The following is a 268,804-nucleotide window of genomic DNA, read 5'->3' as shown; positions in this document are numbered from 1 at the left end:
AGCGACTACAGGAGCCCCGCCAGCTCGTGAACAAAAGTCACAGCCCACCCAGCCAAGGCCACTTCTTCCCAGAAGTATCCTGCCGTCTCAGGAGCGCAACTTTCTCGTTCACGGAGAGCGGCTTCCAGTCAGACACCGGACCAGCTCGCACGGCCCCTTCTTTACCTGTAACTGCATATTCCCGACTGTAAGAAAGCGCAGAGGCCTGGGCAGCGTCTGGAAGACCCCAGGGCAGGTGACAGGTCAGCTCTGAAGGTGAGCCGTGACCCATGCAGCCAAGAGGAGAGCAAAGGCGCACTGCCCCCGAGTCTGGTGGCACGGACAGTCCGCGCAGCCATTCTTCCCCGTTCTCACTGCGCTGAGTCTCTCCGGGAGCGTGCGGGAACTCCAGCCAGGCGCTGGGAATGCGGGCTCAGCCCCGCTGACAAGAGCCTGGGAGCCAACTCGAGCTTCAGAAGCATCAGACCAGAAGAAAAAGGGAAAACCCTGTAAACTCACAATGTCACAGGATTACAGGGCGTTACCAGCACGGTGCCAAGGAGGAGGAAGGCACATCGGGGTCACGAATGAGGGGCCGGGAAGACCGGCTCCCTAAGGTCAGCCAGGCGGGACCGGCAGGGTCCAGGGCAGGAGGCCCTTTACGGTGGAGGAGAACGGGGGCGTGGGGTGGGCCGTCATCGTCCCTGCGGAGGGGAAGCCCTGGGGGCGGGGCGGGACTCCCCCCACCTGGGCAGGTGCAGGGGCAGGGCTCGGGGGCGGTACCCGAGCACCCCCACCCGCCGCAGCAGGAGCGGCAGGGCGCGGGGTGCCAGGGCGCGGGGCGGTCTCGCGGAGGAGAGGGTAAGGGCGCACGAGCAGGAGGCACCCTGAGCCGCGGCACAGCCGGGGGCACCGAGGCAAGGCCGGGTCAGCGGCGGGAATAAGTCACCCAAGGCTCGGCCTCCTCTGGGCCCCGCATTGGCCCCTGCACACTCAGACCGGGTCCCATCCCCCCTGCGGCTCTGCCAGGCTCCCCGGAGCCCCCACACCCACAGCACCTACACCCTGGGCCAGGCCGCGTCCTCGCGGTCGGTCCTACGCCTGCGCCGTCGCCGCCGGCACGCGCAGGCCGCTGCCGCGGGGGCCTCTGGGAAGGCCGGTGGGCGCATGCGCAGCTGGCGGAGGCAGGAGCCTGCGCGGTGCCCCGCCCCCCACGACCCCCGCGCCGTGCGGGCACCCGGGCGGCGGAGCGGCGCGGACACCACGCTGCCTTCTGGAAGCCCAGCGGGCGATGCTGGAGAGAAGCTCCCGGAGCCGCTGTCGGTGGCCGGGGCGCGCCGCGGGCCGGCCTGCGGGGCCTGGGCTGGGTGTGAGGCTGCGCGGCAGAGGAGCGTGTCCTTCCGTCGCCCCCAGAGCGCGGCGGCGTGGGCCGGGCCCGCGGAGACGATCGGGAGCGGCGTCCCCTGCGCGGAGTCGGGAAGGCGGAGACGGACTCCGGGCGCATGCGCTGTGAGCACGAGGCCGCCGCCAGGGCTGCGCAGGGTGGACAGCGGGGGGTCCGCGCGCGCCGTGGGGGGTCCGCGCGCGCCGTGGGGGGTCCGCGCGCGCCGTGGGGGGTCCGCGCGCGCCGTGGGGGGCTTCCGCGCGCCGTGGGGGGCTTCCGCGCGCGCCGTGGGGGCGCGTGTCCGACGCTGGCTTCGCCTCGCGGCGCGCCGTGCAGGTGCTGTGTCGGGAGGTGGGCCCAGGAGGCAGGGCTGAGCGAGCAGGACCCCCGCAGGACCGGGAGAGGCCAGGCGCTCGGGTGTCCCAGCGCCAAGCTGGTGCGGCGGCTGCTCCGCCGAGCGGACCCGAGCACTGACTCACTGGCTGCCGGAGCCCCGCCGCAGGTCCCAGGTGCCCGCAGGAGGAATCGGGGCGCGTGGGAACAGCCAGTGCGGAGGGCGCCTGGCCAGACTGGGTCGGGGCGACTGTGGGAGTGTGTGTGCCCGTGGGGGACAGGGGTCGGGTGGGGGGAGGTGGCTGCTCCGGTAGCAGGGGCACCGCCATGTCTGGTAACAGAACCACTTTCTTCCTCTTTTTCTTTTTCTTTCTTTCTTTCTTTCTTTCTTTCTTTCTTTCTTTCTTTCTTTCTTTTTTTTTTTAAAGATTTTGTGTATTTACTTGACAGAAACAGAGAGAGGGAGCACAAGCAGAGGAAGAGGGAGAAGCAGGCTTCCTGCTGAGCAGGGAGCCGGATGCGGGCTGGATGCTGGGCTCCTTCCCGGGCCCGCATCCCGACCTGAGCCCAAAGCAGATGCTTAAGGACTGAGCCACCCACGCACCCCCCACTGGCATTTTGGAGATGACTGGGTTCGGCGGGCAGACAGCTCCGGGCAGGGAGGCCTGCAGGCAGCAGAACACCGCCCTGCGCCCTGCGGGAGACAGAAGTGAGGGTGCGGGGAGGTGGAAACTAGGAGCCTGCAGGGTTCTAGTCCATGGGGCTGGCTGGGCCGGTGGCCTGTCTCCTGACCCTCCTGGCCGGTCACAGGAGAACCACCTGGAAACCATACAGAGGAGGCCAGGACGGGCTTCTCTCGTTACACTTGGATCATTTTATAGGTCCGGTACGTCTGTGTGAGATGATTCAAGATGCCGTTTTCCCGCCTTCTGAACAAATGGACATTAAGTAAATAGCTGTCCTCCTGCTTTGGTGAGTAACGGCCTGACGGCAGCCTCCGTGGGGCGGCGGGCCTCACTCCGCCAGCAGCGCGAGCCGCCCGAGCTTTGCACAAAGGTGACATGTCATCTACAACTGTGCCTGGATTTGCGCCAGGCCCGCAGAGCCTGAGCTCATTCGATTCCGAACGCCACGGGAACAATAACCAAAAAAGGGTACTGTGAAGGCAACATCTATCATACGCCTCTTAAAAAACCTCCTTGTCAGCATCAGTGACAATGGCATCACCACTCAGTCACTAAGATTAAAAATTAGTCATACGTGGAAAATAGAAACAGGTTTTCAGGGAGAAGGAAGCTTTGGTTCCACTGAATAATGCCCCCTTTTTTGCTTGGTGGAGGAATGATGCATATTTTCTGATGATACATTTTTGCGGGTAGCTGTGTGTAGGTGGTCCCAGATTTGGGATAAAAGGCTTGTTCTCAAGTGACTGGCCAGACGAATGTCAAGGGCACTTCATAAATTATTTCCCAAACTGTCTGCCCATGGGGTGTCCTGTGGTCACGTCAGAATTCCCTCCATCTAGAATCTGAATCTGTCTGGCTCATGTCACAAATGAATTACAGTTTTGGGGAATTAAAGGTTTTTCTTTGCCGCCACATATCCCGAGTGATCGGTATGGCACAATCGTTATCCAAGGCCTCATTTCGCTGTCCCGTGCCCTCTCACCCCTGCAACCCCCCCCCCCAGAGCCCCACCCTCCTGCCACCACCTCTGTCCCTCCAAAGCCCACAGTCAGTGGGGGACCTTGCTTCCTTGGTCATCAACACACAGAAACAGTCCACAGGGAGCCACAGCACCCTCCCAACCCCACAGGAGCCATGCCCGCGTCCCCCTTTCTCTGCCTTCTGTTCTGTGGTTGGACTGTTAGTACTTTTGCCAAAGGCCTGCCGGCTCTGTGGGCACTGCGCCCCCCTCCCGGCCCCACGGCCAGGGGTCACACCAGTCCTGTGCTCCCGCCAGTGCAGAACGCCCCAGACGTGTTCTCCTCCTGCGTCCACCTCTTCTCCAGCTCGCTTTTGATTCCAGTCAGAGCAGCCTTTTGTCCACGCCCCCCGAGGAGTCTCCCGGAAGGGTCTGCGGCACATCCGTGCCCCGTCCCTCCAGCCGTTGGCCGCATGACTCGAGGCTTCAGCCACCAGCAGTCCTTGGACCTCGGCCCTCCCCAGGTCTCTGGGTGCCGTCGGGCTCAGTCCCTGCTGCTCTGGGCTGCCCTGCTCTTCGGGACCGCTGTGGTGCCCCAGCAGAGCTGCTTCCCGCCTGTCCGCTGCCCTCCAGAGCGCCCTTCCGCGTCCAGCCGCAGGCGCTTCTTCAGCAGCAGGAGGCATGGCAGAGGGTCCCGGGGAGGTCTCCGTGGTGGAGGACATGCAGATGTTCCCTGCGATCAGGCCAGTGTGTGCCTGAGTTAACGCTCAGGGACAGCCCTGGGGCCCTGGCCTGAGCCCTGCTAGGGATGGAGCCACTCCCCACGGTGGCCAGAAACAAAGTCCGCGGGGCCATACCGTTCTGCAGATTTGCAAGGGCAGTGATTTGTGGCCTCTCCCTGTCTCCTTGGACCGCATTCCCGAAAAGTGCCATTTCCACAGAGGCCCACAGGCAGGACTCCTCCCTCCCTCCCCATGTGCACACCCGACCCCTTTACACCCAGGACAGAAAGAGCAAAAAGGTGGCCTGGGAAGTCTAGAGAGCGGTGGGCCTGCAGAGCCCCTCCCCCGGGCCCGTGGGCAAGGCCCCCTCTTGAAGACGGGAGCTTGAGGTTCTCACGAGTCCCCAGTGGCATTTCATATTGTGCCCTGCAAGCCGCCCTCCCAGTGGCAGTTCCCACTCTCGTCCAAATGACTCTCACCTTGTCTTCAAATAAGAATAAATACGTGTGTCTGTCCTCTGGGGCCTCTGACAGCGCCGAGCTGGCCCCTGACTTGGGCGGGATTGATGGCGCCGTCTCGCTGGGAAGCCGGGTCGCGGGTGATGCATCGTGTCTCACAGACACAGAATTGGGGATAGTATTTACAAACAATTCATTCTTCATGTTCTGCTGATTCTCCTCCCTCGTCCCTTGGCGTCCCCCCCCCCCCCCGCTGATGGTCGGGGGTGATCACTGCCATTGATTGAGGCTTCCTGTGTTCCCGCAGAGCCGTGTCTCCGTTTGTCACAGACAAGGGACTTGCACGCAGCAGTACATCACACTCTCTCGGTGCCTCACTGTTACTTGCTTTTCAGTTTATGTCGTTGAGCACGGGTGTGTGCGGGAACAGCAGACTCGCATCGGGCCGCGGTGCGGACAGGTAGACGCGTGGTCACATGGTCCGGCTTCTCCCTGATCCCTGGGCCTCCCGGCCTCGCAGCAGGGAAACACCAATGTAGATAAACAGGGTCAGCACGGTCACCTAATTGAGACCTGGGACGGGAGAGAAAGTCACAGAAGTGCCCCTACTTGCTTGACATTCAGGACTGAACCAAAAAACCCAAACCCGGAATTTTCAGCACTTCTGGGGACAGTCCTGGAAGTGGCCCAGTCCCAGCGTGGGGAGGATTTTCTAGAATTGGCCGCTTTCACCCTACTTCTCTACCTATACCGGTAGCTTGTGACCTCCAACGGCGTCTCGCACGGCCAGGAGACGGGCTGCTCTGGGCAGACGGTGCTGGACGGTGCGGGGCCCCGGGCTGCGGGCAGGGCTCGTTGGGCCCGCCCAGTCCTCCTGGGGGCCGCACAGAGGCTCAGGAAGGAGAGCACGTTTCCTGCAGGCTCGACGGCCCACGTGCTCATGTTCACGTCGAGAGCCTGTTGGGCTTGGGTTTGCACATATGATCTGTGCGCCCGTGCGAGGCCGACTCACCAGCCCGTGGTGTCCCTGTCCTGGAAATCCCCGTGGAGGCCTTCGTCCCCCTGCAGCCACCGACCGGCCGTCTGTCTGCCTTTTCTAACCCAAGTTCTCCACTTTCTCATTTCCCCTTCTCTCGTCCCCCGCCTTTGTTTAACCTCAGAAGCACGGAGCGCATTCTTGCTGCGACAAGTGTGATGACGGAAGCGCAGGGGCGACCTCAGCGGGCGCGGCGGCCCGTTCTGCCGACAAAGACGTGCGTCTGAGCCTCCTTCCTCGTCTTTTTTTTTAAAAATACTGATGCGGGGTTCCTGCCCCGCACCGATGTCCTCTGAAGTTTGCGCTCTTTGCTTAACGATATGATGCAGTCTGCCTCTGAGGTCATTACATACAGCTTTCATTTTATTTTATTGTTTTCAAATATTTTATGTATTTGTGACAGAGAGAACCTGAGGGGCGGACACAGCCTCCTGCGGGGGCAGCTCGCTGGCACCGGCCGGCCGTGGGGTCCTGGACTTTGCGGCCTGGCCTGGGCCCCGGGGCCCACACCTGCTGCCCTCGCTCCTCCACAGGGTCCCACCTGTGGGTTCCGCCTCCTCCGTGCGCAGCCTGGCGTGGGCTCGCTGTCCCGGCCGGGCACGGACAGAGCCCTAACCTTTCCTCGCTTCGTCCGCGGTCACCTTCGACGGCTCTGGAGTTAGTTTGGGGGCTCCGTGACTTGGGGCTCTCCTTTGTCCTTTACTGCACGTGTTGCAGTTTCTTCTCTCTCTCCTTTGTCTTTCGACCTCTTTGTGTTTTGTTAGAAATATTAAATCTCCGGTGCCCCGGGGGGCTCAGTCAGTGAAGTGTCTGCTTTCGTCCCAGGTCATGGTCCCAGAGTCCCACGATCGAGTCCCACATCGGACTCCCTGCTCAAGCCGGGAGGCTGCTTCTCCCTCTGCCTCTCTTTCTCTGTCTCTCATGAATAAATGAGTAAAATCTTTTTAAAGAACAGAAATATTAAATCTTGATATTATACAATCTTTTCCTCTACGGTGTCTGGATTTTCTGCTTCAGGGTCAAGCGTTCCTCCAGCCTGAGGTCATCCAGATTAGCCCCTTTTTCTTCTCACGTCGTTGGCAGTTTGCTTGTTTACGTGGAAACCTTTAAGCCCCATCTAGGGAGAGTGGACACTTTTGTAGTAAGTAGGTATTTCCTCAAGGTGCGTGGTACAACCAGGGTCAAGTGTGGTTTTAAGTTGCTGAGTAAAACTGTACGTCGTGCAGATCATGTCATTGCTTCTGAAGCTCCCTGCTAGCCGTCAGACGGTCTTGCCGCGCTTGTGACTGGAAATGTTCCCAATTCCTATCTTTCAATCCCCAGCCGCGTGTGCATGTTTTAAGCAGTCAGTCTTTATACGGTGTCTTAATCTGCTCTGCCCCATAACACAATACCGCAGGCTGGGCAGCCTACAGCAACCGGAATTGATTTGCTCACAGTTCTGGAGGCTAAGTCCAAGGTCAAGGTGCCCCTGCTTCAGTTTCCGGGGAGGGCCCTCTCCCTGGTTTGCAGAAGGCTGCCTCCTCCACGTGGGCCTGCCTGCTGGGGGCTGTAGGCTCTGCTCTCCCTTCTTAACAATCCTGCCATGGGGCCCAACCCCCCACTGCCTCCTCTAAGCCTAACCACCCCCCACCCTCCCAAACACTGTCACTTTGGGACAGGCCTCAACATATGAGGAGGGTGCACAGTTCCATCCCTAACATAATTAACTTGAAATGAGCTACCTTACCAAGTTCTGTAATTAGTTCTGATCGTTCTTTTGGCTGATATTCCTGGGATTTCAAATCACACAATCATGTCACCTCAATATAAAGATAATTTTGTCTCCTTTCCCTAAGATTTAGTTTTCCTGCATCATTATTATTACTATTATTACCATTATTATTTTTTTAATTTTTTTAAGATTTTATTTATTTGACAGAGATCACAACTAGGCAGAGAGGCAGGCAGAGAGGAGGAAGCAGGCTCCCTGCCGAGCAGAGAGCCCGATGCGGGGCTCGATCCCAGGACCCTGAAATCATGACCTGAGCTGAAGGCAGGGGCTTAACCTGAGCCACCCAGGCGCCCCTATTATTATTATTACATTATTTCCTTAACGAGAACTACAAAGCCACACGGAAGAACAGTGGCATCCAGACCTTGTTCCTGATTTGAATGTGGATGGTTTAAAGATTTCCGTGTGTAATACACTCACTGTCTGTGTTTGATACAGTCTCTATGAAGGTGGGCTAGCCCCTTCCATTTCCGTTGTACCTAGAATTTGTCATAGAATAGCGGCTGAATTGTCCCGACATGCTGGGGCCCGTGGGGATGCCCACGCGGCTTCCCCTCTGTGAGTCTGAGTTCCCCTTGGCTGGCGGGTTCCTGACGCGGGGCCTGCTCGGTCAGGCCGGTCATGCATTCGCGCTGTGGGACCTGATTTGCTGTTACTTATGTTCCTGCTGTGTCGTGTTGGGACACTTTCGGCCGCCAGCATCCGAAGCCCGACGTTGGAGGAGTGACTGGGATGGAGAGGAGCCAGAAACCAGAGGAGGTGCCGGGCCCGGGGCCTCTGCCACGCTCAGCATGTCCATGCTTTCCCCCGAGTCCCAAGGTGACCACACCATTCTCGGCACTGCGCCTGTAGCGACAGTGTCTGGAGGCAGGGAGACATGGTCTCCTCCCACGGGGCTCTCCCACGTGTCCTCGGAAGACTACCCTCTTGACCAGCTGAGTCCTCAGCCTCTAGGTGCAGATCAGTGACTGGCAGAAGGCCTGTGGGGACCTCTGTGGCTCACTGTGTCCTCCTGGAGTCTGGGCAGTGAGTCTGAGTGCTGTCCCCGGCCTCTGCCAGCAGCCCCTCCCTGTGGTGCCCGCTCCATTCCGTTACACCCCAGTGGTCTACACCTTCTGGGGCTGAGCCTGGCCATCCTTCCCTGGACAGGACAAGAGCCTGGGAACGGGTACCCTGCTCCCTGCTCCCCAGGTGGTCTGGGGACAAATAATAAACATGTCACTCCCTGTGGCTGAACTGCTGTGTCCGGATCCCACGCAGTCAGAGGCCGGTCCTTGCTGACGCGACCTCTGTTCGCACTGCTGGGCCCTCTCGAGGACTTGTCAGCGTTGTTTTCCCGAACACTCAGTATTTTTGCTACATGACTGAAGCCAAGTTTTAATCTTTATTCGTTTCCTCTTTGTACTTTGTGAATCGCTGTCATATACGCCCACACGTAGGCACAGGCAGTAAACCCACCTAAGTTTACAGAATTGCCTTGGGTTTATTCCATTTCTTTTATTTAATGTAATTTACTTTCCAGTTACATTATAGGTAATGTGCAGTTTGTGTTCTAACTTTCTTTCCATTCAAACCTTGTTTTAGAATGATATCCTCACTTCCAAATGTTTATGTTTTCCTTTGAATGTTTTTTGTTGCCAGTTTCTAAACATTCGCTGTCTAAAACACAGGCTCTGGGATGACTTCATTACTGAAGGTACCCGCGGTCACCATGCACAGCCTTCTGCTGGAACTGCTTAGCGAAGAAGCAGCCACCCTCCCTCCACCAGGGGCAACCCCTGTGACGCTGGGGCTGGTGAATCCCACGGTTCTGAACGACGGGCTTCTGCTTCCGGAGGTCTGTTTCCTAATTTCAGCGTTACTGGTTGCCTTAGCCTCAGGAGGACGGAGTGTAAGCAGGTCTCCCCTGCACTTGGCCTGTCCCTCCACCTTCACCTCTCCCCTCCTCCTAACAGAATCCCGGGATAACTGCCCCAGGTCAGGATGCCAGGAGGACGTCGGATTACACTATTAGGACTGCAAAAGGAATGCACAGCCAAGTCAGCTGAGTCTGTGATTACTTTTTATTTTCCCTGGAGTTACCGGCTGTCTTGTTTCGCTGCTCTCCTGTGTCAGATGGCCGGGGCCGGCCAAGCGGCTTAGCGTACAGGTTTAGCTCCGCCACTGCAGGCCTCGGTTTGCGTGGGGGTGTTGGGGGAGCGAGCCCGCGGGTCAGCGCCGGGATGCGCGTGGGGGGACAGCGAGCCCGCGGGTCAGCGCCGCAAGGACCCCGGCGGGCGGGGAGGACGGAGACCGGGTCTTCAGCGAACCCGAGCAGCACCGGCCCGCCTGCTTCTTGTGCGTGTCTCTGCCCCCACGAGAGGTGTGCGTGGAGGGAGGCGAGCCCCGCAGGAAACCCGCGCGTGTTCCGGAGCCCGCGGACCCGGGGAGGCTCTGGCGGGACGCGCGTGGGGGTCCGCCGCCGGCACAGCCCCGCAGGGAGCGCGGGTTCTGGACGGTCTGACTCCGGAAGCCGGGTCTGCGGGCCAGGCTGGTCCTGGAGGCCGAGTCGGTTCTGGACGTCGGTTGTGCAGGCCGGTGCCGCGAGGGAGGCCGGGGTCGGGCTCCGGGACGAGCGCGCGGGCGGGGCCGCGAGCAGACGGACGGCGCGGGGGCAGCGGCCACATCCCTCCGACGCGCTCCTCGGGGGCCCGTCGCTGGGGGCGGCACCCAGCCGCGCGGCGCACGTCCGTGGGGTCGGCCTCAGGGAGCCCAACACGCAGGCGCGTGGAAGGTCAGGCGGGCGCAGTTTGGAAGTTGCTTTTCTCTTTTTTCTCTAACTTTCCCGCACGCTGAGCGGCGCCGAGGCGCATGCGCAGTCTGAGCCCCTTCCGGCCGCGCGGCGTCGGACCGGGCGGTTGCCAGGGGCAACCGCATTCCCCGGGGACTCCATGGCCGCGTGGGCGGGGTCTGGCCGACCCGAGCCCGCCTCCCTCGCGCTCTGGTTGGCTGCGGCTGCTGTTCGTTGGAGCCGTCGCGGCCGCCGGTTGGGCAAAGACGAGTTTCGCACGCTCGGCTCGGCGCCACGCCCCCTCAGCCGGCCCGCGCCCGCCGCCCGGGAGGAGGGAACGGCGGGGGACCCGGCTTCCAGGCGGGCACGGCCCGAGCGGCGGGCGGCGATGATCCCTGAGGAGAGGCCGGACGGCCCGGGCGCCGGCCAGGAGAGCGCGAGGCTGCAGGAGGCCGGCGGCGTTCGCAAGGTGGGTGCGTCCGCGGGGCGGGGGTCTCCCGGAGGCGGGGTCCGGGACCCCCAGCGTCGGCTTGCGGGGTCGGCGGCGGCTCCTGGGGTCTGAGCGCGCGGCGGGAGTTGCGGCAGCCGCGCTCCTCCGCTCTCCCCCGGAGGCAAGCCGGCCTCCCTCTGGGGAAACTGAGGCGCGCTGAGCGCTCGCTCCGCGGTGCGCGCCTGTGCTGGCCTCCTCTTGCGGGTGCGGGGCTCGTCCTGTGCCGCCCAGGAGCGGGTGGGAGCGCAGGTGCAGCTCGGTCTCCGCCGCCGCTCCGCGGGGCTGGGGGGCGCTCCGGGCCCCGTTCTGGGGCAGGTGCTGGGCTCTGGTGTGTGACGGACCGTGGCCTCCGTGCTAGGTCAGAACCCCCATTTCTCCTTTCCTAGCTTTTCCCTCCGCGGGGCGGCTCCCCTTTACCCTGGGCACCTGGCTCTGTGTTTGATGAAACTTTCCATGGCGGCAGGCAGGCAGCCCGAGCCTCCCCGGGGGCAGGAAATGGCCGCAGGACTTCACAGCTGGACAGTTCGTCCTTTTCTCACTCCCCACGCGCTCCTCCCCCTCCGCGGTCCCTAACCCTGGGGCCCCGACTGGGGCCTTTCCAGGAGTACTGGGGAAGCTCTGCAAGGTGGGTGGGAGGTGGAGACCGGGGGAGCCTGTGCTGGGAAGGAGGGCGCCGCCCCTCTCTGCAGCCTGGAGCTTAGGCATTCCCTGGGGGGGGGGGGTGTCACCAAGAGGCGGTCACCATGTTCATACCAGGCGCGTGAGGAGTGATACAGGGCTCAGAGTAGCTTCTGGCTCGGAGGCTGCAGGCCTCCCCACTTCCAGCACGTCTCTCCGGGAGCACTGGACATCAGAGACCAGACAGTGGGGATGATGACAACCCTCCTGAGCTGATGGGCTCTGCCGGGCACATGGACCAGCCCCTATCCGGGCAGGCAGTCATGGCTGCTGGCCCAGAGCCTGCTGGAGCTTTGTAGTCGGACTTCCTGGAGGGGATGCTGCCCGGGGAGGTCTTCCTTGATTGATCATTCTTGAGAACGCTGGAGCCTGGGGGAGATGTTGAGTCATGGTCCAAGTTGGCCGTCCGCCGGGAGCCTTCAAGGTGGGAGGGTGGGAGGCCTTCTTTAGGGGGACCCCTCCTTGAGGGCACACCCCAAAGGGTGTGAAATTGCCCTGTGCTTAACAGTGGGGGGCACACCGAGGGGGGACGCGTTTCCTCCAACATGTGGCAGACGGCGGACGCTGCAGGAGGCTGGTCTCTGCTTGGAGACACCTCCCTGTCCCTGTGTCAGGATGGGGTCCTGGGAGCCACTGGCCTCACGCCCACTGGGCTCAGGGGCCGTGTGACCATCTTTGGGGACGTTGCCCAGAGAAGGTGCATTCTGAGAAGTTCTTCCTGGCTCCAGGGCTGGCAACTGTCCCATACAGTAGATCCCTAAATGGCCAGGAGGCATGGTTCACGTAGGGTCCCGAGAGCTGCTCCAGCTCCCCATCCTGGCTCCTGCGGGGACCCTCACCTTCCCTGGCTGGATCCTCCAGGCACCCGTCTGCAGCATCTCTGTGCCCAGGGACCCTACATCTCTGCTTGCAGCTGCTGCATGGCTTTCCTGCCCCGGGGCCCCGAGACACCAGCAGCTGTCAAGATTGCCCCATAAAATGAGGAATCATGGCCGAGGTGGGCAGTGGGCAGTCAGGAGGCCTGACCAGCTGCCTGGGAGCTGAGCGGCCCTGGGCCTGTGCTTTGAGCATTTGCCCAAAGGGATCCCACCCTCTGGGATGGAGCCCATCCCAGGCTCAAGGTGCACCAAGCACCCCAGAGAACAACTGGGCTGGAAAGCTTCCAGCGTCCTGTAGGCAGCCTCCTTGCCCTTAGCACCTTGGCAAGATCTAGGCTAGGTCGTCCCCGCATGGCCACGCCTGAGCTTATGCCAGAGTTGTGCGAGAAGAATGAATCATGGCGGTTATGGAATGAAATTCAGAAGTGCAGGAGGACTCCGGGGGACTCAGTTAGCTAAGCGTCTGACTCTACATTTCAGCTCAGGTCATGATCTCAGGGTTGTGAGATCGAGCCCCGGTCACGCTCCACACTCAGCAGGGCGTCTGCTCAAGATTTTTCTCTCCCGGGGTGCCTGGGTGGCTCAGTGGGTTAAAGCCTCTGCCTTCGGCTCCGGTCATGATCTCAGGGTCCTGGGATCGAGCCCCACATCGGGTTCTCTGCTCAGCGGGGAGCCTGCTTCCTCCTCTCTCTCTGCCTGCCTCTCTGCCTACTTGGGATCTGTCTGTCGAATAAATAAAATCTTTAGAAAAAAAATATTTTTCTCTTCCTCTGCCCCTTCCCCTCTCTGTGCCTGCCTGCAGGGACTCTCTCTCTCTCTCTCTCTCCCGCTCTCTCAAGTTAATACACATATTTTAAAAGATTTTTAAAATCACGTGCACAATCCAGGGAGCTGCAGAGGGAGGGGGAGAAGCAGGTTCTCCGCGGAGCCCAAAGCCGTTTGAGCCCAGACCCCCGGGATCACGACCCGAGCCGAAGGCAGATGCTTCCCCGACTGAGCCACCCAGGTGTCCCTAAGTCTTTTGTAAAAGTACAGAAGGCTGTGTGGTGAGCAGATGGCCCCCTCCTGCCAGCGGCTTCCAGAGTCCCGTGGCACCGGTGCTGGCCCCACAGAGTAGGGCCACAGCCCCAGCCACGGCCCCCACCTGCTATGTTCTTCCCGGCCCTACTGCCCTCCTCGCGTCCTCCTGCCTCCGCCAGGCCTGAGTTGGCCGCTGCCATCAGTGGGGGCTGCGCCTCCCCCACCTGCCAGAGTCTTCTGGCACGTGGGAGCTGTTGGCAGACCCCGGCCCGGCGCCTGTCACCCTCAGCCTCTCCACAGGGCTCCGACCCGCTGGCCCAGAGCCCACATGGGCGCCCACAGAGCCGCAGGGCCCGGGTCCGCCAGCAGATCACCAAGGAGCTGCGGATGCGGACAGGCGCCGAGAACCTGTACAGGTGCGTGCCGGCGGCCACCCCTGTCGCTCAGGAGGGGGTGCCGCCCCCGGGCCGTCAGCCGGCCGGGCCTGTGCTGGGTGATGAGTGCAAGGCAGTGACCCAGGCACGTGCCCACCCTTGTGGTCTGGCTTGGGAGAGGGACACGGGAGCGGATGATGATGGCCGTGGCGGGCTCCCAGGAGGAGGGGCTGGGCCTCCCACCGGGCTCTGGGGCGGCGATCAGCAGAAAGCCTCACAGGCCACCTGGGCTCCTGCCTTGCTGGCCCTCCCTGGCAGGGCTCCGCTCAGGGGCTGGCGGGGGCGGGTGTGTGGTGTGGGCGCCTCTGATTTGTATGTGGTGGCCCACAGGCACCGTTCAGGCTGAGATATGACAGGTGTCCCAAGGTTGGGGAGCCAGGAAAGTGTCCTGTGGGCTGAAGGGGCTCATATCCATGAGAACGGCGGCTGCACATCTGCTCAGACCTTCACCCATGTCTCCCTCAGCCCACTTGGTGGCTGAGGGCCCGGGAAGGTGGTCTGACCTGTCAGACACAGTGCCAGCCACTGTGTGCAGAGCCAGCCGACAGGTTCTGGGACGGGGTTGCTGGGCCCCAAGGGCTCCTCCGTTTCCTTAGCAGCCCTGTGTCCCTGTCCAGGCCAACCCTGCTCTCAGCCGGGCCTTCCTGGGGACCCATCGGCCCTTCTGTCAGGTGCCCAGATATAGGCACAGAGAGGACCTGACCCCCACCTTTCCAGGAAAGCCAATTTTGTGTTGCTGTCGAGGGCGAGCCAGAGCCTGCGTCCAGGGAGAGCGGTGGGGGGAGGCCAGAGCCTGTGGCCTGGAAGGTCTGGGTCTGAGGGCTGTGCCCTGGGCCGGAGGCGTTGTCTGTATGCGTGGACAGAAATCAACAGCCGCTGTCGGGGCACTCAGAAGAGAAGAGAGAGGTCATCTGGCAGGCCCTGGGCCCAGTGCTGCCCCCAACAGGGCTGGGCCCGCAAGCACAGCACGCTGGGGGGTTCTGGAGTCCAGGGCCAGGGCCGCATGCCGTCCACCTGCAGAGCTGCGGCTCAACTCACCTTGGCCTCCCCAGAGCCACCAGCAACGCCTGGGTCAGGGAGACGGTGGCCCTGGAGCTGAGCTACGTCAACTCCAGTCTGCAGCTGCTCAAGGAGGAGCTACATGAGCTCAGCGGCGGCCGTGCAGAGGCTGACCGGCCCGAGGGGTGCGTGTGCGGGACACGGCTGGCCCCGGGGGTGTGCGTGTGCGTGTGCACGTGTGAGGACCTGGTCGGGGCCGGGGTTGTGTGTGTGTGCGCATGTGTGTGAGGACACAGCCGGCCCTGGCGGGGGTGTGTGTGCGTGTGCATCCGGAAGCACGGGATCCAGGTCAGAGGCTGAGTGGGAGCAGGTGTGAGGGCACCGGAACAGCGTCCGTGCTATAGGGTGTGTGTCGGATGGGAGTCAGAGTCGGAGGGGAGGGGTTCCGTGCAGCTGGGGACGGAGGGAGTAGCCACTGGGGACAGCAGGGGACAGCCTCAGAGACTGGGTTCCATGGCTCTGGTTCCAGCGAAGGCATCACTGTCCCTATGATCCCCCTGGGGCTGAAGGAGACCAAGGAGCTGGACTGGTCCACACCCCTGAAGGTGAGCGCTGACCTATGACCTGGGGCTTGCACCTGCCCTGGGGTGTGCAGGGATCACGGAGGCTTCCCGGTCCAGCGTGTCCATGGACAGATGGGGAAAGAGGCGTGGAGGGAGGCTGAGCCTGCCTGGGCTGGGCTTGCGGTGGGGGGGGGGGGGCTGGCTTTGGAGAAGAGCCCCTACAGGGTTGGGGGGTTAGGCATGGCAGAGCCGGTCATCCTGCTGGAAGGCCAAGATGGCAACAGGGTTCCCCTACCCGCACTCTGAGCACCCCACTGGCCGGGGGCCCTCCAGTCAGAGCCAGAGACTCTGCTGCACAAAGGTCGTCGGGTTCGTGAGCCAGGCCCCCTGGGGCTGTGCCCAGCGGGCCTCTCACCTGTCTGGTGGTCGAGAGCCCTTGCTGTACAGGGCCTGGCGAGGGACTCTGCGTCCCCAAACCCCGTGTCTGTCCCCAGCCCTTCTCCAGGGGCCCAGGGCTTCCCTTCCACTCCCCGTCTTTGCCTGCGTGGGGCGGGGGGACCAGAGAAGCCTGGCACCTGCCCCTCCCCTACCAGGAGCTGATCTCTGGGCACTTTGGAGAGGACAGCGCCTCCTACGAGGCCGAAATCAGGGAGCTGGAGGACCTGCGGCAGGTGGGTGGGCTCTGCCACCCCCCGCTCCCCCTTCCCCGCCCCATCCCACCGCCAGTGGCTAGTCTCCCAGGTCATGTTGAGGGAAGGGGGGTTCCGTCAGGAACAGAGAAGAGGAGCATAGGCATCCTGCGGGCCGGAGTCCCCGCCTGGGGCTGCTCTGGGGACAGTAGAAGGCTCGCAGGCGGCTGGTGCATGCGGAGCATGGTCTGTCCTCACCACCTTCTGCTGGGCCTTTGGGAACCGCTGCTCTGTGGTCCCTCCCAGGGACCCTGCCGGGGCCTCTCCTGGGCTTTTCACAGTCTCCCGCCCAGAACGGGACCCACACCAGCCCCAGAGAGGGCCTATCCCCCCATCCCCCCAAGAGCCTGGAGCGCTCCTGTGGGGCGGGGACGTCCGAGGGGGCTCCCGGGGCGGGGAGTCCTAGCTGTGGCCTGGCCTGGGTGCCGGGGCCCAGCTGGCACCTACCTGCAGGCCGCCCGGACCCCCAGCCAGAGCGAGGCGGGCCTGGGGCCACTCATGGCCTACTACAACCAGCTCTGCTTCCTGGACGCACGCTTCGTCGCCCCTCCCGGGAATCTCGGGCTGCACTTCCACTGGTAGGGCCGGGCTGGGCGGGTGTCCGTGGTCCCCACCGACAGATCCCCCGAGCCCTGGCCGCAACTCCCGACCACTTTCTGTGGGAACACCACCCGGCCTCACCCCTCCACAGGTATGACTCGCTGACGGGGGTCCCAGCCCAGCAGCGGGCCCTGGCCTTCGAGAAGGCCAGTGTGCTTTTCAACATCGGGGCCCTGCACACCCAGATTGGGGCTCGCCAGGACCGCTCGTGCCTCGAGGGCACCCATCATGCCATCGAGGCCTTTCAGAGGGCTGCGGGTGAGGGCGGGGTCAGGCTGCCGGTGAGGGCGGGCCGTCAGGGTGCCGCTGGGGCATGTGGGGGCGGGGCCCGTGGGATGGCCCCTGCTGCGCCCCGGATCCCCCCTTCCTGGGGGTGTGGCCGGGCTGTCCTGCCCGCCTGCTGTGAGCGCCCCTCCGCAGGGGCCTTCAGTCTCCTGAGGGAGAACTTCTCCCGAGCGCCCAGCCCTGACATGAGCCCAGCCTCGCTGTCCATGCTGGAGCGACTGATGACAGCCCAGGCCCAAGAGTGCGTCTTTGAGGGTCTCCTGCTCTCATCCCCTGGAGGCCCCCAGGATTGCTTGGCTCAGCTACGCCTGGCTCAGGAGGCTGCGCAGGTGAGGACAGCGAGCCCTTGTCCCGCAGGAGGCCTGGCCAAGCCATGGGGGCTGGATGAGCAGGAGGGCCTGGACCGGGGGTGTGTGCAGGGAAGGGTGAGGTGCCACGCTGTGTCTCCGGCTGGTTCCCAAAGCCGGCTGTTGTCAGGACCCGAGGGTCCTGAGTCCCTGTCCGTGGGGCAGCACCCGTCAGAGCAGCAGCTGGGGCCCAGACTCCTGAGCTGGGCCCGATTGGGGCATGGGGCGGGGCCTGGGGTTGGGGCAGGTGGAGGCCTGGCCCCAGGGTGGGGAGGGGCGGGGCGGAGGCTGCTGGGTGACCCCAGTCTCCCACTACGTGCGACCCAGGTGGCGGCCGAGTACAGGCAGGTGCACCAGACCATGGCCCAGCCACCTGTGCGAGACTACGTGCCCTTCCCCTGGACCACCCTGGCACACGTCAAGGAGGAGTACTTCCGCGCCCTGGCCCATTACCACGCGGCCGTGGCGCTCTGCGACAGTCCCCGTGAGTGCCCCGCCCGCCCGTCTTTGCCCCTTCAAGGCCCCAGCTGGAGGGGCTCACGGCCCGCTCTTGCCCCAGCAGCGGCCGAGGTGGACTTCCCCATGCGGCAGCAGGCCTTACGTGGGCACCCGGCCGCATCGGAGCCAGAGCCGTGGGGCACTGGGCTGCCCCAGAAGCCGGAGGAGCGCAGGAAGCTGGGTGAGGCGGCCTTGGGGGGGGGTGCCCGCCGAGGGGCCCGAGTGCCCCATCCTTCCTGAGTCACCTCGCCCAGGCATGCCTGGTGTCCCGGCCTGTCCCCTGCAGGCTCCCTGCTCCTCTCTTGCCTGTCCGCTGCTCGGGGCCGGCTCCCAGAGCAGGCCGGAGCGAGGCAGGGGGCCTGGGCATGTGCCGGCGCTTGCAGGAGGCCGCTCCTCCGTGGCCCAGCCTCCCACAAGGGGCAGTGCACCCCCCAGGATGGACCCAGAAGCCCTCGCCTGTCCCCGGCTTGCTGCGTCCAGGGGCGGGGGGGCGCGGGGGTCTGGTCCCTGGGGCCAGGTGGGGACCCGAGATGCGAGGTCTGCCCTGTCCCGCACAGGCAAGGCCCACCTGAAGCGCAGCATCCTGGGCCAGGAGGAGGCCCTGCGGCTGCACGCGGTGGGCCGCGCCCTGCGCACGGTCGACCTGCTGCAGGCCGTGCTGACGCAGGCGCTGAGGCGCTCCCTGGCCAAGTACTCGGAGCTCGACCTCGAGGACGACTTCCTGGAGACCACTGAGGCTCCCGACATCCAGCGTGAGCCACCCGGCCCCTCAGGACAGGGGTGTCCAGCGTGCGGGCGCCCGTGGGCTAAAGCCCGCAGAATGGCGTGGCCATTCCTTGGGAGGAGCCCGGGGGCTGTGCTCCCTTGCTCTCGGGTCTCCCCATCCCCAGGGTGGGAATCAGCTGTGGCCCGAAGGCAGGTGTCCACAGGCCTGCCGCCCAGCATCTCGCGCTTTGCAGGAGCAGGCAGGCGTGGCTGGGGCATGGGGACCCCCAGGAGCCCCCGGGGTGGGGGAGGGGGGAGCAGCCAGGCCCAGAGGGTGGCGGTATGCATGGAGCCGGCTGCTCCTCGGGCCGTGCGCTCTGCTGCGGCTGACCCAGGTCGCGGTGCACCCGGGGCTGAGCGTCCGCGAGCCTTGGGCTTCGTCCTGTTCTTTGTTCTTTCAGCTAAAACACAGCAGAAGCCGGAGATCAGGGCGCCCAGCTTCTCCAGGGTGAAGGTGACCGATATCTTTCAGCGGCTGGTGAGCACCCTGTGCCCGGGTCACCGCCGCCCCCGCACCCCGGCACGGTGGGCCGAGGACCCTGCACAGGCAGCGATGACGCCCGGTCCTGCCCAGTCCCTTAGCCGCACCTGCTCTCTGACCCAAGACGCAGAGGTCGGGTGGGAGGTGCTGGGGTGGCCCAGCCAGGCCAGTGACACCCCCTCGCCCCACTCCCAGGGGCCCCTGTCCGTGTTTTCAGCCAGGAACTGCTGGCGGCTGGTGGGGCCAGTCCACGTGACCCGCGGGGAGGCGGGCTTTGGCCTCACGCTGCGCGGGGACGCGCCTGTCCTCATCGCGGCCGTCATCCCCGGGGGCCCGGCGGCGGTAAGGCCCCTGTTCCACCCCCGGGACCAAGGTCCTGGGCTGAGCACAGGCTGCTGGCGTGTAGGGGGCAGACGGGACCGTGGGCAGAGGTGCTGGGTGCCCACAGGGGACTCCCGGACCGCTCCCGTCTCCCCGCAGGCAGCTGGCCTGCATGAGGGCGACTACATCGTGTCCCTGAACGGGCAGCCGTGCAAGTGGTGGCGGCACGCCGACGTGGTGGCGCAGCTGAGGGGCGTGGGTGACGAGGGTGTGAGTCTGCAGGTGGTCACGCTGCTGCCCAGGGCGGAGCCCCCCGGCACGGTGAGCCCCAGCGGCCCCAGAACCCCAAAGGGCATGGGGAAGAGCAGGGCGCGTGCGGGCGACTCCCGCCCCGGGGCGGGGCTTCTGGGCAGCAGCCGCCCGCCCTCCGCGGGCCTCGTGCCCACACTTGAGGACGCCAGGGGCTGAGGAGCTACAAGCGCTGTCCCGTGGCCTTCACCCAGCCCTGTGTGGTGCCCGGTCCTCCCGGGCTCACCCCTGAAGGCCCAGCCACCCCCTCCCCGGTCACTCCCTGGCTGGCCACAGGCAGGATGGGCCAGAGGTGCTGACTGGGATTCATTTCTGTCCCGGCAGCAGGGGCACCATCGGCCGGCCCTGGGGGCGCTTCTGAGGAGCCAGAAGGAGTGTGACTGGGGGGCGCCCACTCCCGCACGGGCCGGCCCCAGGCCCTTCCTTGGCTGGAGCCGCAACGCCAGGAGGAGCCAGGCCAGAGGAAGGCTGTCCCCGCAGCCCTGCGCGGTGGGCCACGCTCCCCCTCCGAGCGCCCGCCCCACACCCCCGTGTGCCTCCCTCCAGCCTGAGGGAACTTCAGGCCAGTTTGCTGCGCTCCCCACCCCCAGTGCTGCCATTAAAGACCATGTCACATGAGGCTTGTGTGAACCCGGTGCTGCAGGCCTGATGCTGTACCTGCACGGGACGTGTCGCAGCTGCTCTGGGCAGGGGTTGCCGATGCCAGGACGCTGCCTTGGGGCTACCTGGTCCTCAGTGGGCCCCAAGTGCCCACTGGGGAAGGGCAGCCCTCCACCCAAAGGGACAGGGGTGACTAATAGGGACAGTGGGCTCCTGCAGCACAGATCCTGGCTCCCCGACCCCACACTGTCCCATCCTGTCCCCGTGGCCACATACCCACAGGGCTGGGTCGGCTGCTCACCACGCTGGGCCTGTGACCCCCTCCACGTGCCCTTCCGCTGGCTCAGCCCACCCGGCACCCCTAACCCTGACCCTACCGCCCCACCTGCGCTCTGGGCCCTCATCCTGCCCGACTCCCAGCCCCACGGCGGCTGTCCAGGCCTCCGAGCTCTCCGCCCGGCCTGCTCACCCCGCACCACCCCCAGCCCGCCCAGCTCAATCCACCCCGGCGGAGCCCTGGGGTCTGCAGAGGCCTGGGGCACGGGCGTGGGCAGGGGAGAAGCCCCAGGGTGAGGTGGGCCCGCCTGGGTATCAGGCAGGGCGCCGGCCTGGCCGGAAGTCTGCATGGCCACCAGGGGGCGGCCGTTGGCCGCGCGAGCAGCCGCTGGAGGCAGCGTTTGGGGAGCGAAGTCTGGCCTTGGGGGAGCGCGGGGAAGCTCCCCTACGGGCGGGGACCCCGTCTCTTGCACACTCGTCCCAGTCCCCTCTGGGAGCAGCACCGTCCTGGTCCCCGCCGCCTTCCCCTCGGTCCCGCCGTGGTGGTAGGCGCCGCGGGGGCGCTCGGGGGTGGGGGGCGGCCTTCGGGAAGAGGCCAGGGCTTCCCGCCCGCTGCAGCCTGGGCTGAGCACGGCCAGGTGCGTCCTGTCCCATCGACCACCGGCTCCTCCCGAGAGAACGCCCCTCTCGGCAGAACCGGCCAAGGTCACCTCGGCACTTAGTAATTCAATTAATGAAACTGTGCGTCAAGGAGGCCATTACCCGCTAATCAGGGATGACGGGGCTGGCAGGTCTCGTCCAGGAGGGTCCTGTGGCTCCCCTCCCTCCGGCGGCCAGTCCGGACCCAAGAGGGGCACGCGGGCTGGGGGAGCGGCTGGTGGGGAGGGGGCCGTCGGCAGGGAGGGGCCACAGCCCGCCCGCCCACGGTGCGGCCTTCTGGCCTTCAGCCCTGTGCCTGGGGCTCGTCCCAGCCAGAGCCGCTGGGGCTGGGACTAGGCTCTCTCTCGGTAGAAGGGTCAGGAGCTTTCCGAAGCGCTGTCCGAGGTCCCGCTGCCCAGGCGCTGTCCCCCAGACCGGGTGCTCCTAGGGTCCAGTTCACAGCTGCGGAGGCAGTGCTGGGCCCACCTTCATCCCAATCCCAGGCCAGGCGGGAACGGACATCAAGGGGGGAGTCTCCTCTCTGCTGGCTGCCACAAACCCCTTTCCTGGGAGGGAAGCACGCGGTGAGCGAGGTGTGCAGGGCCACTGAGAGCCCAGCCCCCACCTTCTGGCAGGAGCTAACTCCCGCCCCGCGCGCCTCTGCCCAGGCCGCTGAGCGGGGAGCAAGCGGAACCCCAGGCCGGCCCTTGGGAATGGGTCGAGGACTGAGCAGAACCCACAGCTTTGCCCTGGTGGTCTGTCGTGACCTGCCCCCACCCCGAGTGGCCTTGGCACAGACACAGAGGCCGAGCCTCCAGAGGCCTGCCTGGGCACGAGGCCGCTCTGCAGTTCACGCAGGAGGCCTCGGGGCTGTCCGGTGCGCGCCAGAGGGAGTCCCGTGCAAGAGAGCCCAGATTGGCCAAGGCCTTTCTCAGCTGGAGCGGCCGCCCACGCACCCACAGGTGTGCCCCCCCCCGCCCACACCGGCGCTCGCACCCACACCCTCCGCCTGTGCTGTCCGCCTTCTCCGTCCCGCCGGAGCCCTCTCCGCTGTCCTCAGATCGGGCCACACCTCATGGTGCGGGCTCCAGCCCCACTTTCCGGTTCAAGCATGTCCCCTATGTCTGTGTCACAGACAAGCCACGCGCAGGGACCCCGCCGTCTCTTCCACACGTGCCGTGAATGTCTGGGAGGGCTCAGGGACCTGGTAGGACTGTCACACGTGTGCGGCTGGGGAGGGAGGGTCGGCACCCGAGAGTGGCTCTGGGAGCGGCGGCACCCCGCCTCCCTCCCTGGCACCCCGAATGGCCCCGTGGGACAGCTCATTTCCCAGAGTGGTCCCCCCTGGGCAGGGAGGCCGGGGGTGAGTGCGCACGGCCATCCTTTTTGCTTTGCCAACAGAAAACTGCCGAGAGAGGAAAAAGCAAACTCTGTTTCCGCTTGGGTCAGCAGGGAGCCTCGGAGATTAATGTGCGCAGAGGCGCGGCAGAAGGAGCCCTGGCGGCGTGGGAGGCGCAGGCTGGGATGAACGCGGAGTGGGGGCAGGGTCCGCCGTCCACACCAGAGAGTTGGGGGCCTGGGGGCGCCGCAGGGTGGGGGTCCCTGGCCTACGCTCCCTTGTCCCCTCTCCACTCACCCCCCCTCCAGGTCCCAGCTCACGCCACCCCCACTGGCTCAGTGTGGGCACCTCCTAGGCAGCCTCCGTGGGCCCCCCCCCATCCCCTAAGGGGCAGAGTCAGTCCCGGAGCCTCCAAAGCTGGGCCGTACTGCAGCCAGGAGGAGCCCCGACAGGAGGGCAGCCTTCCCACTCTCGCCCCTTTAGACCCTGACCCCCAGAGTTAAGGCCACGGGAGGCGGCCCTCAGGGAGCCCAGCGTGGGTTTGTAAGGTGGTAAGATGCCCTGAACGCGCCCAGCTATCTGGGGCCAGCCAAGGTGGTCCCCAGGGCCCTGCGGTTCCAGAAGCGGGGTGTGTGGGAGGTGGTGAGTGCAAGAAGCAGCAGGAGAGCTCGGTTCACAGGCCCGGAGGTGGTGCAGGGGGTTGGTGGGGCTCCAGAGTCAGGGTCCGGAGAGCCCGTGACCGCGGTGCTGCCCCTCCCAGGACCGTTGCTGGAGAAGCTGCCATCAGCCAAACTTGCTCCCTGACTGCGGCGGGCTCAAGAGAGATGTGTCCCCCCAGAACCCGTGTACCTGTTTGGACAGTCTTTGTGGGTGTCACTGAGGAAAGGCTCTCTGTCTGAGGTCCTCCTGGTGACCCAAGCAGGCCTAAGCCCCGTGACATGGTCCCTGTAGGAGACAGAAGAGGGAACCGTTGTGGAGTGCGGCTGCTGCAGGTGTGCAGCTACCAGAAGCCGGGGGGCAGGACTGCGGGGCCCTGAAGACACTGACTTCAGACTTTAGGCCCCAGAACGGGAGAGAACACGTTCCCGTGGTGGTAAAGTCTCCAGGTTCATGGTCATTTATTAGAATGGCCCCAGGAAGCCAGGGCAGCAACCTCACACGTGCTCTCACACTTCTGGGCCTTGGTGTGCCCTTCTGAAGGCTGGGACATGCCCCGCGCTGAGTGGCGGGCTCAACCCAGGCTGCCCAGGAGAAACACAGCCCATGCCTGGAATGCCCCCCGACTCCGGGATCCTGAGGCACAGTGGCCTGAGCTCCTGCACGGTGGGGGGCTGCCTGGCTGGAAACTGACCAAGCCAAGGAGGCAGCCACAGACGCCCCCACACAGACACCTGCCTCACCGCCCCGCCGGCCTTGGCCTCAGAGCATGCGGTCACACAGCCTTTGATGACCGGCCACCAGGAGGCCATGGGGTTTCAGGCTGGGTCCAGGCCACCATGGTCTCTGCTGTGCTGTTCCGGTGGCCTCAGTGGGGCGAGGGTGGGGAGTGGTCACTGGTGATCGGGCCTCCTTCTGGCTGGGCCTATGGCATTGATCCAGGCCCTGCTGGAGGCTGCTGGGGCAAATCCTCCTCATAAGGGTGCGAGCCTGGCACAGAGGGGCCTGGGCTGGCAGCTGAGGGATACGGGGAGCAGGCACCAGGGGCAGGGCAAAGCACCGTCTTTAAAGCCGTGACCCCCATGGGTGCTGAGGCCTCGGCCCGAACTGTGCAGTCACTTGGGGCCTGAAGCCACAAGAGCTTCCAAACAACCTAGCCACACCCCAGCTGTGTTCGCTGGGGGGTGAGGCCTGGGGGCCACCCAGGTTCAGCTCAGCGCCCCCGCCACACGTGGAGCCCCGTGGCCAACCCTTCCCGCTTCACGCTCTTGCTCCGTGGCCAGGGGTCTGTGCCCTCACCTGGCATGCAAGCGAGTTGACCTCACCAAACTCCCACGTGGACAACAGAGCCATCTGGGACCATCTGAGGAAGGGCCGCGCGGGGGCGGACGGGCCACGTGGCCCGAGTCGAGGTCTGAGTGCTGCGCACGGCTCTCTGGGTCCTGGAGAAGCCGGGCTGGGGCCTGAAGGGGAAGCCGGCCACCGAGGGCAGGACTCGGCCCTAGACCCTGACTGGAAGGGACTCAGAGGGGTCCAGACCCTGAAGGGCAAGGTGGTGGCCAGTGTGGGCAGAAAAGAGTACCCTAGCCAAGGCTGCCCCAGCCGGGAATGGGGAAGTAGTGCAGGGAGAGAGGGTACCGGTGGCGGGGGAGGTGGTGCAGGGGAGGCCGTATGGGTGGGCGGAGGTGTTACAGGGGCTTCGGGGGCAGAGAGGAATTTTCGTAGGGCCATGTGGCCACCAGCTGAAGGATGGGGACTCCTCAGGAGGGGCCTGGGCCCCCCACGGAGGTGCGGGCTCAGGGCTGCTGTCCTAGCAGGGGCAGGGCGGGCCGGGCCAGGGAGCGTTGGGTTTTGCCGCTACTGTCCTTGGGCGCCTCCATTTCCCAGCCCGAGAAGGAGGCAGGGAGAAGCTCAGTCCAGGCTCCCTGAGTGGCCTCCCGCCCACGGCCGCCTCTCTGTGGCCGGCTGCCTCCTGGTGCGAGGGACAGGCAGTGGGGCTCCAGGACACTGCCCTCGGACTCACCATTTGGGCCATCGGGAAGCCATGGTCTCCAGGGGACAGCCCGGAAGCCCCCCAGCCCCACCCCTACTTGCATCTGCTGAACCACTTCTGCTGGGGTGGGGGCAGGGCAGACCCACCAGCCGTGGGGTGCCCAGAGTCCCCTGGGGGCCAAGGGTCCCTTGCGGGGAGCAGGACAGAGGGGATGGTGACTTGCCTGAGTTCTCAGTGACCCAAGGAGACCCAGTTGGGGATGATCTCTTGCCTCTGGGGCCGCTGCTACCTGCCCTCCAGGAGCACGTGCCTTCCAGGCAGGTGCCAGGGGCCGTCTGTGCTGGGCCTCGGACACTCTGACCCTAGTGCGGATGGGTTCCCGAGCCCCAGCCCCAGCCCTGCCCCCCACGAGGCTGTTCCCTCCCCCGCCCCAGCCCTCCCCCTTCTTGCCCTGCTCCTGCGCTGGGAACCCGCCTCCTCCCCCCCACCTCCTCCAGGGAGGCTGGACTCTCACTGGCTCCTGGGGTGGGGGGGCTCCCCCCGGGGAGCCTGAGACTGGGGGGGCAGGAGGCGTCTTCCTCACAGGCCCTGAGGGCAGCGGGCAGGGAGGGGTAGGGCAGAGCCGTCCAGCTGGAGCCCAGGGCAGAGGAAGCAGCTGGGAACTGTCGGGGCCTGTTTCCCTGCGTCAGCTCAGACGGACAAGAGGCTGTGGGGAGCCCTGCTGGAGGAGGACGGTGTCCCCTGGGAGTCCTGAATCCCTCGTGAGGGGTCACGCTCCTGGTGGGACTCCTCCCCACGTCTCAGGAGGTCAGCCCCCCCATCGCGGCCCCACAGATACCGTGTCGGGCTCGGGCCCCCGCACGTGTGTGCGCACAGGGAGGGAGGCGGGACCCTCCTGGCTCACCTCGTCCTCCCCCTGCAGAGCTGGCCATGAGGGGGGCAGCGGACTGCTTCCTTCAGAGGAACAGAGTGGGCCGGCCTCAGCCTCCCGCCCCCTGCCTCTCCCCTCCCCACCCCTCCCCTCCCACGCTTGGGCTGGGTGTGGTCAGACTGATTCCAGGAGGTCAGGCAGATCTGAGTTGGGGTCAGCTCAAGCCAGGACCCGCTAGCCCTGGACAGGGGCGGGGCCTGGGGCGGGAGGGTCACCATGGGAAGCAGAGGAGGGACAGTCAGGCTGGAGGGTCTGAGGGGTGCAGGGGGAGACGGTGGGGAGTGACCAGGGAAGCAGGATAGGAGCCCTGCTGAGGGCGAGCTGGGGCTGCTGGGCTTGTCTGGGGGTGGAGCGGCCCAGGCTAGGCCGGCAGGAGGAGGCTGGTCCGAAGTCCCGGGCAGGTCCCATACGTGGTCAGGCCCTCCGCGGACAGGGAGGCGGGACTCAGCAGGACACCCCTCTGGGAGCCGGTGTGCCCCCTCGTGCTCCTCCTGGGGTTGGGGGCGCACTGTCAGCAGCCCGCAGCGGCTCGGAGGCCCAGGCCCGCCCCGGGAGAGTGCCCTGCGGGGTGGCCGCGGCTCCGGGGGCCATACATAATGCAGGATTCACCTGGAGATGATTGGCAGCCCCCCAGCCTCCTCCGCTCCCCGCCTCCCCCCGCCGCTACCCTTCCCTGCCCGCCGACGAGCCAGACGTGCATTAAGGCAAGAGTGACTTATCGAGCTGTCAGGAGGAGCGTTTTAAGACAGAATTATAGGGGAGAGGAAAGAGATTTTTACCAAATTAATGAAAAATCAATCTGGCCTCAAAAATCCATTAGGCTTCATAATGTGCCGGTTACAGGCTGAGCCGCGCAGTCCGACGGCCTCCGTTAAATACCGCGGCGCCCCCTCCACCAGCCGTTCGCCACCGCGCGGTGCTTCCTTCTGACACGGACACCTGCCGCCCCCGTGCCCAGGCACCCAGGCTCGGCCGGTCCAGGGCTCCTGACCCCGGAGCCTCTCGGAGACCCCAGCCCTGGACCCCGTCTGGCAGAGTCGGGCGTGGGTTCCCCCAGTACACACCCCGGAGCCCCCAGAAACTGGGCAGGGAAGTTGGGTGGGCAGGATGGGGAATGCTGACTGCTGGGGGGGTGCAGGGGGTAACTGCCGCAGGGGCACGGGGGCTGGCTGGGTGACGGAGACGGGGGTCTGCGGCCCCGAGGGTCAGTGTCGCTGCTGACAGCACTGCCGGCCAGGGATGCGGGCTGCGGTCGTGGGCCCGGCAGCTGTGGTGGGCAGGTGTGTTCCTCCCACCACGCGGGTGGCAGCTGGGCTCGGACCTCCCACGCAGCCTCGTGGGGGACAGCCAGAGGCCCAGGTCTCCGTCACTCTGTGGAGGCCACAGGGCCCCGGGCTGGGACAGCAGGCAGGGTCTGGCTGACCCGGAACTCGAGCACTTGGAGCGGCCCCTTCCCCACTAAGAGGCAGGGGCCCGGCGCAGGAGCAGCTGCTGAGACCCTCCGTGGCGAGTGCGGGATCTGTGCTGGCCGGAGGCTGGATCGCTTCCCTGAGACATCGGCACCTCTCTCTTTCTCAGCCCTTAAAACCGCGCATCTGTCAGCCGACCTCCACCCCGAGTCCTCTCAGTGAGGCGCGGCCAGCTGCCCTCCTGTCCCCTATCACCCACCTCCCTCAGGCCGGGTCTCAGGCAGGCAGGACCCCCGGGAAAGCCCAGGGCCCAACTACCAACCTGGGTCTGGCTACGGAAGGCCACGGGAGGGGGTCCTCAGGGGTCTCCACTGTAAGCCTGACTTGCCCTGAGCCGTGAGCACACAGGACAAGGGCCGGCGTGGCTCCCCAGCCCTACAGGGCCTGGCCAGGGGGTGGTGCACTGCGGGGCTGGGGCACTGCTCCCGCTGCGCACCCACCACTCGCCCGGCCCCTGGAGCCAGACAGTCTGGTGGCCGCAGGCTGTGGTTTTGTGGACCAAACCCCAATTCATTAGTGGCATAGGTTGGGGCAAGAGGGTCGGTGTGGGCAGGGGCCGAGGCCCCATCTGCGGTTTTCCGGGTGGCCTGGCCGCCTGGCTCCGGAAGCCTCCAGACCCCACTGGGCGAACCTGCTCCCAGCAATCAATCTAGTGGACAAAGCGTGCCGGCCGTGAATCACCAGGAATCACTCGGGCTGGCGGAGGACCGGCCGGTCGGGGGGTGGGGCGCCGCACGGAGGCCGCCCAAGGTGACCAGAGCCCGGTCCCGCCTCCGAGGGGCACCCAGGAGCCGTGGGGCCAAGGTCACGGCCCCACCCTTTCCCTGTCTTGGCGTCTCTGCTGCTCCCCGCTCTGTTTCTGGGTCTCTCCGTGGCTTCTCCCTGCCTGGCCGGTAGACTTGTCTCGTCCTGGTGCACACGTCCCCTGCCTGCCACCCACCCCCAGCTGGGTCCCTTCCCTCGCAGCTTCCAAGGGGGACATCTGCACTTCCTCACACCTAAGAAGGTCTTGGGGGCCCCAGGCCATCCATGTAGGAGGGAGTCAGGCTTTTCAGGTAGGGGAGCCCCACAGAAGAGGCCAGCAGCACGCACGCCCGGGGCAGGGGCCATAGCCCCATTCCTTGCTGGGGTGAGGGTCCCCCTGCCCAGCAGAGACCATGCTCCGGGGACCACCTGGGGCACCCGCCAGGCCTGGGAGCTTGGCCGCTGCAGCCAGAGGAATAACGGCCTCCCAGGGCCAGGCAGGCCTCTGCTCTCCCCACAGTGACCCTGCCAGGGCAGCATCAGGGCCCCCCGACCCCTGGGGTGGGCCCAGCAGAACACAGTGGGGGCGGGGAGGGACGTTCATCTCTACATCTGTACACAACCCCAATAATGCTGCAAGGGCAGCCCCCAGCTCCCTCAGGCCGCCTCCCGGCCAGCGTCCGTCCAGCCGATCAATGGCCAGGCACGTCCTGAGCCCGGGGCGGATCTGCTGACCCAGGCGGCTGGCCTGCCCCATCCTGTCCGTGTCTCATCGATAGGGAATCATCCGACTGCTGTCCACAGCCCCCTAGGGAGCTGCGGCAGGACCACGGCCGGGGCCCCGCAGCCTCCAGGCGGGCGCAGCCCTAAGAGCAAAGCCGGGGTCAGCAGGAGAACCCCCAGCCTCCTCACCCCACCAGTCTCGCAGTTTCTCATGTGCTGGGGCCCATCCAGGCTCTGGGGGGGTGGGGGCACAGGGTCCGGATACCCCTCCCTCTGCCCAGGGGGCATCTCAGGTCTTCCCAGGATCCAGAGCAAGGCACCCCGCATGGCGAAGCCACTGCCAAGCCTGGAACAGAGCTGACCGTTCCCGTGCTCCCTGGGAACCGTGCTGCACCCCCCACCCCCTCTGCCAAAACGTGGCAGCGTGGGGACGAGGCGGGAGAGCAGCCCCCGCGTGCTCCCTTCCGGTTCGCGGCGTCTGGGCCTGCGTGCTCCTCGCGCACGCGAGTCAGTCCAACCACGTGCTCTGCACGAGCCGGCAACGCACCCCTCGGAGCGGCTCCCGCTGTGCTCTCAGCGAGCACCCGTGCGCGTGGCCCGGGCCAGACAGGGCCGGGGGCAGCGATGCGAGCAGCCTCTGGGGCAGTCACCCCGACGGGAGGCCCGCGCTGGCCAGGGAAGAGGCGCTACAAGACGTTCGCAGAATGAGTAGGTGTTCGTGTTCTCTCAGCGGCGCGCCTGGGTGGCTCCGTGGACTGAGTCTCGGTCTTGTCCTCAGCTCAGCTCTTGATTTCAGGGCCATGGGTTCAAGACCCGTGTCGGGCTCTGTGCTGGGCATGGAACCTAGTTGAAAAAAAAAAAAAAATTCTCCAGGCCGAGCAAAGAAGCTGGAATCCGCTTCTTTGGGGGGGCGGGTTAGGCAGCAGGCAGGAGGCAGAGCGGCAGAGCCGTGGGCTCGCGGGGCCGTGGAGGAGGGCCTGGCAAGGCCAGAGCTGCCGTCAGGTCGCTTGGCCACTGTGTGCCTTGCGGATCGAAGGGGCAGCCCGGAGGTGTCCTGGGGCCTTGACTTGGCCTCTCTGGTCTGTGGGGCTGGAATTAGGTTCCTGCTTGAGTGCCCAGGATGGTTCAGACACTTGTCCAGGGTCCCACAGCATCGGGGCGGGCTTGGCAGACTTAGACATGGCCCTCTGGGCCCATTGAGGGCAATTTGTTGCAGTTTGACAAGAAACCCCCCACCCCAGGGCGGGCCCAGCCCCTGCCTCCACTTCTCATGTGGCGGGGGCAGGGGTGAGCCCCACATGCGCAGGGGGCATTGGGGAGGGTGAGGTGGTGAACTGGCGTTTGGGAATATTCTAAAGAGGAAAATCAGTAAATCCCCCCAGAACGTGGCCACTGTTCTAACTGGGGGGACAGGACAAGCAGTTTCTGGCCCTGGAAGAGCTGCGGCCCCCGAGGCTGACGGCCCCCCTGCCTTGTCTGCGCCCAGCGGGTGCTGCGCCACCTCCTCAGCCCTCCGGACGGGGAGCTGGGACCCTCAGGGCAGCCAGCCCGGGACGGAATGTCCTCTTACGCTCAGTCTCGAGTCCCTGGCCAAGGTCCCCTCCCTGGGCCCAAAGACCTCCCCCCACCACGACCCTGCAGCCACATGTGGGCCCATGCGGGTCAGGAGACGAGCCCCGCCCGGAATCAGTCCTGGCCTGTGTTGGGGCCCAGCAGTGGCCGTGCTGGGGAGCCCTCCACCCCAAGGGGAGTGGGCAGCAAGGGAGAGCGTGGAGGGCAGAGCTGATGCTCCTATAACCAGCTAAGGTCACCGTAGCCCCTGCCCCCCACCCCGTTCCTGTTGGTCTCCAGGGCCCTGCACCGCTTCTCTGGGCTCCCACGCGGGTCCCCCAGCCTGGCGGGCCCCCGGACAGCCCCGAGCATACCCCCACCGAGCTCAGGCCCAGGAAGGCTGCCTTGGGAAGCCCCAGCCCCAGCCTGGCCTGGAGCGCGCCGCCCCCCAGGGCCCTCGGGCACCGCCCGCCCCCCCAGGAGAACCCTGGAAGGAGCCGCGGGCATGGGGTCTCCCGCTCAGTCCAGGCTCCACAGGGGACAGGTGGGCCTTGAGGCAGTGAAACCCAGGACAGCTCGACTTTCAACAACTGTTCTGCGTATGATAGATATGACAGAAGATCCTGTCGTACCCTTTCTTACGTGTGCCACCAGGGGCGCTAAGCCTGCTTTGTCCTGCGACCTTCATCCCCACCCAGCTCTAGAAGTTACCCCTTGTCCCAAACTGTTGAACAGCAACTTCCCGGCTCCCGTGGAGCCGCTGGCATCCCCCGCCCCCGTCTCCCGGCCAGGGGGGCCCCCAATAGCGTCCGTCCTGCAGCCAGCACCTTCCGCCCAGCAGCCTGCCCTCCACGAAGCTTTGAAAAGGGGCAGGTGTCCGGCCCAGGCCAGGTGGGGGGGACCCGGGAGCGGTGGGTTTGCCGGAGGAGGCACGGGGAGGGGCTGCAGCGCAGACGGCCGTGTTCCTAATGATCCCCAAAGCCCTTGGTCAGCCGGCGCTGAGCTCACCATCGCCCTGTGAGGCTGGGGTGGGGGCACCTCTGCCCTCTTCTCCCAGCCCCTGGCCTCCCCTCAGGGCCACTAGAACCCAGGGAGAGGAGTGCAGGGCCCTGTCCTGCGCTCCATCCCATGCGGACCCCATAACGACCCCTTTTTGCCAGGCCGGATCTGCCCTGCCCTGTGGGGCCCCGCTGGGGGCAGGGACGGACCGGAAGCTCCCTGAGCACCCCCATTCTGCTTGACAAGGGCCCGGTACGGGCTGCCAGCTGCTTCCTCATCTGCCCAGCTGAGGGCCGGCTGCGCACGCCCAGGTCTCCATCAATCGTGGACCCAGGGCGGGCAGGCTCCTCCACCTTGGTCTGGGCTGGGGGCTTCGGAGTGCAGTCCCCCCCACCCAGAGGCCCCCAAGAGGACTGTTTGTTTGCGGAGGACGTCATGTAGGACTCGGAACATGCCAGAGGGGCGGCAGCCAGGCCATCCCCCAGCAGCATGGCCCGGGCCTGGCGGGCGACCGAAGCAGGCACCGGGGCCGTGGGCGGTCAGGGTCAGGCTGCTTGGCAACGTCGGCCCTTGTGGCCCAGCTAGCCGAAGGGGCCTGAGGCTGACCCTGCTGGGGCTCTGGGCCCCAGTTTGCCCACTAGCTGGGCTAGAGACTGCATGGGAGGCGGCCAGACCCCAGGAGGACCGGAACGGGGTCTAGCCACTGGCCTCGCAGGGCTCGGCCCCTGCCGCCATGGGGTGCTGGCCTGGCCGGGGAAGAGCCTGGAAGCTCCCTCGCTCTTCCCGGAGACCGTGGCCGGCCGTGGGCACGGGAGATGGTCTGGCCAGGCTCAGCAGCAGCCCGGGTCAGGACTGCCTAGCACACTGTGGTTTATTCATACGACACCGTTGACTTATTTATGGGGCTCTTGCTGGTGGTGGCCAGACTCAGACTAGGAGCTCCAGGCCAGGGATGCAAGGGGGTGACCCCAAACCCCTGAGACCCTCAAGGCCCCGTGGCAGAGGGGCCCACTCACCTCAAAGGGACCAGTGACCAGCACAAGCCTGGGAAGCCATCCCCGCGTGTCACCTCCTCCGTCTGGGTGGGCAAGGAGGGGCCACAGGATGGCCGTGCAGGGGAGTCAGGTCGCAACAGTGCCGGACGGCACCGAGGCCGATGGCCCTCCAGGCCCGTGTTTCTGGGGAGCCCAAGCCCAGGGCGGGCCCCCAGTGCTCAGCAGACTGCCGGCCCCTGCTGCGGGAGGGCGGTGGGGATGACCAGGGCCGGGGGCCGGCTGGGGTGGCACGGACCCGGCAAGGCTCTGCAGTCGCTAGACCCCCTGCACGTCAGGGTCTGCAGCGAAACCCACGTCAGCCGGGGGCAGCGAGTGATGGCTGGTGTGTTCCCCACATGGCGCACAGGAAATAAAGATGTTTTGGTGTTGATCTGGAATAATGGGCCTCTGGGGTTTTTATCTGCGAACCCAGCCGTGCTGTGAGCAACGGGCCAGCACCTGCCTGCCGGGGAGCAGAGGAGGGGCAGCCCCAACTCTGGGGACACACCAGTCCTGGCCCGCTTCCTCCTGGGGTTTAAACCTCCCCCGTAGGCTCGGGGCCCCGCCGCTGCGGCCCAGACTAACTTGAGAAGGACAGTGTTCATTTATCGACGTCCGCTTGCTGCGTCAGTGGCCAAATGTATAGTCTCACAAGATGGGCCTTATTTTTTTTTATAAAGATTTTTATTTATTTATTTGACAGAGAGAAATCACAAGTAGACGGAGAGGCAGGCAGAGAGAGAGGGGGAAGCAGGCTCCCCGCTGAGCAGAGAGCCCGATGCGGGACTCGATCCCAGGACCCTGAGATCATGACCTGAGCCGAAGGCAGCGGCTTAACCCACTGAGCCACCCAGGCGTCCCCAAGATGGGCCTTATTGAGCCGAATCTGCTCCTCCTCCCGACAGACCAGCGCTGGGGCAGAGAGATGCTGTCGATACAGACACCCCTGACCTTGGGCCTGCCTGTCTGCTGGGGGCTGGGGTCCCCCAGGAGAGTCTGTGGGAACAGCAGGAGCGAGGGAGTAGCTGGGTTTGACCGCTGCTCCCCCCATCAGGGCGCGCCCCCCCCAGCAGCCGTGCCCTCGCTCCCCGCTGGGGGCCGGCATTGCCACGGGCCAAACTGCCCACCCCCGACACTGGGCGACGGGCACAGCTGGTGGAGAGGCCTGTGTCAGCCTGAGTGCGGAGGTGCGCCAAGGTCCTTTGGGGACAGACTAGGGACAGTGCGGGCCTCGGGGACCCCTGAGCCTCCAGGCCCACGCCCAGGCTTGCCCCAGCCCAGGGGGTCGGGGTGGTCTGGTGTCTTCCGTCCACGTGTGGAAATCCCTCTGGGGTTGCAGAGGGCAGGCCAGGCCCCCTCAGCCACGGTGTGAGCGGGTGTGTTCAGCGCCCTTCGTGGCGCTGGGGGGTGAACAGAGGCCCGGGAGCAGAGCCTGGGAGGAGGCCGTGCCCAGCCAGATGACGGGGGCTGCTCCTGCTGGAGGGGTCCCCCTGGGGTGTGCCCCCTCAAGCCCTTTCCAGGGGGTACCGGACGGCAGGCCAGGCCACGGACCGGGGTGGGGGGCGTCAGCCTCGATGGAGAATTGGAGAAGCGCCTGCACCCCAGTGGGTGCCTCCTGCAGCAGGAACGAAGGGGTGAGCAGTGGCCGTGCAGCTCAGGGAGGCCAGGTGGGGAGGGTCGGAGAGCGGGGGACCACGATGGGGAGCAGGAAGAAGGAGCAGCGTGGCCCGGCCGCCCCCTCAGCCCCACCTAGGACTCCCTCTGACTCGGGCTGGAGGTCCTGCTGGGTCTCTCTGGGGAAAGCAGATCCCACCCCTCAGAGACCCCTGCCGGGTCAGAGGGGGTGGCTCCGCCCCCACCTCCTAGAGAGAGAGAATTAGCGCGTTCAAGGGTTCAAGGTCCGTAATTAGGACGACTGAGTCCAGCGCCCAGTTTCCACACCCGCCCCCTTCCTGCACCTGGTTCGAGTGCCGCCTCTGTGACTGTGACAAGCGAGTGTGCGCGGGACGCGTCACCGTCACCGACGTCCACAGTGGACCTCCACGCTCACTCCAGTGAGGACCCTCCGTGGGGCTGGACAAACCGGTAAGGACGTGTGTCCAGCAGGACGGTGTCCCACAGGACAGTCTCCCTGCTCTACTGGCCCCTCTGACTGTCCCCCTCCCCCCACCCCCGGCAACCACTCTTGTCTCCACGCTTCTGCCTTTTCCAGAATGCTCCAGCCCTGGGACCCCAGGGATGGGCGTCGTCCCCTTGCTGACCTGCTAGGTCTGCCCCACGTCTCTCCCCTCACGAGGACTCATTTCCCTCGAGCGCTGTCCGGAGGGACCACAGTCTGTGTGTCTGTCCTCCCACCGAAGGACGTCTCGGTGGCGTCCAGGTCTGGGCGCTCGTGAACAGAGCAGCCGTGAACACTCGTGTGTAGGTTTCCGTGTGGGCACGATTTGGGTGAATGCCAAGGAGGGGGATTCCTGGGTCTTACGGACAGGAAGAGTGTGTTTAGTTTTGTGAGAAATTTGCCCAATGGTCCACCAAAATGGCTGGGCCGCCCTGCTCCCGCCAGCCACCGGGAGTGCCCTGCTCTCGGGCCCTCGCCAGCCCCGGCTGTGCATTTGCTCCGTATTTCTGAATAACCTGCGAATACGGCTCTTTCTTGGTTTCTGTGGTCATTCCCAGTGACCTTCCTCCCGCAGAATAGGGCTCTCAGCCCCTAACCCCCCATCTGTGGTCGGCACGTCTCCGGCTGGTCATCGCTGCGAGGTGACACCCTGTGGTCCTCGGGGCCCCCACTCCCCCCGGCCCCCTCCCCGCTCCCCGATGCTCACTTACTCTTCTCTGTCCTTGCTGGAAGTGGCTCGTCCCACACTTGGTGTCTGCAGCTCCCGTGGGCTTCCCCAGGCCTTACTATCTGCCATCTGTCCCCTGTCCTGGGATGACCCTGTCACTGTCCTACGGCTGCTTCCCCAGGCCTCCGTCCCGCACTGGACTGTCCCTTTTCCTGGAAGTCATGTCTTTCTCCTTCCGGTCACCTTTCCTATGCACCACTTCCTCAGAAAAGACGAGGCAGGCAGACAGTTGGGAACTTTGCATGCTTTCTGGTCGCAAACTGGCCATGAAGGGCCACTCTGCTGTCCTCTGGTGCCTCCCTTTCTCATTCCCTGCTTCGTATGTGGCCTGCCCCTACCCCAACCTTTTCGGACCTTCTCTTAGTCCTCAGTTGGAAAGTTTCCTGCTGATGTCCGGCCTCAGCAGAGCCGGGTGGGCCCAGCCCCTCCTACTTGTGGGGGGGGCAGCTACAGATGTGCTGGGGAAGCTTCCACCTCTTCCTGCAAAGCTGTCCTCCCTGTGCTCGCCCCACAGCCTCAGCTCCGGTGGTCCTGGCCCCATACAGCCTGGGGGGGCCCTGGCACACATGGGCAATTGGAGGGACCCCCAGGTAGGGCTGTGGCTGGGAACCCCAGTGTCTGGGGTCTCCCTAGTAGGGAGGCTAGGGCAGGAAGGAGGCTCTGGGGGTACCCCCCAGCCCTGGGCTGAGGTCACCTTCCAACATCAACCAGCTGCCTTACTCGTTCGTGGCCGGCAGAGTGGCCTGAAGCCCAACCCTGAGTCTCCAGTTCGCTCTGCAGGGAGGGAGGGTGAGGCAGGCAAAGACAGGGTCAGAAACCATGGGGGGGGGCGGGCGCTGCCCTGCGGTTACCCAGCCAGGACACTGCCTTCTCCCTCCGGGGGAGGCCTCTGGCCTCTGGCTGGGGGGTGCCTGTGAGGTCATTTCAGATCCCACTTGAGGAAGCCTGGCACAGGACCCACCAGCCGCCCTGTGGTTCCAGGGACCCTGTGGAATAAGACCACCCAGGGGGGCTAGAACCTCTAGCCGGAAGACCGGCTGCAGCCTTGGCCCCCTCCCTCCCTCCCACAGCCCCTCTCAGCTTTGGAGCACCCTTGCTTGTCCCCCCCACCAAAATGTGTTATCTGGGATGTCATCTGTGACAAACACATTCCACTGTGGGCAAATGGGTCTGATCGAGAGACCTGCTGAGCTGAACGACATTGCTTTAAGGAAATAGAGTAACGCAGGCTGGAATTAAATCCTACTTGTTTTTATAAAAACGTATTGGTGATAAGCACCTGGGTGGCTCAGGATTAAAGCCTCTGCCCTCGGCTCAGGTCATGATCCCAGGGTTCTGGGATCGAGCCCCACATCGGGCTCTCTGCTCAGCGGGGAGCCTGCTTCCTCCCCTCTCTCTGCCTGCCTCTCTGCCTACTTGGGATCTCTGTCAAATAAATAAATAAAATCTTTAAAATAAAGACAAAATGTATTGGTGAAAGTGGTTTTCTTTTCTTTTTTTTTTTAAGATTTTTTTTTTTTAAATTTGTCAGAGGGAGAGAGAGCGAGCGAGCACAGGCAGACAGAGAGGCAGCAGAGGCAGAGGGGGAAGCAGGCTCCCTGCCGAGCAAGGAGCCCGATGTGGGACTGGATCCCAGGACGCTGGGATCATGACCTGAGCCGAAGGCAGCCGCTTACCCGACTGAGCCACCCGGGCGTCCCAAAAGTGGTTTTCTTTCAAGAAGGCCTCACCCAGAGCCCTTCCCGGGTGTCCCCTCCTGCGGCTCCCAGACCCCACGCAGTTGTTTGCCCCCAGCTGTGTCTCCACGTGGTCCCGCGCCCCAGCACTCAGATCACGGGAAAAGCCTAGCTGGGCTCCCTTTCCAGGGGCCTTGTCCGAGATGTCCCCATCCTGCGAAGGGCCACAGGACACCCTGCTCGGGAGGAGACCCCAGATGAGGCCCCGAGGCCATGGGGCCCCTCTGCGGCCCAAGCCCGGCTGTCCAGAGGCCCCGCGAGCCTGCCCCCCTCAGGCCAGAACGCCCCTCCTGAAAGACATGGCCAACATCTCCCCCAGGGCGAGGGGTGGGGGTGGGTCTACTTCACCGGGGGACCCTGGAGGCTGGCCCCGCCTCCCCAACAAGTCTGGGCAGAAAGAGAGCTCTGCACCATCACCACCACGCCTGCCCGCCCGCAGCTCCTGTGACCTCTGATCCACCCACCAGCAGGGAGCAGAGGAGGTGGGAGATAAGGCCCAGGGAGACCGGCCCGAGCTCTGCCCTGCCCGGTGCCCACCTGGCCCCCACTGCCCATACTGGGGGCCTCAGCGCTGCTCACAGACAAGCACCTTGCCCAGAGTGCTGGCGGCTGCTGCCCTTGGGCCCCCAGAGTCACCACACAGGAGCAAAGCCACTGACCCGGATTCCCACCCTCGTCCCCCGGAGGTCCTCCTGCCGCTGCTTCCCGCATGGCCCTCAGACACCGGCCTCGCACCGGCCTGGGTGCAGCGGGCCTGGACTAAGCTGAGGGGGGCATGCGGAGCCCAACACCCACACCCTGAGAGATAGTGCCAACTCCCACCCCACTGAGGGGACTCTGGGTGCTGGACCCCTCACTGTAGAAGCGGCTTGCGTCCCAGGGCCACCTGGTTCAGGCGTGTGTCCCCATGGGCACCAGGCAGGCCTGTGCACCTCTCCTTCCTGCGGGGAGAATGGCCGTTGGGCAGCCCCCTCCCCCCCACTCCTCTCCTGGCAGCTTTCCCTGTGGGAACTTCCTGCTGAGTCAAGCTGGACCTTCCAGAAGCTTCCCTGGGACACTGGAGCCCACCCTGCCCACCCTGCCCACCCTAAGCACACTGCGATTCCCCGTGGGGTGTCTTTCCTGCACGGGCCTTGGCGTGGGAGCCTGGGTGGGAACAAGCCCCCGGGCACACAGGTGCGCTTTCCCCAGCGCCCTCGGGAACATGGGGCCTCCATCCCCTTTTGTGCCCGCACTTTCTGGGTTTTTTGTTTTGTTTTGTTTTTTTAAGAATTTATTTATTTATTTGACAGAGAGAGATCACAAGCAGGCAGAGAGAGAGAGAGAGAGAGAGAAGCAGGCTCCCCGCTGAGCAGAGAGGCTCGATCCCAGGACCCCAAGATCATGACCCGAGCCGAAGGCAGCGGCCTAACCCACTGAGCCACCCAGGCGCCCCCGCACTTTCTCTTTTTATCTCTGAGGCGCTCTGGGTTTCCTGCCCGCCAGGGTCCTCGCTGCGGGCCAGGCTGGGGAGCGGCCAGGCCCGTGGGGCGGCGCGCAGACCCTGCAGCGGGTGGGCCGGGGAGTGCGGGGACAGAAGACCGGCCGGGGAGCGGCGGGGGGCGCCGGGGGGGGGGGGCGGAGCGGCCGGCGGCCGAGGGTGCAGGAGCAGAGCGCCTCGCCCCCGCGACGCCGCCGCACGTCCTCGCCGCCCCGCTTCTCCGTACCCTCCCCGCCCCTCCCCGCCCCTCCCAGGGGCCCTCGCCGCACATGCGCATTGGCCTCCGGGCCGCCACCGCCACGCAGATGCGGGGAGACAGCTGCGCCCGCCCGCGCGGTTCCCACCTCGCCCCTCCCGCGCACGCGGGGACAGCCCCGGGCGCCGGCGGTGGCAGCTCGGCGTGTCACCTCCCGTGCCACCCGCGCGGCGCAGCGGGCACGCGGCCCCTCCAGATGCGCAGAGCCCAGGGCCCCCGCGCGCTTCCTCGGCGGCGGGCGGGGGTCCGCCCGGGGCGGCGCCATCTGACGCGCCCCCCCCACCTCCGCGACCCCACCCCGCCCGTGCCATCTGTCAGCTCCGGAGCCGCGCGGGGCTGGGGGCCAGGACCCGGGAGCGTCCCCAGCATGGCCGCCCCTGGGCAAGACCTCCAAGCCCCTCGTGGTGCGGGGTGACGCCCCCGGGCCAGGACCCGGGCTAGGCGAGAAGCCGGGGTGGGGGGCGCGCGCGGAGAGGGCAGGGTGCGGAGGGGGCGGTCCCCTGGCCTCCGCGTGGCCCCCAAGAAAGAAGAGCCGCCTGGTTCCTGCTTCCCCGAAGTGTCAGCTCTGGGACCTTCTGCCCCACGGTCAAACCCGGTCTGTCCCCACAGGGATACCCAGCCTTTGGGCTGGCCCCATCCCCCACCCTCCCCCGTGCTGCCAGGCTCCTCCGGTTGGTCCCTGAGGACCTTTCACCTCCATTTGGCAAGCCCCGGCCGCTGGGGAGCCCCGCCGCCCCTCCCCACGCCCACAGCCCACCTCAGGGAAAGCAGCTGAGGCCCTGAGGGCCTTGCCTTCCAGTGTCGGCTCTGGGAGAGCCCCGCTCGCCTGTCCCCATCCGCCTGCCCACCGGCCTTCTCATGACATCAGGCCTCCAGCAGATCCCTAAGGGGCCTGACCCCACGCCCCCTCCACTCACCCCCCCAACGCTTGTCACCACTGCCCACTGCCCAGATGAGACAGTGCTGTCCTAGTGGGGGGTTCCCCCTTCTCTCCTGACCAGCGGCTCCTTCAGGGAAAGGAAGAGTAGCAGGTCCTCCCACCTGGCTGGGATGGAGCGGGGGCTGTGAGCCGGACAAGGACGGCTGAGGTCTCTGTGACAGGCCCCAGCAACTCCCCACGTAGCCTCAGCCACCCCTTCCCCGCCTTCCTCATCAGCCTTCCTACCCCCTCCAGGGGCTCTGTTCACCGCGGGAGCCTGCAGGGAGATGCGCTCAGGTGGTGTGGGGACCTGACCACAGTCCCCTTCCTGTCAGGCCGCTGTGTCGGGGTCCCCGCTGGACAGCTCCACTACATGGAGGGGGGAGGGAGAGCCCGAGTCCCGAAGAGCCTGTGTGGTCACCGGCCAGGACCCTGGAGAGCGGTCAGAACCCCCTCCACCCCCACCCCAGGGGTGAGCTCTGGGCTCTTAAAGCGGAGGCTCTGGGACACCGTCTTCCCTGCCGAAGGCTGTGCGAGAAGTGGGCTACTGGACCAGCCTAAGTCACACCGCCTTTCGGGAGGGGAGCGGAGCCCGAGACAGAGCAGCCACAGGCCTGTCTGTCTGAAGTGGGCAGAGAGGGACAAGAGAGGCCATGGGCCCAGGGCCAGGGGGTGCAGGGAGCAGAGTCGTGAAGCCAGAGGGCAAGGGGCAGGGCGGGCTTGAGGGCGAGGGCCTCGAAGTGCGGGGCAGACTGGGGGACAGAAGGCCGGGGAGGTGACTGGGGAGGGAGCAGACGGAAGGATCGGAGAGCAGGAGAGAGCTGCGGGGGAAGGGGGAGCTGCGCTGGGGGCCTGGACACTGTCGGGGGAGGGGGAGGGACGCTCGCTGCCAAGGTTGCCCTTCACCCTCCTCCAGTCTCCATCAGGCTGCTAATTAGCATCCTGACCACTCAATTAATTAGACTGCATGTGCTTCATTATGACAGAGCGCATGGGTGGGGGTGGGGTAGTGCCACCAGCCCCCCCACCGGCCCCCCAAGGAGCTGAAGTTTATTGACCAGAAAAGGCACAGGACAAGACCCTGGCTGCTGGGGGTGGGGTGGGGTGGGGTGAGTACAGGGGTCAGGAGGCAGCAAGAGCCCCTCATCCCTGCGTGCTGGTGTGTGTGGGGGGGGGAGGTGCTCCTGCATTCTCAGCCCGGGGCCCCCAGGTCTCCCCACACCACCCTCCAGCCTTCCAGCTCCTGTCTGCCCCTGCCTCGCCTGCGGACGGACGGGGTTACCTGGAGTAACCTGTCCCGGGTAGGTCGGGCGCATGGCCTGGGTCCCCCCCAGAGCAGAGGCTGCACCTTTGCCCCTCTTCTCTTGGGTTCTGGAGCAGACGTGAGTCTGCCCCTCCCGGTAGCCTCTGCCCTGGGCCACCAGCTGAGCCTGCAGCGCTGTCCTCCTGCTGGCCCTCTGCGCCCGGCTGGTCGTGCTGGTCAGTTCCCTCTGCGCCCTTCCTGACCGGCAACCGTCGGGGCCAGGCCAAGGCCCTCCTGGGCGATGGCAGCCCACAGACACCCCCTGTTCACTGCGGTCTGGGCAAAAATAGTCACTTTGGTACTTAATTTTCCTCAGAAATTCAGGAGGTCATGTCTTATGTCCTAACTAGATGATCATAAATGTGACTGGACCCTGCGTCCATGGTGAGCTCTGATGAGCTACGGGGCAGCGGGCAGGGCGGCGGCAGAGGTGACAGTGGTGGTGACGATGGTGATGATGATGGTGGTGACGGTGACGGTGACAGTGATGATGGAGGTGGTGACAGTGGTTATGGTACTGGTGGTGGTGTAGATGGATGTGAGGGTGGTGGCGGTGACGGTGGTGGTGGCAGTGGCTGTGACGGTGCAGGTGGTGGTGATGGGGCGTGAGGGGCCCTGCCTGGGGACGCTCCTCACAGGCTTGAGTGGGATGTGTCCTGAACACAGCTCAGCAAGTCTGGGGAGGGCAGTGCAGGGTGTGGGCTCCTGTCCTGGGGAGGACACTTGGTGGGGACCGGGAAGTCCTCGCCAGAGACTCACTAAGGTTCTAGGGTTCGTGTATCTCCTGAGACCTGGGCCTGACCTCACCTTCTGCCTGGGGAAACAGAGCAGAGCTCTGTCTGACCTCTGACCTCTACCAGGGCTGGTACGTCCCAGACACACAGGAGGGGCCAGCTGCTGTGCGGGACCCCCACTGGGCCTGGGCCTGGGGGGCCGGCATGGGGAGAGGAAACAGAGAGCTCTATCCCGGGGACTGGCAGCGGGAAGGAGGAGGGAGCTCTGGTGGGGCCTCCGGGCGGGTCCCTCACACACCAAGCCGGGCAGCCCCCAGGTTCCTGCCCGGGACCACACCTGTGCCTGCGACCAGCTGCAGCCGGAGCAGGGCTGGGGGAGTCCTTGGACCAGAGAGACAAAGGCTCCCACCCGGCAACGGGCCCTTTGAGGAGTTCTGGAGGGCGGGAGGCTGAGAGGCTGGAGGGGCCTGCGTTGCCCGCACGGCAGAGGAGGACAGCTGAGCCGGAGGGTCGTGGGCTGCGGGCTGGTCACGAGCGGGGGCAGAGCTACCGGGCTGAGAGGGCCGAAGGCTGGGAACCACAACCCGTCCCCAGGGGTGGGCACAGGGAGTCAGATATAATTCCGCACTCAGTGTATCATAATTACCGCAAATAGCCCATTAAAGAGAAATTATCATCAATATGATATTAGCAGACGGCAGGGGGAATGAGGAAGGGAAAGTGCTTATTCTCCATTGTCCCCTTAATGGGGACAGGCGGTGGGGAGGCCGGGCCGCTCCTGCTCATTGGCCTCCCCCCTCCCCCCTGCTGCAGGCCCTGGGGTGGGCCATGGCAGGGCCAGTGACCCCGGCCTGGCCTGGGATTGGGATTGAGCCTCTCCCCGGCCCAGCCGGGGGGAGGCTCTGGGGGCTGTTCCCATCGCCAGCCCAAGCCCCTGGCTCCAGCCCACCCACCCTCGCCCCTCGCCCCCCCCCCCCCGGGGGTTGCCGTGGGGAAAGCGCTGGGCCGGGAGAGAGCCTGGGCAGGGCCTGCGCCGGCTCCTGGAGAGACACCCAAGCCCCTTTGGATCCCGGGAGGGCAGACTTCTGCTGGACACGCCGAGGGGGCACGGCCAGCGCTGCTGGCGTCTGCCAAACAGCCACCCACGTGACGGAGAAGGAACGGAGAGGCGCAGAGCGGGGGCAGACGGAGAGGGGAGAGGACACAGAGCTTAGGGCTGTCACCCCAGGAGCAGAGAGACCACGGTGGCCAATGTCCACAGGCGGTGCCTACTGGGTGGGGGGCCCCGGTGTGGGCCTGGAGGGGAGCGCGGCTCACCCCTCTCACCCCTTCGGCCGGTCCACCCCTGCAAGGCCAGGCCCAGGAAGGGTCACCTGCGGACATGGTCATCATGGGCAAGAGGCAGGTGGAGGCGTGGGCCTGGGGGGGGACAGTGGCTCAGGTGGCCTTCCGGGGTGGGGGGGGCGGCTGGGAGGGGGTTGGTATCAGGACCTCGAGAGTCCCCCAGGGGACCTGGAGGGAGCAGGGCCAGAGCCGGTGGCCGCTGGCCGGGAAAGAAGGGCCGGGCGGGGGCTGCCTGGCGCTGGACCACCTCGCAGCCCCTCCTCAGAGCTCCTTCCCGGCCACCAGGCTGCGCCAGGCACTGTGGCTGCAGGGCAGGCTCTAGGACGGGTGGTGGAGATGCACAGACCCTGACCTCCGGGGCTGGCATTCTGGGGTCCAGAGAGGGGTGACCGGAGAGAAGCAGGCAGGGGAGCGGAGGGGGAGCAGATCTGCTGACACAGATTTCGTAAAACTAGGGGTGCGGGACTTGAAGAGGGAGGCGGGGAGAGCGCAGGGAGTGAGGAGGGGGTGCCCACGCCGCCTGCGGGCCTGCCTCTCGGCTTCCTACAGCACCCAGGCGCCGTCCCCCCAGTCACCTCCCCTCGCCCGGCCAGCCTGTCTGTCCCGCCAGCTGGCTCATGTTCACCATCCTCTGCTCACCCCTGGGGGCCAGTCCAGCCCCTGGGTTCCAGCCGATGGCCTGACAGGGGTCTCAGCCGCAGTGGGGAGGCCCCAGGCGCGCCTGTGCCGGGACTAAAAGTTGCGCTTTCCCAGTTGTAACTTTGATATGGCTTAAGCGGCTTAAGCGCCCTGTGCGCCCCCAGGGGTCCTGAACTCAGCGGAATTCAGCTCCCTGGCTGTGGCTGGCGGGAAGTGTTGAGGGTGGAAGCAGACCTGTCCCCTGGGAGTGACCCCTGGTACACAGGTTGGTGCAGGGACAGTGTGCGGACAGATCCAGACTGGAAGCCCTGGAGGAGCAGAGGACTGGACAGCTGTCCCCTCTGTGCCTCCTCCCTCCCTGTCCCCTTCCGCTAGCACCAGGACCTCAAGGTTAAGCTCCTGTGAGGTGGTGGCCTCCCTCCCCACACTCTGCCCCAGGGCACCTGGAGAGCCACAGGCTGCTCCAAGTCCTCCCAGCCATACAGAGCCTCCTCCTCCAGGAAGTCTTCCCAGACTGACAAAGGACTTACTTGCCTTTTTTCACTTGCCCCCCAACAAGGACCCTGGATGGATGTGGGGGTGGGTGGGGGGCGAGTGGTCTTTTTCACAGGAGACCGACTCCGCAGGGAATGTTCTCCCCCACCCCCAGCTGGTGAGGGACGCAGTGGGAGTGGGCTCAGGCCTGACTCCAGCCATGTGATCTGCCGTGTCTGCCCATGGCCCTGGTGTTGGTGGGGTGGTGACCCAATGCAGGAGTGTGGGGGTCCCTCCAGCCTGACCCGGCCCCCAGGACCGGCCTCTGGCCACCCCACACTGCCGGGACCCAGCTCCCAGGCACAGGCGGCCCCCAGTGGGCTCCAGAGAAGGGACACTGAGTTCTTTCCTGGCCTACTGCCCTCCACACCAGTCCTGCGCTCTCTTGGGCATTAGCGGCCGGCGGGGGTGGCCTGAGGGGCCACCGGTGCTCTCTTCCAGCCTGGGAGGCCCCCGGGAGGGAGGGACTGGTGCTGGGGATCTAGGCAGGGCTGTGCAGGAAGGCTCTGGGGCCAACCTGAACCTCACCACACCCACAGCGACGCAAACAACACAGGTTTTTTTGTCACTCCTAGGTCACAAATGAGGAGGTGGCCAGAATGGGACAAACTTTGGCCCAGCTCTTACCCCAGGCGGCCCAGGCAGGGCACCTGGAGAACCCCGGGAGCATCTGCCCTCAGCTGGAACAGGAGGGGGAAGGGCCAGGCCCTTGGGCAGCAGGCAGCCCGCTGTGCGTCCCCCCCCACTCCCCCCACGTCCCCCCACCCCGCCTGCCACCATCCACTCTCCCTGAGCAGGCCCGGGAGCAGGCCCTGTGGCTCTCCCTCCGCAAGAGGGCTTGGCCTTGTCTCAGCCCCTGGGCAGGGGAGGGAGCCTCGCTGCTAGGCCGCCCCCCTCCCTGCATGGTGGCTGGTGGTCACCGGCTCTCGCCCCCACAAGCTACAGGAGTAGGGGTCCTTGTGCTGTTCCCGGCCCCAGGACCCTGTGGCCTCCCCAAGTCCTCTGCTCCCGCTCCTCCCCCCACGTCCCGCCAGCGTGCCTGCTCCCTCCTCCTTGCCCTGCCCCACTCTCTCCGGCGTGGGGACCCCTCGGATTCCCTCCATTTCCCTCTGGAAGGCCATGACCCGGCTCTGCCCCCAGAGGCGCTGCGCACCTGCATGCAGCCCCTGCGCGCCCCTGCGTGCCCCTGCGAGGTCCTCGCCCCCCCCCCCCAAGTCTCGCACACACGGAGACACACATCTGGAAGTGCCACCCCTTAACACCCTGTCACCGGCAGCCGCCATCATGTGCCCCCGCCAGGCCCTCACCTCCTCTGCTGCTAAGGGAGTTCAGGGTCGGATAGTCGGAGTCAGGAAGAAAGGAAGGACAAGGCTGGGACAGGGAGCAGAGGGTGCGAAGGTCACAGGGCAGGGTCCGGAGTCGCGGCTTGAGGGCACTCGGGAGCCACAGGGGCTTCTGTCCGGAGCTGAAAAGGAAGGACTCCAGGCGCCCGTCCGGAGTCACTGGGGAGGGAGTCTGGGCGGTGGTGGGGCCAGGGGCCTTGCTTTGAGGCTATCCACAACCCCCCCAGGCATTGGCTGCCCCCCCCAGGGCCTGGGGGGCGATCCTGGTCTCTGGAGTTCAACTGGGCCCCACGGAGTGACCTCAGGCAAATCCTGGGCTTCCCGGCGCCCCAGCCCCCATCTATAGGAGGGTCATCGCCTTCCCCGGCGCTGTGCCCGGGAAGCCACCAGGTCCCACAGACCTGACATCTGGCACTTCCAGGTCCTTCTCTGAGGACAGGGTGGGAGGGAGGGCAGGAGAGAAGGAAGGCTGGACCCGGGAGCTAGGGCCAGGCTGAAGTGACCCAAGGCGCGGTGAAGGGCCAGGGAGGTAGGGACCCCAGGGCAAGAGCTGGAGGAATCTGCCCCGGTGGGGACCGGAGGGAGCAGCCCTGCGGGACTGCGGCCTCCCAGGTAAGTCCCAGTGCCGCGGAGGGGTGTCTCGGAAGGCAGCACGGGAGGGGGGCAGTTGCCTTTGAGACTAGAATGGCTGACCCCAGCTGGCCTCAGGACACCTAACTCAGGGCACCAGAGTCAGGGAGGCCACTGTGGAGAAGGTGACAAGGCTCACGGAGCTCCAGGACGCCAAGGGACCGCAATGGCCTGCGGCTGCGGAAGGAGGTGTTGGGGGGGAATGCCCCGCCCCTCCCCGCCCCCCACCCCTGCGCCGCCACAGCCGGGAGCCCGGCTCCTCCCGCCTCCCGGGAATGGGGCGGGGAGCGGGGAGCGTCCAGCCGCTTGGCCAGCGGAGAGGCTGGGGCTGGGAGTGTGAAAGCCGACACCTCCCTCCCCCGCCGCCGAGAAACCTGCCTCCTCCCGGGATCCCATGCCCCCGAAAGCAAACTGTCGGCTGTGGCCCCTACCCCTGCCCGGTGGCTTGGATCGGAGCGCCCTAGGAATTCAGGTTCTCCGCCCACCCTGAGGCCCAGGGAATCTGCATTTTGGCAGGATTCGGAAGCAGCGCACACACTCTGAGAACATCCCTCCACCCCGAGCCAACTCGGGGGGTGGCGGTGCAGGGCCACTGAGCTGGGAGGCTTCCTGGAGGAAGGGGTGGAGAAGGGAGAGGAGGAGCGCGGAGAGGAGGCAAGGGGAGGGGCTTGGAGGGGGAGCGGCAGGCGGAGGATGGGGGGTGGAGAGTACAGGGAAGGGAGGAGGAGGTGGGAAGATGCGAGAGCGGGGGGGGGGGGTGGAGGGAGGGGCGGGAGGAGGAGCGGGAGGACGACCGCCGAGCAGCTCCCCTAGGGGAGCGGGCCCTGGCCGAGCTCCGGGGGCACCAGGCCGGCCGCGCCCGGGCCGACAGGTCGCCCCGCCCCGCCCGCGGGCCAGGCCCCGCCCCCAGCCCCGGGCCGCGCTCCACCGCTGCGGGCTAATGGGCTGTGACAGCTCAAGCCCGGTGCAGCTGAGCGGCGTCACTGTGCATTAGGCCGGCGCTGAGCCCGCCAACAACCGATTACTCGCCCCGGCTCCGCTGCTGCCGGGGCCCAGCGGGAACGTGCGTGTGCGCGCGGGCGGGGAGGGTGGGCGTCGGTGCACGACCCCTCCTGCCCTGTCTGTCCAGCACCGGGACTGGCCTCTCTCATCTCCCTGCAGACCGCTGCCTCCCCCACCGCCTGCCGCAGCTGGAGACACCCGACCTCCCGCCTCTGCCCGCCTGCTGCCAGCCCTCCCTGCCTGGTCCCCAGGAAGTGTCCTGTGGCTCCTGGGGGGCGCTCCAAGCGGCTTCTGGAGGTGGTGGGAGGGGCGCTGCCCTGCACCTGCACCTGATGGCTCCGAAGTGTGGGCCCGGCCAAGCCCACTCCCTGCAGCCCCACTGGCACCGGCCCCTTCCCTGCTCAGAGGCCCTCCCAGGGCCGCCCACTCCTCCCGGGCTCCCACCGCCCTCACCAGGCCCCTCCACCTGTCCTTCCCCTGTCTCACCTCCTCCAGGCACCAGGACTGGGACTCTGCCCACCCCCTGCCTCGCCCCACTCTGTAGGCCTCTGTCCCCCGCTGTGCTGGCTGCGGCCCACCAGGATGGCCCTAGCTTGTCCAGTTCCTGGTCTGTCCCCGCCTGCTGGAATAGGCACACAGTAGGTGCTTAATCAATACTTTGAAGTGAATGAAGGAGTCCCCTCCACTGTCATAGCCAATTGTCCTGGAGCCAGGGGCAGTGGGGCCGGGGGTCCCTGTGAGGGTCCATGGGGGCTGAGCTTGAATCTGGGGGGCCCCAGGCCTCCCTCCCTGCACCCCCGTGGGGCCTCCGGGTCCATGGCTAGACTTCAGGGCTCAGGGACTGCTGAATAAGCGGCAGGCCCAGAAGTGAGGGAGCTGGTCTTGCAGCCAGAGCAGCAGGGGTGGCTGTCCCTGTCCCCTCAAGTGCGAGGGACAGCCCAGCTGCTCACCTCTGAGGCTGGCTCAGAGCTCCCACCTGCTTGCTTCCCAGAACAGCTATCAGGGAGGCTTCCCAGGCTCAGCGGGGGCCTGGGGACAGGCTGGCTTCTTCCTGCGGCTCACGCTGCCCCAAGTCCCCAGACCCTGGCCAGGCAGTCCCAAGCGTGGCCACAGACGGTGGCCTGGGACCCTCCCTGGGACCCAGAAGGGGCCATGAGCCCCAGGCTAAGTTCCTGTCCGATTGAGAGGCGGGTTGCCCAGCCTGGGGCCCCTGTCTGGGGGCAGGTCGCTGAGCCCTTCCGGGCCCCACCCAGGCTGCTCCCAGGACCCACCTGGTGAAGCCACCCTGGGCACAGGGCCTCCAACCCAGCGCAGCTGGTAAAGGGCCCACCTGAGGCAGAGGCTGGGCTTCGCGAGGGGTGGCCGGCCTAGAGAAGGCCCCGCACGCAGCCGCGTGCTGAAGAGCAAGGCCTCTGGGCCTCATTGCTGGCACTGAGGGGCCGGGCTGGGGCAGACGTGGTCAGGAGTCCAGGGCAGGTGGTGGGGGCTGTGAGCTCCTGGGGTCACGCAGAAGCAAGCAGACAGGGGGTGACTGAGGGCGACATTGCCCCGGGGTGGCCGGCGTCAGAGGCCACACGGCCAGGATGGGGGGTGCAGGGACCGGGACAGACAAAACCCACGGGGTCCGTGTGGTGGGTCACAGGTGTGTGCACTGTCCCATGTGTGTGCATCTGTGTGCTCCCATGTGTGCGTACCCGTGTGTGTGCGCACCTGTGGAAGGGGTCGGGGGCTGTGGTTTGCACGTCTCAGCCTATGCGTGTGGCCTGTCTGGACGCACACGCCTGTCTGTTCCTGTTGCCCAGACCTGTGCCTGCGGTCCTGCGCGTGCCTCTCCTCGAGGGGGAAGAGGACACCTTGGCCTTGTGCTTGGCCACCCTAGGAGCTGGCTATAAATAGGGAACCGGGTGGGGGGGGCCCTTCGGATAGGCACGGAGACTGGGCCAAGAGTGGCCTGGAGAGCCTGCCTGGGCCGCAGAAAGAAGTGCGGTGTCCCTGCACGCAGCAGCCCTGCGGCCCATCTAGGGCCAGCAGCTGGGAGCTGGATTTCTGGAACCCCTAACCAGCTGGGGGCCGAGGGGCAGCTGGGCTGGGCGGGGTGTGCACCTGTCTGGGCTGGAGGGAGCCTGGCCGGCGAGGAGGACAAGGCTCGGCTGTGGGTTCTGTGTGGGGCTCGAGGGCCTGGAGGGACGTTGGCCCCAGAGGCTACAGGGCAGAGGGACAGCTGTGGTGGGATGGGGTACGGGGGTGCCCGGATGGACTCCCAGGCCTCCACTAGGAGCTGGGGTGGCTGCAGCCTAGCCTCTAGGAGATGCGGTGAGGACAGCTGTGGCGGGCACTGGTGTGGGACAGTGGCCTCTGGCCAGGGACAGCTGCTGTGCGGGGGTGGCCATGCAGGGCCTGAGTGTGGGGGGGCATGTTCAGTGCACACGGCTTCAGTGTGCACATTTGTGTTCGGGTTGGGGTGCACACATCAAGCACATGTGTCAGGCCCTGTCCCCCTACAGCACAGCCCCTTCACAGTCTCTGGTCTGTGGCCCCCCACAGGAGTCCTCCTGCCCTCCGCCCCCCACAGGTTGCCGGCCCCTGCAGCAGGCGAACCAAGACCCCTACCTCCTCCCCTGGCACTCAGCAGTCCAACCTGCCACCTTCCTCGGGGCTCTGGGCCAGGGCGCTCATCTTGGTCCCTGCTGGGGTCCCTGCCACCGGGCACAGAGAAGTGACCCAAGAATGAGTGAATGCCCGCCTGCGGGGTGAGGGGCGAGGAGCCAGGAGGGCGGGCTGGACACCCTCAGAAAGACGCCTCCTGGCGCCTCCGCTGGGAGGTCAGAGCCTGGGCCGTGGAAGCTGAGGGGCTGAGGTGGGGGTGCCCCACGGCCCCCCACACCGTCCCTGCGGGCCACTCTGCACTCAGACACACGAACACCCGGAGGACCCTCTCTCCTGGCGGCAGACAGGACCCCCTCCTTAGCCCGGTGGGCCCCTCCCCAGGGGGCCCGGCCCACTGGGGGCTGTGCGGGGCGAGCAGAGGCTCGGTGGCGGCGGGGGGGCGGCCAGGGGAGGCCCCGCAGAGCCCTAGGACAGTGAGTTGGACCGTGAGTCGGTGCGCGCAGGAGAGCTCGGAAGCCAGAGGTGTTTTCCTCAAAGGGCCTGTTTTCCAGGAAAGGTCTGTCTCTAAACACAAAAAGTCTCCACCCCCAACCCCCGCCCGCACTTCCCGGCCTCGGCCACCTTCTCTCCGGGGCAAGAGAAAGGCGGGGTTTGGGTGAGGACGGAAAGAGAGAGAGGGGAGGAAGCAGACGCTAGAACAGGACAGGGACACCAAGCCCCGCTGCGGAGAAGCCCACCGGGCCGCGGGCCAGGGGTGGCCATTGTGGGGACCCTCCCTCCGGGGCTCCAGAGCCCAACTCAGGCTCAGGCACGCGGGGCTCCGGGAGGCCTGGTGGGCCTGATCGCTGCTCCCTGCCTGCCACTGGCTCCTCACAGGGCCGGCCGTGGGGCCCAGCGACCCTGGCCAGCCTCGGTCCTCCATGCGCCTGGTGCCTGCGCTCTCGGCCAGGAGGAAGATTCCCAGGTGGGTCTTCTGGTGGCAGCAGTGAAAACTACCGGGTCCTTGTCCAATGCCGGCTCCAGACTCCGCCCGTGCCCGAAAGGACAAGGGCCTCCTCCGGGGATCCTGAGTCCTGGGGTCCCCTTCCTGAGGCTGGCTGGGACCTGCTGAGCTGGCTGCTCCCCATCAAGCTGCTGGACCCCCACCTGGTGCCTGAGCTCATCCCCGACTCCCCCCGCCACGTGCCCCCCAGATGTGTGGCCTCTCGCTCTCCCCGCCCCGGGGGCTCGAGATCTCAGCCCCGGGGGCCGGGAATTTTGCTGAAAGCCCCAGAGACCCCCACAGTCTTGATACCAGTTTTATTCTAAAGCCAAAGGGGAGGCGGCCGCTGTCACCTCTTCTCTGGGTCAGACGGGGACAGCAAGCCCAGCTCGGCCGGGCCGGCGCCCACAGAGATCGGCCGCAGTCCCAACCCTGAGCACGAGCCTTCACGGTCTCCAGACGGAAACGTGCCGGCGACCCGCGCAGCCCAGCTCAGTAAACGTGCCCACGGTGGACCTTCACCGTCCTCCCTCCGATGGTGAAGGGGTGACAAGTCCCCTAAGTCCTGCAACTGCCGCGGACCCTTTAGGGTGAGAGACTTCTAGAGGTGCTGCTCCTCGCCGGCTACCCACAGCCCGGCCTCCGCCCTTCAGAAGACAGAGGCCAGGCCACCCCTTGCGGGAGTGGGGGACTGTGGGCTCAGAAGGCATGGGGACAAGTACCGGCCGCGGCCCCTTAGAGGGAGCCTGGGGCCACCACCCTGAGGCCTTCCTCCCCAGCGGGCAGCCGGGGGAAGGTGCCTGCAGGTCCCACCAGCTGGCCGCAGCCTTGTTTACAACTCTGGTCGGAGTCTCTCTGGTGGCCCAGTCGGGTCACCCAGAGCTAAGGCACGGCCTGGTCACGGGCCTCCTTTCCTCTCTATCGAGGGGAGAAACGGCAAAATAAAAGCCACAGAAAGACCAACGAGGCTCCAGTGACTGTGGATCTGAACGGATTTATTTTGTGTGTGTGTGTTCCCCCCTTTCCTCGGCTTCATAGCAAACGAAAAAATTATCCAATAAAACGCAACAACACAAGAAAACTTTCAACGACTTAGTGTCTCCCACTCAGAACACTGGGCAGGAGCAGGCCTGGAAGGAGCACAGGAGCCACTGGAGGCCAGAGGCCTGGTGGACCTGCAGGGACCCGCCGGCCAGTGGCGGCTTCCTCCTCCCCACTGGCTAGTCCAAAGCGCCACTGGGCTTTTTTTTTTTTTTTTTTAAAGATTGCACAAACAAAACGAAACACAATTTAAATTAAAATAAAAACACTTTCTTCACTTGCCCCCATGCCAGGAGGTTCAGGCTGAAACCTCCTCTTTAAAAAAAATTTTTTTTTTTTTTTGCTAGAAATACTGTGCATTACTTTTTTTTTCTTCCATTTCTCTTGAAGGTTAAAATAAGATATATTTCCCCGGGACTCATAAATACGATCTGGTGCATAGAGAAATAGCAGCAGGGGAGTCCGGGCCAGCCCCCACCCTCAGAGCGCGGCGACCCCCCAGCCCCCCCACCCCCCTCCCCCCGTGAGTACAGCAGGGCAGCAGGACTGAACACGGCATAGATAATATCCCTCGGCTTCAATCTCTAGGGGACGCCGGCGGCAGGGCGGGGGGCAGGCGGGCAGGCGGGCAGGCAGGGACCGGACCCCTCCGAGCGAGCGAGCGACACATGCTGGGACACGCGGACGTCCGAGGGCGGACCCCGGCCGGGAACGAGGGAACTTCCTCCGGGGTTTTCTTAACTAATCACCGAGCAAAACAAACAGAAATGCTTCGAAAATAACGTCGCTTTAAAAAGGAGTCGTAGAAACGGGCGAGGAAGGGGAGGCCGCGAGAAGGCCGGCGCGCGGGGAGCGGCGGGCGGCGGCGTCGGGGCCGGGGAGCCGCGCGCCGCGGCCGGGCAGGCGGACGCCGGGGAGGAAGCCGGCTCCGGCCCCGCTGGGCCGGGAAGGCCCGCGCTCCGTGCGCGGAGGGGGCGCGGCCCCGTCCCGGACCGCGAGCCGGGAGGGCGCGGGGCGCCCGGCGGGCAGGGGCCTCCAGTCCGGCGCCGGCGGCCCGCGCCTCTGGCCGGTGGCGGCGGCGGCGCGCGCTCGGCCCGGGCGCTCACAGGAAGAAGTCGGGTGCGCCCTTGGCCCCGCCGGGCCCGGCCTGCGGCGGCGAGGACTCCCGCGGGAAGCCGGCCCCGCCCGCGCCCCCGGGGCCGCCCCGGCCCGCCAGCTTCTCGTATTTCTCCTTGTACAGGTCCCGCTCCTTGGCCAGGCGCCCCACCTCCAGCTTCAGCTGCTCCACCTGGCTCTGGAGCTGGCACTTCTCGCTCTCCAGAATGTGCCGCTGCTGCACGCGCTTGAAGCGGCACGACTGCGCGTAGCCGCGGTTTTTGAGCGTGCGCCGCTTCTGCTTCAGCCGGATGACCTCCTCCTTGCTGAAGCCGCGGAGCTGCCGGTTCAGCTCGCGCACCGACATGGACACCAGCTGGTCGTCGGAGAAGCGCTCCTCCAGGCGCACGTGGTGGCCCGCGCCGCCGCCGCCGCCGTGGTGGCCCGCGCCCGCGTGGTGGTGGTGGTGGTGGTGGTGGGCGGCGTGGTGGTGGTGGGCGGCGTGGTGCGCGCCGTGGTGGTGGCCGGTGCCCATGTCGTCCGCGCCGCCGCCGCCCCCGAAGCCCTGGCCCCGGAAAGCCTCGTAGGCCGCGGCGGCCGCCGGGTGGTGCGCGCCGTGGTGCCCGGCGTGGTGGCCGCTGCCGATGAGCGCCTCCACCGCGTCCTCGGGCGTCAGGTTGAGCGCCTCGGGGTTCAGGTGGTGCTGGTAGCCGCTCATCCAGTACAGATCCTCCAGCGCCGGCTTCCCCGAGGCGCCCCCGACGGCGCCCGGGCCCCCGCCCGTCGGCCCCGCGGTGGCCCCGGCCTGCGCCGCGCCGCTGCCGCCCCCCGCGCCGCCGCCGCCGCCGCCGGTGCCCGGGCTAGGCGCGCAGAAGCTGGGCGAGGAGGGCACGGAGGAGCAGGGCGTGCTGAGCGGCGTCGAGGACAGCGAGCCGGGCGGCAGGCGGTGGCAGAAGCGCTCGGCCTCGGGCGGCTCCTTCTTCACCTCGAACTTCATCAGGTCGAAGTCGTTGACGTACTCGATGGCCAGCGGGCTGCTGGGCAGTTCGGCGCCCATCGCCAGCTCCGCGGCCATCGCCCGGGGGGCCCCGGCCCCGCTGTCGCGCCCGGCTGCGCCTCGACGGGAGGCGGCGGCGGGGGGGAGAGGGAGCCGCGGGCCTCTCCCCCCCTTCACTCCCCACCGGCGGCGGGTCTCGGCGGGGGCGGCGCCCAGACGCGCGGGGAAAAGTTTCGCGCGGCCAACTTGGGGGCGGCCGCGGGGGACGCCGCCACTCGGGCTTCTCCGACGGCCCCGGCCGCACCCCGGGGGGCGCAGGCCGGCCCCGCTCCCTGTCCCCGCGTCGGCGGCGGGGCGGGTGGCCGGGCGGGTGGCAGGGAGGCCGCCGCCTCGGGCCGCTCGCGTTCCCCGCGCTCCGCCAGCGTCCGGCCGGCCCCGCCTCCACGCCCGAGCGCCGCGCCGCGCGCTCTTCTTTATAGAGCAGGGCGCTCGGGCCCGCCTTCCTGGGAGGGGCGCGAGCCCCCAGGCCAATCGGAGCCCCAGACCCGCCGCCCTCATTTGCCTATCCCCATGGCAACCCGGAGCCCAGCTGTCAATCTCCTGCGGGGAACAGCTGTGGGAAGGGGTGATGACCGGCAGCCCGCGAGAGGAGGGGGCAGGGCCCTCTGGTGGCCGCCGCGGGGGACTGCACGCGCAGAGGGCGCGGGGCCGAGGGGTGCGGAAAAGGCGCGGCGCGGGGGGCACGGAGCCCCGCCTGCGGCCCCCAGGTCTCCGCGTCCGCGACGGGGAGGCCGGGGAGTCTCGGGGAGCCGACGGGGCCCCTCGGTGCTTCGCTGTCCCCGCCACCCCGCTGCCGTGACCCCGCAGCCCCGCGAGCGTGACGGCGCCGGGACCTTCCGGCCTGCGGACACCGGGGCCACGGCGCGGCTCGGGCGGGCGCGGCTCGGGGAGTGCCGGTTATTTTTAGCCGCGCGGTCCGGGCGGGTTCAGGAATTTAGTCAACAAAGTTGCTGGCACCTCGGTCGGCGGCTGCACCGCGGGGCGCAGGTGGGGGGGGCCGGGGGCACGGGCGGGGGCGACGCCGGGCGCGCAGCGCTGTGCAGCGGGGCGCGCTCGCGGAGCAGGGGACGCGACCCGTCCCGGGTGGGCGGAGCCGGGAGGCGCCGCACCTCGCGACGTTGTCGCCGGAGTGCTTGGGGCCCCCCCGGATTTTCCATACTGCTGTTCTAGGACTTCTTGGGGTAACAAATTCAATCTTATATATAACCATCCGTGCATCGAAAGAAGATTCTGGAAGAACCTGGGCAGGAAATCACTAGGGCAGTTTGGTTTTGTTTTGTTCTGGGCATAAATGCCTTTATTATAACAAGAATTCATACAAGTGGGACCAAAACCTCACTTCCTAAGATGCCATGGGGTGGCCCAGCTGGCACTGTCACCTTCCTCCTCACCCCACAACCCTTCCGGTAGGGCTTGCTCTGCTGCGCAGGCAGGGTCAGGCCCACCTCCAGGACCCTCCTGCCCTTGCGGGGACAGCTCAGCCAGAGGCAGAAGCAAGGCCCCGGACACGCTTGGGCTTCAGGCTACGTGGGTTGCCAGTTGCCCTGCAGGGTTTGGGGTTCCCTTTAAAGCCCCCATGCCGCGTTCAGATGGAGGTCACACTCAGCTGCCACCAAGTCTAGCTAAAGTGGGGACAGGTTCCCCTACATCTGGCCCCCAGATGTGCCGGGTGGTGCCCTCCGCCGCTCGCTCACTGGGCACACAGCACTCTGTCCCGCATCCACGCCTTTCTTCACTGCTCCGGGAAGGGGCAGCCTGGGGAAAGCAGGGCACCTGTGTCCCTGACGGCTCAGACACTGGCCTTGGAGTCAGACTAGCCAGCAGGCTTGCCTCAGCTCTTGGCCACTCAGAGCCTCAGAAGCAGGAGTCCCCAGGGGAGGCCCCCAACCCCTCAGCTTCTTGCTGGGATTTGGGGGGGCAGCAGAGCAAGGGTTATCGAGTGAGAGCAAAACCAAGTTTACTGAGCCACAGTCCGCCGTTCCCAGAGAGGGCGGGAGCCTTCCCTGTCTGGTCCCCGTCGCCCCTGCGGCCTCCGCCAGCCCTCCGCCTGCCAGTCGTGGTCGGGCCACTGGGAAGGGCACCAGGGTCGCTGCCCGTGGGTTCTTGAGCCCAGGGAAGATGTTGGCCTTCCTGAGCTCCTTCCTGCTCAGCCAGGGCTGGGGAGCAGAGGCCGTGGGGCCCGGGGCTCACCCTCCTATTGGCCGCAGGAAAAGCAGACGGGCGTGCCGCGGGCCCTCACAGCCAGAGCAGCACTGTCCCCTCGGCCCCCGCGACAGCCCATCTGTGCCCAGAAGACGAGCACGCTGGTTCCGCGCTGCCCCGGGAAGGGCGTTCCCGCGCCACACGTGCCTGCCAGTCCTCGCCTGACCCAGCAGGAGTCCGCGGGGCCCACCCCCTGGCTCGCCATTACTCGCCCCACAAATCGTTGCTGCGTTCCCGCTGCATGGCCTCGGGGTCATCTCTGGGAAGGTGGCCCAGAGACGGACCTGTGCTGGGAAGCGAGCGGGCGGCAGAGGGCAGAGCGCGGCTTCTCATTCCGCGCCTGGGGTCCGTGTGGGGTGGGGCTGTCCCAGGCTGAGCCCCACGGCTGGCAGTTCCTGGAGACAGGGGCAGTGGGGCAGGGGGTGGCCGGAGCCACTGGCAGTGTCTTGGGGCCCCGAGTCCAGCGACTTAACCCACGCGTGCTCTGTCCCGGCGTCTGTGGCCTGCAGGCCTCGATGGCCGGCCCAGACCCCTGCTCAGGGCCTCGCAGGCAGTGAAGCAGCTCCCAGCTCCCCGGCTGCAGGCAGGGCCCTTTCCCAGAGTCGGAGGAACCCAGGCCCCGGCTGCCTGGTGGCTGGTGGTCCCCTGCTGACCCCGAAGCTGCCCCCCCTGGGCTGCAGGACAGCCTCTGGAGGCTTCCATCTGCGGGGGACAGTCGGCCAGGTTCTGGGCCTGGAAGGGGTCCCAGGTCGTGGCTATCTCAGTGGGAGCCCCAGGAGGTGAGAGGCCGGCAGGGGGTACTGGGAGGAGCTGGCTGCAGGGTGTGGGGGCACCCCCCGCAGGCGCACGGGGGAGCACGGGCAGGAAGCTGCCGGCGCCGCGCTTGTCCTAGGCCAAGGGCACTGCCCGGGTCTCGGGCCCCACAATGCTAACTACCGCTCTGGTAGGGAGTGTGGTGCTGCACTGGGTCTGGACGGGTCACTGTTGCCCAGTCCCCGCAGCTCAGGGGTCCCATCTCCCACCACACCCCCTTTCTGGGCTCGGTGACAACAGGGCCCAGTGCCTTCCCTGCTTAGAATGAGGCAGCCACTATGTGCCAGGCACACTCTGGGGGTGCCCACAACAGGGGGCAGGCACTTCCTTGGGGAACGGCCTCAGGCCGGGAAGACCATGCCACCAGGGACACTCCCCTGGTCCCGGGGGAGGCCAGGCCCACCCCGCCCCAGTCCACGCCTCCCCCTCGCTGCTCTCACGTCAGGTGCCTCCCTTCACCCGACTGAGGGCCCCCGGCTTACAGCTTAGACGGGGACCACGGCTCCAAGGTCTCCAACGCCCACTTGTCTGGGGCCCAGCCCCTCCCCTCCAGCTCAAAGGGTCAGCAGAGGGTCTCCCCCCTGCTGCGGGGTCTGAGCTGGGCCACCAGCCCTGCCGTTCTGCTGGCTGCCTGACCCCAGGCCTCAGCTGGACAGCCGTCCCTGGCCCGGCCACAGCAGGCAGCGGGCCAGCCCACGTGAGGGGCCCCGGCCCAGCTGCTGCCTCACATGGGGCGCCCCGCCCTCGTGTGGCCCATCTCTGAGAGTCTCCACAACCTGCCACACCAGGGCAGTCCATGGACGGGCACGGACCTGTGGCCAGAGACATAGGAGCCAGGAGAGGGGGCGGCCCCTCCCTGGTCTGGGGGACCCGTGCTGTGCCCTCCGTGAAGGCCACACGCTCTGCCTGGAGCCCAGTCAGCCTCAGCCGGCAGCTTGATCTGTCTGGGTCGGTGTGAGGTGACAGCACCTTCATCCCTGAGGGTCTCTGCTGGCCTGCGCCTGACACGGGAAGCCCGGAGTGACCAGTGGGCACTCTCTCCTCAGAGGAACTGCCCCCCTACCCCACCCTGGGCTGCCCAGGAGCTCGGACTCTGACCAGGCAGAACCCAGGCCGACAAGGTCCCCAGATGGGTCACAGGGAGTGTGGGGGAGCTGGGCCCCCGCCCAGAACTGGGCAGCCACTGGCCTGGCCTCTCCTGCTTCCCAGAGTACCAGCCCTTCCTGAGCCTTCCACGCTGGCCCACGGTGGTCAGACCTGCTGCTTCTGGGTGGTGGGCTTCGCGTGGGGCCTGTGCGTGCCGCCTGGCTTGGAGCAGTCAGGAGACTGGGCTGAGTGTGGAGCTGGGAGGGGCAGGCCCCCCAGTGGGTGTCCTGCACGCAGTGACCCAGCTGTCCAGCCGACCGTGGGGCGCCCACCCACCATGCACACAGCTGTCTACTCCACAGCCCGGGCTGCGTGTCCCCCTGTCCACTGTGAAGGGAAGAGCAGGGAGCCCGGGCGGAGGTAAGGGTCTGAAGGGGACGCAGCTGAGATCAGGCCGGACCAATAACCGCGTCCCCAGCCACCTGTCCGTCTGTCCAGGCGGAGGAGAGAGGACTGACCCCCCAGCCTTGTGGGGGGTCACGGTGGAAATGGCGAGGAAGCCCTGAGGGAGGAGGGGACAGGAGACGGGCCCGCGGCCTGGACTCCCCCCAGGGACAGCTGTGGGGCCCCCCACGGTCGATGACCCGCTCCCCCGAGGGCTCAGCCCACAGCGGGGACCCTGCGGCTTCCTGAGGGGGAGTCCCTTTCTTTCCGGCTGGGGCTGACTCCAGATCCACCACGCTGCCAAATCGGCGGCGGTGGCCGCGAGCACACGTCTCAGGCCTCTGGGGACGTCCGCCTGGGTTCCTGGGCAGGGGTGGGGGTGGGGGCAGCAGCGACGGTAAGGGACTGCGAGCTCCGGGTCCGCCTCACTGGCCGCCTGCTGCCACAGACGCTGGCCTGGCCCCTTGCCGTGAACCAGCCCCGTCCTCGTCACCTCTGGAGCTGGACAGGGATGGCCCCCATCAGTCAGGGAGCGGTAGGGCGCAGGAGCCCCTCCGCTCCCCATGACGGTCTCGGGGGTGCTGGAGTGTCTGCCCGTCCAATGTGGGCTGGGCCCAGGAGGGCTCTGCTCTGGCCAGTGGGCCCCTCAGGGGTGCGGTGTGGGCGGACGCCTGCACTCTCCCCACTGTGCTGGCCCCTGCAAGCCAGGGCTCCAAGGGACAGGCAGAGGAGGGCCGTCACGCAGCAGACCTGACCGCAGGCTGACGCGTGGAGCTGGCGGCCAGGCGAGGAGGAAGGCGTGGGGACACACTCAGGTGTGGAGTGGGCAGGGGGAGAGGAGAAATCCCCAGATTGTCCCTGTGCCCCTCCGATCCCTGGCCCTGGCCTCCCAGGGTCCCTGTCAGCCCAGACCCTGTCCTGGGCCCCTCAGTGGAGGCTGCAACCCCCTGCCAGGCCTCCCTGGGTCCCTCAGCGATGCAGACTCCGCCCGCTTCCCTCCCCTTCCCCGGCCCAGCCGCTCACCCGAGACCCTCGCCCGAGACACCCAGAGGAGGGGCTGGGACGGAACCTCAGCTTGGGGGCCCCGCTCCGCCCGTCGGGTCCAACGCGCTCCTTGGCACCCCCCACCCCAGGCCCCTCACCATAAGGCATGTGGGCTTGGCCACGGTGGGGAGGCTGTCCCCGACCCTCTGAGCCATTTCTGGGAGGCAGGGAGGCCGATGTTCCTTCCCAGAGACCCTGTAGCCGCCATGGATGTGTGGCCAGCCCTTCCTCTCCCGCGGGGCACCCCATTCTTCTCTTGGGGTCTGTGGGCAGCGTGTGCCCCCGAACTCCTGCGAGCTGGACAGCGGCGCAACGGCACTCAGAACAGCCAAGCACACACAGGGCAGAGCCTTTATTGCTGAACATAAAATACCCACCAGGGAGCCCGGCTGGAGTCCTGGGGGTAGTGGGGGGGAGGGGGAGTTGCATGGCACAGCTGCTCTCACACCCACAGTGGGCCCAGGCCTGGCGCGGAGCCCTGCCTGGCCCCCCTCCAGGCTGGAGTTTGGGGCGCATCCTGGGTGTTAGGCTGAGGGCGCAGGGTTGGGGTGGGAGGAAGGTGGGTGTGCAGAGGGGCTGGCTGGGCAGAGCCCGGCCCAAGGACGAGGCGAGGCCCTGGGCACACACGGTCACGGAAGGCTGAGAGCCAGGTGGGCAGGAGATCTCCGGGGGGGACTTGGTGGCAGGCGGCCCCTCCTCTGGGGCAGGGGCAGGCAGAACCTCCTTCCTCTCCAGGAACAAGGGGCTGAGGTAGGCACGGGCTGGCCCCCGGGGCCCTCACAGACGGGGTTTGATGTGTAGAGTTTTCCCTGTTCCGAGAAGGGCAAAGGTAAGGTGCCAGCCGCCTCCCCCGCCCCCTGCCAGGGAGGAGCACCTCTCCTGCCAAAGCTTCTGGGTCAGGATGCAGGAGACTCCATCCAGCACCCACCTGCCTGCCCTGGGGTCCGGGGAGCCCCAGGAAGCCGCCGGTGGGGTTATAAATGCCAGGTGCGAGCCGTCGGCATGCAGGCCCTGTGACGCGGCCACGCTCACACCTGCAGCGGGCCTGCCAGACGCACACGTGGCGGCTCTGGGCCGGTGAGCAGGGCAGGGGAGGGGCGGAGGGACCTGGGGCCCTGCGCAGAGGGACAGGGCCTGGGGGCAGGGAGGGCTTCCTGCAGAGGAGCAGGGGGCCTGAGGACAGAAAGCCACCTCCAAGGGGGGGCTCCTGCCCTGCACAGCCCATGCTCACTGGGACTCCACGCCTCTCCTCGGCTACGAATGCTCCAGGCCACCTCTCAGGCTGCCATCCCCATGGACCACAGACGCCTCTGCGTGGCTGTCCTGGGGCACGGCACCCTCTATGTCCCTGTGAGCCGGCCTTGCCTCCTGGGCCACCCATAGCGGGACCGAGGGCTCAAGTCACCTGTTTGGCCAAGCCAGAGCCCAGAGGCCAGCCGGCCAGGGCTCCAGGCCGGCACACTTCACCGGCCTCTGCCTGCTGGCCATGGCCCCTACTGGGGGGCTGCCTGGGGATGTGCAGCCCGGCCTGCTGCCCCAGAGCCCTCCCAGCCCCATCTCCTCCTGCACCTCTGGCTCCCAGCCCTGGCCAGGTCGGAGGCGGGCCGAGCAGGAGTCAAAGGCTGCCAAGGCCTCGGAGGCCGGTGGGGATCTCCACAGCCCGTCCTGGGCCTGGCCCACCCTGCCGGCCTCTGCGGACAGACGGATGCTGGGGTTGGCTGCCTCGGGGTGGGGGGGGTGGGAAGGAGGGGGCCACCTGCTGCCTCCCCACCGCAGGGGGGCCTGCCCGAGGGGAGGGGGCGGAAGTAGCTGGTGCCCTGGTCCCAGGCCAGCATGCAGAGGGCCCGGCCGCAGCTTCATGCCCTGAAAGGGGGGCCGCGCACAGGCGCCGGGTCCAGGCCCCTCGGAGGCAGGCGTTTGAGCGTGCTCAGCGGAGCCGTTCGAGAAGGCTGCGGCAAGCATCTTCCATTAACGTTACGACCGTGAAATATGACAATAAAATGATAGCCGTATGGTCGCAAATTTGCAGCCCGCCGAGCTGCGTGGGGTTTATCGTCACTCAAACGCGCGGAGAGCTGTAAAATGTTTACAGAAAGGGTCGTTTGCAGCCATAAAATCCTCTTTTCTCTCCTAAACAAGGCTGAGTGGAGCCATTTACCAAGCCCCGAATGTTCACTGGGGGAGAGGGAACATCTGTTCTCTCCAGGAGCGCGCGGTGATCTTCCAGAACAAATTAACAGAAATGGGTGCTTTCTAATTAAATCAGCCCTCGGCTGGGGTGGTCTGCGTGGCAGCCGCTGCTGTGCTCACACCTTGGCCGGCTCTGCCCCCGGGCGGGACGTGTGCACCTGCCGCCCGTGCCAGCGCTCCCAAACCATCCAGGCCCCACCTGGGATTCTGCCCTGGTGGGTCTGAGGTGGGCACTGGAAAAAGAGCCCCTGGCTGTGCCATCCTGGGCCCCGAGGGGCCAAGCTGCCTACCTGAGTCCTTGCTTGGGGGGCTCCTGGGGGTCCGGGCCCTGGGCAGGCCTCCTGGGCTCGGCGAGGACCGCAGGGAGATGAAGGCAGGCAGCTTGGAGAGGCCGCCGGGGCCCGGCGCCGCCAAGGCAGCCTCCTCCTGCAGAGACAGCGCCTCCTGGTCCAAGGACTGGGAGGGGGAGGAGGGGGAGGAGGGAGGGGGGGAGGAGGGGGAGGGCATGGGGGAGGAGGAGGTGAGGGGGGAGGGGGGAGAGGGAGAGGAGGGAAGCTTGGACAGGGGAGAGCCCGAGGCTGCAGCTAACACCCGTGGGGAGGAGGGAGGGGAGGCCGGGCCCGCAGCCACGGAGGTAGGGGAGCTGGGCGTCTGTCTGCCGGGGCGCTGGGCAGCCGAGGCCTTCCTGTGGGAAAGGAAGGGGAGCAGGAGCGTGAGGGTGGGCGGCGGCTCGGCAGGCTGGGGTCCAGAGGGCACCGGCCGACCAGCTGTGCGGCACCTGTCCCAGCAGCCCCGGGGCACCACCATCCGGGTCTGAGGCCAGCCCTTGGTCACTAAGGACAGGCTGGTGACGCCATGGGACCTCTGGCACGAGGCAGCTGGGGCGAGCCTGGCCGGTAAGCCCCGGCTCCACACGGACCCTGTCCTCTCGCGCCAGAGCGCCCGCTCCCGGGACGGGTGAGCACGATGTGGGGCCCCAGCCGTGACCATCACCCAGGACCCCCTTTCCTGGGGCACGGGAGTGGGGTAGCCAGAGACCCCACGTTCCTCCATGGGGCAGGGGCTGCGCAGTCCCACAAAGGCCGGTCTGGGCCAGGGATGTCCTCAGCTCTGTCCACCCTGGGGATGTGGGCTGGGGTGCCTCTGGAGGTGACATGATACTCAGCCTTGAACTGAGGTTTCTTTTTGGGTCTGAAACTGTAAGAGCCAGGAAACGACACAGGGGCTCCCCGCCGGGGTCCTGAGCATCTCCAAGAGCAGGAGGGACTGCTTCCGGCCCACCCCCGGGGCTTCCACATGCACCCCCCACTGTCCCTGTCACCTGGGTCCATGGCTGGAGGAGGCCTTGCTCCTGGGGGGCGCGCTGCCGGGCTCTGGGGTGGGAGTGGGCCGCCGGCCGAGGCGCTTCTGGCTGCGGTGCAGCAGCTGGCACTGGGCGCCCCGGGGACAGAGGCCCCTGCGTGAGAAGTCAGGGCACAGCAGCGTATGCTTCTTCTTGCACTGTGGAGGAGGGGGACAGGCTGCTGGGGGCGCCTGGCAAGACCCCTGTGCCGCATGGGCTGGCCCTGTCCGCTCTGCCCCCAAGGGGCCGCGGCCCCCAGCCCTGGGCAGCCTGCACTCCCTCCCATCCACGCCCCCTGAGCCATCAGAAGGGTGAGGGCCAGCACTGCCCAGCTGGGCCCTGGGTCTGGCTGGAAGGCAGGGACCACGGGTGGCCGGGGGGGTGCGTCTCCCAGCTGGGATGGGGATTCCTCAGACACGAATCCCTCCTCCGGGCTGCAGATGGGGTTTGGGGGGGCTCCACGCCCAGGGAACCTTACCGCATGGGGTTTAGGCTTCAAGCCCAGGGGTGCTCAGGTCGGCCGAGGCCAGCACACACCCGATCCACCACACCTGTTGTGGTGGCTAATTATACCCAGTTTGGGGTGCACCGTCCAGCAGGTGCTGGGGGCAACACGAGGCCTCAGCTCTGCCCAGGGCCCACAGGGAGCCACGAAGCTCTGCCCACCCGCTTCCGGGGGCGGGAGCCGTGGGCAGTGATGGGCCCAACTCTCCAGGCTGTTCCGCACCTATTTCCTGCCTGAGGCCCCTCCAGGAGACAGGTGCTCGGCTCCACCCACCCCTGCAGCTGGCTCAGTAGGCATGACCGGGAGCTGGACTGCAGCCACCGCCCCTGGTGCTGGCCAGGTGACGGGAGAGACACAGTCCTGGACAAGAAACCCTGCACGGTCCCTGCCAGTCCCACCCAGAGCAGAGCTGAGAACCAGCTTGGATGCCGGAGCAGCTCCAGCGCCCACCCCGGCACGGGGGCTGTGCGCCGGCTGAACCACGGGGAAACATGCCAACAACCCCGAAGCCACTTGCTGCCGGAAGCCAGTCCCCAGAGCCCCGGCCTCGGCCCTGCCCCCAGCACCCAGCACAAGAGCCTGGTGGAGGAGGACCCCTCAGAGCGTGTGCCCGTCCCCGGAGCGGAATCTGGGCACCGGCCCCATTCTTGGCCGCACACCTGCTCCCACCACCAACAGACCAGAAGCCCCTTGCACTGGGGCCGGGGGCTGGCGTGCACATGGGAGCCCGCCGGAACCGGCAGGGCCATCTGCACAGGCAGAAGGAGCCCTGAGTGCCCACGGCAACCCCCCGCCAGCCCGTCCGGGATGGGGGGCAGACCCACCCCTGCCCCGAGAAGGCTCATGCTTGTCGCTTGATCCTTCCCCGTGCCCTCCACTCTGCACTGAAGCCCCGTGAGGCCGCTCAAAGAGCAGCAGAGCCTGGGGGATAGGGCCTGCGGGGACGGAGGGCTGCCTGGTGGGGTGGAGGGACAAGAGAAGCCGGCCCCCCGGGTGCTGAGGGAACGCAGAGAGGGGGCTGATGGGGGCCAGGGCCTGTGCCGCCCCGGGCAGTAGCCACACGCCGTGGTGGCAGCACGTGTCCACCGCATCAGAGGAGGCCGGGCGCGGCAAGAAGGAAGAGGCAAGAAGGAAGAGTGTAGAAGACCACAGCCGTGTCTCCGCCCTGACTGCAGGCAGAAGCCCGGGGCAGGTTCGCTAAAATTCCTTTCACCTCTTCTTGCTTTGCTCTTGCAAGGTGGCCCCTGGGACACTCAGAATCTCACACGCGGCTCACATCTGGCAGACCTTCTGGGCTGTGCTCGTTGGGGCTATAAGCCTCCTGCCCAGAACAAGCACACAGTCGGGGTCGGACATAAGGAGCGTTCTCGAATCATCCAAGAGCTGCTGAGAGAGCCCGACGATGCTGGACGGCTACTCAGAAGCTTCCCAGACACAAACCGAGTCTCCCGTTCCAAGGGCCCCACATCTTCCGGCAGACCCGGCCCCGAGGAAAGAGCGAAGCCAGAGCACCAAACGGAAGCCCCAGAAAACCCCGAAATATCTGGAAATGAGCAAAGACACTGCTAACTAATTCCCAGGTCAAACAAGACACGTGGGGGGCAGTCCTCAGGCTCACAGCTCGGTCAGCAGAGCAGGCCTGGCTCAGCAGGTGGCGGGACAGCAGAGGACCCGGGCTCAGCCGCAAGCGAAGAGCAGAAACAAACGAGACGCAGGGGGCTCTGGGGGTGAAGCCTCTGCCTTCGGCTCAGGTCCTCAGGTCATGATCCCAGGGTCCCGGGATGGAGCCCCGCATCGGGCTCTCTGCTCGGCAGGGAGCCTGCGTCCCCCCTCCCCCGCCCCGCCTGCCTCTCTGCCTACTTGTGAGCTCTGTCAAATAAATAAATAAAATCTTAAAACAAACAAACAAATGAAATAACAAAAGAGCAACAACCAAGAGGGCACGGAGCTGGTTCTCTGAAGATGTTGGTAACTGAGTTGGCGAAGAGAAATCCGGAAAGAAAGAGGCGCCCGCCGGCATTAGCGAGGCCAACCGTGACGCCGTGACTGTCGGCACAAAGAGAAGCGGCCCGCAGGGCGACACGCCCGCAGCACTCAGCCAACCCGCGCCAAGACACAAACGAAACATCGCCAAGAAGGAAAACACAACCCGAGCGAGCGTTTCTCTGACCGGACGTGCACGTGCCTCACTGGCTGACACACAGCGCACCCCGTGTCCTGGGCTCCCGCCGAGCGGCCGGCCGTGACCAGCCTTGCAGGGCAAGGCCGGGGCCAGGGCAGAGAGGACGCTGCTCCACTCCGCCTGGGGCTGGGGCAACCCCGGGGGCACGAACGGTGAGAAGAACCGTGCAGAAGGACAAGGTGAACGAAGGTACTTTCTGACTAGGAATTACGGTGCAGCTCAAGGAACGTGGCGGGCACGGAACCAGCTCAAGGACACAGAGAGCGGAGCCGAGAGCTCCGAGACACAGCCACGTCCGCGAGCCCACGGGAAACGGGCTCCCGACCAAGGTGCTCAGGCAAGATGCAGCTGGACCCCGACCTCACACCGCACACTGGGAGCAACGGAGACAGACCCACGTGTGAAAGGCCCTCCAGACTTTCGGAAAGTGGCAGGAGTTTTCATACAAGACAGAGGGACAAGCTGTAAGGAAAGACTGATAAGATTATTTCCGTTAAAATCAAGAACTTCTGTTCTTCAAAGTAACACAAGGAAGAACAGAAAAAACAAAACACAAAGAAGGTATTTGCCGTTCACGTGACTGACAGAAGCCTAATGTCCAGAATACCTTACATTTCCGTATTTTTATGTTCATGTTTTATACTTTATAAATTCCCTGTGAATCAGCAAGAGAAAACCAACCCAGCGGAACTGTCCCCTCTCTCACCTACAGAAACCAACAAAATCCGAGGTATTTTTCAGAAGGAAAGGCCCAAAGGGTCGAAACACAGGGAGGGCATCTGGCCTCATTAAGTCCAATAGAGGGAAATTAAAAAAATACAGTCAAGTAACTTTTCGTCCTTCAATTGTTCAGAGAAGGTTGCCTGTCACCAAGTGCTGGCAAGAAAACAGGTGCACAAGTGTGAACAGACAAAAGCCACCGGGAAACCGGCCCCCACCTCTCTGACAGCAGACCGCCCCCCAAGACGGGTGGCCCACACCTTGCTACAGACGAGGGCCAGCACCCTGATCCCCACAGGCTGCTGGTGGAGCCCAAGACGCTGGCCTGCCCTCCAGGAAGCACCTTCCAGAGGAATAAGGCCCTGAGAGGCCAGGACCAACCCGCCGACCCATGCTCGCGCCCTCAGCCCCTGGGGCTCTAGGGTCCCCACTGGCTGCCTGCTGCAGGCCAGCCAGGCTGCCGGGCCGTCTGACTCCACACCACCGCCCTCTTCCCCGGCCAGGAGCCCAAGTGTCCCAGGTGGCTCACACACAGCAGCCCCCGACGTGGTGCCACGCAGGGGCCTTCGCAGTCCTTCCGGGTCTCGCCAGCTCACGTCCATCCTCAGACGGCCCGACAGCAGGCTCCATCGCCACCGGTCCCTCCTACGGGCCAGGGCCCACTCCTACTGCAAGGCCGGCGGGGTGGTTCAGCAGTGTCCCCTGTCCCCAGAGACCCACCCACTTCCTTCCCACTGCCCCACACCAAAGCTACCCCTTCCCCACCCTGGTGACAGTCCCATCCCCCCCATGCCTCCTCTGACTGCGCCCCACCACTGTCCCCCTGGGGGTCGGAACAGCCCCCAGAAATGTCCATCTTCGTCCACTCCTGCGGTCATCTGGGCCAAGGCCTCCTTCAGGCATTCACTCCAAAATGGCAGCCAAATCTAATGGGCCACCCGGAACGGAAGTGATTAGTGGCAAACCAGACGGGGTGCAGACAGAGCCTGGAGTCAGGCTGGCGGGAACACAGCCATGGCACTCTTCCGGCTTCGAGGCCTAGCTGGTGCTTAGCCAGCTGCTGGTGGGGGCCTTTCTCGCCGGGGGCTGCGGGAGGGGTGTGGGGGCTCTGCACTCGCTTTGCAACTTTTCAGTGAAGCCACAGTTGCTACAAACAGCAAGTTTGTTAAATGCCACAAGCCATGAGCACTGTCCGTGCTGGGCTCTGCGGAGTGAGCAGGCCCCCAGAGGAGGCCGTGAAGCAGGGGGCGCTGGGCCCCACACAGGGGACAACCACGAGAAGCACCCACCGGGGACCTCTGCGCCAGCGTGGCAGGGGGTCCCCGGGACTTCCTCCTGCTGAAGAAGCAACCTGAAGTGTCCACAGGTGCAGATAAGGGGCAGCCCAGCCAGACACACCGAAACACTGTGGCCCCACCCAGGCCAGCAAAGACTACGTGGGGAGACCTGGCCCCTGCTGCCCCTTCCTGACTTGCTGGGTTGGTGCTCCAGGAGGCCCTGAAGACACAGAAATGCGGGGCCCCTTCCTCTCCCAGTCAGGGGAGCCCCCAGTGGGAAGTGGCCTGGTGGGAAGTAAGTACGACCCAGCCAGGAGGAGTAGGAAAACCCGTCCTCAGGGGTCTGTGGAGGCCAGTGGGGACCTGGATCTCCACTTGGCAGCGGCAAGACCCCACCTTCACTCCCCCTACACCTGTGTGTCACACAGACACCAGCCAAAACAGAAGGTTTGAATAAGATGCAGACCCTCATAATAATATAGTCAAAATGTCCAGGTTTCAATAAAAAGTGACTCATCATACCAGGAAAAGGTACAGACCTCACACGGAATGCAATTCTGGACAAGCAACACCTGGAAGCCAGAGGCAGCAGAGGCGCGGGAGTTCTCGGACAAAGATTTTAAAGGAGCACCATAAATGTGTTTATTTTATTTATTTTTAGGTAATTTTATTTTTAAGTAATCTCTACCTCCACCATGGGGCTCCAACTCACAACCCCAGGATCTGGAGTTTCACGCTCTACCAACTAAACTCGCTGGGCGCCCCCATAAATGTGCTCCAACAAGCAACTAAAAACATGCCGGAACAATGAAAACATAGAAAGTCTCAACCAAGAAAAAGAAAATACAAGATAGGACCAAATGGAAATTTTAGAACTGCAAAGTTCTAAACAACTGAGCTGTACCCCGCTCAGGGGCCCGACAGCAGGAGGGAGGCCGCGAGGAAGGCCTCCGTGCACTGGCAGATGGAACAACAGACCTTAACCAATCTGACTGCTGGGAGAGAAAGCAGAGTCTCTGACACGGAGAGCCCTTCAAGGGCTGCAGACTGAGAGGAGAAAGAACACGAGACTCATGGCTGAAAATGTCCCCAACTTGCCAAAAAACACAAGCCTACAGATTCAAGAAGTTGAGGGAACCCAAACAGTAAAAAGCAGAGAAATCCACCAAAAACTGCACCACAGTCAATCTTGTAAAAGCTACAGCCAGCCAGAGAGGACACTTTCCCTGTGCTGGGAGAGTTCAGGTGCCAGTGGGTTTCTCCTTATGCACCAATGAGGCCAAAGGAGGGGGGACAGCGTGTGCGAGTGCTGAAAGGGAAGAACTATGAGCTCAGAAGCCCATGTTCAGCAAGAAAATATCCTCCAAGAATGTGGGGGAAATCCAGACATTCTCACAGGAAGGAAAACCACCAGAATTTGTCACCAGCAGACCTGCCCTAAAAAATGGCTCCAGTAAGTTCTCAAAATAGAAAGGAAACAATACGAGACAAAGCCTTGCAACAACAGAAAGGCAGACCGAGGTGACAAAACATGGGTAAACATACAGACTTTCCTTGAGTCTCCTCAATTATGTTTAATTATCGATGCAAAAAACTGTCAGTGTCTGTTGCGGTTTTAAATGTCTGTGGAAGACACACGTAAGGCAAGTACCGATGGAGAAGGGCATAGGGACACAAAGGAGGGGAAGGTTTCTACACTTCACCTAAACTGGGAAGTGAGAACACCAGTGACAAGTTATGGGTGTACAATACAATGCTTAGTACAACCACTAAAAAAGCTATAAAAAGATATACACACACTTGGGGCGCCTGGGTGGCTCAGCGGGTTAAGCCCCTGCCTTCGGCTCAGGTCATGATCTCAGGGTCCTGGAATCGAGCACCGTGTTGGGCTCTCTGCTCAGCGGGGAGCCTGCTTCCCCCTCTCTGCCTGCCTCTCTGTCTAATTGTGATCTCTCTCTGTCAAATGAATAAATAAAATCAGATACACACACTCAATAGCACAGATAAATCAAAAATCTAAAATTGTTCCAGTAATGCATAAAAAGACAGAAATGAAATACAGAAAGAACTAACAAAACAGGGGCGCCTGGGTGGCTCAGTGGGTTAAAGCCTCTGCCTTCAGCTCAGTTCATGATCCCAGGGTTCTGGGATCGAGCCCCACATTGGGCTCTCTGCTCAGCAGGGAGCCTGCTTCCTCCTCTCTCTCTGCCTGCCTCTCCACCTACTTGTGATCTCTCTCTGTCAAATAAATAAATAAAATCTAAAAAAAAAAAACTAATAAAACACAGACACTAACAGAAGTCAAATTACAAGCTTAAGCCTTAATACAGCAATAATTACATTAGGTGTAAATGGCCTAAATACATCAATTAAAAGACAAAGATTGACAAAGTAAATTTTAAAACATGACCCAACTATATACTGTCCACAAGAAAGGTATTTCAAATATAATACGATAGGTAAGCTAAGAGCAAAAAGGATGGAAGTTATGTCGCCAACACTCATGAAAAGCGAGCAGAGGGACACCTGGGTGGCTCAGTTGGTTAAGCAGCTGCCTTCAGCTCAGGTCATGATCCTGGCATCCTGGGATCGAGTCCCACATCGGGCTCCTTGCTCAGCAGGGAGCCTGCTTCTCCCTCTGCCTCTGCCTGCCACTCTGTCTGCCTGTGCTCGCTCTCTCTCTCTCTGACAAATAAATAAAATCTTAAAAAAAAAAAAAAGTGAGCAGAAGTGGGCACATTAATACCACACAAAGTGGACCTCAGAATAAATAAAATTACAGACAGAGAGGTACATTTTATAATGATGGAGGATCGATCCATCAAGAAGACCTAGCAATCCTAGGGCGCCTGGGTGGCTCAGTGGATTAAGCCACTGCCTTCGGCTCAGGTCATGATCTCAGGGTCCTGGGATCGAGTCCCACATCGGGCTCTCTGCTCAGCAGGGAGCTTGCTTCCCTCTCTCTCTCTCTCTGGCTGCCTCTCTGTCTACTTGTGATTTCTCTCTGTCAAATAAATAAATCTTTAAAAAAAAAAAAAAAGAAGACCTAGCAATCCTAAATTAACATGCACAAAATAAGAGATCTGTGAAATACATGAAGTAAAAACTGATTAATAGGAACGAAGGAAGAAAGGAAGAAACAAATCCGTAATTACAGGTTGTGACCAATGCCCCCTCACAACAACTGATCCAACAACTAAACAGAAAATTGGCAAGTAAGCAGAAGAACCAAGAAATATCTTTCACCAGCAAAACCTAATCAACATTTATAAAACACTCCACTTTACTCAATAATAGTGGAGGATATATTCTTTTCAAGTGCCCACACAGAACGTATACCAAGCATATCCTGGACCATAAAACAAAGACCAAGAAATTAAAAAAAAATTAAAATCATACAAAGTATATTCCTCACCATCACAGACTCCAACCAGAAATCAGTGACAGAAAGACAACAAGAAAGTCTCTGAAGACTTGGAAATCAAATAAAAGTCTGTGGGTCAAAGAGAAAATCTCAAGGGAGGGTGGTGGTGTCAACAAGCAAATAACCAGAACTAAATGAAAATATATCTCAAAATTTGTAGGACCCAGCTAACTAAATCCATACATAAGGGGAAATTTTTCATATCAATAGTCTAAACTCCCACCTCAAGACCCTACAGGGGGAAAAGAGTGAAATAAACCCAAAGCAACAAGAAGAAACAGAAATCAATAAAACCAAAAAGAAAAAAAACCAATAAGAGAAAAAAACCAATGAAACAAAGAGCTGCCCCTTTAAAAAGATCAATAATATGGACAAACCTCTAGCAAAACAAACAAAGAAAAAAGATAAAAGTCACAAAGTTTCCAATATCAGGAATGAAACAGAGGTCATGACAGAGCCTGCGGTCGCCGGGAGGATAATTCGGGCACACTTCAAACAACTCTACACGTATAATTTTGACAACTTAGACGAGATGGACCAATTCCTACCAAAACTGACTCAAGAAAAAACAGAAACTCTGGACTAGCACTCTGTATCGTAAGGGGACTGAATCAGTCATCAGACTGACCAATAAACAGAAGCCCAAGACCAGAGGGCTTCGCTAGTCAATTCTACTAAACAAATAGGGAAGAATGAATACCAATTCTCAAATTCTTCCCCAAAACTGCAGAGCAAGGAATCCTTCCTCGCTCCAATTGGCCGAACACCATGTGAGGCTAGCCTTACCCTGACACCAGAACTAGACAAAGATACTACAAGAAAAGACACCATAGATCAATATCCACCACAAATACAGATGCGAAAATCATCAACAAAATACAAGAAAACTGAATTCAGCAATGGCATTTATTCTTAGGATGCAAGGATATTCAACATCCAACTATCAACCAACATGACTGTGATTCAAGGTGGTCAGTAGGATGGGCTGGCCACCTTAACAGATAGAAGGGAGAAGAAAGTGACACGATTATCTCAACTGCTGCAAAAAAGATCGGACAAAATTCACTACCTTTTATAATAAAAACATCCAATAAACTAGGACTAGAAAGGGACATTCTCGGCAGGATAAACACCATGTGAGAAGCCCACAGCGAACATCACACCCAACAGTGACTGACTGAAAGCTTTTCCCACGACAAAGAACAAGACCAGGATGCCCCCTTCTGCCACTTTGATCCAACACAGGACTAGAAATTCTAGTCAGAGCAATTAGGCTAAATAATTATGTAAAAGATACATAAAACCTTAGTTTAAGGGGCGCCTGGGTGGCTCAGTCATTATTAAGCCTCTGCCTTCGGCTCAAGTCATGATCCCAAGGTCCTGGGATTGAGCCCCGCATTGGGCTCTCTGCTCAGCGGGCAGTCTGCTTCTCTCTCTCCCTCTGCAGCTCCCCCTGCTTGTGCTCCCTCTCTCGCTATGTCACTCTCTATCAAATAATAAATAAAATCTTAAAAAAAAAAAAGAAAAATAATAATTATTTAAATGATATATAAAATCCAAGTTTAAAAGGAATAAAATTATCTGTTAGTAGATGACATGATCTTATATATTAAAAAACCTTAAAGATCACACAAAAAGAATTGCTAGAGCTAATATATGCAGTCAGCAAAATTCCAGAATATAAAATCAACACACACACACACACACACAAAATCAACATATTATTACACACTTTGGAAGAACAACAAAAAAGATAATTAAAAAAATTCCATTCAGTAACATTAAAAAACTATAAGATACTCAGGAATAAATTTAGCCAAGAAGGCAAAAGACTTACAATCTAAAAACTACAAAATGCGGCTAAAGAAATTAATGCAGGTCTAAAGGAATGGAAAGGCATCCCATGTTCATGGACTGGAAGACTTCCTATTACCAAGACCACGATACCACCTGAATGACCTACAGATTCAGTGTGATCCCTACCAAGTTTTCCAAGGTCCCCCCAGCTTTTGTTAAGAAGAAAAGGCCCATCCTAAAATGCATATGGAATCTCCAATGACCTTCAACAGTCACAATAAGCGTTGAAAAGAAAAATAAAATTGAGGGATTTATAGTTCCTGATTTAAAAACTTATTCAAGAGCTATTGTAATCAAAATACCTAAGGACAGACGTAGAGACCAGTGGAACAGAACCCAGCACCCAGAAACGAACGCCCATCCAGGGTGTACGGACTTTCCACAAAGGGGCAATGGCCGTTCGGTGGGAGGAGGACGGCCTCCTTAGTGCGTGGTGCTGCGCGAACTGCCCACATGCAGGAGACTGGCGCTGGGCTCTCATCTTACGCCACATACAAAAACTGACTCGAAATGGACCAAAGATCTAAACTTAGGAACTGAAACTATTAAAGTCTTCTATAAGAAAACACAGGGAAAAGCTTTGCTAACATTGGGTCGGACAAGTATTTCTTGGATGTAACAGTCAAAGCACATGCAACAGAAAACAACAACAACAGAAAAATTGTACTTACTCCATGAGAAGCTCTCATGCATCAAAGTCCACTGTCGAGAGAGTGAAAAGACAGACTGGAAGGAAAGAGTCCTACATCCTCTTCCAACAAGGGTTTAATTTTTTTTTTTTTTTTTTATCAGAGAGAGAGAGGGGAGAGAGCGAGCACAGGCAGACAGAGTGGCAGGCAGAGGCAGAGGGAGAGAAGCAGGCTCCCCGCCGAGCAAGGAGCCCGATGTGGGACTTGATCCCAGGACGTGGGACTCGATCCCAGGACGCTGGGATCATGACCTGAGCCTAAGGCAGCAGCTCAACCCACTGAGCCACCCAGGCGCCCCTGTGTATCTGATTTTATTTATTTATTTGACAGAGAGATCACAATTAGACAGAGAGGCAGGCAGAGAGGGGGAAGCAGGCTCCCCGCTGAGCAGAGAGCCCAACACGGTGCTCGATTCCAGGACCCTGAGATCATGACCTGAGCCGAAGGCAGGGGCTTAACCCGCTGAGCCACCCAGGCGCCCCAAGTGTGTGTATATCTTTTTATAGCTTTTTTAGTGGTTGTACTAAGCATTGTATTGTACACCCATAACTTGTCACTGGTGTTCTCACTTCCCAGTTTAGGCGAAGTGTAGAAACCTTCCCCTCCTTTGTGTCCCTATGCCCTTCTCCATCGGTACTTGCCTTACGTGTGTCTTCCACAGACATTTAAAACCGCAACAGACACTGACAGTTTTTTGCATCGATAATTAAACATAATTGAGGAGACTCAAGGAAAGTCTGTGTGTTACAATGTGTGACCCTCAAAACCAGGCCAGAGGAGAGAAGGCGGGCAGCAGAGGCCATGCGTCGCGGGCCTTCCGTTGGAGATGTCCCGAAGAGACCCGTGTACGGGGACGGCACGTGAGCCGGCGCTGCTGGCGGGGTGGGCACAGGTGGGACTGGCCACAAAGGGACCGGAGGCGTGTCTGGGGTGACAGGCGTGTTCTAGAGCCAGATGCTGGGAATCGCTGCACAACGGCCCCCCGGGGCGATGAACCAGACGACACAGGAGCAGCGCCCCCATAAAGCCAGGCTCCCTAACACGGGCCCCCGAAGCAGAGAGGGAAGGCGCAGTCTCATGCGCAGCCCGGGGCCCGCTGCATGGAGGAAGCCCACGTGGGGTCCGACTTCACCCCACAGCCAGCTCAACAAGGGCTAACACCTGCCCCAGGCCTGCTGCAAAGGCGACAAAGGGCGCCTTCCTCACCACCATCCCCGCTGCGGCAGGGACTCCCATCGGCCTCATTTTACGGAACAAGAAGCAGAGGCCTGGAGAGGTCAGGTAGCGAGTATGGGCTGGGACAGGGTTGGGCTCAGGTGTGAGCCGCTGCCCCAGGCCGCCTTCTCGGGCCCACTGCACTGAGCAGGACCAGGCCGGTCCGGGAACAGGACCGCAGGGTGAACATGGACGGACTCTGCCCCCCAGACACAAAAAGGATTTCAGCCGAAGGAAAGACACCACTGGCAAGGCCAACAGGGGACGGAAACTTGGCCTATGACCTTGAAGCCAAAGGTCATGCCTGGAGGACATGAGACCTTGTGTGAAGCAGGACGAGGTGGGGACAGGAAGGGCCATGGAGCGGCGGACTGCCGGGAGCCTCACCAGCGCGCGGAGCAGGCAGCACAGGGCCTGAGCCGCCATGCGGGGGCCGGGGAGCAGGGAGGCAGCAGCGGCCACGCCGGGAGAGCGCTGGGCTGCAGCACTGGCGCCTGGCTTCGGTCCGGAGGCAGCTGTGGACCCTGCACGCACACAGGCATCTCCCAGCCCGCATGCCGGCAGCCGGCAGCGTCGGGTGAGGCTGGAGTGTGCCGAGTGCCCGCAGCCAACACGGAGGGCCACGGGGACGCACGGCAGGAGCCCGGGGCCACAGCCACGCACACGCCTCAACGGGGAGAAACGGGTGCCGTGAAAGAGAAGGGGACAGGCGAGAATCGTGGGGGGCTGTGAAAACTAGCATGGGGTGAGCATGGGAGCTTCCGGAGTCCCCCAGGGCCGCCCTCAAACACACACTAGCCCGAGAGGAGACAGCCAGAGCGCAGGCACCTCGGCGGACATCCCGTCGAGGGAGCACGGAGAGCACGGAGAGCACGGCCCTTGCCGGGACGGGGGTGTCTGAGCGTCAGCGCCCCGAGGTGGCGGACATCCCACGCAAGGACGGCCGTCCTTGCCCACGGGTCCTGAGCGGCTGAGGGCCGGAGCGGAGGCTCCTGAGGGACGGAGAGGAGACTGGCCGGGGGCGCGGGGGGCCGGAGCAGCAGGTCGCAGCAGTCACGTGGCCCCCACGGAGGGAGAGGAGCGGAGACTTCGCCCCGGCCTGAATCACGCACAGGAAAAGGGAGCGCGTCTCTTTAACAAGCCGTGGCTTTACGAAGCCAGGCTAACGATTTCACTTGATTCAGTGGAATATTATAAACTCTCTGGGGCCCGTTTGAGGACTTGTACATCAGGCACAAGGCGACGACTCAGCACTTTCTATATTATTTAGAGAATAAAATTAACCCTCACCGGCCCAGGCTGCTGCGTCCCCTCCTGCCGGATCCGGCCGGCTCAGCGCTTTCCCATATATAATTACACGCCGCCATCCATCATGCCGCGGCCACGCAGCGCCAACGCGCCGAAAGGGACGCAGTAAGCACTTCCACTAACAGAAGCAGAACTTAAATGCCACTTTGATATTTCCATTTCCATCGGGGTATCTTACAATGATCACAGCCTCCGTGGGGGGTCCCGCCGCCCCCAGCGCCACCCCGGCCAGGGCTCTGGGGATCCTTCAAGGTGAGCTGCTGGCTCCAGGTCGGGTCCCCAGGTCTGCAGAGCCTGGCCGGGCCCAGCCCCTGGCCTTGCGGCAGGAGGGAGAGAGTGTGGGGAAGGAAGGGGCACGGGCCCCACGGCGGGAAATGGAGGGCGGCTGTCCTGACAGCCCCCCCCCCGGGGGCCCCCAGGAAGCCCCAGCTCTGGTCTCCCCAGTCCAGACTGCAGGCCCAGCGCTGATGAGCAGGCTCCCGTCTAGGGGTTCCCAGCCCAGGGCCCTGCCACCCCCGCAAGCCCACGTGGGGACGAGGAGGGGCGGCAGAGTCCCCTCCGGAGAGCAGGACAGTAATTCAGAAGGGGAGGCGCCAGTGTGCCCGGCTGCCAGGAATTCCCCGGCACGGCAGCATTCCCGTGGACGGGCGAGGGCGGCAGGCGGCCATGACAAGCCCGCTCGCCGGGGCCCTCGCAACCCAGTTCCCTAGTTCCCTTTGCAGCAGCCCACTTCCACCCTCGTCACCCTGGGGTGCTGTGAGCTCCAAGGAAGGCGCCGAGGAGCACAGCTGGCCACCGTGGGGGCCGCCTGCCACCCACCAGCGCTTCTTACCTTCGCACCCAGCGGGCAGTAGCCTTTAAGAAAGTCCGTGCAGACCTCCGCCTTCCGGGACACGTAAACGTGGCTGTAGGGACAGTTGCTGTTGCTGCAAATCCCCTTCAGGAAGTAGGAGCACACGGGCATCTGTGGGGGTGAGGGGATGGTGCTGAGGGCCAGCAGGGCCCACGGCTCCCTGCGGCGCACGGGCCCCGCCTCCTCCAAACCTCCATCAGGAGCCTGCACCTCGCTTTACAAGTAGAACACCTGAACGGGAAGGACCTGCCTGGGGCTCCAAGGCCCGGTGTGAGCCACACAGAGACCCTTCCCCAAGGGAGAAACGGACACACAGTGCTGGCCAGCAAGGGGGGCCAACAGGAGCCAAGAGCACCTGGGGCCAAGCCAGGAGAGGGCTGCCCACCCCAAAGGCAGACCCCCAGCTTCCCCAGAAGGCAAAGCTGTACGGGCAGGGCACGCGTGCCCTCAAGCTGCCCAGCTGGACATCCCTGCAGGACAGCTAAGGTGCAGGTGCTCCATTTCCAGGTGGTGGGGCCGTGGTGGGACGGGCCAGGAGGGTAAGGGGGACAAGAGCATAGGCACTCTAGGCAGGGCAGCAGCCTACAGGGACTGAAATTCAGCCGATCTGCCAGCTGCCTGGACACCTGGCAGCGTCCATGGGCTAGTGACCTGATTCCACCCAGGGAAGCCTAAGGATGGGCTGGGGTTAGGCAGGAAGATGCCGTGGAGCAGCCTGGGGCTGCACGGACCGCAGGCTGGCACTGTGGAGGCGTGGCAGGGGGTTTGTCTCCAGCGCCCTGGCCACCAGCAGGTGGGCCCAGGGAAGACGGGGGGGGGGGGGGGGACGGACATGGAGCAGGCAGCCTGGGCAGGACTAGGCAGCATGGGAGTCCCCGGCCCTAGACCAGGAGAGAAAGCTGAGGCCTGAGGGCCAGCAAGGAGGGGTCTCTGATCTTGCCCACCCTGACCTCTGTGGTTGCCACTGTGCCAGGCAACTCCTCTCTGGGGCCCCTCCCTGACCATCGGTCAGTCCCCTGGGGGCCTCCCACCTTCCCCAGACCGGTTACCCCTGTAGGGGCCTCTCCTCCTCTGCCTCTCAGAACTGCCCTTCCTGTGCCCCACGGCAGGGGTCTCCGCCATCAGACCTGCCCGGAGCCCCGCCAGGGCAGAGGGGAGCCCAGGGCAGGAAGCAGGGAAAGCGAAGAAACAGGGCGAGGTAATGTGCACAAGTTCATTTCTAATTGTCTTTTAACTGCAGCGCACAGGGGAAGGGCCGGCCCGTCCGGGGCTGGCACTGTGAGCCTGCAGACAATTCCCTTAATGTGGCTTTTGATATAGAGCCCAAATTAGCTCTAATAAAAAGGGATAATAAAGCCAACTCTTACACCAAACGGAACTCCTCCTAGCTGTCAGCATGGCCGTTACCGAGAGGAAACTGCATTCTCATTTCAATTAACCTTGTTTGCACCCACCACGTCCACACAAATAACAATAACATTAATTCAGGGCGCGAGAGCGGCGCCCACATTAGACAGCTCAGAATGTGCACCGGCTTCGGAGCCGGAGCTAATGAACCCGAAACTCGACGTGAATTTCCAAATTGCTCACAACAGAGTTTCAAGGCTCTATTAGGGAGAAAAATGCTGATTCTTTTCAAGTTCCTCAAGGGGAAAAGCTGTTGTAGCAGCAGCCTCGGCCAATCCCGCGTCCCTTAACCTTGTGGCGGCCCCGGAGTGGCACCACCCAGGCTCTGCCCCCCGCGGTGGGTGCCATGTGCAGGGTCCCCCTTGCTCATGGTGGCTGAGGGGGGAGGCCCCCAGTCCCCCGCCGGGGAGAACGGGGGCGGGGCTGCGGGAGGCCGTCGGGGCGCTCACCTTCTCCTTGGACACGTGGTGGGAGAAGGGGCACGTGCCGTCCGTCTTCTTGCACGTGCCCCGGAGAAACCTGCGCGGACGGAAGAGGGTCAGTGGTGCTGCGGCAGGCGGCGTGAAGCGGCCCCCGCGGCCCCCCACTCCCTTCCCCCAGGCCCGGGGTGCGGGGGCGAAAGGCACCTGGTGCACACGGCCACCTTGTCGGGGTCGTGGATGTAGGGGCAGCGCTGGCCGTGGTGGCACCTGCCGAAGCGGTTGTAGTACATGCAGTACTCCGGCTGCTGCTTGCGCCGCCGCTGCCTCGCCTGTCGCACGATGGCCAGGCTGCGCTGCACCGCACGGCTGTGGACAGGGACAGGGCTTCGTCAGCCTCGGGGGACCCCCACCCCCACCCCACCAACCCGGGAGCCCCGGGCCCAACCCTGGGGGACGTACCTGGCCAGGGAGCGGCTGCAGCTGCCGGCAGGGTCCCCGCGGCCTGTGGGCGAAGGGGCCACATCACGCCTGGTTCTCCCGCTACCCCCTAGCCGCTCTGCACAGCCATCGGAGTGCCCACTCTCGGCACATGCACCACTGTCCCCCGAGGGAGACCGCGTGCCCTCCCTTAAGAGTGAAGTCGCCTACCCTGCCCAGACCCTGGCAGACCCAACCTGGTGCGGGCCACCCAGTCCAGGGACCAGATCTGGCAGCCGCTCAGGGGCCTCGCCTCAATGCAGGTGGTCCCAGGACCGGCAGGTGCGGGTGGTGGGGGGGCGCTCCCTGCCACCTCCCTCTGCCGGAGCAGGGCCCAGGAACTCCCCCTGGCTTCCTAGTGTTGGGGAAGGACTCTTGTGTATTGACAGGGTCATAGGACAGAAACAGCACAATAGGGACGCAGCTGTGGAGCCCAAGGTCCACGATCCCAGTCTCTCCAGGGAGCCCCGGGCCACCCTCAGCCTCCACAGGCCCCAGGTAAGCATGTCTGGCCCTGAGGCCCTCATTGGCCATGGCAGGGGCCCATTCCTCAAAACCCTAAGCACAAAGACCAACCAAGTCCTCTCTGAGGTCACCGACTGTGGCCCAAAGGGGAGCTGTTCAAGAAATGACCAGAGGTGACAAGAAGGAAGCAGGTGGGCTGGGCTGGGCTGGGCGGGGGGTGGCTAGGGCAGCAGGGGACAAGGAGCAGGTGGGCATCGCGTGTCCTGCCTGAGAAGCGGGAGGAGTCCAGACTAACATACACCCTCCTGCCTCCCTTTCAGGCTCAAGGTCACTGCCCTCCAGGGCCAAGGCAGGCAGGTCGGGGCCAGAGACTGCTCAGATGGCCACAGAGGCCGGAGGTTCGTCTCTCTCTCTCTCTCTCTCTCTCTCACACACACACACACACACGCGCGCGCGCACACATGCGCACGTTTTCAGACCAGATTCAGTTTCCCACAAGCAGCTGCTGAAATGGATCTGCTGGTAAGAGGCAGAAATGACATCACCCAGAAATCCTAGGGACCTGAGGCAATGACAAAGCATCCCAGGCTTAAAAAGGGATGTCCCCAAGCTGCCTGGCCCTGAGCTGCCCCATCCGAGTTGCAGGGGAGGCCCCGGCAGGTGGCCCTCCTGCCGCATGGAGGCCCCTCCCTCCACCTCCCCAGGACGACCTTTGCCAGGACCCAGGCAGCTCAGTGCCCTCTCCTGGGTTCCAGACTTGGGCACACAAGCATCCCAATGCTTTCTGAGGCCCATCCATGTCCAAGCTCCCCTATGCCCCCAGGTGGGACCTTCAGGCACTCCTCTCCGTATCTACTAGCCGTCAAGCCCTCTCCTGGCTGCCAGCGCTGGCCGGTGTCTGCCCCTCTGAGCCTCCATGTCCTCAAGCTGAGAGGGGGGGTCTCCAGGACTGAGCAGCGAGACCCCCAGTGGGAAGGAGGTGCTCTGGCCAGTGGCCCTGGCCCAGGCTCAGGCCAGGGGTTTTTTTGGTGCAGGGGGTAGGGGGTGGGCGGGGAAGGAGCTGGGCCGCCCCAGGCTGCAGTGACATCCTGGCTCCCAAGGGGGGGGATACTGATTGGGGGTTCACACCGGAGGCCGGCCCAGGGGGCACGTGGTGCCACACATCTGACAGCCCGGGGTTGACAGAGCGTCATCGGATGGTGGCAGAGAACACGGCTGCCCAGGCTGTCCTCCAGCCGCTGTGGCGCCGTCTGCTCCGGCCAGGGACCACTGTCAACACGTGTCTGCCTGTCAGACTTGGGCCCCCAGGCCTGGCCTCTGAGGGGGCGGGGCAGGGTGGGGCGGGTTTACTCCCCTAGACTCCACAGTTTGCTCTTAAAAAATGCTGGTGTAGGGCTCACAGTGGGAGGCAGCCATCCGCCTGCAGTGGCGCAGTGTTAAAAAATGCACATAAAGTAGCTGGCTGGGAAAGAGGCCTCGGGTTCTGAGGGGTGCTACAGGGCTCAGCTGAAAACCCTCGGCAGGCTGGAGAGCCTGCGCTTGCGCTGCCCCGGGATCTTCCCAAAATAGACACCGTGCGCTCTGCTGGCGGCCCCACCCCGCCCGTCCACACCAGGGAGCGCCTCACCCTTCCCAGGCTGGGGAGCCCCATGCAGGGGCTCTGGGGTCAGAGGGAGTGGCCAGGCAGGGCTCAGCCCTACACACCCCTGCGGGACTCACCCTTCCCAGAAATCATGGCCCTGGGCAGGGGGAGTCCCAGGAAGAGGCACTGGTAAGGGAGGGAGGCAGCAGGGTGGGGCCATGGCCGCCTGGCTGGGGGGGGGGGGGTCTCTCTTGAGCCCTCTCACGCCGGTACTGGGTGGCTTCTCAGCTCACAGGGCGGGGTCAGCAGGTCACACGGGAGGAGATGAGGCACAGGGTCCCGCCCCGTGACCTGCCCAAGGGAGTGTGGCAGCCAGTGAGAAGCAGGGACTACAGACCCGCCTCACTCCAGGACCGGGAGCCAACCAAGCAGCCTGGACCAGGGAGGGGCTCTGGCGATGGACGCGGGACCTCTGCTCTGCTGCAGGAACCCCAACAACACCCCACCAGGAGCGTGAGCCAAGCCCACACCTGGGCGCCCCTGGGGAGAGGTCACAGGGCCAGCAGACCCTTTGGCTGGGCAGACCCTGGACCCTGGGGAGGAGGGTGTGGACAAGGCTCTGCATCTCCCTCCCTGCCACCCCCCTCCCCATGGCCCGGGACCCCACACAAGGGCTGACACCACCCCACAGAAGCCCCGCAGCGGGAAGAAGCCTGGAGGAAAAGCCAGGAGGAGAGGGGGGCGGGCTGTACCCTCCTGCCAGAAGTCCAAGTTCTGCTGACACCAAAGGAGAAAATGTATTCCTTTAATTATCATTGGCCTAAGGAGGCTGCTGGTCAGTGGGCGCTCCTGCAGCTGGGAACACCCCACCTGCCTCACAGCAAGGAGGCAGCCCCCACACAGGGGTCCGGGCAGCTGGAGCCACAGGCGGCAGGTGGTCTCTTGGGCTCGGGCTCCGGCTCGGGCTCATACCTACCTACTTGCTCGCACCTGCCCCAGGTTGGCCCCCGCACTGTCTCCTAGCAGCCGATGAGGGGGGCCTCCTGGGAGCCCACCTGGCCCTGGAGGCCTCTGTCATCCCTGCACTGCTCCCTGCGGGGCCCCGAGGCCAGGAGGCTGGGGAAGGTGAGCCTGGAGGCCAGGCAAGGCCACACTTCACCGGAGGGGGCGGCGTGACCGCACGGAGGTCAGCCCGGCAGGGAGTGGGCTGGGCGAGGCGTCCTCCCTCCCTGGGGAGACACAGGACAGCTGCTGGCTCTGGTGCCGTGAGGCGAGTGCCGCAGAGGGAGGGAGCGGCCCACAGCCCTGACGTGGGCCCCTTTCACAGCCCCTCCACCGCCTCGCCTGTACCCTCCCCTGGAGCAGTGGCCAAGCGGTTCAAACCTGCCGCTTCCTGTCTCCGGGCACCTCTCCTCCCACTGTGGACCTCAGGCGCCAGCCCCAACCCCAAAGGCCCATTGGGGTCCATGTGGAGGGGCCCCCACGCAGCCCAGGGCACATGGGCAGCAGGGTGCCGGTGAGGGCCAGTGTAGCCCCAAGCCGTAACCCACTTCTGGGTCCCTGCACGTAAACGGTGTGGATGCCGGGACGGCCAATGACGTCTGGACAGGCCAGGGAGGAGCCCCTCAGACCTGATGTGAGTAAGCAGCACAGGGCATCACTGGGGCCGACCTGGAGGGCAGGGAGCTCAAAGGGGTGTGGCCCTGTGACGTGCTTGGCTCAGGCAATGGCAGGAGAATGCCTGCCCCCACCCCATAAGCTCCGTCCAGCTTCCAAAGGAGGACAGCAGGGAACAAAGTCTGAGTCCTGCCTGCTGGGTCGGCTGTGGGGTCAGGGGTGGCAGTCTGGGGCAGAAAGGATGATGGACGGGAAAGGCCGGCTGGGGCCCTTCACTAAGGAGGCCCGGGGGAGGCTGGGGCAGTGGGTGAGACCCACAGAGAAGGCTCCTGAGTCAGGCCGAGCAGAACGTCACTCCACAGATAGGCGGCCCAGAGCCCTCTCTGGCTCCGTCCAGACACCAGCCTGGCTAGGGACAGCTCTGCAAAGGACCAGCTGCTTTGTGTGCGGCCTCAAGGACCACGAACACTGATGCCGAGCCCTGCTGAGCCCCGGGGGTCGGAGGCTCAGAGTAACTCTCGAGCAGGCCCTGGGAGGAGGCCCAGCCGATGCTCTGGACCTGTTCCTCCACCAGGTGAGCCTCCGGAGGCCCTCAGACCACACAGTCCGGTCCCTCGAAAGGGACCAGGCAACAGTAGCACAGAGGAAGAGCAGTGTCATGGCCTTTGGGCCTTGGCCAGGGCGCTCCGTCTGGAAAAAGGCAGCCAGGCAACCCATGCCTCCCTCCCTGTAGTCCCACAGACAGAGGCCCTGGGGACACAGCTGGGCAAGGGCTTCCGGGAAGGGCCCCCGCGTCCTGCCGCTGGGCCTCTGCTGTCCCATACTGCCTGCCGCCTCACCCTTTTTTTCTTGGCAGAAAAGGATGGGGGTAAAATTGGACTGAAACCGAAGTATTATCTAGTTAATTTGTATAATAAGCAAATCCAAAGCATTTCCTTCTCCTTGGCCTGTTTCTCCAGGCTGCGGGCGCGGTGGCAGCGCGGCCTCCAGATATAGTTGGGGGCGTTGCCAATGAGATTAGGGGCGCCACGGCCCCAGGTGTTCAGCCGCGAGGGCCGCGCTCCCCGTGCCTGGCCCATCTCCTTTATCCGGGAGTGAAACATGGAGAGACGGGGCCTGCTCAGCCAAGCATGAGGCCGTGTGCTCGGGGGCTTCCCTGGGGACGTGGAAGCCGTGGACCCCCACCCCATGCGGGCCCCACTGCTCCGGCCGGCCGTCAGCTCCAGCAGGAACAGCCTCGGCGTCCCCGGAAGCACTGAACGGTACCACGAACGAACGCCTGGCCTGGGACAGGCCCATCTGGGAAGCAATCACTCGCCCAGGCCCGCCTGCCTCGGTGCCCCATAAGCCTAGGCCGCCATTCGTGAGCACACACGGGCGGGGAGCAAAGCCCCCCGCAGGAGCCTCACCTGTGCGCAGGATCGGCCTGTTCCCGCTGTCGCCGCCGGGCCGGCCGCAGGTCTTGGAGAGCTTATTGGCCGACACCTTGTACAGGACGCCTCCGATGCAGCGGAAGCCTCTGCTCCGCCACCGAGGGGAGCTGGTCTGGCCCTTCCCGCCCCCGGCAGCGGGGCGCAGGCGGTTCAGCACCAGAGACCTGTGGAGACAGGGAGACCCCGGTGTGTCCGGCCCCACGGCCCCACGGTCTGTTCCCTCCCCTCCTCCCCGCCCCACAGGTGAGCAGAAAGGGCACAAGCAGGGCACGAGCGTCCCCCCTTCCAGCACATACGCTGCTGGGCCGGGACTGTCCAGGCCCCTTGGGCAGGGCGTCACAGGCAAGTCCCCTGAGAATCCACACCGCAGCTGGTGGTCCACACCACCGCCCGGGAACATCTTCCCCCACCTGCTGCCCCAGTGCAGGCCACCCAGGCTGCTCGGGTCAGCAGGCTCTACTGCCTGTCCCTTCTGTCCACCGCGTGAGAGCCCAGCATGGAGAGAGGGAGGGCACAGCCTCACAGAGCCCCGTCCAGGCAAGCTCTTTGGGGGAAAGACTGGAGGCACCTTAAAGTCACTGGCTGAAGAGGTCTGGGACAGCCTTTGCGATGAGCTGAGTGGCTGACCCGGGCCAGGAGAGCAGACGTGTGCCTGGATGGCCCCAGTGGCCACCTGACCACTCCCTCCCTCCGCATTCTCCTCCAACCAGGTCCCAGGCCCTACCCCAGCCGGACCAGGAAGCCAAGGACAGAGTGGGTTGGGAGGACGCCCCAGATGTCCCCGCTTCGAGAGGCGCCCCCTGCAGACACCACGGCCGCCGCGGGCAGCGGCTGTGGGCCCCCAGGCTTGGGGTGCTAGGCCAGCACCCCAGGCCAGGGCTGACCTGCTCCCTCCCAGCTGTCACATGGGCAGGCGGCCACCGAAATGAGGGGACAAGGCCCTCCCCCCCAGGACTCATTTCAGCAGTGATTTGTTTATGCAAATTAACCTTAATTCCATAATAGCCCAGACTCTGTTCATAGTATCCTTACCACCGAGTGCACACACTGTGCCCACTGGCAGGTCTGGGCCTGTGGGCCCCAGAGCCCCTGGGCGGCAGGAGGGGCAGGGCGAGGGGGCAGTCCTCACAGCAGCACCTCCACCAGCGCGGGGACCTGGCTAAAGCAGGAAGGTGGTCCGGCCCGTGCGGGGCTCTCCCATGGTCCCGCAGCGCATGAATGGCCGTCCCCATGTGCAGCGGACACCAGTCTGGGCACCCGGGAACGGGGCAGGCCCTGAGGCATCCAGGCACACAGGCTGCGGGGGCTGCCCCAGCGCACCTGCTTGGAGCTAAGCAGCCCACTCTGGGGTGCATCTGCCCCACCCGCTTAGCCCCAGGGTCCCCCGGGCCTTGGTCTCTCTGCCATCTGTGGGTGACTCCTGCCAGCGCAAAGCCTCTGAGGGCACGTTAGAGAGGCCACCGTGCACAAGTGAGCCGGGCACTCAGGGGACTCAAAGCTGCGGCGTAAGACAAGGCCAGGCGGGGAGTGCCGAGGACGCCGCAGCCCAATGGTACTTAACCCAGTTTTCTTTAATTAAAATTCAAGTTGACAAACACCGATCTCGGGGAAAAAATCCTGCCAAGGGACCCCGGCCAGCCTGGCTCATGCTGTCCACGCCCTTACAGGCTCCAGGTGTCCCCACACAGGGTGCATCTTGGCAGGAAGAGGGTGGGTGGGCGGGGACCCTCCGGGGGAGGCAGACAGACGCCCAGGTTTGCCCCAGACCCAGGGACCCCAGCTCTGCTCAGCCTGGGCCCGGGGCATCTATGTGTCCTATATGCTTTGTCCTCTGGGTCACTCTGAGGCCAGGCCAAGGTGGAGCTGGGCAGGGCCATCTTCCGTGGGGCCCTGCCCCAGAACCCCGAGCCCTCTGCAGGAGCTGTGCTCACGTCCACAGCGCACAACTCGGCCGGCGTCCTAATCCCCGGAGCTGAGAGACGGACCTAAGGCTGGGGCCACCACGGCTCGCTGGGCCAGAGGGCAACGGGCCCCCTCCAGCCCCAGCCCCCAGCCGCGCGGTGTCCAGAGCCCTCCGCGGTCTCCCCACCGACAAGGCAGCTGCCCCTCTGTACACCCATCTGGGCCGGGGCCAGGCCTGGGCAGCCTCCATTCCTTCAGCCTGGAGGCTGCTTGACCGGCAGCAAGGCCGGCCCCTGCCCACCAGACACTCACCCCTCAGGGCCAGGCCCCAGACCTCCCAAAAGGCCCTGCCCCGAGGCTGTGCGACAGCAGCTCACAGGACTGAGGACGCCACTCTTAGCTGCCTCTTCCCTTGGGGCACGGACCCCCCCCCCACTCCTGGGCCACCACCCTCAGCCAGCCCCCATCTGCACCACCACCACCCAAGCCCTCCCGACGCTATAAACCATGAGGGACGGGTGGGCAACCAGACCTGCGCCGAGCATCTCAGGACCCCACATCCCCAGAAACCCAGCCCTTCGAAGGGTAAGGAAGCTCGCCTCGGGGTCCCTGGCTGAGGCCAGACAGGGTCAGACCATCACTCCCAGGGGCAGCCACACAGCGGAAGCTGCAGAAAGAGGCAGCCAGGCCCAGAGAGGGACCCACGAAGGCCGGCAGGATCTTGCTTCAGAAGCAGCTAAAAGCTTCAGGAGAGATTACGTTCTGGCCCCGAGGCGGCTCCCATCCAAGCCCATCCCACGGAGCCTCGGTCTGGGGTGGTTACCGGCTCACCCTGAAGAGTGAGCCCCAGGGATGCCCTCCTGGCTGCCAGGCTAGATGCCAGGGCCAGACACACCCAGTGCCCTCCTGCAGAGAAGCACCTTTCACGACGGACTTTCTGGCCGCATCTTCCGCCCTCCCCCCACCGCCCCGCGCGTTGTTGGGTCCTGCGGCAACTTCTGCGGACGCACAGCACTAATAGATCCCACACTTCTTCCACCAAAACCATACCCCTGGCTTCTAAGGCAATTACCAGGTGAGAGTCAGCCACCAGGGAGGCGACGGGGCAGCCGGGAGGCCTAGCGCCTCTTCCGTTCTCACGCCCCCCCCCCAGGGTTTGCGGCCTACGCACACGCACCCGGCCGAGGGACCCCCGCAGGCCGAGGGACCCTGCCTGCCCAAGGGTGTGGGGCTGCGGAAGGGCCCACCTGCCCAGGCAGAGCCAACCCAGCAGCCTGCGGCCGCACAGACCACCTCAGTCCTGCCCTCCCCCTGCCGGGCCCGCTCACTGACTCGGGACCTGTGGCCAGGCGGGCACTGGGCGGGCAAGGGGCTGCCTTGTAGCTTCTCATTGCCGTGGTGTCACAGCACTCCAGTAAATTGTTACCCTAATGGAGAGGACAGGCTTTGGAAACCAACTGCATTGAGAAGAGGGGATAAAATTAATGAGATAATAGCCGGGCCAAGGACCCGGAGAGCGCTCCTGCCCTCGCGGCGAGGGCCCTGTAATTCCTTTTCTACAACAGGAGCCTCAGATCTAAAGGCTTCTCCCATCCGTCCGGCAGGCCCACGCCGCCAGGAAATTTCATTAACGCTGGAAAATAGGAAAGGTATTAAGCGTGGATAATGAAGGCCAGGGAGGGAACCGTGCCTTAAGATAGTTCTCTTTCTCGCCTTTGTAATGGGAGGCATGAACTTTCCCTTCAAATCCATTTCTAATCCATTTGAAATACTACAGCAAATTATCTTTCCTTCAGCCCGAAAGCGGCCAGCCAATTTACTCCGAATAGAAGTGACAATGCCCCAGGATTTATCACCATAACCTTGACTACACCAGGGTGAGGGCTGGGCCCCCTCACCCCCCCGGGGGGCACGAGGAACGGGTGGGGGGAGATAACACTTTAAATGAATAGCAGTGGTAAGGGGGAGACAGACACACACACCACAAAAGTCGGTTTAAGAAGAAAAGCTGTCCACGTGCCTGGGGCCTGGGGCCTGGGCAGCAGCTGGCAAGTACGAGCCCGAGGACGCAGAGCCCGGCAAGGTGCTCTGCCGTGCCGGGTGTGGATGGTCCTCGGGCCAAGGTGCCCAAGAGGAGGGAGGTGAGGGTCTGGGCAAGGCCGAGGGAGGCCTGCGCCGAGAAGCCGGGCATGAGCGTGGTGTGTGCCCTGCTCGGCCTGCAGGGCAGTTCACCCCATCTGCCAGGGCGCCCCCGCCCTCCAAGGGCTTGGAGGGCCGACCCTGGACACGAACACTCCCCGCCCCTGCGAGCATCCCATAACCACCCCCCACGGCAGGTCCACAGGGCCCCCACCCCTGTCCGCGGGGCACCCCCGGCCACGGGTCTGGGGCTCAGGCTGCAGGGCGAGGCAGGCCCGTCCCAGGCATTGGTGGTGGCACCACCCGTGCGCAGGTGTGCACGAGGGGCCGGACGGGCACAGCAGCTCCCAAACACAGGTGCACACGCGAGCACTAGCACCCTGCCCTCCCCGGTCACGGGACTGGATAAAGAGCAGCCCCTCCCAGAGCCCTGCAGGGGTGCTGCGCTCTGCACCCCAGACCTGGGGGAGGGACGCACAGGCAGCCTGCCCAGGCCAGGTCAGGTGAAGGCCCGGGGAAGTCCCACATGGGGGACGGTGCCCAGATGCCCAGACCTCCTCGGCAGGTCCGACGGCACCTTAAACGGATCCCACCTCTGGCCAACCTGCACGGCCACAGTGGAGCTGGTCGGCCCCAGCACCCATTCGGACTCACTCAGGCCTTGGGTTTTCCTAAGGAAATAGCACAGAGCACAAGGGCCTGCGGCAGCCCTTCCCAGGCCACGTGGACCCAGAGAGGGTGGGACAGGCCCTCCTCCTGGGGACAGGGCCAGGCCAAGGAGCCACATGAAGGCTGGGCACAGATCTGCGTGCAGGACAGAGGTCCTGTGTCCAGACAGGAAATCACCGGAGGGCACCTGCCAGGCACACAGAGGTGTTTTTGCTGATGGATTCTTCCCAACCCCTTGGTGAGACTCCTGGACCCTGGACATGCCACTGTCTGTTCCCTACCTTCCACACGGACTCCTGCTCTTCGGACCCTTACCCAGCCAGTGACCACAGTCACCAAGGAGACCTACCTCACCGATGCTGGCCCACTCTCTCCCCAGACGCAGGCTGGGGGTCCCCACCCTGATTTACAGCTTCCTCGGGGCACCTGCACCCCCATCCCACCAAACCAGCTGGTTTGGAAACAGCCTGTGTGAGCAAGTTCGTCCCCATTCCACTGACACCGTGCAGCGGCCCCCATGCCCCTCCTGGGGAGGTCTGCCGGGAGACGCTGCTGTTGGGGCTGTCTGGTTCTCAGGGACCACTGTCCCCACATGCCCCCACCAGCCAGGACTCCAGCCACGCTGGGCAGTTCTGCTTCCTGGAAAGTGCTGCGGAGCATGAGTGTGGTATGTGTCCTGCCGGGCCTTGCCTGGACCTCTGTACACGCACACTGGATGGCTGCGGTCAGGGTCACCCCTGTGACCAAGCTCCGACGTTGGGTCCTCAGGAAGCCTTCCTCGACCCCCCGATGGCTCGCAGGGACCCCCCACCAAGAGCCACGTTGCTGTGGGCAGCAGGAGCTAGGGGCCGGGGTCCCATACCCTGCAGGCCCCTTGGAGTTCAGGCCAGGTGAGAGATGCAGAAAGGACACCTGTGCTGGGCAGAGAGACCGGGCCTGAATGCACAGCTGGCAATGCTGGAGGAAGCACCCAGGGGCCCGGACCCTTGGACGTGAGCAAGGTGGGTGGGTGGACTGGAGTCGGGAGGCTGTGGCCACTGCCCAGGGCTGGGCGGGCAGAGGAGGGAGCAGCAGAGGGCTGAGGCCGTGGGTTGCTAGCGGAGGGGCTGGACCTGGCTCTGGGACAGAGCTCGACCTCCCATCCTCGTGGGCTGGGGGCGGGGGTGACCATGCGTGGCCGAGGACCCAGCGGCCTCCAGGACAGGCCATGCCAGCCCGCACTGACCGTGCAGGAGGTGGCAGGCTGTCCGGGGAGAGAAAACAAGCAGGGAAGCATTTTTCAGGAAATGGAGCACGGTTGTGCGAAGCTTCGAGGAGAGCCGGGAGTGCGCCGTCAGCAGAAGCCAAGAGCCGGGGGAGGCGGCTCGGCACCGCGGATCCCAAGTAGGTCAGGCTCAGCCGACACCGTGACAGGCTGCAAAATGCTTAAGTGGGCTTTCCGCGGAAGCGCTGACGGGCGCCACCTCCACCCGGCACTCAGGGTGGGAGCGTGTCCCCGCGCTGGACCCCGCTTGGAGCGGCTGCGAGAGGCTGTGAGCAGAGCTCTGTGGGGGAGAGGCCTGTGCAGGACCGGCCGGGCAGGAAGGGAGAGGATGGCCAAGGTGCGGGCCTCCAGGAAGGGTCTCAGCGAAGCTCAGCGGCCAGGGACCTAGTGGATGGCACAGGCCTCGCGGCGGCTGGCTGCCTGCCCTCCGCAGACCCTCCTCCAATGGCACAACGGTTCCTCCCAAATGAGGCGCAGCTGCTCCAGGGACCCCCCAGCTCCCAGTGAATTGGGGCAGGGCTCCAAGCCCAGCGGGGGCTGCACACCCCACAGCTGGCTCGGGGTGCTGACCTGCCCATGCGTCCTCGGGCCACGCTGGTGCAGAGCCAGGCCGACGGCTTGGCCTTCCAGGACCCATCTCGCAGCAGCCAGGGGCGATGGGCCTGGGCAGGAGTGGAGGCCCAGGGGGACCGTGTGACCCGGGCCGGGCAGGAGGGGCAGAATGCGCCCGGAGGGGAGCTGGCCCACAGTGGAGGCCGAGCACCTGACCGCGGCCCTGGAGGGGTAGTGGGGGGGCCCGACTCCCACGGCTCCTGGGCTGACCTGGGGGTCACCTGAAGGCTTCAACGCTGAGGCTGCCCCTGTCCTGCAGCTCCCCAAGCGACGCAGGGCGCCCGGCTAGTGCGCAGCCGGCGGGCGACGCTCATCGCGCCAGCCCCGTGACACAGGCAGCCGCTGCGCCACAAGGGGCTGGGACTGCTTCATGTGCTCGCGGCTACTCAATCGGTATTTCGATCAATGGATGCATTACAAGCTTTCCCTTTAAGAGCCTAATAAACAACGAGATGGAAAGTAAAATTCTCCATAAACTGACACTCTGAAAATGCACTTCAGCTGCCGCTACTGGTGTCTGTGTGTCAGCAGCAGAAGCCACGCGTCACCGGGTCTCGGGGGCCCCCCGCGCTCCACCAAGCCCAGCTCGTGGGGGGCGGAGGGCAGGCGCTCAGGCTGAGCAGCCTGGGGCGGGGCCCTCCATCCCATGTCCCCGTGTCACCCTCTGGACTGGGTTGTCAGCCCAAGACCGCCTTGGCCCGTGGCGGCCTGTGAGGGCAGGGTGGGCCCTTCCTCCGGTCCTCGCCCATCTCCCCGTCTGTCTCCCACCGGCTTCTCGGTCTGTCCTCAGGGCCTCCCTCCCTTCCTCTCCCTGCCCCCTTCACCCCGGTCACTGCTCACGTGGAGGCCCGGCGGACCATCCCCCAAGCCCAGAAATGGTCCTCGCCCCCAGAACTCCACGCACAGGAGGAGCCAACACAGGGGCGGAACTCTGCACAAACCTCCAAACCGAGGGAACCCGGCAGCTGGCCCACGCAGCACGGAGGGCAGGACAGACGTGTGACCGGCCGGCAGCAGCGGGCAGGGCAGGGCAGGGGAGTAAGATTCAGTACAGCTGGTTCAGAGGCTGATCGCCCGGGAAAGGCCGAGAAACTGAGCCAGCGCTAACATTCATCTGGGAGAACAGTGCTCGGGAGAGATGAAGACAGGCAGCCGTAAGGACACAGCAGGGTCTCCAGTCCCTGGACACTGGCCAGACTGAGTGCCCACTTCACTGAACGTGTCCCCGGGCCGCCTGGGGGCTCAGGCGGCTGAGCGTTCGACCCTTGGTTTCTGCTCAGGTCATGATCCCCAGATCACGGGGCCAAGCCCCACATCAGCTGCGTGTTGGGCGTGGAGTCTGCGGGAGGCTCTCCCCACCCCGTCCCTCCCTGCCCTGGCTCCCATCTACAAACCAGGCTTGGGTGAGACGCCAGTGCACCCCTGCAGCCTGCAGCCACGGGGAAAACGGAGCCCCAGGTGCTGCCGAGGCCATGGGGGCTGGAGTGCTCTCCTCCTGCCGAGAGTGCGCAGACGAGGACATCCACCACAGCCCATCCCGACCTACCGCAGCGCGGCACACCAACCCCCCCTCCGCCCCCGGAGCAAGTCCACAGAAACCAGGGTTCTGGGTCAGTCGGTGACAGGCCCAACAAGACCAGGGTGCAGCAAAGACTAGAAATGTGACGTGAACATGTCATCGCACAGGTGACCAATCTGCGCTATGTCCACATACCTCGAGGGAAAAGAAGATGCTATCGCTACCCACAGTGTTGCACGCGGACCTGAGAACACGGTCTCAGCTGGCCTGGGTGGCAGACAGCGCCACAGACTGGGTGGCTCACACAGCAGGAACCCATTTTCTTCCAGTTCTGGGGGCCCCAAGTCTAGCCCCCTTGGTTGCAGGGAAGGCCCCACATGCTCCCTGTGTCGTCACACAGGCCTTCCTCCGCACGCCGGCAGCCAGCCAGCTCTGGGGTCTCTTCCTCTACCTGTAAGGACTCCAGTCCTATTACAGTAGGGCTCCCCCCACCCCCGTGACTTCATTTAACCTTGATTATTTCTCGAAAGGCCCCCAACACCACGTACAGCGACAAGGGGGTCAGGGACGCAGCTCATGAGTCTGTCGGGACAACTCCGTGTAACACACGGTGGTCGAAGGACGTCAGACAGCGAACAGTGCCTCCTGCATGATTCTGTTCCAGAAGCTCGAGAACCTTGAGGCAAAGCCTGCGGGGATGGAGAAAGGCCGGAGTGGTCATCTGTGGGGGTGAGATGGGGTGTGGGAGGGGCATGAGCAGGACCTGGAGGCAAGGCAGGAAGTGCACACCCCCTGTCTGACCTGGGGGGCTGTACGCAGGGTAAGAAGTCTACAGTTCTGACCACTGAAGATACAAACAAGAAGGCCTTAAAAAGGGAAGACCAAAGAGGAACATCTATGCAGAAAGCCAAGTTCAGGAACAAGCATTTGTACAAGATAAAAGGGACATTTTCAAACAATGGCAAAACCCTAGGCCATTCAGATAACTATTAAACAAGATGAGGGGCGCCTGGGGGGATTCCTGGGTCCTGGGGTCAAGTCCCCACCTGGGGCTCCCTGCTCCGTGGGGAGCCTGCTTCCCCTCTCCTCCCTGCTTGCATTCCCTCTCTCGCTCACTGTCAAATAAATAAAATCTTAAAAAAAAGAGAAACTAGGGGCGCCTGGGTGGCTCAGTGGGTTAAAGCCTCTGCCTTCAGTCCAGGTCACGATCTCAAGGTCCTGGGATTGAGCCCCGCATCAGGTCCTCTGCTCAGTAGGGAGCCTGCTTCCCCTCCCTCTCTGCCTGCCTCTCTGCCCAGTGCTTGGGATCTCTCTGTCAAAATATACTTTAAAAAAAAAAAAAATCTTATACCATATCTCTAAATAAATTCCAGGTAGATTAAAGTTTTTTTTTTAATTTTTTTAAGATTTTATTTATTTATTTGACAGAGATCACAAGCAGACAGAGAGGCAGGCAGAGAGAGAGAGGAGGAAGCAGGCTCCCTGCTGAGCGGAGAGCTCGATCCCAGGACCCTGAGATCATGACCCAAGCCAAAGGCAGTCGCTTAACCCACTCAGCCTCCCAGGAGCTCCTAGATGAAAATTTCAAACGTACAACTTGAAACCGCAGCACCAGAAGGAAATCTACCTGAACTCCTGTAACCTCGGGCTGGAGAAGGCTGTTCCAAGCACATCAACCAAGTCTTAGGAGACTGACAGATTTAAGTACTCAGAAAAGCAAGAAGATCTGCTAGAAACCCTCTTAACTTTAACGGGAAGGCGGGAAGGCCGATTCAAACTGAGCAAACTGAGGAACGAACAGTGGATCATCTTGGGAACACAAACGGTGACACCCTGAACACATGCGAGTCCTGCAAACTTGTAAGAAACAGGCTGGAGGCAAATGAACATAAACATAAAGAATGCTGAACTTGACCAATAACGGGAATGAAACTGAAATTAAAACTGGACAGCATCCTGGGGCGCCTGGGTGGTTCGGTCGTTAGGCAGCTGCCTTTGGCTCAGGTCATGATCCCGGCGTCCTGGGATCGAGCCCTGGCCCGGCTCCCTGCGCAGTGGGGAGCCTGCTTCCTCCTCTCTCTCTGCCTGCGGCTGGGCCTGCCTACACACGCGCTCTCTCTGACAGGTAAATGCATAAACAAATAAATGATCTTAGAAAAAAGCAAACTGGACAGCATCCTCCTCCACTCAAGTGTGGGACAGGCTGTGGCAGTGGGGCTGCCCCAGAAGGGTGGGGGCAGCGGAACTGGCGGAGACAAAACAGCAGGGGGATGAGCGCACCCTGAACTGCCCCCCCCCCCAGGGATACGAAACCCCCGGAGTTGTGCCTGCCTCCTCCAAGAAGCCTTCAAGTCGGCAGTCTGCAGCAGAGGGAGCTCCTCTACTGCTGTCCTTGACTCACGCTAGCACCCTTGCCAGCACCCTGGGGCACGGACTCAGGCAGAGCCAGGCCTGGGGTGGGGGCGGGGATGGGGAAGCGGGGTGGGGGTGTGTACGTGGGCCGGGCGCCCAATGCCTCAGACCCCCCCACCGGGCACTGTGGGGGCAGCTAGGCCTCCAGACAGAGCGGCCCCGCCCCACCCGGGAGCTGGGGGGCGGGGCCAGGGCCGGGGCGGGGCCGGGACTGGACCGCCTCCCCCCCGCCCCGCCCCCAAGCAGAGGCAAGCCTCGGGACAGCCTCGGGACAGAGCTGGGCCGTAATTTATGCCCCCCCGCCCATGCTTTATGGCTTTCTTAATTCGGCTCCTGCTACTATTAATGTAGTTAATGCTGAGATTATATCTATTTTCTGGCGTCAGGCGGTGATTTATTCAAGCCATTTTTCCGGTGGAGGCTCCCACGCTGTTAAATCAAGTGCCTTGCCAATTAAGTGCTGACTTGGGAAGTGGACGCAATCTTAACAGACATCTAACCGCAAATTAAACCGGGGCTCCTTACTCTGGGGAGTGGGCGGGGCACCGGGGAAACCTTGCTGACTTGGAGGAAAGTCACAGGAAAATCAAACCACTGTGCACCTGCCTGCTGGTGCTGGGGCAGTGGGGAGGAGTGTGGGCCTGGAAAAGCCAGGCTCAGCGGAAGCGGGGTAGGGGTGCCCCCCAGCTACAGTGGCTACCCAGCAGGCAGGGGTCACTGGGCCTGTCCCCAACACAAGGAGGTCTCTGCAACTGCAGCCCTCACCCCCCCTGAGACACAGCATTTGAAATGACCTGTCAGCCATCCCCACGATTCCTGAACACCCCGCCCCCTGCCGGTCTGCACACGAAGTGGCACAGGGGCCTGTGGGCAGCCCTGGACGGGTACAAGGCGTGAGATGGAGGAGGTGGATGGCCACAACGTGGGACAGGCTGCAGCCCGGCTCAGCAGCTCGGACCCATCAGAGCCCAGAAGGGCAAGGGAAGGCCCCAGGAAGGAGCAGTTCCCAGAGGGCCACACAGGGCGGGGCGGGGCGGGGCGGGTGAGTACAGTAGGAAGGTAGACAGGGGTGGGGGAGGGATGAGGCTCCCTGCCAGGACCACAGCAGGGCGAAGACACCTGTCCCTAGGCCCAGCATCTCTCTGGGCGCCCCTGTGGGGGACACAGGGCATGGTGGATGCTGGTGCGACAAAGTGAGGCCCAGGGACAAGGTGGCAGCTGGGGGCCAGAGTGAGCCCTCGCTTGCGGGGCTCTTTCTTTAGCCCTGGTCCCCAGCCGCTGCGGGGCTCCCCAGAACCTCACATCCCTCAGCGGCCTGCAGCGGCCCCAGCCCAGCTCCGAGAGGGGACCTGTGGTTTGGGGTCAGAGCAGGCTGAAGGGCTGACAGATGTAAGGAATTAAGTATGATATCGATCATCGGAGCAACGCTTTACTGCTGCCTCTAAAACCAGGACAAAAGTGGTATTTAAAGCGCCATTTCAGCATGTAACGTACCCAGGTACCGCTAGGCGACACAGACGTTTTATTTCCTCCTGTCAGAGGCAGTGTTTTCAGCTTCTCCTGCCCTCATCTCCAGGGACATCACGGATCACCAGTCCTGTCACAGGAGGGCCCTTGGTGCTGGCCACGTGTGGCCAGGGGGCTCAGGCACGGCCTGAGGGTGATCTTCCCGGGGTTCCACGGGGACAGACCTAAGAGGACCTTCTGAGGCTTCCTTCCCAAAGATCCTGCTATTTCCAGAATGAAACTTCCTCTAGCAAACCAACGGGACGCGCTGTCATTCTCTCCTGAGAACCAGCCCCAGCCGAGGGGTCTCCCACTCTGAGAGCCACTGTACTGTTACCACCGGCCCCCGGAGGCCACACCAGGCTTACGGTCTGTGCTGCGGCAGTGGCATCTCACAAGGTCCTGCCCCCCGGGGTCTGCACCCACAGGTGAGGCCTGGAAGAGGCGTCTGTCAGCCTGACCCCTTTCCCCTTGCTTCCCCCGTGCGCTGGTTTGAAAGCTGCTTCACGGGCGTCAGCCATTCGAGCCAACTCACAAAGGGCAAAGAAGCCATCCACATGTCACACGGATCAAGACTCAGGGCACTAGAGCAGGAGGGACAGGCTGGCCCAGGCAAGCGGCAGTGAGCTTGCCGGCACAGCCGTCCAGGGTCAGATGGCCCAGGCCCTCACAGGGTAGGGATGGGAGGGATGTGGCTGGGGAGAGGCAGGTCCATCAGGGCTGGCCAGGTGATGGGGAGGCAGGGAGGCTGCCAGAGGGGCTGGAACCTGGCTCGTGGCCACCGCGAGGCCACGTGCATGGAGGCTGGACAGCCCAGGGTACCCACCTGTCCTGGCTTCCCAACCAAGTAAGGAGCCCTGCTCCGAGAACCCACAGCGTGCCCACAGCACCAGGGTGCGGCACCCACACCAAGAAACAAAGCGCCAGGCGACGGGAACAGGACCGAGACACACACTCGTCCGTGGAGAAACAGGGACAAAGGCAGCAGCAATGGGAAGATGCGGACACGCGGAGCGGGGACAGGGGACGCGGGCACGCGGAGCGGGGACAGGGGACACGGGCACGTGGAGCGGTGACAAAGGAAGGCCACAGGCCGAAGACAGAGCAGTTGGAGGCGAGCGGGTCAGAGACACAGCCACAGACATGAGGCCAGTACGGGCCAGAGACCTTCCCAGAAGGGATTCACAGCGCAGCACATTGGCCTTCCCAGGCCTTCCCACTTGGGGCTCTAGCCCCAGCAGAGCCACCTACCTAGCAGGATGGCCTCTGGGACACAGATACCAGGGACCAGCTCCCCACGGGCCCAGAGAGGGAGGTGACCAGCCCGAGATCCCAGCAGATCCCAGCCCCAGACGAAGCAAAGAGGAGGGGTTCTGACGTCTGCCCCGCTCCCTTCCCACAAGGGCCTCCGCATCAGGCCTGTCCTGGAGCCCCTCCCTTCCCACAACATCCATAGACAGAGCCCAGGTACCGCGTCAGAAAACACGGTCTCACCCCAAATACTCTGGCCACGATGCCTGTCGGGCCAGATGCCAGCAGTCCCCATGGCCAGGGAGGAAATAGTGACAAACACCATATGGTCACAGGAGCCATGCGATCGCTCCGGAGGGCAGGCCAGAGGCTCAAACTGAGAGGGAGATGGCAGTTCAGTCCCATCCGGCACCCGCCATGCCAGCATCCTCCACTGAGGCCAATGCCCCCCCTCCCCGAGCCCCCGCCTGGGAAAGCCAAGGAGGAAGCAGTTGGGAGCGTGGCTGAGGTGCACCCCCTGCCTGAGCACAGGGCCACGCAGCACGGTGGGGGCCCAGCCTAGCGCGGCCTCCCCTGGGGGCTCTGCACTCTGGACCCTCTCACTGGCCTCCACCATTTCATGGGGCCGCCCTAGAGGTGTCCACACTGGGGGGGACAGGGACCACACGTGTGAAGAGACCCTGGACCCAGAGGGACCAGCTGGTCTGCTGCTGGGGTCCTGAGGCCAGACAGGGCTGCCCTGGGCCACCCCCATGGGGCAGACGGCAGGAAGGCCGTCCCAGCCTGTGTACCAGCCAGACCCCGGCACCCCGGGGCCTCTCCTCCCTTCTCGGGATCCTGCGTCCCAGGCCAGTGTGGCCAGCGAGGGGCCGACTACCAGCCCTGCCCAGAAAAGGTCCGCCTCTTTGGCATGAGGTCCCAGGGGGAGATGAGGCGTTTTGTTTTTGTTTTTGTTTTTTAAGATATTATTTATTTGACAAAGAGAGAGAGAAAGATCACAAGCAGGCAGAGAGGCAGGCAGAAAGAGAGAGGGAAGCAGGCTCCCCGACAAGCAAAGAACCCAATGCAGGGCTCGATCCCAGGACCCCAAGATCATGACCTGAGCCGAAGGCAGAGGCTTAACCCACTGAGCCCCCCAGGCGCCCCAAGGCGTCTTTGACAGTAAGCATCATGGTCGACGGGGCTGGGGGCAGGTTGGTCCCCCTCCCTTACCTTCCATCGAGGGGGCAAGGCCCTACATTCCCACCTGAGCCCCGGCCCCTCCCCACACTCTGCCAAGGAGCCCGGGCAGGTGTTCTGGCCTCAGGAGGACGGGCTCAGCCCCGCTGCCATGGGGCTGCTGACAGCTGAAAGGACCGCTTGCTTCAAACAGACACAGAAATAAAGAAATCAGGCAGGCGTGCTTTGAACCGACTTCCAAATGAAGAGTTGCATCCTTGCTGTCAGGGCCCCGCCAGCACACTCCGCAGCACCTCCCGAGCAGAAGCGCACCTCAGCCCATTTATTAGAGTGATGAAAGCAAAGGGACCTACAACCGCACTCCTTCCTTAATGAGCAGCCGAAGGGATCGGTAAGCATAATTTCAGAGGCCGGTAATATTTTATATAATCGCCGAGTGGTTTAAATTGAAAACCCCCAACTGAATCAATATTTACTGCGTTGAAACGAAATGAATAGTAATAAGTCACTAAGCTCCCTGTCCTGTTTCATAAAATAAAAAATTATAAAAATGAGCAGAGGCGCGGGGAGGCCATCACATTAACTTTTACGGCACTTGGGGAGCTGTAACCGCCTGTTCTCATAAAATAAAATTCTAAAAAACCTGCCGGAGGAGACCTGCTTCAGCAGTGCTCGGGGAAGCGGGCGGGGCCCGGGTCACCCCCCACAAGCTCTCCCCCAGAACCCTGCCTGGGGCCCCCCAGCACGGAGGCCTAGAGGAGACTCGGCTCCAAGTCGGCAACTGCCCTGTCACCCCCAGGCTCACCCCCTGCTCTCACTTCTTGACCTTACAATGGGACAGGACAGGCCACAGCTGAGAGGTGTCCCCGCGGGGGAGGGAAAGGCCAGGGCCCTGGGCCGGTAAGGGACGTATGTGAGTGGGGGTGGAAGAGGGGGTTCGGCAGATGCGTCCCATCAGAAAGCATCGAGCAGGAGCCTCCCCTGCCTGCACAGGACCGCAGACGCCTAGAAAGGCCAGGCTTTCCCCGGGGGAGCTCTGGGTCCCCCAGGGAAACCACAGCCAACAGGGGTCCTGGGAGCACTTCTGCGACAGGGGTGCTGCGGTGCTGACAGGGACCAGAGCCAAGAGAGAGTCCTCTGGGAAGGGGGACTGTCCTACTGAACTCGGCCTCTGAGCAAGGGGTGGAGACTGGCAGCGGGCAGCCACAGGGTCCAGCCCCCCAGAGACTCCTGGACGGGAAGCAAGACCACATCCAAGCAGGGCCACGCGAGTTCCCCGCGCTCCTGCAGCTTGAGAACGAAGCACAGACCAAATTAAAAACAGGCTAACGAGCCCATGTGGCCTTAAGTAAGTCTATGAATGAGTGCTCCCTGCGTGGCCCCTCAGGGAGACGCAGAGTGAACCACGGGAGGTGCCCACACACAGAAAATATGAAAATCAGAAAGACTGTAACACCAAGCACCATCATGGGGACAGAAACAGCACCTCCGCTCTGGGAAGAAGTGGGATGGCGCACTTTTCTGTGTCCCCGCGGGACCCTGCTGGGCGCGCACGGGATGAGGACACAGGTCTCCGTGGGGCCGGGCGGGAAGAGCCAACAGCCTTCGTCCCCCGTTCTCCACAGCAGGACTCCCCCCTCCCCGTGTCCAAAGACAGGAGAGCTACTAACCAAGGAAGATGATTGGTAGTCAAAAGTGAAGTCTGGGGGCGTCTGGGGGGTGGCTCAGCGGGTTAAGCCTCTGCCTTCTGTCCAGGTCATGATCTCAGGGTCCTGGGATGGAGCCCCGCATCAGGCTCTCTGCTCCGCGGGGAGACTGCTTCCCCCTACTGTCTCTCTGCCTGCCTCTTTGCCTGCTGTGATCTCTGTCAAATAAATAAATAAATTCTTTAAAAAAAAAAAAAAAAGTGAAGTCCTGGCACTCGTGGCGCGTGGGGGCCATGGGCCAGAACCGGGGCGGGGAGGGTGGCGGAGGGATGCAGGATCTCAGCTCCAGCCCAGCAGGTCGCGCGGGGCAGCGGGGCAGAACAGGCATCCTGGGATCCTGCATGTGGGTTGGCGACAGGGAGAGCACAAAGGCACTCAGGGTGGCAGGAGTCCCTGACCGGGGTCCGACCGACACAGGCGCGTCATTGGTCAAAAGTCTAAGCTCCGTACACTTGGATTCCTGCATCTCACTGGATGTAAATTTTAGCTAAAAAAAGACCTGTAAACAAACGGGGAGCTCTAGCGAGTGCACATCCTGAGAATAAGGGAGCAGGTGACGCCGGGAGCAGGTGACCCCATCGCCTAAGAGCCCCAAGCAGGCCGCCAGGGAAGCAGGAGGGAGCCCCGGCACTGGGCTGGACCGGCGGTGTGAGCACACGCGCCAGAGCCCGCCCAGAAGGCAGTGTGTGCAGACTCGGACTCAAGAGGGTCCTCCCGCCAAGACTCCCCTTCCACGCACCCCGGTGCCCCCAGAGCCACAACACCCTCGCAGTGGGGGGCCGTGAGCCACCGAGAGCCCCTGCGCTACCAGGAGCCGGGTTCTGCAGGCAGGTGGCCAGCCCCAGGCTGGGGGAGGGAGCGTTCCTGGTGAGCCTGGAAGCCACGGGGGGCCACATGGCAAGGACCCAGGCTCCTCAAAGGGGCTTCCACAGGCCACATGGGACAAACTGAGGGTCAAAGTGAATCGCTATGAGAAGCGATTACAGACTGTCGGGTCTCAGCATAGGAATCTGGAGTCCACACTGTTAGGAACAGATCCACGAGCAGGTGCGGGACTGGGAGAGAAGGGACAGGATTCCTGGCAGGACACCCTCCAGCAGGTACAAAAGGGGACAAGGGCAGAAATCACGAAGGGTCTGGAAGGTGCGGGCGAAGCAGGAGCGTGACGCTCTGCGCTGGGTCGACAGGCCTCTCTGCTGGCACCTCGAGTGGGCGTCCGGCCACCAGCAGGAGGCCAGGCCCAGAGCCACACGGAGGGCCGCCCAGCGCTGCGGCGACATTCCTGTTGCAGGCGCATCGGAGCCTCCTCGCGCTCATGGTGGCCTCCAAGCCCGGGACGCTGCAGGAAGCACCCGGCCCCCGCTCTCCGAACCATCAGGGTCAGGAAAGACGGAGCCAGGCGAGGACCAGACGCCAGGACTCTGACAAGACACGACGCCCAAATGCCGGGGGGGCCGCCCTGCCCCCAGGCGGCCCTCCCCAAGCTGGGGACGCACCTCCGTGGCCAGTCAAGGAGCACCGAGTCTCCAGCTCCTACACGGACGGCTGTCCACGAAGGGAGAGAATGACGGCAGATGCGGCAAAGCCTATGTCCTCCGGGAACTGTGGCGAGGACACACGTTCTGCGACTCTTCTCTACGTACAAAAATACAGCGAAATGAAGTTACTGAAAAAAACGAAATGCAAGAAAGTAACCTGGACGCCAGCCCCAGAGCACATCTGCCTCAGGCAGGCAGCAGCCAGGCCACAACTGCCCACCAGGCTGGCCGGAGACACGCGCCGGCAACACATGCCGCACCAGGGCCAGCAGTCCTGGGTGGCCAGACGCCCCAGGGCAGGAGCAGAGCCACGGTCACCCGCTGCCTGCCCAGCCCTGCCGAGTCGAGGCCGCCCAATGGGCTCCGGGATACGGTTAGGCCTACCGCCTGAGGCCCAGTCAAGTCGCTGCCCTTGAACCTGCCCGGCCTCCGGCTCAGGCTTCACGCGGGGGCGCCGTGTCCTCTGCCAGCGGAGAGCCCGCCACCTCTGGTTACCTGCGGCCAGGCCTGGGCGACACGCACACATCCCAGGTAGCCACATCCCAGGGACATTCTGCCACTGCCTGCTCAGGGTCTATCCCCCACCGGGCCACAGCTTCCGGACAGGTGGCAACCTGACCCGGGGCAGCCTCCACAGACCTCGGACTGGAGGCCGGCCTGGGCCCCCCGACCCCGTTCCGCCAGGAACCAGGGAGGGAGGCGACTCAAGTACGATCCAGTTAAGAGCCGGGACTCAAACCAGCCCCAAGTCTGGCCTGGGTCCAAGGCCATCTTCCCACCGCATTCGCGGCCTAGAAGCCCCTGTTGGTGTGGTCAGGCTCCCCTTTGCACCGAGTGCCCCTGGCCCAGACACTGACAAGCCACCTACATGGTCTACATCCAGTGGGTGGCCCTCCCCTCGCTCGCCCTGCTGCCCTCTGAGGGGACCGTGGACACGGAGACGAGTGGGGGTCCCCCCCCCACAGGCCTAGCCGTCCCGGTCAGGGAGCCCCAGACGGGACGGTGACGCCCCCACACTCTCCTCCCTGGGGGGAGAGGACCAGGCGCCCGAGGGCTCTTCAGGCACCGTCGAGCCGAAGAGTGGGCTGCAGTGCCTGCCCAGCGCCCAGGGAACAGGCCATTCCTGGGGGCCAGGCACACGCAGCCTAGGCAGGACAAGCAGGCACATACCCACACCTGAGTCCAGCAAGGAGAGCCCGTGCGGGGCAGCGAGCAGTCCCCGCGGCACACACTAGGGGCTCCTCCCGAGCTGCTCTTGCCCTCTGGAAAAACGCTGTCCCTCCCACAGGCATACCCAGCAGGGCAGGGCCAGGCCGGGCCTTCCCTGCATCTGACAGACAAGCAGGACTGCCCTGACGGCGCGTGGCACAGAGCAGGCCACGACTGGAATGGCGTCCCACACCCATACCCCAGCTGGCTCCTGTGGGAAAGCAGCCGGACAGCTCTCTTCCCTTGATGGGGACACTTCTACTTGTGACAGAACCAACTCCAAGTCCTGCTGCCTGGGCCACGGTCTCTCAGCACGTTCGCGGACAGTGGGAGCCGTGCCTGGCCTGGCACCCTTCTCAGGCTGCTGGGACAGAGGCTGCCCTCACGGGGCAGCTGGGGGAGCCGGGCATGGTGAAGGCTTCCCAGGCTGCACATCAGAGGGCAGGCAGGCAGGCACCCCCAGGAACACGCCGGCAAGGTCAAGACCAAGGTTGGCCACAGCACATGCCCTGGGCCTGAACACAGCAGTCGCAGCCTGGGAAAGGGGTTTGCCAGGCAGAAGGGCCGCAGCCCCCCAATGCACCCCACACCCCCACTGGCCCAGCAGCAGGGCTCAGGGCCCAATTTCAACACCACCCTTTGGGCGGCCTCTGCCCTCTGAGCAAAATGTTCTGGGCTCCCTCCCCAGGTCCCCGCGAAAGGCCCCCGCAGCTCGGCCCACACCGACCGCAGCCACCCCGCCGGGCGTCCTGTGGCCCTGTGCACCCTTCCCAGCCCTGACCGCCCCACGGAGGTGCCTGCCTCCAGCTGGAGGGGAGCACTGTGGGCCAAGTGGGCCCGGCACGGGATGGTGGCACCCCTCTGTCTGCGGGGGAGCCCCGCTGCCTTGTCCCAGGCTGTTAGCCCCATCACAGGTCCTGGCCTGGGCTGAGCGGGAGGGACCCATGGGCATACCACCAAGCAGGACCCTCGCCAGACAGAGCCAGGCCTGAGGTGTGGTCGGGACGTGGAGGGGGCGCCCCATCCTGGGGGGGACTCGCTAAGAGCTCCTCTCACTGCCACAGCCTTCAGGGCAGGTCGGGAGGCTGTGGGAGCCCCAGGTCCATGGGCCCGGTCAGGGTAGGTGCGGGGAGGGGCAGGCATTCCCCGAAAGAATTAAACCTCAAGCCCCACAGTGGGGTGGCGTCGGGACGCGCGCCTGTGGGAGGGGCTCAGGGCTCTGGCTGCGAGGACGGGGCCCTCGATGGGACGGCTGCCCACGACGGACTGCTTGGTGGCGCGCCGGCACAGGACCGGGGCCGACGCTCGCGCGCTGTCTCTGCCTCATGGGGTGGTGGGGAGAACGCAGATCTCTGCAGCTGGGCCGGGAGCCCGTGGCACCGCCACCCCGACCCCAGACGCCGGCCTCAGAGCTGTGCCCGACAGCCCGGTCCCGGGGCAGGCGGACGGCAGAGCGCGGCCACGGCTGGGCATGAGGGGAGCACCGGGGACCCCACAGCCGGCCCCCAGAGGACACAGCCCCTCCTCCGGCTCGACTCCTCTTTAATGAGACGTCACTTGGGAAAAGCATTCCAGAGCCTTCAAAATCGCAGCCCGAAGCTCGTCAAACCAGCCGGAGATTACTTAAGATTTACCGCACAGACACAAAAATAAAACAGCCCGGAGCGAGGCGGCCCGTGCGGCGCTGACAGCACCATTTGTAGCCGGGTCCACGCCGCCTCCAGCCTCGGCCGCGTGAGTGCAGCGGCTCCCGCCTGCTCCGTGCTGTCACGTCAAATGAATTTGGTCAGAGAAAAAAAGCGACAGGCACTTTAGGGATATAAGTCACATTTCAGCTTCAGTTCAGATTAATGACCTCGCCGGGAGCCGCCGCTGAGGGCGCAGGCAAATCCGCAAATCTGAGAACAAGAACATGAAACCCACGCTCGGCGTGAGCCTCAGCCCCCTGGGCGCTCCAGGACCCACTTCCACCCTCCAGGGCACCCCACCCCCTGGGGCTGGTTCTGGGCACCGGCAGTACAAGGTCTGAGGGGCCCAGCCCGGCCTCCTGCGGGTCCCGAACCGATGTGGCCCACAGCCTCCAGGGCCATCTGCCACTATCCCCGCGTCCCGGTGGCCGGAGGCCAGGAGCCTGCCAGCCCAGGGGGGAGGGGGACTGGCAGGCACCGCAGACACAGCGCCCCCGACGCAGCTAAGAGTCCTCGCCAGGAAGGGCTGCTCTTCCCCAACTCCACTGGCAGAGGGAGTCATGGATCCTGGACCCAGCCTCCAGGGACAAGCCTGGCACCGGCCCGTGGTCTCCACCGTCATGCTAACACCAGGCCCCCGGGGGCGCAGGACCGAGTGCCGTCACCCCCACCACAATGAGCGCTGTCATCCCTCAAAACAAGGAGGACAGGCACTGGCCATGGCCGCTGGCCAGTAGCTTCAGGGTGGTGCTCAGGATGCCTGGCTTCCCGGGGCCGACAGCCCTGCCCCCGGCCCTCCTGCCTGCCCCAGGTCACACAGCCTGTGCTACTCCCCGGCGCCCCGCAGGCTCCCCGGGGAGGCAGCGAGTGTCTGCAGGAGGGCGGGGTCAGAGGCCAGCGCTGGCCCTCCTGGCTCCTGGGTCACCAGCCTTATCTTCCACCTGTGTCGATCAGCCCCTACATGCCGACTGAAACTTCTAGGACTGCTGGGGCCTGTCTGCCGCAACCCCCAGGGGTGTTCTCCTCTGAGGTGGGTACAGAGCAGGAGGCCCCAAGAGGGCTCATGGCCCGTGGGCTCAGGTTGGCTACGTGCTTTCTCACCACCACAGCCCTGATCCCACACTGCCTGGGGCCCCACCACCAGCTCAACCCCTCCTTCTGCCCAGGGAAAAGGTCTGACCCAAGGCAGAGGTCAAGGCCATAGCCAAGGCCAGTTGGCCACACAAGGCCGTGGGGCCCGCTGACGGAGCTGAAAGCGGCAGGAAGGTGGGCCCCACACCGGCCGCCGGCCCTGAAGACAGGCCTTTTCTGCTGCCTCGACAGGCCAAGCCCAGGTGTGTGCAGCCAAGAGCACGACCAGGCAAGCAGCCGCTCTGCTGAGAACGCAGCCCCCCAGGGTCCGGGTGACCTTGGGCAAAGGAAGCCCAGTCCACCGGCAGACACATTTGGGACCCTGAGCCACTCAGCCCTCAGCAGCCACCCCCTCAGCCTGCAGGCCTGGCAAGCCCACCAAGCCCAGTGGCCTGGTGTCCCAGGAACCCAGGGCTCTGAGCTCAGGCCGTGTCCGAGACGCTGAGGCAACATGGTCAGGGCAGACAGAGACCCCAGTAAACGAAGCCTCCACACGCGGCCTGAGCTGACGTGCAGCCGTCCGGAGGGTGGGCTCAGCCACGCCTGCCGGCACAGGGCGGGTTCGAAGGCCTACAGCACCTGGGGACCTGGCCTGAGCCTGTTGCCGCCCAGCACAAGCCAGGGCTACGGCACCTGAGCCGTGTGGCCCCCAGCATGGCCTGGGGGAGGGCTGCACGGAGCCAGCCAGGATGGCGCCCTAACTGTTCCCACCCACCAGACCCCCAGGTGGGCCCCTGTGCCAGGGCACCCAGACAGCCACGGCCCTCCCTGCAAGGCAGCCGGCCCAGCGCCGTCTCCGCTAGGGTGAGAAGCTTACAGGGCACAGTGGCCGAGCAGGGCCGGCAGCTGGATCTGTGCCCATCCATTCGCAGCCTGGCCTGGGGCACACACAGTCCACCCCATCTACCTGACCCGAGGTCCAAGCTCACAGGCCTGCCCACACGGCTCTGCAGCTCCCACACTGGGGAGAAGGCCTACTCCCCGTCCTGCTGCTGACCGGGCTGTTCTCTACCTAATGGCTTGACACTCCGGCTGTGCGAGGTGGCTACTGCACAGCGGCGCACCCGGCCACCCCTCACTCACCCATCAGCCCTCGCCCCCCGGGGCCTGGCTCCTGTTTCTGCTCGGTGATCCCTGCAGGGCCCAGCCAGCTCAGCACTGGCCCAGCGGAGCCCAAAGCAGGGGCCTTGGTGGCACTCAGAGACAGAAGCTACCCTCAGCCCCCAGCCACACCCCCGGGGAGAGGCAGAGCCTCGCAGGGGCTCAATGTGGGGCCAGAATGCGGACTGCAGGAGGGGAGGCACGAGCAGGAATCAATAAATCTGAACCTCATTCACGATGATCTGGGGCTCTTATTAAGTAAATTAATTTAAGTTAATTTAGCTCGATCATGACTCCCGATCACAGTGATTTAGTGAGGGGGAAATTGCATTAGGAAAGGCCATGCTCACTAGATAGGAGAACGGAAGAAAATTAGACCCACTTAGCACTGTGAATTAATATGGAAATAGCAGGTGTAAATTTAACCTTATCGAGAGAGTGAAAATTATCTTCATAAATTTGTAGAAATAGCCCCCAAGATACTTATAAATCTATTTAAAACAAAAATATTACAAAAAGTGCAGTAAAATTAATTTAAAATATACTTGCAGATCTTGCCTCCAGAAAAACTGGCAGCAGGGCCAAGTTCAGTGCAGCCTCAAGGGAAGGGAGGAGGTGGTGGGCGCTGCTGCCTGCCTGGGTGGGTTGGTCGCCCAGGACGCGAGCCGTGGGCCGGCTTCACAGCCGCAGAGCCCGGCGGCAGCCACTGGTAGGGGGAAGCTCAGAGTAGTGTAGCGGGACGGCCCCTGCCCAGGACTGGAGGTGGTCCAGCCCCTCGGAGCACAACGATCCCCTGCCCCACAGCCTCTAGCCAGAAGTTACGTGCCCTAGCGTGCCCGAGGAAGCCAGGAGGAGGAGTCCCACACTGCTGCCCGAGGAAGTAAGCTCCCGGTTGGGGGGTGAGAGGACAGAGGGAGGCCTGCCCCTGCCTGGTTTCCCCTCACCCGCCAGCGCTGTCACCCTGTCACCGAAGGAGGAGCTGCTCCCCACGCTGTATCTCCTGAGGCCACAAGGCTGAGCGGGCTCAAGAGAGAGCCCCCAGCTTTGGTTCCGTAATGTTGCTGCCCCAACGAGCCCTCTCGTTTCCAGGCTTGGGGCGCCCAGAAAAGGGGGCCTGCACGCGGTCAGCCAGAAGCAGCCTAGAGCAAGGCTGTTGCGCACGGGGGCAGCACGGAGGGGCCCACAGCCTCACCTCCGGCCCTGCACTGCAGCTCCCCGCTTCCGCGGCGCTGCTCGGGGCCCAGACTCTGACCGGAAGTCTCCCCGTGAAGGACGCCCAGGTGCGGCTCGGCGTGACCTCGCCGGTCTGGATGGTGGCTGTCCGCTCGGTCATCGCCCACCAGCTGGCAGCTTCCGGACAACGGTGGGGGGCTCACGCGTTCGTGCACACAGCCCACACGAGCCGGCCGTATGTCGGGACAGAGACCGCTGAACAGATAAACGAGCCCATTCCTCCGCCAGCAAACTGTGGGCCCAGCACTTCTGCGCGGCAAGCTCGGGCCCCAGCAGGCCCCGGGCCCATGGCCGCCTGGACGAGAGCCTCCTACCTGGACAGGGAGAGCCGCCGTGCCCGCCAGGAGGGCAGGGCCAGGGGAGCCTGGGGGGCGCTGAGAGGAGACGCCGGCGTCTTCTTGACAATGCGGTAGCGGGTCTTGATCTCTCTGCCGGCGGGAGGGCTCCGCAGGGCGTGCGGACCAGACGCTGCGGAGAAAACCCACACAGAGCAGGTCAGAGGAGGTGAGCAGGCCCTCCCCTCAAGGTGCACATGCATCCCCAGGGCTGCAGGAGAGCCGGGCCCAGGCCCCCGCAGTGACAGGGGCAGGGAAGGCAGCAGCCAAGTCTCCCAGGCCAGCCGAAAGGAGCGGCAGCACGGGCAGGCCAGAGCCCCTAGAGCTTCCTGTGAGCGGTGGCCAGGGGCGGGGGGCGGTGCACCGCAGGCTGGTCCGGGAGGCCAGGGGTCCAGAGTGCTCACCCCCCTCTCCGGGCACCCCTCCATGCTCACAGAGATTTATGTATTTAATCACCACTGTTTTCATAACACCTTGCGGGGTGATGAACGCCACAGCTCTTTTCTTGCTGAATGTTTCATGCAATTACCAGGGATCTGTTTTGCCCGAGTTCCCCTCCACTTGATAGCCGGCAATTTCTCCACAGCTTCGAGGAATGTACCTAATTGCCCGGCTCTCATAATCTACGGCTCTAACTGCCCAGATAATTAAAGCGAACGCAGCACGGACGCAGGCGCCGAAGCCGCTCCCACCCAGGCCACGGCCAGCAGCCTCTCCGGGAAGCTGCCCTCTGGGACGCGCGCTGGGACCCAGCACCCTGCGGGCTCTGCCTGGCTCCATCCCACCTGGCCACCCAGCGCCCGGGAGCATGGCTGGGAAGGGAGGCCGCCAGCCCGGGACTCCCACCCACAGAGACACCCACACCAGGAACTGACCGCAACACCCCCCGCAGGCAGCTGGGCCGTGGTGGCAGGCGTGTGTGCCACATGAGGCCACCAGGAAAACACACATGGTCTCGCTGCTGGAGCATCAGCACCAGAACAGGACCGTGACCCTTTGGAAGAAGTGCGCCCAGGGTCCAGGACCGCCCAGGAGAGGGCACAGGGCAGACACATGACAGCCCCAAACCTGCAGATCCCCCGCCGCAACTGTGCCCCGTGGCAGCCACTCCACTCCTCTGACAGCAAGGCCAGGGCACCACGACCTCTGTCTGCTCCCCTGGGCCCCAAGAGGCACCGTCCCAGCACCCATAAACCCCGAGCCAGACTGCGAACCTCCCTGTCACCAGCCCACAAGGAGCCCTTACGGATCTACAGACGGCATCTAGAATTCATCCCTGGGAGCCCTGGACCCGACAGACCTCTCGCCCGCAGCCAGGCCCCACATCGGCACCGTGGCCCACAGACCTCTCCAGGCTCCCAGCCTGCCGGAGCCCACGGTACCCTCTCAGCTGGCTGGGAGCGAGCAGAACGAGCCTACCCTATAGGCACCACTGCCCCCACACGGCAAAGTAACTGCCTGACGACTGGTACCCTGCCTCCAGGTCCAGATGTCAGAAGACCCCCTCCTGCAGGTGTCCCTCACTTTCTGCCAGGGTTCCCATGCACCCACACGGCCAGGCCAGGACACAGCGTGGTTCACAGTCTCCCAAGTGCCCCCAGAGGATCTGCCTCTGCTGCCAGACCAAGGAGAGTGTGGACGCCCCTTGGACATGGGGCTTCGAGGCCCATAGAGTGCACGAGGCAGGGCAGAGCTCTTCCCATATAGCTGCTGCCCCCCAAAGGGAGCCATGACACATGCAGGTGAGGCTGGGCCAGACACCCCAGCAACGGGACAGTCCCCCTCCCCCACTCGTCTCTGTCCCTGCCTCGGTGTCTCTTTCATTCTGTCTCCCTCCAAAAGCAGCAGCTCTGGGAACTCACGGAGAAAAAGGAAAAGCTCAGCAAAAGCAAAGGCAACACAGAACCACCAGGGACACCTGGTCTCGCTGAGCAGCCACAGTGCGCAGACCTCTGCTCTGGCCACCCCATGCACTCTTGGGACATAGGGGAGAGCCTAGCACACAGCCAGCATCAGTAGACAAACATTTGCTGAACCGAATGTTCAAGGTCTTGCGGGCGAGGGTAGACCAAACAAGACCAGTAACACCTTGTCCCAGCCAACAGACGTCCTTGAAGTCCCCAGGCCCACAGCCTCCCTCCTCCCATAGCCCTCGCATCTGGATGGCACACACGCCTACAGCCCCTGACCCCGGCGCAGGGGCCTCCCAGGGCAGCCACTCCCCACTGCTCTGGGATGTGAGGTGCCCCCCCCCCACTGGCGCCACGCAGCCCTGGCTCTGTGGCCAGATTCCTGCTTGGGGGCACGGTTGCCTCACCACCCTCATCCCACTCCTCCTGAGCACAGGGAACCCTGAGCCCAGTCGGCTCTGCTCCCCTCTTCAGAATGCACTACCCTGCCACCTCCTCCAGGAAGCCCCCAGACCCCATGCCCAAAGGCCCAGGCTCTGCATTCAACCTAACAGGCAGCAGCACGTAGAATGCGTTCCTGCACATTGCAGACCTATCGTGAAGCCAATTTTTTGCTTAACTTACTGCATTTTAGTTATTAGTGCCCCATTACCATTTCTAGGAAAGCACAAAGTCATAAGGCAGACCTCCTCTTAAAAGGCCGGCTGGTGTCCACTCCTTCACACTGGCAACCGCCAGGCCTCCACCAGGTGGAGGTGGAGGGGAGAGGGGGCACACCTACCCACGCCCTGCCCCCACTGCGGCCTGCAGGCCACTCCTGCTCCCCGTCTCTCCCCGACAGGCAGTGCTGGACACAGGCAGTGGAAGTGCCCATGACTGTGACCCCGGGAAGACTGTCCGGGGCACTCCTGCCGAGGGCACAGAGGGAGATGGGCAGTGTGCCTGCACGGCCAACGGACGTGAGGATCCTGAAGTCACACCCGGCGCTCGGGGACCAGGAAGCTGGGGCGGGAGGGAGCGGGGGTGTCCCGCTCCGGAGGTGGAGGGCCTGTGCAGCCAGGCCGGGAGGCGGCGTCCCCGAGCCGCGGGCACCCAGGCCCTGCCCAGACCCCGTGGCTGGGAAGGCAGCCCCAGCAGCCTGCCATTCCTCCGGGCTGGCGGAGGGTTTGTGTAGATAATCATGTTATTGAGAGAGGATGTGGGTTTAATTCCCTTCATTACAGACTCCCAGGGTTGTAATTTTTTTTCTCCGCATGATGTATTCCCCGTGGCACATTTCACTCAAATCAAACCCTTCGCGCCTTTATTGCCAACGAGGCCCGGGCGCCGCGTTATCAGGCCCACACACACAGCCCTCTCCGCCCTGCCGTGCAGAGGTCACTTCTAATGACTAATCGATCTCATTAGCTTTCCTAATTAAAAACTTTACTACCGCAATGGAAGACAAAGTACAAAAAAACTGCTGGCATCATATCTGAGCGGGGTATGAGCCCATCTATCTGCAGAGCCCGTGTGCCTGCAGTCGGCCCGGGGCTGGCCCTGCGGGGGTGGGGGAGACGCCCAGGCCTCCGGGGGCCTTCCTGTGCCCAGGACAGGTACCGCACACACAGGTAGGCCCGCTGCTGGGGTAGGGGAGGCTGCCGAGGTCCACAGCGCCTGGGACCCAAGCACTGAGCCCCACGTGTGCCGCCCTCCGGGATGTAGCTGCGGAAGCGGGGAGCACGCCAGCCCCGGCCAGTCCCTCACCAGTCCCTCCCGGGGCCGCCGGGCACTGGGCGGGCGGCAGAGGAAGGAGGACCGCGGCCCAGCCCGTAGGCAGCAACCCCCGCCGCCCCCCGGCTCAGAGAAGCCACCACAGACGGCCGAGCCCATCCCACAGAGGTCACGGCTCCCTCTCTGTGTTACTGCAGAGCAGGAGTTGAGACGGAGTTCAAATTTTTATGGAACTTCAAAGGGCAATAACTAGATAGAAAATGAGTTACTAATCTCACAATTGTTTAATGAATAAGGAAAAGATAAAAACTCTGTGCAAAGATATGCAAAGATGTGACCAGCTGGTATGCAGGGCATCCAAAATGAGCCCGGCCAACCCAGGGCCACTAAATGTCCCCTGCAGCACCCGACTGTCCGCATCTGGCTCCCTCAGGAAAGGCCTGGGGGGGGGGGCAGGCATCACGTGTCCCAGGCCCCACAGCTTCCCGACCCCGCTGCCAGCAACAGGCCACAGATGGGGACACTGGGGCCTCCAGAAAGAGGCCAACTGGGCAAGAGGCTGAGGATGCCACGGAAGGCAGCCAATGAGTCCACAGCCGGGCTTCCCACGCTGTTCCAGAAGCCTCTCCCCTAAGGCTCTGGGGGCCAGGCAGCATGAGGGAGCCAGGGTGTTGCTGGTGGAGGTACAGCCCAAGGGCATGGCCGCCTCTGGCCCTTCATGCCAACTAGGGGATGGGACTGCTGAGCAGAAAGCCAGTGACCAGTACCTGAACACAGAATTCACCAGAATCAGCCACATGAGCCACCTGTGCCCGCAGAGCAGGACTGGAGACCTGTGCACGAGGAAGCCAATCTGCCCAGAAACCCAGCTGTGCTCCTGAAGGAGGGGCACCAGGCCAGGCCCCAGACCTCCAGCTTCTCAGGGCCACGGCAACGTGGTGGTGGGGGGAGCCCTCCGACTGGGGATGGGGCGCCCAGCTGCCGGGGAGGCTGCGGTGGTGGGCCTCCCACCAGCCCTGGCTCCCCAGGACACAATTCGCCGAGACCCACCTCTCGTGCCCACTGCCAGCTCTGCTCCCCAGATGGCGACGCGGACACGTCAGCACCCCCAAACAGCCCACGCCCTTTGCTGGCTGAAGACCAGCTACAGCTCCACGGTTCAGGAGCCACAGTGGCTTCTCTTCTGCTCCTAAACCATCCTCCGGTCCTCATCGGCTCAGGTTGCGACGGGCCTGTCCCCATGACGCCAGCCACCCGTGCCTCACTGGGATGGGTGCAGGGGCCCCTGGCTGCCCAGGGCCTGTGGGTGCCAATCACAGGCCTCCACATGCCCAGACGCGTTCTTCCGTGGTCGGAAAGGTCTTCCTCCCAGGCAGTTCCGGAGGAGGAGCCAGCTGTGGCCTGGCCCAAGATCTGGCCTTGGAGTCCTCGACCCCGGGGGGGGGGGCTCTGGCATCAGGCAGATGAGGGGACAGGGTAGACAGGGTGTCGAGCCGTGGGAACCAGCCTAGTCTTTTCCTGGGCAAAGACGTGGGCCAACACCTGGCCGTGGGGCTGCTGCTGCACCCCAGAGAGAGGACAGGAGGCCCCTGCGCACTGAAGGTTGCTGGTGTGGGGCACACTCCCAGATCCCCTCTCTGCAAGGCCTGTGCCTGTGTCTTGGCGCCCACAGCTTTCAGGGCAGGCCCTGGCCACAACCCTGTTCTTCGGCAAGAGCAAGACTCCCAGACCAGCCTCCCGCTGCCGGCTGCGAACACACTGAAAGCCCACCCACGTGCAAACAGGTGCACCCCAGAGGCGGGACTGCCAGGAAGCACCCCCAGCATTGAGTCCGCGGGCCTGGGTTGGGGAGGACCCTGAGCGGGGTCAAAGAGAGGGGACAGCATGGCCATAGGCTCTAGGCGGCCAGTGCTCTGGCTTCTCCTGGTAGACATGGGGAGGGGGCCTCCGGGGGCTACTGGAACCCAGGGAGGAGCTGGCTAGCACGGGGTCAGGCCTGCCCTGCACTGCCTCAAGGGTAGCACAAGGCTCACACCTGTGGCCGAAGCCTCACCTTGCTCCCAGACTCCGTGTCACCCCAGGGACAGTGACACGGCCAGACATGGGGACGGGCTGGGCCAAGCAGGACAGGTGGGTCCAGACAGTGTGCAGGCAACGAGCAGCCCACAGATCCTGAGCTGAGAAAGGGTCCCCAGAGAGCCAGGCCCTTACCTTCCCATGCTTACCTGGCGGGGGAGGGGACAGGGGAGGCGCAGGTCAGCCCAGAGGCCCCTGGTCTTCTCGGCAGCAGGAGGTGCCCCGGAGTGCACTTCCCCCCAACCCCCAGCTGCAGGAGAACCATGCAGTGGACACGGAACCTTGCGTGTGTGGTGTGCACAGGGCTGATGTGGTGTGCACAGGGCGGATGGGCACTGGGACCAGACAGGAGCTGTGCTTAGCGAGTGTCAGAGGAACAGCCCCAGGCCTTCTGCCGCTTCAGCCTGGTGGGCAGCCAACCTTCCAGAAAAAAGAAAACAGCCCGTGCTCCCCACATGGCTCTCCGCCCGGCCTGGGCTCACCCTGTCCCGCATCTGTGGCCGGCTCCTAAGGAAGACGTCTGCTAAGGAAGCCAGGCGGACCCAGCAAACCCCAAGGGAAGTTCCCCAGGGGACTTGGCTGCACAGCAGACAGGGAAGGCCTCCTGGCCCCGACCATCCCAGCCTTGTCCTGAGGTGCCCAGGAAGCAGGTGCCGGTCAGGTCCCCACAGCACCTCTCAGCCCCGGAGGTGAGCCGCACAAGCAGCCCGGGCTCACAGGCGAGGGAACCCACCAGAGCGCGCACGGGCTCAAGGGCGGGAGCGAAACGGCGCAGGAACCTCTTCGTGGCCCGCCTGGAGCTCCCCGCCGGACGGTTTCTTCCCTGTCTCCCGAGTGGCCTCCGCCCGGGGCACCTTCCCTGGAGATGATTCTTCCGGCCGCTCCCCCTGTGCTCAGGACCCATGGCTGGCCCTCCTCCTCCTCTCTAGCCCGTGGTCTTCGCCTTCTGAGTACGTAGCTCAGCGCATGTGGGGCAGCAGCAGGACGCCTGGGTCCGCACCTACACCTGCCTGCCTACACCCAGGCCTACCAGGGGGCGTCTGAGCCTCCCCACAGACCCAGCAGCCCGCTGAGCGCCAGCAGGGGCCCCGCACCGGCCTCCCCAAGGCCCGTCCGCACACTGCTCCACGTGAGACGAGACGCAAGGACACGGCCTGCCCCTGTCCCTCCAATCAGCACCCCCTGCGCACCCGTCTAGGCCCCCTGCAGCCAGGCTTGGCTGCGGTGTGTGCCGCCATCGCACAGACGCACAACCCTCGCCTGGGCTCTGGGGGCCTCTGGGGAATCTCTGCGGCCCCCCACCGTGGCCTCAGCACAGCTGGCGGCTGAGCGAGTGCCCCAGGCTCCCCGCCCGCTGCCGGCCGCTCCCCACCACGCCCCGAGCAGGAACACGGACGCACACCGGGCCGCGCGGCCTCCCAACCGCCTTCGCGGAGTCAGCGAGGGTCACCGCGAGGGGACGTGCACTGCTGCACACAACTTCCCACCCATCAAGCGTGAAGCCAAATGCCTGCAGGTGTCCACACAGCCGGGAGGCGGGCACTAGTAGGCGCCGGGCACCCCACCACGACCTGTGTGGACACAGACAGAAGCAGGTTCCATAAAAGGCTCCCAGCCCCCGCCCCGCCCCGCCCCCCCACCCTCTAAGCCCCTTTGCTGTCTGCAGGGGAGGACCCAAATACCCAGGCAGGGTGGGCAGTGGTCAGCTCCAGTGGGACATCTCCATACGAAGCTGGGGGCCTCTGTGCCCTCACGTCCTCCACAGAGAGCACACGATGCCCAGTGCATGGCCGAACCAATGGGGCATGTCGGGCTCTCAATGCACAGATGCAGGACAGAGCCCAGGCTGGGGAGCCAAGGGGCCTCTGTGCAGGGTCCCAGAGGAGGGACAGAATGGACAGAGGCTCAGCTCCCACGGACACCAGCCAGAAACACAGCTGCCGAGAGGCCCACGTGCCCCCATCCCGTGAAGGCGCGCCAAGCGTGTCTCCAGGCAGGCACCCTCTTGCACAAGTGCCCTGTTCGCCGAGCCTGCTGTCCCCCCGGCCCTGGACAGTCCCAGCCCAGGCAGCAGGTGCAGGGAGGTGCACAGAGCACACGGGAGGCAGGGCCCGGCCCTCGGGCTCCCACCCGTGGAAGCGCAGCGGCAGCAGGTGCTCACGTGCTGGCAGGGCCCCGACTGGCTCTCCCAACGAGGCGTGACAGCGGCCCAGGCAGAAGACGGCGGACGCGCTGCCCCCGCGCTCACGGCAGGAGCTGCCACACACGGAGCGCCAACGAGCTTCAGGAACGCGATGACTGCAGTCACAAAGTATGAATTTTTATGAGTCTAATAAATCACTCCACTTTTCCTGTGCCTGGTGGTTCCCAGCTCTTCGAAGGCTGGAAAAGCCCGGCTGCAGGGAGGCAGTCTGGCCCTCGGCTCCAGCGGTGGCCACGAGCAAGGACACAGGGCAGCTGGGGAGGCTCCCAGGCACCCAGGATGCCCCTGCTCTGCACGCCAAGGCCGCAGGAGGTCAGCGCTCCCACGGGCTCATCGGGAAGCTCTCAGGAGGGCTCTGGCTCCCCTCTGCTCAGAGACCAGCCCGCAGAAATGCCAGGATCGCTGAGGCAGGGCGTCCCAGCCAGAACCAGCACGGGCTGGTGTGGGGAGGCCAGGCGGATGCGAGCACGCACACCGCCGGGACAGAGGTGCAGGAGGACCCCAGAACCTGGGGGGTGCGATGGGCAGCAGCCCGCCCCGCCCTGTTGGCGTCCCACGTGCACCCCGTGGCCCACAGGTGCTGGCCGCCCGCCTTCCTGCAGCACGGTCACCGCCGCGCCAGGGGTCGGCCCTGAGAAAGTTACCGATTATCAAATCACAGAGGCAGCCCGACAGGCCATACGTCAGCCAGCAGCCGGCGGCACGGCGGCCTGAAGAGCGCGGGCAGCTCATTGATGACAAACAACCACGGTCGGCTGCCTGTCCCCCAGCGGGCCGCGCTCGCTGTCGCCGCACACTACCTGCTGTTTAATGACGACACCGTCAGCCCAAGACGCGGCGCCGACGCCGCCACGGACTGTCAGGGCCCTATTAGAGGGAAGATGGAGACCCTACTCTTCTCACACTCACTCAAGCAACTCGAGCCGCTCGTTCCTATAATTATGGTGCGCGAGCCATCGATCGCGCCGACACCTGACCCGTCTGTATGAGATGGCAGTAGTTTGCTCCGTGACAGCTACTATAGATTATGGGGGGGTCGACCCTCCCCTTTTAACCACGCTGCTATGGGGGGAAGGGGGAAAGTGAGCCCTTCTCACCACCCACCCACCCACAGGCATGGCCCAGAGGGCAGGGAAGCCCGCCCAGCCCTGGGAGCTCAGGAAGCTGCCCTCCCCCACACCGGGAAGGCCAAGGCGGCGTGTGGCAGGCAACCAGGGGAATCCAGGCAGGGAGAAAACCTCCAGGCCAGGCACTCCAGGTGAGGGGGCCGCCCTGCGCCAGGAAGACGCCCCACCCACCGGGGCCCTCCTTCACAGGTGAGGAGCACGGCTGAGAAGCTGGGGAGCCGGGCCGGCCTTGGCCACTGCCCACCCCGCCGCAGCAGACCCAGGCGGCTTGCTCCCTGAGGCGCCCCGGCGGACCTTGGGCAGAGCAGCTCGGCCAGGATGTCCTGGGACTGGGCATCCCTTGACCTGCCTGCAGCCGCCCAGGCTCCAGCACCTCGAGACCACCTCCCGCAGCGAGGGCCGACCCTCCTTGGGATCAGCAGGCCCTGGAGGGACTGCGGCACCCCAGGGCAGCGTGTGGGGAGTGCACGGGTATGCGGGGGTCACACGGGCGTCAAGGAGCAGTCGGGCCCATCAGGGCACAGGGCCCCGCCATACTGCCTGCTGGGTCCTGGGGCTTCAGCCTCACAGAGAAGGAGCTCATGCCCCGGGGACCTAGCCCACGCCTCCTGCCCTTACCACGTGTCACAAGACAGGCCTGCACCCTCCTGTGTGCTCAGACCCCAGCCCTGACCTCGGTGACCCTGGGGACCCCTCAACCATCCTGAGCCGAGGCGGCTGCTACCACCCGCGCGCCCCCACCGGATTTACTTCGGCCCGTGGTCCTCGGGGTCAGTCGGCCACAGCAAGAGACGGAGCCAGACCAGCCCACAGCTCCCACTTATGTGGCCTGGATGCCCACACACTACGCGCGGGGGACCGAGTGACTCGGGCCACAGAACGCCTTCAGGAGACAACACGGGCAACACGAAGCTCCAGAAGCGACTGAAGACCAAGGAAGAGCCCGAGAAGGAGCGGACTTGGCACAGGGCGGGCTGTTCGGAGGTGCGGACCCCGGCGCTCCGCCCCCCACGCAGGCGAGCCTCTGACAGAAGGCCATCCCCGGGAAGGGCCAACACCGTCCTGTCCCTGCAGAAAATTCTGGCAGGAACTTGCTCGTTCATTCATTCAGCAGATTTCTGGCAAGACCCGCTATGCCCTGGGGAAACGGCAGGGGGCACAGAGGGCCCAAGCCTCCTACAGCAGGTGGGCCTCCCGCAGCCCCTGCCGGGAAGGGCCCCCCAGGGCACACATCAGAAGAGGCAGCGGCAGCACCTACAAGCCCGACCCTGAGCGCCCGTGGGGTCCCTGCCAGGGCCCAGCCTGCACAAGTCCTGCCCCCGCCCCGAGCTTCAGGGACTCTGGGGGCCAGGACCACAGAAGTACTGGAACTCCTCTCGAGACAGCCCCGTTCCGTGCCCGACGCAGGGCCCAGATGACCCCACAGTCCCGCCTACCCGATGCCAACCGCTTTCCCTCTACCCACCGCAGTCCTCCTTGCCTGGCAGGACCCAGTGCCGCAGCCCGTCCTCCCTGTGACCTAGATGGAACCAAGCACAGAGCTTGGTCGCCCACCAGGCCCTGTGCGGGTGAACAGAGCTGACCCCAGCACCTCCTCCCACATCCCTACCCCTGCCCAGGGACAAGACCTGAAGCCGGCCCAGCAGCAGAGGCCCTGGAGCAGCCCCAGGGTCCCAGCCCAACGCCTCTTGCCTGTGCCCTGGCTAGGGCTCGCGTGCCCAGTGCAGGGGCCCAAGGCCTCAGCCCTAAGTGCCAGCCAGACCGGGTGCCGGCCAGCACCTAATGGCACGCGGGCCCCCCAGCGCGTGCCCTCATGAAATGGCCAGTGCTCTGTCACCTCTGCACCCACTTCCGTTTGCAGGCCTGGCCCACCTGGGGCCAGGAGAGACAGCCTGAAAGGTACAAGGTCAGTCACATCCCTCAGCCCGGCTGAAACCCCAGGAGACCAGAGGCTCTGAGGAGCGATGTTCGGGGGGGTCCTAAGTCCCCCAGTGAAAGGTGAGGCCACGCCCACACTCACTGACAGCACCAAGGCCACTTGAGCCGGGCCGGTACAACCAAGGGGACACAGTCGGCCCACAGTCGGCAGCTGCTGCTGGGGGGGGGGGGCGGCTGGTGGTCAGGAAGGGGCTGGACGTGCCCACCACGCCCAGACAGACAACCCCGCACTCTCAGCCGCGATGCGGAAAGGGCCAGTTCCCTGTCCTGGGGGCCGGGGGCAGGCAAGGTGCAGAGCACTGCGGACGGTGACTCCAGCAGCGAAGCCACTGGAGCCATACGGGCCCTGGGAAAGGAAGGGCATGCGCAGAGCCTGCCTCCTCCCGGCTGACTCCCGTCCTCTCCCTCAGGGATGGGGGCACAGCGGGGGGAGCTGCCCCCACAGGCACTGCAACCCCAGCCCGCAGGGCAGCCGGCACAGCCCCACGGGTGTATGACGTGCACGGGCTGCAGCCGTCACAGGGAACTGCCCAGGGGATCCCCGGGTCCCCTCTCCCAGCCTGACGTCACCAGGGCAAGGCCTGGCCAGTCCATGGGCGCTGGGGAGCTGCCAGGTGCCTGCAGTCCAGGCGCCCAGGGGAGCCCAAGGCCTCTGGCCAGGACACAGTGTCCCACTCGCCACAGCAAGGCCTTTTCTCGGGTGACCCCACTGCTTCCTCTGAGCCCAGGCTAAAGGAAGAAGCCTGCCAGGCGGCCTGGAAAACCTCCCGAACGAGCAGCGGTCGCTCACAGAAAACCACGCATGCCGGTCCCAGAACCCAGGCTGCCAGGCTGGCCTTTGCTGGGCCAGCACTAGGGGAAGGGTACCAGCCAGGTGGGCCACGCCCTGGCACGCTCAAAGATGGCCCACCTCTGCCCCCAGGGCCCTCGGTACAGGGCAGGAGCCCCAGAGCCCAGCCCACGGCTCCCCAGCAGGAGCCCACAGAAGGGCAGGCCGCAGCTGCAGGGGGAGCTACAGGCGTCAGGCATCAGGTATCAGGAAGGAGGGGGGAGCAGGGAGGGAGCAGCGAGGTCAGAGGAGGGACCGTGTATGCGAGGCGGGCGGGGCAGGCAGCTGCAGTGACAGGCGGACAGACGTCCACCACATGCTGCCCCCACACACTCCCTGACAGCTGCCGCTGCCCCAGGGTCCGCACGGTGTCCTCACAGAGGCTGGGCTCACGCGCTCCCAAGCACTAGGGTACACCCCTGCAGAGCGGTGGGGTACACCCCTGCAGGCAGGCTGGGTTTGCAGACAAGGCGGCAGTCTGGGCGGCCACAGGGCGCAGACTCAGCAGGGATGGGAACGCGGTGGCGAGAGCAACTTTGTGACCGGCCCAGGCTTCAGGCTTCGGCAGGGCACCCCAGACACTGGGCAAGGGGCTCCGGCCCAGGGCCTGTCCCAGCTCCCCCAGACCTCCCAACTCGAGCGACGCCCAGACACAGAGCAAGCCTCCCATGGTCGCTCTTGCCCAGATTCTGAGGTGGGGCCTGGGGCTGGGGAGCTGCGGTTTTCCAAAGCCCCAGGCCTGTCCATCTCCGGTGGACACCGGGAGGTAATCCTCATGTAAGCCCCATGCCCCCAGACACGCCAGCCCCTGCTGGCCCCCCGGCACCCCCGGCGTGATCCAGAGCGAAGACCACCCCCGGGCCCATGCCCCACGGAGCCCAGGGGGTCTTCCGCCTCAGGCAGGTGCGGACCCCTGGGGGGTGCAGTTCCCACGGCCCCTCACACAGACCCCCTGCCCTCCTCCTCCCATCTTGCCGTCTCGCCAGACACGCGAGGACCCGGGGTCACCACGCCCCCAGCCCCGAGAGAGGAAGCAGCTGCCCAACCACCAGGTTCATGACCACACCGCCCCCCAGGCACGCACAGGGCCGCCTCCACCCAGACTCGGGCCTGGGAGGTGGAAGCCGGCTCTCAGCCCCGAGTGGGGAAGACAGCAGGCGGCGGCACAGACACGCCACGCTCCCCCGCGGAGGCCGTCAGCGGCGGCCACGGGCCCTGCAGTTAGGCACGACTTGTGGAGGGCATCAGCCTGGAAGGGGCGTGCCCCGAGGCGCAGCACGTGCCCTGCCCACTGTTCCCCCGGGTTCCTGCGGGGCCAGGGAGGGCGGAGGGAGAGCAGTAAAACTTGGAACCTGGAAGAAAACTCCATGACCTCGTCTCAGCAGAGCCCCAACCCCTGCAGCTCAATCCAGTGCACGGGAACACGCCATCCCCCTTCAGGGCCCACAGGTGCCTCTCTGACGAGACTCACTGCAAACTTACTGCCCTTTGGTCTTTGCAAGAGCCTGTCACTTAGCACGGCCCGGCCCAGCCCTTCTCGCTCGCTGCACCTGCACCTCTAAGGACAACGACCAGAGCGGTGCAGGCAGACAGCACCCAAGGCAGAACCTTAGTCCCCACGAGGGGCAGGTCAGGCAGTGGGATGGGGGCACTCTTCCTTTGGGCTTGTGCCCTGCCCAAAGAGGCAGGGGACCGAGGGGACCGAGGACCATGTCTCTGCTCCCCAGAGCCAGGCAGGGGCAGGGCACCACAGGAGGCCCTGAGGAACACCTGGCCAGAGGACCAAAAATCAGGGCACCCGGTCACCCTGGCCTTTCCCATCGCTGCCCACAGCCCAGAGCTGGCAGGCAAAGCCGGCGGTCTACTCGGCCTAGGCCTGGCCGTGACAATTCAGGGCCCAGCAGGCACACAGGAACCCTCGGTGCACTGTGTGCCCTGCCCTGGAGGCACCTTGGAAATGAGGGTCCCCGTTTCCCTCTCTAAGAGGTCTTGGCCCAAAACAGAGCCCCATCTGCATGCCGGCTTATGTCCGGCTTTGTACGCTCACAGGGCCAGGGGAGGGCTCATCGCCCCTGCCCAGCTCAGGCGGGCCCTCTGTTGTCCCACAGCCACAGCGCTGCGGGCACAGCTCACACCACGGAGCGTGCTCCCGAGGCTGCAGCGCTCTGCCGCGCCCCTGCACGCGCCCTGCCACTTCCTCGCTCTGCCGCTGACGCCGAAAGGGCAATTAGGAGAGGAGCTGCCAGAGCCTATCACGGATCTGAGCGGCTGGAAAAGGCACAGCACAAAGGAAGCACAGCAGCTCCAGAATTAATTCGGGAAGCGTGGGGTAGACCCCCGCAGAGCAACAACAAACAGGCCAGCCTGGGCAGGTGGGGAGTGGGGGCGTGGCGGGAGGCAGGGACAGCAGCCTGGGGGGCACGCGTGGGGGGGGGGGGCTCTGTATGGAGGCCCCAGGGCACTGGACGGCCACAGACAGGCAGGGCAGGCAGAAGGGGCCACACAGCTGTCAGGTCCCCACCACAGCCCGCAACGTGAATGAGCTGGGAGGGGACGCGGGGGCCGGGGACAAGACCCTGGCATCCCACAAGCCCTGTGGACCCCCGGGCCGGAGACACCAGAAGGGCACAGGGCCCTGGGGCTTATCCGAGGCTGGGGCTCCGTCCTGCTGGGCCTGGGAGGCGCTCAGGCAAACCCAAGAAATCACTGGACACTTAACAGCAACAGACTTTGGGCTGTAGGTTCCCCTGAAAAATTCCATTTGTTCTACGCACACACCAAACCTCCTCGCTGAAAGGCTACCGGAGTGAGCAGGAGAGAGCCGGGCCGCATGCACAGTGCCAGGCGGCTCCGTCTCGGGCCCTCACAGCCGGGCCTGGGCTCCACCTGGAAAGTGCTCTGCCCGCCGCCAACCCCACCCCCTCGAAGGCCACGCAGGCGGCCTGGAGCAAGGGCCCTCACGGTAAACAGGTCATGGCCAATGACCTCGGGGCTCGAGGGAAGCCGCTAGCGCCTCCCAAGCACCCAGCAACGGGGCGGGGCGGAGAAAGCAGGAAGGCTCAACGCGCAGGGCCCAGGGCCTCAGGCACCGTTGCCAGGATCGCAACGTCCGCCCAGAAGCTCGGACAGCTGAAGAGGCGTCTGCAGGGGACAGCTGAGCCCACCCTTTCTGAGACACCCCAGGTGTCCGCCCCTTGGCAGAGCCACCTGCACGCCCCCAGCAGGACAGACCCAGCGGGCCAGGGAGGCCCATCCTGAGGGGCTCCATCTGTGTCCACGGGGTCCTGCGAGGACACGGAGAGAAAGGTCCCCGCACACCTGCAACACTAACGGAGGCATTAAGAGACGTTCTCCGGTCAGAAGGAGGGAAAGCGGGACAGGAGAACGCACGGGGCCATCCGGGCCGACGCCGCGTCTGTAAACCGGCTGGAGAGGGCTGAAGCCCAGGGAGAGCCGGGGCAGGGCAGGTGCGGCACAGAAGTGGGAGGGGACAGAGCCTGCGGGTCCCTCGGCATCCCAGAGGAAGCACAGCGGGCGGCGCGGCGCGACCTCCGACCTCCGCGGTGAGAGAGCCGAAGGACGCCCAGTGCGTGGATTGAGGGGAAAATGGGATAAAAAAAATCTAGAGGAACGAAGAACGGAGCACCTGGGCGGCTCCGGAGCTCAGCTCAGGCCCCGCATGGGGCGCCCCGCCGGGGTGAAGCCACGCAGCCGAGGGCGAGAGCAGGACGGACAGAAAGCCTGGGGGGAGGCCGGAGCCGCGACCAAACACGTTAGTGATCACAGTAAGCGTGAACGCGCCCGGTCTCGCTTTAGAAAGACAACTTCAGGCTGCAGTTAAAGCTCTTTGCCGCACGTAAGAAGTCTCTGATCGTAACGGAGAAGCTGAAAGCACCGTGCGGCTGCGTCGGGTACAGACGACACTCCCGTGTGTGAGTGCGCCTCCCGGTACCCGCCGGGAGGAGCCGGGGCCGATGCCAGCGTCACAGAAAAGAGCCTTCGAGGCAAGAAGCGTTACTGGAAATAACGAACATTCACAACCTTAAACGGCTGCATCCGCCAGGTAGACCTGCCGGCCTGAACTCGCGAGCCCTCGGTGCAGTGGCCGCCACCGGCGCCCTGCAGAACGGACCGCGGAGACAGCAGGCCCCCACCAGCACGCCTCCGGCCGTGACCACACGTGGTGAGAGCACCCCCGGCCCCGCCAGCTGCGCCGGTAGGGGCAGGAGCCACACGGTGAGCGCCCACGCCCCACACCCAGCGGCAACAACCCCGCGACCTCCGCAGCACGCACTGCCTGGGACTGGGCACACGGGGCCCCAGCACCAGTCTCAGCGCACCCCGAGGGCCTGAGCTCCCAGCAGTGCACAGGCTGGGCTGAGGCTGCAAAGCAGCAGCCACAAACTCCTCCGAAGCACTCACAGGTTTGGGAATGACACAGAACACCCGCGGGTCAGGGAAAAATTAGAAAAAAAGTTGGAGGGAAACAGAAATCACTAACTTGCAGGATACAGCTGTGCTTAGGAGAAACTTATAACGAACAACCGCCTATTACTCTTTATAAAAGATTTTATTTATTTGACAGACAGAGATCACAAGCAGGCAGAGAGGCAGGCAGCGAGAGGAGGAAGCAGGCTCCCCGCCGAGCACAGAGGCCAAGCTGGGCCTCGATCCCAGACCCTGAGATCATGACCCAAGCTGAAGGCAGAGGCTTAACCCACTGAGCCACCCAGGCGCCCCAACTGCCTATTTTTCAAGAGACCTGGGCCACCCGTGCAAGCACTGAGCAGGGCCCGCTGTGGTCCGTGGGGGTGTGGCTCTGAGTCAGAACGGCAACCCTCACCCCTACCCTCTGCTGCCCACCTGCTACCCCTCGCGAAGACCTGTGCAGGCCCCCAAGGGCACACACGCCTGCCAGCACTGATGCCCAGGACAGCTGGAGGGCTGAGGGGACTCTGCAGCCATTCCCTCCTTTACAAGCCAAGGGAACAACATGGCGTGACCCCCCCCAGCATGGCACCTTTCCCTTTTAGAGCACAGGAGTAAGGAAGGAGAGGAGGCTAGAGAACCCCAAAGGAGAGACCCAACCCAGGCCTCCTTGGCGAGATGCCCACCACGGCCCCCTGGAGCCCCACGCCAAGCAGAGGAGCCGCAAGGGCAGCTCGGGCCTGACTCACGGCCACACCGCTAGCTCGCTGCCGGTGGGCACGGGGCCAGGCTGAGGTAGGCAGGGGAGGGGGCCTCCCCGCGTGGGCCCCTCGGAAGCCACAGCCGCCTCACCCTGCACCTCCCACGGGCCCACGCACCAAAGACACAACCTTCCGGCTGCAGAGCTCCCAGAAAGGGAAAGACGCCAGGACTGCCGCCCCCCACCCACTCAGCTCTTGTCCCCCTCCAGAGGACCAGAAGGCCCAGCCTGAGGACACCGTGTCCCTCCCACCCAGCCGTCCCCAGCAGGAAGAGCGCCACCGGAGGCTCAGAGCCCAGGAGCACCTCTTCCCAGGCAGCTCCCAGCACCCCTCCCTGGGACCACCGTCCCAGGGCCAGAGACGGATACTGCTCCGCACCTCAGTGGCCCCAAGAGGACGATGCTCTCGCATCAGTGCTCCCCCAGCAGTGCTCCTGGGGGCTCCAAAGCCACACTCTTGCTCCTCCTCCGTCACACACACACCTGGGCCGAGAGGTACCAAGGGGCCAGCTGGGTCATACCCCCCAGCCCAGAGCCCAGGTTCCAGCCATAAATGCCACAGGGAGCCACAGACAGCAGGTCGTGTCCACAGGCCCCCGCCCTCCCAGGGCTGGGTGTAAGCCCTCAGTCCTCGAGGAAGGAGTCTGCCACGCCAGCGAGCCCAGGACAAGAGGGGCACTGAGGGGCCACTGGCAACGAACCGGATGCACCAGACGCCCCTCGGGGCCACCCCCACCCACCTCCGCGCCCTTGTCACCTGCAGCTACAAGGGACACACCCGCTTTGCTCCTGGTGGTTGCGCGGGGATGCCGGCACAGCCTGGCCATCAGCCTGCACCACAGTCTTACCAAGGACCCAGGGCAGGGCCTGCAGACGAGAACAGAGCTGGGGCTGGGGGCAAGGAGCAGGGAGGCGCTAGACTTTGCTGGTCACACAGCAGCCCCTGTGCCTGCCATCCCCTCCAGCCCCGGCCCCGCTTTGCGGGGAGACCCAGCATTTGCTCCGTGGCTGGCATGGAGCCCAGAGCATCGCCCCGTCCTGGAGGCGTGGCCTGCAGGCCGCAGCAGGGGCCTGGGCCCACGGTCAGGTGCAGGCTGCTGCCCACAGAGAGGAAGGCCCTGTGGCTCCCCAGCCTCACTTTCTGCCTCTGGGAGTCGGATCACCCCAGGCCCAGCCCAGACAGCCCACACTCAGCAAACTGAACTTGGCCCTGTGCCCTCCCTTGGCAGCCTCCGTGTGAGCCCAGCGCCCGGGACAGCTCTGGTCTGCGCTGCGTACGCCCGTCCAGGCAGGAGGAGCCTGGCAGCGGACGGAGGTAAGGCAGGAAGACGGTCCTCACACTCCGCGGATGAAGCCAAAGGGGCAAGGGCCTCGCAACCAGCCACCCCGATGGCTGCGGGCCTCCTGCCGCCTGTGCGCCTCCCCACGTCCCTTTGTTCTAGGCTCGTCCAAGGGAAGGAAAGCCCGTGTTCCGCCACCGGCCCTGGGCATGCTGTGCTCACTGCTCGGGCCACCCCGCACTGCGTCCCCAGATTCCTCGCCAACCTCTGGCCCTGTGGAAGCCCTGGCCAGGCGGGTGCCCCCACCCTGCTCCCTGCCAGTGGGCCAGTCCCTCCGCCTCTTCCTTCTGCCACAAAGAGTCACATCTGTGCCGCCATCACTCCCTCTCCTCCCCACACTGGGGGCCTTTGCTGCCACAGACGTAGCAGCGCGTAGAGCACAGTGACCCTCAGTGACCTTCACTTATCAGAGGCAGAAAGGGCACAGAGTAAGGAGTAACAGGAAGACCACGGGCCCCACACGCGGGGCCGGGAAGGTTTCTGGGCTCCCCAGGCACCGTGCACCGGAGTCAAGCAACAGCGCACAGCCTGCACTCCGTGACGGTCAGCCCCCCCCAGGGAGGCCACCTGCACAGAGGGTCCAGCCCAGGGGTACAGCCACTCCAAGCCGCCCCCACCCCCAGCCAGCCCAGAGTGCCCCGCAAACGCCTGGGGTGAGGATGGGCCTCCCTCCAGCAGAGGCCCAGGGCAAGGCCTGAGGCTCTGCTCTGTTCCTCTCGGCCCGCCCCCTGCCTGGGGCCTTGAGGCCAGTGCAGACCTCCCAAGAGCCCCCGCCAAGCAGCAGGTTCTGGGGCTGCCTCCTGAGACCGACGCTGCAGTGCTGCGGCCTGATGCTCCCCACCCAGACGGCTGCTGCTTGAGGGGCAGCTACAGGACAGAGCCAGCAGCATGCCCAGCAAGAACCCCACAAACGTCCCTGCACAAACTGCACACGCCCAGCTGGGCGTCCACACTCAGGATCTGAGGGTGAGCCTGCTCTGACCTCTCCAGAAACAAGGGGACAGCCCCAACGTGGGCCCTTCAAGCCCCCGGACCACGCGCCAGGAGACTCGCCTAAGGAACCAAGAGCAGGTGGACAAGGAGCAAGACAGCCCGGGGACGGGTCGGGGGATGGGGGTGGGGAGACACCCCTCCCCCGCAGAGCAATCACTGTGGGGCTCCGCTCGGGGGGCTGGGGGAGGTACAACAGTCAGCTAAGTGGCCTGGGGAGGGACCCAGGTACAGGAGGGAGGTGGGGGGGTCCAAGGGGAGCTCCCGTGGGGAGAAACTCCCGGAGGACTTCCTTGGAGAAACTTGGGACACAGGAAATGGGTGTCCCACTTCTTTCTCTTACAGATTTTATTTAGGGGCGCCTGGGCGGCTCAGTGGGTGAAGCATCTGCCTTCGGCTCAGGTCATGATCTCGGGGTCCTGGGATGAGCCCCCTGAAGGCTCCCTGCTCAGCGGGGGGCCGGCCTCTCCCTCTCCCTCTGCTTCTCACCCCTGCTCACATTTCACTTACTCTCTCTCTATAAAATAAAATCTCAAGATAAAAAAGACTATTGATCCTGAAGGGGAGAAAGACAGCACACGAGACACTGAGGAGAGAAGCAGAGGGAGAGGGACAAGCAGACGCCATGCGGGGCAGAGTCCAAGGTGGGAGCTGGATCCTACGACCCCAAGATCGTGACCTGAGCCGAAACCAAGAGTCAGGCACTTCACCTACAGAGCCCCGAGGTCTCCTTAGGTGACGCACTTCTGGCTGGAGTAGGAGGGGCCCCCCCAACACTGGGCGATCCCCCCAAAGGAGCCTCTCGCTACATACCAGCACCAGGGGACTGTCACTGGGGCTGCACAGTGAAGACCCGGTGAGACCCAGACAAGGCGCCAAGAGTACAGCTGCCTTTTCTGCCAGTGACCTAGGCCGAGTGGACATGCCACAGAGGGGACGGCAGCCTCCCCGGACTACATGGCTGATACGGCGGCCTAAGCGATGGGCAAGCTCTCACCCAGAGGCCAAGTGGCAGCACAAGGCCTGGCTCAAGTGAGAGACTTAGCCACCCCCAGGTCTGCCTAAGGCCGTGATAAGTGGGCTGCAGCCCCACCCTGGCAGCCCCGAATGACCTCCAAGACCCCCACTCTCAGCCACTGCACCAGCCGCTCATCTGTGACGTCTTGGGGACACTGGGCCAGCCCCCGGGCTCAAGATGAGGCAGGGGAGGGGAGGAGGGCGAGCTGCCACTGTCCTGGGCAGGTGAGCCAGAGGGGCTCTCCCACCCGAGTGACTTCTGGGAGGTGACACGCACCCATCCAACCACGGCTTCTCCTCGGCACACAAAGGCCACCATGTCCAGGTGGCAGGGAGGAATCCCATAGCCCATGGCCGCCGTGGAGCCCCCCAACCTAGGGCACGAGTGCATAAGCACGGGTCAGCGCCCATTCTGCATACAGGAAGCCTGCCACCTCAGGATGGCCCGAGCCCCGGCCCTGGGCCCTGCACGGAGCGAGAATCAACAGGAGCCGCATATGCTGTCAACACAAGCCAGGACCACTAACTGCCACAATTACATGGGTGGTAAATCGGAAACCATCTTTGAGGTCTATAACAAGCTTCTTCTCTGCACTTTCTCCAGCGTCTGTCGGCCCTGAGACAGATCAAGCAGGGTCTCTATGCAGCCACAATGTGGTAGACCCCACCAACCCTCAGCAAACCAAAGCCCTCTAGGGCTCTTTCTTGGGTATCATCTCTTGATTCTCCCCTGCTGCCAAGAGACTCACCACCAGGAGCAAAGTGAAGGGAGAACGACTAGAGGCAGAGACAGGAGGCACAGGGGTGGGGCGGGGGGTCACATAGTGTCCCCAAGTGACCACCTGCCCTACCCCCCTGCCAAAATCTGACTCTGGGTGGAGTGGGCAGGAAGGTCTCAGGGCAGGGGAGCTGGGGAGAGGAGGCAGAGGAGGGGAAGCAGGAGGAGGAGTGAGGCCGGAGCTTCATAAGGCTCAGTCCCCAGGCGCAAGGCACCAGCGACCACACGGCTGCTGAACAATGCAGTTTTGAATTCAATTAAAGCGATTATCTGTTGTGCCAAATAAATTGTGTACAGCATATATCCTGCGGCACTTTACACCTCCGGGCTCATTATTCCCTAACTGTTTCCTCCTGTTTATGCGCTCTCAAATTAAATTGCTGATAATATGCGCCAAAATAAAAAATGAGCGCACCTTGTCCCAAGAAAATTGATTCTCCCTTTTCCTGAACCGGCGATTGCCAGGTTTTATATACTCTGTTCCTGGTGATCATTAGTAATTCAATTTTCTTTTTATTAGCCCCCTTATCTGCTGAGCAATATAGTGGCAGAGCTGACCTCTTTCGCACGGGTAAATGTTTAAAATCTTTTCCCTGATTAATTTTGCCAGTTAAGAAAAAGAGGAGAAATGGCCCGGCTCTTAGCCATCACAATGAATAAAGCTTAATGTTGATTGTGATGGAATTTCTAACGCCAGGGAAATTGATTGAGCGCGGCAATTACACGGGAACAGGAGCTCCAGGGAGATGGGATCGCTCTCTCCTGGCCACAGCCTTTTGGTTATTTAAAACAATCCAATTTGCAAGGATAATTACGTATTAGTGTTTTATCTGCCACTTGAAATGAACAGGGGAGTTTCGATACTGGCCCAGCATTAGCAGGTTATTGCCGCAAATTACTTGATATCTGCTTTCTTTCACATAAAGAGGAAATTAGGCAATCAATTACCAGAAAGAGGTGGGCTGAGGAGGAAAGAGGGGCGAGTGCGCCCTCTGCTGGCCACCGGCGGCTGGGCGGGGCTGAGGGCGGGCCCTGCCCTCCCCCTCCCCCTCCCCCTCCCCCCCTCCGCCAGGCAGGAGCCCACCGGGGGGGTTGGGTCCCTCCCCTACGTGGCTTTCACGGAAGTCCGGACCTGGACCAACGATCTGTCCGAGGAAACGGGGAAGAGAAGCCTCGAAGCAGCCAGTCCACCGCAGGGAGGCACCCCCGACCGGCCTGGAGCCCCGGAGGCCTGGGTCTGCACCCTGGGTGTCCAGAGAACCAGCCGAAAGCGGCTGGCAGCTGGCTGGGGTCTGCCCAGGAGGCTCCAGCCCAGAGCCTGGGGGCCGGAAGGGGGAGCAGGGAGAGGAGGAAGACGGAGAGGGAAGCCGCTGGGCCCCGAGAAGGAGCTGCTGAGGGGAGCTGACCGCCCACCCCGAAGCCGCCCTCAGCCCAGCGAACCCTCGTCCTCGCTCCCTGCCCTGCCACAGCCGCCTCCACCAGTCCCGGGCTCTGGGGCTGGTGTGTCTGGAGCCTCCTGCCCAGTGCCCCAGCGTGTCCGCGCAAGCACCTGCCACCCAGTGCCCCAGCGTGCCCGCACATCTGCCATGAGGGCCCCGGCCACTTCTAAGAATGAGAACCCCGCTCCTTGGCCCAGCATTCAAGACCTTGCCGAAGGCTCTTCCTGGCCCCCTGCCCCGTCCAGGCCCGCCCTCCCTCTGGCCTCAGCCCCCAGCCCCGGGCCTGCCACACAGGACCTCCCTCTGTTCCTGCCACGCAGCAGAGCGCGTCCCACCTGAGCCCTTCAGCGGCGGGCGCACTGTCCACTCCCCCCCGCCCCCGCAGGCCTCCATTTGGCGGTCAACTCGGGCGCCAACGGCCGGTGCCAACGGCCTGCCTAAAGCAGCCCGCCCCCCGCACAGCTCTCCACTATGTGACCCGTTTTCTTTCCTTGGGGCACGTCACCCCCCGACCCAGCAGCACCCGCGGCTTGTTTAGGAGGAACCAAGTGGCTGTGCTGACACTGCAACGTGGCCCCGCAGACGCACGACCCGCAGCCCGCCTCCCCGCACCACGGCTGCTCCGCGCCCGCCTGCTGGCTGGACGGCAGAACAGAGGGCGGGCAGGGGACAAATGAACGGAGGGGGACGGGGGACGGACGGTGGTAGGTGGAGACAGACGAGGGGCGAACAGATGGGGAACAGGTCTGGGGTACAGAGGCGGGCAGATGCACACTGGGGGGCGGAGGGTGGACGGATGAGGGAGCCTCCTCCAAGCCCTTCCCCCCACAGGCCTCTCCCCATCCTCTCCATGGTGCTCCTGGGGCGCCTGAGCCGCGGCTGTCACATCCTTCCATAACCCCAAGCTCACCCGCTCACCTCCTAGTCCAGAGAAGCATGCAGGCAGGGCCTCCCGCCACTCAGCAGCCCCCGCCCCGCCGCCCTCGGCCCCAGCAGGAGGCAGCCTCTGCACAGCGCCGCAGCCGGACTGCTCTGGGCCCCACGAGAGCCCGTCACCCCAGGCCCAAGGCACACGGTACACAGCAAGTGGGCCGGACACACACCGCCTTCCACAGCTCCCTTTAATCTGCAGGCGCAGCGTCCCCACCGGCTCCTTAACTATCCGGACCGTCGTCCACCTGGCTGCCAGCGAGAGCCCTAGAGCACCGTGACTTGCGTCCCTGTGTGAGGGTGCCAGCCCCTGTGTGGCCAGAGCCCTGCTCTCCCCAGTGGCCCGTGGCCAACAGCTCCTGCCGCGAGCCGGGCCTCCGGCAGCCCCCGGCACAGCGGGCAGGAGCACAGCAGCCCCGCCGCGCGGCGGGAAAGCACAGCTGTGCCCGGAGGGTCCCGGGGCTTGACAAACGTTGCCCCTTCTGGAAAGGAGGCCTCAGCGGCAGGCCTTCAGCACAAAATTTCTCCAAGCGAACGGCACGCCTTCCTCAGGGCTGCCTGCCACAGAGGACCGCTGCGGTCAGGCCTGTCTGTCCCCAAACCAGGTTCCCTGGGGACAGGGACAGGACACGTCTGGCCAGGCCACAGTCAAGGCCAGCTCAGCTCAACTCCTGGAGAGCGGCAACACCAAGAGCATGGGCCAAGTGTGCCCATGTGGGACGCCCCGCCAGCCCCTCGGTGCCACCCCTACATCAGGACCGGGAGTCCCTGGCAGGGACTGATCTGCAGGAACCCCACCGCCTCAGCGCCCAGCTCAGCACCTGCTCTACAAGCACTTGCTTCCGTGCCCCGCAGCTGCCCGGCGGTCCTCCGGGAATCCTGTGCTCTGGAGCCCCCCGGCCCCCAGGCAAGCAGCCTCCGCCTGGGACACTCCTTCCCCAAACCGCCTCGCGCACATCCTCACTGCACACCCCTGTAACTCAAATCTCACTGAAATACCACCATCTCGGGACATCCGGCTTAGCCGCCCGTCGCCGTCTGCCCTGACCCACTCTCCCTGCGCCAAGTCAAGGCGGAAATGCCTCGGGGCCCCCTGGAGCCCCCGCACCTGGAGCAGCATATGAAGGGGCCCGTGGACACACCACCAGCCACAGCCAGGCCTGAGGCCCATCACCGCCAGCAAGTGGTCGTCCCCATGCGAAGGCTCCTCTGTGGGGACAGATCTCTGTCGGCACCTTCTCCTCCGCTCGCTAGACCTCTCTGCCCGCTGAGACACAGCAGCTGGGTGGAGCCGTGAACCCCTGCACAGGCCTGGACGCCCTCAGGCCCCACTTCCTGATCTCTCTCCCGGCGGCCCCAACCTCCCCGGACGCGCAGCCACCCGCTGCCGGCCTCCCAAAGCAAGGGCGCTCTCAACCAGTCCTGCTCCGTCCGTCCTGCAACGGCCTGGCCATCAGTCCATCCACGGCCTTCAGCCCACTCCCCGTCAGCTCCGTCGCCAGAGCCTCAGTGCAGCCCCCTCGCCGTGGCCACCAGGAACGCCGCGGGACAGGGTCCGCACTCGCTGCGGCACCCAAAAATCAGGTGGGGGCCGGCAGCCTTCAGCCTCGCGTCCTCACACCCTCCCGTGGCCCCTGCGTCCCGCTCTCCCGCCACCGGCTCCCACTCAGGCAGGCGCTCGGCTCGGCCCAGGCACAGCCTCCTCCCGGAGAGGAGTCCGAAGCCCCGATGGCCCCTCCAGGGGCTCCCCAGACGCCTGGCATGAAACAGCCATCGGGTTGCAAGTGCCAAGTCTGAAGAAGGCCCAGGGCCCAAACCCCATCACCTCCAGGCTCCACTCCCAGGGAGCCGCCACCACGCATCTGCCAGACGCTCCAAGGGGAGAAAACGGGGCTACCACAGGACACGGTGCACCCTGAGCAGCCCAGGCTCGCCAGGACACAGCGTCACGGGTGATCCCCCTCCTCCAGATCCCGAGACCACCGATGCGTGCCAGCTCCCCCAGTGTGCTGCCATCGCCGCGCCGGGGGGGCCACAACCCACAATGTCCCCCTGCCTTGACCCTTCACTGAACACCAGCAACTCAGGAAGGGGCAACTCGAACTCCTCCCAGGCCAGTTCAGGGTTCCCAGGGAAGAGGCAGCAACCAACAGGAAAAGGAGGGTAGGCCTGTCGGCCCAGGACAGGCGGCAGAGGCCTAGAATAGGAGAGCCCGGGGCAGCATACACCGCCCCTCCTCCCCCTGCAGGCCGGCAAGGCTCCCGCCCTCTCACCCACTTTCTGGCTCCTTCCACCAAGAGAAACGTGACGAGGTCTACCAGACAGACCTGCTAAAAAGGCCACCACACACCTGCCCAGACGTCCCTCCCCCACCCAGAGTGCAGGATACAGCGGCCCAGGCCTTCCCCTCTGCTCTCCAGCCTGAGCTGCCCCTGCCAGCAGGCCGCGTATTCTCAGGCTGGAGCGCTGACCTCGGGCGCTGCCGGTGGTGCCTGACGGGCCAGCAGAGCAGAGCCAGCGGAGACGGAGGGAGAGGCGAGGCTCACAGACCGGGCAACAGCAAGGGCGAGCCTTCCAGAACCCCTCCTCCGGGTCGTACCTTCCTTGCCGGGGAGGTGGGCCCGGCCTGGAGGCGGGCAGCACAGCCGGTGCCTGGTGACCTGCATCAGCCCCTTGCTGGGGGTCCTCCTCGGCACGGGGCTGCTCTTGCCCCGGAGGGCCTGCCTCCGCCGCAGGCTGAACTGGCTCTTGGCAGTGGCGGCAGGTGGGGGGCTGCTCTTCTTGTCCCCAGGAAGGCTGCAGAGACAAAAAGCAGGCAACTCCCAATGGGCGCCCTCACGAAGGCTGTCCTCCCGCCCCCCCCGGCCCCCCCAGACCCCAGCACCAGAAAACCAGCCCTGGAGGCAGCGCGCCCCTGCGGGAACCAGCCCTCCACCGCACGAGCAGCAGCCGTCTGAGGGCTGTCACCTGCTCCTCCCCTACAGAGCCTGGACCCGGGGCGGAGGGAGGGCGGCCCCAACCCTTGACCCCCACCTGGTGCATGTGCTCCAGGTCTCCCTGGGCTCCCCAGGCCAGATGAACTCTCCAGTGGGGCTGGGGGAGGCCCCAGGGAGCCACAGAGAAGGAAGAGCTGCCCCAGCCTCCCGCCATCTCGGCGGCAGGGGCTATTTCCCACGGCTCCCCCTTCCACACCAGCTGAAACACAGGCAGGCCACCGTCCAGAAAAGGCAGGGGAGCCCATGTAACCTGGCACCTGTCTGGGAGAGCAGGGCCAAGACCAAGGTCAGACAGCAAGAAGGACCTCCAGAGCTGGACTCCCAGCGAGAGCAACTCTGCCCTCGAAATGAACAGCTGCCGGGACCACGCCCCGGACCCCAGCCCCGGACCCCACCCCCGGGCCCCAGTCCCAAGCCCCGGCCCCAGGCCCCAGCCCCGAGCCCCAGCCCCGAGCCCCAGCCCTGACCCCAGCCCCGAGCCCCAGCCCTGGGCCCCAGCCCCGAGCCCCAGCCCTGACCCCAGCCCCAAGCCCCAGCCCCCAGCCCTGAGCCCCAGCCCCGACCCCAGCCCCGACCCCAGCCCCGAGCCCCAGCCCCGACCCCAGCCCCGAGCCCCAGCCCCGACCCCAGACCCGGGCCCCAGCCCCGAACCCAGCCTCGGGCCCCAGCCCGGACCCCAGCCCCAAACCCCAGCCCCAGGCCCCAGCACCACTCTTCAGCCTCTTTACAGTCCTTAAGGCCAGAGGGCCAGGAGAGTGACACCTACTCAGTGAGACAGGAACTCACCTGGCCACTTGGACGGGGAGGTACAGACTTCCTCCCTGGTGCACCCTGGATCTGGGCTGGATGGAAAGCCATCGCTCACAAACCCCGGGGACCCCGAGTTTTAAAAGCTGCCCGAGCAGCCTCCGGTCTCTCACCAGCAGAGGGGCTGGGCGTGTCAGCACTCGCCTCCACCCGTCCTCTCCGGCTGGGCCCCCGCTACTGAGCGATGAGGGAGAGCAGTAACCCCAGCCTCGCTGGTCCTGGGCACGAGAATGCCAGCACACGTGCCCCGGCCCAACCCCGCGGCCAGGGATGCTTCTCCTCCTCCCACACCCCCACAGGTGGGCCGTCCCAGGGGTGCCGCACACCAAGCAGGGAGCGCTTGAGGCCCTGGCCTGCCCACACGGGACCTGGAGTGGCGGCAGCGCACCCACCTGGCAACAGCCCGCCTCCGGACGATCTTGGTGCGGCTCCTCACTTTGTAAGCCGAGAGCGGGGTCTCACCGAACGGGGGCTTCAAACTGCTGGGGCCCACAGCTGCTCTGTCCCCCGGTGGGGACCGAGACGGGACCGGAGAGAGCTGGGAGGCGTGGTCCTTGCTGCCGGCTTCCGACTGCCAACGGAAGGAGGAGGACGAGGAGGCCGAGGGGCTGGATGCTTTCCACTTGTACTTGCTGGGGGAGGCCCCGGCCGTGGAGGACGCCGCCGACCTCCTGGGCCTGGCATCCGGATCGGCGCCGAGCTGTGGCTTCTCCTGTTCTGCTGTGCCACAGGGGGCCTTGCACACGAGCTCGGAGGCCGCTCTGGGGCTGAGGGCCCTCCGAGGGGCCCGGGCGCTCTTTGCCGAAGCAGCCACCCACTTGTAGTTGTTCTTCCGGAACTTGGCGGTGCGGCAGGGCACGGGCAGTGAGGACTCCCGGGCCTGCCTGGGTCCAGAAGCTGGTCTAGCTGGGCTGGCCCCCGTGCCAGAGGAGGCTGGCTGATCTGCGTGGCCGGCACTCACTCTCCCGTCTCCAAGGAGGTGTGCAACACAGCTGGACACAGAGTGTGAACCCAGCTTCCGGCCCACAGCCACGCCCCCGCGGTGGGGCAGGGTGGAGGATGGGAAGCGGGTCTTGACGGCCACCGCGCTCTCACTGACCGTGCGCCGAGGCTCTGAGGGGCTGTCGCTCACGCTGCCTGCAGACTTCACCACCCGAGGCTTGCCAGCTTCCTTCTGACAGACGGGCCCGGGGTCCTCAGAACCGCAGCTCCCCTTGACTCTTCCTGGCTTTGGGAGTTGCCGCTGAGCACCCGGGGGCTCGCCCTCCCCGTCCTGAGGCCTGTGGTTGCTCCAGGGAGGGCCCTCAAATTCTTCCAAGGAGCCCCGAGGGACGCCCGCAGCATTAGCCGAACCCGGTTTTGATGGCGGTTTGATTTTGATGACCATGTTCTGATCTGAACTCAGCTGCACCTGCCTCTCCAGGACATACTGCTGGGGGTCGGGACCCTGGCTGTCCCCAGCCCTGAGGGGCGTTTGCACAGCACTATCACCAGGCTGGTCCAAGGACGCTGGGGGCCGATTCACAAGGGAGTATTTCTTGCGCCAGGTGGGCCCGCGGTTCGGAGAGAAGCCCCTCCGGCTTGGGCGAGGGTAGCCAGCACTGAAGGCCCGGCTGCTGCTGTAAGCAGGTGGTTGCCACCGGGAAGGGGCTGAGACGCCCGGGGCAGAGCCACCGCCATGGAGATTTTTGTAATCATCGATCAGACCTGAGGAGGCAGAATCAGAGGCTCTGTTAGCCACACGGTGAATGTAAATTCAACGACAGTCCCCCGGAAGCGCATCTGCGGACGAGACTCCCCACGGACCCCACCTCACCCCTGAGCCACTGCCAAGCCGCAGTATGGGCGAGGCGGCCCGGGAGCCTGAGACCATGGACATTCCCTCGGCCCACCGATCCCGAGAGCCTTCTCCCACAGGCTCTACTTCAGCCCTACCTCTGGGTGTTTGTCCCTGCAGCAGGACACCCCTAAGTTGCCAGGAGTATCATTATCCTGGTTCCACAATCCTTCGAGGGGACGTGCCGCTCGGTGTGAAGAGATCGGCAGGGTCCCGTGCTCAATGCCCCAGCAAGGGAGCCTGTCAGCGCCCGCGGCCCTCTGGGGGGCCCACAGGAGGAAGGTGGCCAGGAGCGACCTTAACAGGCTCCCTGCCCAGCACACAGGACCACGAGCCAACGGACACCTGTGAGCATGCACGACGGACAAGAGTGTCACACCGTCGTCCTCGGAGGGGAGAAGGGCCGCAGCAGTGGCTGCGTGGCCACCACAGACCTTCCAAGGAAGCCCCTGGACCGTCATCCTGGCTGGCGCAGGAGGGAGCGGCCCAGGGGCTTAGAACTCCACCAACGAACCGGAGCTGGCCCCCGGTTCCACACTCGCCCGCACGAGTCCTGTCCCCAGGCCCAGAGCCAGCCGTGCCCTGACCCGGCGGCACCCCGGCGCTGCGGGACAGAAGCCCCAGAAGTCTCCGCGGGCCAGCGGCCGACCCTCCCCACGCACGCTCTCCCGCTCCTTACGTCTTCCCCGCAGGGGAGAACTTTGAACGGGAAATATTTCAAGGACAGAACCGCACGTCGGGTCTAAAGACGGGAGAGCTGTGAACCTGAGGCCGAGGACTCGGGCCGCGACGTGTGCTGTGTGGAGGGAAGCAGCCGGACGAGACGTCCGGGGTTCCGCCCGCCGCCCCGAGGACGAGCCCCCCGCCCCACTGGGTGGCCCCGGGAGCGAGAGGGCGCCGGCCCGCGGAGGGGGGTCGCCTCCGGTCGGTTACCAAGCGACGGCCCCGCCGCCACCCACCGCAGCGCCTGAAGGGCCCGCACTAGTCGTCGGGCGAAGCCCGGGCAAGGGGCTGACCCGGCCGGCCCGGATGCCCCTCCAGACGCCCCGCCGCCCTTCCCACCCGACCCGGCCGGGCCGTCGAGACCGCAGGCGGAGGGCGACCCGCTTCGGGGAGGCCGGCAGGGGCCCGCTGTGAGGTGCCGGGAAAGAGAGGGACGCGCGACCCGGGCCCGGCCCGACCCGACCCACCCTGCAGGAGACGGATTTGTCGCCGCAGTTGCTCCTTTTCCTCCATCTCCGGAGTCCGCGACGCCCGGCCAGGCCCCCGCGACGTCATCGCGGCGCGACTGCTTTCCCCGCCCCCGCGGGCGGGACGGGGCGGAGCCCGCCGAAGCGCCGAGACTGCGCACTGCAGCCAGGCCCGGGCGTTGGCGGGGCCGCGAGGGACGCGCCGTCGCCCTGGCAACGCCCGCGGAAAGGCGGGGCCCGGCGCGCGCCGAGCGAGAGGCGGGACGACGTCAGAAGGGAGCGCCGGCAAGGGGCGCCCGCGCACCGCGGGCGGGGCGACGGCCACACCGGGCTGGTCCCCGGGGAGGCGGTGGCTGTCTCTAGACTGCGAGCCGCGGAGGGTGGGGCTCTGAGGACGCTGCGAGGGCAGCCCGGGGGCGCTGCTAACGCCGCTCCGCGGGCCCGGGCGGGAGGAGAAGACGAGAACGAGGAGCCCCGGGGTCGGGACCTCGGCCAAGCAGGGAGATTTCTGTTGTCGGTGGGAACTCGTGTGGAACAGACGTTCGCACGCTCGTCGGCCGCCGGCGCCTGAGACGGGGCGGCCGCGGGGGGGGCGGGGCGCGTGAGACGGGGCGGCCGCGGGGGGGGGCGGGGCGGCCGCGGGCGGGGGCGGGGCGCCTGAGACGGGGCGGCCGCGGGGGGAGCGGGGCGCGTGAGACGGGGCGGCCGCGGAGGGGGCGGGGCGCGTTAGACGGGGCGGCCGTGGGGGGGGCGGGGCGCGTGAGGCGGGGCGGCCGCGGGGGGGCGGCGGGGCGCGTGAGACGGGGCGGCCGCGGGCGGGGGCGGGGCGCCTGAGACGGGGCGGCCGCGGGGGGGCGGGGCGCCTGAGAAGGGGCGGCCGCGGGGGGGGGCGGGGCGCCTGAGACGGAGCGGCCGCGGGGGGGGCGGGGCGCCTGAGAAGGGGCGGCCGCGGGGGGGGCGGGGCGCCTGAGAAGGGGCGGCCGGGGGCGGGGCGCCTGAGACGGGGCGGCCGCGGGGGGGGCGGGGCGCGTTAGACGGGGCGGCCGCGTGGGGGGCGGGGCGCGTTAGACGGGGCGGCCGCGGGGGGGGCGGGGCTCGTGAGACGGGGCGGCCGCGGGCGGGGTGGTGGGGCGCGTGAGGCGGGGATGGACAGCGCACACCTGCTGAGGGATCCTGTCTGGCCGAGACTCGGGGACCAAGGTGCTGATGGCTGCGGCGCCGGACGTTCGCACTGACCCCGGATCCGCGCTTGCAGGGTCGTCGCGGGGCAGCTGAGACGTCGTGACTTTTGGCGCCACCGAGTGAAATACGCGTCTGCTGCAGACCCGCACGGCAGCCGGTGTCCCGGGAAAGTCCTCTGGCGGCGCGGACACACCGGCATGAAGGCGGCAAGCAGTGGGGCACTTGCTAGGAAACCGTTACCGCAAAAGTCATCAAAACGGGAGGAGCAGTGGCGATCGCACCCAGGGCGCGCACCGCGGCGGACGTTAGCCCTGCGCCGGCGGGACACCCAGACCCGCGAAGGTCTCCGTGGAAACTCGTCGTTCCTGCCGCGTGTGCGAGTGCAACACGGCCAGCAGGGACAGCTGCAGGCCCGCCCAGCGGCCCCCTCCCGAGTCAGCGCCGGCCACCCTGCCGACCCCCATGTCTCTGCAGAGAGGCCAGATCTATCTGGAACCATCTTTGCTTCCTGTGTCCTTTGGGTCCCTACCACCCTGCGCCGTACCCTCCCCTCTGCTACTGCACTGTCCTGGCTGAACCCTAACTACAGGGTCCGTGTCTACCCCCCCACCCCCCGCCCCAAGCAGCTCGGAGTGACTTACCTACCAGGACTGAGGTAGGAGTCTTTGGCCTTGGCAGAGCTCTGAGGGCAGGGGAGGGATTCTCAGATCTGAGACGGGATTTCCCAGCTGGGATCTTGGAAAGCTCTCCTGTGGGCCGGCCCTGAGTTCCTTCTCTGGGGACTCAGCCGGCCACCGGCTTGCGAACGAGACAGGGCGGGCAGCACGTGTCCAGTAACACCACTGAGCCCCCGACCGCCATCACCCAGCCAGCTCCAGGCCGTGAACCCCGGGCAGCACCCCCTGCGGCAGAGAGGACCCCTTTCAGCTGTCTCCAGCTCGGGTGGCATTAAGGACAGCCCACACGTTCATGAGCAAGGAACAGATGTTGTTTACACCGCTGAGCTTTGGGGTAGTCTTTTCCCCAGCACACACCGAGACCCGTGGTCTAGCCCTGAGCCTCTTCTGCGGCAGGACAGGCTGTCCAGACCTGGGGTGGCAGACAGGATGTGCCGTTTGGAGATCAGGTACAGCCGACTTACTCAAACCGGTCTTAGCAGGCAGAGCCACAGTGTCTCCCCGACGCCCCTCAGATGGGCAGACGCGGGAACAACCTGCCTTCAGTGTCAGCCCCGGGGAGGGTCGCAGAAACTCACACCACTTACTCCGGACTTCGGCAGAGCCTTTTCTGAAGGGGAATTTGCAAAGTGTGCCGAGACCCTGAGTACTTTTTTGAGTAGTTTCATTTTTAGGAACTCCTCTCAAATGACCCTTTGCTTGAACACCAGGCAGAAACCTTTGGCCTGTTTATAGCCCTTCACTGTGAGCCCGGACACGCCCCCGTGTCAAGACAAAGCACAATCGGTTCCCACAACAGCCGTCTTCCGGGTCACTTGCATCTTCCGGACCTCATCTCTGATCCTCCCCACTTGCACATCCTGAGCTTCCTGCTGGCTGGCCGTGTCCCCCACACTCCTTGGGTCTTGCTGGTTACCCACAGTCCGGGCAGCCTTCCTCCACTGGTCCTCAGCCCCCCAACCCAAGGGGCTCCTTCCCAGGGGGCTGTGCAGGTGCCAGAATCCATTATGAAGGACTTCTCTGTCCTCGCAGGCCTGTGTTCTCCCCAACGCCTCGGGGCCCCCACCTTCTCCCACACACAGCTTCCCCTTTTCCTTTGACGGGTTTCCTCCGCCCTGCAGCCCAGGCCGGCTGCTTCCTTCCTGAGCTCTGCCCACTGCAGCCACTTCTGCCTTGACTCCCAGCATGAAGCCAGCGAGCACCCCTGCTACCGTCCCCACACTGGGCGGCAGCACGTGTCTGAAGGCAATGACAGATCAAGCACACTTTAATCACAGAATCTGCACAAAATCTCCAGTCTGTCCTGCCTTACCGGCCTCCTGCTCCCACCCACCCACCTGCACACACATCCCCTGGGGACGCCCCTGCCCACTCCTTGCTCTAGATAAACAGGCCGTTGGGACTCCTCAGGTGGGAACAGGTGGTCGGCGGGCCGGGACCACTCCACCACGGGTGCCCCCTCGCCTTTCCTCCCAGAGAGAAGGGAGCAGGAAGCTACTGCAGAAGACAGCCGCTCTCGGGGACCCCAGGGACCCTGCTTCACGCCGGCATCGCACCCCACCCCCAACCCTCACTAAAAGCATGACCCTCAGACTCTCTGAGCCAGATCCTTCTGGAGAGAAGTGTTGGGGTCTACGGTTCCCTGGATCGCGGCATTTCCCCAAGGCTCTTGGGGACCTGGATGGGTGGGTCTCGCGGAGACCTTCCTCAGGGCCCAGCACTGAGCAGAGCTCTTCTAGGGGCCCGCCGGTGACTCCTCCCCTGCCGCCCCAGCAACGCCTGGACTCCATCCAGCAGCAGTGATCGCTTCTCCCAGCCTGGGCAGAGGGGGACCCAGAAAACCGGAAGCCAGAGCGAGGGGGCCGCTTCCTGGAGCAGAGGCCCCGTTGGGGTGGGACCACCCCGTGGCGTGGATTCTGTGGTCCCCACCCCAGCAGGCAGAAAGCTCAGGAAACCCGAGACATCGCAGCAGGTCCCGCAGTAGGGGGCTTTCAAAGGAAGCTGCCTTCCTGCCGCTCACACCCCTCCTGAGTCCAGGGGCGCCCCTGAACTGCCCCTGAACCGCCAGGGCCCCCGCTCGGGTGCTGGCCCATTCCCCAGAGATCTCCCCTACGTGGGCCAAGCAAGTGCTGGGCAGAGGCACCCCAGCGCCTGGGCTACCGACGCGGTGGCCACCGTGCTGAGCAGGAGGGATGGCCCGCGGGGAACTCCGTCCCCACGAGATGGGACTTCTGGGACTTCGTCTGCGCTTGGCCCTGCAGCGGCATCGGGTCAGAGGTCTCGAATCCTGATAGCGTCTGCTTTTTGGAGCAAGGGCTCCCGGGGGTCAGAGGGTGGAACAGAGATGTGGGGAGGACAGAAGGGGAGACTGGGGAGGGGGGATGTCCGGGGGAGAAGGGTAGGTAGGGGCAACCGGGGAGGAAGGGGAGCCCAGCACCCAAGGCGGCCTGCAGACAGCAAGGGCGACGACCTCCTGGCACCTGCACCTGCATGAAGCCGGGAGATGTCCATAGAAGAGTCAGCACTGGGTGAAGCTGGCCCTAGGCTGCTGGCCCTTATGGGGGGGGCGGGTTGGAGGCGATGGGCTGCACGGTTGCCTGTCGCGGACCCAGCAGAACCTGGGGCCCCTGGCGCTTGCCCCTGGTGCCCACCACCCTGAGCCTGGACTGCAGCTGCCTCAGGCCACTGTCTCATCTCCTCTGTGATGGGGCGGCTCCCTCCAGAGCGCTCTGGGTTATCTTTGGGATCTCAATGGGCTGTGTGTTTGCTCAGGGCTGGACACCCGCACAGCAGCATCTGCACTGATTGCCACCACCCGCCCTGCGCCAGCCCCTGCAAGCCCCCGCCAACGGCGGATGGAGGCAGTGTCCCTGGGTGCAGCAAGTGTCCTCCACCTCAGGGCGCCCACACGGAAATACCGGGGCCCTCAGTCTGGGGTCATGGCTTGCCTTCAGAGACATGTGTCCTCCCTGGCTGTGGACCCCCAGGGCAGCCCCACCCACTTCAGAGTAACACAGGGTGGGCTTGAGGTGGACATGGTGTCGCCCCAGAGCTCCTGGCCCTCGCCCTCAGTCCTGGTGGCCCCCTTGCTCTTTCAAAGGGAATCAGGGAGGGGACAGGGCGCAGGGCCAGCACCTCCCACCTTATCTCCAGCTCCTCTCCCCGGCTGGCTCCCTCCTGTCCTGTCACGCTGACCTCTGACCTCCGTCAGAGTCAGGAGTCTAGGCGTCCCGGCGAGAGCCCCTGGGCTTGGCAAGTCCCTCTCACTCTGGTTATTGCTGGAAAACTGGAAACGGGGCCAAGGAACTGCAGCAGACTCACCAACCCCCGCCCCGCCGCACCCAGCCCGAGGTGTCGCAGCCCCAGGAAACGGCCTCAAGACAGGCGGGAACCGTGGGCCACCCTCCGTGGTCACCGTGGCCCACATGGCCCAGGTGCTGCCCCTCCTGCCCGCCGATGGCTCCTGCCTGGCGCCCCTGCCTCACGCCCGGTCCCCCAGAGGCGGCTGCGTGCAGGGACCAGGCAGGGACCAGGCAGGACAGCCTTCTGGTACCCGCAACCCCAGGTGCGGCACAGGCCTGCGGCCCCCCAACCCGAGATCGCACACAACACATACAAGCGTGTACAGACCCAAACACGCGCATGAGCACACACGTGGGGCCCCTGGGGGGCTGTTGGCTGACCGACGGCCTGCCGCTCGGGTCGGGCCCCCGCAGTCGTGGGAGCGATTCCCGCGTCAGGCTCCCCGCTGGACCGGGCTCTGCTGCTCCCTCTGAACTTCCCTCTCATGCTCACTCGCTCCCATTCTCTCAATAAATAAAATCTTAAAAGAAAGAAACAAACCGTGTACACGTCAGCGGTCACTCCCCGAACCCGCAACCCAGCGACCTCTCATCTACTCTGTCTCTAGGGCTTGGGCCGGCGTTTGAGGCTCATCCGGGCCCCGGGCTGTCAGTATGTCCTTCCCTCCCTCCTGGGTCTTCCCCTGGACGAGGTCCCGCGCCCGTTCCTCGGCTGCTACGTTTTGGTGTTTCAGGGGATGCCGCGTGAGCCTTCGCGGAGGGCTGGTGCGTGAACAGACGCTGCTGTTTCTGTTGAACCCACGTAGGAGAGGAGAGGGCGAGGCTGAGCGTGCCTGTCTGCGGCCCCGCAGGGTCCCTCTGCCCCCGCCCCCCTGCTCTGTGGGGTCTGTGACATGGGCCGGCAGGCGTGGAGTGGCCTCAGGGCGAGGCCCGGCTGGCGGCTCCCAGCTGGGTGTGGATGTGCACATCTCCACGGCATGGGCCGTCTGCGCCCTCAGAGCGGTGTCTGTTGCGCTCGAGCTGTGAGAAGGAAGCCACAGGAAGTACTTCCCGCTGGAGGGGGAGGCTGGGGCCCCACGGGGTGCACTGGAGGGGGCGTTTCTGGGAGGGCCGGCCAGTCACGTCACTAGACTCAAGTTTCACTTTTGGGTCTGGGCTCCCGCAGCCGTGCACTTCCCCGCACGCTTCCCAGCTCCGGTCTGCAGGGCGGACTTGCTTCCCGTGGTGGGCCCGGAACCAGGGGTGACCGTCGCGGTGAGCTGCAGCCCACGCCCAGTGCCGGCCCCACTGCCTGGTGAGGGGGAGCTCAGGCTGAGTGGGGGCGATGCCGCCCCTTTTGGGGGACCACGTGGTCCCAGCACCCTCCCAGACCAGCTTAGGGAAGCCTGGGGCCTCTGGGCTCCCAGTCTGGGTTTGGGTTTGACCGCAGGGGGGGCCCCTTCCAGGTACCCCGTGGCCCACTCTGAATCCAGATCAGGAGCGGGGCTCAAAGGTCACCGGCTGGCGGGAGTGGTCGGGAAAGGCTGGCTGCTCTGCTTGGGCATCCTGGGTCAGGCCTGCTGTAGGCTCTGGTCCCTGAAGCCTCAGCCTCGGGCTGGGGGCTCATGCAACTCTGGGCACAGGAAGAGCGTTAGAGGGCATCCCTGGAAGCTGGGGACCCTGTGGCAGAGCCTCGCTGTGGCCCCTTGCCAAGTCCCCGGAAGCTTGGTGGGCCCTGCTGCTTCTCCAGCCCTCTGAACGCCTCACCCAGGGAAATGGCGGCTGCAGTAGCGAGAGTGTGGGGCGGGGTGCAGCCTGAGAGACCTGCCCTCCCCTGCCCCCCTGCCCAGAAAGCACTAAGAGTCCCCGGCTCTCCTGGGCTTCCCGTGGGCACTCCGGCCACAGTACGGAAGGCGCGGGTGGCCTGAGTCCCACAGAGGCCTGCGAACCCCATCCCAGCCTAGAGGCGCTCAGAAGCGCCAGGCGCAATGCCGGGGGGTCACGGGGCAGACACTGTTCCTGTGCTGAGTGGTCAGCAGCGGGAGTGGAGCTTTCTGCCCATCAGAGGGTCCCAGGCCGGCCTGGGGAGGAAGAGAGCTCCCTGCCGGTGGAGGCATCCAAGCAGCGACTGGTGCCCCCATGCCCCACTGTTCTAGCCCTGAGGGCAACACGGCTGGCCCATCTGTCCCCCTCAGGAGCCATGGCATCTACCTTCGAGGGCGTGGTCAAGAGGGTGATCCGGGAGCTGGACCACGGCGGCCAGCTGATCCCCGTGGCCAGCCTGCAGAGCTCTGCCGGCTTCCAGCCCTACTGCTTGTTGCGCAGGAAGCTCCGAATGTCGCCGTTCCAGAAAGTCCGCTACACGGGCATCAACCTGTCCATCAGGGACATTCTGGAGCCTGGCGCCCCAGAACCAGGTACCCCGTCCGCGGGGAGGGGAGCGACGGGGGGCCTGCTGCCCGCGCCGCGTCTCTGGGCTTTCAGCCTTCCAACAACAGAGCCTTTCCAACCCTCTGCGCGGGCGGGCGGGGGGCCGACGGGGGGACGGGGCCTCAGCTCTGGTCTGGCTCTAGACGTGAAACAAAGCACGCCCATCCGCGTCTTCGACTGCACGGACGGGGAGGCGCTGGGCGGCGGGGAGCTGGAAGCCGCGGGACAGGGGAGGCTCGCGGGCAAGGCGTCGGTGTCCGAGTACCTCAGGATCTCGATGGAAGTGTGCACACGGAAGGTGGACCCCAACGTCTGGGACGCCATGAAGCGAGAGAGGTGAGCCCCCGGGCAGCCCCCGGGTCACCAGCCCGGGGCATCAGGAGTCACCAGGTGGCCGTGAAAGGCCAAGGGTCAGCACGGGGGCCGGGGTGGGGGAACTGCAGGCCCCAGGGGCACGCGGAGCCCGGCAGAGGGGGAGGAGGCTGCCAAGGAGATGGGTGACGGCGTCCTGAGGGCCGGCGTGGCCGGGCAGAGCCGAGCCCACATGCGGCAGGGGTGACGAGGAACAGCAGTGCAGGGTCGAGTTTTGAAATTTCAATCCAGGGAGGGGCAGGGAATGGGGGAAGGAGCAGCTAGAAGAGCAGCAGCCGAGGGGCGGGTCTCTCCAGGGTCTGCCGGTGTCCACGGAGCACTCCTGGGTCTTGTGCCTCCCCCCACCATGGCCCACCCCCCAGGAACACTGTTGGGAGCCCCCAGGGAGAGAATGATGGGAATCCCGGGCCTAGCCCCCCCGGAGGTCCTGGGCTCCTGGGCCGCAGCAGCCCCCAGAAGCGTGGCCCACCGCGGGGGAGGGCAGGACCCCCCACACCCCCCACAGCCTCCAGGTCAACCACCTGCCACAGGCGCCTGCGGCAGCCCGAGCACAAGGTCCTGGGGCAGCTACGCAACTGCAAGAGCGACGTGTTCGTGGTGACAGAGGTCCTGCAGACGCAGGAGGAGGTGACCGTCAGCCAGACCCAGAAGCACGAGGGCTCCGGCCAATTTGCGCTGCTTGGAGCCTTATCTTTCCAGGTGTGCGGCGAGAGCTGGGAACTGGGGAGGGGTCGGGGAGGCCAGCGGGGTGTCCCCAGGTAGACCCCCCCCCACCAGCAACCAGCCTCCTCAGCCCATGACCTAGAGCCCAGGCCCGAGCCCCTCTCCGCCCATCAGGGCCAAGGCCAGGGCCGCCGGAGCCGGAAGAAGAAGGTCAGCATCCCCGCGGGCACCGTCCTGGCCTTCCACGTGGCCCAGCTGCTCGTTGACCCTGACTGGGGTGAGCTGGGATGGGGGTGCCTCCTGCGGCCCTGGCAGAGAGGCGAGGAGGCCCAGCTTCCCGGGCGGCCTAGGAGCCAAGGTCGGGCCTGGGAGGGGGCAGGTTAGCCCCCGGGGGTGAGGCAGAGGCTGGGGTCACTGGGCGACCTGCCCCCATCTCTGCTCCCACCGGGCTACAGATGTCCTCCTCTACTGGGACAAGATGGGCAAGAGGCCGAAGACTTTCAGGCCACCCAAGGAAGGTGAGGTGGGCGCCTCCCGACCAGCCCCGGGCCTTTTGCGCAGCCCAGCTCGGCCAGCAGGCCCCGGCCGGGGTCCCGGGTGCCTGAAGAAACTCACTGGCACTGGGGGCAGGGGAGCTCTATGGACACACCCACACCAGCCCCCCTCAGCTTCTCTCCAGCCTCGCCCCAGCCTCTCCCCTGCCTCGGCCCAGGCTTGCTCCTGCCCTGGGCTGCCAGTAGTGGTTGGTGGTGAGGCACTGTGAGGCCCAGGGCCCTGCTCCCGGCCCTGACTCGTCCTGCCCAACCCAGACCGCCGGCTGGTTTTTGAAAGACCCACAAGCGACCGCCAGCTCTCCGGAGGCTTAGAGTTACAGTCAGGTCAGACAACAGCTCGACAACACCGGGAACGTGGGTGGGAGCCTCTTTCTGCTCCCCGGGAGTCTGCCCTTCCCGACCAGGGTTCTCCAAGGTCATTGTTAGTCCTCTTGCCACAGACGGGTTTACTGAGGTCGGTCCTGCGTTCACGGGAGACTTCCAGGGCCTGAGGGCAGAGGTGGCAGCCCAGACCCAGGCCCTCCGGGGCTTGTCCCGGGAACTGTGCGGGCAGCTGCTGGCGGGGTTGGCGCAGGTGCTGCGGGAAGAGCGGGCCCTGCAAACTCTGGAGGACGAGGTGAGCAGCCCCGGGACTGGAGGGCCTGCGGGAGGGGCCCGCGCCCACCGCCCGGACTCACCGGCCGGCCTCGCGTCCCCAGCTGGAACACGGCCTGAGCTGTGGGGTGGTGCCCACCCTGGAAGGTCCAGCGGGCGCCGTCCTGGAGTGCCTGGTGAACAGCTCCGGGGAGCTAGAAGGGCCGCTGGCGCGCCCTGTCCTCTACCTGGCGGAAGCACTGGCCGGTAAGAGGCTCCTGCGGTGGGGCCGGGCGGGGCAGGGGTAGGGGCTTGTCCGGCCAGGCCTTCTGGAACGCCCTCTGAGCGGAAGTCTCCCCCCAGTGCTGACTGAGACCCAGCATGCGGTGCTCGGGAAGATGCTGGAGACCGGAGAGCTGTCTGGGCGGTTGGACCTGGTAAGACACATGCGGGTGGCTGGGCGCAGGGGCTCCTAGGAAGGAGCGATGGGGGGAGGCGGGCACGCGCAGCTCACGACAACCTCCCTCCCCATTCTAGCAGGTGGGGAGCGTCTTGGAGCAGAGCAGCCCCTGGCAGCAGCGCAGGGACGTGTCCCTGCCGCCAGAGCTCCTGGGGAGCGGCTGGGGCCCGGAGACGCCTGCCTGGGTCCTGCTGGAGGAATGTGGGCTGGAGGTGCAGGCGGACGCCCCCCAGGTGCGCTGGGAGCCAGGGGCCCAGGACCTCACCTGCGCTCTCTTCGCCTGCCTGCTGCTGCTCCTGGGGCTGAGCCCGGACAGCTGCTGGGGCTGAGCTGCTCTCCAGCTCCCCTGGGCAGCTGCAGGGACACGGGGGTGGGACACAGCTCGAGCCCACCCCACCACCCCACCCCGCCAGGGGCCGAGAGCCCCAGCCAGCCCGTGGCCAGTTCGTCCCGGGGCCGTGCGTTGAGAGAGTCAATAAATGTGGTGTACGACGGAGAGAGGCTCACGGAGTTGAAGCGGCCCCAGGACCGGGCAGGGAGCACGAGGGCTGCTCTGGGGGTGGGGCTAAGGGGTCTGCCAGGTGTTGGGACCCGGTCCCGCCGGAGAGGACCGGCCACGCAGCTGGGCCCCGGCCCTCCCCTGAAGGCCGGCAGAGCAGCTTGCCTGGGAAACTTGAGGACGCCCTGCTGTGGCCTCGAGGGCAGAGCGGTGACCAGAGCACGGCTGCCTGACAGGAACACGGACTGGTCCTCCTGGGGCTGCGTGGACCTAACCCTAACCTTCTCCTGAACGGCTGGGTCAAGTCCAGGCACATCTGCTCAAGGCTACGAGGCTGTCCCTGTGTGTGGGTGGGGTGTCCTGGCCCCTGAGGTGCAGACCCCTGGCCACTCGCGGGCCTCAGCCACCCTCGGCAGAGGGGGACCCGAGGGCAGGCACAGGCGGGACCGATGAGGCCTCTTCGCCAAGAGCGTGCACAGCCGGGAAATCTGCCTTTCCTTGGTGGGAACCGCAGTCGGCCTTCCCCTGTGCGCCGGCAGGTAGACGAAGGGGGGGTTCCGCCGTGGCTGCCCCTGAGAGGGGGCCCCAGGACTCACCGAACAGGAGGGACTGTAGTCTCAGAGCTAGGACCTCGGCCCCAGAGAATCTCTCGTGCCCCAGCCCGAGAGCGGAATGAATGCCGGGACAAAGCAGCCTGCGCCCCACACGTCCTCCATCCTCCCAGCTGGCGGGCAGAGGGTCTTGGGGGGCACAGCAAGCTGGGGGTGGGCACAGGACCACAAGCCCGGGGACGCACTGTGCAGGACACAGCCTGCGCTCCGGGAGGGTGGTGGGCACGACGGACCTGGGGCGGAAGGGGCCGGGTGCCGCCTGCCCGAGCCCTCCGCGGAGCCCGGGGCCTCCTTTCCAGAGCGCATCTCTGGCCGGCCGTGCCCTGCTTGGTGACGGAAGCGCGGCCATCACTCAGCCCAGGTTTCGTCTCCTGGGCGGCGGCCCTGGGGGGCTGGGCCTGCTTCCGACCTCAGCGGCCGTTACTGAGGGGAGCGTGGGGCTCCTGCCCCAGCCTGGGGCCCAGATCAAATCGGAGCGTGGGGCTCCTGCCCCAGCCTGGGGCCCAGATCAAATCGGGGGCTCGCAGGACGTCCCCGCACACACCCGCTGCCTCGAGGGACACCGAAGGCGGACACCCAGCCCTGCCCCCATCCTGGGAGCTGCGGTGCTGCCGGACAGGTGACTGGCTCGAGCCCCCAGGCCCGCACGGCCTCCCAGGACACCCCCAAACAGCCCTCTCCTTTCCTCTCGCAGCCTCCCTCGGGAGTCTGAGGGCCCCGGAGGTCGGTGACACGTTTCGTTAGTTCTAAACGGACACACCAGACCATACCGTCTGCTTCCACACCGACGCGTGCGCTCTGCCTGGCCCGCTTGGGCCTCCAGGACCTAATGACCTTCCTGCCTGAGCTCCGGAGCTTTCTCTCCGTCTCAGGTGAACCGTGCCTTCCCTGGCCGTAAACATGGACCCTGAACCAGCCTGACTCTAACCCCCGGCGGGCGGACCCTTACTCCTCGCTGGATACTCACTGCCTTATCTACCATCCCAGACTGAGCCAGACGCCGGGCCAGGCCATGGTCATTGATATGGCCCGTAGACTAAAGGACAAGACCGATACAAAGGGAAAGTTAAGCAGGGCTTTATTTCGTGCCAAGCATCAAGAATCAAACTGGAACCCGAGTCACCCTAGCCGGCGCACACCTAACCGGGTTCATCCACACTGGAGCCGGACCAGCCCAGAGCTGCTCAACTCTTGGCTGGCTCTAACACACCCCCCGAACCTTCCTCTCCTTGGTAAGGCTGTGGGGTCAGGAGCTGGCTTACCCCAAGGCCGGCCTGGCTGGCCCCATGGCAGATGGTGGCGCCCAAGAGCACAGGCTTCTCCTGGGCTTGGCAAGCACGAGGCGTCCCGCGGACCCCTGCACGGGGTACCCGTACCCGTGGCCGGCGGTGGAATCTGGGGCCACGCCTGGATCCCAGAAATCCCCCAGACCCTCTGGCTTCCTCTTCCCCAACCCGTGGCTCTGCCTCCCCGGCCTCCTGCAGTAACCGCACCAGCTCCTAGGTGGACACCATGAGCCGCCCTTTCCCTCCGGCCTCAGACCTGGCCCCACAGCCCAGCTGCACAAGCCTCCGACGGCCAGCCTCGGCCTAGCGCCCGGCCCCCCTCAGACCCCCGCCCCGGGCCGCCTCCCCACCCTGGCAGAGCCTGGGCCTCCCTGGGAGCTGGAACCCAGGCGCTGACCCCCGAGGGCAGCCTCCCTTGCAGAGCCTGGGGGTCCGGTGAGCGGCAACACGGGCAAAGAAAGACACAAGACAAGGCGGGCAGGCCAGAGAGTGACTCGTGTTGGTCTGTGGTGGCCCTGACCCCGGCGTGTTCATGAGGACCCTCTGGCCAGCAGGCTGGCCACCAGGGCCCGGAGCTTATCAGACAGCGCCACCTACAGGAAGGAGAGAGGATAATGGGTGGCCACGGGGAATAGAGGGGAGGCTGGGGGACAAGGGGGCGGGGTGGGGGTGGGGAGCACCTACGGGGTAGGGGGCAGGCTGCTCCAGCCGCTTGTGCTCCGGGCTCAGATGGCTCAGGGACAGCTGGGCGAAGGCTCTCGATTCGGCCAGAGATGGGAGGGGCTCACACAGCTGGAGGGAAGAGGGAAGGCCAGGGCCGGGTCCGCGGCCAGGGTCAGGGTCAGGGTCAGGGGCCAGGGCTCCACCTGGGTTGGAGCAGCAGACTAAGGGAGGAGGTGGAGGCGGCTACCTGTCCCCGCTGGACCCAGAGTCTCAGCAGGGGCTCCACACGGGCAGGCTTCACGGTCCAGGCTTCCTGGGCCCCTCGAGGCCAGACCCTGAGCTCTCGGCCAGCCTGGGGGGGTTGCTCCTCCGCCAACTGCAGCACGTCCAACAGCGGAGACCCTGAGCGTGTGCCGCGGGGACTTAGGGTCAGAATAACGCGGGGGGCCTGGGGACTTGAGGACCACGGAGGCGTGGGAGGCGTGGGCCGGGTCTCACCATCGGCGCGCAGGAGCCGGAAAGCGGCCTTGCTCCCCGGGAGCGTCTGTTTCCCGGGGTCCTCGGTCAGCTTCATGCGCGGCTGGCCTCCCACGGACACCAGCTGCAGAAACGGGTTTGCCGGACTCTCCTCCCCCGGCCAGTGGTCCCTCAGGCCCACCCCACTGGGTCCCAGATCCCACCCCGACCTTATAGACGCAGCCCAGGGAAGGCTGGCGGGGACACGTGACCACGCTGGTGCCGATGCCAATGACGTTGACCTCACTGCCCTGGACCAGGAGAGAGAAGGTGGCACGGAAGCCTGTCAGCGTCTGCAGGCCCAGGGCCCCCTGAGCCCCCCTCTGGCCCGCCCCGGCCCTACCCCACCTCCTGGGCCAGCCGGGCCAGCTCCTCCTCGCCAATGTTGTTGCTGACGGCGATGGAGATGGATTCCAGCCAGGGCGTCTGGAACCTGCGATGGGGGCAGCCCCTCACAGGGTCCCTGGTGCACCGATCCGCTCTCCCTCCCCGGTTACGCACCCCTCCCTCACACCTGACCGTCTGCCTCCGGCCACAAGGCCCCGGACTTTTGCTTATGAGCCCTCGGGCGAACCCATCCCTGATTTCCCTGCCAAGGTCCCGATGTCTCTACTCTGGCAGCAACGGGGTCAGACCTCCTCCCTTGGGGAGAGACACACTGCTCCCTCCTCGGCCCCGGCCCAACGCCCCCGCCCCCAAGAGGATCTCTCCGTGGGCATAAGCCGCCCCAGGGGACTCACTGGGCAGAAACGTTCCTGAAGACCCTGCGGATCTCCTGGGCCTGCTGGAGCAAGTCCCCGCTGTCCAGTCTCACGCCCACCGCTCGGTAGCCCAGCTCCCCCAGCGCCAGGGCCACTGCCAGAAAGTTAGGGACGCCGCTCCTGCCAGAGGAACGAGCAGGTTCCAGGAGGGCCGCGGCTGCTCTGCAGGGCCCACCCAGGGGAGAACCTGGGCCTCACCTCTGCACACTGTACGTGTCCAGCAGGCCCTGAAAGGCCCGGGGGAAAGCCAGGGCATAGGCCACAAAGGCCGCCCGCTCCCCCCGGTGGGGCTCCCGCACCCCCAGTCCCAGATGGGCACACACGCGATCCAGCCACGCCTCCGCACGAGCAGCCAGATCCACTCTGGGGCCCTGGCCGGCAGCCGGGGCCAACGTCTACGGAAAGGGCTCAGTGAAGGCCGTGCAGCCCATGGGGCAGGGTGAGGACCGCCTAACCCCTGGCTGAGGGCTGCCCGCTCCCCACGCAGCACTGGGGCTACCTGCCCAGGGGCTCAGCTGAGCCGGGCCGACCACCTGCCTGTGCAAAGCTGTGGCCAGACCGTCCTTCCCCGGGCAAGGACTGGCTTTGGGGTCTGCTTTCTGGGGCGCAGCCGTGGGAGAGAGAGGTACTGACCGGGTCAGGGGGCACCTCGGTGCCCAAAAAGGACGTGATGAAAGAGTGAGCCAGGGTTCCCGCACGGGGACGCCCCGCAGCTGTCCTGCCAGCACATTGGTGCTACACATGCACCCCTTGGGGACGCCCCTGCCCACTCCTTCCCTCTAGATAAACAGGCCGTTGGGAGTCCTCAGGTGGGAACAGGTGGTCGGCGGGCCGGGACCACTCCACCACGGGTGCCCCCTCACCTTTCCTCCCAGAGGGAAAAGAGCATAAGCTACTGCAGAAGACAGCCGCCCTCGGGGACCCCAGGGACCCTGCTTCACGCCGGCATCGCACCCCACCCCCAACCCTCACTAAAAGCATGACCCTCAGACTCTCTGAGCCAGATCCTTCTGGAGAGAAGTGTTGGGGTCTACGGTTCCCTGGATCGCGGCATTTCCCCAAGGCTCTTGGGGACCTGGATGGGTGGGTCTCGCGGAGACCTTCCTCAGGGCCCAGCACTGAGCAGACCTCTTCTAGGGGCCCGCCGGTGACTCCTCCCCTGCCGCCCCAGCAACGCCTGGACTCCATCCAGCAGCAGTGATGGCTTCTCCCAGCCTGGGCAGAGGGGGACCCAGAAAACCGGAAGCCAGAGCGAGGGGGCCGCTTCCTGGAGCAGAGGCCCCGTTGGGGTGGGACCACCCCGTGGCGTGGATTCTGTGGTCCCCACCCCAGCAGGCAGAAAGCTCAGGAAACCCGAGACATCACAGCAGGTCCCGCAGTAGGGGGCTTTCAAAGGAAGCTGCCTTCCTGCCGCTCACACCCCTCCTGAGTCCAGGGGCGCCCCTGAAGTGCCCCTGAACCGCCAGGGCCCCCGCTCGGGTGCTGGCCCATTCCCCAGAGATCTCCCCTACGTGGGCCAAGCAAGTGCTGGGCAGAGGCACCCCAGCACCTGGGCTACCGACGGGGTGGCCACCGTGCTGAGCAGGAGGGATGACCCACGGGGGACTCCGTCCCCACGAGATGGGACTTCTGGGACTTCGTCTGCGGTTGGCCCTGCAGCGGCATTGGGTCAGAGGTCTCGAATCCTGATAGCGTCTGCTTTTTGGAGCAAGGGCTCCCGGGGGTCAGAGGGTGGAACAGAGATGTGGGCAGGTTGGAAGGTGATTTGGTCAGGGGTGGGGGTGGGGGCGGGAGAGGTAGGGAGGGGGTGGGGCAGCCCCTGGAGGAAGGGGAGCCCAGCCCCCGGGGCAGCCTGTGGAGAGCATGAGCAACGAATGCCCCGCGAGGGCACGGGTACCTCAGGAAGCTGGGGAATGTCCCCGGAAGAGTCAGCACTGGGAGGAGCTGGTCCTGGGCTGCTCCCCCTTCCGGGGCGGCTGGGGTGGCGACGGGCTGCACAGGGGCCCGTCACGGACCCAGCAGAACCTGGGGTCCCTGGCGCCGGCCCTGGTGCCCAACACCCTGAGCCTGGAATGCAGCGGTCTCGGGCCACTGTCCTGTTGGGGTCCGTCATCAAAAGAACGAGACTGAGAGAAAGAGAAAGTTATGTAAAGCCTTATTCTATGCCAGGCAGTAGACCTTAGTTAGACTGATAGGCCCGGGCCCCTCCCGATCTCACGGGCCAGGTGGTTTTATAGGGCATAACCGCAGACCCAGGTACGCGGCTTCTATTGTGAAGGCGTTTACTCCTGGCATGGATACCCGGAGACACACCAGGAAGTCGGGGGCGTTTATTCCCGGAATGAAGTCCGTGGATGTAAACAACAACTCGGCTACCTAGGCAACATGGAGTCGCTCTGGCTCAGCAGCCCTCAGAGTTAAACAGGTTTTAAAGAGTCCCATCTCCTCCGTGATGGGGCGGCTCCCTCCAGAGCTCTCTGGGTTATCTTTGGGATCTCAATGGCCTGTGTGTTTGCCCAGGGTTGGGCTCCCGCACAGCAGTGACTGCACTGATTGCCACAGCCCGCCCTGCCCCAGGCCCTGCCGGCTCTGGCCGGCTCCTGCCAGCCCCGCCAGCCGGCGGATGGAGGCAGAGTCCCTGGGTGCAGCAAGTGTCCTCCATCTCAGGGTGCCCAGACGAATATGCCCTCCATGGCCCTCAGTCTGGGGTCATGGCTTGCCTTCAGAGACGTGTGTCCTCCCTGGCTGTGGACCCCCAGGGCAGCCCCACCCACTTCAGAGTAACACAGGGTGGGCTTGAGGTGGACATGGTGTCGCCCCAGAGCTCCTGGCCCTCGCCCTCAGTCCTGGTGGCCCCCTTGCTCTTTCAAAGGGAATCAGGGAGGGGACAGGGCGCAGGGCCAGCACCTCCCACCTTCTCTCCAGCTCCTCTCCCCGGCTGGCTCCCTCCTGTCCTGTCACGCTGACCTCTGACCTCCGTCAGAGTCAGGAGTCTAGGCGTCCCGGCGAGAGCCCCTGGGCTTGGCAAGTCCCTCTCACTCTGGTTATTGCTGGAAAACTGGAAACGGGGCCAAGGAACTGCAGCAGACTCACCAACCCCCGCCCCGCCGCACCCAGCCCGAGGTGTCGCAGCCCCAGGAAACGGCCTCAAGACAGGCGGGAACCGTGGGCCACCCTCCGTGGTCACCGTGGCCCACATGGCCCAGGTGCTGCCCCTCCTGCCCGCCGATGGCTCCTGCCTCACGCCCGGTCCCCCAGAGGCGGCTGCGTGCAGGGACCAGGCAGGGACCAGGCAGGACAGCCTTCTGGTACCCGCAACCCCAGGTGCGGGACAGGCCTGCGGCCCCCCAACCCGAGATCGCACACAACACATACAAGCGTGTACAGACCCAAACACGCGCATGAGCACACACGTGGGGCCCCTGGGGGGCTGTTGGCTGACCGACGGCCTGCCGCTCGGGTCGGGCCCCCGCAGTCGTGGGAGCGATTCCCGCGTCAGGCTCCCCGCTGGACCGGGCTCTGCTGCTCCCTCTGAACTTCCCTCTCATGCTCACTCGCTCCCATTCTCTCAATAAATAAAATCTTAAAAGAAAGAAACAAACCGTGTACACGTCAGCCGTCACTCCCCGAACCCGCAACCCAGCGACCTCTCATCTACTCTGTCTCTAGGGCTTGGGCCGGCGTTTGAGGCTCATCCGGGCCCCGGGCTGTCAGTATGTCCTTCCCTCCCTCCTGGGTCTTCCCCTGGACGAGGTCCCGAGCCCGTTCCTCGGCTGCTACGTTTTGGTGTTTCAGGGGATGCCGCGTGAGCCTTCGTGGAGGGCTGGTGCGTGAACAGACGCTGCTGTTTCTGTTGAACCCACGTAGGAGAGGAGAGGGCGAGGCTGAGCGTGCCTGTCTGCGGCCCCGCAGGGTCCCTCTGCCCCCGCCCCCCTGCTCCGTGGGGTCTGTGACATGGGCCGGCAGGCGTGGAGTGGCCTCAGGGCGAGGCCCGGCTGGCGGCTCCCAGCTGGGTGTGGATGTGCACATCTCCACGGCATGGGCCGTCTGCGCCCTCAGAGCGGTGTCTGTTGCGCTCGAGCTGTGAGAAGGAAGCCACGGGAAGTACTTCCCGCTGGAGGGGGAGGCGAGGGCGCTGGGGCGACGGGTGGGGCCCCACGGGGTGCACTGGAGGGGGCGTTTCTGGGAGGGCCGGCCAGTCACGTCACTAGACTCAAGTTTCACTTTTGGGTCTGGGCTCCCGCAGCCGTGCACTTCCCCGCACGCTTCCCAGCTCCGGTCTGCAGGGCGGACTTGCTTCCCGTGGTGGGCCCGGAACCAGGGGTGACCGTCGCGGTGAGCTGCAGCCCACGCCCAGTGCCGGCCCCACTGCCTGGTGAGGGGGAGCTCAGGCTGAGTGGGGGCGATGCCGCCCCTTTTGGGGACCACGTGGTCCCAGCACGCTCCCAGACCAGCTTAGGGAAGCCTGGGGCCTCTGGGCTCCCAGTCTGGGTTTGGGTTCGACCGCAGGGGGGGCCCCTTCCAGGTACCCCGTGGCCCACTCTGAATCCAGATCAGGAGCGGGGCTCAAAGGTCACCGGCTGGCGGGAGTGGTCGGGAAAGGCTGGCTGCTCTGCTTGGGCGTCCTGGGTCAGGCCTGCTGTAGGCTCTGGTCCCTGAAGCCTCAGCCTCGGGCTGGGGGCTCATGCAACTCTGGGCACAGGAAGAGCGTTAGAGGGCATCCCTGGAAGCTGGGGACCCTGTGGCAGAGCCTCGCTGTGGCCCCTTGCCAAGTCCCCGGAAGCTTGGTGGGCCCTGCTGCTTCTCCAGCCCTCTGAACGCCTCACCCAGGGAAATGGCTGCAGTGTGAGGCGGGGTGCAGCCTGAGAGACCTGCCCTCCCCTGCCCCCCTGCCCAGAAAGCACTAAGAGTCCCCGGCTCTCCTGGGCTTCCCGTGGGCACTCCGGCCACAGTACGGAAGGCGCGGGTGGCCTGAGTCCCACAGAGGCCTGCGAACCCCATCCCAGCCTAGAGGCGCTCAGAAGCGCCAGGCGCAATGCCGGGGGGTCACGGGGCAGACACTGTTCCTGTGCTGAGTGGTCAGCAGCGGGAGTGGAGCTTTCTGCCCGTCAGAGGGTCCCAGGCCGGCCTGGGGAGGAAGAGAGCTCCCTGCCGGTGGAGGCATCCAAGCAGCAACTGGTGCCCCCATGCCCCACTGTTCTAGCCCTGAGGGCAACACGGCTGGCCCATCTGTCCCCCTCAGGAGCCATGGCATCTACCTTCGAGGGCGTGGTCAAGAGGGTGATCCGGGAGCTGGACCACGGCGGCCAGCTGATCCCCGTGGCCAGCCTGCAGAGCTCTGCCGGCTTCCAGCCCTACTGCTTGTTGCGCAGGAAGCTCCCAATGTCGCCGTTCCAGAAAGTCCGCTACACGGGCATCAACCTGTCCATCAGGGACATTCTGGAGCCTGGCGCCCCAGAACCAGGTACCCCGTCCGCGGGGAGGGGAGGGACGGGGGGCCTGCTGCCCGCGCCGCGTCTCTGGGCTTTCAGCCTTCCAACAACAGAGCCTTTCCAACCCTCTGCGCGGGCGGGCGGGGGGCCGACGGGGGGACGGGGCCTCAGCTCTGGTCTGGCTCTAGACGTGAAACAAAGCACGCCCATCCGCGTCTTCGACTGCACGGACGGGGAGGCGCTGGGCGGCGGGGAGCTGGAAGCCGCGGGACAGGGGAGGCTCGCGGGCAAGGCGTCGGTGTCCGAGTACCTCAGGATCTCGATGGAAGTGTGCACACGGAAGGTGGACCCCAACGTCTGGGACGCCATGAAGCGAGAGAGGTGAGCCCCCGGGCAGCCCCCGGGTCACCAGCCCGGGGCATCAGGAGTCACCAGGTGGCCGTGAAAGGCCAAGGGTCAGCACGGGGGCCGGGGTGGGGGAACTGCAGGCCCCAGGGGCACGCGGAGCCCGGCAGAGGGGGAGGAGGCTGCCGAGGAGATGGGTGACGGCGTCCTGAGGGCCGGCGTGGCCGGGCAGAGCCGAGCCCACATGCAGCAGGGGTGACGAGGAACAGCAGTGCAGGGTCGAGTTTTGAAATTTCAATCCAGGGAGGGGCAGGGAATGGGGGAAGGAGCAGCTAGAAGAGCAGCGGCCGAGGGGCGGGTCTCTCCAGGGTCTGCCGGTGTCCACGGAGCACTCCTGGGTCTTGTGCCTCCCCCCACCATGGCCCACCCCCCAGGAACACTGTTGGGAGCCCCCAGGGAGGGAATGATGGGAATCCCGGGCCTAGCCCCCCCGGAGGTCCTGGGCTCCTGGGCCGCAGCAGCCCCCAGCAGCGTGGCCCACAGCGGGGGAGGGCAGGACCCCCCGCACCCCCCACAGCCTCCAGGTCAACCACCTGCCACAGGCGCCTGCGGCAGCCCGAGCACAAGGTCCTCGGGCAGCTGCGCAACTGCAAGAGCGACGTGTTCGTGGTGACAGAGGTCCTGCAGACGCAGGAGGAGGTGACCGTCAGCCAGACCCAGAAGCACGAGGGCTCCGGCCAATTTGCGCTGCTTGGAGCCTTATCTTTCCAGGTGTGCGGCGAGAGCTGGGAACTGGGGAGGGGTCGGGGAGGCCAGCGGGGTGTCCCCAGGTAGACCCCCCCACCAGCAACCAGCCTCCTCAGCCCATGACCTAGAGCCCAGGCCCGAGCCCCTCTCCGCCCCTCAGGGCCAAGGCCAGGGCCGCCGGAGCCGGAAGAAGAAGGTCAGCATCCCCGCGGGCACCGTCCTGGCCTTCCACGTGGCCCAGCTGCTCGTTGACCCTGACTGGGGTGAGCTGGGATGGGGGTGCCTCCTGCGGCCCTGGCAGAGAGGCGAGGAGGCCCAGCTTCCCGGGCGGCCTAGGAGCCAAGGTCGGGCCTGGGAGGGGGCAGGTTAGACCCCGGGGGTGAGGCAGAGGCTGGGGTCACTGGGCGACCTGCCCCCATCTCTGCTCCCACCGGGCTACAGATGTCCTCCTCTACTGGGACAAGATGGGCAAGAGGCCGAAGACCTTCAGGCCGCCCAAGGAAGGTGAGGTGGGCGCCTCCCGACCAGCCCCGGGCCTTTTGCGCAGCCCAGCTCGGCCAGCAGGCCCCGGCCGGGGTCCCTGGTGCCTGAGGAAACTCACTGGCACTGGGGGCAGGGGAGCTCTATGGACACACCCACACCAGCCCCCCTCAGCTTCTCTCCAGCCTTGCCCCAGCCTCTCCCCTGCCTCGGCCCAGGCTTGCTCCTGCCCTGGGCTGCCAGTGTTGTGTGGTGGTTATGGACGGTGAGGCCCTGGGACCTGCTCCCGGCCCTGACTCGCCCTGACCCGCCTAGACCGCCAGCTGGTTTTTGAAAGCCGCACAAGCGAACACTTTTACTCCGGACGCGAAGAGTTACAGTCAGGTCAGACAACAACAGCTCAAGAAGCCCGGGAACGTGGGTGGGCACCCATTTCTGCTCCCTGGGAGTCTGTCCTTCCCAACCAGGGTTCTCCAAGGTCAGTCCTAATCCTCTCGCCGTAGACCAGTTGGCTGAGGTCGGTCCTCCGTTCACGGGAGACTTCCAGGACCTGCAAGCAGAGGTGTGGGCCCACGTCCGGGCCCTCCGGGGCTTGTCCCGGGAACTGTGCGGGCAGCTGCTGGCGGGGTTGGCGCAGGTGCTGCGGGAAGAGCGGGCCCTGCAAACTCTGGAGGACGAGGTGAGCAGCCCCGGGACGGAAGGGCCTGCGGGAGGGGCCCGCGCCCACCGCACGGACTCACCGGCCGGCCTCGCGTCCCCAGCTGGAACACGGCCTGAGCTGTGGGGTGGTGCCCACCCTGGAAGGTCCAGCGGGCGCCGTCCTGGAGTGCCTGGTGAACAGCTCCGGGGAGCTAGAAGGGCCGCTGGCGCGCCCTGTCCTCTACCTGGCGGAAGCACTGGCCGGTAAGAGGCTCCTGCGGTGGGGCCGGGCGGGGCAGGGGTCGGGGCTTGTCCGGCCAGGCCTTCTGGAACGCCCTCTGAGCGGAAGTCTCCCCCCAGTGCTGACTGAGACCCAGCATGCGGTGCTCGGGAAGATGCTGGAGACCGGAGAGCTGTCTGGGCGGTTGGACCTGGTAAGACACATGCGGGTGGCTGGGCGCAGGGGCTCCTAGGAAGGAGCGATGGGGGGAGGCGGGCACGCGCAGCTCACAACAACCTCCCTCCCCATTCTAGCAGGTGGGGAGCGTCTTGGAGCAGAGCAGCCCCTGGCAGCAGCGCAGGGACGTGTCCCTGCCGCCAGAGCTCCTGGGGAGCGGCTGGGGCCCGGAGACGCCTGCCTGGGTCCTGCTGGAGGAATGTGGGCTGGAGGTGCAGGCGGACGCCCCCCAGGTGCGCTGGGAGCCAGGGGCCCAGGACCTCACCTGCGCTCTCTTCGCCTGCCTGCTGCTGCTCCTGGGGCTGAGCCCGGACAGCTGCTGGGGCTGAGCTGCTCTCCAGCTCCCCTGGGCAGCTGCAGGGACACGGGGGTGGGACACAGCTCGAGCCCACCCCACCACCCCACCCCGCCAGGGGCCGAGAGCCCCAGCCAGCCCGTGGCCAGTTCGTCCCGGGGCCGTGCGTTGAGAGAGTCAATAAATGTGGTGTACGACGGAGAGAGGCTCACGGAGTTGAAGCGGCCCCAGGACCGGGCAGGGAGCACGAGGGCTGCTCTGGGGGTGGGGCTAAGGGGTCTGCCAGGTGTTGGGACCCGGTCCCGCCGGAGAGGACCGGCCACGCAGCTGGGCCCCGGCCCTCCCCTGAAGGCCGGCAGAGCAGCTTGCCTGGGAAACTTGAGGACGCCCGGCTGTGGCCTCGAGGGCAGAGCGGGGACCAGAGCACGGCTGCCTGACAGGAACACGGACTGGTCCTCCTGGGGCTGCGTGGACCTAACCCTAACCTTCTCCTGAACGGCTGGGTCAAGTCCAGGCACATCTGCTCAAGGCTACGAGGCTGTCCCTGTGTGTGGGTGGGGTGTCCTGGCCCCTGAGGTGCAGACCCCTGGCCACTCGCGGGCCTCAGCCACCCTCGGCAGAGGGGGACCCGAGGGCAGGCACAGGCGGGACCGATGAGGCCTCTTCGCCAAGAGCGTGCACAGCCGGGAAATCTGCCTTTCCTTGGTGGGAACCGCAGTCGGCCTTCCCCTGTGCGCCGGCAGGTAGACGAAGGGGGGGTTCCGCCGTGGCTGCCCCTGAGAGGGGGCCCCAGGACTCACCGAACAGGAGGGACTGTAGTCTCAGAGCTAGGACCTCGGCCCCAGAGAATCTCTCGTGCCCCAGCCCGAGAGCGGAATGAATGCCGGGACAAAGCAGCCTGCGCCCCACACGTCCTCCATCCTCCCAGCTGGCGGGCAGAGGGTCTTGGGGGGCACAGCAAGCTGGGGGTGGGCACAGGACCACAAGCCCGGGGACGCACTGTGCAGGACACAGCCTGCGCTCCGGGAGGGTGGTGGGCACGACGGACCTGGGGCGGAAGGGGCCGGGTGCCGCCTGCCCGAGCCCTCCGCGGAGCCCGGGGCCTCCTTTCCAGAGCGCATCTCTGGCCGGCCGTGCCCTGCTTGGTGACGGAAGCGCGGCCATCACTCAGCCCAGGTTTCGTCTCCTGGGCGGCGGCCCTGGGGGGCTGGGCCTGCTTCCGACCTCAGCGGCCGTTACTGAGGGGAGCGTGGGGCTCCTGCCCCAGCCTGGGGCCCAGATCAAATCGGGGGCTCGCAGGACGTCCCCGCACACACCCGCTGCCTCGAGGGACACCGAAGGCGGACACCCAGCCCTGCCCAGCGCCCCCATCCTGGGAGCTGCGGTGCTGCCGGACAGGTGACTGGCTCGAGCCCCCAGGCCCGCACGGCCTCCCAGGACACCCCCAAACAGCCCTCTCCTTTCCTCTCGCAGCCTCCCTCGGGAGTCTGAGGGCCCCGGAGGTCGGTGACACGTTTCGTTAGTTCTAAACGGACACACCAGACCATACCGCCTGCTTCCACACCGACGCGTGCGCTCTGCCTGGCCCGCTTGGGCCTCCAGGACCTAATGACCTTCCTGCCTGAGCTCCGGAGCTTTCTCTCCGTCTCAGGTGAACCGTGCCTTCCCTGGCCGTAAACACGGACCCTGAACGGGCCTGACTCTAACCCCCGGCGGGCGGACCCTTACTCCTCGCTGGATACTCACTGCCTTATCTACCATCCCAGACTGAGCCAGACGCCGGGCCAGGCCATGGTCATCAGGATTCCGTGCTTGGCCCAGACCCAATTCCCAGAGTCATACCAGATTCCTGTAACGCACCTGTGTTTATTTCACCACTTCCCCCAGGGGACAGGCGGGACCCCAAGGGAGTCCCCAGACGTGGCGGGACGGGTCTCAGCCCTCCAAGAGGCGGCATGAGCCAAGGCCTCTCTGAGGACATGGCGTTGGGGGTTGGGTCTGGGAAGGCAAGAGAACGTCTCAAGACAGGCGTTCCGGGCGGAGGGGCCCGCCAGGACCCAGAGCCGCTTCTTTCCAGCACGTGCCATCACTCTGCCCTCGTTCTGGCCCAGGGAGGGCCCTGGGGAGCTTCCTGGGGGCTCAGTCTGGAGGGGGCAGGAGGTGGCACCCCACACCTGAAGCCCACCTCCAGCCTCCAGTGGGGAAGTCAGGGGGAACCCAGAAAAGTTCTGGTGACCTTTCTGTGACACGATGCACAGGAGTGTGGGGGTGATGGTGACAGGCCAGTGAGGAGTGGGACATGTGATGGGGGACTTTGGGCCACTGGGGAGGACAGCCCAGACAGGCGGGGGCGGAAGAGGGGGGAGGCCATACGTGAAGACCCAGCAAGCAGGCGGCCTCTCGTGGCACCAGCTCCCGGGGTTGGGCCAGGGTCACCGTGACCCCCATCGGAACCCAGCTAGGTGCCAGGTGCCATCCAAACTGGGGGTGGGCACACTCAGGTTGCTGGCCTGAATGGGGACAGATGGGCCCACGCGGGCAAGAGACAAGGCGGGCTGCAGGCAAGATGGCGCTTGGACAGAAGGCGCCCCCGTCCTGGCTCACGAGGCTGTTGTGGCGGTGCGTCCCTAGAGAGGGAGGGTTGGAGCCCATCCAGGCCCGGGCCCAGGGTGGGGGGCCCTCAAGGGGAGCCGCTCCTGCACACCTGCCCCTGCCAGGACTGGCCCCGGAGCGGAGCGCTGCCCGTCTGCAACCCCGGGGACCCTCAGGCTGGCTCGGGCTCAGGCGCATTCGGGTCCCAGGCAGCCCCAGCGGCCTATGACGCTCCGGGGCTGGAATGGGCTGTTGGGGTAGACTGGTGGGGGCCGGGAGGGCGGGCTGCCGGGCCAGAGGCCTGGGCGGAGGAGAGGCAGCGGCAGGTTGAAGAGTCCTGGGCGGCGGGGCCAGGCCTGGGCGCGGGCCAGCAGCGCCACCTGTTGGGCGGACGCATGAGCCGCGGCGGCCACGGCGGGCTCTGGGTCACTCTGCAGCTGTCCCAGGTCTGCAGGGACAGGGCAGCTCAGGCAGGGCCAGAGAGCTCTCAGAACCACAACGTATCCCAGGCCCCGGGCTCTCCACCCGTCCGTTCCCATCCGCTGCCACCTCACGCCCCCAGCCTCTCCAGGACCCCACATGCCAGAGGGCGAGCTGGGCCCTCACCCTGGAGCAGGGAGTCCAGCAGGTCCTGGTGGACACGGTCAGGGCTGCTGTGGTGGATGAGGAAGCCTGGACCGAGACATGCCTGTGAGCGCTGGCCGCCGGCACTCATCAGGGAAGGGCCGGTCCGGCTCCCAGAACTCTGAGCGCAAGGGACAGACACAAGGACTGCCTCACTCACCTAGGAACACGGCCGCGCCCCAGCGCAAAGGGGTCTGTGGGCTCCGCAGGTAGCCCTGGGTCTGGCTCAGGAAGCTGGGGATGTGACTTGGGTACCGCTGAACCTGGGGGCAGACAGGGCCATGACGGTATCGCAGGACCCATGGCACATGGAAAGCAGGTGGCAGACGTCAGCCCAGGGCATGGGGGACCAGGGGAACCCCCAGGGCAATGCCTCAGGGCCAGAAGTCTTAGACCTGCAGCCACCTTGGCTGGGAGAGGGAGAAGACGGAGTTTTGGGGTAGTGCCTGGTGCATACCGGGCCAAGTGGGCAGCTGACCACACCCCATCGCTGTCACCGACCTCCCCCTACTGACCAGGCAGTGGCAGATGCGGCTTAGGGCCTCAGGGCTGTCGTAGTGGGCCACAGTGACCATGTCCTCCAGCAGGCCCCAACGTAAGGCCTGGTCACAGCGGGCCAGGGTCCACTCTGAACTCTAGGGCAGGGGAAGGGAGCAGGGTTAGGGTCCAGAAAGTGGCTGGAGGGAGCCAGGGTGTGGCCAGGATGAGACGTGGAAGAGCCCAGGGCAAGTGGTCAGGAAAGACCAGGAACCCGGGAGCCCTGGACACTCGCCCCTGAGGTCCTCGTAGAAATATAAGGAGCTGCGCAGGGTGGGCACGGGTGGGGGTGGGTGGGGACAGCAAAGGGACAGTCTTGGGGGGCAGCTGACCTCAGCGGCATCGCGGCTGGGATCTTGCAGGCGCAACAGCAGAGGGATGACGCTCTGGAGCACCAGCTTCCGGAGGGGGCCGCGGAGCCCCACCCGGAGCCCGCCCCGGCCCCGCCGCACCAGCGTCCCGAGAAGCCCCACGGCCGAGGCGCGGACCGACTCCCTGGCCTGCGTGGGAGGGCGCGGACAGGACAGACGGAGAAGGCTGCGGTCGCGACGGTGATCCGGGGGCCTGGTGGGTGGGGGGGTCTGGGGCGGGGGAGGGATGGGCCGGAACGGGGGTGGGGCGGGGTGGGGGCGCGGCCTGGAGGGGCGGGGCTTACGTCGTCCAGCAGCCGCGGTAGCCAGGGCCCCAGCTGGGCGCTCAGGAGGCGCACGGGCGCCCGCCGCTGCCGCAGGAGCCTCCCCAGCGCGCCCAGTGCCGCGTCCACGAGCCTCGCGTCGCCCTCGCCCAGCGCACCCAGCAGCGCGGGCAGCAGCCTGCTCCCGTGCCGCACCTGCGGGGGCAGCGACTCGTGGGCGGCCCCTCGCTGCCCCGGCCGGGTCCCCTGCCCCCGGCCCTGTCCCTCACCTTCCCGCGGTCCAGCGCCAGGTGGCCGAGGCCCAGCAGACCCAGCCAGCGCACGGTGGGCTCGGGGTCGCCCTGCCAGGCCCGGAGCCGCTCCAGGATGACCTCCTCCCGCAGGAGCCTCGCCGTGGGCCGACTCTGCAGCAGCTGAGCGGGGGGCCCTGCGGTCAGCGCGCGCGAGGGCCGCTTCACGCCGCCGGCGCCCCTCCCCGGCCGGGTGGGAAGCAGGCTCACCCCGGCGAAGAAGGCCATCGCCGTGAGGCGCTGCGCGTCGTCGGGGCTGCGCAGCTGTGGCAGCAAGTTCGCGAACAGGCCTCGCAGGTGGTGGTCCGCGTGGGCCACCATGGCACTGGATGGGAAGGAGATGGGGCGCTCTCTCGTCTCCCCTGCCGCCCCTGGAGAAGCCTCCAGCCGGCCCCGCCTGCCGCCCCGCCTCTTCCCCCGCGCCCCCTCCCGCACCTGGCCAGCAGCAGGACACCTTCTAGGTGGGTGTGGGCTCCCACCAGCCTCCTCCAGCCTCCGGCCTGCTCCATGCACGTGACTACCATGCGGCCACCGTCCCCGGCGAGCAAGGCCTTCAAGGCCTCCACCGCGCAGCTGGGTAGGGGCAGCAGCGGGTGGGTGGAAGCTCTGAGAGGGCACCGGCCCCGCCCCCCTTCCCTGGGCTGGGGCTGCGGGCCCTCACCTGGCGTGGCTGGGCGGCGGCCCTCGCTGCGAGGGGCCCCACACCTTCGGGGAGCCAGGGGCGCGCACGCCCCGCGCTAGCTGGTGTAGCTGCGTGACCAGCAGGAGCAGGAGCTGTGGGTAGAAGCCCCGCGTGGCACCCACGCAGCCAGACACAGCCAGCATCTCCCCAAGGGCCCGAGTGGCCTGCGGAACAAGCCACCCGGCTCAGGCTCCGCCGCCGCAGAGCTAGGACGAGGCCTCGGACCCTTGAGCGACGTGACGAACGCGCGGGGCCTGCCGCTTTGGCGCCCCACCCCGGGGCCAGACCCTCCCACCCCCAAGGTCCACTCCCCGGCTGCGTGGGCCCCTCACCTACCGCCAAGGCCTCCAGCTGCCGCCCGGCTTGGTCCTTCAGCGCCCACAGCAGCTGGACCAGCACCTGCCCGTTCACGCACTGATTCCGGCTCAGGCTGGGCCACAGTTCAGCCACCGCCCTGGGGGTGGGAGCCGCTGAGACAGGGTCTGATGTGGGGAGTCCCCAGGTCAGGGTGGGAGGCAGCCCCGAGGACTCCAGCCTGGGGAGGAGTCGGGAAACCGACCCCAGGGCACTCCACCCACACACCCCAGAGGAAAAATTTGAGCTGCCCGGCGGGGGCAGATCAGGAATCCCTGGGGCCACCAGCAGGGCGACAGACCTGGTGTTGGGCACAGTCCCTGTACAGAAGGAAACCCCAGAGAACTTCTCCTGAGCAGAGTGACCCAAGAGCCAGGGTCGCTGGGGAGAAGCCGCCACCTGGCTCGCTCGTCCCACCTTGGAGCCCCGGCCTGGGCTCCCACTGTGACCTGGAGGGGGAAGGCAGGCCGCCAGGCCAGGACAGCCCTGAGGACCCCCGAGGCGGGAGGGGTGGGGAGGGGACGGAGGACCCGAGTCGGGGCGGGGCGAGGCAATTCAGAGGCTCCGCCCCCGACCCACCGCCAATCAGGAAGGGGGAAGGAAGCTGCTTGGGGGCCTTGGGGATGTGGCTGCTGGCCTGGGGGAGGCGGGTTACCGGTCCGGGGACAGCGAGCTGCGCAGCAGCGCACGCACCACCTCCCGAGCGTGCTCCCGGGCCAGCGCGCTCAGCACCCGGAGGGCCGCCCGCCGGGGCCTCCCTTCGGCCAGGCTGGGCACCTGCGCCAGCAGCCGGCTCACCAGGGCATACACCTGGCGGGGAGGAACAGACGTCAGCGCCCTATGGCCACACCCCCGCGGGGCCGGTGCAGCCGTGCCCCAACCTTAGAACTCAACAGCAGGAGCTGGGGGCGGGGCGGGGGCGATGGCTCACCTGCGCCTCCAGAGGCTGGCCCTGGGCCTCCGGAGCTGAGGGCAGTGTGAGCTCTGTCGCCTGCGTCCCCACAAAGCCGGCCTCCTGCAGGCAGGCCGCGGTGTACGCTGCCAGGTCCGCAAGGGCCCCCTCCTCCCGGGAGCTCTGGGGGTCCTAGGGCAGGGTGGGTGGGATGGACCAAGTGCCCTGACTCTCCCAGCTGTCTTCCTCAGCGACCCCATCTTCCTTCGTGTGGTCCCTGCAGCCTCTCTTCCCACTCACCTGACAGGGTCCTTTAGGGGCCTCACATCCCGGGGCGGAGACGGCAGCTACACTCTTGGGATCTGACTCAGGTTCAAGCCCATGTCTGGGCTGACGGCCAAGGACAGAGCTACCTGGGGTCTGTCCCTGGTTGGCCTGGATCCCTTCAGCCAGAGCTGTCAGGGTTAGAGCCCCCACGGGGACCCCGCGGGTCTGGCCCCACGCCCCCCAAGCCATGGCCCCCGGCACACCCCAAGCTGCGCAGCCAGATCCAGCAGCGCCCTCCGCTCCTTCTTCTGGGACGTCGTGCCGGGGCCTGACCTAGAAGCCAGCCCTGGGCAGGAAGGACCGGGGGCAGGTGTAGTAGCGCTTCCTGGGTGGGGGCTGGGGCGCTCCCAGACACACCCCCTGGTGTGCATATCCGGGGCCTGTGAACGGCCTTCCTGCCCTTGCTGCTGGCAGTGAGTAGCTGTCCTGAAGCTGGAGTGTGGGGGTGGGGGGGTTCCTGTCTGCCCTCAGGGCCCCAGGGCAGGGATAAGATCCCTGGGATGGTGCTTCTTTAATAAGAGGGGGACCGGGGCCCTTCACCCTGACATCTGACCCCTCTGGGCTGTTGTGGACAGCCCTAAGGAGACCCCGCAGGGTCCAGGTCCAGACAGAGGTCAGGGCCCAGCCCTGAGCTCAGGCACTGCCTGGGGCCCCGAGCTGGGCTGTCCCCACGGCATTCCGACCCGGCCAGACATCTTGGGGACGAGGATGGTTGAGATAGGTGTCACTACCTCTGAGTTCAGGCCGGCCTGGGGTGGAGCAGAGCTGAGGGGGCGGCCCCACCGGCACCCAGGTGCCCTTACAGGGGCCTGCCACAGTCGGGGTGGGCCATCTGGGTCCTGGCCCGTTCTGAGGCTCCCCCTCCACCTGACCCCGGAGCACAGGGCTCCTGGGTCCTGGCCCGAGGAAGTGTGCCGCTGGGCAGCGGTGCCCCACGGGTACCTGGGCCTGCTTCCGCCCTTGGGTGTTTGTGAGTCTGTATCTGTCCGAGCCTCGAGCTCCACAGGGCTGGCCTGACCGGGCCTCTGCCCCAAATCCTGTCATCCTCCCCCAGGGACGCGGACCAAGGCCCCACCTAAGCCTTGGGGTCCGGAAGAGCCAGTCTGGCCACAGATGCTTGAAGAGCTGACGTGTTCTCGGAAGCACCCCGGGAAGCCAGCACCCCGCCTTGCGTGCCCATGCCACCCGGTGCTGCCAGGGTCAGAGAGGCCTGGCTCCACCGCCCCACGGGACCGAGGACATCTCTCCCGGCTGGTTCTGGTGGAACCTGAGTCACCCAAGCCGGCGAACACCTGACCAGGTTTGTCCACACTGGAGCCGGACTGGCCCAGAGCTGCTCATGTCTTGGCTGGCTCTAACACACCCCCCGAACCTTCCTCTCCTCGGTAAGGCTGCGGGGTCCGGAGCTGGCTTCCCCCAAGGCCAGCCTGGCTGGCCCCATGGCAGGTGCTGGCGCCCAAGAGGACAGCGACCCACTGGTAGAGTCCTGCAGGGCGGCCTCCAGAGCGGCCAGGGACATCCGGGCTTCTCCTGGGCTTGGCAAGCATGAGGCGTCCCACTGACCCCTGCACGGGGTACCCGTACCCGTGGCCGGCGGTGGGATCTGGGGCCACGCCTGGATCCCAGAAATCCCCCAGACCCTCTGGCTTCCTCTTCCCCAACCCGTGGCTCTCCCTCCCCGGCCTCCTGCAGTAACCGCACCAGCTCCTAGGTGGGCACCATGAGCCGCCCTTTCCCTCCGGCCTCAGACCTGGCCCCACAGCCCAGCTGCACAAGCCTCCGACGGCCAGCCTCGGCCTAGCGCCCGGCCCCCCTCAGACCCCCGCCCCGGGCCGCCTCCCCACCCTGGCAGAGCCTGGGCCTCCCTGGGAGCTGGAACCCAGGCGCTGACCCCCGAGGGCAGCCTCCCTTGCAGAGCCTGGGGGTCCGGTGAGCGGCAACACGGGCAAAGAAAGACACAAGACAAGGCGGGCAGGCCAGAGAGTGACTCGTGTTGGTCTGTGGTGGCCCTGACCCCGGCGTGTTCATGAGGACCCTCTGGCCAGCAGGCTGGCCACCAGGGCCCGGAGCTTATCAGACAGCGCCACCTACAGGAAGGAGAGAGGATAATGGGTGGCCACGGGGAATAGAGGGGAGGCTGGGGGACAAGGGGGCGGGGTGGGGGTGGGGAGCACCTACGGGGTAGGGGGCAGGCTGCTCCAGCCGCTTGTGCTCCGGGCTCAGATGGCTCAGGGACAGCTGGGCGAAGGCTCTCGATTCGGCCAGAGATGGGAGGGGCTCACACAGCTGGAGGGAAGAGGGAAGGCCAGGGCCGGGTCCGCGGTCAGGGTCAGGGTCAGGGTCAGGGGCCAGGGCTCCACCTGGGTTGGAGCAGCAGACTAAGGGAGGAGGTGGAGGCGGCTACCTGTCCCCGCTGGACCCAGAGTCTCAGCAGGGGCTCCACACGGGCAGGCTTCACGGTCCAGGCTTCCTGGGCCCCTCGAGGCCAGACCCTGAGCTCTCGGCCAGCCTGGGGGGGTTGCTCCTCCGCCAACTGCAGCACGTCCAACAGCGGAGACCCTGAGCGTGTGCCGCGGGGACTTAGGGTCAGAATAACGCGGGGGGCCTGGGGACTTGAGGACCACGGAGGCGTGGGAGGCGTGGGCCGGGTCTCACCATCGGCGCGCAGGAGCCGGAAAGCGGCCTTGCTCCCCGGGAGCGTCTGTTTCCCGGGGTCCTCGGTCAGCTTCATGCGCGGCTGGCCTCCCACGGACACCAGCTGCAGAAACGGGTTTGCCGGACTCTCCTCCCCCGGCCAGTGGTCCCTCAGGCCCACCCCACTGGGTCCCAGATCCCACCCCGACCTTATAGACGCAGCCCAGGGAAGGCTGGCGGGGACACGTGACCACGCTGGTGCCGATGCCAATGACGTTGACCTCACTGCCCTGGACCAGGAGAGAGAAGGTGGCACGGAAGCCTGTCAGCGTCTGCAGGCCCAGGGCCCCCTGAGCCCCGCTCTGGCCCGCCCCGGCCCTACCCCACCTCCTGGGCCAGCCGGGCCAGCTCCTCCTCGCCAATGTTGTTGCTGACGGCGATGGAGATGGATTCCAGCCAGGGCGTCTGGAACCTGCGATGGGGGCAGCCCCTCACAGGGTCCCTGGTGCACCGATCCGCTCTCCCTCCCCGGTTACGCACCCCTCCCTCACACCTGACCGTCTGCCTCCGGCCACAAGGCCCCGGACTTTTGCTTATGAGCCCTCGGGCGAACCCATCCCTGATTTCCCTGCCAAGGTCCCGATGTCTCTACTCTGGCAGCAACGGGGTCAGACCTCCTCCCTTGGGGAGAGACACACTGCTCCCTCCTCGGCCCCGGCCCAACGCCCCCGCCCCCAAGAGGATCTCTCCGTGGGCATAAGCCGCCCCAGGGGACTCACTGGGCAGAAACGTTCCTGAAGACCCTGCGGATCTCCTGGGCCTGCTGGAGCAAGTCCCCGCTGTCCAGTCTCACGCCCACCGCTCGGTAGCCCAGCTCCCCCAGCGCCAGGGCCACTGCCAGAAAGTTAGGGACGCCGCTCCTGCCAGAGGAACGAGCAGGTTCCAGGAGGGCCGCGGCTGCTCTGCAGGGCCCACCCAGGGGAGAACCTGGGCCTCACCTCTGCACACTGTACGTGTCCAGCAGGCCCTGAAAGGCCCGGGGGAAAGCCAGGGCATAGGCCACAAAGGCCGCCCGCTCCCCCCGGTGGGGCTCCCGCACCCCCAGTCCCAGATGGGCACACACGCGATCCAGCCACGCCTCCGCACGAGCAGCCAGATCCACTCTGGGGCCCTGGCCGGCAGCCGGGGCCAACGTCTACGGAAAGGGCTCAGTGAAGGCCGTGCAGCCCATGGGGCAGGGTGAGGACCGCCTAACCCCTGGCTGAGGGCTGCCCGCTCCCCACGCAGCACTGGGGCTACCTGCCCAGGGGCTCAGCTGAGCCGGGCCGACCACCTGCCTGTGCAAAGCTGTGGCCAGACCGTCCCTCCCTGGGCAAGGACTGGCTTTGGGGTCGGCCCTTTGGGGCGCAGTGCGGGGAAGAGAGGTACTGACCGGGTCGGGGGGCACCTCGGTGCCCAAAAAGGACGTGATGAAAGAGTGAGCCAGGGTTCCCGCCACGGGCACGCCCCGCAGCTGTCCTGCCAGCACATTGCTGCTGCCATCAAAGCCTGCGCCAGGGTCAGGAGGGCGTCAGGTGCGGCTTCCAGGGAGGCCCCTCCTTTCCGGCCCCTCCCTCCCTCCTCGGGCTCTTACCGCCCAAGTAGCTATAGGTAGAGGCAGTAAGACCCCCATCAGGGCCCTGGGCTCGGCGCAGCCCCATCTCCCAGAGCCGCTTCTCGGGACCCGCGATCAGGCGCAGCCGCGCAGCGTTGGTGGCGATGAGGCTGTTGGGGGGGGGGCAATGGAGCAGGCGACCCGCGTTGTGGGTCACGACGGAACCGCGGCCCCGAGACCCCTTCACGGCCCCCCACGGTGGGAGCCGGGGGCCGGAGTGCTCTCCACAGCCTAGGGGCAGGCGTTGGGCTCCCCGGGCAGAACCACGCCCCATCCCGAAGACCCGACCCCCGGAAGTCCCCTTGGTCCTCCCGGGTACCCGGCTGGGTCCCCTGGGTCCCCGGCGTCCACCTCCGCTGGGCGGGGCCGCACCTGGCGTAGCCGACGAGGCAGAGGAGGGGCGTCTCCAGCAGCTGCACCACCAGGAGCGGCCCGCCCACCTGCAGCAAGGGCACCTGCAGCGGGGTCCGGGGGCCCGGGGGCGCGGTCAGCTCGGCGCCGCCCGGCGCGCTCGGCCCGCGCCCTCTGCCCCGCTCGGCCCGCACTCACGCCGGGGAAGGCGAGGGAGCCCTCGGGCAGGGCCCGCACCGTCACGTCGGAGCAGTCGACGGCGCGAAGGTACTCGAAGAAGGCGGGGTCCGTGTCGGGCGGCAGCACCGAGGCCAGAAACTGCACGTCTGGGGGTGACAGAGGCCCTGGTGGGCTGGCGCGGGCCGTGGAGGGCTCGTCGGGGGTCCCGGGAGGCGCGCTGGGCCCCGGGGGACGCGGGGCGGGGACGCGGGGCGGGGCGGGGGCTACCTGCGTCCCGCAGGCGGAAGGCGCGCAGGAAGCGCACGCAGTCGCGCAGCCCCGCGGCCAGGGCGAAGGCGCCGCCGAACGGACAGCCGCGGAAGAAGAGCTCGAACTCGGCCTGCTCCCGCGCCCGCCCCGCGCGCCAGTAGCCCAGCGCCATGGTGGCCTGGTAGAGGTCGGTGAGCAGCGGCCGAGCCGCCGCGAGCGCCTCGGGGTCCCGCTCCGCCGCCATCTCGCCCCGCCGCGCGGACTCTGGCCCCGCCGGGTCCCGCCCGGCCCCGCCCCACCCCCACGTGACGCCTCCACCCCACGTGACGCGAGGTCTGCTGGGGCCCCGCCCCCTGACCCAGCCTCTAGCCCGGCGGCGGGGCGGGACTTGAGAAGGTGCTCGGTGAGGACACGCAGGTGGTGCCACACTGTGGCTCAGGGACCAGTGTGGTGCGACACAGAGCAAGGGGCCGCTGGGCCACCCTCGGCAGGCACGCAGATTTTTACCCAGGCCCCCACCATCAAGGGGGGGCCCCCTGAGGACACCAGTTCTGACCACAAGTCCCCACAGCACACACCCTTTGTCCCCAGCTCAGAGAATGGCTGTCTCACCAGGCATGCTGGCCAACAGTCCAGGGAGGGGCCGCCAGGGCCAAGTACTGCCCAGACAGGAGCTTGGCCGACTCCACAGTGCATTTATCCCGGGCCTGTCCACGGTCCAGGTCGCCAGGGAGGGAGGGACCCACAGGCCACACAACAGACTGGGCAGCACACGAAGGGCCTCATCTAAGCAATCAGCCAGGCTTTGTGAGAGGCCTGGCTCGGTCTCCCCCAGGTCCCACTTGGGGGACCCATGAGTTAGGGTTAGACTGCCACTGGAACCTTTCTTCCCTGGGCGCCTCTGCTCCCATGGGGTCAGCTCAGCAGGGAATGGAACCCAGAAGAGGCAGAGTGGAAGGGGGTGCCTCCCATGCCTCAGACGGACCAGCAGCCCCTGCAGAGGGGGTGACCCACATGGTTTCTGGCTGCAACAGCTTGAACTGGGCATGCCCCTTGTCACCCAGGGCGGAGTGCAATCAGGAGGGCAGTCTGCAGATGGACAAGGGGCAGATGGGAAGTGAGGTCACACAGCTACAAGAACACCGTGCCCAGACCAAGAACGGGGAGGGAGGGGTTGGCCCCTGGGGTCACTGGTGGAGCAGCAGCAGGACCGGGGCCCAGCGGGGACACTAATGAGAAGCAGGCCAAGTGTGAGGCCCGCAGCCGGGCAGTGCTGCTCACTGAACACGCCCTCCCCTGGGGCCCAGACCAGAACAGGAGCCAGACCGTGCGCTCTCAGTTTTTAATGTGTGTGGGGCCTGGAGCCCGCGCTCAGATCTTGTTGAAAGCAGCTATGTCGACGCTCTGCACCTGAGGAGGAGGAAGGCCACTCATCACAGGGGGGCCCAGTCTCCGGAAGACCCACCCACTTCCCACCCACTTCCGCCGCCCACCAGGCCACGGGTGTGGGCGGGGGGGGGGCCTGGCCACTCACATGCTCCTCGAACTTGGTGATCTCCTCCTCTAGCAGGTCGGTCCCCACCCTGTCGTCCTCTACCACACACTGGATCTGCAGCTTGCGGATGCCGTAGCCCACGGGCACCAGCTTGGAGCCCCCCCAGATCAGCCCGTCCAACCGGATGGAGCGCACGCAGGCCTCCAGCTGGGCCATGTCTGTCTCATCATCCCACTGCGGGGGAAGGGGGTGCAGAGGCTGGGGTCAGGGGCCCGCAGACCCCAGGGAATGTCCCGTTTCCCCCAAGCAGTCCAGGCTTACAGCCCACGGTTCCAAGGCACCAACGGGGCAGAGGCAGGGGTGGGCCACTCACAGGCTTGACATCCAGGAGGATGGAGGACTTGGCCACCAGTGCAGGCTTCTTGGCCTTCCTCTCAGCGTACTGCCGCAGCCTTTCCTCCCGCAGCCGCGCAGCCTCCTGGTCCTCTTCCTCATCGCTGCCGAACAGGTCAATGGCATCGTCCTCGTCGTCCTCCGCGGCAGTAGCTGCCTTCCTGCCGGGGGGCTCCACTTGGCGCATGGGGGACACGTGCTGCCATTGGGGGTGGGGAGGTTGAGGCCTGTGCCACAGGGGCCCCAACTACGGCACCCTCACTAGGCCTCAAAGACGCCAGGCCCCCATGGGGACGAGGGCCAGGAGCACCTTCTGTCCCCCCCACCCCCGTGCCCAGGCGGAGGGCCCCTGGTCTGAGAAGGGTCCTCACCTGGGTCTGTGGGGCTGTGGCCCGGTGGGTGGGGGAGCTCTTCTCCAGCGCGCTCAACCGGGCCTCTAGCCGGCAAATGGCCTGCTGCAGGTTCTGCACCACTGTAGAGGCACAGAGGGTGTTGTGTTGGTCCAAGAGTGGGGGACCAGGGGGCAGGGGAGGGCAGGCGTCCCACCCGTTATGCTCAGGGACTCACCTCCTCGCAGGCTCTGATTCTCCACTTCTAGGCTGGCAATGCGGACGGCAAGCTCACTGTGATCCCCGCTGGGTCCGCTGGAGGCCCCAGGGCCCGAGCTCTGGAAGGCAGGGGGGAGGTGAGGATGTGCCCCCCACCCCCAGCCTGCTCCCAGGGTGCCCCGGTTCACAGCCACCAAGAATCAGAACCCCAACACGTGTGGGGGACCAGCTGGACACTAGGAAGCAGCTCCTGTTGGCCCTGCTCAGTCCACCTGCGATACTCCAGCCCAAGTGGGGAGGAGGCCCTGCGAGCACAAACCCAAGCAGGAAGCACAGGGCTCAGGGGAGCCGGGCACGGGGTAGTGCCGAACCCACAGCTGGCTGTCACTGCCCATAACCCTGGGACAGCCAGGGCCCTAATGGGGCCGGCAGCACAGCTTGGAACTGCGGACGGCACAGAAGAGAGGGGAGGGCCCGGTGAGGGGAGAAAAAGAAGCTGTTCTGTGCCAGGGACGGACACTGCATAGCACCTTGCCTCCCCCAGGCCATACACCTGTCAACTGGCCCACGGGCTCAGCCCTTGAAGGCTCTGGCTGACCGCACAGCTGCCTGTCAGCCTCCCTCGGGTCCTTCCTGACCAGGAACTTGCATCACCTTACTCAGCAGGGAGCCCCATCTCAAGCCCACGTTATACCTCAAGAGCCAACCCCCCCCCAACAGAATGGACAGGAAGCCCCTCCGTGAGGGCAAGCCCACGGCCTTCTCCTGTTTGATGCACCCCAAATCACAGATGGGCTAATGGGCCCCCGAAAGGACAGCCTGGCAGGCGCCCGGCTCCCTACTGGGGGTCGGTGAGCAATGTAGGCCAGTGCTCTCCGTCCCCCATGACCCAGCAGCTCCCACCTCTGGCTCCTAGCAGAGCCGGCCAGAGGCAGGCTAGCCACCACGCAGCTGGGGCTGGGGCAGGAGCACCGGCACTCCCTGCCTTCAGCTCAACCCCTCACCCCAGCCGCGGAAAGCTGGGCAGGGCTTGCCAAAGCCCTGGCTGCCGCCACCGGGCACATGGCCCTCTTTCCCGCCTGTGTCCCCAGCACTCAGCTCCCACTGCCATTCTCAATAGCACTTCCCAAGAGTGTCCGTCGCATGGGAATGAAATTCCGGCCATCCCCTCCTGTTCCCCGAGCCCGCACAGCCAGGCCTGGCTCCCCTCTCCTGGGGGCTCAGCACCGGCCGAGCAAATCCATCAGGGTCCAGCCGCAGGCTGAGGACACCGAGTGAAGGTTGCCTGCTGACAGGTCCCAAGGGGGCAGCCCCAGGCAAGCCCCCCCCCCCCCCCCCCCGCACCGCCACAAGGCCAAGGCTAAGCAAAGTGGCAGGCAAAGCCCTGGAGACTGGTGGCTACTGCATTACCACCACCGGGCCCTGTGCGCCCCCTGGCCTCTCACTGATTGATGTCTATGCCCTGGGACAACCTGAGCCAGGCAAGGACTGAGGACACCAGGCCATCTGGTACCCCAGCCCCAGCCTGAGGCAGCCCGAGGCCGCCCTGTCCAGTCCTAGTCTGTGACAGTGGGCCACAGGGGACAGTGCCAACTTCCATCCCCATGTCCAGCCCTACCCCTGGCACCACGCACAACGCCCAGGAAGCTCTGGGTTCTAACATCCCAGCTCTCTCCAACCCAAATCCACGCGTGGGGATGAGCCAGCAAGGTCTGTCCTGGGTTCCTATCAGCAGCTGGAAGGCAGGCCTCTGAAGTCCCTGCCATGGCCTCCGAACACGAGCTGACTTGGAGATTGGGCCTCCACAGTGGCAACCCAGTTACTGTGAGGGTCGCCCTGACTCTGACACTGGAGGGAAAATAACGAAAACACACAGGAGAGCGAGGGCCACGCACATGCCCAGAAGCGGGCTCAGAACCTGCTCACACCTTGACCTCGGACTCTAGCTTCCAGACTGAGGAAATCAAGTTGGTGTAAGCCCTTGGTCTGGGCTGCTTTGTCACAGCAACTCAGCCCCCAAGTCCTAGTAGATGCCCACATGCTTTCCCCAAGACCTAGCAGTCAACCCCTATCCCAGCCAAAGAGAGATCCCGCAGCCCAGGAACTTCCAGGGCAGCTGGCCCAGAGCTGCTTAGATCTCCAGGCCTGGCCTTCGGGGCTGCAGTCTGACACACAGGCCTGGGGCAACAGCAAGTGGCGGCCGAGCAGGAAGAAGGGCCCGGCGGTGGCAACAGCCCTGGGGTTTGTCAAGGGCTATCCCGCCGATGGGAGCCAGGACGTCCAAGCCACCTGCCCATGTGCTAATTCCCAGAGCCGCTACAATGACGACCTCCGGTGGCAAAAGGGACTCTACCCAGAGGACAAAGTGGAGGCTCTGGAGACGGAGAAAGGCTGCTGGGGGATCTGGGAGGTCCCTGTGCCCGCGAGAGGCCGAAGAGAAGGAGACGTGAGGAAGCAGGGGCTCGAGTCCCGACACAGCTGGTGAGAAGCCACGGGCCAAGGGATGCAGGCGTCTGCTTCAGGTTGGAAAAGGCAATGGAAGAAGTCGTTCCTGGAAAGTCTCCAGAAGGGGGGCGCCTGGGGGGCTCCGTGGGTTAAGCCTCTGCCTTCGGGCTCAGGTCATGGTCTCAGGGTCCTGGGATCCAATTTTAGTATATGTGCTGCCGAAGCGAGCACAGGGTCCTGGGATCGAGCCCCGCATCAGGCTCTCTGCTCAGTGGGGAGTCTGCTCCCCCCCCCCCCGCCTGCCTCTCTGCCTACTTGTGATCTCTGTCAAATAAATTAAAAAAAAAAAAAAAAAAGAAAAAAGAAAGAAAAGAAATGTCCCCAGAAGGAACACAACTCTGATCATACTTGGCTTTCCAAACACAGGACAGCACGTGTCACAAAAACACGACGACGTCCTGGCTCTGCTGGCTCAGGCAGGCAGAGCAGCAGGTGTGTCTCCTCCTAGGGACACAGCTGCCCTGCTGTGCTGGGAGCGGAGCTGGACAGGGCCCTGTCCTCTCTTGATCCCATCTGGGCCCTGCAGGCCAAACCGGTGGCACGGCCCCTCTCCAGGCCTCAAATGCTGTCGTTTGGACGGTACACAGCCCGGGAACCCATCTCGTTAGGGAGGCGGGGCCCAGGGGAGCAAGAGAAAAGGGCCGCAGATGCCGCTGCTCAGGCTTCTCCCCAGGCAGGACGCCAAGCGAGGCAGCTGTGTCCAGGCCTCGGCGTGTGGAGCGAGCGTGCCAGAGGCCACTGGTGTGGGCCCAGGGGTGGCCCAGAGCAGCAGCCAGGGAAAGGCGGGAGGGAGTCCTGGGCAACCCCCAGCAAGCGGCCCAGAGGCTCCACGGGGAGGGCTCTTATGGGGGTGGGTGCCTGCCAGCACTGCACACCTTGCCCCGACCTGTTTCTGAGGGCCTGACAAGCTTGGCGGCAGGGCCGGGGCCAAGGTCACACATGCCGCTGGGCATGAAGACAACAGGGCCAGGCAAGCCCGCAGGTACTCACTCCGGCCAGGGATTTCTGGATGTTCTCTCTGGCTCTCGCAATGTCTCGCAGGATCACGCTGGCGCCATTCTCCTGTAGACAATGCAGAAAGAATTGGTCTTTTTTCTTTTTCCCTCATTAAAACACCTTTAATTAAAAAAAAAAGAGAGCGAGACAAAGCCTCCGACAGAGAGCCAGCAAGAGCGGCACAGAAGGAAAGCTTGGCAGAATGGCTAGGAGCGCACGGAGCGCGTGTCTGCCAGAGTGCCACAGCCGGGACAAGGCCCGAGGCAGCCCGGGGCCGCAGGCCCAGCCCAGGCCTACAGGGTCCTGATCGGCACCGGTGTGTCCAGGGCTCTGAGCTGTGGTGGCGAATGGCCCATCCCACGCAGGCGCACACAAGCAGGCCTATCCAGGGCCACGCCTCCAAAGACCCCCCCCCCACCCCCAGCCTCTGGCCAACCCCCTTCACGCTCTGAGTCCACCCCTACCTGGTGCGAGGTGCCCGCCACAGGCCCATTCATCTGCTCGTAGAATTTTCTTTCTGCATCGTCGTATTTGAACTTGTCAAACCAGATCTTCTCGTGCACTAGGAAGTTTGTGGCCATTTTCCTGCTACAAAGAGGAGGAGAAACTAAGACAGTCCGCTGGAAGGAAAAGCGTCATCCCTGAAGACCCCAGGCCTGGCCCGCGTGAGCACCTGCCGACAGCCCAGATACCAAGGGTGGAGGGTGACCAGGGGTCCGGGTCAGAGCACGGTGGTCTTGGCATGGCTGAACCCCGTCTGTAACCGAACCCCTCACGCACCATCCCTATGCCCACCCCTTGGGTTCTCAACTGGCAGGTCCCAGGCTTGTCGCCAGTTTTGGAGAGCAGCAGCTCTCCACCTGGGGAGAGGAACTTCCAGGGTCCCCTGGGCCTGCCTTTCCAACCACACATCTGTGCGAGGCTCAAGTTATACGTCCGTCCAACAATTCACGTCAACAGACTGAATGCAGAAGCGAGGGGGAGAATCCCGCTGCCTCCTGCTGCGCGACACGCTAAAGAGCGTTTCCGAGACCGTCAAGCTCGGTCACTCAGCTCGCCGAACTGTCCTCACAGAAAAACCCGCAAGTCGGTAACTGCAACAAGTAACACACTTTTCAACGAATAAAGTACTTCCAGCGTTTCTGTTTTCAATGCTAACACGGCAAAAATCAACAGACACGAGGGACGCCCTCCGAGGTCCAGAGGCCAGGAAGCTTGGGAACCCCCGGCTCTCTCCGGAGCCTCACTAGGCCGGCCCGCGGCCCTCCCTCCACGGAGCAGGGCCCCTCCCGCTCCTGACCCAGCGTGGCAGAAATGAACCCAATCTCACCAACGCTCTGTGCCAAGGCCCCAGGCTATCACCGGACCTCATCAGGTACACCCACGGTGACCTCGAGAGGACTAGGTCCCGGGACTGTCCACCCTCCACCCCTGTACCCCGCCAGGAGCAGCCAGGCCGCTACGCAGAGGTTCAGCTCCAGGACCCCTCACATTGCCGACGGGGACGCTCCCACACAGGAGGTCCCACACCCTGTCCAACAGCATGTCCAATGTCACTGAGGAGGTGTGGGGTAGCCAAAGGGAACGCGGGGCCGGGGTGGCGCGGCTTCCCCGGAGGCCTGACCCACGCGGCCACCGACGCCCCCACGCTGTCCCGCTGCTGCGCCCGCAGCATTCCCTTGGAGCCGGTCATCTCCGCTGGGCCACGGACTCTACCCCCGCCCTTCTCCAGGCCCAGGCACCCAGGAACCACCGCTGGTGCCACATGGAACCCTCCTGGGGCAAGCCCTGGGTCCCCAAGCTAGAGGCGAGTAGGCCTCTTCCAGGGGCGTCCTTCAGACTCAGGGTGCTCAAGAGACAGCAGGCTTGTGTCCCAGACACACTCACTTCCCCTCAGAGATGGTTCCAGATGAGGGAGGCGGGGGTACGTGCCGGCTCCCATGTGTTCCCCAGTGGGGTTTGGGCCGGGAGCTTTCTCCATGCCCCTGCCCTGCCCTGTGACAGCCAGAAGGGCCTCTGGGAGTTGCCCTTAAGGGAAACCCTACACCAGACGAACTCAGCCCTGTGCTCACCCCCTCCCACCCCCTACAGCCCCAAACCTTGGGAGGATTTTGCTGCACGGCCCCTGGAGCTACCTCAGCCCAACCCACTCCTGGATCCCACTTGGCTGGGTCCAGGAGTGCTGGGGAGGCTGTGCCGGGATGGGGGTGGGGAGAGGCGTAGGCAGGGCCCCAGCCCAGGAACCCGCACGGCGTATTTCTCCTACTTGGGTCTCAGGCTGGGCATGGACGGGCCCAAGCGGGCGCCAGGTCGGTGAGCCAGGGATGCGGCCTCGAGGCGCCAGGCCATGCGCAGGGCCTCGGCAGCGTGGTGGCGGCTCTCCGCGCTGTCATAGACGGGCTTGCTGAGCCAGGGAGCCTCGGCGTCCCGGTGCAGGAAGTACCAGTAGGGCACAGCAGACGAGGCCTCCCCGTCGACCCGCCGAGGCCCGACCCGCTTGCTTCCCATGGCGTTTCGGCCCCGCCGGTCTCTGCGGCCCCGCCGGGCCCCTTCGGCCGGGCCCACTCGCTCCTGCAGACGCACCTTCCCCGGGGGGTGGCCGTCAAACATGGCTTCGTAAAAGCCCCTCTCGGCTGCATCATACTGGGGCTTCTCTAGCCACACCTCCCGCACCAGCGCCTGTAGGCTGCCCAGTGGGGACGGGCTGGCGGCCAGTGGGCTGGGCTGGTGGGCAGGCGCCAGGTCGGGGGCGGCAGCCTGCTGGCCCGTGTCGGAAGCCCCGGGCCGGCCACTCCCCTCGGCAGCCAGCAGCAGGGCCTGAGACCATTCCACAAACGCCCGCTCGGCCTGGTCAAAGGCAGACTTATTGGCCCAGACGCCCCAGGTCACGTGGTGGCAGGCCACCTGGCTTCCGTGCACGCAGGGGCCCCGGCGGCCCAGGGCGGCTGGCTGGGTGGCCGCCAGCCTCTGGCGGTAGGAGCTCTCCGCCTGGTCAAACACGGGCTTGTCCAGCCACACGCGGTCAGCGGAGAGGCCCACCAGGGCCAGGTCGGCCTGGCCCAGACCGCTCTTGGGGGAGCGCTTCCTCTTCTTCTGCGGCAGCTTCTTTCTGTCCAGGCTCTTCCTGGGGTCACTCGTGCCGCTGCTGTCGGGGGCACCTGCCTCCTCGGCGTCCTTGGCCTCCTCCTGCCCTGGCCCGTTCACGGCTGGCCCCTCCGCCGGGAGCTGCTGGGTGGCGGCGGCTTGGGTGGCCTCCTGCTCGTAGCAACGCCGCTCGGCTTCCCCGTACTGCTGCTTGTCCTCCCAGACCGTCTCCAGGGCACAGGAGGCCTTCCCGCTCCTCATCTTCCGCACAGCGTTAAAAAGCAAGCACAAGAAGGCAGTTGCAACACAGCGGGCCACGGGAGCACGGCCCCACCCCCCTCCTCGGCCTGACTTGAGGGGCTGGTGGGCCAGGGAGGGCTCCCCAACAGGGGTGCCATGCGATAGCAAGCAAGGACCTAGAGTCAAGTCCGCGGGAAACTCAGGGAAGCAAAGAGCAAACACATGTCTGTGCCCCCTTCACTGTAAGACTCGTCTTTTCTAAGGCACCCGGCTCTGCACTGGGTCTAGACAACACCATTTCCCAGCTCCGGCCACAGACACCTCCTCTCCTAGAGCCTCCGCAGAGAGCTGCTGCACGACACACAGGGTGCGTGCACTTAATGTGATTCTAGAAATGACAACAGATCGTTCTTAGGACAAGCACGTTCCTCAAAACCAACACTTGTGCTGAAAACCCGCTCACTGCCCATCTGCACTTCTCAGCAGGCGGCCTCTGATTCTGCTACGTTCAGCCATGTGCCCAGAGCACGGCCAGTTTCCAGAGTCGCTCCGGGGCTCTCTGAGGCTGGCCGACCTGCCCTGGGGCAGCACACGCTCCTAGAGGAGCGGAGGCCGGAGGGCCTGTCCCGGCAGGGCCACATCGGGGAAGAACCAGGCCCCCTGTTAGCGGCAGCCGCAGGCCGGCCGCCCACCACTCTGGCTGTGCTTACAGCTTGGGGAGGCCACCTGACCCTCTCTGGGCCCTAGGGTGTCGTGAGGACACCCACCTCTCCTTTCAGCACCATCTGACTCAGGGGCCCCTCCCCAGGCCAGCGGGGGAAGTCAGGCTGGGGGCTCCGGGTCCTGTCTGCTACAGTGGACAATGCCTCAGCTTCCTCACTACAGGTGTTGCTCCCTCCGGTTTGGAGACCACGGTCATCTGAGCCATGGCTCGTAGCCACTGCCACCATCACAGCCTCTGGCCAGCAGCGGTCAAGCCCAGAACGACCCAGAAGCCAGTCTGCTCTTAGGGCGCACCTAGTGGTCTGAGCACACTGCTTCCAGAGGCACAGATGCAAGCGGCAGAGTCCTTCCAGCCACAGATCTGACTCCGGGCCCCGCTCCCCGAAAGCAGAGGGACCTCCACCAGCCAACCAACACCCAGGAGCTACTCTGCCCGGGGGCTGACGGGCATCCCCTCAGGGTGTGGGGTCCCGCAGTGACCTACGCGGGCACACATGCTGGGCCCTCATTTCCAGAAGACAAGGGCTCCGCAGGGAGGACGGCAAACTGTTCCCACCATCTATACAGGGTCGACATCCCTTTCCTAACAAAACCAAAACCTGGTTCTCGTTACCCAGTGGGACACGTCAGCTGCCTAAACCCCACAGTCACCGGGATTTGGGGACGAGTCTCCCTTGTATTGTGAAGGGACATGCTGGGGGCCTCTGATGGCATAAGAGCCCCAGGTGTGGACAGAGCTCTGACCCCCGCCTCGTGCCTTCCTCCCCAGGCTGGCAGCGGTACTCACCAAGGCCAGGCTGGCGGCAGAGGCAGTGGTGGGTGGCGGGAGCGGGGGCCCAGGAGGCATTGTGACATCACCCACTGTCCCACAGGGGACAGCAGGCCGAGTGGGCAGGGCCTGTCTGCCCTTCAGCCTTGCTGGCAGCAAACCCCTGGCAGACCCTCACCAGGACAGCCCAGGGCTGGGCTGGCCGGACCCCTCAAGCTGCACCCACCAGACTGAACCTCCCGGAGCGGGGGGGGGGGGGGGGGGGCTGCCAGCTGCTACCGGCCTCACCGCAGGCTCTGCCCAGAGGCGGAAGCCGGCCAGCTACTCCTGGCCGACTCAGGGTCCCCAAGGCAGGAGCGGGCTCAGTCCAGGGAAAGCCGGAGACGCGCAGCCCTGCTGCCGCCCTACCCCACGGGACCAAAGCCGAGCTCCAGCAAACCCAGCACCTCCGTGTTGCAGACAAGGAAAGGGAGGCCCGCCGGGCCCCGCGTGCTGTGGCAAGCGGACCAGGGGCTCCCCGGCTGCGGTGGAAGGGACGCCGCGGCAGGGGACAGGGGTACTTACTTTTCCTTGGGCCTCCTGGGGCGGCATGAAGAGAAAGCAGCAAGGTTAGACGCAGTCAGAAAGGGCAGCACAAGCAAGTCACAAGGCCGCTGCCGAGGCGTGGATGGAGGGGGCCGGAGGTGTGTGGTGGGGTGAACTAAGGTCGAGCACCCGACACGCCCACCACCCAAACCCCAGCAGGCAACAGAGTCCACCCACTCGGCTGCCCCTCGAAATGAGCACCTCTTGGGGCTGTCGCTATCCGGAGCCCAGGCAGGCCCTGGGGGACGCCTCTGAGGACCCTCCCACCTGTTCCGACCTGTGGAGAGGTCAGCCAGCACCCCAGTGGCCCCCTGGAGCTGCACAGGGGCCCCTACCCAGCCCCACTGTCGTGCCGCCACAAAACCTGGCTGCGGGACAAGGCACAAGACAGCCACACGCGGACCTCGGGCCTCAGCAGCCGCGGACCCAGGGCCCGTGCTGCATCATACCAGGCGTGAACAAGATAGTCCTCCTGCTGGGCGCGCGACGACGGGGCTTTGGCCCAATCCCAGGTGGGAAAACAGGCCGGGAACACCCTGTGCCCCACCCCAAACCCAACAAAGGTGGCAGCTCAGCAGCTGAGACAGCCAGACCCCGCCCTGCCCCGGGATCCCCCCAGCAGCCCCCTCACCAGAGCCTTGGAGAGCTGCCTCCTTTCTGCAGCAGGAACTCTGCCTCACATGCAGAGGCACAAAAGCATCAGGTCCCTGACAGACGGGGACTTCCGGGGACCCTCGGGATGTGTGTGTGTGTGTGTGTGTGTGTGTGTGTGTGTGTGCGCGCGCGCGCGCAAGCCCGCTCGTGTCAGACAGTGTCCTTGGGAGCACAGGCTGCGGTGAGCCCCTCCCGCTGTGGTGAGCCCCTCCCGCTGGCCATGTCACCCGGAGGCAGAGAAGCCAGTGTTGGGACCAACTACCCCCCACGGGGACGCTGGAGGACCAGCAGGCAGGGTACTCCCCTGCCCCCCTCAGATGCAAGAGCCCAGCCCCACGGCCTCCGTCCCCCATCTCCGAGAGCTCCCTAGAGAGTTCCCTAGTTCCGTGAAGAGCTGCGGAACCGGAAACCCATCTCTTGCAGGAGAAAAGCAAGTCTGAGCCTGAACGATTGCCTCAGAGAAGCCAAACACGCCTCTGGGCACACAGCGGGGACCCCAGGCTGCCGAGGAACAGGTGGGCCCCTCCTACCATCTCTCCCAGCGGCACAGCCACGGCTCGCCAGTAACGGGGCGAGACACGGGACGACTTGAGAACGCCCGACCCAACACACAGGAGGAAGGGCCCTGCGGCGTCCCCACCCTCTGCTCCTGTTAGTGGACGGGACTGCCAATGTCTCCCTGTCCGCTCACCCGCCTGGCAATAAAGCTGCGTGGCCACCACTCGGGCCCAGCCCCGGTGCCTCAGGACTCCGGCACTGCTCCGAGCGGGCGTGGTCCCTCTCAGCTGCCCAGGGGGCCCCAAGGGCTGGAGGTCCAGGAGGCCCCGGGGGATCTCACCCCACCTGGCTGCTGAGGTCTTCAAGATAAGCAACCAGCAGCAGAGCTCATCCTGGCTACAGACGGGCCCCTCCTTGGCCACTGTCCCAGCCAGGCACCTTCGACACTCAGGACCACGTGGACTCAAACCCATGCTCCCCGCGTAGGTAGGCACAGCTCTTCTCAGAGGGGGGAAGGGAACCTGGCTGCAGACCCCCAAAGGACACCCCTGGCTGGAGGGCCTCCAAAGAAAGGGACGATGTGGCCCGCCGTGGCTGGCCCCAGCCAGGCACCAGTGCCTCTGAGAGCCTGGGTGACTGGGGAAGGTTTCTGGGAAGGGCTGCCCCCTCCCCCCCGGCTCTGCCCTCTGCCTCACTCTCCCATCCCCCGGACACCACGGCACCAGTCATACACAGAAGAGCTCCCCAACTGTCCACCCAGGGCTCAAAGAGCCCATCTTCCAGGGGAAGTGGGACCCGACATGAGGACTACGGGGAACGGGGCGGGGCTGTCTGCAGGCCAACTCGTCTCCTCTGGGCCCCCAGGGTCAGACCTGGGCTTCACCAGAGCGTTCCGTGGTACCTCCCGTGTCTGAGGCACAGTGCCGAGCACCTGGCATGTCCGAACCCGCCAGAACAGCCGCACAGAGCGGAAGCTGCCCGGGTCGGCACCGCTCCACACAGAGGCTAGCTGTGCAAGGCAGGAATGCCACCCTGTGCCGGGGGAACCCCTAGCCCCACTCAAAACATCAACCTGTCCTGCTGGCAGAAAAGGGGCCCCCCATGCCATCAGACTCAGGGTTCCCGTCGCAGCTGCCCACTTCACCCCGGGCAGGCACAACAACGTCTGTACCTCCAATGCCACAGCCTGTCCGTTCTACTGTCCCAGCTGCCAGAGCCCGGTCTAAGCTACTCGGCCTGGTCCCTGCACCGCCTTCCCTCAGGGTGACCCCGGTACCGCACATGCTTCCCCAACCTTCCCGTAAACCCTCGAGTCCTCGTGTGCATCCCGAGGCCTCCCACACAGTGGATGGAGAGAGTGGGGAAGGGAAGCCCCAGTCAGGCAGGGGAAGAACTGGGGACCTGGGTCTCACGCCACACCGCGCCACGTGACCAGCTACTGGAGCACCCACATGTCCTCTTACACTGAGCACAGGGCTAGGGCTTAACCCACACCGTTGCCAGCATTTCTGCAGTCCCTGAAAACTACACCGCACCAGACGCCAAAAATAATTTTTTGGTTTATCTTCAAAAAAAATCAAGAAAGCTGCTGTCACAAAAACGTGGGTCAAGCCCATCAGACCACCTGTGCTGATCCTTGGTACCCTCACCGTGCTCCCCAGGAGCAACGCTGCGGAGGTGGCCCAGCACCAGCCCCTCCCGAGGGCAACTGTCTCCAGACCATCAAGGGCTCTCCCGGGGCGGTGAACCTCACAGCAAGCCCCACTCCAGAGAAGAAAAGGGTGGCCTGGAGGGCACTCCCCAGGTCTGGCAGGAGGCCCAGAACACGGGCTGTCCTACGGCGGTGACAGGCTCATGTGTCAGTCACTCCGAAAAACGATGCCATCCAGGGGGCTGGGCCTGGAAGGTTCAGGAAGCCCCAGGTCCCCTCTGAGGCAGCACACTTACAGGCTCAGGGTACCCAGAAAAGGTCGGGGTGTCAGAGCCGCTCCAGCAGACGCCTCCTAAGACGTGTCCCTCCCAGCCGCAGGCCAGGGTCAACTGAAGACGTGCTCCCCCTGGGTTCCCGCCCCACCAAGTAAAGCCAACGACTGCCCTTCCTCCGGGGTGCACTTCCTTCTGGGAACCTGACACTCAGCCTCGCCCGCGCCCCCACCCCGGCTCCAGGGCTCCAGGAGAAGCCCTTCCCTCTGCCCCGCACTCACACTGCCCCCGTCTCGGGGAGGAATCGCCCACACCCCTTCGGACCCCGGCTTCCACGGCGCCTCCTGCCGGGGCCACCCTATCCAAGTCATGGCTCCCGGCCGCTCGGAGAGCCCGGCGCGTTTCTTCCGAGTCTCTCGGCAGACGCGCCCTTGCTCTCTCCCGCGCCACGAACCGCCAGGGTTCCACGAGGGTTGGGCCGCCGCTGACCCCCTGGCCCAGGGCCGGCGCGCCGCCGCGACCCGACGAGCGCGCGCTGCACAGAGGAGGGGCTCCTGCCCCCCAGCCCGCGGCCCTGTCCCCCCACGCCCGCGCCGCGCCGGGGCCGAGGGCCTGCGGCAGGGGCGCCCGGCCACGTGGCCGGCGCGCCCCGCCCCCCTGCGCCCCGCGCCCTCCGCCCGCACGGACGCCGCAGAGCCGCGGGCGCACCGCCGGCGCCCGCCGCACCCCCGGCCCGGCCCCTGGGGTCTCCGCGGCGCGTGCGGCCCCTCCGGGCGCGGGCTGCGGTACTCACGCCTGCCAAGGACGCGGCGACCCGCGAGGAGCGCTCGTGGCCCGGGACGGCGGGGGAGAGGAAGCGGCGGCCGGGCCGCGCACGGGAAATGAAGCGGCGGACTGGACCACGCCGCGGGCCGCGCACGGGGGAGGCCGCGCCCGCGCCCCGCCCGCCTCGCCGCCACGGCCCCCGGCGCGGCGCGACGCTCCCCGCGGCCGCCGAGACGGCAGGCACTGCGAGAGCGCCCCGGCGCTCGCCGTGTCCCCGCGGGGCCGCCGCGGGCGGCGGGGGCAGCACTGCGGCGCGCCCGACCCCTCCCCTGCCGGCGCAGTGGGCTCGTCGGGCCGGGGCGGGGCGGAAGGGCCCACACGCGCCGGAGGACGCGCGGCGCGCGGGGCGGGGCCGGGCGGCGCGCGGGGCGGGGCCGGCGACGGGGCCTGCGCGCCTGCGCCCCCAGAGCTGGCTAGACAAAGGGGAGGGTCCGGCCGGCCCCGCCCCCAGCGCCCCGCCCCGCGCGGCCGGCCGGGCCGGCGTGTGGCCCCCGCGCCCCCGCCTCCGCCGCCGCCGCCGCCGCCGCCGCCGCAACCATGTACCCCGCGGGCCCCCCGGCCGCCCCGGCTCCGCGCCGCGGCCGCCACCCCCCGCCCGGGCGCCCCGCGCAGCAGCCGCGGCTCCCCGCGCCCACCCCGGCCCCAGCCGCGCGCCCGTCGCCCCCGGCGCCCGGGCCGCGGCCCCGCGTGGCCGTGAAGATGGCCTTCCGCAAGGCCTACTCCATCAAGGACAAGCTGCAGGCCATCGAGCGCGTCAAGGGCGGCGAGCGGCAGGCCAGCGTGTGCCGCGACTTCGGGGTGCCCGGCGGCACGCTGCGCGGCTGGCTCAAGGACGAGCCGAAGCTGCGCTGGTTCCTGGAGCAGCTGGGCGGCGAGGTGGGCACGCAGCGCAAGAAGATGCGGCTGGCCAACGAGGAGGAGATCGACCGCGCCGTCTACTCGTGGTTCCTGGCGCTGCGCCAGCACGGCGTGCCGCTGTCGGGGCCGCTCATCCAGGCGCAGGCCGAGGCCTTCGCGCGCCAGATCTACGGGCCCGAGTGCACCTTCAAGGCCAGCCACGGCTGGTTCTGGCGCTGGCAGAAGCGCCACGGCATCTCCAGCCAGCGCATCTACGGCGAGGCCGAGCCCCTGGCCGCGGGCCCCGCGGCCGGCCCGCCCGTCAAGCAGGAGCCCTCGCAGCCCCCGGGCTCGGGCGCCGGCCCCCTGCCCGACCGGGCCCCAGCCCCGCCGCCCCCCGCGGAGGGCGGCTACGGCGACGAGCAGATCTACAACGCGAACGTCACTGGCCTCTACTGGAAGCTGCTTCCGGAGCAGGCCGCGCCCCTGAGCGCGGGGGACCCCGGCGCGGGGGGCTGCGGCCGGCGCTGGCGGGGTGACCGGGTGACCGTGCTTCTGGCCGCCAACCTGACCGGCAGCCACAAGCTGAAGCCCCTGGTCATCGGTCAGCTGCCAGATCCGCCTAGCCTGCGCCACCACAACCAGGACAAGTTCCCCGCCTCCTACCGCTACAGCCCGGACGCCTGGCTCAGCCGTCCACTGCTGCGGGGCTGGTTCTTCGAGGAGTTCGTCCCCGGCGTGAGGCGGTACCTGCGCCGCAGCTGCCTGCAGCAGAAGGCTGTGCTGCTGGTGGCCCACCCGCCCTGCCCCAGCCCAGCAGCCAGGATGCCCGCCCTGGAGGACAGCGAGGACACCCTCCGGCGGTGTCGGCCTGAGCCCCTCAGTCCCCCAGAAGAGCTCCAGACCCCGGACGGGGCTGTGCGCGTGCTCTTCCTGTCCAAGGGCAACAGCCGGGCGCACATCCCGGCACCACTGGAGCAGGGTGTTGTGGCCGCTTTCAAGCAGCTGTACAAGCGGGAGCTGCTGAGGCTGGCCGTGTCCTGTGCGGGGGGCTCACCGCTGGACTTCATGCGCAGCTTCATGCTCAAGGACATGCTCTACCTGGCCGGCCTTTCCTGGGACCTGGTGCAGGCGGGCAGCATTGAGCGGTGCTGGCTGCTGGGCTTACGAGCGGCCTTCGAGCCCCGGCCCGCCGAGGAGTGTGCTGGGCAGCCCGCCTGCCAGGCCGAGGAGGCCGCGGAGCACAGCCGGGTGCTCAGCGACCTCACGCACCTGGCAGCCCTGGCCTACAAGCGTCTGGCGCCGGAGGAGGTGGCCGAGTGGCTGCACCTGGACGATGACGGGGGGCTGCCCGACAGCTGCAGAGAGGACGCAGGCCCTGGTCGGCCCCCTGTGCTGGTCCCTGCTGCCCCTCCCACCCTGGCCAGCCTACCCTCTGTCATGGGGGGTGGGGAGGAGGAGGAGGAGGCTGCCGTGCCCACAGCTGGGGAGGCTGTCCGGGGTCTGGAGACAGCTCTGCGGTGGCTGGAGAATCAGGACCCCCAGGAGGTGGGGCCCCCCAAGCTGGTGCAGCTGCGCTCCCTGATCAGCATGGCCCGGAGGCTGGGGGGCATCGGTCCCTCTCCTGCAGTCCCCGAGGACGGGGTGTGACCGAGCCAGCCTGAGCGGCCCCCACAGTGGCTGTTCTCCTGCTGCACTTGGAGGGAGGGGACACACGAAGTCTTCCATTTCCTCTCTTTCCCTCCTCGGGGATGGCCCAGCCCATAGCTCAGGGGACTCCGGGGTCCTAGCCACAGGCTGGCTTGGAGGAGCTCTGTTAGGCTGTGCTCCACCAGTCCCCATCTTCCTGAGGGGGAGCTAGAAGAGGGGCCCCAGGCACCTACATCTCCTCCCTGGGCAAGTACACTCTTGGGGTCTGTGGTTTTAGCTGGGGTCCCTTGGCACGCTCACGACGTAGCGCGCTAATCAGAGCCGATCTCGGTTTTCCGGCTCTGGCCGTTGTGGGGCTGAGACCTTGAGCCCGGTGCCTGTACCTCCTCCCTCCTCCCCGGTGGCCCATCACATGCACTGGACGGGGGCCGGCACTCCCGCAAGTCCGGAGCTCTGGTGCTTCCCGGTTCCCATGCCTGGCCACGCAGCCATCACAGAGGCACACCGCTCCGTTTTGGTGTTCAGCACGTTACACCCGTTTTTACAGATGCCTTGCCTGGCGGCCAGCACAGTGTCTCATTCTCCAGCCTGGGGCTGGTCTTGGAAGTTGGCTCCGCAGAAGCTGGGGAGGGAGGATGGGGCCCAGTGACTGGGGACCCCGAAGTGCTGGACGCAGCAGGGAGTGAAGATTTCTCTTCCACTGGGATTGTTAGTTTTCCTTAAAATTCCACTCCCAAACTGCTGTCCTATTCTATGGAGTTAGCAGCCTTCTAGACTTGGGCCCCTGGTGACTTGACCAGGGACCGAGCAAGCTCCCTGGACCGGCCATGCCATCCACCCGGAGCGGGCTTGTGGTACTGACAGCCACATGGGGACAGCCCGACAGTGCCTTAGTGCTCCTCTGAGGCCGCCCCACCGCTCCCTGCACTGCCAGGGCTGTGGCTAAGGAGCCGCTCCCGACAGCCCAGCACCCAGGCTTCTGAGGGGCTCCACTTGGGAGAAAGAGTGCCGTGCTCGGTGTCCCCACCCAGCTCTAGCTGCAGGCCGGCTGCTGGTCCATGGCCCAGCCCGTGTCCCCCAGGGGCAGCCTTTCTGCCCTCCCTTCACCCCCACCTGCCTCACATCCTCCTGCTGTAGGTGGACGGTGTGTCTATGAACTGCGGAGGCAGCTGGAGGGGACCCCAGAGCAACCTCCTTACGAGTCAGAACAGAAATCATCCCGTGGAACTGTACTGTGTGTGGGTTACACACATATATCTCAAATCTGGAAGCTGAGGGAGGGTGAAAAAAATCTGGGGGCAGGGGCCTGACTCGCCAGGCCCAGGGCAGCAGCCCCCAGCTGGAGACTGTGCACCCGCTTAATAGCTGACTCAAGCCCATGGCCCTGGAGGCCCCTTTGGCCGTCTGGCTGGTCCTGCGACTTGAACCCAAGCAGCTGGCACGGGGTTTCAAGACATCTTACCTTTTATAACATCTGACGGCAACTCAGGGACCTAGGGCTGGGAGGCCCTGGCCTCTGCTCTACCAGGCCTGCCCCCCGGGGTCATCTGGAGAGGCAGACCTCAGGGTCCACAGGGGCACCAGGCAAGGGTGTACCTGGGCCTGAGTTTCTGCTAAATGGCTGCATACTCGAAGCAGCTGCTCTTCCAAAAAGCGGCTCTCGGTGAGGGTCCTTGTTAGGGCCTCCAGTGGGCTTGGCAGTGGGCTGGGAAAGGGAGGTGCGGGAGATGGAGACAGGCCAGTGTGCAGGTTCCGCTAAAACTGCCCTTGACCTGCACCTGTTGGGGGGATGAGACCAAGCTGCAACCAGGAAAGGGAGCCCGTCTGAGAGCCACGGCCTTGCTGAAAGGGGCTGCAAGCCTGGGAAGCTACCCCCAGCCAGCCGGTGGGCTGCGGGGGCCAAGTCAGCACGTGAGGGGAAGAGCGTGCCTCCCAGACCAGCAAGTCAGGCGCGGTTTGTCCTCAGATAAGAGAGCCTACAGGTGAGGCCTGACTTTAGGAGCGTGTCCTGAGTAGACCAGGGGCTTCTGGGGTACACGCTCTGTTGAGGGACCTTTTCACACCCATCCTTGCTGATGGGGCAGTTCACGCAGTCAGATGGGCCCAATGTGCATTATAATAAAGGTTCGTGTCAACTTCGTGTGTCCTTGTTCCAAAGTCTTATTTTAATACATTTTTTTGAGTTTTGGCGTCTATTTTAATTACTTTATTTTTTAAAGATTTTATTTATTTGCGAGAGAGAGTGCATGAGAGGAGAGGTCAGCGGGAGAAGCAGACTCCCCGCTGAGCAGGGAGGCCAACACGGGACTCGAGCCCGGGACCCCAAGGTCACGACCTGAGCCGAAGGCAGACACGTCTCCAACTGAGCCACCCACGCAACCCGTTTTACTTATTTAAACAATCTCTCCGTCAAATGACTCTGAGCTCGTGACCCTGAGGATCAAGTTCCGTGCGCTATACCCTCAGCCAAGTAGGTAGTTCTGAAGTCTTAATTTTGTAACTTCTGGCGCAATGCTTAGATCTCGAACACCTCACAACCTGAAAACGTGAGGGAGACACGAACGCTGATGAAAGAAGTTCAAGTAACCTGAGCATGGGCTACTAGAGGAGCTGTGGGGCAGCCGCTGATGAGGCTGCAGCCTGACCCCCAAAGCCACTCGCATGACTCCTGTCCTGTCCAGGGCACAGCTGCCCTCCCGCCTGGGCCTGCCAGAGGTGCGCCCCCGTCCCACGGGCCCACCCAGCCAGGTTCTCGGGCTGTATGAGAAGGCGCACAGCTGAACCCCCACACACCGGGGGGCGAGGAGCAAGGTTCCAGCCCACAGCGCCGACAGCCAGGACCGGTGACCGGCATCCCCACACCACCTGCACCCTGCCAGCTCCCAGAGCCCGAGCCTCAGCTCATAGGTACCTCCAGGCCCCTGGACTCTGCTTTCTCAGCCTAAAGATCGGTTACTCAGAGCAATCGGACAGCGCCTTTATTCCCACCTCCCAGGTCGGCCAGGTGCAGAAGTGGTCTGGGGACGTGCGTGGGAGGCCAAGCTGGAGGGCAGGAGCAGGGGAGCACTGCCGCAGGGTGTCCCCAGCCGCCACCCGACGGGACCGACTGGCTGCAAACCAGAGGTGGCCTACTCCCACCTCGTGGGGGCCTGGCACCGGCAGCCCGGCAGGTGGGAGCGAGGGGAGCTCCGGCACTCCAGGGCCTCGGTGGGGAGGGGGAGCTCCAGGAGCCACGGGGGTAGCGTGGGGGGACAGCGGCAGGCAGCCCACCGTCCACCCAAAGGCCCCAGGGCCTTGGTTTGAGACCAGAGTTCCCGGCTTTCCCCACTGGGTGCTTCATGTGGGGTGTGCCGAAGAGCCACGTCCTTCAGTCGGAGGCCAGGTGACCCTCGGGGATGACCCAGGGATTGGCTGTCAGGGTCAGCTGTGCCTGCCACCTGCCAGGAGCTTAGCGGGAGGAGGGGGCCCACACGCAGCTGAAGCCAAGTCGTCGCTCTGCAGCAGGCTGGGCACATCCCCTGGGACCTCCCCTGGCCTGCTGGGGACCGGCACTGTGGCAGACCTACCCAGGGCTCTGTTCGTGGGGCTCCCCCAGGGAAGGACCTGGTGTGGCTTCTCCTCAGCCCCAGGGTCTTCTCAGGGGCTGGCAAGGTCAAGGCCTAGCTCCCTGTAGCTGACCTGCCACCGCCCCACGCGTGGCAGATCAACCTGGGGACAAGATAGATGCGGTGACCTTCCAGCGCTGGCTTCAGTGAGGAGGAGCCTATTTCCCGTGCAGTGTCCAGGTCCTCCCCCAGTCCCCTGCCCCCGAGCTGGCTGCAGTCACACAGCTATTGGAAGGGCTGACCCACCAGCTGAGCACACGGGGCCCCTGGCCCACACTGCCACGGCTCCAGCCCTCCAAACCCAAGTCCCCTGTGATGGTGGCCACTGCTATGATGCCTCTGCCCTGTGCTGGCGGGGGTGGGGGGGTTCCCATGGTGAGGGACGCCCGGCCTGTGAACCCTCTAGTCCTGTCCCTTCTCGCTTGCTCCCTTGGAGGTCGGGGGTGGGGGCAGCCCGGAAGGCTCCTTCATGGTGGGGGAGCTGCAGTCCAGGGCAGGGGGCAGGGAAGGCTGGGACTAGGGGAGGGAGCGGGTGGGCAGCCCACAGCCAGTACCTGTGCCCTACTTCCCGCTGAGCTCCCTGGCCCGACAGGTGGCGGCCTCCACGGCGCTCATGGCGGCGGCCCGCAGCCCACCCTGCTCCAGGGCGTGGAGCCCGTAGATGGTGGTGCCGCCTGGCGTGCACACGTCTGTCCGCAGCTGAGCTGGGTGCTGCCCGTTCTGCTGCAACATCTTGGCTGTCCCCTGGGAAGAGGGGCCCTGGGGGTGACTCGGGGGGGGGGGGCAGGCACCCTCTTCTCCTCTGGTGCAGCCTGCTCCACGCCCCACCCCCTTCCCAAATCTCCATCCAGGCTTCCTGGGCCTGCTGTCCCTCCTCCGACTGCTCCTGGGAGACAGACCATGCATGCCCCCTCCCACGAGCCCTCAGGGGCTGCCCTCGCTCACCAGCAGGGTCTGAGCGGCGATGCGGTGGGCCAGGCCACCGGGCATGCCCATCTTGATGGCACCCTCGGCCAGAGCCTCTGAGAAGGCACACACCTGGAAGCAGGGGCGGGGGCACTGTCAAAGCCAACACTCTCCCGCACGTAGCTCCCAATCTGGGGAAAGCTTGCAACCTTCAGGAACACAGCCCAGAACACTGGCCACCACGGCAGGAATTTGGCCTGAGGCTTGAGCCCAGGGGTCTGACTGGATAAAGGCCCAAGAAGGCAACGACATAGCGCAGAGTTGAGCTCACAGGCAGCCCAAGTACCAAGTCATCGAAACCCAAAGGCTGGGGTCATTGCGGGGACTTGAAGTCTCCACTTTGCCACGGGCTGGCCTAGGGGTGGGGGACGAGGCAACACTTACGAAGGCGACACCGCTGCCACTGAGGCCCGTGTGGATGTCCACATGGGCCTCAGGCACCTCCTCGCACTGCCCGCAGGCCTCCAGCAGGGCCTGCAGGAGCTCGGCCTCACTGCTTCCCACGTGGCGGCCCCGGGCCATCACCATGGCCCCTTCCTGAACCATGCAGGGCAGGTTGGGTGAGACCCGCAACACCCGTGCCGTCGGGGGCAGCAGCTGGTCAGAAAGAAGCCGGAGTCAGGGCTCATGTGGGATTGGCCCTGCAAGGCAGGCTCGTGCCGCAGCCAGCTGTGGGCTCCCTCCCCTGCGTCCTGGGTGGGGTGCCTGCAGGAACCTGAGTCCCAGCCCCCTTGGCCACCTGGCCATCTCTTCAGGCTGGGGTTGGTCTGAGAGGCTGTCAGTCGCAGGTGTCACCCATGCCACCTTCCTAAAGGGCTGAACCCAGGCTGCCACCAGTCTGGGATGGCAAAAGGAGGGACGTTCAGACCAGCAGAACGGACTCTGGGGTCAGACCCTTAGCTCCCAGATAACTTCCCCCCGCCCACCCTGGGCCACTCACCTCTTCCAAGGTGCTCAGAGAAACCCCGGCAGCCACAGACACCAAGATGTGCTCAGCCGTTACCAGAGGGGCCACCTCTGCCAGGACAGTGGGCAGGACATGGGGCTTGGTAGCAAAGAAGACCAGCAAGCAGTTCTGCAGAACCTCCTGGTTGGAGTGGGTGGTCTGGCAGCCCAGAGCCTACAGTGGGGAGAGTGGGATCGGGGCTAGGGTACATGGGACACTCCCAGACCGTGGCCCTACCTGCTGGAGGCCACCCTGCATCCCCAGGGGCCCCCACGGGTCTCTCCCATTGCAAGTGCCTGCACCACCCGACATCCAATGGCCAAGACTCACCAGACCACCCGTTCTCTGCAGGACCAATCCTGAACCTCACAGGACCCCTAATGTCAGCATTTTTTCATGCCCACTGACCCCAGTGAGTGCCCACAACCATCTCTGCCCCCCAACACACAGGCACACATGTGCATGTACGTGAGCACACAAACCCTTCACTGTGTCCTAACCCTCTGCAACTTTGACTTTTCTTCTGGTCTTTGGCCTCCCCTTTCCCAGTCCAGCCCAGCCAGTCTCAAAAGTTTAGTACTTCTCTGGCTCCAGGAACTGTCTCAGAGGAACAGGGGCCAAGAGCCACTATGAGCCCCCCAGGAAGGCCTCAATTCTGAAGAGCTGGGGCCTAGCTCACCTGGAAGTGGCAGAGGTTCCTGTCGGTTGGTGCGCTGGCCAGGATGTGCCGAGCTTCCACTTTCCCTGGAGAGAGGCAATAGCAGAAGGGTCAGTGCAGAGGTGGGGTGGAAGGAAGGGAGAGCAGGAACCAGCCTGGCCTGTCCCTTACTGAAGGGCGTGTCACGCTCAGCCATCCGGGCCACCCTGGCCCGTAGCTGGCCTGACACTCTGTCAGAACCCATGTGCTTGGCAGGGGCGTTCCCAGCACCCAGAACCAGACACAGCGCCATTCTATCCTGCTTGTCAGTCGTCACCACCTGCCTGCCCTGCGGAATCCACAGGCGGCCTAGACACAGGGCCCAAGAGCTTGGCTAGTCTCATGAGGACACAGCACTCAGGGATGGGAAGGCTGGGGTGGAGGAGTGGGCACAGTGGGGAGGGGGACACAATAGGGCCTGGGCTTCCCTGGGTGTTGGGGGTGTGTCTGTGCTGGGATGTCCAAGCAGAGGCTACGAGCCCCGGTAGAAATCACCCGCATTTGCGGTGTACAGGGCTGGGGAGATTAAGTCTCTGTACGGTCTAACAGGAAGGCAGAAGCACACCCGCCACCAGAACGCAGAGCGCACCCCACACCGCCGGGCTCTACAGGGGAAACCCCTGCGGCATGCACTCCACTATCTGCTGATGATTCTGACCCTTCTGAACCCTGACTGTGGCTGAAGGCGGAAAGCCAGCCCATGACGTGCACATAAGGCTTTCCAAATCCCGTGGAGTGAGACCAGGACAGCACTGTGGTCCTCCACCCCGGAAGTTTTGGCCCTCAACCCCAGGGGACATGGGGTAACCTCTGGGGACAGTTTCGGCTGTCGTCACGGTGGGGATGCTGTAGCATCTAGTGGGGCGAGACCAGGAAAGCGGCCCCACGCGCAGCAATGCGAAGGACGGAGAACTCTCTCTCCCCACGGGGAGGACACCTGCAGCCTGCGGCGCAGCGGGGCTGGCACACAAACAGGACAGAGTCGCCGTCTCCAAGGTCAGGCCCTGGACCCGGGCGGCGGACCAGAAGTTCGTGGGGGTCCCAGCTCCGCGGCGGTGCTGCCCGAGGGCCACGCCGCCGCCGAACCCTGCGCCTCACAGTCCCGGCAGGCCCGTCGAGCGAGTGCGAGAGGAAGACAAAGTCGCCGCCGATACACTTCACTTGACCCAACGCCCGCAAACGCCACCCGCGCCAGCGCTAACCACCCCCAGACCCGCCACCTTCTCGCTCGCCGCGCTCCGTCCCCTCGGACGCGCCCTGCACGTGCGGCCCCTCGAGCCGCACGGCCGCCGCGGGCACGGCCAGCCCTCCGCGCCCCCGCGCACCCCGGCCGCCGCGCGGAGGAGGCAGAGTCCGCGGTCCGCCCCGGCCCAGCCGGCGGCCCCGCGCGGAGGGCCGGCCTGCGGCCCTCGTCCTCGCCCGCGGGCTCTGCGCGGCGCCTCCCCCGGGCAGGTGAGCCCTTCCCTCGCACGTCGGGCGCGCGTCGGACGCCCGCCGGCTCGACCCGGGCACCCACGCGCCCACGCCCACGCCCGCGGCGCCCCACCTGCGCGGATGAAGCCCTGCGCGATGGCCTCCGCCATACGTCCCGCGCCGACAAAGCCCACGCGAAGCGGGCCTGCCCCCCGCTCCGCCGCCGCCGCCGCCATGTTGCCACGGCCCGAGCCGACCGTGCCCCGCCCCACGCCCGCGGTCCCGCCAATGGGCTACGCCACCTCGCCCCTGTCCTCGTCGATTGGCTCCCGGGGCTTGACGCTCTGCCCGCCCCCTTCCGGGCCCCGCGCTCCACGCGCGCTCCGAAGCGAGTCCCTGCCCCGCTGCTCATTGGTCCGAGAGAGCGACCGAGAGAGACAGAGAGCGCGCGAGAGAGCGCGAGGCGCGGGGCGGGGCGGGGGCGGGGCTGGAGGCGGGGCACCCAACGGTCCGCGAGACGCTAGCTGCGCGGCGGCGGAAGCGTGGGCCGCTTGCTCCGGGCCGGAGCTCGCGTGGCAGGCTCCGGGTGCGTGGTGTAGACCGCTTGAGGGGCCCCATTCAAAGGCGAAGGGTCGGGAAGGGTGGGGGTTCCTCTGACTCTGTCCCGGCGGTCTGCGCCCTGGAGCGTGCGTGGTGGGTGTCCCTCGCGGGGACGCTGCGGAGGCCGGAAAGCTCCGGCGCAGCTTAGCTTCCAGGAGGAAGCATTCGCCCTGACTCTGATGGAAGGCCGGGGCGGCAGGGCCTGGACCCCGGGCCCCACACCCCGCCATCGGGACATGGCAGGAGCTGGGGAGCGGAGCCCTGCCAGCCTTTGGCTGGTGTCTCTGGGCGTCCTCGGGGCGCCCTGGGCCTCTGGAGCCGGGGAGTGGACTCAGGTGCGGAGGGCAGGGCTGCCGGGTCGGGGCTTGTGGTCAGCCCCTCTGCAAGCCTTAGCGAGTCCAGGTGCCAGTGTAACGCGGGCGCTGCCAGGGGAACGGGAGCAGCGGCCTGTCGCTAAACGGGGTTAAGAAGCTCCAACAACCAGCTTGGATTCCGGTTTTCCTGGGCCTCCCAGGCTGCTGCATGAGGCAGGAGAGGCCTTCCTGAGGCCGGGGTCTCCAGTGGAGACCCGGCCCATCTTGCTGATCCGAAGGAGTGGGGGGCGGGGCGATGGAGTGCTCGGCGGCCGCAGGGGGCCAAACTGACGGGAGGGTAGGGGTGGAGTACTTTAACTTTTAATTGACACGGGTAAAATAAGGCTTGAAAATCTAAGATTGTAGGTTTCTTTAAAGATTACATTTAGGGGCGCCTGAGTGGCTCAGTGGTTTAAGCCTCTGCCTTCAGCTCGGGTCATGATCTCAGGATCTGACCTGGGATGGAGACCCGCATGGGGCTCTCTGCGCAGCCGGGAGCCTGCTTCTCCCTCTCTCTCTGTCTGCCTCTCTATTTGTGATCTCTGTCAAATAAATAAAATATTTTTAAAAATAAAGATTGCATTTTTAAAATGTTTTGTTATTCTAAACTCTACTTTGACACATTATAAGCGCTTCAACACTAAAACCCCCTCCTTTATTCAGCGCTACCCCCACAGTGTGTGAGCCCTGCCCTGAGCAAGTGAGAAGGCCACCTGGCCGCAGAGGATGGGCAGCTGTTGGAGGACCCGCCTTCCAGTTGGGGCCCCCGCCCATCTGTAGTAAACACAGTGGCACACTCACAGCGATGGAGATGGAGCGTGGCTCATGCTTCCTGAACAGAGGAAAGAATTATCATGACGCCAGGCACTTCTGGGGTCCAAAGGAGTCTGGGAGCCACCAGCATGAGGACGACAGAGGGTGACCCAGGAGCAAGGGCAGGTCTGGAGCCAGGGAAGGTATCTGAGGATTTTGGAGTTGGGCACTCCTGAGTCCACACCCCAGCACTGACTGGCCACCCTGGGGAGTTGGCTGGATTCCTGCTGAGATCCGGAAGGTCTGTGCGGCTCACCCCCACCCACCAGGCCCAGCAGGCTTCCTTTGTGACACCCACTACTCCACGGGAGAAGGGCAGGCTAGGCCCCATCACAAGCTGCCGTCCGAGGGCTACGCAGAGGAGGGCCCAGGCCTGGTACAGCTCTCTCCTGGGGGCCGCTCATCACCTTCCCCTTGGAGCCATCCACATGCCTACTCAGCCTGTCCAAATCCGGTACCAGCTTTGTCCCGCAAAGTCCCAGCACTGACAGGTAGGCCCAGGGAGTTCAGGTCACCCAGGCCTGCACAGGACATCCATGGAAAGACTAAGCTGTGGCCACGGCGCCCGCCAGGACTGCTACAGGTACCCTACCCTGCATCCCCACCAGCTGACCAGCCACCACCTCCCTGCTGCAGCCGGCCTGCTTCTCACCTGCACACCTGCTTTGCCAGCTGCTGCTGCCCTACTACTCCAGGGACAGTCAGCCGCCTTGGCCCAGCAGGCTGAGCGGTCAGCAGATGAATGGTTAGCCTGGGGTTAGTCTGGCTCAGGGTGGGAGGGGGTGGCAGAGAGCTGCTGGGACCAGGCCTGGGAAAATGGATTTTATTACCTCCCAGGGAGTGGGAGAGCAGGATTAGGAGGGGACACACTCAGGACCCCAGGACTGGTGTTGGGGAGCAAGGTGCCGGGCCTGGCCAGCCCTTGGTTTCCCTGAGGACAGACATGAACGGCAGCCCCACTGCACAGCTGCCCAGAGCCGCCCTGGCAGAGGACTAGAAGGTGGACCCAGATTGCCAGGCAGTGCCCTCCACTCCCGCAGGATCTGTCTCCGAGGCCTCAACGGCAACCGGCGCCTACCCGCACGCCATGCTTCACTTCCGGGCCTGCTCATAGTTCTGGGTGAACCAGGCGCAGGTCTCCTTCACAGCTGCAGAAGTGGGCAGGAGACAGGTGGAGGCAGGTGAGGGCTGGGCCTGCACTGATCTCCGCTGGAGGACGGGGGGAGGCCAGAGGCCCCGACGACACAGGCAGTTACCCCTTCTGTGTCCTGCCTCCCCGACAAGGGTTTGGACACCAGACCCTGAGGGGGTCTGCAGCTTGAAGCAGGGATGCCCAAGCCAGGAAGGAGGGGACAGGAGGTCCCGAGGGATGGGTGGGAGGACCAGGGGGCTCACCCTGCTTGAAGGGTGTAAACCGGAAGTTGGGCAGGTAGGTCCGAAGCTTCCTGTTACTGGCCGTCTTCTTAAACTGCCCATCCGATTTGGTTGTATCAAACTAGGTGCCTGGTCAAGGCCACAGCAGAAGGGGTGATCCTGCCCCAGCCTGCCCTTGAACCTCTTCTGCCTTTCCCAGGGGGAGCCTTGGGGACAGAGCACCACCCCTCCTCTCCAGCTGCCAGGGGAAGAGCCATCTTGGGTGCGTCAGAGCCAAAGGATACGGTGACCTCCCCATGGAAGTCCATGGCCTCCACCACAGCTTCAGCTGCCTCCTGGATGGAGACCTCATCCTCCTCGCCCACTGTGGGGGAGCGGGGGCGGGGAGAGCAGGGGCCAACAGCCAGGTCAGGCCTCCTCCGCCTGGCCTCGCTGTCACCCAGTCCGCCACGATACTTATTCCCAACCCTAGCTGCTCCAGGACGAACATGGGCTCTGCCCTGCCCCAGTGGCAGCGGCGCCGAGGGGGACGCACCTGACAGGATGATGGGCTCCACCTCATTGTACTCCCGCAGGACCCAAACAAAGAGCCGGGCCAGGTCCTAGAAGTCACACAGGGTCAAAGGCCACAAGTTACGGCCACATGGACCCAAAGGCCACCCCTCCTAGGTGCTCTGCTCGGTGAGGGCACAGCCTGGGCTCCACTGGGGCCAGAAGTCTCTCCCTTTGGGTGGCTCTCAGCCAGCTCCCCCCAACAGAGAGTCACATCTCTCACTGAGCTCAGTGCTACACCTGGCGACACCCAGAGGGACAGGTGCCTACAGGGACCCAGGGAGCACCTGTGACTGCTCAACCTGGACCCCGGCTCCTTTCCCAGGCTCCCTCATGCTATGGCCTTCCCACAGCCAGGGAACACTTGGGAGGAGAGCTAGACGCCACCCCACACCAACCCGTGAGTAGATGAACTGCCTCCGTGGCCTCCCGGTGCCCCAGACCGTCAGGGCGGAGCCGCTGCCTGCAGATTCAGGGAGGGGGCAGGTGTTGGGGAGGGCTGTGCCAGGCACCATGCCTCCTCCCAGCTGAGGCCCTGGGGCCCCACAAGCAGGCACTCACTCTTGGCCAGGTGCACCTTGTGGATGAGGCCGGGCAGCACGTGGCCGTCCTCAATGTTGAAGTTGTCGTGGGGCCCGAAGACGTTAGTGGGGATGACAGCGGTGAAAGTGCAGCCATGCTGCTGGAAGTAGGCCCTGCGAAGTCCCAACGTCTCCTGCGGCCCTTGCCCTGGGACCGCGGACCCACCGCACCCGCCCTGGCCTCATGGATGCAGAAACCCAAGCCCCGCGAAGAGGGCCGTGAAGGGGGCGAGCCCTGCCCGGGGAACCCACGGGGCCCTCCTCCCTTTTCCTGTCGGGTCTCAGCTGGGCACGTGGGAGGAGGACCTGTTCTGCACGTCGATCATCCTCTTGGCATAGGAGTAGCCAAAATTGCTGCTGTGCGGCGGCCCATTGTGGATCTAGGGGAGCAGGGGAAGCCTTTGCTTTCCTGGCCCCGCCCCTGCTGGCCCCGCCCCCGATGGCCCCGCCCCTCACCATGGTCTCGTCGATAGGATAGGTGGTCTTGTCCGGGAAGATACAGGTAGACAGGCAGGAGACCACTTTACGCACGCCCACCTCGAAGGCCGAGTGCAGGACGTTGTCGTTGATGTGCACGTTTTTCCTCTGTCGTGGGGGGGTGGGGGTGGGGCAGGGCAGATTCAAGCCCCTCCAGGCAGGACTCCAGCCCACACCTGCCCCTCCGGGGACAGAGCTGGACACACTCTGGTCCCTCCCACGAGGGCAGCACCTGAACCGCTTCCTGGGACAAGCCAACACCTCCCAGCATAGACCTTCCAGAAACCACGGCCCCTCCAAACCTGCTACATCCTCCCCATCCCTACCCCAGCCCTGGGGTTCTGGGAGGGCAGCGGAGGACAGGACCACACCCCCTAGCTCAGGGTTGGACCTCGCCCACACAGATGCTGAGGGCAGGCCCAATCTGGTCCAGCGGCAAGGATGGGGAGAAGGGGTCCCTCCATTCCTTTACCCCAGAGGAGCCTACCCAACCACACCACCCAATAGCAGAGAAGCCTTGGCCAGCCCCACTCCTCCCCCGCCCCTCCCCCTTTCCCTGGATCCTGGGAGGAAACTGGGCATTTGTACCACTTTTAGGAGAGGGAGAGACGGCACCCAGGCAGGCTTCTAGGACGAGTGCTACTGAGACAGGGAGATCTCTGGCATGACATGGGCCTTGGGCAGAATCTGACCCGAGCCTCTGCCATCGCTTTGCCTGATGCAGAGCTGAATCACACCAAGACCAGATGCCCAGAGCTAGTGGGGTCAAGCCTCAGGGGAACAGCCTGGCAGGAGCAGGGCTGTAGGCAGAGAGCTCTGCTCTCCTCCTGCCCTTTCCACCACACCTCATGCCCCCAGGCCAGATGCCTCAGACCCAGAGCCCAGCTCACATCTCTGCACCCCAGAAGGCTTGGCAGGCCTGGTTCAGTGCGGCTGGACCACAGAAGTCCAGGAGCAGGAGGGTCTAGAGGCCCAGAGGGCTCAGGGGTAGAAACCAACCCTACCAGGGTCAAGAAGCAAATACTGGTTTCTCTCGGTTCCCCCAGCCCCCCGGTCAGCTCCATGACTTCTCCTACTGGGCTCACAGGCCTCCCAGCTTGCCTGTCTACCCTACTCCACAGGGACTGCCCCCACCCAGTTGGGCCAAGATTGACCTTCAGGGACTTCCTGGAGCCAAAACATAAGCATAGGAAGCCAACCAAGAAGTTCCCAGTGCTGCATGGGGCCCTCACACTCACCCAGAAGTCCAGGTTGTATTTGATATTCCGGAACAGGCCCCCCACCATTGCCGCAAGGTGGATGACATGTGTGGGCTGGACCTTTTCAAACAGGGCTCGGGTCTGTGCAGCGTCCCTGGGAGGAGTCAGGCCATCAGAGGCCTGAGGAGGCCTCTGGAGGCCTGAGGGAAGGAACTAGTGCCCTGGGGTTGGGGCACTGGAGGCTGGAGGCAGGGCTGATGGCAGGAGGTGCTGCCAAACAGGAAAGTGGCCGGTTCAGGCACTGGCTCTTATGAGGGCGTGAGCTTCCAGGAATAGATTTGAGGATGTTTGCTGAGAAGCAGAGCTGCACACACCCAAGCCGGGCCAGCCACCAGGCAGGAAGGACCCAGACATGAGGCTACCAGGCTCAGGGACAGGGCTGGCCTGGAGCTCTGGTTCTGAAGGCTTTGCTCCAGGGATGGGTCCACTCACGTAAGATCCGCGTCCTTGGAGGAGACGAACACCCAGTCCTCTCCAGGCAGTCCAGCTCCATCTGCTACCACCTCTTGGATGGCTCTGCCCACCAGCCCAGATCCCCCTGTCACTAGCACTCGGACTGACCCTCCAGGCTCACTCATGTTGACTGCACCTGTGGAGGCATATGGTGGGAGGCAGACAGAACCCCACTCCCTGGAGATGCCCCTGCTTGGGGTCACTCCCCTTAGCACTGGATCCCACAGCAACCATCCACAGGCTAGCCCAGGGTTCCCCGTGGCAAGTGGAACAGGATGAGAACCACCCCAAGCCCCTCCGACCACAGGGAGAAAAGAGGGCCTGATAAGGACCACAGAGACCCAGATGGCCTGAGTCTCCCCCTCCCAGCCCCATTCCCTATGGAGCCCGAGATCTGCACAGAGGCCTAGGTGCTGCCACCCAACCAAGAGAGCCTGGTCCCAGACTGTGCCCTGCAGGCCCAACCCAAGACCCACACTGCGCCAAGAAAGAGGACAGTCGGCACACCTCCAGCGGACACGTGGTTAGGCCGATGATCTTGGGTTTGGGGGCTCCTGGCCCATGCCATGAAGGTTACTCCCAGCCAAAGTTCACATGCCACAGGCAAGGAAGGGGCAGCGCCCTGTTTGCGGTTCAATGCCCACCCTCGCGGCCAGCTGGTCCAGGAGAGACTTTGCCAGCCAAGTTCCTCCTGGGCAAGTGGGGCTTCCGGCTCAGAACCGGACAGGCCTCAGGGCACCACCACCCTTGAGTACTCTATCCTCGGGCCAAAAATCTGCTCGCGTCCCTGCAAGATGGCTCTGACCCGGCTGCAGGGCCCCATGGTCAGCATCGCCGGGAGGGGACACTGCCCCGACATCGGCGGCTCCAGGCCGCGCGGGCAGCCCCGCAGCAGGCTGGCGAGCTGGTGAGGACTCCTCCCACGCCACGCCCATGCCCTGGGGTCCCCTTCCACGCCCTCGGAGCCCCGCCACCCCTCAGGACTCTCCGGCTGTCACGGAACAGCCAGGGCCCGGGGCCCGGCTCGTCACGCCGGGTTTCGTGCGGGGACCCTCGGAGCCCCGCGTCGTCTCACCTGCGACCTGCCCGTCGCCTGGAGAGCGGCTTCCGTCAGGGGCTTGAGTCTCCAGCCTCGTGCGGCTGCCAGGTGGAGGGGGCGGGACCGGGAGGGTACCTACGGGCTTGCCCTCGGCACTCTGGGAAATGAAGTCCTCGGGGACGCCCCGGGCGCTGCTGGGAAGTGGAGTCTGGGGACGCGCAGCAATCTGGGAAATGTAGTTCTCGCGGCTCGGCCCGGGCTGGGCGGGTCCCGCCGCGGCTGCCGCCGGGCGCTGGGCGGAGACTCCGTTCTCCCCGCCCCGGAGGGTGGGGGACGCTGAGACTCCGCAGCCTCAGGACCCGGGAGCGGCAGGCGCTGGTCCGCGGCTCCAGGGACAGGGGCCGTCCCTGGGCCGGCCTCAGGGGCTGAGGTGCCGGCTGCCGGGGCCGAAGGGATGACGACGGCCAGGGCACAGTCCGGACGGGTCCTTCGGGTCCTCGGGTGACAAGCCCTGCCCTGTCCCTCGCCCTTCTCCCGCCACCGTGATGGGTCTGCCGGGTCCGTAGGGTCCCCCGGTGACTTGTCGCCCTGGACCCGCGGGCCTTCGCTGTAAATGCAAGCAGTTCCCGGCAACCGGCCTTGCTCAGGCGGGCGAGCCGTGCGCTGCGCTCCGGTGTGGACACCGCCCCGCGGGAGGGCACACCCCGACGAGGGCACACCCCGACGAGGACACACCCCTTTGAGCTCGCCGCGCAGCTGGGCGTTGGCACCACTGGAGCCCCGCGTCTGGGCGCTCGGGGGTGGGGGACGGGTGACCCCGAGGCCGCCTCCCCGGGCTGCCGGCGCTCCCCGCACGACCTCCTTCTCTGGCGAGGGTTTCCCCAGTTACTGATCGCGTTGTTAGAATCGGACTGTGCCAGTGACTTGCATTCGAGTGACCTGAACGCCAAAGGAGACACTTTCCTAAATCATTACCGTTTTGGGGTTTGCTTCGATTTGGAGAAAGCGCGTTGCTGAGGCAGGAGCGCGGGGAATCGCCCGTAAACCCCAAAGCGGTGCGGGGCCCGGAGACGCGCCGCGCGTCGCACCCGCCGCCCGGACCCGCCGGCCGCGGCGAAGGTTGGTGCTGGGACGCGAACTCCTCGCCCCGCGCAGCGCCCTGCCCGTCTGCAGGGTCTCCTCCGTCCCGCGTCAGAAGGCGGCGGTCGTGGAGAGAAAGCCTCGGTTTCTGTGCTGCTTGCGTAACTGCCATGATGCTCCCATCGGGAACGGTCAGAAAATTGCTTCTGGGCTTTATAAAAATTTCTATTTTTTAATTCGAATTCAATGAATTAACACGGTGTATCATTCATTTCAGGCGCAGAGTTCAGATGCATGAGCTGCAGCCCCAGTGCTCGCTCGTCACGGGCCCTCCGCACTGCCCACCACCCAGTCACCCCGTCTCCAGTCCCTCCGCTCCCGCAACCCTCAGTTTGCTTCCTAGAGTTCAGTTCCTCTCACGGTTTGTCTCCCTCTCTGATTTCATCTTATTCCACTTTGCTCCCTTCCCCTGTGATCTTCTGTTTTCTTTCTTAAATTCTGCATATGAGTGAAATTGTAGGACAGTTGTCTTTCTCTGATTGACTTATTTCGCTTAACATCATATCCTCTAGTTCCATCCATGTATTGCAAATGGTAAGATTTCATTCTTTTAAAAAATATTTAATTAATTTATTTGACAGAGAGAGAGACCACAAGCAGAGGGAACAGGAGAGGGAGAGTCTGTCTCCCCGCTGAGCAGAGAGCGCGATGTGGGACTCCACACCAGGACCCTGGGATCATGACCTGAGCAGAAGGCAGAGGCTTAACCCACTGAGCCACCCTGGTCCCCTGATGGCTGAGTAATACTCCACTGTCTATATGAACCACATCTTCTTATCCATTCATCTGTCAGTGCACATCTGGGCTCTTTCCACAGTTTGGCTATTGTGGACATTGATGCAGAAAGCACTGGGATGCAGGTGTACATTTGGGCTCATTTTTGTGAGAATTTTCTCCCTCATGGTCATACAAACATTTTTGTTTCTCATTTTCTCAACATCACATATTTATTGGAACATTACTCTTGCATGTTTCTATTTTATTTTATTTGTCACAGAGAGAGAGGAAGAGAGAGCATGCGCAAGCAGGGGGAACGGCAGGCAGAAGCAGGCTCCCCATGGGGCAGGGAGTCTGAAGCCGGACTCGATCCCAGGACCCTGAGATTATGACCTTAGCCGAAGGCAGAGGCCTTTCCCCACGGAGCCCCCCAGGAGCCCCTATATTTTCGATGATGTGTCTGTTCAGATCTCTTGTGTTCTAATTAAATTATTTTTCTGGGTGCCTGGGTGGCTCAGTGAGTTGAGGCCTCAGCCTTCGGCTCAGGTCATGATCCCAGGGTCCTGGGATTGAGTCCCACATCGGGCTCTCTGCTCAGTTTCCTCCTCTCTCTCTGCCTGCCCCTCTGACTACTTGTGATCTCTGAGAAGCTTGGAGAAAAGTGAACAAGCCAGAATTTTTGGCCAAAAATCCATGTTTGTTTGTTTGGTTTTTTGATGCCATGTATCATGTCTTGGGAGACCTGACTTCAGTCGTACTGATCATGATCACATCCTCTAGGACAACTAGAAGATCAAACACAGTATTTTCTGGATCGGCCCAAAGATGAAACATCTTGGAAAAACACATCACATTCAACCTTGGACCCGAGATGGGAACGCTAAGTGCTTTGAAGCAAGTAGATTTAATTTGGATGCCGGAAGGCCCTGCCGAGCTACGCATACACTGGACGATTCTCAGGGAACAAACAGCGGTCTCACGTGGAAAATAAGGTCAGTCTTGGAATGTGCAGTACCCGCAGATATTGGAGAGGGGCTGTTGCTTGTTAATAAAACTGACCAAAATTTTAACCAAAAAAATCCAAGTTTGGCTATTCCCCCCCTTTTTTAAATTGGTGAGCCAGTATTGATACACCGTTATTATCTCCAGTGCATTTCTTCTGTACATTTATCAAAATCAGCTGGACGTGGCTCGGCATCCAGCTCCACAGACCTCAGTACCCGTCCCCCCACCAGTGCCACACATGCTCGATGGCAGCAGCAACGCAGCAGGTCTTAGTAGGTCTCAGTATCCGGTAGAAGGAGCCTCTCACTTTATTCTCCTTCTTCAAGATTGATTTATTGTTTATTGATTTATTATTTTTTAGCTATTCTAGGGCCTATCCTGTGCATATTAGTTTAAGTTTATCTGTGTCTACTAAACTTCTTTGAGATTTTGATGGGAATTGCATTAAACTTTTAGATTAATTTTGGGAGATCTGACATCTTCTTCTTTTCTCAGGCTGAGCGCAGTCCTTAATTCCCATCCCCTATTTCCCGCTGAGCTGGGAGCCCGACCTGGTGCCCCACCCCAGAATCCTGGGTTCATGACTGGAGCTGAAGGCAAAGCTTCACTGACGGTGTCACCCAGGCGCCCCAGATCTTGCTCATGTTCTCAGAGAGGCCGTCCTCTCTCCCCTGAGGCATCGATAAGAGGCCTCCTCCTCCAGGAAGCTTTACCTGGTGTGCTGAGGGTGAGGGGGATCAGGAACGCCTCCTTGGGGCCCAGGGCCCTTTCACGATGCTGACTGTAATGGTTCCTTGTGAGTCCCCATGCACCGGCATCTCAGCCCTTGTGAATACTGTCCTTCCCCAACTCCAACTAGATTTCGTTCCACTTCAGAAACCTTGCTCTGACTGGTCTAGTGTAACAGTCATCACAACCCAGATGTGGGCTTGGGGTCCCGTGTGCATACTGGGGGGCGGGGGAGCAGACAGCCGCAGCTAAGCAGAGGCCACACAGCTGGTCTGCCTGGGTGGCCTGGCACCTGGCACCAAGTTCTCATGGCAACAGCTCTCTGCAGCCAGACTCAAGCAAGCACCACTGAGCTTGTCTATTCCCAGGCTGTGAGCTCCCGCAGGAGCCTGGGGCAGGTGGCCCTCCCACAGTGACAATCACCTGGGCACCACCTGCAGAGTCCTTCCTGGGAGACACCCCCGGAAGAGAAACCAGACAATCAGCAAGCATTTCTGTAGGCTGGAAATGCATGTGCATTTCCTCCAGTACCATCTCCGGAGGCCCCAGCCAGGGCAGCCCTCACGGCATCTGCAGATCCCACCCTGGGTGGGCGCTGTTCCTGCCAGCCTCCCACTGGCCGGCCGCCAGCACGGGTGCAGCCCAGGCCTGCGCTGAAGGTTGGGGGAGGCCAGCTTTGCTCTGACTCGTTGGTTTCAACTCCGTCCTATTTCTCAGACTTTTTTTTTTTACTCTCTACCTCCAACATGGAGCTAGAATTCACAATTGAGATCCAGGCACGAGCTCCACCGAGTGAGCCAGCCAGGAGCCCCTCTGAGTCTGAAGTAGGGTTGGCGGGTGCTCTTCGCAGGCCTCCCCTGTGGACCACAGGTATCAGGGCGAAGCATGTTGTAACACCCTACCTATCACCACCCATCACGTCGGAGTTTACCCACATCTGCCTCCACTCCCTAGGGCTGCACACGCGTTTCTCTTCAGTACCAGTCTTCGGGACGCTTCTCTTCGATAAGGCGGTGTGTAAGGGTGGCTTGTTTAACTCTTTATGGCGATATGGGCTCATCCTATGGGAAAGAATCAGACCCCAACACCTCATCATATTCAGAAATAAATTCCACGTGGTTGAGTGAAAACGTTAGGGCTCTCTGAGAAAAGCCAGCACCACGAGGGTCCTGGGGCAGAGGGCAGGACAGAGCACACATCACAAAGGAAAAGTCAAAGGGGCCTGAGCACGCGAGTGTTAGTGCGGGGCACGGGTCAGTCTGTGAGCAGGTAAAGGCAAGACATTTGCAACATACGTAACTGGCCAGTAATCCGTATCCAGGCTGAAAAGAAAGTCCACCAGATCACAAAGAAAAAGACCACCAGCCCAGTGGACGAATGGGGCGAGGGCATTTCAGTCGGAGTTAATCTGTTCGGGTGACTGATGAATATGGAGGTTTGGCCTCGTGGGCAACGGGATTTGCAGCAGCAGGAGGGGTCGGGAGGAGCCCAGGCACCGGCCTGGGGAGGGCCGCGGTGTTCTAGGGCTGGACTGCGGGGCTCGCCTGGGAGAATACATTTGGCAGAACTACTTGTCACATGTATTGACTGGCGGCAACCGCAGGCTGGCAAATGACCTGTCCCTGACTTGGAAACAGAAACCAGGATGCGGCTCTTCGCCCCTCGGACCGGCCGGAACCGGACACTCCGTGCTGGTGAAGATGCGGGGAAACGTCCGTCCCGCGGACGCGGCGTCACCAGCGGCCACCGAGAAGCAAACCTGGCAGCAGGCTAAGCGCCCGCGTGCGACGGCGTCTGCGGGCCCCGGCCGGGAGGAAGCCCCGCTCGGACGCGAAAGCCGCACGCGGGCCTGCGCTCCTTACCCGCCACGGACAAACGCGGGAAACCGAGGCGCGCCCCTGGAGGAGGAGGGCCGCGAGCCGTCCGCGCGGGCGCAGCCGACCCACGCGCGCCAACACGGCGAGCCGCGGGGACCGCCAGCCGCACCGCGCGGGACCGGCGCGCCCGCCCCACGAGGGCTTCTCGCGCGCCCCGAGCCGCGCCCAGCGCTGTCGCGGACGCACGGCGGGGCCTTCCCTCTCCGGCCTCCGCGCGCTGCCCCGTCGCTCGCCGCCCGCTGTCAGGCCGCGGAGCCGTCCGAGGGGTCCCGCGCCTCCCCCGCAGGTGGGGCCGGGCGCGCGGGACTTCCCGACCGAGCCGCCCCCGCCCCGCGGGGCCCAACGCGACACCCGCTCCGGCGCGCGGGGCGCGCTGCCTCCGGGGGCTTCCGCACGGCCAGCGGCAGGCCGGGGCCCCAGGGGCGGTCGGCCGGGCGCTCCCCAGGGCGGGAAGCCCGCGCCCGCGCCCCGACAGGCCCCGCCCCCGTCCCGGCCCCGAGCTCCGGCCGCGGCGCCGACACGCGCAGCTCTACGCAGGCGACACGCCGCGCGGACACCGCCGGAGCGCGGGGCCGGCCCCGGACGTCCGCACCACCGAGAGGCCGCCGGCCCCGGGGCGCCTAGAGCGACCCCGGAAGCTCTCGGGCGGGGCCTCGGCCGACTTCCGGCCGCGACGAGCGGGCGGCGGTGCGGGCTTTGTCGGCGGGCCGTCGTGTCGCCGCCGGTGTCCGGGTGAGTGGCTGGCTTCCGGCCGCGGGGCGGGGGCGGGGGCGGGGGCGGCAGAGTCGTCGGGGCGGGCCGGGGTCGTGGGCGCGGCCTGCGGCCCCGGCCCGCGCCCTCTCTCCCCAGGGAGCGCCCTGGGCGCACGCGTTCGGCGCCCGCGAACGCGGACCCTCCCCGCGGGGCGCCCGGCTCCCGCGCCCGGCGTCGCTCCGGTGCTGCTCGCAGCGCCCGAGGGCTGAGCCGCGGGGCGGGGGGCACGAGTCCGGTGCGGGCAGCGCTGCCGCTCGCCCCGGGCCTGCCGGCTGTGTCTGGCGCCCGACGGAGCGCTCCGGACGGCCCTGGCGGAGGGACGGGGTCTGGAGCCCCTGGTGCGGGAGGGGAGGCCGAGCCGCCCCCGATGCCCGCTCGGGTGGGGGCGGGGCGGAATCGGGAGGACCAGAGCGGCCTCCGGACCTCGGGCCGGAAGAGTTCCCGGGCGCGAGAGCGGTTTGCCGCGCGGGGCGGTTTTCCTAAAGGCTCGTGCTCCCCTGGAAGTCTTATCGGTCCCCGTGGCTGAGTCCGCCCAGGTCGGGGACCTGTCACCCCTTCTCGCTCGGGTTGCGTCACGGCGGGAGTCTCGGCCCGAGGTTCCCCAGGAGTGTCACCTGGAGGCAGGCGGGGACCTCGGACCGTGTAGACTCACCACCACCGTGCAGCGCGTCTCGTCCCCCGGGCCCAGTCGACGAGGGGTAGAAATGGGTGTTTTTTGCCCATCCCGGATCTGAGATGCCCGTGTGTCCCGGGCTTCAGTGTGCCTTGCCCCGATCCGCACAGATGGAGCCGTTCTCCCTACTGTGGACGCAGCATCTCACGGGATGTTAGTGACCCCAGTGACCAGCAGTGACCTCAGTGCCTCTCTTAGGGCAGATGGAGGGGGAGCTGGGGAGAGGGACTGCGCGTTTTCCCGCGAGCCCGCACACAGGGCTCCAGCCTCTGGCGGTGATGGCGATGGATTTCGGACTCCTGGAAAGGTCTGGGGGGTGATGTGGAGAGGGCAGAGCTGAGAAGGCCCAGACAACGCGCATGAGCCAGAGAGAGGGGTGGTCAGGGAAGCCTCCCGCCCGGAACCTGGCGGTGGCATTGAAGGGCTCAAGGAGCTGTCGGGCATGGCCGTGGAGCTGACTGGTGAGAGGACACTGGACCTGTCAGGAGAGGAGAAGGCTGCCAGTGTCCTTGGGAGCAGTAACCAAAGCGCCCTAGGGTGGGATCGGGGGAGGAGGAGACCGCATCTAGCAGATGGTTTGGCCTTAACAAATCATGGATAGTTGTGAGAACACGAGAAACGAGACACTTTGCGTCGTGACTGGTGCACACCAGGTTCTCAGTGCCCTTCACCCTGCGGGAGCGGGGGCCGGGGTGGGAGCAGGGGCAAATCTTCCTGCAGCTCCGGGCTGTGTCTCCCTCAGGTGCCGCATGCTCTGGGTATTCCCAAGACTGAAGCTCGGAAACCTTTCTGCTTCTTTGAGGCTGTAAGGCACAGACAGGGGCTCGGGCCAGCCTGTGAGTCCTTTACCAGCACTCGGGACAAAAGCTCCTGTTGCCTGTGTAGGGCATGCCCCCTGCTTGTCATCCTACAGCTCACAGGGTCCCCTCTAGGTTAGCGTCCCACTTCCGTTTCCAACTCTGAGGATCACCCCATCTCTCTCAACCTCACCTGTTTATTTAGTTTCACCTTACAGTTTATCCAGCAGAGTCTTTGTGTTGCGACAGAAAGGTGGGCCATGGTAGCTCAGGACGTTGCAGAGTCACAGGCGTGTTGTATTTTTACCTCCTTTTGTTGTTCCATTCAGGTTTTTTCTTTTTCTTTTTTTTTTTTTTAATTAAAGTATGCTCATTGATTTTTTTCTCTCCTTTTAAAAGTTTTTACTTATTTATTTGACAGACAGAGATCACAAGTCGGCAGAGAGGCAGGCAGGGGAGGGGGAGAGGGGAGGAAGCAGGCTCCCTGCTGAGCAGAGAGCCCAATGCAGGGCTCGATCCCAGGACCCTGAGATCATGACCTAAGCTGAAGGTAGAGGTTTTAACCCACAGAGCCACCCAGGCGCCCCCAAACTTTTTTGGTTAAGAAAAATAAGGCTTAAACTATCAGCTTACTTTTCTAATACCCCATATGGTCTTGTAAAAGTGACAGGTGACACTTGGGAAGGGGAAGAACCTTCCACACTGAGGAGCTGGGCACTGGAGGAAAGAAGACCTGGATTGAACCTTACTACTGCCTCTTACTAGTTTAGTGATCTTGGACAATTGCTTGTCTCTCTTAGTCTCCGTTTTCTCATCTGTGCAGTAAATAACGGAGGGAACAGCTGCCTTGGAAGCTTTGGAGGAGTGTGTGAGACGGTGTGAGTCCGTTGTTCATCACTGTGCCTGCTGGGGCTCGAGGGGCCCTAGTAAGTAGTGCCCTGTCTCTCCTGAGTTCGGAACTGATGAGGCACATGGCCAACTGCCACCTCACTTCCGGGCAAGGCTGGGTCAGAGCATTGGACAGACCCTGGTGTCTGCTCGCAGGAAGTGCCAGCTGCTGGGGCCCCTCAGGGGCCACTCCGCCAACCCTGTGGCTTAGAGGGGCAGAGCGTGTGCTGCCTGCCTGTTACTCTCCCAGACTTTTCATCCTGCAGCTCCTTCCATCTCTGGGGAGGAGAAAGGGTCAGGCAAGTGGGCAGAGTACCTCGTGACAGCAGAGGCACCGGGACAAACGTTCCTTCCAGTGTCTGATGCGAGTAGGGATTCTGAGACCTCCTGTGCCGTGACCGGGTGCAGGGGACCAGGTCAGCATCTGTGTGGATGGACTGGAGGAATGCCGGGACATATATCAAACGGGGGAAAGGTTGCAGATGGGTGAGTGTAGTGTGATCCCATTCCTACTTTTGAAAATCGAATTTCTGTTACTAGATTATAATTGTATTGTTCAAGCTGGTGTCAGGGGACGCTTATTGAAGCAGCTAACAGTGGTGACCTGTTGAATTGGCGGAGGTTCTCGTTGTGTAAGTTTTGTCTGTGTCGTCTACACTTGGTTACTTGAGGTGTGTGTACAGTGCGTATCTGACGTTTGCAATGGCTAAGGGTTGAAAAGATACAAAAGTAAAACGGGATGTAAAACTGAGTGATTGTCCTGATTTCCTAAAAATTCTAGCGCAGGAAAAAGACCAGAGGAGAATGTTCACTGGTCATCTTAGCGGTGGGGTTAAAGTTCCTTTTATTTTTCTTTTTTCAGGTTTTCTGTTGTTTCATTTGGCATAATTTACTTATAGCTTGAAAAAATAAAGTAATTTTTATAAGCAGCAGAAATAGATTTTTTTTAAACCAAGTTGTTGAGCCTTTAACTCTGAAGACCGTCCTCAGTGGATGCCAGGAGCAGGCCTGGTCTGGGACGCGTCCCAGCTCCGCTGAGCCCTGCTGAGCCGCTCCAGGGGGCTGTGCTGGGGGGTGAGTTAGCAGGCGGGTCTGCCGCTGCAGAAACGCCTGCCGCGGGCTTGTGCGCAGCTCCTCGTCCTTGCTGCCGGTCACTGCTGTGTGGTTCGGTTTCTTTTTTATCACTGGAGCCTCGGTCGGAGTAATCAGCCCGTTTCTTAGCATCACCTAAGCATTATTCAAGTCGCTATAGCGGATTCAAAATAGTGTTTCTAACAAAAAAGTTAACTTCTGGTTCCACTTTGCCTACCTGGGTGGCTCAGGCTGTCAAGGCCTCCGGGCCCCCTGGCTGCTTTGCCTCATCAGGGTGTCGACGTGGGGGTGTGCGGAGGTGGGGGCCTTGCGCACGCGCATTCCGTTCCCGGCCATTGCTGGGGCTGTCACGGGGTCACAGCTCTCTTCAGGGGCCTCCAGGAAGGGTCGTCATTGGCCGGGGGGCCACTTGCCTTCCCATTTCCGGTCGTGTTCCTGTCCCTCGGAGCACAGTCTTGAGCCGGCCACCGTGTACCCCACTGGCCTCTCTTTGTCGCACACCAAGTACTTGCTCTGGCCCAGGCGGTGGGGCGTGGCTCTTCCATCCGGGGCCGGTGCGGGTGCGCTCGTACCCGCCGGCCGCCCGCGGTGCTGTCTCCAGCGCCCACCGAAAGCAGCCTGACCATATGAGCTCGCCCGCAGGGAGGGGAAGAGTCGCCGCCCACAGCTGTGCTGCTTCCCAAAGGAAGAAGTGTCCTGACCAAGTGACCACGCAAGGGAAGCAGTGCCAGGACCTGGGACCCAGCAGAAACGAGGACTCATCTGCCATGAGACGAGTACAGCAGTGTGTGCAGCCGCGCTGACCGTCACCCCAGGCCACGGACAGCTCAGGTGTTCGTGGGAAGTAAGATGGTGACCTGTGCACGCAGTGGTGTGCCGTGGTCAGTGGGAAGAGTGCGCCGCCTGCGGTGTGACTTCCGCCGCCTGCGGTGTGACTTCCGCCGCCTGCGGTGTTGGCTTCCGCCGCCTGCGGTGTGACTTCCGCCGCCTGCGGTGTTGACTTCCGCCGCCTGCGGCGTTGGCTTCCGCCGCCTGCAGGGTTGACTTCCGCCGGCGGAGTGCTGACAGGTGCATATTTGCGGGGGATGAGCGTGTTCTGGCAGTGGGTAGTCGTGATGGATGCGCAGTGTCAGGAGTACTTGAAAACACACCGAGCTGTGCGCTTACAGATGGTGAGTTTATGGTGTGTGTTCTCATTCAGCAAAAAATGGGTACATGTTGGGGCTCCTGGGTGGCTCAGTTGCTCAAGAGTTTGGCTCTTGATTTAGGCTCAGGTCATGATCTCAGGGTCGTGAGATCGGGCCCCCGAGTTGGACTCCGCACTCAGCACAGGGTCTGCTTGGGAGTCTCCCTTCCCCTCCCTCCCCCCCGTGTTTGTGCCTGCGTGTACTCTTTCGCTCAAATAAATAAATAAAAACTTTTTGTTTAAATGACCTTCTCCCTAAAGGTCATTCATCATACCTGATGAATAAAATGCAGGCACAGAAACATGTTGTATAATTCCATTTAAATGAAAATTTTATTATTTTTTTTTAAAGTAAGCTCTGGGGAGGTGGTCCTAACTGAAATATCCTAAACGGGCAGAATTCATCTGTACTAAGAGGGGTCGCCCTTGGAGGGGGGCCTTTTGGGTGGCAAAAATGTTCTGTGTTGGCCTGGAGTGGTTAAACCGGTGTCACAGGAGTTCAAGATGTGTGTGCTTTATGCAAGTTATAGCTCACGTAAAAGAGAAAACCATTTTGAAACGGAGTTCTCTTGGGGCCACAGAGCACGTGTTACCTGGTCACTCCCTGAGCTTCTCCTCCCAGTGCTGCCGTACCCCCCACCCCCAGCTTTGCCCTCACAGGCAGGTTCTTGTCCTTGATGGCCACACTGGAAATGTGTCTGGAAGCCGTCCCTTCATGGGGTGCACAGCAGGGTGTGCTTCCCACTGGTGCAAGTTTGAGGCAAGAAGTAATTGTTTAGGATCATCTTTTTATCTTTTTTTGAAGATTTTATTTATTTATTTGACAGAGGAGGGGGAAGAGTACAAGCAGGGGGAGGAGCAGAGGGAGAAGCAGGCTCCCCACTGAGCAGGGATCCTGACGTGGGGCTTGATCCCAGGACCTTGGGATCACGACCTGAGCCGAAGGCAGACACTTAATCGACTGAGCCCCCAGGCGCCCCTGTGTTGCCTCGTCTTGGATGGAACTCTGGAAGTGCAGTCAGCTGTGTAGAGGTCTCAGTGATGCATCTGTAAGGAAAGCCGTATTGGACAGTGGAGTCAGAACTGAGGCTGTGGCCAGTCCCAGTGGAGCTCTTGGGTTGGGATCATACTTGAGTTGCTGCCAGGGCATTCTCGGTTCCTGCGATGGACCAGACATTGGCTGTGGCGTGGTAGGCATCTGAGATGGCTCTCCAAAATTCCTGGACCCTAAGGTACACACACCTCCCAGCTGCCGTGGAGGGGTTTTGCAGATGTAAGTCAGTTAGGGGACATAAGGTGGCAAGGTTCTCCAGGTGGGCTGACCTAATCATACATCCCCATGGAAAGCAGTTTTCTGCAGCTGGTGGCAGAAGAGAAGTCAGGCGTTCTGTGCACTGTTCCTGGTGATACAGGTGTTTCTAGGAGCCGAGAGCAGCAGACAGCTGGCAAGGACTCAGGGATAGTCCTGTAGTTGTAGGGAACTGATTTCCAGTGGCATCTGAATGAGTTTGGGAACAGGTTTCCCAACACTTCCACATGTGACCTTAGCCTGGCCGACACCTTGTGTAAACAGGGATCCCAGTCACACTGGGCTGGACATCAGACCTTAAGAGGTGTGAGGTGACAGATGTGCTGTTTTCTGCTGCTGTGTTTGTGGTGTATTGTCCTACAGTGATGGACAGCCAAGAGGGGGCCTTCATGGAGGGACAAGACCTAGGGGGAAAGACAGAGTCCTCCCTATAAGTGGTTCCCAGCAGGGTGGGGATTTTGGGGTATAGCTCTGAGCAGGGGAGCTGGGCACAACACCCCAGCAACTGTAAGGTTAAATAACTCCTGACTGCACAAGCTTTTCCACAGTGACACGCCAGTGGGATTCAGAGTGCCATATAGATCACCAGCACTCCAATGCCCCTGTACTCCCTGCCAGTCTTTATCTTCTCCCTGAAGGTCAGCAGTGTCTCAGTTCTCCACTGTGGATTTTGTCTGTTTTTTAACTTGATGTGAACAGAAACATGCAACATGAACTCTTTGGTGCCTACCTTCTTCAGCTCACCTTTGCTTTTGTATAGCAGTTTTGCATTGCTCTGTATTATTCCCTGGTAGGAGTACTCCTCAATCTGCCCATCCCCTTATTGGTTATTTTGGTGGATGTGAATGCTGTGAACATTCCAGCTCTAGACTTGTGCAGGTGAGCCTTGGTACCGTTGAGTGGATGAGGAGGTGTGGGTCTCAGTGCCCAGATGGAGGTGTTCACTCTAACTTGGATCAAGGACAGCATAACACATGTAAGGAGGGAGGCCATGGCTTGGGTATAGACAGGCAGATTGGTAGACTGGGTAGGAGAATATTGGCGCTCCCACCCTCTCTTCTGTCCTCTCATTGAGATAGACAAGGGCATCAGCTGAGAGGAGGAGGGAATATTAGGTGGGAAGAGAGGACAGAGGAGGGTGATCTCTTAGGAGAATGAGGGAAGTATAGAGATTGCTGGTGGCTCTCAGGGCCCCATTAACCAAGGGATTGTAAGTGTAGAGAGAGCTCAGTTGGCATAGATGCAGACACAGAATGGGAAGCAAATGGAATTTAACCCAACTTGGGGTTTTCCCGTGCAGGGATGACAGAGGAAGGGCAGGGGGAGTTAGGATGATTAGAGTATGTAACCCAAAATAAACAACACTATAGAACTTGGGATCTAAGCTGGGCACAGAGGGAAAGGAGGACAATGAAGAGGTGGCAAGATCAGAACATCTGTGTTTCTTGGGAAATATGTCTTAATTTTTTAAGAGTCCAAGCCACATCCCTCCCCATCTATTACCCAGCCACTCTGTCCCTGTAGTTCGGTGTTGGAGGTGGAGCCCCAGAGAAGGCTTCTCAAGTGGGTGAAGTAGGTAGCTAAGATGCACAGTGGGGTAAAGAGTGTGGGTAGAGGAAATAGTCCTCTTTCCCACTCTTTGAATGTGTTTTACCCCCCACGTGCTCCACTAGGTTCCTGTCTCTTGACAAAGGGAAAAGATGATCTTATTTTCCTTTATTTCAGATTCTGACCTAGGAAACTTGTGACAAGAAGGTGACTCTGGAGCCTGAATTTCTGAGGATGGAAATCTGCCCAAGACCATGTCAGAAACACTCACAGTGATGGAGCCCCCTGCCTCTGAGTCTGGGGCATTCCCTGCACCCAGATTAGAGGGACTTTTGGGAAACCCAGAGGGGAGCTGTCCCCCCCAGGAGGGTGGTTTCAGGGGGGTGACGATTACCCATTGGAAGATCCAAGCAGGAGAGGCAGCTCGGGTGGGCAGTAAATCAGGAGAAAGCCCAGTTCTAAGCTCAAACCTCCTCCTTCTCCAGAGAGAGCTTGTGGAAGGGGAAGCCCATCAGTGTGAGATTTGTGGCAAAAGCTTCACATTTAACTCGGACCTAGTTAGACATCAGATTTCTCATGCTGGGGAGAAACCTTACAGATGTGAGCAGTGTGGGAAAAGCTTCAGCCAGAGCTCTCACCTTGTTGAGCATCAGCGAGTGCACACTGGAGAAAGACTCTATGTGTGCAACATGTGTGGAAAGGACTTCATTCACTATGCAGACCTCGCTGAGCACCAGAGAGCACATACAGGAGGAAAACCATACCGATGCATGCAGTGTGGGAGAGCCTTCCATCACAGCTCAGACCTGGTTCGGCACCAGCGAGTTCACACCCGGGAGAGGCCTTTTGAATGCAAGGAGTGTGGGAAAGGCTTCAGCCAGAGCTCGTTGCTCATTCGCCATCAGAGAATCCACACGGGAGAAAGGCCTTATGAGTGTAACGAGTGCGGAAAGTCCTTCATCAGGAGCTCGAGCCTCGTTCGACATTACCAGACCCACACAGAGGTGAAGCAGTACGAGTGTAAGGAGTGCGGGAAGGCCTTCCGTCACCGCTCCGACCTCATCGAACATCAGAGGATCCACACCGGAGAGAGGCCCTTTGAATGCAACCAATGTGGGAAAGCCTTTATTCGGAGTTCGAAGCTCATTCAACATCAAAGGATCCACACCGGGGAAAGACCTTACGTGTGCAACGAGTGTGGGAAGCGCTTCAGCCAGACATCCAACTTTACCCAGCACCAGAGGATCCACACCGGAGAGAGACTCTACGAATGTAACGAGTGCGGGAAAGCCTTCTTTCTGAGCTCGTACCTTATTCGACACCAGAAAATCCACACCGGGGAGAGAGTGTACGAGTGCAAGGACTGTGGGAAAGCTTTTCTCCAGAAAGCCCACCTCACTGAACACCGGAAAATCCACACTGGGGATAGGCCCTTTGAATGTAAGGACTGTGGGAAAGCTTTCATTCAGAGCTCCAAGCTGCTTCTGCATCAGATCATTCATACCGGCGAAAAGCCCTACGTGTGTAGTTACTGTGGGAAAGGCTTTATTCAAAGGTCAAACTTCCTTCAACACCAGAAAGTTCATACTGAAGAGAAACTCTATGACTGTAGTCAGTATGGGAAAGACTTCAGCTCAGCCCCAAACTTTAAAAATAATCAAGGTGTTCACCAAGAGGGACTTCTCTTGAGTAAGACTGCCACGCATGTGGGTGAGAAGTCTGCAGGTCAGGGGGAACACACAGATAACTTATAAAGTATTTACTCTCCTACTCAGTGATGTTTAGAAGGAGTACCATGACTCCTAACTGCTGCGACTTTGGATGTGTCGGCGTTTTCCAAAGTCCTCAGTAGGGCCGCTTTCAGATTGGGCTGTCACCTACCACTGCGCAGCAGCACTGGGCTGCTGTCCTCCCCACTACGAACGTGTGACATCAGGAGAGCCACGTGACTGGACAGCTGACGGAGCCGGAATAATGCTGGGGGAGGGGCTAGGTCTAAAGAAGCTTTCTGCATGTTACCACACAGTTATAGTCCATCCGAGTTAAAAATACTTTTTAAAGCAGAACTATGTATCTAATCTTAATACTTAAAAGAATATCACATGGTTAATTTCGGTCTATCAAAAAGGCAAGTTGGAGAAAGACCTTCATTATTTCAAACGACAGGTTGGTTCCCTGTTGTCCTTAGGATAATTTCTAAGCTCCCAGAACTGCTTTCTAAGGCCTTTTGCTTCTGGAGTTTCATCTCCCACTGCTTAGCCTCCCGCCGCAGCAGATCTAACTGCTTGACATTCCCACTTAACCCACGTTGTACTTGCCTCCTATTTGTCCTGTCTGAACGCTTTCCACCGCACACCTGGTTCGCTCCTTATCAGGAGTCAAGACCTGTGTCAGGCTCAGCCAGCTACTCCTCTGTGCTTGTGGGCTGGCGTGCACTTCTGTCACGGCACTTGCTTTGGGGTATCAAAATGATGTTCTTATCTACCATCTCTCATTAGTATACTACTAATCCCTTAAGGACTTGGTCATAGTCGATGGGTTCATGTGTCCGTGGCACCTGGTGCAGGAAGAAGCACAGCTGGATCTGTGTATCACTGGCTCTTCTCACTTGTGCTGCTGTAGTTTACGTTTTGGGGTTTTGTTGTTCTGTAACAGTATAATTTGCTGGTCTACTGGAAGTATCTTCTCTCTCAGCTCTGTTGATGTCTTTTGCTTCTCCATAACTCGGAAGTTGTAAGCAGTAGCTAGTGGAAGACCAGCACACCTCATGTTTGTGCCTTCAGAGCTCACCCATGATCGTCTCCTTGCTTTCAGGGAGTGTTGTCTTCACCTGGCTGCCCATGTATCTTTCTAATCCACTCAAAGGGCACACAATCCCAGTGCACTGCTCAAGGTTTCCTGTCTCAGCAGTTCCACAATTGATCTCATCTCTTATGGTCACTTTCTCTGCTTTCTGGCTCATTTTGTCATTTATCTGAAAATGTATTGATCTAAAAGGACCGGGGCTGAACACTTGGGAAACAGATGAAATTGTTGATTCTGATTTGGAAGACAAAGATCATTGCACAGAGTTAAGTGTTGAAGTAGAAGTTCCACATTGTGTAGGAGCATAGGTAAGGAGGGGACTGATCTGGTGTGGAGGATCTGGGCCAGCTTCACAGAAGAGGTGACCCCAGAACTGAGAGAGCGAGCGCCATGGCAGCTAGAGAAGAGGATGACCTGGGAGAGGAATCTGTAGATACGGAGAGGGGCAGTAGATATCTCTTTGGGGAGCTGTAGTACGCGGTTGATAACGGTCTACCCGACTTTCAGTTGCTGCCTCTGATTTTCTTTTCTCTGAACATTAACAAAAACAGCCAGTTTTGAAATTACATGACCCCCCCCCCCACACACACACACACTATGGGGATATTCTGAGTTTTTAAATTCCAGCAACACTAGAAGCCTTCAGGGGTAAGTGATAAAGAGGGGCATACAGTACATCTTCTGGAAAACTCATTACTAGAGATGTTACAAATGGTACAGAAGAGAGATTATCAAGACCATTTCAATCAACTTTGTTGACGTCTAGTTTCCATACAGTAAAACACATATTTAAAGTGTACAGAGTTTTGAGAAACCATATACCTGTGTAACGACCATTAGAATAAAGAAAAGTAATGTTCTTATCATTCAAACAGGTTCCCTTTTGCTCTTTCCCAGTTAGTCATGCCCTAGTCCCAAATACCTGCTTTGGGTCAGTGTAGATTAGTTTCGCTTGTAAGGCTTCACATAAATAGACCCATGCAGTATATAATTCTATGTGTCTTGACTTATTTTGCTTTGGCATGTTGTAAAGACTCAACCAAGTAGTTATGTGTTTGGGTATCTCTCTGCTGAGTAGTGTTCTATTGTACGGACAAACCTTTGTTCATCGCCTGTTGATAAAAATTTGGGTTTCCAGATTTGGCTTTTATTAATAAAACTGCTATGAGCATTTGTGTAAAAGTATTTATTTGGACATGCCTCTTTATTTTTCTTGGGCTAATGCATAGGAACTTAATTTCTGAGTTATAAGTGTGTTTTCATAAGAAATGGCCAAAAATTCTCGATAGTGGTTGCACCATTTCACACTCTTCCCACAGTACGTTTGTTCCTGTTGCTTCACATCCCTTGCCAAGCCTTGATAGTGTAACTCGGCTGAAACGTGATCCGTGCCAAGTAGGTGTGATGTGTCTCTGTGTTTCTGATTTGTATTTGTCTGCTCGGTGGTGCTGTTGAGCACCTTTCCATGTGCATGTTGCCATTTTGCCTTACTTTTTTTTTTTTTAATTTTTTAAAAAAGATTTTATTTATTTATTCGACAGACAGAGATCACAAGTAGGCAGAGCAGCAGGCAGAGAGAGAGGGGGAAGCAGGCTCCCCACTGAGCAGAGAGCCTGACGCGGGGCTCAATCCCAGGACCCCGGGACCACGACCCGAGCTGAAGGCAGAGGCCTAACCAGCTGAGCCACCCAGGCGCCCTTTTTTTTTTTGTTTTTTAAATTTTTAAAGATTTTATTTATTTATTTGACAGAGATCACAAGTAGGCAGAGCAGGAGGCAGAGAGAGAGGGGGAAGCAGGCCTCCTTCTGAGCAGAGAGCCCAATGCGGGACTCAATCCCAGGACCCTGGAATCATGACCTGAACCGAAGGCCAAAGCTTAACCCATTGAGCCACCCAGGTGCCCCTTTGCCCACCTTTTGTGATGTGTTTTTACATCTTTTGCCCTTTATTAAATTGGGTGGTCTTTTTTTTTTCTTTTAAGATTTTATTTATTTGATGGAGAGCTCACGCAGTGGGAGCAGCAGGCAGAGGAAAAGTCAGAAGTAGGCTTCCCACTGAGCAGGGAGGCTGATGCGGGCCTGGATCCTAGGACCCTGGGACCATGACCTGAGCCACCCAGGAGCCCCATGTGGTGGTTTGTCGTCTTATTACTGACTTACAAGAGCCTTTCCTATTTGGTAGGTGAAAGTCACTTTCCAAATATGTATTCATTATGCATACTTTTAGCCTGTGGCTTACCTGTTCATTTTCTTTGCAGGGGGAGGGATAGTGGGAGAGGGAGAGAATCTCTTCATTTTCTTAATGGTATCTTTTGAAGATCACATTTTAAGAGATTTTCCACTAGTACACAAAAATTTGTATAGTTTATGCTTCTCGAGTTCTGTCTAGGTTTTTAAACAGCTATTTTCCAGTTGTTATTGCTAGTTTGTAGAAACACATTTGATTCTGGCTTGTTGATCCTTGTATCCTGCAACTGGATTCATTTACTAGTTCCACTAATATTTAGAATTTTAGATTCTTTTTGTTGTTGTTGTTCCTTTAAGATTTATTTAGAGAATGTAAGTGGTGGGGAGAGGCAGAGTGCGAGAGACAATTTGTTTTTAAACATTTTATTTGTGAGAGAGAGCTCAAGCAGGGCAAGGAACAGGGATAGGGAGAAGCAGATTCCCTATTGAGCAGGGAGCTATATGCAGGGCTTGATCCCAGGATCCTGGGACCATATTCTGAGCCACGGACAGACGCTTAACCAACTGAGCCCTCCAGGGGCCCCTGGAGAGAGAGAATCTTTAGCAGACTCCTTGCTGAGTGCAGAGCCTGAGCTCAAGACCTCAAGACCCTGAAGCCATGACCTGAGCTGAAATTAAGAGTCAGATGCTTAACAGGCTGAGCCATCCAGGTGTCCCTGTATTTCTAGATTCTTAAGCATTTCCTAGGCAGATAAAGAATTTTACTTCTAATTTCTGATTTATATGGAATTGGTCTACCATGGGATGCTTGGGGGCCTCAGTGGGTTGAGCCTCTGCCTTCGGCTCAGGTCATGGTCTCAAGGTCCTGGGATCGAGCCCCAAATCAGGCTCCTTGCTCAGTGGGGAGCCTGCTTCTCCTTCTCTCTCTGCCTGCCTCTCTGCCTGCTTGTGATCTCTTTCTCTTCAAATAAATAAAATCTTTAAAAAAAAATAAAAAGAATTGGTCTATCCATATCATTTTCTGAAGTTGTTTGTGTAATAGTTCTTTTTATTTCTAAATTATTTTTATTACCATATGATGTGTTATTTGCCTCAGGGGTACAGGTCTGTGAATTGTCAGGCTTACACATTTCACAGCACTCCATAGCACATACGCTCCCCAATGTCCACCACCCAGCCACCCCATCCCTCCCCCACACCCCCCAGAGAACCTCAGTTTGTTTCGTGAGATTAAGAGTTTCTTACGGTTTGTCTTCCTCCTGATCCCGTCTTGTTTCATTTTTTCTTTCCCTGCCCCCCAATGACCCCCAACCCTGGCTCTCAAATTCCTCATACCAGGGAGATCATATGATAATTGTGTTTCTCTGTTTGACTTATTTCACTCAGCATAATACCCTCTAGTTCCATCCTTGTCATCACAAATGGCAAGATTTCATTCCTTTTAATGGCTGCATAGTATTTTATCGCGCGCCCGCGCATGTGTGTACACACACACATACACACCCCACATCTTTATCCATACATCTGTTGATGGACATCTAGGTTCTTTCCATAGTTTGGCTATTCTGGACGTTGCTGCTATAAACATTGGGGTGCACATGCCCCTTTGGATCACTACGTTTGTATCTTTAGGGTAAATACCCAGTAGTGCAATTGCTGGGTCACAAGATAACTCTATTTTCAACTTTTGGGGGAATCTCCATGTTGTTTTCCAGAGTGGCTACACCAGCTTGCAATTAGTATTTCTTTATTTTTTTAAAAAGATTTTATGTATTTATTTGACAGAGATCACAAGTAGACAGAGAGAAGAGGGGAAAGCAGGCTCCCTGCTGAGCAGAGAGCCCGATGTGGGGCTCGGTCCCAGGACCCTGGGATCATGATCTGAGCTAAAGACAGAGGCTTTAACCCACTGAGCCACCCAGGTGCCCCTTACATTATGTTTTAATTACATATATATATATATATATATATATATATATATATATATATATATATATTTATATATATATATAAATTTTTTTTTGCTGCCTTTTAAAAAAAGATTTTATTTAATTGACAGAGATCACAAGTAGGCAGAGAGGCAGGCAGAGAGAAGTGGGGAAGCAGGCTCCCCACTGAGCAGAGAGCCTGATGTCGGGCTTGATCCCAGGACCCCGAGATCATCACCTGAGCCGAAGGCAGAGGTTTTAACCCACTGAGCCACCCAGGTGCCCTAATTAGTTATATTTTAAATGAATTTCCTTCTTCCTGGTGTTGGTGATCTGTGTCTTCCTTCTCTCTTGGTCAGTCTAGCCAAAGATTTACCAATGTTATTGCTGCTTATAAAGAAGTAGCTTTCATTTTCCTTGATTTTGCTCTATTTGTCTATTTTCTGTTTCACTGAAGCAGAATCATTTTATTTCTTTCCTTCCACTTTGAATAACTTCCCCTTTCCTTTAACAGCTTATTCAAGTGGAAGCTTATATCACTAGTTTTAGGCCGCTTTTCTTTACTCATATAAATACTTAAACGCTAACATTTTTCCTTGTGGTACTGCATTAGCTGAATTCCACAGATTGTGATATGTTGTTTTCATAATCATTCAAGAAAAGGTATTTTCTGATTTATTTCTTCCTTTCTCTCTCTCTCTTTCTTTCCTTCCTTCCTTCCTTCCTTCCTTCCTTCCTTGTTTCTTTCTTTCAGACAGAGGGCATGCACTGGGGGTGGGCAGGGAGGGAGAGAGAATCTTAGCAGGCTCCACACCCAGCACAGAGCTCATTGGGAGGTTTGATCTTGTGACCCCGAGATCATGACCTGAGTCGAAACCAAGAGTCAGACACTTAACCTTTGAGCCACCCCAGTTACCCCTGACAGTATTTTCTGATTTCTTGTGACTTTTTTCCTTGACTGTGACTTATGTAGACGTCTACTCGATTTCCATATAGTTGGGGCATTTTTCAAATACATTTTTATTACTGATTTCTCAATTAGTTCCATTATGTAATTGGACAACATATGCTGTATATTAACACTTTCAAATTCAGGACTTGTTTTATGGGCCAAGTGATGGCTTATCTTTGTGAATGTTCCACGTGCCCTTGGAAAGTATTTGTGTTATGTTGTTATTTGGGTGTGAGCCCTCTACACGTGGCACTTAGGTCACATTAGTGATGGGCTTGTTGAAGTATCCTCTGTCTTAACTGATTTCCTTTCTACTTTTTGTCACTGAGAAATGAGTGTTGAACTCACTAATTATAACTGTGGATTTGTATTTTTTCTCCTTTAACGTTGTCAACTTTTATGTGTTCTGCAGCCCTGGTTTTGGGTACATAAACATTGAAAATTGCTGGTTTTCTTGTATCCCTGTGTTTCTCTCTGGTATTTTTTCAAGCCTGAGATCCACTGTGTCTGAGAGGTGATGCCTCTGTCTCGGGGCTTGATTAGTGCTTCCAGGGCACGATGTTTCTTTCTCCTTTAACCTATGTATGTTAGTGTATTTAAAGTGTGTTTCTTGGAGACAGCTTATTGTTGGGTCTTAACTTTTTCATCCAGTATGATAAGTAATATTTTTACTTCTAAGTAAAATCAATATCAATATTGATATGGCTGATTTTATTTATTAAAATATTTTATTTATTCATTGGGCAGAGAGAGAGAGCAGAAGCAGAGGGAGAGGGAGAAGCAGGCTCCCCAGTGAGCGGAGGCTGACATAGGGCTCCATGCCAGGACCCTAGGATCATGACCTGAGCTGAAGGCAGAGGCTTAGCCCACTGAGCCCCAGGCGCCGACTTTAAAACTCCCACCCTGCTGTTCTCTGTTGCTTAGCGGCTCGCTGTTCTCTGTTGCTTAGCGGCTCTTTGTCCGCATTTTCCTGACTTCCTCTGAGTTGAGTGGTCGTTGCTACTTCACTTCATCTGTTTTCCTATTCGCTGTCCCTGTTTGTTTACTTCACTGCTCTCTGTTTCACAGAGTGTGTGCGTCTGCGTCTCCTTTCACACCCATTGTGAGAAACCTGCCGTATTCCTTCCTGTCCCCTGCCCATCCTTTCTGTGTCCTTTGTTGTACATTTTACTGTTAAATATGTTCTAATGAACATACCGTAATTACTTTGACTTTACACAATAATCTCTTTTTTTTTATTTTAAAGATTTTATTTTACCAGAGAGAGAGAGAGTGCGTGCTTGCATAAGTGGGGGGAGGGGCCAAAGGAGAAGCAGGGTCCCTGCTGAGCAGGGAGCTGGACAGAAGGCTCCAACCCAAGACCCTGAGATCATGACCCAAGCCGAAGGCAGACACCCAACCGACTGAGCCACCAGGCGCCCCGATTTTAATGCAATTTTAACATTAGAAGAAACAGGCTTTTACATTTACTCACATATTTACTATTTCTGGCCCAAGCTTACATTTTGTTTCCTGCAACCTGAGTCATGTGCTTATCATTTCTTTTTTTTTTTTTTAATTTTTATTTATTTGACAGAGAGAAATCACAAGTAGGCAGAGAGGCAGGCAGAGAGAGAGAGGGGGGAGGAAGCAGGCTCCCTGTGGAGCAGAGAGCCCGATGTGGGACTCGATCCCAGCACCCTGGGATCATGACCCGAGCTGAAGGCAGCGGCTTTAACCCACTGAGCACAGGCACCCCATGCTTATCATTTCTTTTATTGCAGGTGCCCCAAGGCAAGATTCAGCTCTGGTCTGCTGAAAATATCTGTGTTTTGTCTTCAGTTTTGAAAGATACTTTTGCTGGATATGAAGTTTTAGGATGACGGGTTTTCTTCACCTTGAAGCTGTCCTTCCATTGCCCTATTCCTTCTGATGAACACCTGCAGTCGTCTCTGCTTTGTTTCTTGTTCTTTTTCTCCTCTAGGTGCTTCTAAGATCTCATCAGTGGCTTTCAGCCATGAGGCTATGATGTGCATTGGTATGTTTTTGTTTTCATCCCAGTTGGGGTTTATTGGCTTTGTTATTGGTTTTGGATTTATTATTTTCATCAAATTTAGAATCTTTTCCATTATGGCTCTTTCTCTTTTTAAGATTTAATTTTTAAGTAATCTGTACCCCCAGCGCAGGGCTCGAACTCAGTCCCGAGATTAAGCTTCACATGCTCCTACTCCCATGAATGAGCCCCTCTGGCTATTATACTTTCTGAATGGTGGTGGGTGCTGATGGCACAGGGGCTGAGTTTTGCCCTGCCTTGGGGTGTGGGGAGTGCCCTGGTGTGTAGCATGTGGTGGACACGTACTGTGGAACAAGTCGCTGGGGCAGTAGCAGGAGAGGGAGGCTGGGTGGAGCACAGTCCCAGGTGAGACGAGAGGGCTCAGGGCTGGGTGTCCACACCCCCAGGGGTATAGGGACATCTGATCAGGGCCTGGGCTAAGAAGTCTCCCACGGCACTGGACTGCTGGGATCCCACTTGCTCCCCATGACCGTGTCCCCTCACCAAGGGAATGAGCCAAAGCCACATGCCTGAGCATGTGCCTTCATGGTTAAGGTCTTCCCGTCCATGAACCAGGTTCGCTGGACTTCCCATGAGGATGAGGGGGCTGCACACCCTCCTAGCTCTTCCTGGGATGGCGCTGTTCCCCTAGGTCATCCCTCTCGGGGTCTCCCACTCAGTCTTTAGGAGAGGTTTGCATAGGGGCTAGGTCTCCCCAGCTCCCCAACCTTTGACAAGTACCAGGACAGCTACAGTCGTGCTCCATGCAGAGGGAGCCAGGTGGAGGTCCCAGGAGCAAAAAGATGGGCCCTGGGTGTGGTTCAGCATCACCTGGAGAGTTTTAACCGCCCCTGGGGTAGCCCTACTGGAGCACAGGCTGATTTAATTAGTTCAGGCGTCCTCCAGGGTCATGTTTTTATTCTTAAACTTTTTGAGATAAGTAGAGACTTATATCCACGTGTAAGGTATAACACAGAGGGTTTGTGTATTCTCTTTGCCCCACCTACGCCAATGGCAGCATCTTGAAGACCGTAGTACAACATTACAACCAGGAGATGGACATCGATACCAGGGTACCAGATTTGCTCACCAAACGATCTCTCCCTACTCTTGTATGGCCATACTCACTTCCCTTCCGCCTAAAACCCCTCCTTCTCAGCTAGCAAACATTAATGTTTTCTCTGCCGGTTCTCCACCGACAATGTTATATCAGTGGCATCATGCAGTATTGTGGACTCGATCTGTTGGGGCCAGATCTCCAGCTTCCAGGGGTAGCAAGTCTGGTGGTAGGTACTAGCATAAGCAGACCTACGGACCACTGGAATACAATAAAGCCCAGGGATAAACTGTTCTGTATACAGTCAGAGGATTTCTAGCAGTGGTGCCGGAACATTCGGTGGCGGAAGGACGGTCTTGTCAAGAGATGGTGCCGGGGAAAGTGGACACCCACGTTCGAGAGAAGGGGTGTTGTGTGCTCACCTAACACCGCATGTAAAACTATATAAAAACTAACTGCAAGTGAACCAAAGGCATAAACTTAATAGTTAAAGCCAGAGAACTCCCAGGGGAAAATGCAGGGAGAGGGAGACGCCGACTTGGGTGTGACACCAAATGCACAGGCAAGAAAAGCAAACGTGGATCTGGTCACTTCATTGAGATTAAAAACTTGTGCATCAAGGACACTCAACAGATAAAAAGGCCACCCCCAGAATGGGAGGAAGAGACTTGAAAATCACTTACCTCCTAGGAGACTAGTACCCAGAATACATGAGTACCCCTAAAAACCGCAACGCCGCTGAATTCGAAGATGGGCAACAGACCTCAGTAACCCTCTGTCCAAAGCAGTGTCTGTACGGAAGCCCTGAGAGGAGGCCTGCTGTCATTAATGGGAGATGCACATCTGGACGGCCGGGAGCGTGCCTGTGAGGACCGTGACCATGGGAGTCATGGAACAGGTGTCGGAGAGGGTGTGCTGTGCTGTGCATGGCCATGTGGCCGGCTGGCCTGGGGGGAAGCAGTGTGACCATCACCAGAAAGTTAAAAGCAGACTTACCATTCGACCCAGCAATTCTCTGTGGGTCCACACTCAGAAGTGAGAGCGGGATCCCCAGGGACGCTCGCATGCCCGAGCCGCTGCTGCAGCAGCCACAGCAGCCAGGAGCTGGACAACCCAGGCGGCCACCAAGGGATGGACAGACGAGCAGCGCGGGGCTTCTCCTGCGGTGGAGCCCGGCTCAGAAGAAGGAAGTCCGGGATGCTGCAACATGGGGGACTTGGGAGGGAGCCAGGCCCGTCCCAGGGAGGCCAGAACGCCTGGAGTCCACCTAACCCGAGCGTGCGGGTACAGAGGAGGCGGCACGGTGGTCGCGAGGGCTGGGGGTGGCCAGTGGTGCTTTATGGGTACAGACGCTGACCTGGACACGCACAGACCGCGCCGGGCGCCCCGCAACCAGCGACGACGACGAATTCTGGCTCCGCGTCTGTGCTCACAGCCCGGAGGAGCGAAGCAGAAAGGTCTTGGCGAGGGGGAGCCACACGCCCGCTGGCCAGGCAGGTCGGAGCTGGCGACCGGGTGGCCCAGGGAGGTGGTCCCACGGGGGCAGCATGGGTGGACACGGGGGACCCCGCGGGACAGAAGGTCCTCCGAGCGGGCGCCCCGCCCGTCTCTGCCTCGCCCCGCTGGGATCCGGACTCCGTCTCGCTGCGGCCAAAGTGTCCCACGCACGCGCGTGTCCGTGACGCGCTCCCTGCGCCTCCCCCGCGGCCCCGCCGGGAGGGCGAGTGTCCCCGCGCGCGCCGCGTCACCGCACCGGTCCGCCTCGGCGAGCCCGGAACCACCCCGCGTCCACCGCGCCCCTGCTGCGCGCCCCGCCCGGCGCACCCGCTCCGGTTCAGCATCGCTGACCGGTCCCCCGGCGTGGCTGCTCCCGCTGCGCGGCGGTGTCGGCGCCGCCGCGGGTCCCGGGAAGCGCCGGCTTCGTCCTCCCGCCGAGGTCGTGCTTGCGGACCGGCCGGGGTCCCCCAGGGAGGCGCTCACGTGCTCTTCCCGGTTTCAGCGTTTCCTTTCCGCGGCCGCCGTGCGGGACGTCGGGCTCCGCGTGCGGGTCCTTCCGGCAGGTGCGCGTCGGGCTCCCTCCGCCTGCGGCCTCTCCCGGACTCCCCTGCGCGGGCGAGAGGTTCGGGGTTGACGACGCCGAACCTGGTGGTCTGAGCGTCCTGAGGCCGCGGGAAGGAACCTGCGCGGGCCCCACGATGACCCGCGCTTCTCTGCTCTCGGGGAGTCTCCGGATTCGGCCTCCGCGTGTGCGCCGCGGTCCGCCCTGACGTGATCCGGGGCGCGGCCAGGGCTACGGCCTCCCCGCCGGCTCCGGAGCCCCGAACCCTCGGAGCAGCCCTTGCCTTTGCCCCGCGCTGCGCGGGTGCGGTTGACCGCGCGGACCTTGCCTGTCGGTGCAGCGCGCCCTCCGTCCCCGGGCCGCGTCTCCACGGGCGCTTGACTCGTCCTCGGATCGAGCTGCACCACTTCCCGCTTCGGTTTTCACGGTCGGTCCTTTGAGGCCCTTCGCGTTCCCGCACCCGGTGCGCAGTCCGCCTGGACGTGTCTGCGGTGGGTCCGCGCGCGGAGGCGTTGGTTTCTAGAGCCCCGGGGACGGCGGGAGCATGACACCCGCGCACGGTTGTCGCTCGCTGGACGTGAGCCGTCAGGTTTGCTTCGCGCTGTTGGTACCTTCGGGCGTGGAGGCTGGCGCGTTCCTCCTTCCGCGGTGCCACCCAGGAACCGCCGGAGGAAGAGAGGCCCGGAGCTCCCGGGTGCTCTGAGCGCGCCGCTCCCCTCGGGGAGGTCGCCGGCCTGCAGGCTCTGCAGACCTGTTCTTTTCTGCTGTTCGTGGAGCGTCGTTATGTGGGCGTGATGACGAGGTCGTGAGCCCTGGGTGATGGAGTCTCCATCCAGCGGTGGCCAGGGGGTGGGGGTGGGGGTGGGAGTGGAGATGGGGGGTCGGGGTGGGGGTAGGGGGAGGCGGTCAGGGGGACCAAAAGTTCCAGTCCTCTGGTTGCCCCTGTCCTGTGGTTCAAAGGGCCTTTTCCAGTCACTGCATTAGCAGAAGCCCCGAGAGGGCTCTGTCGGACACAAGATGCTCCAGTGGTTCAGGAAGTGCCACGGGCCCCAGTTTTGTGCCGGGAACCAGGGATTCCTTACACCACACTAAGTGTTTGACTTTTTGTGGTTGTTACTTTTAAAATTTTTATTTCACTTTTCCAGTATTCGTTGCTAGTGGCAACATAAGGGAATTTTATGTTCTTTGACCTCACTTAATTCACTCAGTAGCTCTAGTGTTTGTGTGAAGATTTCTTAGGATTTTCCTAGAAACAGTCATGTCATCTTTGGATAGTAAGTTTCACTTCCTTCTCTGTCGTCTTGAGGGCTGCAGTTTTCCTCCTCTCTTGAATTGGCTTGGACCTTCAAGAAGCTGAGGGGAAGCCGGGAGTGGTCAGCCTTGCCTTATTCGGGATTGAGAGGGATGGTGTTCAGTATTTGTTAAACATGAGACTGGCTGCAGGTCTGTCTGGTGGAGGAGGCTCTCCTGAGTTCCTTGTTAAGAGTTTTCATTGGAATTGGATGCTGAAGTTTAACAAATGCCTTTTCTGCTTCGGTTGAGGTAATCCTATGATTTGATTGGGTTTTCTCCTTCATTCTGTGTTTTTAAGAGGGGGAAGGGATAGAGGGAGAGAGAGAATCTTAAGCAGGCTTAGCATGAGGCCCCCGACATGGGGCTCGATCTCACAACCCTGAGATCATGACCAGAGCCAAAACCAGAGTGGGACACCTAACCGACCTGGCCCCTGGGCGTCCCTCCTCATCCTGTCAAAGTGGGTGATTGTGTTGCCTCCTTTTCAAATGATTTAGGAACAGCTGGGGAAGCCATTTTGAATAAGGCTGACACCTTGCTTGTGAAAACAAAGAAAATCTCCAGCCGAAGGTCATACTCAGGAACACATTTAACAATCAGTCGTAAACACCCGTGAGTGTCAAAAGGAAAAACTGAATGAAAGGTCATCACAACATTCAGAGTGGGTAGCTGCCGGGAGGGGGGGGGGCAAGCGAGGCAGACGTGAGTGGGGAGGGTCCTGCAGTCTCCAGGCAGCAACTGCGCCAGCGCGGCTCACAAGGGTGCCGATCCCCAGCACGCGGACCTTCTCCGGCCCTTCCAGCCCCGAGTGCCTGCCTCCAGCGCACGGAGGTCAAACCGACTTTGCATTCTTGGATGACTCCACTTGGTTGTGACCTAGAGTTCTCTGTACATGTTGCTGTATGGGGCTTCCTGATGTTTTGTTAGGAACGTGTGTGGCCGGGGTGCCTGGGTGGCTCCATCTGTTAAGCCTCTGACTCTAGATTTTGGCTCAGGTCATGACCTCAGCGTTGTGGGATTAAGCCCCCCTCCCCCCCCCCAGGCTCCGTGCTCTGTGGGGAGCCTGCTTGAGACTCCCTGCCCCTGCCCTGCTCCTGCTCTTTCTCTTTCTCTCAAATAAATAAATAAGCAGGGGGAGTGGGAGAGAGAGGAGCAGGCTTCCTGCTGAGCAGAGAGCCCGATGCAGGGACTGATCCCAGGACCCCGAGATCATGACCTGAGCCGAAGGCAGATGCTTAACCGACTGAGCCACCCGGGCACCCCATAAATAAATCTTTAAGAACATAATGTCTGTGTGATGAAGAGAGAGACGGTCCTGCGCTTTTCTGTAATATCTGTCAGGTTTTGGCGTCCGGGCTTTGCAGGCCACCACGAGCCAAGCAGGTTGTGGTTGCCCGTCCGCTGGTCTCTCAGGGGCTTCGGACACGGGCCCTGCTTCTCCTTAAGGGTTTGGTGGAGTTGGCCCATGAGCCAGCTGGGGCTGCTCTTTTCTCCAGGGGAGCAGTGTTCCTTTCTCTTTTCTCAGTTTCATAATGTGCTTTTAAGGGAATTTAGGCGTTTCACCCAGTTGCTGACCTCGGTGGACCTTTGCTGTGCGGGGCCCTTCACGCCGCCGTTGGTGTGTGTGATCTGGAGTGAGGTCTCATTCTTTCATTCCCGGGATGGGGAACTAGGCACCTTCCTCCCGCTGGTTTGTCTCTTCTCGGGGCATCTTGGGGACCAGCCTCTCCTGGATCTTGGGGCCCCTGTGCTGCACAGGAGCCCCTGGCGGCAGGAGACGTGGTGGCTCTGAGCAGAGCTGGGGGCGAAGCTGGGGGCGAAGCTGGAGCTGAGTAGACCCCAGCCGCCCAGTGCAGGGGAGGGATAGCTTAGTGCCCAGCCCCGGGAAGGATGCCCATGGTTCTGGGGGAAGGCTGCGATGGGTCCTCGTCCGTGGGGGAAGTGCAGGAGGACGTCTCTGCGTGCGGTGCCCTGGGCGTGGGCTGTCTGGGCTCGTGTCCTGCAGAGGAACCCAGGCTGCCTCACTGGACTCTTAGCCCCTACTTCTGCAGGTCCATGAACGCAGCGGAGCTGCCGGCTTCCAGCCCTCAGTGCCCCACCGTGCCTTGCTCTCTGGAATGTCCGGGTCCGTGCGTATGGAAGGTAAAACTCAGTCACCCCAGCTGTCCTGTTTTCTGCAGTGATGCTGGCCCCTCCCCACCCTCAGCCGTGCCTTCTGCTCTGGAGCAGACCCTGCAGAAGCAGTCATGAGCCCCGTGTTTCCTGACTCCCCTGTCCTCCGAGCAGGTGCAGCTCAGGTCAGGCGGGGCCCCAGGACTGCAGCCTCGCCCACTCGTCGTCTCCCCGGATCATCTGCTTCTCTGCACCTGCCTTTCTCCAGAGCCACCCCAGCCCCACCATCCCCCGTCTCCCCATGGACGTGCCCCCGGTGAGCCCCCAGCACCCAGCACCTCCATGGGGAGGGGTTCCTGATGGTGGCCTCAGAGACCAGCGGCTGCCAGCCCGCGGCTCTTATCTCTGGAGTTGGGGGGAGGGTGACCATTTAGATTAAGACCATGGGAGGTGGGGGCTTCTGACTCCTGACTGCAGCTCAGGTTGTGATCTCAGGATCCTGGGACCGCGCCCCATGTCGGGCTCCCCGCTCAGCATGGAGTCTGCGTGAGGACCTCTCTCGCTCTCTCTCGCTCTCTCTCGCTCTCTCTCGCCCCTCTCCCTGCTTTCTCACTCTCTAAAATAAATAAGTAAATCTTAAAAAAAAAAAAAAAGACCATGGTAGATGTCCTAGAGAACCGCTCTCCTCGGCTTTAGGCAAGAGCAGCCGCAGCTCTGTCCTGGGGGCGCGTTTTGTGTGTTTCCCCCCACTCTGGGGGCTAGAAGTCCCACATCCGGTCTCTGCCTGCTTGCGCCCCGCGGAGAACCACTTCCTGGCTCATGGATTGCAGGCTGCGGGAGAGGGAGCAAGCTCTTACAAGGACGCTAACCCTGTGGGATCAGAGACGCATCCTTAGGATCCTTTAACCATAATCACTCTCTCAGAGGCCACACCCTCGACTACAGCCATCCCGGGAGTCAGGGATTCCACATGTGAGTTTGGGGGGACGCACACAGCCCGCCACAGGCGTCTTCCCTGGCGAAGCTTCAGGCCTCTTGAGGTTCTTCTTCCTTGGGGACTCTCCCCTTCTTTTCTTCCAGCTGAACATGCGAGTCTTAGCTTTCTCATTTCTCAGTGTCCTGCAGCCTCCGGAGAGGCCGTGTCTGACGTCCTGCTCCTGGTGCGAGGTGTCTGTGTCACAGGAGCCATGCAGGGACCTTTGAGGACGTGTGCGCACAGTTCTCCGCAAGAATGGCAGCGTCTGGACCTTGGCCAGCAGGGCCTCTCCTGGGGCTGCTGCTGGGCCATTTCAGGAGCTTGGCTTCGCGGGGTAAGGGCTGTACCGTTGGCCTCCAGAACCTGTTTGGTGCCTGGCTGGCCCTGGAACCTCGAGGCCAGGCTGAGGGGGCTGGGAACCCGGGTTCTTGTCCTGGGTGCTATAAAGGGGCGATCCTGGGCTGACTCTGGCCAAGGGCATTTCTCCATGCCCCCCTGGAGGCAGCCCCATCTTCCTCCGCCAGACCTTTCCACGGTTACCTTTCAAGCTGTGGGAACTTCCGTGGACCTTTCTCAACAGCAGGGGCGTGCGGGGAGCCCATCCGGCTTCCCGGGATGCCTCCCTTCCCTTCTCCAGTTCCGTTGTCTCTGCTTCGGGGTGACTTCTCTGCAGGACCGCCGTGGGCTGGCCTGAGCCCTGGCACGCTTGCTCGTTGTGTGCAAAGGAAACAGTACCTTTTCTGTCTTTGGAGAAGGGTTCCATGGCCCCAGACCAGACCTCGTCTCTCCTGCAACAGTGAGCTGAGCCACGGGTTGAGGAGAGTGAGACCGGAGTCTCGGGAAGCCCAGAGGAGTTGCTGCCCAGGGCATCCGCGGATGGCTTTTCGCTCTCGCAGTGGAGCAGTGGGTGTGCAGCTGCTTTGTGAGCTGGGCTGCAGGACGCCGCGGGTGCAGCGGCCGCGTTCCTGCACCGAGTGCTTCCCTGGGGAGTACTAAGCCCGAGGGACGGTGTGAGGCGGGACAGGAGGGCAGTGTGGGCTGCAGTTCGGGTGGGGAGCGGGAGCTGCTGGCTGGTGTGGATCCCCAGGTCAGAGACCCAGTTGGCAGGACGCTTACGGCCTGGAGGGTGAGTGGCCCAGAACCAGGCAGGGCTGGCTGCACAGCTTCCGGGCCCCGGGACCTCCTGCCAGGGCCTGCTACTGCGACACCCCCGCCCCCTGCACTGTCCCAGAGCCTGCCCGCTGGGGCCCTCGGAGCTCACCCGGCCATGAGGCAGTGGTGGGGGACGCTGGACTCGATTTTCCATTTTCTGCTGTTTGCAGTTTTAGCTCCTCTGTCCCTCCTGTGTCACTTGGCTGGAGTAAGTCCCTTGTTCAACTGACTTGAGCCGAGGGGACAGGCTTTCCTCTGGTAGCTTCCCTCCTTGCCCCTGAGGCCCTCCAGCCTGTGCCCCGTGACACCCTGCAACCCCCTGCAGCCAGCACTTGTGTCACTTGAGAGGACTTCAGAGGGTCAGGAAAGCCGCCTTCGTTGGCCAGAGCTCGCGGCCAGAGAGCTGTGCTCCGCAAACCCTCCGCGAGCGGCCCTGGCTGCGCGGCCGCTCTTCGCCCGGGGCTGCGTCCCACGCGGCCTCTCCAGCCGCGCTCGGGCCGGTGCGTGTTTGTTCCCGGTCGCGAACAAGGGCCGTTGGGGACGGTGGTCTCCCGGCGTCCTGTGGTCAGACCCTGGTTCTCGGTGACATGGGCCTGCGTGGGGTCTACTGGTCCTTGGGCCTCGCCCCTGCCTCTGCTCTCAGGAGCACTACTGAGCCCAGAGTCTGCCCACGGTCTGTTTGCGACTGTGTCCCGCTGCCCCAGCCCTGCTCACTGCTCGCTCTCCGAAGTGTGTACGTGAGTAAATAAATAAACACGTTCATTCTTTTATTCATTCATTCGAAAATGGGGGTTCCCGGGGGTCTCAGTGGGTTAAGCCTCTGCCTTCAGCTCAGGTCATGATCTCAGGGTCCTGGGATCGAGTCCCGCATCGGGGGCTCTGCTCCGCGGGGAGCCTGCTTCCTCCTCTCTCTCTGCCTGCCTCTCTGCCTGCTTGTGATCTCTGTCTGTCAAATAAATAAATAAAATTTTTAAAAATAAAAAATAAATACAAATAAAAAAAGACGTACTGAAGATGGTTGAGAACAGCTGCTAAGCCTTCAAGTGACAGAATCTGTCCTTGTGCTCGGCCCCGTCCCACAACCCTGCGGGCTGGGCAGCCCACGCAGCCCACGGGTTTCTCGCAGCCCCGGAGGCTGGACGTCCGAGACCAGCGTGCCGGCAGGGCTGGGTTCTGCCAGGACCCACTTCCTGGCCTGCACCCGGCCCCCTCCTCGCTGTGTTCTTGAACCTGGCGGTGCGGGGAGCTCTGCCGACCGATCTTACGGGGGCCCGAACGCCTCCATGGGGGCCCGCCCTCATGACCTCATCGGACCCCATCACCTGCCCACGGCCCCACCTTCAAGCACACCACACCGGGGCTGGCTTCAACGTAGGAATCTGGGGGGCAGCTGGGTTCATGGCAGGAGCCTCTCTGGGTCAGTCGGGCCGCAGACCCGCTGGAGGAGGGCGCTGCCCCCACAGCGTGGGCCTGGCGGGGCGAGTGAAGCCAGGGGCCACGGCCCCCAAGGTCCCGGCATACGTGGGGTCCGCGCGGCGGAGTGCGGAGTGTCTGGTGCCCACAGACTCCCGCCGCTGCCGGCAGTCCCGGTGTTTTTCTCCCCGTTCGGAGCCGTCGGGCGGGGAGGTAGCCGGTGTGTTCCCGCCGAGGCACGGAGCTGCGAAGGCCTTCAAAGGGCATTTGAGCGCGGGTTGTAGCAGCCCGACCCGGATCTGTGGGCAGGAGGCGCTGAGGATGACACTCCGCCCCGCTCTGTCCTGCGGGAACCGGCTGTCTGGTCACCGGCTTCGGGTTTTCATCTCTCACTTCTTGACGCCATCGTGTGGAATGAAGCGGGAGCGACACGGAGCTGTGCGGCCAGCTGCGTTCCGTCCGAGGACGATGACGTGCCCGCAGGAAGCGAGTGGGCCATGCGGATGCTCCGGGCGGTGGGACCGGGCAGGGCCAGGCTCCGCGCGGCCCCTCGCTCACCTGGCCCGGCTGGCTGGGCTGCACCGGCAGGCCGCGTCCCGTCTGAAGTTGTCTGTGCTCGGCTCTGTGGGCAGATGCTGGGGTACACCGAGTGACGGGCACGGCTCCTGCGGGGGGTCACGAGGGTGGCCACGGAAGGCCACGGCGAGGTCTGCATCTCAGCCCTCGCTGCCACCAAAGGCGGACGGAAAGACGGATGGGGACACGCTAGTGCTTGGGCGAGGCATGACCTACCACTGAATGCGGTTCCTCCTCCCTGAGGCCTCCCCCGGCCCCTCACTCGTCTCTCCTGAGAACCCTCTGTTCCAGGAGCTTCATAAGGAGACCTGGGGACGGGCACCAGCGTGCCGGCTGGCAGCTCCCACCAGATCCCTGTGGACACCGCGGATGTCCTGCACTTCCGCAGAAGACCCCTCAGCGGTGCAGCCCGGGCACGTCTGCCGTTGCGGAGGCGTGAGGGTCCCGCATCCCCCTGGGCCTGTTCGTCTCCATCCACAAACTCTGTGCGCCCGTTGTATGCCAGCCACGGAGCACGGAGGTCAGGTCTGGACAATATCCCCACGTCCCTGGGGGCAGAGCGACCTGTAAGAGGAAGTATCAGCCTTCTCAGAGAAGGCGAGCCTGGCTGCAGTGCGCTGCCCCCATTATGCTGCCTCTTTTATTTTAATTTCATTTTTTTTAAAGATTTTATTTATTTATTTGACAGAGAGAGAGATCACAAGTAGGCAGAGAGGCAGGCAGAGAGAGAGAGAGAGAGAGAGAGAAGCAGGCTCCCTTGTGAGCAGAGAGCCCAATGCAGGGCTCGATCCCAGGACCCTGGGATCACGACCTGAGCCGAAGGCAGAGGCTTTAACCCACTGAGCCACCCAGGCGCCCCTATGCTGCCTCTTTTATCTGCAGTTTTTGGGACGGAGGACGCGAGCCTACTCTGGGCCAGAATACACGTGCCACTGGGGGCCGGCCATCCACCCCTCTCCCCGGGGGGACCCTCAGAGCGCCCTGTGGGTTGGCCTGGGCCCTGTGTGCCACATGGAGGTCCCACCTCCCTCCGCACACGTTCTCCCCCCAGCAGCTGCCTGCCATCCTGTCTTTGGCCTTCTCGGGAGCCCAGGCCCCCCATTTGGGTCCTAGAAAGCCCCGGTGGTGTAGTGTCACTCCTTCATCCCTGTCCTTTGTGACCCTTTGAGAGCCCTTCACCGGGAGGCCCAGGGTCGGACTGTCCGATGAGAAGCTGCAGACAGTCACCCTGGGGAGGGTGCGGTGAGGTTCTGGTTCCCTTGATCAATTACTCCGGCGACTTTTGTCTAGAAAAGAGAGCCAAGTGCATGTTGTTTTGGTGACATTTATTCCCCGTTACAGTTCAACACAAGCCTCATTGAATACAGTGGCAGGCAGAGCGGGGCAGATCCTGGCCTCCGTCCCCGTCCCCAGGGGAATTCTGTGACTGCTGGAGCGGGTCCCCCAGGGCTTGTCACATGCTGCGTGAATGAGCCTGTGATTTCCGTTTGTTTGCCTCACGCTTGCGGAGCCCCACGTCCGTCCACAGGTGCCGGGTGGGTCTGGCCGTGGACCTTCCTGTCCCCGTCCACTCAACACTGTCACAGGCTTCCGTACTATGCGTCCTGCTCGAGGACACGTCTGTGCTGACTGTGCCACCGTGTGTGTGCACAGGGGCTGGGGCAGTTTCCTGGGGTGGCTGAAGATGACAGAAATTTGTCGTCTGGGTACTGCAGCCGGAAGCCTGAGGCCCCGGTCAAGCCGTGCTGCCCCTGAAGCCTGAGGGGAGAGTCTGTCCGGGGTCTTCCTGCATCCGGGGTGCCCGCGACACCGGGTGCGCCCTGGCCTACAAGCACGGCTCTGGCGTTGCCTCTGCCGTCAGGGGTGTTCCTGCGTCTGTGTTCATGTGCCCATCTTCTTCCAAGGATACTGATCCCCTGGACGAGGGCCCACCCTGCACCCATGTGAGTGCTGTAGCCTTGTTTCCAGATCAGCTCGCACTCGAAGCTAGGACTTGAACGTGTCTTTTGGGGGACACAATGCAATACACAACACACAGCGGAACAGGGTCCTAGGAGACAGCGGAATCGAAGCATGCCCGCTTCAGACGGAGGAGCAGCACCGGCCGGCGCCCTCCACGCTCTGCTCCCCGCCCCCCACGACGCTTCTTCTCCCCTCTGAGGCCTGGGCAGTGTGGGGGAGGGGGGCTTCTTCTCCAGGTCCTGCACCTGCTTATCCTGGTGTGTGGTTGGCCTTTTTCTTTACATCATTATAATGACTTATCCTTTCTCTATGCTATTAGTTTATTTTATTTGAAAGCTAAACAAGGTCATTGGCTGTCTTCTGGGAGGGGACAGAGCATGTCTGTGGGTGATCCCTACCCTCTGGGCTGGCCTGGAAGTCCCAGGGCCAGGGATTCAGACACCGATGGGGAAAACCCCACGGGACGTAGGGCCGGAGCCATAGAGCAGTGGGCAGGCGCCGAGGGGACAGAGGACGGGAGTCACGACAATCTGAGGGAGGCCTGGGCTGCAGTGCCCGGTTGGGTCAGTCCCCCGCTGGGCATCCTGTAGGCTGGGTGCCCCATGTGGCCCAGCCTCCGGGGTCTGAGGGGCCCACTCTCCTCCATCCTCCTAGTGGTTTCAGGGCAGCAGCTGGACAGGGCAGACCACAGCTGAGTGTTAGCAGCTGGTGTAGACGAGAGAGGCCAGAAAGCTGCACAAGGACAGGGGAGCGGCAGAACCAGCTCAGCAGGACTTCTAAAGTAAACATTATCAAACCAACACACACATACCGCTGCGTCTCACATGGGGAGTACGAAGCTAGATGAATTTTCACAAGGAAAGTAATGATGTCTGATTTGTGGGTCATCTTGTTCTCAGTAGCTTCTAGACCGGGAAGGTTTTGGGGTTTTTTTTGTTTTTGTTTTTTTGTTTTTTTCCAGACTGGGAAGGTATGATGGAAATTTAAAGCATTCTGAGGGTTAGGAGGAGGGATTATGAATTATGAACGTAAATGCCATGTGCCCATTTGTCGAGTGAGAACTAAAGGAGGAGGAGAGTTGATTTCGATACAAGTGGAGGAAAACACGTGAAACATGAAAAAAGAAAGAAAACACAAAGTATAAAATAAACTGGAAAAAAAAACCAAAACCACTGGGAGCCCCTGGGTGGCTCAGTGGATTAAGCGTGGGCCGTCAGCTCAGCTCATGAGTCCAGGGTGCTGGGATCCAGCCCCACATCGCCTAGTTTGGTGGGGGGGGGGCGTCCCTGCTCAGTGGGGAGTCTGCTTTTCCCTCTGCATGCCCCTTCCCCGCTTGCACACACATGCTCTCTCTCAAATAAATAAAATCTTAAAAAAAATAACTACCAATAGGGGCACCTGGATGGCTCGTGGGTTAATCCACTGCCTTGACTCAGGTCATGATCAGGGTCCTGGGATCGAGCCCTGCGTCTGGCTCTCTGCTCAGCGGAGACCTGCTTCCCCCTCTCTCTGCCTGCCTCTCTGCCTGCTTGTGCTCTCTCTCTCTCTGTGTCAAATAAATAAATAAATAAATAAATATTTTTTAAAAAAAACTACCAATACTGCAAATCAACGATTATAAAATAACTACAGTGTGTAGTTAAAAGATGAAGATTGTTGGATTGTATTTTTTTAAGATTTTTTTTTTTACTTTTTTAAGAGAGAGCGACAGAGTGAGGGGGTGGGGGGTCCGGGGAAGGGACAGAGGGAGAGGGAGAAGCAGACCCCCCGCTGAGCAGGGAGCCTGACTGACTTCCGGCTCCATCCCAGGACCCTAGAATCATGACCTGAGCCAAAGACAGATGCTTCACCAAATGAGTCACCCAAGTGCCCCTGTTAGACTGTATTTAAAATAATAAGCACCACCTATAACTGTTACTAGGGACACGTCTGAAATATAAAATGGACACCAATAGAAAGGGGCATGCAGGGGCGCCTGGGTGGCTCAGTGGGTTAAAGCCTCTGCCTTCAGCTCAGCTCATGGTCCCGGGGTCCTGGGATCGAGTCCCGCATCGGGCTCTCTGCTCGGCAGGGAGCCTGCTTCTTCCTCTCTCTCTCTTTCAGCCTGCCTCTCTGTCTACTTGTGATCTCTCTCTGTCAAATAAATAAATAAAATCTTAAAAAAAAAAAAGTGGCATGCAAGACAACCCAGAAGAAAGCTTGAGCAGCCATCTTAATACAAACAGGCTGTGGGCAGGGGAGAACAGTGCAGACTGGTGAGCGAGCTGGACCCCCCATACTACAGGAAGGAACTACAGGAAGAGTTCTAAACTCCTATGCAATTAACAATTGCTTCAAAATACGTAAAGTAAAAATGACTGAACTACAAGGAGAAATGGACAAATGCCCAGTCCGAGTGATGTCTCTTAGGAAGCTGTTTTATGGGAAGCAGTTCACTAGAAGGTCTTGAGAATGGGGTGTCTGGGCAGAGGAGAGACTGGAGTATCAGTTGCCAGGAGTACCCGGGAAGAGGAAGTGTGGGGCATACCACTGCTTACTAGCTTCATCAGTACCAAAGCTCTTCATCTTGATTTAACACTTCAAATTAGAATGGGGGTTTGAACACGGTCTGTATGTTGCATTTGTGGTAAAAACTAATTTAAGTCTCATAAATAAAATCTTTAAAAAAAAAAAAACTAATTTAAGTCTGTTAATCCATAACAATTTCCCTTCCCTCTTTTTAAAGATTTTTTAAAAAATTTATTTGACAGAGACAGAGAGATCTCAAGTAGGCAGAGAGGCAGGCAGAAGGAGAGGGAGAAGCAGTCTCCCCGTCGAGCAAGGAGCCCGACGAGGGGCTCTATCCCAGGACCCTGAGATCATGACCTGAGCCAAAGGCAGAGGCTTAACCCACTGAGGGAAGCCCCATCCCTTCCCTTTCTTAAAAAAATTCGTTCCCTTTTTTTTTTGGAAAAAATTATTTGGCCTGTAGAGGACTCGAGTGACTGCACCCTGACTCTCTCAATATGTTCCGCTTCTCCCTGCACGTTGTATACACTGGCAGTCCCCGCAGAAACTTGATCAGATACTTTGTTTCTCGCCACCTCGGTTGCTCAGTGCGTTCTATTGCTTCATACCAGGCGGCTAACAAAACCTCTTGATAAAGTTAGGGTCACGTGGGTCCCCAGGGGCAGCTGAATCCTCCGTTCTGGTCATCAGTCTTCCACCTATATAGGCTTTCCCTCCCATTCCAACATTGCTGATGACTTCTCCTGCAGCTGTCAGATGGAATTCGATGCAGAACTTTCCTTCACCAATTTGTTTATCCTGAAATGTCGTTCCTAGTGCAAAGTCAGAGTGGGTGTGATTCCTCGTTTACCAGTTTTTAGGATAAGGGATTAGTAGAGCAGCAACCTTCAAGGTGACTAATGGGTGGGTTTTTATAATATTTTAAACTTACACATTTTATATATTTGGTATGTTTCTATTCAGGACGGCCATTATTCTTTTGATGCTGAAGTGGTTGACTTTTTGGCCACTCAGAGCCCTTCACTTGTGTCACCCTGTTCTTCTGGCAGGTCTCTTTCGGGGAGCAGCCTTGCTTTCTGGCACAAGCTCTCCAAACTCATTTTTTATTGTTTCCTTCCCCAAATCTCAAAAGAGCCCTAGTTCCTTTTATTTATTCAAAGATCTCTGCTGAGCAGAGAGCCCGATGTGGGGCTCAATCCCAGGACCCTGAGATCATGACCTGAGCCGAAGGCAGAGGCTTAACCCACGGAGCCACCCAGGTGCCCCCCCCCCCAGTTCCTTTTAAAGAGAAATGCTGAGCCCTTGCAAGAGTGCTTGTATTTGGGTGCCCAACGGCGGCCTCGTGCCACCAGGGGCAGCGCTCACGCCCGGCCTCGCCCTCTAGGACCCCGCGGGGACCTTGCAGTCACTGCAGCTCGGACCCCAGCGGGAGGAAGACCATCTTCCTCTCCACCCCACCAACAGCTCGTCCTCAAGAAACTGCTGCACTTGGGGCGCCTGGGTGGCTCAGTGGGTTAAAGCCTCGGCCTCTAGTTCGGGTCATGATCCCAGGGTCCTGGGATAGGGCTCTCTGCTCAGCAGGGAGCCTGCTTCCTCCTCTCTCTCTGCCTGCCTCTCCACCTACTTGTGATCTCTGCCTGTCAAATAAATTAAAAAATCTTAAAAAAAAAAAAAAAAGAAAGAAAGAAAAGAAACTGCTGCACTTCCGTCCGGCTGGTGGGCTTTTCCCTTACAGCCGCCGGCGCCCCCTTCCTTCTCTGAAACTGTGTCCCCACAGCTGGTCTCGGTCTTTGATGCTGAACAAACCTGTTTCTGTAGAGTAACTGGCAGTTTTATTTTAAGGCTGACCAGACCATCAGGACGTGCTGCTCAGACCCCTGCCACAGTGGGGGCAGCTGCCCCGGCGAGTCCCCAAGGCTCCCCCAGTCCTGCTCTCCCAGGCACCTGGAGTGCCCAGGCCGCAACCACCTCCTGCTTGGGCCTAGCAGGCGCTGGCCCCAGGGTGCAACCAAAGACCCCGGATTTGTAAGAACCTTCCCTCAGTGGTCAGGATGAAGTCCCCAGCCCTTGGGTCAGTACTGACGGTATGCGGGACCTGGCCTCCCCCAGGAGCTGCTGGACCTCCCACAGCCACAACCGAGGGGCATCCCACTGACCAGCCTGGGCACACGTCTGGAGAGCTGAAGGCCGTCCCCGTGCGCCCCGGGGAGCGGGACAGCCGACATTTTCGTAGGAGCTGGGGCTTAGCGAATACGGTTTTCTCTGTACTAAATTTTCAGATTTGGGTCATCGTACCGGGGTGAGGTAGAACATTCTTGTGCTCAGGAACACTAAGGATTTTTAAATCCTTTAACTGAAGGGGCATAATGAACCGAATCTCAAGTGGTTCAGGGAAAAATGAAGACAGATCTGGGGACGGAGTCTCGGTAAACGGGAGTTCTCCGCACGCAGCAACTTTTCTCTTGGAAATTATATTAAAAATTACTCCTCCCGTGGCCCTTGGTGGCAGCCCCACTCTCCCCCGCCCCCGCCCCAGTGGCTGTCCTGACCGCAGGTCATCGCACGCTGGCCCTCCGGGCTACACCCCGTGGTCGCCCAGCTCCTCCCCGCTGGCCTCCTTTCCTGCTCTGGCAGCCTCTGTCCGTGCGGGCGACGTCCGTCTCTGCCAGCGCCGGCGGGAGGATACCGGTGTGGGCCACTTGCGGGGCAGCTGGGGCCAGCGGAGGAGGAGAGGAACGCATCAGGCCACCGCGCAGTTAGGGAACTGGAAGCCAGAGTGAGTGGTCCCAGCGGCGCCAGACCAGGAGGGCCGGTCACACCTTTATTAACACCACGTTCAGGTTCACGCAGTCCGCGGGCGCCGCGCGCTCACCTGCCCCGCCCGCGCCCACCGTCCGAGCCGGCTCGCCCGCACTCGCCTTCCGCCGCGGCGTCAGCGCCCGCCGTCTCCCTCGACCGCGGGACGGGAAGAGCCTGGGCCCGGGACAGGCTGAGCGGAGGGAGTCGTGCTGTGTGCGGGCCCAGGTAAGGAGAACCTCGAAGAGATCTGGGAGCCCGGGCGCGACACGGTCAAGGACGGGTCCCGGGAGCCCCGGTGCGGCGGGACCAGGGACGCGACCCGGGAGCCCGGGCGGGACGGGGTCAAGGCCGGGTCCCGGGAGCCCCGGTGCGGCGGGACCAGGGACGCGACCCGGGAGCCCGGGCGGGACGGGGTCAAGGACGGGTCCCGGGAGCCCCGGTGCGGCGGGACCAGGGACGCGACCCGGGAGCCCGCGCGCGATGAGTGCTGGGATGGAACCCGGGAACCGGCCTTCGACGGGGCCTGCGATGGGATCCTGGGGCCCGCGCGCGACGGGGCCCGAGGAGCCACGCTCGATGGCGCTGTGGAGGGGGCGAAGGACCCGGGGCGCGAGGCGGGCGGCGGCGGCGGCTGCCACAGCGGCGGTCCGTCGCGGCCGCGGCGCAGCCAGCCATGCACCCGCGCCAGGTCCCGGGTGTCCTCGTGCTCGCGCCGCAGCTGCTCCCGCTGCTCCAGAAGCCGGCGCCGCGTGTCGTGCAGCAGCTGGGCCCAGCGCAGGAGCCGCAGGAGCTCCCGCCGCAGGCGCGCGTTGTCAGCCCGGACGGCCTGCGTGTGCAGGACGAGCGCGCGCGCCGCCTCCCGCTCCGCGCGCCGCGCCAGGGACTGCACCCGCTGCCGCGCCTCGCGCTCGAAGGCCGCCTTGTCCTCCAGGAAGCGGCCCTTGACGCGGTGCAGCAGCTGCGTGTGCTCCACGCGCATGTGCAGCAGCTCGCGCTCCAGCGCGCGGATCCGCGCCAACTGCTCCAGCTGCAGCTCCTGCGGCGGCCGGGGGCACGCGGGTCAGCGCGGGGCCGCGCGGCGCGCGCCCGCCCCGCCCCGCCCGCCGGGCGCGCGCTCACTAGCCTTGTAGGGCCGCAGCTCCTGCACCTGGCGCGCCATCCGCGCCGCGCGCGCCTCCATGTCCAGCAGCTGCGCGCGCACGCCGTCCTCGCGCCCGCGGTACAGCGAGGCCAGCTCGGCCCGCTGCCAGTGGATCTGCGTCAGGTCCACGCGGTTCTGCTCGTCCAGCCGCACGACGGCCCGGGCGCAGCGCTGCGCGCGCGCGCTCACGTAGCTGGCGTAGAGCCGGTTCTCCTCGCGCAGGCGCGCGGCCTCGCGGTCCAGGCCCGCGTTCTCCCGCAGCACCTGGTCCACGCGCGCCTCGCAGGCGCGCAGCTGCTCCGACAGCAGCCCGTGCTCGCGCTGCAGGTACTGCCCGCGCTCCGACAGCCGCGGCTCGGCGCCGTCTCCCGCCGCGCCCGGCCGCCGCCCCGCGCCGGGCCCGCGCTTCTTCTTGGGCGCCATGGGCCGCGGCCTGGGGCGCCCGCACGCGGGACGGCGGTGCCCCCGGCCTGCGCCTCCAGCCTAACCCCTGCCTTGCCCCGGCCCGAGTCTTCTGGCGGGGTGGGACGCGGCCCGGGGCCACGAGAAGTGGGGGGGGGGGGGTCAGGCTGGGGGTCAGGGTGTCGTCTCCAGCCTTTCCTTCCCTTTGGGCTACGTCCGGGCCTTGGCCGTCGGGCGGGGGCGCCGGCCTTTCGTGGCGTTGGCGGAGCCTGCAGGGTCTCCGTGGAGACAGAACTCGGCCGGCCTCCCCGGAGCCACCCCGTCGCCCGGACAACGGCCGACGCCCCTCGGGGCATGTCCGTCCAGTCCCTCGCCTCGAAGTTGGTGCGGGACGGCCTGCGTGGGCGCCCTGCAGAGGTCCGCCCCGGGGCCGGCGGGGTCTGGGCTTCCGGAGGCGTCTGACCGAGCCGCCCGCAGCCGGGGCAGCCCCCGCGCTCCACGTGCCGGACTTGCGCCCTCCGCCGGACTCTCAGCCCCGTCGCCCCCGTGTGGGAGAGGGCGCCCCAAGTTCCGGCCTCCAGCCGTGAGCAAGCCGCCCGCCCCGCGCTGTGAAGGTTCCCGCCAGCTTGTCGGGACAGAGCGCCCCGCCGCTTTTCTGCTGTCTGGGGCTCCTGGTTTTCCTCGAAGCACTTGGTGACTCTTCACTCATTCTGGAGGCCCCCGGGGGAGTCAAGGTTACTAGGACGATCGTGTCCGTTCGGATGCCGGGGGTTGTCCGCTGTTTCTCTCTCAGGGATTTCCTCTGTGGGGCTCCTAAGCCCACACGTGCGCACCTGTTCAACTCATCCCACTGGCCAGCCCGGGGTCAGCTTCCCTTCCTAGCTGGGGGGATGGCTGGAGAGCAAGGGGTCCATCAAGCATTTTGCTGTTGCTCTTATTGCTGTGACATGTGGAAAACAGGACCATGAACCCTTCATTTAATTCCGCCTCGGCTAGGTCTGGGAGCGGTGCTGACCGCATTGGCCCCCGCCTCCCAGGCTGCCAGGTGCCGGTCCAAGAAGTGCCTGCCTCTCCCCTTTGACCTGCACCTTAAGTCTACAACACCTGTTTTGGTCCTGCCGTCATATAGGTCACTGCCCACGTCTGTCCACGTTTGCTGTAGCGTGGACAGATTTGAGACTTGTCCGCTGATGAGTCTGGGAGGAGCAGGCCAGAAGGAACCCCCATCAGTAGGAAGGCTTGTGTGGAAAAGCGTGTTAGGAGGCTGATTGCGGAGCTGCGATGACCCTCCTCTCTCTGGACTTGCTACTGTTGGCCGCAGCCGCATGGGGTGTGGGGCAGAGCCTCTTCCAATTACGAACACAGAAGAGGGGTTTTTTTCCTAGGAGAAAGTGAGGTTTGTGAGAAAGAATAAAATGACGTACACTCAGGACAATGCATGCTCTCCACTTGGCGTGAAAATTTTGAAGAAACGTTGATTCATAAACAGCATCTGAATGTCGGCCTTAAATGACAGGCTCCTCGGCCAGCACGGAGCCCAGTGTGGGACCTGCACTCCCGACGCTGGGAGATGAAGGCCTAGCGGAGATAGGGGGAGTTGGAAGTTTAACCGACGGAGCCACCTGGCGCCCACATATGTATTGGTTTTCTTTTGTTTTTAATATGAAATTGGTGTCAACTTCTTACAGAAACCGGTGGAAAGACCAGTAGAATCAGGGAAGATACGGGGCGACTGTGCAGCAGGGGCTCCCCGGCCCTGAGAGACTTTGCTTCTCTCTCCGGGCCTGGGGTCTCCAGCCAGGCGCGCTCTGCTCCCGGGACCGCTGGTGGCCCTCTCCCCTTGGCCACCGTCAGCACCCGGCAGGGGCCACCGTCCCCATTCGCCGGACGCCAGCAGGCCGCCCCTGCCCCTCCCGGGCTGCAGACCCCACACTGCCGTCGCGGGGGAGAGGGGGTCTGGTTGGCCTCCGCCCTTTAATCTCTGGTGCCAGGTGAGGGCTCCAGGGGCACGGGGTTTGCAGCCGTGCCAGCCTCCCGGATTTCTTGGTGCTTCGTCTTGGTTTCACGGCTCCCAGGTGGCTCCTCCCAGGGCAGGGCTGGCGAGCGCCACGTTCTCCTCCAGTGTCCCCGACGCTCCCTTCTTCACAATGGTTTGGAGAGCCGCGTGGGCAGCACCGGCCCCGCGCCCAGCCCTGGAGCAGCCGGGGCTCACCCAGACAGCGCCCCAGCCCCGCGGGTCCACGGCCTGGGTCCCGCCCTCACCCCCTCCGGGCCCCGCCCAGCTCTGGCTCCTCTCGCCGCTCAGCACCTGCCGTCCTCTCCCCTGAGCCTCTGCGCCACCCTGGAGTCTGCCCCCTACCCCGCGTCGGGGCCTCACTGCAGAGCCCCAAGGTAGGGAAGGCGGGGACCCTGTCCACCCGGAGGCTGGCTGAGATGCACCCGCAGCCCAGGGGCCTTTCACGTGCTGTGTCCTCCGGGCTCCCCGCTGCCCACAGAGCCAGAACCAATCTCCGAGGCTCGGAATCAAAGCCAGGCCTTACCTATGACATCTCTTCCCCACAACTGGGGCTCCTGCCCCTCCCCCACTTTGTGGATAGGGTGGTGGTCTTTGTACCTCCAGACTCAGGGCTGGGAGGGTCTGGGGTGAGGGGTCACTCACCTCCTGGCGGGAGCACTGAGCTGGAAAGACACTAGGAGGAAGGGGGTGAGCAGTGCCTCAGCTGTGGCCACTCCCCTGGCCTCGTGTCCTCCCCCAGCGCTCTGCTGGGGGCTTGCCAGAGAACCCCCCCGGGCGGGTTTTCGGGTAGCTGCTCACGCTATTGCTCAGGCTGCTTAGTGCCCACCCCGCACAGCCCCACAGCCCAGCCCCAGCAGGCCGCTCAAGGCTAGAAGGCGCCCTCTCCGCGGGCCTTGCGGGGCCTTCTGTCCGGCTCCCCCGCCCTACTCAGCTGCCGACACTGGGGGAGCCCCTCCCTCAGGAGTAGCCAGTGGGGTTGGGCGCTGCGTGACCCTGAGGGGTCAATTCCAGCGGCCTCTGCTACCATTTCACAGATGGAGAAACTGAGGCACAGGGCGACTTGTCCAAGGACCCCTGGAGGCAGCAGGGCTGTGAGCAGGACATGGGTGGGCTCTTCCCACCGTGCAGACTACCGCTTGGCAAGTGTTTCCCCTTCTCTGGCTGTGCCCCGAGGAGAGGGGTGCAGGGCCGCCCCATAACGCCCCCTTTATGGAACCCCACCCCACAGCAGAGTGAGGCCAGCATGTGGCCCCCGACTCTTCTCCCTGCCCAGGCCAAGCGAACTGGTGGGGTCAGGTGAGAACTGGTGGGGTCAGGTGACAGAGAAAACCGGACCCTGAAACACAGCCCTGGGCGGGAGGCAGGGACCCTGGGGAGTCGCGGTAGGTATGTCCCAGCCCTGTACCTCGCCCCTTGATCAGAAGCACAGCACTGACGGTGGTCACCACAGCCAAGGGGACGGTGGGCAGGAACGTGAGCAAGATCCAGGAGAGTCTGTCTGTCCAGTGCGTCCTCTGGCTGCGGTCAAGCCCTGGAGGGCCCGGGCCTGACTGTCGTCTGGGGCCCGAGTGGGGCCCAAGTCTGTCCCCTTGCTTACACCCTCATTTGGGTACGGCCTGCCTGCCTCCTCCCTCACCGCCGCGCCCCGGCCCACATCCCCAGACCAGGGAGCTGGCTCTAAGCTGGGCTTGTGGGCCAGGACCCTTCCTCCAGGGGCCTCCCTCTCACAGCCAGGTACCTTGGAACCTGTACCAGACCCACACCAGGTTTACGGTCAGCCCCACGTGGAATGCCCAGGTCCAGGCCACGATGTGTGTCAGCTCCCACAGCCACGGCTGCCCCCGCAGGAAGCGCTGTGCCCTCCCTGACACACGGGGCCATGAGGAGCAGCAAAGACCAGCCAAAGCCAGCGGGAGCCCCTGGGGGTGCCTGCGGAGCCCACAGAAGCCAGGAGGGGCTCCACAGTGCAGGGCGGTGACCCAAGGCGCCGGCCTGCTCAGGGACAGCACACGTGTGGCTTCCGGGCAGGCCGATGAGCTCTGAAAGTCCTTGCTGGAGCCCAGGGCCCGTGGGCGGGGCTCCCTCCTCCTCCCTGGAGCAGGTCAAGCCAAGAAGGCTGGAGCTCGGGGTGTGGTCCGAGCCAGCCTGCGTCCCCCTCTCCAAGGGTGCTCACCTACCTCTGTTTGTGAGGAAGAGGGTGACAAACAGAAGGATGCCCAGTGTCCAGAGGCCCCCGCAGGCCCTGAAGGCGATGCCCTCGCCAGCCTCCGCAGGCTGGCTCAGAGACGCCCCTGAGAGACAGCTATAAGGGGGAGCCCAGCCCGGGGCCTGCCTCCTCCGGGACCCTGATAATCTCAGAGGTGAGCACATCTACACCCCCAGCACGCCTTCCTGGAGTCCCCCACAATACCTGAGCCCACAGCTCACGCGGGCAGCAGGAGAGAGGGGACGACTTTAGAGATCCAGGAGCTGCAGGTGCGGACCACGTCCGTCCCCGCCGCGGGGAGACGCTGTGCTTGAGAATTGGGGTGGGCAGCAGGGGACACGGCTGTGCTAGGCACTCAGACCTTGACACTGAGGGGTGGGGCCGGGTCCCCACCCCTGGACTGTGACCTGCAGGAAGGGGTGGGGCCCGAGCACAAGGGCTGGGACAGTCTGCAGTCAGGTGGGGACCGTGTGGATCAGGTCTCCTGAGTCACAAGGAGGTTGGTGATTCCTGGAGCTGGAGGTGCTGACCATGTAGCTTCAACCCAGGGCCTGGCGCTTGCTCACCGCCTGCCACCAGTCGGTCTTCTGGACACACACTCCCGATACTGCCTTGTCTCAGCTAAAAATTAAATACACAGTCCACCTTTTAGCTGATGCATAATAAATACGGCAGCTGATAACATGCTCAGAGCAAGGCTGGGGGTCACAGCTGCGACAGAATTTATTGTTGCTAACAACTGGTGAGAAAATAAAATCTTCTTGGCCAAATTTATATCTGCAAGGGTATTTGGACAGGGTACAGTTGGAATACGTAGACATCTGGCCCCAAGAGAGAACACAATAGCAGCTTTAAAAATAACTATCAGATGAATCAAATGCCCACTGAAAAATGAACTCGATAGTTAAATGTAATAAAGACCACTTTGCAGAATTCTTTTTCACGGAAGTTCACTGATAAACTTCTGCTTATGGGCTACATTCCCGACGGCAGGATGGAGGGTCAAGACCTCCTGTAGTTTGGGGTTCGTGGGGGAAGGCAGGAGAAAGACGGGCTGGCTTGTTCGCTGTGCCCTGTCTTTGGTGACCTCACTTCCCACTGCCCTCAGCAGCTGCCTGGGACTGCTCCGCACTCCCCTGGGGAGAGGCTCTTTCTGAACAAGCTCGTGAAGGATCCTGCTGCCCCTCTCCTGGCCATGGGCTCTCCAGCAGGGCATCCAAGGCTCGGCAGCCTGGCCAACTAGCTATCACGCCTCCCGCCATCTCCATCCACTTTCTACCAACTGTGGGTTTAATTTTGTGTTCTTTCTCTAGTATTTTAAGGTGAAAACTGAAATCGTTTTGTCTTTGCTGATACAAGCATTTGCAACTATGATTTCCCCTCCAAGGGCTGCTTTAGCTGCACCCTGCTCATTCCCACCTCCTGTTTTCAGCTCGAAATTGTTTCTAATTTCCCTTGTAATTTCTCCCTTGACCACTGTTTACTTATATGTGTTGTTTAATCTCCAAATTAGTTTCCAAATATCTTTCTGATATTTAATTCTAATTCAATTCTGTGAGAACATACTTTATTTCATAAATACATACTTTATTTCAGTCCTTTAAAATTTGTTGATCTTTGTTTTATGGTACTTAGATATGGTTTATCTTAGCGACTCTCTCTCTCTCTCTCTCTCTCTCCTAAAAGATTTTATTTATTCATTTGAGAGGGAGAGAGACAGAGCACAGGCAGGAGGAGAGGCAGAAGGAGAAGCAGCAGCAGACCTGCCATGGAGTCGGGAGCCCAATGTGGAGCTCAGTCCTCAGACCCTGAGATCATGACCTGAGCTGAAAGCAGACGCCCAGTCATCTGAGCCACCCAGGTGCCCCATGGATTGGTGACATTTGTACACATTTGAGAAGAATGTGTGTTCTGTTGGTGGTGGGAGATTGTTATACAAATGTCGATTAGGTCAAGTCGGACAAGAGGGCTGCTCGGGTCTGCTGCATCTTTATTTTCTGCTCTACTCATCATTGGGAAAGGACTGTAAGCTCTTCAGCTGATTTGATTACTTCTTTCAGTCCCCTCAGACTTTCTGTGTTTTTTTTTTTTTTTAAGATTTTATATATTTATTTGACAGAGAGAAATCACAAGTAGATGGAGAGGCAGGCAGAGAGCCCGATGCGGGACTTGATCCTGGACCCTGAGACCATGACCTGAGCCGAAGGCAGCGGCTTAACCCACTGAGCCACCCAGGTGCCCCTCAGACTTTCTGTGTTTTGAGAATTTGTTACTAGGTGCGTAGACTTCTCAGCATGGTGGTGTCTGCTTGGTGACTCGACACTCCCGTCGTAACAAAGTGAGCCCCTTTCTCACAGTCCATGTCCCGGAGTCTGCCTTCTACCGCGTTCACATGGCCACTGAAGCTTTCTTGTGACAGCTGCTCCTAGAGTGTATCTTTCCCATCTGTCTCAGTCTGTTCGGGCTGCCGTGACAAATGCCACTGACTGGGTGGTGTCTGAAAAACAGAAATGTATTTCTCGTGGTTCTGGAGGCTGAGAAGTCCGAGATCAGGGCTGGGCTGGCACAGGCAGTGGAGCGCGCAACCCTTGATCTTGAGGTCATGGATTTGAGCTCCACGTTGGGGGGTAGAGTTCCCTTTAAAAAAGGTGTCCAAGATCAAGGGGCCGGAATGGTTGCAATCTAGAGAAGGCCCACTCGGGATTCTTACATGGTGGGAGGTTAGGTGCCTCTTTGATAAGATCGTTAATTCCAGCCAGGGGCTCTATTTGCACGATCTGAGCATCGCCGGGAAGCCTCACTTCTTAATACTATCACAACAAGCGTTAATGTTTCCACTCAGGAGTGTGGGGGGGAGGGGGCAGGAGGCCGGGGTGGTTGTATTCAGACCACAGCATCTTTCGTTTAACTTATCTGTGTCTTCATGATTAAGGTGCATGTTTGCAGATAGCGTATTCTTGGATTTTTGATTTTTAAAAAATAAGGTTGTATAAATGCTGCCTTTTGATTGGAGTAACAAGACCATTGACACTTAATGTAAATATTGATATGGTTGTGCTTGTGCACCACCTCACTGTTTCTTTTCTGTTTGTCTCAGCTATTTCTTATTCCTTTTCTATATTTTTCTGCCTTCTTTCTGAGTAACTGAGTAATTTTTAATGTTTCATTTTATCTAGACTATGGGCTTATTAGTTATGCCTCTTTACTTTTATTTCATAAAAGTAAAAGAAAAAAATACTTTTATTTTATATATATATCTTTAAATAACATTGTCATTTTTCACATGTAATGTAAGAATCTACAGTAGTGTGTCTCCATCTTCCTCCTCTGCGTATGGGCATAATACATTTTGCTTTTACAGGTTATAGACCTCACAATATATTATTACTATATCTACTTTAAACAGTCAATTTTCTATTTAAAAATTATTTTTAGGGCGCCTGAGTGGCTCAGTGGGTTAAACCACTGCCTTCAGCTCAGGTCATGATCCCAGGGTTCTGGGATCAAGTCCCACATCGGGCTCTCTGCTCAGCAGGGAGCCTGCTTCCTCCTCTTTCTCTCTGCCTGCCTCTCTGCGAACATGTAATCTCTGTCTGTCAAATAAATAAATAAAATCTAAAAAAAAATTAAAAAATAAAAATTATTTTTAGTTGTGGTAAAAAAAACAACATAAAAGTTACCACCCTATTCTATGTGTATAGTTCAGTGGCGTTAAATACATTTAAGTCGTTACACATATTCGCGTAGTCGCCGGTCTCCTGGAGTTTTTATCTCGCAGTCTGAAACTTGGTCCACATTAAATAGGAACCCCCCGTACTCCCTTCCCCAGAGCCCTGGTAACCACTGTTCTGCTTTCCGGTTTTCTGTGACTTCGACTACTTTGGATATCTGTACAAGAAGAATCACACAGTGTGTGTCTTTGTGACTGGCTTATTTCACTCAATGTTGCGTCTGTGTTGTCCATGCTGTACCATGTGACAAGACTTCCTTCCTTTCTGAGGATGAGCAGTGCTCCATTATATGTTTGTACCACATTGTGTTTATCTGTCTACCCACACTGGACACGGGGGTCACCTCTACCTCTTGGTTATTGTGAATAATGCTATGAACAATGGATGTGCAAATATCTCGTTGAGACCCTGTTTTCAGTTCTTTTGAAACTATACACTGAGATTACACACACACACACACACACATCGAGAAGTGGGATTGCTGAATCATATGGTGATTCTAATTTTAATTTTTTTAAAAGATTTTTATTATTTATTTGACACAGAGAGAGCACAAGTAGGCGGAGCGGCAGGCGGAGGGAGGGAGAGGAAGAAGCAGGCTCCCCGCTGAGCAGGGAGCCCGATGTGGGGCTCAATCCCATGACTCTGGGATCACGACCTGAGCCGAAGGCAGACGCCCAACCAACTGAGCCACCCAGGTGCCCCTAATTTTAATTTTTCTTTAAAGATTGTCTTTATTTATTTGACAGAGAGAGAAGGAACACAAGCAGGGGGAGTGGGAGAGGGAGAAGCAGTCTTCCCGCCGAGCAGGGAGCCCGATGAGGGGCTCAATCCCAGGACCCTGGGATCATGACCTGAGCTGAAGGCAGACGCTTAAGGGCTGAGCCACCCAGGCGTCCCTTAGTTTTTAAAAGGCACCACCATGTTGTTTTCTGTATTGGCTACATTGTTTTCCAATCCCATGGACAGTGTCCAAGGGTTCCTATTTTTCCACATCCTCACAAACACTTTTTCTTTTCCCGTTTTTTTGTTTTTTTGTTTGGGGTTTTTTTGTTTCTGTTTTTGTTTTTGGAGTTTTCTTGCCATACTAATGGGCTCGAGGTGGTATCTCATCCTTGTCATGATTGGATTTGAAATGGGCTTTTGATCATATCATTGAGTTCCCAGGTGTCGCTGGGGCAGTCAACTATCTTTCAGTGAAATTTACTAGATGAGAAAAATGTCTTTTATATTTAGCCACTATATCCCATTTCTAGGGTTTTTTCTTTATTTGTCAACCCAGATTTTCATCCAGAATTTTTCTTCATTCAAGAAAACTTTCATTAGGGGCGCCTGGGTGGCTCAGTGGATTAAGCCGCTGCCTTTGGCTCAGGTCATGATCTCAGTGGATCGAGCCCCGCATCGGGCTCTTTGCTCAGCAGGGAGCCTGCTTCCCCCTCTCTCTGCCTGACTCTCTGCCTACTTGTGATCTCTCTCTCTCTCAAATAAATAAATAAAATCTTAAAAAAAAAAACCTTTCATTAATATTTTTTGTAGTTCAGGGACACCTGGGTGGCTCACATGATTAAGCGTCTGCCTTTGGCTCAGGTCATGATCCTGGGGTCCTGGGATCGAGTCCCAAATCGGGCTCCCTGCTCAGTGGAGAGCCTGCTTCTCCCTTTGCCTGCGGCTCACTTGCTCTCTCGCTGTCTCCCTCTCTCTCTGACAAATAAGTAAAATCTTTAAAAATTATATTTTTTGTAGTTCAAGTCTACAGGTGTTATATACTCTCAGCTTTTGTCTGAAAAAGTATTGTCTTCATTTTGGAAGGATATTTTCTCTGAGTATATAACTCTAGATTGGCAGTGTTTTTGTTTTGATTTGTGTATTTTTTATTTTCTTTTTAGCACATTAAGGATATCCTTGCTTTGTCCTCTGGCTTGAAATTGTTTTCTGACAAGAATTCTGTGGTTATAGTTATTTTTGTCCCCCCCCCCTTATTAAGTATTTTTGGGATAATTTTAGTAATTTTTTAATCACTTTTTCAGCAATTTAGTTATCATATGCTCCCTTTGGTTTTTCATTATGGCTCCCTATGTGTTTTTCCTATTTAGGTTTCATTTAAATTCCTGGATTTGGGTGCCTGGGTGGCTCAGTAGGTTAAGCCGCTGCCTTCGGCTCAGGTCATAATCTCAGGGTCCTGGGATCAAGTCCCACATTGGGCTCTCTGCTGAGCAGGGAGCCTGCTTCTCTCTCTCTCTCTCTCTCTCTCTGCCTGCCTCTCCATCTACTTGTGATCTGTCTCTGTCAAATAAATAAATAAAATCTTAAAAAATAAATAAATTTCTGGATTTGTGAGTGTGTTTCTTTTCCTTCAAATTTGCAAAATTTTCAGCCATTACTCTCTCAAATATACTTTCTGCATCGCTCTATTCTCTTGATACTTTCTCAAAGGTTCTTCAATTTAATTTTTTGCCCATTTCAATTTGGATAGTTCCTATTGTTGTGTCTTCAAGTTCACTGATATCTCTTCTGGTGTTAAGTCCATCCAGTGAGTTTTAAGTTCAGATCATTTAACTTCTAGAAATTCCACTGAGTTATATCTTATAACTTCTCATCTCATACTCATGTTTTCCTTTAAATCCATGAGCATACATGTAATAGCTGTTGCTTTGAGTCATTGCCAATTCCGTCATCTCTGTCATTTATTGGTCTAGTTCTATCAACTGATTTGTTTCCTGGATATGAGTCATGTGTTCCTCCTTCCTCACAAGCCTTGTAACTTTTTTATTCAGGTGAAATGGACATAAAATTACATTAAAGTATACCTCTCAGTGGCATTCGACACATTCACAATGCTTTGTAACCACCACTTCTATCTGTCACAAAACATTGGCATCACCCTCAAGGGAATCCTGTTTCCATTAAGCAGTCACTACCCGTCCCCCTTCCCTAACTCCAGGAAGCTGCCAATCTGCTCTCTCTGTCGACGTACCTATTACAAATGTTTCATGTGAGTCGAATCATGTACGTGATCTTCTGTCTGTGACCTCTTTCACCCAGCGCGGCATCTCTGAGGTGCAGCACGTTGTACTACGTAGCATACCTTCAGTCCTTCTTGGGGCTGAATTCATTCTACTGTGTGGATAGACCACCTCTTGCTTACCCATTCCCCACTTGGTGGACACTCGGGTTGTTTCCACTTTTTGGCTTTTGTGAATGTTAAGAACACTTGTGCGCAAGTACTTGTTTGAAAACCTGCCTCCTGGCAGTCTCTCTCCTTTGCTGTCCTGCCTGCTGCTTCCTGGTGCTGTGTTCAGTAAACTCCTGTCTCCTTTGTTCTGTCCTTGGTAAATGGTTTCCCGGCCACACCCGTGGCCTCCACCTGATGTAGTCCCCTCACAGGATTTCGTGAATCTTTGATTGCATTAATGATGTTCATTAATCACTCTTCATGTGGACCATTTGTATATCTTCTTCAGAGCTGGGTCTAATCAAATTCTTTGCCCATATTTTTAGTTGGGTAAATCTAGTCACTTTTTAAAAAATTATTATTTTAAGGAGCCTCCACACCCAGCGTGGAGCCCAATGCTAACTCACAATCCCGAGGTCAAGACCTGGGCTGAAAACAAGAGTTGGAAGCTTAGCCTACCGAGCCACCCAGGCGCCCCAATCTAGTAACTTTTTTTATGACATTCTGGATGCTGGATATTTTGAATTTTCTGTTACTGACTGTTGTTTTCTTGGTGTTTCTCTTTAAAGAACATTGGTGCTTTTAGGCTGGCAGTTAGGTGATGTTTGTAGCGTCCTGTCCCTTTTAAGGCTTGTTCACACTCATGATGGGTGTGCAATAGACTTTAGAGCTCGCTTAGTCGCTGTCTGGGGGCTCTCCTGACAGGACCCTGGATGCTGTGGGGGTCCAGGGGTTCCTGCAGGACCAGCCAGGATGGTCCTCGGCTTCATGGAGGATAGAAATCAAACATGAGCCAGCAGGACATGAAAGCAGGACTATTGATAGAGAGCAGATACAGAGCATCTGGGAGATTCAGGAAGGAATGGAGCATGAGCTGAGTCTTCGGGAAAAAAATTTTTTTTTTTTTTTAATCAAGGATGATGGCCTGGTCTACTTGTCCCCCCAGGCATCCAGGACGTGGTCAGAACAAAGATGAGAGCTCAGGTGGTCTTCCCGTGAGCCAGGAGGCCTCGGCAAGGAGGTGTGAGGCCCTGGCTGTCTGGGATATGCATATGATGACTTGTCCGCTGATTCTTACCTGGTCCCTCCCTAGGCACTCTCTGTTCCAGAGGAATCATGGACTCCTTGTCCCTTACAAGGAGGACATATACTCCTTGTATTCAGAGGCCTGGATGAAATGGGGGTGCAGGTCCTAGCAAGAATCCAAGCAGGAACAGAGCAAAAAGCAGATTTTTATGGAGTTCTTGAGTTTCCCCATCGCAGACCGGTGGAAATCTTCCCCAACTCTTCCCTGACACAGAGCTGGCACCGAAGTCAAGAGGTTGTTTGCTCCTGGTTTCCCAAGACCACAGCCCTGCCCTGCCTGTTGTCCAGTTCATAGAAAGTCGTTTTGCACGTTTGGTCCAGTTTTCCGGCCGTTTTCTGGGGGAGGACATCGTGTCCAGCGCTGGATACTCTTCGGGGGCCAGAAGACCGGCCCCTCCCACCTTGCTTCTCTGCGCATCCTCCAGCTCTACACCGAGACACAACCTTGTACTTACAGAGCAGGATTCGGGTAACTTGGGCCCAAGTGTACACCCTTGGGAGCTTCACCACGATTAGCCCCTTCTGCACCGAGGTTCCAGCGCCTCGAGCCCACCGCAGGCGCCGCCGCTGAGCCGCGGACGGCATCCCCGCGGGTCAGTGCGAAGGGCCGGTGCCCGGAAGCGTGGGTCCCTGGAGATGTCGCGCGCACCCGGTGGCTCGTGCAGCGTCTTTCCTCCTGCGCCGCCGGACGCCTTGGCCGCGTTTCGGTGTCCGTCCCTCTGTGTCCGTGCGCGCCCCTGGACTCAGCTGCGGGCGGCGTTCGCGTGCGGTTCCGCGCGGCCGACGCTGCGGTTCCCCGGGCAGACGCCCGCGCTCAGCACGCGGGGTTCGCGCTCGCACTCCGCCCGCCTCCGGCCGCCCCGCCCGAGAGGCCCCTCCTGCGGCGCCCCGGCCCCTGGCCCGCTCGCTCCTAGGGGGCGGGGACGCGGGAAGGCGGGAGGCGGCGGGAAGAGCCGCCCGGCCGAGGGCGCCCCGCGAACGCACGCCCCGCCCCCGCCGCCGGGCTTCCGAGGCCGCCGGGGACGCGGCGGGGGCGCGGGCGGGGCTAGGAGCCGGGTGGGCGGGGCGCTGGGTGGGGCCTGGGCCGCACACCCCGCCCCACCCTGGCGCGGCGCAGACGCAAGGCGGGGCGGTCTCCAAGGCAACCGGATTCAACAGTTCGAGCCCCGCGGGCGCCCGGAGGCCTCCAGGCGCCCACCCGAAGGCATGTGCGCGGCGGAGGTGGACCACCACGTAGCCCAGCGATACCTGCTCAAGAGGCGGCTGGGGAAAGGGGTGAGCCCGGCCACCTGCGGGGCGGGGGCAGGTCCCGTGGGAGGTCTGTCTCTCCGACGCTGCCGGGGGTCCTGGGCTCACTACCAGTTTTCTCCACCGACTGGAGGGTGGCCTTGCGCAAGCCACCGAGCCCGTCGGGCCTCAGCTTCCTGTAACGGGGTTCTAACGGTGCCTACTTCCAGGGGGCCCACAGAGGTCTCAGGCCAGTGGGACCCTGGACAGATCCCCTCCCCAGACCCCACCGAGCGTCCCCTGCTCCCAGCTGCCACTTCTGGTGCCCATAGGACACTCCAAGGAGACTGGGCCCATCATTCCTGTCGCTGAGGCGATGGGTGGATCCCAAGCCTGGCCCAGGAAGGGACTGAGTAGGTAGATGGGCATGGAGTGAGAGCCAGAACCTTGTGTGAGCAAACGTGCATTTGTGATTGTGTGTGAGAGCCTGTGGGATTGTGTGTAAAGAGTGTATGTGAGGGGCGCCTGGGGGGCTCAGTGAGTTAAGCCTCTGCATTCGGCTCAGGTCATGATCTCAGGGTCCTGGGAATCTCTGCTCAGCGGGGAACCTGCTTCGCCCTCTCTGCCTGCCTCTCTGCCTACTTGTGATCTCTCTGTGTCAAAAAAAAGAGTGTATGTGAAGGTGGGTGACTGGGTGTGTAATGGGGGAGGAAAGAAACAATGTTCCAAACAGTGTACACAGCAAGTACAAAGGCCCTGCGGCAAGGACCTACTGGCTGTGAGGAAAGAGCAGAGTTGGTACAACCTGGATACAAGTGACTGAGGGGGGGCTCTGATCACCTGAGCCTTTGGGAAACTGCAAGGGCTTCTACTAAGCACGACATAGAGGGTGGTAGCAGCCTTTGGCTCCACAAGTTACCCTGTCTGGTCTGGAGGATGGTCGGTGGTGCAGGCTAAGGAGACCAGTTAAGAGCTCAGTGTACTGATCCAGACAGGAAATGTGGGAGAGTCAAGGGGCTCAGACCAGATGGTAGCACGATGGTAGCAAGTAGTCGGATTCCGACAAATTTGGAGTGTAGAGCCGGTAGGATTTGCTGAGAGGCTGGAGGGGTGTGAAAGAGGATCAGCGGGCCCAGAACAGGTTTCCTCACCCGTCCACAATCTCCCATCTGTGACCTTATTTCTTTCTGGGGTCTTGCTTCCTGTCACCCTCCTCTGGAAGACGCTGGGGTCTTAGACGCTTAGCAGCCCGCCGCTGCAGGGACCTCCTCGCCCAGAGCCACAGCCCCTCACCACACCCTCATCCCTCCCAGGAGCCAGAGCAGGCAGGAGGAGCAGTCTGGTGGGCAGGGGAGGGGGCAGGAGGCTGGTTCTGCGCCCGGCAAGCTGACCAGCCTTCTTGCAGGCCTATGGCATCGTGTGGAAGGCAGTGGATAGGAGGACTGGCGAGGTCGTGGCCATCAAGAAAATCTTCGATGCCTTTAGAGATAAGACGGATGCGCAGGTGAGTGACTGCAGAAGAAGAGTGAGAAGGACAAGGGCGGGCTGTGGGGGCGGCGCCCTGCTGCTTGGAGCCTGGTAGCTCGGTCACAGTGGGTCTCAGAGCACCATCTGCTCGGTGGCCCTGTGGTGCAGTGGTCTGCGCAATGAGCATCAGTCCCTATGGAGCCTTCCAACATCCAAACCCGCTCTCATATTTCTGTCTCATTCCAGAGAACGTTCCGGGAAATCACGCTGCTCCAGGTAAGTGGCCAGGGTCATCTGACCTCCTCCCCAGGTGCAGCTGCTTCAAACGAGGGGGGAAGCACACAGCCCCAGGTTCTCTCCTTAGGAACTGGGGGACCATCCCAACATCATCCGCCTCCTGGATGTGATCCGGGCGGAGAATGACAGGGACATTTACCTCGTGTTTGAGTCTATGGGTGAGTGCAGCCTTGCTCAGCCCTGGTGCTGGGCCCTCCCGGGGCCTGCCCCCCTTTTTATGTCCCTCTGCTGCCCAGGCCACCACAGTGGCCAGCTGGGACAGTTCCTTGGTGCCCGAGGACAAACCACGGGCGTGTGTCAGTGCCGGGGCCTGGCAGTGACCACCTTGAGCCCATCTCTACAAGGCTCCTGCTTTCTCCACCACTTGCAGCTATATTTTCCTTTTTCTACCTATTTTATAAAACAAAGTGACAGGAAATAAAGTATTAAACATAACCCCACAGACTTTTATTGCTACACCAACCAAGGCAGCCAACAGGCCTGAGAAGCTGGCCGGAACCACTAAGTGTGTGTGCCCAGGACAGGGTCAGGGACAGGGCTGCAAGGGAGGCCAGTGGGACCTGAGGGCTGCGGCCACGGGAGCGGCCCAGCGGGGGCAGACCTGTGTCCTCTTCCCAGGCCCCCGGGCTGACCCGCATGCTCCCCTAGACACAGATCTGAACGCCGTCATCTGTAAGGGCAGGCTGCTGAAGGACACCCACAAACGCTACATCATCTACCAGCTCCTGCGGGCCACCAAGTTCATCCACTCGGGACATGTCATCCACCGGGACCAGAAGGTGCCCCCCGTGCTCCATTCGTGGGCCCCGTCACCCCATTCGTGGGCCCCGTCACCCCCACCATGTGCACCCACCCCTGACAGAGCTCAGCCCACCTCCTCCCTTGCAGCCGTCCAACGTTCTCCTGGACTCCAGCTGCTTGGTGAAGCTCTGCGACTTTGGTCTCGCCCGCTCCCTTGGTGACCTCCCTGAGGGGCCTGAGGGCCAGGCCCTGACAGATTACGTGGCGACGCGCTGGTACCGGGCTCCCGAGGTGCTGCTGTCCTCCAGCTGGTAAGAGCATCACTCCCCCCCACACTCCTACCCTCACCGTCCGCTGCAGCACCCCTGTAGCCTCCCACTCAGCCGGGGCCCCCCAGGCCTCTTGGGCCCCCACGTGTGCCCTCACCGGCTCCCTTCCAGTGCCCCAGACCCTGCCCCCTTGATTGTGTCTCCTCCACGTCTACCTCCAGGGTCCCCTCCCCATGCGTGCACCCTGTCCTGCCCCAGGTACACCCCCGGGGTGGACATGTGGAGTCTGGGCTGCATCCTGGGAGAGATGCTGCGGGGAAAGCCCCTGTTCCCAGGCACGTCCACGCTGCACCAGCTGGAGCTCATCCTGGAGACCATCCCGCCGCCGTCCAAGGAGGGTGGGTGTGAGCAGGGCCCTGTGGGGCATCAGGGAGTCTGAGGGTCAGCACACAGAGCTGTAGGGGACAGCATGGGACCGGCTAGGACTGGTGGTGAGGAGGCTGGGGATGAAAGGGAGGGGAAGGGTCCAGAGCCTCGGGAAGACTGGAAAGGGCAGGACCTACACAAGGTAGGCCTGGGGAGGAGCTACAGGTCCCTGAGGGCCAAGCAGTGCCCATAAAGGGTCCAGCTGGGTCAGGACAGGAGCTGGGGCTGGTGGGAGCAGGTCCAGCAGCTGTGCGGGGAGCAGGCAGCAGAGGGTTGGGGAAGAGGTGGCGGGAGATAGCAGTGAGGGTCAGGTAGTCTAGGGAGTCCTTCCTCTTCCCTGGGGGGCGTGGGGAGCAGGGCAAAAGAGAGGGGAAGAACCAGGTGGGGGGAGCCCTATTGTCTTCCCCTGAGTCTCTGCTTTCCCGGGTGGAGGGGGAAGGGGTCCTTCCATGGAGGAGGGAATGCCCAGATGTGGAGTGCCTGTGCAGGAGCGGGGGGAGAAAACTGTGCAAGGGCAGGCACATGTAGCAGGAATCTAGGCATTCCAGCTCACAGTCCTGCCAGACCGCCCAAGCCTGGAAAGGCAGGCACTCCCCGGGCAGGAAGAGACCGCTGGCCCCCGACCTCCCTGAGTGGTACCCCCGGACCAGGCGCTCCCGGTCCCACCCCATGTTCCGTCCACCCACCTGCAGACCTCCTGGCTCTTGGCTCAAGCTACAGTGCCTCGATCCTGCCCTGCCTGCGGGCCTGGTGAGTGGCGATGCTTAGAGCCTGGCTCTGTTACTCTTCCTCTCAGCTTGTGGGCCCGTCCGCCAGGCCGGACCTGGGCCCTGGGCTTCTGATGGCGCTCCCACAGCCGGCGATTTGGTCGCACTAATAATGAGGAACCTTCAGCATCCCCCAGCATGGCTGGAGGTGTGGGGAGGCCCACAGGAACGCAGCCGGGCTGGGAGAGGAGGGACCGAAGCAAGGCGGGCCGGGATCTCGCCCCTTGCCAGGCTGCCTGAGGGTGTTGCATGGGGACGGAGAGGCACAGGTTGGTTAAGGGCTGCTTGGGCGGAGGGTCAGGGTCCGAACTGGAGCTGCCACAGATATGGGTGTGGGAGCAGCCTGCACCTGGAGAGGGGACAGTAGCGGGCGCCCGCAGGCCACGGCAGCCGCTGGACACCCTCCTGCCGCCAGACACACCCCCGGAGGCCTTGGATCTCCTCAGGGGCCTCCTGGTATTTGCCCCGGACAAGCGGCTCAGCGCAGCCGAGGCACTGCAGCACCCCTACGTGCAGAGGTAGGGGTGGGGCCCGGGTGGGGTGCAGAGGGCAGGGTGCCGCGGGCCAGCTCCTCCCTTGCTGGGCTGGATGTTGGGTCGCGGATCTGCGCTGGACTGGAGAGACGGGAGAGTCCCGCTTCTGCCACGCCGGTCTCGCTGGCTCGCCGCAGGTTCCACTGCCCGGCCCGTGAGTGGACCCTGGATTCGGCTGTGCGGCTCCCAGTGCTCGAAGGAGTTCAGCTCTCAGCCCCCGAGTATCGCAGCCGCGTCTATCAGGTGCTGTGGCGGCGACCACTAAGACCCCCCATCCGCGCTCACCCTCGAGCCCCTCCCCTGCCTCAGCGGCCCCCTGACCCTCTACACCTGCGCGGTGCACCCCTGAGCGCCCCTCCGTCTCCGCAGATGATCCTGGAGCGCAGGGCCAACAGCCGGGTCCCCAGAGAGAAGGGCGTAGGGGGGACACCCCCGGGCGCAGAGCCCGGCGCCCCCCCGCCCCAGGCGCACCTGCTCAGAGCCAGCGCCGCCCCTCCGCCCGCCCCGGGCTCTTCCACGCGGAACCCCGGACGCAGACCTCAGAGCGGCCCGACTCAGCGGGCCGCGCCGGGTGTGTGATCTTCGACTGCCTCCCCGCACCGGGCGCGGCCCCTGCCCCTTCCGCGTGGAGCCACCGAGCGTCCGCTGCGCCAGACTAACCCCGGGGGTTGATCTTCCGACCCCACAGACGTTGCCTGCGGAGCCAAGAACCTTCCGCGGCAGAACTCGGCCCCCCTGCTCCAGCCTCCGCCCCCACGAGGTCTCCGGAGAGGGGAGAGGCCCCCTGGGGCGACGCCGGAGGCCCC

The 268,804-nt window shown here is 62.9% G+C and overlaps 15 protein-coding genes and 4 long non-coding RNA genes across 49 annotated transcripts in view; 10 read left to right on the top strand and 9 right to left on the bottom strand.

The window, feature by feature from the left end:
• Positions 1-10,402: 10,402 nt before the first annotated feature.
• Positions 10,403-20,087, top strand: RHPN1 (rhophilin Rho GTPase binding protein 1). 7 transcript variants are annotated; one of them, XM_082720486.1, is made up of 16 exons: positions 10,403-10,569; positions 11,054-11,215; positions 13,467-13,582; positions 14,653-14,784; positions 15,129-15,204; positions 15,756-15,833; positions 16,305-16,429; positions 16,543-16,709; positions 16,872-17,065; positions 17,411-17,567; positions 17,643-17,762; positions 18,139-18,333; positions 18,748-18,824; positions 19,023-19,169; positions 19,308-19,469; positions 19,785-20,087. In XM_082720486.1, exons 1-16 carry the CDS (start codon positions 10,489-10,491, stop codon positions 20,073-20,075), a joined length of 2,280 nt encoding a protein of 759 aa, XP_082576612.1. In that variant the 5' UTR covers positions 10,403-10,488; the 3' UTR covers positions 20,076-20,087. The 7 variants fall into 7 exon arrangements, with proteins under 7 accessions (XP_082576612.1, XP_082576615.1, XP_082576613.1 ...); XM_082720487.1 differs by having other exon boundaries at positions 10,412-10,569; positions 17,016-17,065; positions 19,782-20,087; XM_082720485.1 differs by having other exon boundaries at positions 10,412-10,569; positions 17,646-17,762; positions 19,782-20,087.
• A 32,685-nt stretch (positions 20,088-52,772) lies between these two features.
• On the bottom strand, positions 52,773-53,978 carry MAFA (MAF bZIP transcription factor A; the record flags this gene model as incomplete). Its single annotated transcript, XM_082721604.1, has 1 exon — positions 52,773-53,978. The coding sequence occupies one exon, from the start codon at positions 53,976-53,978 to the stop codon at positions 52,911-52,913; it is 1,068 nt and encodes a 355-aa protein (XP_082577730.1). The 3' UTR covers positions 52,773-52,910.
• A 5,908-nt stretch (positions 53,979-59,886) lies between these two features.
• ZC3H3 (zinc finger CCCH-type containing 3) lies at positions 59,887-139,343 on the bottom strand. Of its 2 annotated transcripts, XM_082720471.1 has the most exons (12): positions 139,217-139,342; positions 136,582-137,896; positions 134,986-135,182; positions 108,888-109,041; positions 84,491-84,678; positions 79,400-79,442; positions 79,145-79,306; positions 78,968-79,037; positions 77,091-77,222; positions 63,061-63,239; positions 62,030-62,424; positions 59,887-60,358 (listed from the first exon to the last, which is right to left on the bottom strand). In XM_082720471.1, the coding sequence occupies exons 1-12, from the start codon at positions 139,302-139,304 to the stop codon at positions 60,327-60,329; spliced, it is 2,955 nt and encodes a 984-aa protein (XP_082576597.1). In that variant the 5' UTR covers positions 139,305-139,342; the 3' UTR covers positions 59,887-60,326. The 2 variants fall into 2 exon arrangements, with proteins under 2 accessions (XP_082576597.1, XP_082576598.1); XM_082720472.1 differs by lacking the exons at positions 59,887-60,358; positions 62,030-62,424; positions 63,061-63,239 and adding an exon at positions 75,807-76,049 and having other exon boundaries at positions 139,217-139,343.
• A 397-nt stretch (positions 139,344-139,740) lies between these two features.
• Positions 139,741-140,470, top strand: LOC309859652. Its single transcript, XR_014308778.1, has 2 exons — positions 139,741-139,980; positions 140,356-140,470. It is a non-coding gene; the product is annotated as an uncharacterized lncRNA (long non-coding RNA).
• A 3,094-nt stretch (positions 140,471-143,564) lies between these two features.
• Positions 143,565-149,904, top strand: LOC309859620 (gasdermin-D-like). Of its 4 annotated transcripts, XM_082720545.1 has the most exons (12): positions 145,072-145,142; positions 145,229-145,671; positions 146,552-146,773; positions 146,930-147,122; positions 147,689-147,857; positions 147,996-148,098; positions 148,277-148,339; positions 148,631-148,699; positions 148,816-148,991; positions 149,074-149,215; positions 149,312-149,385; positions 149,486-149,904. In XM_082720545.1, the coding sequence occupies exons 3-12, from the start codon at positions 146,557-146,559 to the stop codon at positions 149,735-149,737; spliced, it is 1,458 nt and encodes a 485-aa protein (XP_082576671.1). In that variant the 5' UTR covers positions 145,072-145,142; positions 145,229-145,671; positions 146,552-146,556; the 3' UTR covers positions 149,738-149,904. The 4 variants fall into 4 exon arrangements, with proteins under 4 accessions (XP_082576673.1, XP_082576672.1, XP_082576671.1 ...); XM_082720547.1 differs by having other exon boundaries at positions 143,565-145,631; XM_082720546.1 differs by having other exon boundaries at positions 143,565-145,671.
• Positions 149,905-152,280: 2,376 nt separating this feature from the next.
• LOC309858769 (nicotinate phosphoribosyltransferase-like) lies at positions 152,281-154,487 on the bottom strand (the record flags this gene model as incomplete). Its single annotated transcript, XM_082719071.1, is given in 10 exon segments — positions 152,281-152,397; positions 152,489-152,596; positions 152,715-152,869; positions 152,966-153,068; positions 153,154-153,234; positions 153,332-153,416; positions 153,724-153,864; positions 153,943-154,139; positions 154,378-154,439; positions 154,442-154,487. Coding segments are annotated over 10 exon segments (1,041 nt in total). The 3' UTR covers positions 152,281-152,334.
• A 2,890-nt stretch (positions 154,488-157,377) lies between these two features.
• LOC309859609 (gasdermin-D-like) lies at positions 157,378-162,340 on the top strand. Of its 3 annotated transcripts, XM_082720502.1 has the most exons (12): positions 157,378-157,570; positions 157,657-158,119; positions 158,987-159,208; positions 159,365-159,557; positions 160,124-160,292; positions 160,429-160,531; positions 160,710-160,772; positions 161,064-161,132; positions 161,252-161,427; positions 161,510-161,651; positions 161,748-161,821; positions 161,922-162,340. In XM_082720502.1, exons 1-12 carry the CDS (start codon positions 157,460-157,462, stop codon positions 162,171-162,173), a joined length of 2,037 nt encoding a protein of 678 aa, XP_082576628.1. In that variant the 5' UTR covers positions 157,378-157,459; the 3' UTR covers positions 162,174-162,340. The 3 variants fall into 3 exon arrangements, with proteins under 3 accessions (XP_082576628.1, XP_082576630.1, XP_082576629.1); XM_082720504.1 differs by lacking the exon at positions 157,378-157,570 and having other exon boundaries at positions 157,943-158,079; positions 161,925-162,340; XM_082720503.1 differs by lacking the exon at positions 157,378-157,570 and having other exon boundaries at positions 157,943-158,079.
• A 1,651-nt stretch (positions 162,341-163,991) lies between these two features.
• MROH6 (maestro heat like repeat family member 6) lies at positions 163,992-170,891 on the bottom strand. 7 transcript variants are annotated; one of them, XM_082720491.1, is made up of 15 exons: positions 169,045-170,891; positions 168,784-168,936; positions 168,546-168,662; positions 168,154-168,301; positions 167,835-167,980; positions 167,478-167,662; positions 167,252-167,389; positions 167,027-167,141; positions 166,796-166,939; positions 166,548-166,721; positions 166,225-166,392; positions 165,871-165,990; positions 165,516-165,618; positions 165,338-165,403; positions 163,992-165,179 (listed from the first exon to the last, which is right to left on the bottom strand). In XM_082720491.1, exons 1-15 carry the CDS (start codon positions 169,258-169,260, stop codon positions 164,920-164,922), a joined length of 2,253 nt encoding a protein of 750 aa, XP_082576617.1. In that variant the 5' UTR covers positions 169,261-170,891; the 3' UTR covers positions 163,992-164,919. The 7 variants fall into 7 exon arrangements, with proteins under 7 accessions (XP_082576617.1, XP_082576618.1, XP_082576620.1 ...); XM_082720492.1 differs by having other exon boundaries at positions 167,478-167,590; XM_082720494.1 differs by lacking the exon at positions 168,154-168,301 and having other exon boundaries at positions 167,835-167,952; positions 168,508-168,662.
• A 150-nt stretch (positions 170,892-171,041) lies between these two features.
• Positions 171,042-174,438, bottom strand: NAPRT (nicotinate phosphoribosyltransferase). Of its 2 annotated transcripts, XM_082720535.1 has the most exons (13): positions 174,158-174,438; positions 173,909-174,036; positions 173,732-173,814; positions 173,339-173,469; positions 173,138-173,253; positions 172,704-172,900; positions 172,485-172,625; positions 172,093-172,177; positions 171,915-171,995; positions 171,727-171,829; positions 171,476-171,630; positions 171,250-171,357; positions 171,042-171,158 (listed from the first exon to the last, which is right to left on the bottom strand). In XM_082720535.1, the coding sequence occupies exons 1-13, from the start codon at positions 174,381-174,383 to the stop codon at positions 171,096-171,098; spliced, it is 1,617 nt and encodes a 538-aa protein (XP_082576661.1). In that variant the 5' UTR covers positions 174,384-174,438; the 3' UTR covers positions 171,042-171,095. The 2 variants fall into 2 exon arrangements, with proteins under 2 accessions (XP_082576661.1, XP_082576662.1); XM_082720536.1 differs by lacking the exon at positions 171,476-171,630 and having other exon boundaries at positions 171,250-171,431.
• Positions 174,439-175,467: 1,029 nt separating this feature from the next.
• EEF1D (eukaryotic translation elongation factor 1 delta) lies at positions 175,468-189,502 on the bottom strand. Of its 3 annotated transcripts, none has more exons than XM_082720501.1 (9): positions 189,346-189,401; positions 182,343-183,421; positions 180,541-180,664; positions 180,071-180,142; positions 176,595-176,694; positions 176,399-176,499; positions 176,008-176,226; positions 175,674-175,868; positions 175,468-175,549 (listed from the first exon to the last, which is right to left on the bottom strand). In XM_082720501.1, the coding sequence occupies exons 2-9, from the start codon at positions 183,419-183,421 to the stop codon at positions 175,511-175,513; spliced, it is 1,929 nt and encodes a 642-aa protein (XP_082576627.1). In that variant the 5' UTR covers positions 189,346-189,401; the 3' UTR covers positions 175,468-175,510. The 3 variants fall into 3 exon arrangements, with proteins under 3 accessions (XP_082576627.1, XP_082576626.1, XP_082576625.1); XM_082720500.1 differs by lacking the exon at positions 189,346-189,401 and adding an exon at positions 185,457-186,293; XM_082720499.1 differs by lacking the exon at positions 182,343-183,421 and having other exon boundaries at positions 189,346-189,502.
• Positions 189,503-189,914: 412 nt separating this feature from the next.
• TIGD5 (tigger transposable element derived 5) lies at positions 189,915-191,864 on the top strand (the record flags this gene model as incomplete). The annotated part of the gene is made up of 1 exon (XM_082719070.1): positions 189,915-191,864. One exon carries the CDS (start codon positions 189,915-189,917, stop codon positions 191,862-191,864), a length of 1,950 nt encoding a protein of 649 aa, XP_082575196.1.
• A 2,191-nt stretch (positions 191,865-194,055) lies between these two features.
• Positions 194,056-199,772, bottom strand: PYCR3 (pyrroline-5-carboxylate reductase 3). 3 transcript variants are annotated; one of them, XR_014308770.1, is made up of 8 exons: positions 199,625-199,772; positions 198,061-198,125; positions 197,376-197,555; positions 196,820-197,032; positions 196,415-196,507; positions 196,024-196,213; positions 194,776-195,572; positions 194,056-194,402 (listed from the first exon to the last, which is right to left on the bottom strand). XR_014308770.1 is itself a non-coding variant. In XM_082720561.1 (7 exons), the coding sequence occupies exons 1-6, from the start codon at positions 199,725-199,727 to the stop codon at positions 196,031-196,033; spliced, it is 837 nt and encodes a 278-aa protein (XP_082576687.1). In that variant the 5' UTR covers positions 199,728-199,765; the 3' UTR covers positions 194,829-195,572; positions 196,024-196,030. The 3 variants fall into 3 exon arrangements, 1 of the variants encoding a protein (XP_082576687.1); XR_014308771.1 differs by having other exon boundaries at positions 195,431-195,572; XM_082720561.1 differs by lacking the exon at positions 194,056-194,402 and having other exon boundaries at positions 194,829-195,572; positions 199,625-199,765.
• A 2,292-nt stretch (positions 199,773-202,064) lies between these two features.
• On the bottom strand, positions 202,065-207,156 carry GFUS (GDP-L-fucose synthase). 3 transcript variants are annotated; one of them, XM_082720558.1, is made up of 11 exons: positions 207,029-207,156; positions 205,933-206,089; positions 205,480-205,594; positions 204,221-204,349; positions 204,071-204,144; positions 203,745-203,878; positions 203,582-203,646; positions 203,167-203,233; positions 202,916-202,995; positions 202,653-202,752; positions 202,065-202,405 (listed from the first exon to the last, which is right to left on the bottom strand). In XM_082720558.1, the coding sequence occupies exons 2-11, from the start codon at positions 206,076-206,078 to the stop codon at positions 202,350-202,352; spliced, it is 966 nt and encodes a 321-aa protein (XP_082576684.1). In that variant the 5' UTR covers positions 206,079-206,089; positions 207,029-207,156; the 3' UTR covers positions 202,065-202,349. The 3 variants fall into 3 exon arrangements, with proteins under 3 accessions (XP_082576684.1, XP_082576683.1, XP_082576685.1); XM_082720557.1 differs by lacking the exon at positions 207,029-207,156 and adding an exon at positions 206,461-206,924; XM_082720559.1 differs by lacking the exons at positions 204,221-204,349; positions 207,029-207,156 and adding an exon at positions 206,461-206,931.
• Positions 207,157-207,825: 669 nt separating this feature from the next.
• LOC309859650 lies at positions 207,826-209,441 on the top strand. The gene is made up of 3 exons (XR_014308776.1): positions 207,826-208,263; positions 208,350-208,493; positions 208,716-209,441. It is a non-coding gene; the product is annotated as an uncharacterized lncRNA (long non-coding RNA).
• A 56-nt stretch (positions 209,442-209,497) lies between these two features.
• Positions 209,498-210,325, top strand: LOC309859655. The gene is made up of 2 exons (XR_014308781.1): positions 209,498-209,841; positions 210,030-210,325. It is a non-coding gene; the product is annotated as an uncharacterized lncRNA (long non-coding RNA).
• Positions 210,326-212,939: 2,614 nt separating this feature from the next.
• On the top strand, positions 212,940-224,692 carry ZNF623 (zinc finger protein 623). 2 transcript variants are annotated; one of them, XM_082719815.1, is made up of 2 exons: positions 212,940-213,192; positions 220,884-224,692. In XM_082719815.1, the coding sequence occupies exon 2, from the start codon at positions 220,961-220,963 to the stop codon at positions 222,458-222,460; it is 1,500 nt and encodes a 499-aa protein (XP_082575941.1). In that variant the 5' UTR covers positions 212,940-213,192; positions 220,884-220,960; the 3' UTR covers positions 222,461-224,692. The 2 variants fall into 2 exon arrangements, with proteins under 2 accessions (XP_082575941.1, XP_082575940.1); XM_082719814.1 differs by lacking the exon at positions 212,940-213,192 and adding an exon at positions 213,453-213,749.
• Positions 224,693-248,827: 24,135 nt separating this feature from the next.
• Positions 248,828-250,083, bottom strand: CCDC166 (coiled-coil domain containing 166). Its single transcript, XM_082720555.1, is given in 2 exon segments — positions 248,828-249,599; positions 249,601-250,083. Coding segments are annotated over 2 exon segments (1,149 nt in total). The 5' UTR covers positions 250,081-250,083; the 3' UTR covers positions 248,828-248,930.
• A 767-nt stretch (positions 250,084-250,850) lies between these two features.
• LOC309859659 lies at positions 250,851-251,488 on the top strand. The gene is made up of 2 exons (XR_014308785.1): positions 250,851-250,923; positions 251,189-251,488. It is a non-coding gene; the product is annotated as an uncharacterized lncRNA (long non-coding RNA).
• Positions 251,489-263,340: 11,852 nt separating this feature from the next.
• The window catches only part of MAPK15 (mitogen-activated protein kinase 15), a 6,344-nt gene continuing 880 nt past the window's right edge, over positions 263,341-268,804 (top strand). The window contains exons 1-12 of one of the 5 annotated variants that reach the window (XM_082720474.1): positions 263,341-263,546; positions 264,904-265,002; positions 265,212-265,241; positions 265,330-265,420; positions 265,911-266,041; positions 266,151-266,314; positions 266,531-266,670; positions 267,391-267,448; positions 267,912-267,983; positions 268,136-268,241; positions 268,368-268,569; positions 268,687-268,758. In XM_082720474.1, the coding sequence (XP_082576600.1) occupies positions 263,478-263,546; positions 264,904-265,002; positions 265,212-265,241; positions 265,330-265,420; positions 265,911-266,041; positions 266,151-266,314; positions 266,531-266,670; positions 267,391-267,448; positions 267,912-267,983; positions 268,136-268,241; positions 268,368-268,569; positions 268,687-268,758 (1,234 nt within the window). In that variant the 5' untranslated portion in view covers positions 263,341-263,477. Of the gene's footprint in view, positions 263,547-264,903; positions 265,003-265,211; positions 265,242-265,329; positions 265,421-265,910; positions 266,042-266,150; positions 266,315-266,493; positions 266,671-267,390; positions 267,449-267,845; positions 267,984-268,135; positions 268,242-268,367; positions 268,570-268,686 lie in introns of those variants that run through there. The other 4 variants (XM_082720473.1, XM_082720477.1, XM_082720475.1 and 1 more) reach the window with 4 other exon arrangements.

Source organism: Mustela nivalis, assembly GCF_964662115.1.
Source record: "Mustela nivalis genome assembly, chromosome: 2".
Taxonomy (NCBI): domain Eukaryota; kingdom Metazoa; phylum Chordata; class Mammalia; order Carnivora; family Mustelidae; genus Mustela; species Mustela nivalis.
Note: the sequence above shows the minus strand (reverse complement) of the source record. Positions and strands in the feature narration are given on the sequence as shown.

Excerpts from the sequence above, each read along its gene's own strand:
- EEF1D (XM_082720500.1), bottom strand. The coding sequence starts at position 185,483 with ATGCCGCCCCAGGAGGCCCAAGGAAAA. Across the intron at positions 180,143-180,540 it reads TGGCGGGCACCTCGCACCAG|GAGAATGGCGCCAGCGTGAT; the intron begins GTAGGGGTGGAC and ends CATTGTCTACAG. Across the intron at positions 176,695-180,070 it reads TCCAGAAATCCCTGGCCGGA|AGCTCGGGCCCTGGGGCCTC; the intron begins GTGAGTACCTGC and ends CCTGCCTTCCAG.
- LOC309859620 (XM_082720547.1), top strand. The coding sequence starts at position 146,557 with ATGGCATCTACCTTCGAGGGCGTGGTCAAGAGGGTGATCCGGGAGCTG. Across the intron at positions 149,216-149,311 it reads CCTGGCGGAAGCACTGGCCG|TGCTGACTGAGACCCAGCAT; the intron begins GTAAGAGGCTCC and ends GTCTCCCCCCAG. Across the intron at positions 149,386-149,485 it reads TGTCTGGGCGGTTGGACCTG|CAGGTGGGGAGCGTCTTGGA; the intron begins GTAAGACACATG and ends TCCCCATTCTAG.
- ZNF623 (XM_082719815.1), top strand. The coding sequence starts at position 220,961 with ATGTCAGAAACACTCACAGTGATGGAGCCCCCTGCCTCTGAGTCTGGG.
- MROH6 (XM_082720491.1), bottom strand. The coding sequence starts at position 169,260 with ATGGCTTGGGGGGCGTGGGGCCAGACCCGCGGGGTCCCCGTGGGGGCT. Across the intron at positions 166,722-166,795 it reads TGGCGCTGGACCGCGGGAAG|GTGCGGCACGGGAGCAGGCT; the intron begins GTGAGGGACAGG and ends CTGCCCCCGCAG. Across the intron at positions 165,619-165,870 it reads GCCGCATCTGCCACTGCCTG|GTTCAGCGGTACCCAAGTCA; the intron begins GTCAGTAGGGGG and ends GTCTGCCCCCAG.
- GFUS (XM_082720557.1), bottom strand. The coding sequence starts at position 206,521 with ATGGCATGGGCCAGGAGCCCCCAAACCCAAGATCATCGGCCTAACCAC. Across the intron at positions 204,350-205,479 it reads AATACAACCTGGACTTCTGG|AGGAAAAACGTGCACATCAA; the intron begins GTGAGTGTGAGG and ends CCCCCACGACAG. Across the intron at positions 203,234-203,581 it reads GGCAGTTCATCTACTCACGG|GACCTGGCCCGGCTCTTTGT; the intron begins GTTGGTGTGGGG and ends TGTGACTTCTAG.
- RHPN1 (XM_082720484.1), top strand. The coding sequence starts at position 10,489 with ATGATCCCTGAGGAGAGGCCGGACGGCCCGGGCGCCGGCCAGGAGAGC. Across the intron at positions 11,216-13,466 it reads TACTGGGGAAGCTCTGCAAG|GGCTCCGACCCGCTGGCCCA; the intron begins GTGGGTGGGAGG and ends GCCTCTCCACAG. Across the intron at positions 19,470-19,781 it reads GGGCGGAGCCCCCCGGCACG|CAGGGGCACCATCGGCCGGC; the intron begins GTGAGCCCCAGC and ends CTGTCCCGGCAG.
- ZC3H3 (XM_082720471.1), bottom strand. The coding sequence starts at position 139,304 with ATGACGTCGCGGGGGCCTGGCCGGGCGTCGCGGACTCCGGAGATGGAG. Across the intron at positions 79,307-79,399 it reads TGCAGCCGCTCCCTGGCCAG|CCGTGCGGTGCAGCGCAGCC; the intron begins GTACGTCCCCCA and ends CCCTGTCCACAG. Across the intron at positions 60,359-62,029 it reads CCCCCCAAGCAAGGACTCAG|GGAAAACTCTACACATCAAA; the intron begins GTAGGCAGCTTG and ends TTCTCGGAACAG.
- NAPRT (XM_082720535.1), bottom strand. The coding sequence starts at position 174,383 with ATGGCGGCGGAGCGGGACCCCGAGGCGCTCGCGGCGGCTCGGCCGCTG. Across the intron at positions 171,996-172,092 it reads TGGCCCGGCTGGCCCAGGAG|GGCAGTGAGGTCAACGTCAT; the intron begins GTGGGGTAGGGC and ends CTCCTGGTCCAG. Across the intron at positions 171,830-171,914 it reads CCCTGGGCTGCGTCTATAAG|CTGGTGTCCGTGGGAGGCCA; the intron begins GTCGGGGTGGGA and ends CCGTTTCTGCAG.
- LOC309859609 (XM_082720502.1), top strand. The coding sequence starts at position 157,460 with ATGTCCTTCCCTCCCTCCTGGGTCTTCCCCTGGACGAGGTCCCGAGCC. Across the intron at positions 160,532-160,709 it reads GCTCGTTGACCCTGACTGGG|ATGTCCTCCTCTACTGGGAC; the intron begins GTGAGCTGGGAT and ends ACCGGGCTACAG. Across the intron at positions 161,133-161,251 it reads ACGCGAAGAGTTACAGTCAG|ACCAGTTGGCTGAGGTCGGT; the intron begins GTCAGACAACAA and ends CTCTCGCCGTAG.
- PYCR3 (XM_082720561.1), bottom strand. The coding sequence starts at position 199,727 with ATGGCGGCGGCGGCGGCGGAGCGGGGGGCAGGCCCGCTTCGCGTGGGC. Across the intron at positions 198,126-199,624 it reads GCAGGGCTTCATCCGCGCAG|GGAAAGTGGAAGCTCGGCAC; the intron begins GTGGGGCGCCGC and ends GCCTCTCTCCAG. Across the intron at positions 197,556-198,060 it reads GGAACCTCTGCCACTTCCAG|GCTCTGGGCTGCCAGACCAC; the intron begins GTGAGCTAGGCC and ends TCCCCACTGTAG.